Genomic DNA, 282759 nt, shown 5'->3' with positions numbered 1-282759 from the left:
TATAAATTAAAATTAAATAACATAAAGTTAATAGAAACAAAATTACAACTATTTTTCCAAGCATCACTCTTCTATGATGTAATTAACATTTTTGTATTGGTTTTTTTTTAAGAATTTTAAGAGTGTAAGCATTTAATTTTTTCACTCTGACTTATTATAGGTATTTTTTTATGTTTACCTACTTGATACTCAGTCCGTTTTACAGACAAATTAATCATTATTATTAAGTAGAGAAAGAACTTTCAAAATCGGTTCAGAAGAATCAGAGATTACCCCATATAATACCACAAAACTTCTATAATCTTTACTATTTATTTACTTTGTTATTATTTTTATAATCGAGCCTATCTACTAACTTATGTTAATTCAAATGATATTTTTGTAATTTATTTTCTTCCTACTAAGCAATTTATATTTAAACCTGAATTAGCGAGCGGCGAATTAGCGATGACTCATTCCTACATATCGTAGGTATAACCTATTGACACACTAATTTCTAGTAAAAACAAATGATGTTATCGTCACGTAGCACACATGGCAATTACTCAATGAGTTTTCATCAACTGGACCTATTGATAAAGCAACTCGCGCATGGTACATTTTGTTTTATCATTGACAAATCATATTCAGCTCAATGTTGAGCACGAGTCTCCTTTCAGAACAAGAGAGCAGAGTAGAGAATATAGAAGTTTCTCAGGTTTCCTCACGATGTTTTCCTTCGTCGTTTGAGAGACGTGATAATTAATTTCTTAAAGGGCGGAGTCGCATACCCCGGTCTGGACGGGATTCGAACTTACGCTACGCCCTCCGAATCGAAGGCAGAGCTCATATCCACTGGGCTATCACGTCTCAGACATTTCGTATAATCGATTGAAATGTCAATTTTTTTTTCAAATAAGTACATCACGTATTAAAATGTCTTGATTGAAAAAATTATCAAATTTTTCGAGGCGACATAAAAACTTAAATTTTTAAATATTTTTAACAATACGAGCCATTATGGTTTATATTTTATCGTTTTATGACGTCACAGTACACCTAAACCTTAACAAACGGTTTGTCAAAATTATTAGTTATTAATCAGTTTGACATTTATTCTTTTAGTACATCAAGTGACTTTGTGACGTCACAAAACGAACGACAGCTTTAGGGACTTTTGGAATAATTGTTAAAACACATATAATTAAGTTTTCTATGGAATCCTTAAGTTTTATTGATTAATATCGATATATTTCGGAGCCTTATTCCGTGTACTACCTATTACGAAATTGTTTATATTTAATTTAATATGAGTTAACTACCCTATTATTGAGTTTAAACTGTGGTTGCTTTGGTAGGTAAAAGGCCCAAGATCCTCAACCGTCCAAATAAATAAAGCGATTTTTTTTAATGTATTTGATTGCCTATATGGTTTCGGATCACGGATTCTCGGTTCCTTTAGACGTTCGCGACCCAATCACGCATGTCCAAGTAACGATTGGGAGATTTGATCAATCGCGATCGACACAGATCTAGTGCGGCTAAAAAAGGTAACAAACTGAATTTGAAGAAATTGGCCCTAAGCCTAAAGAAGTCAATTTATTTTTTTGCAATTTCAGTTTAACAAGAAACTGTAAACCGCGTTTACTTCTACTTTTAATATTTTTTTTTAGTTTAAGTTTAGGGCTTTTATTTAATTACATAGTACTAGCTACTTGTTTGTTTAATTGTGAAATAAAAACTAATTTTATGCCAGGAACTCACACAACGAAAACTCAATAAAAACACAGCGAGTCGCGAAGTTGAAGTGGCAATGCGCAGGACACATAGTTCAAAGAGCCGATGGACGTTGGGGTCCCAAGTTGCTAGAATGGCGTGTTGGTCGATTCCCCACTGGATTGATGGACCGAGGACATCAAGCGAGTTGCAGGGAGCCGCTGGATGCTGGCGGCCTGAGACCGTGATATTTGGAAGTCTATACAAAAGGCCTATGTCCAGCAGTGGATGTCCATCGGCTGATAATGATGATGATGATGATGCCAGGAATTAGTTCCATTATAACATAAAAGTAAAAATGTTTAAATGTGAACTAACTCGAAAAAAATTATTAACCTGTTTATTTTTATTTTAATAAAAAGATTTATGGACTGATCTTAACCAAACATAGCTAAGAAGCACTTCAAAAAAAAACTGGCTTTCAAATGAAAAAACCGCATCGAAATCGGTCCATCCGTTTGAGAGACACACACAGACAGACATCAACGTCAATCGTCTTAGTCTTATCGACGTTAAACACTCCTCTATTTTCGTCGGAGTTCTAAATAAGAGTAAGTATCTCAATAGTAATCGTTTCAGAGATAAAAGGTCACAAACTCACAACATTATACCTATTCTTGAGCTGCAGTGTAAGTAAAATTTAAGTAAAATTTCAAACAATTATGGTGAAATATTCATTTTATTTGCTCAATTTATAAGGTCACAATTCGATAGTCGCTTTTCAGTATCCTCTGCAGCCGCAGGCGCACTTGCCGGCAATGGACACCTCGCCGCCGGCCGGCACGATGCCTCCGAACTCCACGGCGCCCAGGATCGGCACTTGTCCACAGACTAGCGTGGTGCCGGCGACCGGCAGCTGGCCGCCGACCGCCACGTCGCCGATACCCTCGCCGCCGTAGGCTGGCCCGCACGCGGCCGGCGCGGCGAGAGCGGGGGCGGCGAAGGGCGCGGCGAAAGCGGGCGCGTACCCGATACCGCCGTAGCCACAGCACTGCCCGAACACGGACTGAAATACAGGACAATTTCAATATACAAATAGTTCAAAAACACTTGTGTTAGCAAGAGAACATTAAAAAGAATTCTTTTGATATTTACCTGTACCAAGCAAGCTTGGACGCAGAGCAGGAGAACAGCGAAGGAGTTCATGTTGAAGTGTTTGTATTGTACAGAGACGAGAATACAATGATCCTAATGAACTCCTCGATGCTTTTATACTGACTCTATATCATGTCCCTTGATGCGAAATTCATTATTTCGAAAGTCTACGTGTTCATTAGTGTATTATAGAATCCTATTTTTTATTATAATAAATCCTATTATAAACGCGAATGTTTGTATGGATGTTCGTCGCTCTTCTTAATTGATTTCGAGACATTTGAAAGCGAGAAAGATTATACCGTAAATTAACACATAGGTTACTTTATTCCGGAAACCTCCATGGTTCTCGAGGGGTAAACTAAATGTCACGCGGACGAAGTCGCGGGCATTATGTATTAAAATAGTATACAAAAGATTTTAAAATACAAAGGGTTGCAGCAGAGTAGCTTTGGCTATTGTTACATGAACGGATTTAGTTGAAATTTTAGTGCGATGTCAGCCTTAGCTCTCTGTTGTAGACCAGGACCCCGGTATTACCACCAAGATCCTGGCTTCGGGTTCTGTACTATGTAAATATAAAAAAAATCATTTACGAAACATACTAATTTCTAGAAAAATAAATATATTTTTCATTTATGAGAGAAAATAATAGGGTGGTGGAAAATCACGTTTCCTCGTCGGAATTAAATATATTGAATTACATAACATGTACATTATGATAAGGTTATAACTCCTTCTTGTATATAAGTCCATAGTTTAGTGTTTGAAATCATTCTCAGGTTTACCTCAAAGAATAAACTATACAAAATGGTCTTCAAAGCCGCACTCTTCGTCTGCGCTCAGGCGCTTGTTCTGCAGGTTAGTTGAAACTACCACAGATTACAAAGTTACTAATAATTAATAAACCACTATTTAAAATATTTTAAAATTCAATTTAAATAAGTTAACATGAATATAAAATATTTTAAATACAATACTACTACTACTACGAGTATTTACCTATATTTTTCATAATTTCCTTTTGTGTACATTACATTAGACTTCTAATTAGTACACACATTCGTATTAATAAATACTTGATTATTTTAAATTTGTTATTTGCAGTCCATCTCCGGCCAGTGTATCGGCGCCGGCTGGGCCTCCGCCCCGTACCTCGGCTCTTGGGTAGGCGCTCCCTACGGCGCTGCCGGTTTCTGCGGCGCCGCGCCCGCTTTCTCCGGCGGCTCTCTCCCAGTGGCCAGCGCCTCCCCTATCCCACCGAACGGAGTGTCCGTGCTGTCTGAGAACGCTTACTGCGGAGAGCTCGCTGTCCGCGGCGCTCTGCCGTTCTTGGGAACTGTGGGACTAGAGGGCGCCCTGCCTACTGCCGGCTCCGGCTCGGTCGCGTACGGCTGCGGCAACGGAGAGGTCGCCATGCTGACTGAGGACATCGGTGCTGCCGCCTATGCTCCGTTCGGATACGGATACGGATACGAAGGTCTCGCTGGATGCGGATGCGGATGTGGACGTATCTACTAAAAAAAAAAACAACTACGATGTATTAGATGAGTCATAAACCGATCAATAAACAAAATTGAAGCAATCAAAAATGCATTTTGAAATTACTTATGGATATTTAATTAGGTACTTACTATTTAACTATACTATCTAATAGGCCGGTCAATCTAGACCAAAAAATGAGATTTAAGGTACATTCAATCCCAACAAGCCGAACATCAGTAAAATTGTTCAAAACATACTAAAAACAATGTTTAAAAGTTCCCCATCATTCCCGTGTACCTACCTCACCTACCTCAGACAAAAATTGTAGATCATAGAATGTTCTATAAAAAGTGTATCAATATTTTTTTCTTACGAGCCACCGTTACTGAGATATAACGATTCAAAAATATATAATGCATATAGGTAAAAAATAATTAATCAGACAGCAGCAGATTCTGCTAGGTATTTGATGAAATGCAAATGTCATCTTACGAATATTATAAACGCGAATGTTTGTATGGATGTTTATATGGATGTTTGTTCGGATGTATGTTTGGATGTTTGCTTGGATGTTTATTACTCTTTAAGCATTCGCTGCCCGCGAGTATTTTATCGAAAAGTCCGTCTGCGTTGAAGAAGCCGACAGTCAGGGAATGCGGTTTTAATCTACCGTTGTGAGCCATTTAGTAGTATGCATAGCCAACACGCTGCTTTAATGAGGGTTGGTGGTATTAGAGTGAAATGGGGCCAACAGCTTAACGTGCTGGCTGAGGCATAGGTATGTACACTACTAACTTCCCGACTCCGGGCTGAGTTTAGTCATAGTGAATTTAGAACTATTATTCTTTACCTATAACTTTTATTACTATAACATTATAAAATCCCAGAGGTTATCGCTATTTCGAGATCTAAACCAGACATTTTCCTTTTTTCCAAACAAATTAAATGCATAGAACTTATAGAGCTAACTGTGCCATGGAAAACTAACATTCAGAAGGACCACAGTATAGAAGTAAATAGGTGTGAGAGGATTACCAGCAAAATCTCTCTATAACTTGCTTAAAGACCTTGCCCTCACTAAAACTGCATAAAACTGCAATAAGCTCTATATTAGAACAAGTATCCAAAGTAGTAAGCAAGATTGTACGAAATTTGGCTAAGCAAGCAGAACAACACGAGCGGAGAAGGAGAGTGTTAGTTAACTATCAATGACGTCCTTTAACGTCAATGACGACCCTACTACACCCATCGGTCACAAGACCGGGGCTCTGTTCGGAGTTAACCCATAATCGGCTCACTGCTGAGCTCGAGTCTCCTCTCAGAATGAGAGGGGTTAGGCCAATAGTCCACCACGCTGGCCCAATGCGGATTGGCAGACTTCACACACGCAGAGAATGAAGATAATTCTCTGGTATGCAGGTTTCCTCACGATGATTTCCTTCACCGATTGAGACACGTGATATTTAATTTCTTAAAATACACACAACTGAAAAGTTGGAGGTGCATGCCCCGAACCGGATTCGAACCCACACCCTCCGGAATCGGAGGCAGAGGTCATATCCACTGGGCTATCACTGCTCTTCTAATAATATATAATATAATAATTCTTTACTCTGCTATAATTATAAACATTTTAACCTCTATTTTATATCAAATAATATTTTGACTACATATGTAAAAAAAAACAAGATAGTGAGAAAACGTAACAGTATGACAAGATTTAATAAAATAAAATATAGAATTGTTTCATCAATTTATTAAATATAACGTCATCTATATTTAATAGAGACGTCCACATCCGCATCCAGCGCGACCTTCGTATCCGTATCCGTATCCGAACGGAGCATAGGCGGCAGCACCGATGTCCTCAGTCAGCATGGCGACCTCTCCGTTGCCGCAGCCGTACGCGACCGAGCCGGAGCCGGCAGTAGGCAGGGCGCCCTCTAGTCCCACAGTTCCCAAGAACGGCAGAGCGCCGCGGACAGCGAGCTCTCCGCAGTAAGCGTTCTCAGACAGCACGGACACTCCGTTCGGTGGGATAGGGGAGGCGCTGGCCACTGGGAGAGAGCCGCCGGAGAAAGCGGGCGCGGCGCCGCAGAAACCGGCAGCGCCGTAGGGAGCGCCTGCCCAAGAGCCGAGGTAGGGGGCTTCGGCCCAGCCTGCGCCGATGCACTGGCCGGAGATGGACTGCAAATAATGAATATAGCTTTGTTAGAACTTGTAACGCATATACGTAATGACATTATAAAAGCCTAAAATGTGTAAATATGACGTGTACGGTTTCACGTTTAATTAGCTGACCAAATTTTTAACATTTAAAAAAAATGTATAATGGTAAAGTAGTAGGTATTTGGATTATAGACAGTTCCAACTAACCTGCAGCACAAGCGCTTGAGCGCAGATGAAGAGTGCGGCTTTGAAGAACATTTTGAATAGTTTACTTTATTCTTCGAGTTGAACTTGAGAATGATTTTAAGTAAGTAACATTGGCTTTTATAAGGAGTAAAACTTATCATAAGATTGTTACGTAAATTAAAAAATAGTCATATATTTTATAGCGAGACGTGACTTTTACAAGATTTCTTTTGCATGTCAGTGATGCAACGCACAACTGTCCTACAATTGGTGATATATAGTTTTGTGAAATGAAAATTCGAAATATTTTTGCTAAATTGTTTCTTATTCCGAAAAACCAAATATTGACACGTTTTTTTAATGTTGTAATATATTGAGCATGTAGCAGCTCTATGAAACGCAATATTATGAGTAGGTATAAAAGCGCTAAAGGGTTTAGTTTATTCATTGTATTCTCGTCTCCGTACAATACAGACACTTCAACATGAACTCCCTCGCTGTTCTCCTTCTCTGCGTCCAAGCTTGCTTGGTACAGGTACTAAATAACTAAACTTATTTTCAGTATTGGCGGTCTAATACAAATTGTATTTTATAACAAAATGTGTAATATTTATTTGCACAAATATTTTATACGGTTTGTTATATTGAATGATTTTTCCGTATTTCAGTCCGTGTTCGGGCAGTGCTACGGCGGCATCGGGTACGCGCCCGCTTTCGCCGCGCCCTTCGCCGCCCCCGCTCTCGCCGCGCCGGCCGCGTGCGGGCCAGCCTACGGCGGCGAGGGTATCGGCGACGTGGCGGTCGGCGGCCAGCTGCCGGTCGCCGGCACCACGCTAGTCTGTGGACAAGTGCCGATCCTGGGCGCCGTGGAGTTCGGAGGCATCGTGCCGGCCGGCGGCGAGGTGTCCATTGCCGGCAAGTGCGCCTGCGGCTGCAGAGGATACTGAAAAGCCATCGATGGTCTATCCCGTGCAAATTGAATTCGACTGAATAAAAGCATATTTTATTTAATATTTTTGTATTTTTATTCTTTCTTCTTTAAATTCAACCTTATTAAAATGAATACACAGATTTGATTTGATGATTGTTTAATTGAGCTTGCATTTTTTTACAAAAAATTTGATGTTTTTAGCATAAGCTTTCGAGATGCTTGAGATTAATTGCTTGTTTTTATACTTTAGTTGATTTTACTGTTATTTCTTTCGTATTGCATATTGATGGTTTTATAAATATTATTACAATATGAACGATAAGGCAATTAATGGGAGCTTTTAATTTGCCCCCTAAAAAACTCAATCACTGATTAATATAATTTAATTTCGCTATATAATATTTACAATAAGCTTAATGTCTCCAGAATACTTTAACTCTATTCTTCTGAATATGTATTTTCAAAGCTAAATTGGGAAACATAGGGATAACAATAAACGGTCAAAATCTAACCAATCTTCGGTTTGCAGATGATGTCATATTATTTACAAGACTTACAATAATACATCCCACGGCCCCCAGACGTTACCTATTTTCTGAGTAACGAAATAGATTGGATAAAGTAGTTTACTATGTACTCCAAACGTGTGTCCAGTGTCCAGGTGCTAAAGGTAGGTACATAAAAACCTTACTCACTTTTCTTATAGTCTGAACGCTGATTTTTATATATGTTATATGTAATATTGTTAATAATCAACATTCAACACTGCCAGACACTTCTAGTAGGCGGTAATTTCTTAAAGACGCTTTAAAGCTTGCAAAAAATAATCTTAACTTTACTTACATTCTGAGACTTCATATTTATATATAACGTTTGGAGAACTGTTTTAATATTTTTTGTAAGCATCCAGACCAATCCTAGTGCCAAACTTCCTCCAGACACAATTAAATTGTCGATAAAAGTATAAGCGTAAGGGCATTATTTGTAAGGGCAGGTATTTTACTTTTACTATTTTTATCCCATCTATTTCGTTACTCAGAAAATAAGTATTGTCTGGGGGCCCTGGAATCTTGACCTTTATGAAAACAAAACATAGACAGCACGAATATGAATATGAAGAAGCCAAAACTACTAGGAAGTACGAACGAATCTCTTAATATAAACTAAACTAAATTAGAACTGGTGGTACACAAGCTTGTGGCAAACTATTTCAATCATAAATTGGCAAGACATGAAAATCGAAAACAGGATCCAACAAGACTGGAATAAACACTGGAGCTACAAATATCTTTCAAAATAAAGATATACCGATAAGCCTCAAAGCAAAAACCTTTGATATCAAATAGCACCTATGGCTGCCAAATAAGGGCTCTGAATTAATGTCACATTAAAAAAATTAAACCAACTCTATGAAACATGAAAAGAAACTACTAACACATTAGAGTGATAGAAAGAGTATTAAATAAAACTTATAAGACGTATTATTTTATGGTATTGGGCCGTGAGAGAAAACCAACGAAATAAAATCGAACTGTTTGTATAATACAGAAACGTGACATATTAAGGTAGGTGGTACTTGACTGGTGGTAGGCTTCGGCCGTAGCTGGTTACAGTCCTGCAGGCAAAGAGGTACCGCAAAGATGTCGCAGAGTTTCTCTAACGCAACCCAACCGAGTTGAATTTGACGGTTTACCTTCTTCTCAAAATTGGCCCTACCTAACTAGACCGTGTCTCCTAGGTATATAAACTCGTCAACAATTTCGAACGCAGAGTCATCAACAATAACTGGGTGGAGCAGTACATTAACGTTACACATGATCTTACTTATGTTTCCAGAGTCTCTGCCATGACAATCATGTCGTCGGCAAATCGCAATTGAATGATGTACTCGCCATTGATGTTGATGCCAAATTCGTTTCACTCACGGTTTTTTACATCCTAACAACTACTTACTCTTTATCAGGCACAGGACAAAACAGCACAGTACTACAGTCACCTGAGGGATGTTTTTGCAAAAAGTCAGTTTGATTTATTAGACTCGATAGATCGCCGCGCTAAAGGATTTATTAGTACTTATCTCTCATTTTTTACCAAATAGGTATGTTTTTGAGAGTGTGCACAGAAACATCACTCTTATTCCTACTTCCCCTATCTACCACAGGACAGCAAGACGCCACGAATAGTTCCTAGATCCTTAGAATAGAATCCTTACGTTTTGCAACGATTTGCATGCCCATTTCCATTTTGCACAACATAAGTTTTGCATGCCCTTCCGGCGTTTGTGTTTCCTGGCTCTAACAATTTAAACGTTTTCAAGGCAATGGTAATCTAATGGTAAGGCATCTTCAAGGTAACTGCGCTCCAACTTAGACCGCATTTGCTTTCCTAAAGCACAATTATTGTAGTTGAGCCTATCTTTCATAAAAAAAAATCATTACGAAAAGAAATTAAGAAAAGTATTTTAAACTGCGCCAGATTAATCGTTGAATCAAATTATCGTTCACTTTGTATTTAAAAGTAATTATCATAAATGTAGGTAGGTAGTTTTGAGAGTCATCGAAATACAAAATTGCTTCAATTCAGTTTATTATTAGATTTATGGCAATCATTATCGTCTATTTTAGAAGAGACGTCCACATCCGCACCCAGCGCGACCTTCGTATCCGTAACCCCATGGGGCATAAGCGGCAGCACCGATGTCCTCAGTCAGCATGGCGACCTCTCCGTTGCCGCAGCCGTAAGCGACCGAACCCGATCCAGCAGATGGCATGGCGCCCTCTAGTCCCACAGTTCCCAAGAACGGCAGAGCGCCGCGGACAGCGAGCTCTCCGCAGTAAGCGTTCTCAGACAGCACAGACACTCCGTTCGGTGGGATAGGGGAGGCGCTGGCCACTGGGAGAGAGCCGCCGGAGAAACCGGGTGCAGCGCCGCAGAAACCGGCAGCACCGTAGGGAGCGCCTGCCCAAGAGCCGAGGTAGGGGGCTTCGGCCCAGCCGGCGCCGATGCACTGTCCGGAGATGGACTGCAAATAAAAACAACTTTGAAAAAAACTGTTCTTCGTAATTGATAACCTCCTCCTTTTTTAAAGTCGGCTAAAAAGAAATTAATAAAAGTTTAAATGGATGGAATGGAGGATGACCTGGAAATGACTTACATATTGTTTGAAAGAAGTCTTAATGAGAAAATAATATGTTTAGATCAAAAAATTGAAGAATAGAACTGATTGAAGAGGCCAAGACACATATGAAAGGTTGTAGCGCAAAAAAGTAAGTAAGTAACGAATTAATGGAAGCGGACTAACTTGTTAGGTTAGCTCGCTTCCATCTTAGATGGCATCATCACTAACCATCAGGGCAGCAGTCAAGGGCTGACTTGTTAAGAATAAAAAAAAAAGGTTTACAAGAGTAGTGTTCGAAACATTATTTAAACTAATTAAGTGGTACATTTGTAGCACAGATGTTTTTCACTATCATGACTGTATTCTGCGATTTCACTAACCTGCATCACAAGAGCCTGAGCGCAGACGAAAAGTACAACTTTAGCGATCATTTTGGTCTTACTCGAGTGTGAACTTGAGAATGAATTTTAAACTGAAAATTAACCTTTTATACAAAAAAGTAACACAATTCTTATCACTATTTTGTAATTAAAAAAATGATATAAAAAATAATAACCTAGTGTATGATCGGATGACCTATTTAAATTATTTTACGTCAGTAATCAATATACAAGTTATGCAAAGTAATAGATTTGTAGTGGTTTATTCGTACATTTCAATTAAATACTTGTTTTAAATATTACGAATCGAAACAGGCACGTACTCCGTTTCGAAACTTGCATGCGCCTTTTGACCTGATAACTTGGAAAAACAATTAGTATAAAAGCGTTCACAAGTTCAGTACAATCATTGTATTCTCGTCTCTGAACAATACACACACTTCAACATGAACTCCTTCGCTGTTCTCTTGCTCTGCGTCCAAGCTTGCTTGGTACAGGTAAATGTCAAAAGAATTTTCTATATCATTCTCTTGCTAAGACAAGTGTTTTTGAACTATTTGTGATATTCAAATTATCCTGTATTTCAGTCTGTGTTCGGGCAGTGCTGTGGCTACGGCGGCATCGGGTACGCGCCCGCTTTCGCCGCGCCCTTCGCCGCCCCCGCTCTCGCCGCGCCGGCCGCGTGCGGGCCAGCCTACGGCGGCGAGGGTATCGGCGACGTGGCGGTCGGCGGCCAGCTGCCGGTCGCCGGCACCACGCTAGTCTGTGGACAAGTGCCGATCCTGGGCGCCGTGGAGTTCGGAGGCATCGTGCCGGCCGGCGGCGAGGTGTCCATTGCCGGCAAGTGCGCCTGCGGCTGCAGAGGATACTGAGCGACTTATTCAACTATCGATCCTAAATAAATCATTTATCACAATTCGCGTATTATAATCATTTTAATCAAATCATTGATTAATCAAAAATCTCTCTAACTCATCATCTTTATCGTTATTGGCCTAATGGCCCACTAGGGTTAGTTCCTACTTACCCACCATGCTTGACTTTGTAACGAAGACTGTCAGATGATAAGGAAAATGACCGGGACCAACGATTTCGACAAGCTCTCAGCTGTCCGAGGCCCGGGAGTTTAACTACAAACATCCCAACTTCATGTTGCTACTGAGAATTTAATAAGAAAAAAGTACATTTTTCCACAAAAAAAAAACAATAAAAATTAACGTAAATCCAGCATAAAAATATTACCGTTCTTTGTAGAACAATCATTTTAGTTAACTGTACGTTTGACCTAGCTTTTATTTAGTTTATTCAATTTCGATTAGCAGATCAAGAATTTGTCAAATGGCACAAAATAATCGGTTTTGCTGCCAAGATTAGCTTTCGGTAACGCCAAAATAAAAAGATATTTCGGTATTATTTTTCACTGCCTACATCCAATAGAGGCCGTACACAGTACTAAAATACTAAATGAGATCTAGTCTTAAAGCGCACTGCAGACTTAGAGGTTTGGTCTACGTTCATAAGTCGTCTCGAATGTAATGTAGGATGTTCTCCTTAAGTGTATTTAACAATTATAAATCTCACATAAATTAGTGACTAAAGTAGAGCTCGCATTAATATATTAATAGGTAGAGAATTCATTATGTCAACATCAAATCTGTCCCTAGAATCCGTGCCTAGAATTCATTATGTCAACATCAAATCGCTCTAGTTAGTCTCCTACTTATTTGGTATACGGAAGGAAACTTCCTGCTAATTACGTAATGGTTGTACTAAGTAACATAACATGAAATACAAAAAACTTCAGTATATTTTATTATACATAAATTATAAAGCCCAGATACAATTTTTTTATCTATAGGTTGTATAAATAAGCTATGGGTACATTATACATATTTTATAAATAAATTATTCGGATACAATATTAAATAAATTCAATATGAAATGCATATAAATATTAGTGACTGTAAATTATTTTCTCAAGTTTTTAATAAAAACCACCTCCGCACCCGCATCCGCAAGTACATCTGCCAGTGATGGTAACAGAACCAGATGCTTTCACAGGACCTGCGAATTCAACTGCGCCTATGATAGGTACTTGTCCACAGATTTGTGTGATACCGGCGACCGGCAGCTGGCCGCCGACCGCCACGTCGCCGATACCCTCGCCGCCGTAGCCTGCGCCGTACGCGGCCGGCGCGGCGATACCGGGGGCACCACAAGTAGGACGAAGGCAATGGCTGTAGACATTCTGAAATGATAAATAAAACAATTAATATTTCACATCTAGCTGTCTAATAAAGAGCAACCTATACTAATAATAAATGCGAAGGTAATTTATTTATTTATTTATTATATATATAATATCAAGCAATACCATACATTACATTATACAATATAATAATAATAATTACAAGTTACATTTTATTACATAATGCAAGTTATGGATACCCAGTTTGGGCGTAGCCTTTTGTCGAGTGAGTGATAGGGAGACCGATTTTATTTTTTGTTTTTATTTGTCATTCAAGTAGTCATTCACCGTGTAATAGCACTTTTCGACCAGAAAGTCCCTTAATTTCTTTTTGAAAGCAATATCTTTCGCCTCATTACGTATACGGTCTGGAAGGTTGTTGTAAATTTTTATTGACATTGCGTATGGGCCGGAGCTGTGGAGTATTAATTTTGAAAGAGGGTAAATTAGTTTATTTTCGTTTTTTTCGCGGAAGCGCCGTGGTTTATAAGAGTTTTCGACTTTTTCGTAAAAATGAAAATTTTTTCTCACAAATTTACATATTTCAAAAATATATATGCAGGGCAGGGTCAATATTTTTAGTTGTTTGAAATACGGTTGGCATGATTCAGTCTTACTTATATGTACGAGGATGCGTATACACTTTTTTTGAATTATAAACAAATCTTGGGCGTTTGTGCTATTTCCCCAAAGGATTACCCCATACCTTAACCACGCGTACCCATAGGCATAAAATGCAGCTAATGCAGTTTTCATGTCAGTGGTTCTTTTTAATTCTTTAAGTCGATATATAAATTTCGATAATTTATTTTTCGTTTTGTGTATATGATTTTTCCAATTTAAATGAGTGTCAATTTCTATACCTAAAAAAGTTAAACTGTCAACACATTCAATATTTATGTCATTATAGGAAAATTTGATATTTAATTCTGTTTTTTGATATGGTCTGAATTGAATTATTTTCGTCTTATTAAAATTTATTTCTAAATTATGAACATTCATCCATTTAATTATGTCATTGAGTAGATTATTTAATTTGTCATTTAAGTTAATGTCATTTGAAAAAGATAATAATAAAGAAATGTCATCCGCAAATAATACACAATATTCGTCAAGGATTTTCGGCAAGTCATTGATATAAATTAAAAACAGAATACACCCAAGAACGCTTCCTTGGGGTATTGAGTTAGTCATTTTTATTACGTCTGATCTAGTGTAGTTAATTTGTCCCGTTTTTTGATCACATAATTCTGTCTACCTTTCGAAGGAACCATTTTCAATGAACCGATTTTGGTATAGTGATTAATTGGACTATGAAGTAGAGCAGCTACTTTTTATTCCGGAAAATATATGGTCCCTGCGAGATTTTGAAAAATGGAATTTTACGCGAACGGAGTTGCGGGCGTCCTCTACTAATCTAATACGTAAAATTAAAACTGAATATTATTCCGTTTTAGATGATGTACTGCTCGTACATTGATTAAAGATTATTGATAAATTATTCACAAACTGCTTCTTCTCGAAGTATTTTACCAACTCCTTACTGACTTTAGTTAAAACATAATACTTATTTAATTAACACCTATAATAATGCAAAAGAAGACAAATACGCATATTGTGACAAATTCATAACTTTGATTTTAAGCAAAAGCTAAATAAATGAAACAATAATTAAGAAAAGTAAAATATATTCACCTGAACCAAACAAGCTTGGAAGCAAAGGATCAAAATGGCGAAGGTAGACATGTTGAAGTGTTTGATGTATTTGTCGGAATACAATGTATAGTAATAGCGATTCTTGTTTTTATACAAATGCAATTATCTCTTAAAGTAGGGCTAAGTTAAGCTTCTATTGTTTCCAAATCGAAACCTACGTGCTTATCATTTTTTTTCTCATACGTATCACTCTTTGTTTCAATTCATAAGAATTTAGTTCAATTCAAGCCCTATTCATAAGCTCTATAGATACAGTAAAGTTATGTGCGCCAGTTACTGTGGAATGTGGCAGGCGTGTCTTTTTAAATAAGAAGGTTTTATTTTTTACCCGACTGCAAGAAGGATTAAGTTTTTCGCGCGTATCTTGTATGTATGTTTGTATGTATGTAGGTATGTATGTAATATTCTTTATTACCTTAAATCTTCCAAACCACTGAACGGATTTACGTAATTAGGATATAGTTAAATTTGTCTCAATAACCCAAGTGTTCTTAGATAAGTGAAACTAAAAAAAAATAACAAGACGACTGTGAGACGCTATATACTCGATTCTAAAATGGTATATCATGTACATGCTTAAAAAAAACTACAATTAGAAAAAACGTTATTTATTAGTTGTCTATACAAAATACGACGCGGATACAATAGATATTATCTAACAACTAATCATTATATTACTTCTACTTCTTAATAAAAGTCAATTCTTTAATTAACTTCTCAAATATTCGTCTATGTGCAATCGACGATGATATTCTGAGGTTCTCTGTCTACATTCCGTGACTTCAGCGCCGACGCATAAATTTGCTTAATATTATTAGCAAATGTATGTGTATCTTGGACAAATCAATAGACATTTGTCGTGTCGCCCTTTTTGCGATAAGCATGTCTGACGGAAAGTATTGTTGAAGCCCTGTATAAAACTGCACATTGACAGTTTCATTGAAATTATCTTTTATTCTTCCTAGTGTATTTCCCACCATGTGATTTCATTGAAATCAAACTGCAGAAAAGACAATTAAGTACTTAGTAGGTACGTGCATCAAACAATTCCGAATTGCTTGAGGATGATTCCATAAATATCTGTAATCAGTATCAATCAACAGCATGTATCCGTCCACTGCTGGACATAGAATCTTTCCGAGAGCGCACCACACAAGATCCTTCGTCTTCCTTATCCAACCACTTCCCACTATGTTCTTGATGTCGTCAGACCATTTAGCTGGAGGGCGTCCTACACTGCGCTTGCTGGTACGTGGTCTCCACTCCAGAACACGTCTGCCCCAGCAGCCATCTGTTCTGCGACAGATATGGCCCGCCCTCTGCGGGCGATATCTGTCGCAGAACTTTCACACTTCTCACTTTTTTGCTAATCTTTTGGGCTACGTCAATTATTTTCGTACTCCTACGGATTTTCTCGTTCCGAATTTTGTCTTTCAGAGTTTCTAACATAGCCCTCACCATAGCTCGGTGAACGAATTTAAATTTGTGGATAAGTCCAATCGCCAGTGTCCACGTTTTCGCTCCATATGTCATCACAGGCAAGACAAACTTAAAAGACTACACACATAAAAGACTTTGTTTTCAGGTATTGACGATATGAAGATCCGACGCAATTTTCCAAATGCTGCCCAACCAAGCTAAATTCTTCTGTCATCGTCAAAAATTGTAATAAATATAACAACAAGTTATCCTTCAACATGGCGTGTATGCATACGTGCTTGTATACAGGTTGAGTAATCAAACAATTATGGAATATTATCGTCTATAAGCGTCATAAAGGCCGAAAAGTTATGCGAACTTTTAATGTAAGGCACCTTATGAAAAGTGGATAAAATTAAACAGTCCTTTGCTAAAACTTTATCAATAAAACAATTATAAACTGAAGTGATGGTTAAAAAAATGGTATTGGTGGAAAAAATTGGTATTTGACAATCAACTAAATAATAACATAGATCAATAGATAAATTGTTAAAAAAATGGAAATTTGAAATTCCATACCTATGGGAAATAAATAGGCGTTGTAAGTTAGTTTACAGATCATCGACTTAAATTACACGTTAAAAGTCCTTGATTTTTCAAGTTATAAAAAATGGTACATATGAATTGCTAAGTACCTATGAATATTAATTCTAGTTAGTAAAATTGTTTTTTTGTTATAAAAAATTCTATAAAAACACATCAACTCATCATATATTATCAGAATACAAAATTCCCCATGGTCAAAGAAATTAAAATCAACATTATTGCTTCAATTCTGTTTATTGCTCAGTTATTTAATACATCGTTATTGTTCTTTTTAGTAGATACGTCCACATCCGCATCCGCATCCAGCGAGACCTTCGTATCCGTATCCGTATCCGAACGGAGCATAAGCGGCAGCACCGATGTCCTCAGTCAGCATGGCGACCTCTCCGTTGCCGCAGCCGTACGCGACCGAGCCGGAGCCGGCAGTAGGCAGGGCGCCCTCTAGTCCCACAGTTCCCAAGAACGGCAGAGCGCCGCGGACAGCGAGCTCTCCGCAGTAAGCGTTCTCAGACAGCACGGACACTCCGTTCGGTGGGATAGGGGAGGCGCTGGCCACTGGGAGAGAGCCGCCGGAGAAAGCGGGCGCGGCGCCGCAGAAACCGGCAGCGCCGTAGGGAGCGCCTGCCCAAGAGCCGAGGTACGGGGCGGAGGCCCAGCCGGCGCCGATGCACTGCCCGGAGATGGACTGAAATAATAAAAATAAATGATTAGGAGATTTATTTTGGGAATTGGTTCTGCTATAACTGTTAAATTGTTAATTAAAATTCAGTTAATACACTGTCCAGATATTATCGACTGCAAACAATGACAATATAAAAATCAATCTTTTCACGCAGTCGGGTGTTTGATAGAAACAATTTGTTATAGAACAGTTTGGCAAAATACGGAAGATATTTAACAAGATAACCAGCTGTTTTATCTATATATAAGGTAAGATTTTACCTTTACTGTTTGTATAACAAATAAAATGAAAATTAAGGAAAACTAAATAATGAGTACTTTACCAACCTGCATCACTAGAGCCTGAGCGCAGACGAAGAGTACGGTTTTAGCGATCATTTTGAATTGCTTCTTTCTCGAGAATAAACTTAAGAATGTACTTAAATTTAAAAAAACAACCTTTTATACAATGTAGTTCAAAACCCTTATCACTATTGTGTAAATTATTAAAAAAAATACAATACTGACCCACTGTTCGATCGGACGTGACTTTTTAATTATAGATAAATGGTCTTTATTGTGTTAGTATGCTGTGCTACGCACGCAAAGCGAAATAAAAGTTCTTCGAATTAATACTAGATATATGTACAAAAAAATTTTTTTGTAAAAAATTTTATTTTTTAAATTACATTGATAGACACGTTGATATTGTTACAAAATTATGAAATCCAACACTACCCATATACTAGAATCATAATAACGGATATAAAAGCATCGACGAGTTCATTAGGATCATTGTATTCTCGTCTCTGCACAATACAAACACTTCAACATGAACTCCTTCGCTGTTCTCCTGCTTTGCGTCCAAGCTTGCTTGGTACAGGTTGGTTTCTATTGTTGATTTTTTTCTGATGGATTGTGGGTACACATACACTAAATACAGTTATTGGTTTATTGTATATTGTTATTTTTAACTATTTAAAATAAATTAACTTTCCATTAATGTAGATAAGTAATAATAATTAAGTAAAATTTTCCATTTTTCAGTCCGTGTTCGGGCAGTGCTACGGCGGTATCGGGTACGCGCCCGCTTTCGCCGCGCCCTTCGCCGCCCCCGCTCTCGCCGCGCCGGCCGCGTGCGGGCCAGCCTACGGCGGCGAGGGTATCGGCGACGTGGCGGTCGGCGGCCAGCTGCCGGTCGCCGGCACCACGCTAGTCTGTGGACAAGTGCCGATCCTGGGCGCCGTGGAGTTCGGAGGCATCGTGCCGGCCGGCGGCGAGGTGTCCATTGCCGGCAAGTGCGCCTGCGGCTGCAGAGGATACTGAGCGGATAATTATAAACGGACCCAAATAAATCATTTGTTCTAAATATCGTTTTTTTTTGCATTTTCTTCATTTTCTCAAATGAAGCTAATGGTGAGTTCACTGAGCGAAGCAAGCAAAAAAGCAGGATTAGAAATAAATTTTAGTAAATCAAAAATAATGACTAACCTTATAGAAACACCAATAATGGTATGGAATTCATAAATAAATACATATATTTAGGTGAACAAATATCCTTTCAGAATGATAGGAACGAACGAAGTAATAGGAAGGAGAATTAAATTTGCGTGGAACAAATTTTGGAGTATGAAATAAGTATTAAAAAGCCAAATGCCTATGAAGCTGAAAAGTAAAATAATGAACTCCTGCATCCTACCTACTTTAACTTATGGCTGCCAGACTTGGAAATTTACCAAGAAGGCAAAAACAATGATTACTACTTGCCAAAGAGCTATGGAACGAAGCTTAACTAATATAAAAAAAAAACCCCAATCCGTCACTCCATCATCACGCAGAAAAAAAATAATCGACGCCCTAACCTTCGCATTTAAAGTCAAATGGAAATGGGCCGGACATGTCGATCGACTCACAGATGACCGCAGGACTGGCAGAATAACGAAATGGCCGAGACCTAAAGGATTACGAGGCAGAGGCAGACCACGTTATCAGTAGGTCGACGACATCATGAATTTCACCGGCAACTGAAGGCAAAAGACCGATCAACATGGCATCACCTGGAGGAGGCCTTCACCGTAAAGAGACTTAAATAAAAAAAAGGGAAGAAAATAAACATTTTAAAATTATAACTTACTTAAACTAAACAATTTAAAAAATTAAAATACTTAGCACCTAATTAATTGTAAACTGAGAAGATAAGAAGAAATAAAAGGCTTTTTTATTATATTTTTATTTTATTTTATTATCGTTTTTTTTCCTTTATTGCAAAAATATGGAACTACCAAAGTTATAATTAATAATTTAAGTCAAATCCTTGTTTAAGGCCAGCAGGCCAATTCACTAACTTTGACGTATGTTAGTGAACATATACGAAAATTGCCAACTAGCCATTGTCAGTATTTCATAAGTCACGTGATTTCGTATTGACTATTTATTTAATGCTAATTGATCAAAATTGAGGTTATAGGTAGGCTAATTCACTAACTTTGACGTATGTTAGAATGTGTTGTCTTTTCATGAAAGAAGTCCCTTAGACGCGGTGCTAATGTCTTAAGGGCGCTCATAGTCATTTGGTAATGGCGGTCTTATTGTGATTGTGTAAGGCGCTGTCAACTTTAATTCAGTATTGGATAGAAGCAGGCGTTACTTTGCGGAAGTTCATCATGATTATATAATGATTTATTTATTTTGCTATCATCCGCGAAAAGTCGACGAACCCATGCGACAACGTCACCCAGGTCCGCAATGTGCAAACGCAACGTGCAATTGCACGTTGTAGAGTCAACATCTCCTGAGGATGCTCCGGTTTCGGGGTGAAACGTACGTAGAGAGTATTTTGCCGGACCTGGGTGACGTTGTCGCATGGGTTCGTCGACTTTTCGCGGATGATAGCAAAATAAATAAATCATTATATAACTTTAATTCAGGTTTAGCCGCGGGGCTTATTTCATAAAAAAGGACTCTGGGTAGAGACCGTGCCTGGAATTCATCATACAAACCGAGCATTTTAATGCAGTGGCAGTTCGCTTTAATTGAATTAGTCTTCTACTTATTTGGCCTAAGGAAGGAAACTTCTTATTCTTGCTAAATATGTGATATTTATTTAAATAAGAAATAACATCAAATACATAAAAGTTTAGTTTATTTAATATAGGCTAGACACAGTGGTTTTTCTCTATTAGGTTATATAAATAAGATATAGGTACATTATACATATTTATAAATTATAATTAAACTAAATTAACGATAAAATGCAGATAAATATTAGTGACTCTGTAAATTAAAATAAGTTTTTAATAAAAACCACCTCTGCACCCGCATCCGCCAGTACATCTGCCAGTGATGGTAACAGAACCAGATGCTTTCACAGGACCTGCGAATTCAACTGCGCCTGTAATAGGTACTTGTCCACAGATTTGTGTGATACCGGCGACCGGCAGCTGGCCGCCGACCGCCACGTCGCCGATACCCTCGCCACCGTAGCCTGCGCCGTACGCGGCCGGCGCGGCGAGAGCGGGGGCGGCGAAGGGCGCGGCGAAAGCGGGGGCGTATCCGATACCGCCGTAGCCACAGCACTGCCCAAACACGGTCTGCAAAATGGGACAAATTTATTATAAAAGATCACTTTAAAAAACATTTCTCCTAATAAAAGAACAATATAGAAAATTCTTCTGCTATTTACCTGTACCAAGCAAGCTTGGACGCTAAGGATCAAGATGGCGAAGGTAGACATGTTGTAGTGTTTGATGTATTTGTTGGAATACAATGTTCAAATAATAGCGATTCTTGTTTTTATACAAATGCAATTATCTCTTATGTTAAGCTTCTATTGTTTCCAAATCTAAACCTACGTGCTTATCATTGTTTCTTCTCATACATATCACACTTTGTTTAAATTCGTAAAAAAATCAATACTAGCCTTATTCATAAGCTCTTTTAAATACAGTAATGCGCCAGTTACTATGGAACACGTTGCCGTTGCATGTGTGTGTCTTTTTAAATAAAAAGGTTTTATTTATTTTTTTCTACATTAACAATTTATACTTATTGTAATCAAGTCAAATTCCCTTATTAAAGGAAGTGTAATTTACGAGTACAAGCACTTTTGTCAGTTTTTACTGTTTAATTGTTTATGGTGACTGTTGCACTGGTTCAGACGACAGAGTCTTAACCAGAACTTGCAATAAACTAATCTTACTTCTATAATACTCCTATACTTTTAGGTTTAATGAATTTATTACTACAGGGACCAAATATAGGAAAATAAAGATTTGGATTTAAATTTTTAAACACGCATTTTCGGAATGATACATTTGCATATTATTGCATATACATTATACTACGCCGCTGAGGTTCCATTAAGAAACTTACGGCACTTACACAATCAGAAATTAGGGACATGCGTACCTACTTTTAATGTTAACATTTAAGTTAGAAGAGAATTTAATTTTAAAATTTAACAGCCCTTTTCTTAAACGTGTTTTAACTAACAATAAAACCTTTAAAAACTGAAGCGAGGGGAAAATAGGCCCTAAAATGTTTGTAATTTTTCAAGTATAAAATTATTATTTACGGTCTACATAAAATGTATGTATGAAGTAAAAATTGGTGCTTGAAAAGACTTGCTTGTTTCAAAAAATCGAGAATTTTGAAATTTTATTGAAAGTTTGTTTATAGGTAATTCACTTAGGTACATTACATGGCAAAAATCTTTAATTTTCAGGTTACCATAGTTTGACTTAGTGAACCCTTATAGTTTCGCCACGTCCGTCTGTCTGTCCGTCCGTACGTCATTCCATCTCTCTTTTCGCGGTTTAGCGCCAAGACTATTACCACTAGGCAGCTGTAATTGAGCATTAGTATGAGCAATAAAAATATCTACAAAGTCGTAAAATAAAATCTTGTAATATATATTTTTTAGGGTACGTCCTCTACATAGGATGATTTTATTCACTCGGTCTACTCGTGTAAAAGATATGAGGGGAATCAAATACTACTTTTCGATTCCAGGATTCGTGTGTGAAATATTAACGTTTTAAGTACTAATTTTTGTTAGAATCAAGTGTCGCCTCCATCCCCTCTACCAGTTAAGCTGTTATGTATGGATACGTGAAAAAAAGTCACGGAAATAAGATATAATTATAATGAAATTACAAGGAAAACTATATAGTTATAGTCTGTTTATTAATTCGGCGGAATTCTGACATTTCTCTTTCTGGTTCCATTTGTTAGTCACTTTTGAAATTTCATCCCCATAATAAGTTTCGTTTTAGTTGAACTTGTCATCTTTTTTTATGGGAACTGTTTTTATATATAGAAACACCGGAAACGGAAATAGAAATGTCAGAATTCTATGGAATTAGTAAATGGACTATAGCTGTATATAACTATTGCTGTAATTATAGACGAAGAATTTAAAAAACGTAATTCTAATTTGAAAGTTGCATACTAAATATGTTGTTAAAACTGATAAAGATGTTAATAAGATAACTCAGATTCTATTAAAACTAGAATGCTGAAAGTTTGATGGTTATACATATATTAGATTCATCACGTCTATAAAATGGTAAAAAAAAAATTAAAACGGAACCTTACACCGCACTTGGTCGGTTTTTTTTTCAAGATATATTGAAAAATTGGTACGTAGTAGGTAGGATGTATGAATATGACTCCATTATAGTTAGTATAATAATTTATTTTAATTTTTATAAAAACTCATCTCACATCAACAACTCCTACATAGGTACATTTTCAGAATGCAAAATTTTCTAGGGACAAAGAAATTAAAATAAAGATTAATGCTTCAATTTTTTTATTGTTCTGTTCATTTGATACATCGTTATTGTTCTTTTTAGTAGATACGTCCACATCCGCATCCGCATCCAGCGAGACCTTCGTATCCGTATCCGTATCCGAACGGAGCATAGGCGGCAGCACCGATGTCCTCAGTCAGCATGGCGACCTCTCCGTTGCCGCAGCCGTACGCGACCGAGCCGGAGCCGGCAGTAGGCAGGGCGCCCTCTAGTCCCACAGTTCCCAAGAACGGCAGAGCGCCGCGGACAGCGAGCTCTCCGCAGTAAGCGTTCTCAGACAGCACGGACACTCCGTTCGGTGGGATAGGGGAGGCGCTGGCCACTGGGAGAGAGCCGCCGGAGAAAGCGGGCGCGGCGCCGCAGAAACCGGCAGCGCCGTAGGGAGCGCCTGCCCAAGAGCCGAGGTACGGGGCGGAGGCCCAGCCGGCGCCGCAGCATTGCCCGGAGATGGACTGCAAACAATAACAAATTTTATGAAAATCGATCTTATAACGCATTCTGTCTATGAAAACTGTTTGTTCTGCAGTAGTAGAGCAAAATGTTGTATAACGAACTGCATTTGTACAAGTTCAACCAATAACATGAAAATTTAAGAAATCTAAATATTTAAAACAGTAACTTTACCAACCTGCATCACTAGAGCCTGAGCGCAGACGAAGAGTACGGTTTTAGCGATCATTTTGAATTGCTTTTTGCTCGAGTATAAACTTGAGAATGTATTTAATTTTGAAAATCAACCTTTTATACAATATAGTTCAAAGCCCTTATCACAATTGTGTAAATAAAAAAAAATACTGACCCACTGTTCGATGGGACGTGACTTTTAAATGATAGATAGATGATTTTAGTATGTCAGTGTGCTATGCTATGCAATACGCTTACCTACTAAACTAGCGAAGGAAAATTCTACGAAATAATACTAGATAGGCTATTGAACAATCTTTCATTATTTTTTTATTTAATTACAGAAAATAGAATTAACTATTTTTTTATTACACACACATTGTTGATAAACACGATTTTATATTGTTACAAAATTATGAAACCCAACATTACCCATGTATTCGAATCATTTTAAAGGATATAAAAGCATCCACGAGTTCATTAGGATCATTGTATTCTCGTCTCTGTACAATACAAACACTTCAACATGAACTCCTTCGCTGTTCTCCTGCTCTGCGTCCAAGCTTGCTTGGTACAGGTAAATATCAAAAGAATGTTCTATATCGTTCTCTTGATAAAACAAGTGTTTTTGGACTATTTGTATATTTAAATTGTCATGTATTTCAGTCCGTGTTCGGGCAGTGCTGTGGCTACGGCGGTATCGGGTACGCGCCCGCTTTCGCCGCGCCCTTCGCCGCCCCCGCTCTCGCCGCGCCGGCCGCGTGCGGGCCAGCCTACGGCGGCGAGGGTATCGGCGACGTGGCGGTCGGCGGCCAGCTGCCGGTCGCCGGCACCACGCTAGTCTGTGGACAAGTGCCGATCCTGGGCGCCGTGGAGTTCGGAGGCATCGTGCCGGCCGGCGGCGAGGTGTCCATTGCCGGCAAGTGCGCCTGCGGCTGCAGAGGATACTAACCAGCGACTAACGAATATTATTGAACTGAGCAAATAAAAGCTAAATTCCATTCAATAATTTTTGAATTTCATTTGATCTAGTATTACATATTTCGGAGTTTCATAGTATCTAAATACCACGAATAGCCCATTTTTACCTAAAAATAGAGAAAGGTGATGCAAGTCACGTTCTTGGATGATCAGACTGATGGATTCTTTTAAAAGAATTGATCCATGGTCACATCAAGAATAAAATCTGTGTATATATCACAATAGTTCAGAAAGTAATAGCACAGCGTAAATTGGACTTGACAAGGATAATCGACTAAACAAACAATTGTGTACGGAAAAAAGTGTCATAGATTGGTTGATTTTTATTTTCAATTTTAATTATCGCACTGACTTGTAATTCTAAGTTGCCTAGCCTACCTCTTATTCAGCCCGTCTTGCTTTTTGTCACCTACGCCAAATAATATTATCAACCTATATTCGGCTCACTGCTGAGCTCGAGTCTCTGCTCAGAATAAGAGGGATTAGACCAATAGTCCACCACGCTGGCCCAAAACACACGCACGATGTTTTTCCTTTCCCGTTTGAGACACGTGATGTTTAATTTCTTAAAATGCACGTGATAGCCTTCTGTTTTCTAATTGCTTTCTACACTTCTGGACTGAGCTTGTTTTTTCTTTTCAGTTTTTTTATACTTTTTTTATTTGTTTAATTAATTAATTTATTTCACACTTTTTAGTTAAGATACATGGTTAATTTTGAATTTATTTATTACGTTGTACGTACCAAGTGGACGGTATTTGGATAATAAAGTCAGTTAGCATCCGACGCGTGTTTCATTACGTAGCACTGGCGACGAGTCGATAAAATCTCGATGTAAAATTGTTTTAACTGTGCGTATCACAAGTGTAGTTTGTTTATCGTAACATTTAACGTTATATTTACGAAATAAACATAAAATTAGTACGCGAGTGAACATGCCAATAGGTAAAATTGAACCGTTCGATTTAACCTCGAAACAATGGCCGGCGTACGTGAGACGTGTAAAACAATTTATACTCCTCAACGAAATTAAAACTGAACTTCAGGTACCAATGTTGATAACGGTGGTCGGCGAAGCGACGTATGCATTAATGTGTGACCTTTGTGCTCCCGATCATCCGGAAAATAAGACATTCGAAACTTTGATTAATCTAGTTACCAACCATCTGGAGCCTCAACGGTCTGAAATAGCGGAAAGACATGTTTTTCGCCAAAGACGGCAGAAACCAGACGAAACGTTGACGGATTATTTACAACACCTGAAGCACCTCGCGGTCACCTGTAATTTCGGTACGACATTAGAAGAAAATCTGCGAGATCAGTTCGTATCGGGGTTAGCAAGTGATATTATGAGATCTCGAATTTTCGCCGAGAAAAGTATAGACTACCATAAGGCAGTGGAGCTAGCTCTTGCATTAGAGGCGGCCGAGAGGCATGCCGTGGTGAGCGGCGGAGGCGGCGCGGCGCGCCCGGTGGTCGGCGAAGCGGGCGAGGGCCTGCATGCGACACGGCGACAGCGCGCGAGCGGCGGCGGCGGCGGCGGCGGCTCCAGCGCGGCCGGGCGCGACGGATCGGCGGCGGCGGCGGCGGCATGTGCTCGGTGCGGCCGCCGACACCGGGGGCGATGCCGATACGCTAACGTCACGTGCGATTTATGTCTCCAGAGGGGACATCTCAAGGTCATGTGTAAAAACGTGCGTAATAAAGAAAGCAATAATAGTGTAAAGTGTCAAAGTTTTATCAGTGAAAGTTCCGATGAGGATTTTTTCAACATTGATATTATCGCACAAGGTAATAAGCCGTATTATATTAATGTTCGGGTTGAAGATACTTTGCTCGAATTGGAAATCGATACGGGCAGCCGAATATCGGCGATTAATGAGAATGTTTATAAGAAATTGTTTGAGCATAAAAAAATAGTAAAAGATAATTTAATTTTGCGCAGCTATTCGGGATCACGAATTGATTCTCTCGGATACATATTAGTTCGAGTGCGACTACAGTCGGTGGCGGTTAACAATTTACGTTTGTATATTATTCAAGGCGGCAACCGGCCTCTTTTAGGTCGGGATTGGCTTCGCGCTCTAAAGATAACTCAAATTAATATTAACGAATTAATAGAAGAGGATCAATTTGTGACCCGTTTGAGTAAGGAATTCCCCGAAGTATTTAGTGAAAAGTTGGGGACTTGTCATAAAAAGCTACAGTTACAGCTCACAGATTGCTCCGGAGTGTATGTACGAGCGCGCCCGGTGCCGCTCGCTTTGCGCACGCGTGTCGAACGCGAACTCGAGCGCCTCGAGCGGGACGGAACGATTTACCGCGTCGATCACTCGGACTTCGGAACGCCGATAGTCCCCGTCATAAAGTCTAACGGAGATATTCGAATATGTGGGGATTATAAGATTACTATAAACCCGAAATTAAAGAGAGATTATTACCCACTGCCGCGAATAGACGAATTGTTTACAATTTTAAGTAATGGCGAGGAATATAGTAAAATTGACCTCCGTCACGCTTACGAGCAGATCCTCATCGAGGAGGACTCTCAAAAGTACACGACTATATCTACACATATAGGTACGTTTGTTTACCGTCGTACACCATACGGATTATCGTGTGTGCCCGAAAAATTTCAGAAATTAATGGAGGAGATCCTGCGAGGGGTACCGGGTACCGTAGTGTTTCTCGACGATATTTGCGTAACGGGCGTGAACAGACAGGCACATATAGGCAACCTGCGAGCTGTATTGGAGCGATTAAGGCAGGCAGGCCTCACTGTGAAGTTAAGTAAATGTAAATTTTTACAAAAAAATGTTAAATATTTAGGCTTTATAATTGATAAGGAGGGTTTACATCCCGACCCGGATAAATTAGAAGCTCTTAATGCAATCCCAACGCCCAAGGACGTAACACAATTAAAAAGTTTTTTGGGTTTAATAAATTATTATGGTAGATTTATTCCAAATTTAAGTACTATTTTACATCCGTTGCATAAATTATTAAAAAAAAATCGTCAATGGAGTTGGGATTCACATTGTGATGGTTCTTTTGAAATGGCAAAAAAGGCCTTAGTTGGTAAGCGGGTGTTGGCCCACTATGAGGAAGGCAGGCCGTTGGTGCTATCGGTGGACAGCAGCGCATACGGGATCGGGGCCGTGTTGGCCCATCGGTATGAGGACGGACAAGAACGGCCCGTCAGCTGCGTTTCTCGCACGCTGACTGAGGCTGAGAAAAAGTACAGTCAGTTGGATAAAGAAGCATTAGCTATATATTTCGGTGTCACTAAGCATCATCAATTTTTGTTTGGTAGACAGTTTATCTTAAAAACGGATCATCAACCATTGACCTTTATGTTCGGTAACAATAACGGAATCCCACAAACGGCCGCGACTAGACTGCAACGGTGGGCCGTTCGTTTGGCGGGTTACGATTTTTCGATCGAATACGTGCGGTCGGAGCAAAATGGACCAGCGGACGCGTTATCGCGTCTACCGATTTCGCACGAGCGACCTGCCACACCGCGAGCTTCTCAAGTCAGTTATATTAATTTATTAGAAGAAACATTACCTGTTAATTTTAAGGATATAGCTAAAGAAACTCAAAAAGATATGGTATTATACAAAATATCGAAATATGTGATGTTCGGTTGGCCGCCGTCTGTTACCAATGACGAGGAAAACGCATATTTTACCCGTAAAAACGACATCAGCATGGACTTAGGGTGTTTAATGTATAAGTATCGAGTGATCATCCCGTTGGGATTACGTAAGTCGGTGCTGAAAGAACTCCACGAGGGACATTTAGGTATGAATAAAATGAAAAATATTTCACGACATTATGTTTATTGGCCGAATATAGACAAAGATATCGAAGAGGTTTGTCGATCCTGCTTTGCTTGCAGGCACGTGCGAGATGCACCTGCAAGTGCACCCGTACACCCGTGGGAGTTCCCTCAGCACCCGTGGCAACGTTTACATGCTGATTTCGCCGATTGTTGCGGTAAACGTTTCTTGATTGTAGTCGACGCCCACTCCAAGTGGATCGAGGTGATCGAAATGAACAGCACAACCGCATTTAATACCGTTAACTGTTTAAGATCAATCTTCGCAAGATTTGGCCTCCCATCCCAATTGGTGACAGACAACGGGCCCCCGTTTTTATCCGAGGATTTTAAAACCTATTGTTTAAAAAATTGCATTAAACACACGACATCGGCACCCTACAGACCTCAAGGAAACGGGGAAGCTGAAAATTCAGTAAAAACCGTAAAAAAAGTAATCAAACGGGCTAAACTCGAGAACGAGGATATTTCGGTTGCATTAAATAGATTTCTTTTTCAATACCGAAATTGCGATCATGCAACTACGGGTGTATCACCAGCTGTAGCATTACTGGGACATCGTCTCCGGGGTCGACTTGACGCAATACGCCCCGATGTCTCTGCATCAGTCCGTGAGGTACAGGATAAGCAGATGTCGAGGAGCACGGGGCAAATCCGGGAGTTTAGGATCGGTGAATCGGTGTTGGCGCGCGATTATACTCGAAAGGGGGGGTAAGTGGTCGGAGGGCCAAATTTCGGAACAAACAGGACCAGTGTCCTATAAAGTCAAAATTTCCAATGGCACAGAGTGGAGAAGGCACCAAGATCAGCTCGCCCCTCTTAAGAACAATAGATATTCGTTAGCGCGCGCGAGCACCAGCGAGCCGCAAGAGACTGAAAAGCAGAGTAGTGGTGGTGCCAATGTCGTGAGCGACGCCGAAGCGCCCAGGGATGGTCAGCCGTCCCCAATTAAAGAAACCACTGAGCATGTTGATGCTGCTCAGGAAAAGACTGCCGAAGATGAAGCATCTATACTTGCTCCATCGCCAGGCGCTTCGGCACGCTCTTTAAGGGCCTATAGACGTCATCTTAATCAAAAAAAGATATTTTAGTTGTTTAAATAACAAGTTTACTGTACCTTAGTTTGTAATATAGTTTAGTAACCTTGGGTATTTTGTGATTTGTGAGGGAGGTATGGACGGTATTTGGATAATAAAGTCAGTTAGCATCCGACGCGTGTTTCATTACGTAGCACCAAGTACCTACGATAATTTATACGTCCAACCGAGGTTAGGCAAATATTCAAAAAATTCTACGGAACACTCGGTGGGCGAATCCGACTCGCACTTAGCCAATATAATCAATATATTTAATTTATTTTAATCTAAAATTAAAAATATATTTAAATCCGTTCAGTGGTTTGGAAGATATGAGGTAATAAAGAATATTACATACATACATACATACATACAAACATACATACAAGATACGCGCGAAAAACATAACCCTTCTTGCAGTCGGGTAAAAAGAGGTTGTACCAGATCGTCTACTAAACCGATTTTGAAAATTCTTTTACCACTTTAAAGCCACGTTATTTGTTAGTGTCATAGGCTGTTTCATCTCCGTATTCTTACTGGAACGGGAATACGCGGGAAACCGCGGTACGAAGGCTAGTAGATAATAGAGAAGGCTCTTATTGAATGTTTTATTATAAATCGTTGCTATTCAAAAAAATCGATCCCGGGACCTTTTGCTATACGCTAACAACGGACCAACGAGTAACGACGCAGAAGAGTTGCAGAACGTACATACAAACAATATATAACACATAAAAACCACATCGACAATTTTAGAAGTTCAGTATAAATTGAAAAATCCAAAAAATGTGGAACGCTTCACGATTTTGCGTGTCATCCTTGCGCAGGGGCCATGCTAATCTTCTCTGTATCGTTCCAATTTTAGTATATGTACTGCCGAAGCGAGTACACTAGGAATCGTTAACAAAAGTTATTTATAGTCTAAAACGTTAAACATTTCAATAGCGCGATGTAGACCCAATACAAATTGCCAATGTAAGTAATGACGCCATCTATACTAGTTTTTAGTAACTACAAAACAGAATATCACTCATAGATGGCGCTGATACTTCACAAGTTTTATATTACTGAGTGAATGCTTCTCGCTTTCTTCTTTGTATTGAAAAAAAACATACCCCACATCAATCTATATTAATAATATATAGCTGAAGAGTTTCATTGTTTGATTGAACACGCTAATCTCAGCGTGTTCCGATTTGATTTTTCAAATCGGATTTTTTATAGATAGCCCATTTATCGAGGAAGGCTATATATAATCCCCGTGTTCCTACGGGAACGGGATGAACGGGAAACGCGGGTGAAACCGCGGGCGTCAGCTATAAATTATATTTTAATGGCAAAAGCCTGTTTTGTGCGCCATCCATGACCGTTATGAATCAAAGTTAAGCGTCCTCTAGTATGGAATAGATCACTTATCTGTTCCATACTATAAGACGCTGCTCTAATAAAATCATTAAAAGTTGCTTTATTATATTATTCGTATTTCGAAAATGTTAATTAATTAATTAATTATTGTATGACTCTTTAAGATGATCATTAAATATTGTTAGCAATTTCAGCCGAGAGAGGGCATGGGCCAAGGGGCAACTATGGGGAATAGTTTTCATAGTTTTCTAAACACAGCAAATAGTCTGTTTTCGAAATAGACCGCAGGAGACTTTTCAAGTAAGACTGAATTAATTATTATATTTAATTTAATAAAGGAACGAAATAAAAAACGGAGAGTTTAAATACATAATTTATTACTATGGTACAATATGTTTTGAATTATTTTATAGTGTTTCATTATATTTCCAATACAACAAGATGTTATCAAGTTTCAGGGTTGCCACATTCCACTTTAATTTATTAGTTTACGCACCAAATTTCTATACTAGGCAACATTCCTAGGACTATGGCCCTCAAAATATAGTTTAACTAGAGTGACCATTTATTTTGAAACAATACAAAAGAAACAGCAAACAGTACTGTAAAAAAATGCAATTCCACATCAAAGTATTTGAATGTCAACCAAACAAACTTAAAATCTAATAAATAATATATAATGAGCTCAGAAAATACTAATCAAACATTTTAAGTATCTTTTATGATGTCCTTCAAATATAATTATTTTCAATTGGTTTTTATCTCGTTTATGTGCAGTAAGGCAGTATATCCTTCAATGCAAACATTTTTGATACATTTTTAACTAAATTAAGTTTGTGGTCGAATTTCGACTTACATACTGTCTTTACTGTCATTCTTATTATACTTTAATAAGTAATAGAAAGTTTTTAAAATGACGTAATTTGCACATATTATTTGAAGTCACTAATTTAGTTCTATTATGTCAAATATACATCAATTCTATGCACTATTACTATTCAATAGTTTTAAAAAATAAAAACGAAAATAATAATTATATCCGCCAACCCACTTTGGAGGCATGTGGCGGGTCTAATCTTCAAATCCCTGTTGATTGCGAAACATCAAGAACTTATACAAAGATAATGAACTCTACATATATCGTTTGGTATGTTTTAAAATGCATAATTAAAAACAAAAGATTTCTCAATGGGATTTACTTTTTACACATTTTTAAGTTGTTATTGTAAAAATACAATACTCTTTTGTTGATATATGCAATACCATATTAAGAGACACAATAATCCATTAAAATCGATGAGATATATATTTTAGGATGCAACAGTAGATTATAATTTACAAGCGACTGTTAATAAAAAATATAATATATTTTTACTATTTAATGTATTTTTTATTATTATTATTTAAACAGTGTTGAAAGTTATCATTAAAATGCGCTAACTAATATTACAATACCATAGTACCATTTTGTAAGCTATAAATAAAATACCTATCGACCAATAAATATAATTATTATAAATACATCATATTATTTAACTTTCACGTAAAATGTGGCAACCCTTGGTAAAGGTAAATCGAACTTATTCATTAATGTTTCTATTTCTTTATAAGTAATTTCCATTCATTAGTTTTTCTTAAACCACGCTTCATAAAAGCACTTGAGTCTGGTCGATGCTTCACCGTTTAGAAAAAAAAAAGAAAACATTTTGCTATTCTTTCACACAACAGACACTATTTGATTTATTTATTTATAAATGTAAAGTTTTTCAATATAAACATAAAAAAATTATTGTAATTGCACACTTCCATGTTGGTAGCATTGATTCGGATGGTAGTTGCAGATTGCAATCCGAATACGCAGACGGCTTTCCTCTACTGCAGTGAAGTGAGTTACCCAGATTATTTTAGTGGCTTTGACAAGCTTCAAACTTTAGTTGATAGATGATCAAGTTGTGAAAGATTCGAGATTACTTTCACTCAGAAATATACAACAAATGAATCAATTCACACGCATTTAGCACAGCTCTGAGACACGATTCTTCGTACTTTACCCTATAAACTTTGCACAGTACAGTTACCTAGCACACACAGACAGCTCTAGTGCTAGAATACTGCACAAACCCTTTCAAATTGCTACATGAAATCACGCGGGGGATAAATTGCATAGATTTTACAAACAATAAGTGTCACTTATAGCAGTCTGCGGTTGTGGTACAGTCTGCAACCACCATTGGAACTATACTTTTACAATTACACACTAGGACAGTTGCCGATGTTTTGAATAGCGGTTTTTATCAAATTTAACGCACATTAAATATTATTAATTATTATTCTTTTTTTATTTACAAACCACAAACTATCATTCTTTTTAATTTCATTTATTTTTTTAATTAAGTCATTCAGACTTGCATAAATAATGGTTTTAAGTTTTAGAACAACTGTCCAATTGTTTACAGTTTTGGAATGGAATTTTAAAAAAAATAACAGGCACAGACGGGGATAATAAACGTTTTTGTTTTATATTTTTATAATTATATTATTTCTTTAGGTGTATCTTTATAATAATATTGACAGTTTTATATGTGCGAGCAGTCCAATTAGTACAACAACTTTGTAATTAAACATGTCACTGCAATTAATGATTGGTCATTAAAGTCCGGCCGCTCAGAGATTGCGTTTCTGACAGGTCATGATCGAAGGGGACAAACATATTCAATTACAAAATTGACTTATTATTTGTCTCATCACTACAAAGAAAAACAGTTGGCATAACCTTGAAACAGCGCAGTCCAACAACCTTGTACACCACAACCAGTTCGAAGTTACATGGCTCATTCGTTCACGACCTATCAGAAGCGCAATCACTGAGCGGCCGGACTGTTTATTAAAGAATAATTTGACATTTAAACGTTTATTATCCCAGTGTGTACCACATAAGTACAGTACTACGATTTAAACTACGCACTCGGCAATATTGTGGCTCCACACACACAATAATATTGTTAATATATTGTCAATAAAGTACAAGGTTGTCCAACATTGTACAACATTGAAAGTAATATTACACTTATTAGGTACAACTTAAACCTAATCCTGACCTTACCCTACTTTATTGACAATATTAGTGTGTGGGAGACCTTAGTTTATTTTTTTTTTAATTCATAGTCAGTTCAACATTCATATAATTAAAATACTTTAGGCATTAAAAAAACATTTGTTATATAATCTTGCCGAAGCAAATTATTTAAACCGTAGTATAGTTTGACAACTCTTGGAAGTCTGTTTGGCTTTTGATATAGCAGTTACTGCACTATAAAGTTTGGCCAACACACTGACCAACATACTGGTCCAACATTGGCCAATATATTGGCTATCATGCAGTGGAGGTGCTTCGAAACCACAATTAAGTGAACATAAAGTGTATTGGCCAATGTATAGTGTGACATAAAAGAGTAGAAGTTAATATAAATGGAACTAATAAATTTGCGGTGTGGCAACACCATATTTACTGTCATTATCCTCAGACCAATTATAGCAGGACCTGTATCGCACTCATAGTCACGAACAAAATTGTGTCATTTTCCGAAGAAAACGAGCTTAGATTTGGTATATATCTTATACTAAATTAGAAGTTTTTGCCCGTTTTTTACACCAATCAATTAGACAGAAAGATATTTTTACGGAGCTCTTTAACCGACTAACACGATTACAACTATTTAACATAGATTATATAGAGACAGGTTTTATAATCGCATTAGATCGTTGATCATATACTTTGACAGAAAAGTAACGTCTAGCGAGGCAGGTCCTATACAATAATTGGTCTGAGGTCATTATCACAAAGATTTGTTATTATAGAGCAACCAATCATTATTGATACTTTTATCAGACATTATATATAAAGTCATAGTGAAAATTCGGTTAATTACCAGACAAATTACAATAAATATAACTAATTTAGATGACCTGAATTTATTTCAATTTAATAAATGTAAATCATGAATATCTTAGTACCCATAACACATGGTGCTTACTTTGGGGCTAGATAGTATTTTTCAAATATATTTTTATATGATAATAATGTTATTTGCAAAACATCATCTATTTTAAAATGAGAACATAATATTACCTATGTATATACTGGTAAGAAAATATCAATTATCAAGTATCAAGGTAGTTGCAGTCCAAGTGGATGACAGAACACAGTGTTACCATATGCACAAGTGATTACAGCGCCCTCATTTATTTTGTACTCTTTCGTGATGCACCATAGATTGACATTTTTCCAGTACACCAAAAGACAAATGGACATCCCGGAATAGATTGATTATACATATGAACAGGAAGTGAGCATATTGTTCTTGTGTTAGCGTTTGCGTGACGATTCGTTCTATAGAAGTTAGTTAGCTATGCCAGGCTTTGATTACAAGTCCGTATTGACACTTCACTTTACCGCATCCCCCTTGCCCGCTCGGGTACTACCTGGAAAATAATATTGAGGTAAAAAACTTGAACATCTTGTATTCAAAATAGTTTCTTACACTTGAGGCAAAATGGATATACAGGGAGATACATTTTGTAGTGCTCAAATTTCTTTTGGTGCTTCTGTGTTGTTAAAGATTATTATATTTTCAGTAAACAACTGTTTGTTTACAGCTGATTGTTTTGTGCATGTATAAAATTTTTGTTATTAAATAACAAAAAATTTACTTTGACTTTATGCCATCTTATGAGGACCATAGAGTTCAACCAAACGACTTTTTTAACACTGTTTCCTTTTTTAATGTCTCGGTGTCTAAGCGGCATCAGTGGAGACATTAGAGGTTTTGGGCAAGCGCAGAAGCATCGCCTAAAGGGGGGCCGAACGCAGAAGCAGAAGAGATGGGTGAAAGCTTATGGATGGGCGTCTCCTCTGAGACTCGGATCTCGGCTTGAAGGCTCGCGCCTCGCATTGTTCGAAGACTTTCGCCTTCAGGCACTGAGGCATTTTGGACAGAGTTTTTGGTTCACTGACCTCGCCCCCTAGCGCCAGGCTAGCTGTCGTCCTGCAGCGAGGTGAACCGGTTGCCGAGCGCGAGCGGCTGGCGGCCGGCCGAGCGCGTCGCGCCGCCGCCCGCGCCCGCGCCCGCTCCCGCGCCCGCTGTGCTCCAGCCGCCGCCCCGCTTGCCGCCCGCCGCTCCCAGCACGGGGAAATAATCATCGTTGGTGATGTCGGGCGCGTTCTTCTGCTGCAATGTCACACAAGAGCATTAGCATAATTTTGGAAGTGCCATAGGGTTGTTAATAGGACCTCAGCGGCGTCAGGGGGGGTTTTGGGCGAGTGCAGAAGCATCACCTGATGAGGCCCGAAGGTAGAAGCAAAAGGGATGAGCGGAACGACTCACTAAGGCGTCTCGAGACTTTTGGCCAGAGTGTAGAAATGTGGGATTTCTTCGCCGGCGACGACACTAGTTTGGGAAACGTTGTCGGTCGGTATGTCGTCGCTAGGATCGTAAAGTGGTTTGCGTTGTTACATCTACAATAGCGTAGTTGACTTATATCAAATTTAATATAAATAAAATTAATTTCGTGTAGTACATGGAATAAGGGTATAGATATCAATTAATAAAAGTTAAGGATTTCTTTTAAAACTTAACTTAAATTTAAATCAATCACATGTCAAAAAATTATGAAAATTTTTTTTTAGTCTAGTAGAACAACAATGAACTATTTAAGACCATTTGAAAAAAAGTGTCAACTAGCCTATTCGGAATATAGTTGCAAGGCTTAACCACTAGTTGGTTAGGGTGGCGGCTCTCTCAAAATAAGTTTTTGAGAGCTGTTTGATATACTAGTGTGGGCTGATAGTATTGTGATGGTGAAGGGCACCTGCGCGTGAGTCCTGCGCACGGGCTCGGCGGCGCGCTGGCGCGACTGCGGGGGCACGTACGCCGTGGTCTGCTGCCGCGGCGGGGGCGCAGCCTCCTCCACCGGGGGCGGGGGCGCCGGCGCCTGCTCCGCCTCCACCTACGCAGACAACAATACAGTGTTACACAAACTTTGTGCATTGCTGACACCTGTGAAATCAACAGTGGACAATAAACATTACCAAACTAAAAATATAAATAAACCAACCCTACGTGTGTACAACGCGTCTATATCATATTGATAACTATAATACCAAAGTGACTAAAAAAGAATAATGCTAAGTAAGAGTATAATGGTTTCAGAAAATTTAATTATGCAATAAAGTATGTAAAAGCGTATTTTAAACATCTTTTCAATCTATCTGTAATGTGTATTTTGGATGAAAGCCCAAATTCGCCTCACTATTGCGCATTAGAATGAGAGGGGTTAGGCTAAAATTCCACCACGATAGCCTATTGATTGGCGGAATTTACACGTAGATAATTACGAAAATTCTCAGGTATGCAGGTTTCCTCACTATCTTTACAGTTTGAGGCACGTGATATTTAATTTCTTAAAATAATGCAGTTAACTGTAAAAGTTGAAGGTGCATGCCCCGGACCGGATTCGAATCTACGCCGTCCGAATCCAATTCAGAGGTAATATCCACTAGGCTATCACAGCTATCTTGATGAAAGATAGAGCATACATTTAATCAAGTAACCAGACTGTCCTTGTGGGATAGGAAAAGAAACCCACCAACCCACATTGGAGCAGCATGTGTAAGTAGCAGATCTACTGTAAGCATGGCCTAGCCATTAAAATAGGCTAGATGATTATCATTATCAGCTCAATGGACATTCACTGCTGGACATAGGCCTCTTGCATGGATTTCAAAACATAACGGTTTCGAGCTGCCAGCATCCAGCGGCTTTCTGCAACCTGCTTGATGTCCTCAGACCACCTAGTTGTCGGGGGTAGACCAACACTGCACTTTTCTATAGCAATTCCAATACCTTGGGACCCCAAAGTCCATCGACTCTTCTAACTATGTAGCCTGCCAAATTGCCACTTCAGCTTCGTGAAACACTGAGGTATGTCAGTGACTTTAGTTTATCTGCGGATCTCCTCATTCCTGATTCGATCACACAGAGAAACTCCAAGCATAGCTAACTCCATTGGCCGCTGAGTGACTTTGAGTATTCTAATAATGACTGGACGATAATTGTGAGTAATAAAACATAGAAACGCGGTCAAAGTAGTAGGCATAATATACATACAGGTTTGTTCCACGGGCCCTTGTTCTTGGAGTTCTCGGGCGCAGAGTCTTCTGAAGAGGCGTCGCGGCCCGACTCGGGCTGTCCAGAGCTGCCCTGCAGAACTTGGATCTTCAAACCTGTGTAGTCCTTCACTGGCTCTTCATAGTCTTTCCATTCCTCTTCCTCCTGTTAATATGCATATTTTGGTGTTAATAGTTGGTTGAATAAGTACTTATAACATACTATACTATAAGCTCTACTGTTTACCAACCATAGATAACAAACAAATAAGTAATCACATTTCACTTCATAACTTTTTTATTTTAAATTATAATTTTTGTATTTGTTTGGTTACAAAATGATATTCAAAATATATTAACTATATCTAATTGTTCTAAACTTATTAATCTAATTTATTAATAAGTAATTACTTATAGGCTATATTTTATCCCTGTATTCTCACGTGAATAAAATCTGATTGAGGTTGATTACACCCTAAGTTATTTATAATGTACTAGTGGACGCCCACGGCTTCGTCCGTGGAATTCAGTTTTTCACAAATCCCGCGGGAACCATGGATTTTTCTGGGTTGTAAAAGCCTATATGTTAATCTAGCAGTACTCCAGCGTGGACCAGCACCAAAGGGACCTACGTACAACGGCCAACGCCTAGTGGCCAAGTGCGGAAAAGGCTCAGGAAAGAGTAAAATGTATTTCCATTCCAAATTTCAGCCAAATCGCTCCAGTAGCCGCAATGCAAAGGATGAACAAACATATATATAATATCAGTGTAATGTGATAGTGTGACTATCACCCTAAGTCTGACAACCCTTATTGGAGCTGTGTGGTGGTTCTAAGCTCCACATTTGACCTGTAGTGGATTACTCAAATGGGCGGATAACTCAATCTATACTTCTTTTTCATGAATGCTATTTACCAACAAAGAAATTAGGAATGAAGGTAACCATTGAACACAATTACTCATGAAACATTGATTGTATAGAGACAGTTTTCATAATTGCATTAGATCGTTGATCATATACTTTGACAGAAAAGTAACATCTAGAGGAAGGTCCTTTTCTAATTAGTCTGAGGAATGATGATAGTATTTTGCTATACAAGCACATGTGAACATGTTATGAGGTTTTAAACAACTGCATAATATAGTTAATAGAATTATGTATGCAATGAGTGCACTAATCTTGTTATTACTTTATGCTAAACAGGCTTGTGCTTGAATACAGCCTATTGCCAGCCAGCCTATTCAGTGATTTTGCGGTGAAGAGATAACAGACACACAGACTTACAGTCTAATTTATAATTTTATATTAGTATGGATTAAGAAAACTGCTTTTCATCTAAAAGATTAAATTTTTAAATGCCTTTTTAATAATAATTCAGTCCTTGGCTGTAATTACAAATGAGGCAACAATTCAATTTTAAAATGATGTTCCCACTTTAATGTTTCTCAGAACTGGTTTTAATTCTTCGTCATCATAACAACACATAATGTGCTCACTGTTGAGCACGAGTCTCCTCACAGAATGAAAGGGGTTAGGCCTTAATCTACCATGCTGCCCAGATAGGAAGACTTCACACACATAGAGAATTGAGACAATTCTCAGGTATGCAGGTTTGCTTATAAGGTTTTTCTTTCACAGTTTGAGACACGTGATGTTTAATTTCTATAAATGCACATAACTGAAAAGTTGGAGGTACATATGCCCTGGGCCAGACTCGAACCTACACCCTCAGAATCAAAGGCATAGGTCATATCCACTAGGCTATCACGTCTCAAGCAATAACTTGACAGGATTTCATTGCTGACGCAGTGGTAAAGATTGACCCAAGGGGTATGGAATCCACAGCCTCTCAGTTATAAAAGTATAACAAACCATTCTGAACTATACCAAACATCATAACATTATACCTGTACAGAACACTGTAAAATCAAAGCACTGTCAGATGTTGTATTCACAAACACAAGCATTACACGCAAGGTAGGAGTCTTAATAGCAGCCTCACAGCCATTATCAGCCGTCGGTTGTTGCATGTCAGAAATCTGAACCTTCATCGAACCATTCACAAAACCACTGTGCATAAAAATGTGACTGAAAGAGCAAAAACAAATAGAGACCACACAAATGTCAGACGTAAGGTGGTTATAGTGTTAATGATTAAATAAACGATAAATAAGCTTGGTGTTGAACTATATGATTGTGTACTTAGTAAAATGGTTGTAAACAAAAAAAATAAACCATGGCAGAGTGTGTTGTGGGCTCTTGTCGGACCAAGGTGCATTTGTAACTTTAAGTTTTCAACATAATTACCACCATTAAATCATGACATAAATAAACCAAATTGAAATAAATGAATTTTTGATTTGATTTGCTTTGAAGTACTCTCTGTAAAAGTACACAGATGGTGTTAGTCTGATCTGGGTGGGAATTAATCTGTTTTTTGCAGAGAAATACAAATCATTTTTTTATTTATATTTGTAACATTTACCTATCGCTTGGTTTAAATTACATCCAAATGAGTGCGGCCGTTTGTGCGCGATGCAGTGAAAAACAACAAACTTTCTTATTAATTAATTAAATACATATTATTCCGATGAATCATTTCAAACAAAACACACGATAATGTCAAGTAGTTGTGTACAATATTTTACCGAATGCACGATATTTAGCACACAATTGATTGTGCTTAATTGGTTAACCTGCTTAACAGGACGAAGGAGTGCCATTGTAAAAAATTAGGTCAAATGAATGCAAAAGTAATGAAACACGCGGAAATTCGAGAGATCGCATCATACCACGCGAATTCGTGTCAACTAAAAATTTCACCTCCAATGCAATAAAAAACTTACTCTGTAACTGACACATGAAAAATACTGTAAAATCATGGCACCAAAAATGTGTAAGCCCAATCCTCACCTCTGCTCTGCCTGCCTCCTCCCCTTCTTGAGGTGGACGTTCCTTCTTCGGTCGTACATCTGCTTTCTGTTTTGTATCGTCAAGTTTTTTGGCGAGTTCGTCAGCAGTGGCGAACTTTTTGACCGATTTAGACTTTTTGCGGTCCTTCTTAGCGAAAAAATCGTCCAGATCTGCCATTCTAAATTTTGTTCTATGTATGAAATTTTTATTTAATTAAAAACAAGATTACAGTAATATTGGAATAAATATGAAAAGGGGGATTTTTGTAAAAGATCCCCCGGAATGATTTTTGTGGCAAGCGTGGCCGACTGTTTCTTTTTTTTAATGGCAGTCATTTTTCGGTGTTGCTGCTTCATTATAGAAAAAAATACCATATTTCTTAAATTTGTACCAAATATTTCTTTTTCTCATCACATCTCACCTTCGGATTAATTATTAAATGAAATTAAAATTTCGGATACCTTTTAACACATTAATGATTTTAATCAAATAATGAGGATATAATGATTTTGTTACATCCATGAAAAATTACAAAAAATAGTTATCAGATCAATAAATTTGTTTTTTTCTTTTAATTATGTTACTTTATCACAAAGTTAGTTAGTAAGTTAAGCATCACATATTATGCCAATGTGGCATGTATGTATATCATGATTTATCACGATCTCCAGGCCAGACAAACTTGTGTGTACCTATGTACCTAATTTGGGCTTTATGCAAATTAGTGTTCTAATTAGAAATCTAGATAGACAGAATTATTTTTGAATAAATAATTAATAAATCAAAGACAAAAAGAGATCAAAGAACTCATGGAAATATTTCAAAATTCATCAATCATCATAGTATACAACGTTTTATCCTTTAGTATTGACTTTATCCTCAAACGGTCAGACGTATCGACAACGGGCAATCGGTGATATCCTTATCTAATCTCACATTTGCCTGTCCATTTCGAAGCGTACTTTGTAAATTTTCAACACGAGGTTTTGACAATAAATTAATAAAAATGTACGGGACATTAGCAAGAAGCACTGTTCTAGGGAGGAATGTGATGAGGAACTTCATTAGAAACGGTTCTCATGGAGGTGTGCCATGTGAGGTGAGGATAACTTTGTATTACGTAATTAGTTTATTTCTTTAACAATTTACAGCAAGGAAATTTAAGCCCTCAGGAATTTAAGTAGATGCCTACACCCTTATATATATTTTAAATACCATGGTTTTTAAAATGATGGGTCTGTAAAAAAACCATCAGGCAAACGAAATTTATATAACTTATGTACAAAATATTGGCTTGATTTTCTAAAATCCGACCTTATAAAAGGTGGTTTCCTACTCCTAATAGAGAAATACCTAAGCTCGTTTAGCTGATGTTTAGCCTCTGCCTAGTTTCTATGTGAAATCGTACACGAACGATTAATCAGCACCAAACCCTGCTACCAGACTTACGTAATTCATTACTAAAATTGTTTGTTATTGCATAAGAGATAAAATGCAAATGAAAAGTTTTTGGGTGTTTTTATTTCTTATTATAGTCGAAAACTTATTTAATTATAAAGTTTATAAAAAGGTCGGTTGACGTATTCCTTAAAGGAATACGTCAACCAACGTAGTCATTGTTTCATTATATTACCTACCTACGTAGTCATCGTTTCATTAAATTAATATATTCTACAAAAACTATTTCAGACCCTACCCTTCAGCATCAAAAACAGGTACCGGTTGACATGGAACTTCTTCTGGTTCACGACAACTGGTTTTAGCTTGCCATATATCGTCCTTATGTATCAAATGAAGAAGAAGTAATGTGGTAAGTTCTATAATTAATTACTTTTACAACATATTACATAGAAATAATAAAAAGCTCGACGAAACAAAAAGTGGGAAATAGATTCGCGCTTCCGGCTTCACTATGATGGTTGTAAACATCGTAAATTAAACAAACTGTAGGAGAGAGTATATTGTGACGGGCGTATGAAGCATAGAATACTTAGATAGATCCTCAAACTACAAGGAATCAATTTAGTAAAGATTTCCTTTACATACAAATATGTATTAATACGAAAGGAAATAATGTAAAGCTCTACTTTGTTATCACACTCTTGAGTCTAGAGAGAGTGCTGATTGTAGTCAGATTAGGAATGATGGCAAGCTATACTTTTTTATATTTTAATATTTTATAACCCACCATTCCACAATCGTGGAATCGTGGTTTTGATCGGCGGTCCGTCGTATTTGTGATTACATGCCACGCGCTCTTGTGCCTAAAAGCTACAATTTTTCCCAGTACTGTCGTTTTAAGGATGACTTCTCAATGTGTGATATATCCATATACAGTGACAATACGACATTGAAAGATTTCAGAAAAACGAATAATATGTACCCACTGCAAATAGCATATTGCAATAAGTAAATACCTTTAACGAATGGTAAACTAAAATCCGTTCTTTATGTTGACATATTCTATTTCCTTCGTCAGTGCATGTAGTTTAGACTTTAAAATTTAGTCTTTAAGACATTGTGTTTTAAGCTCATAATCATATGTTACTTCATTACATGATATGGATGTGCATTTAATTTAGTTTCTAGAATATTGTACTTTATGTGACACAATACAAGGTTTACAATTGAAAAGGTAACTTAAGAACAATAGACTGTTTACGTTTATATTGTTTGTTTTTGAGCACAGGTAGGTAACGTGTTCACCGAACAATTGTGTTTTCAATGATTTTATGATTTTCAACATTTGAATTTGGTTGTTATCATACTGGATAATTTTCCGACATTATTTATTTAAGTTCAAGGGGTAAAATTTATTCTAAGCCTTAGCTCCTTCTTTATTGGAGCTTATTCGTTAGAGTTCTTTGAAGAATAAGTATTATGTTTCAAGTCTAATCCAAACCAAAGCTTACCTACTTTATCTCGAGAGTACTTAAATGCATTCGGCTTTATTTGTTTAGGCCTTAGGGTAAATTTTATAGACTAGCAGACGCCCGCGACTTCATCCGCGTGGATGGAAATGAATGTAAACTTTTAACCCCGAATTCACCCCCTTCTATTTATATTTTTACATGTTTTATTATGTAATAAATATTCCACTAATCTATACTAATATTATAAAAAGGTGAAGTTTATAACATTCATTGTAAGGGGTAATCTTTGGAACTACTGATCCAATTTAAAAAAAATAGAACTACTAATCCAATTTCAAAAATTGTTGCACCAGTAGATTGCTACGTTATTTTATATTAGTATCATATATAGAAACAGAGTTATCACAGTTTTTAACCGACTTCGAAAAAGGAGGAGGTTACCAATTCGTTTGTATGTTTTTTTTTTGTATGTTACCTGATTACTCGAAGACGCCTGGACCGATTTGAATAATTATTTTTTGTTTGAAAGGGTATACTCCTGAGGTGGTCCCATTGTCACCGTTTCTCCGATCTGATAATGGGATCCTGGAGAAATTCAGGGGAACTTTCAAAAATCGAAGGGCAACTATAGCGTTTTATATTTTTTCCATTAACCGTTAAGAACTTTTAAAAGTTCTACAAAAAAGTCAACAACACCATATATCTATCTTCTATATATTAGCTGATGTAGCATTGTGTGCACCTTTTGTATTTAAAAATTATTAATTTTTATACTTAGGTTTTCGTCATCATTTATACAACTAAACTTAAATCCTTATCAAAATAAATTATTAATAATCACAAGGATAGTAAAGAGATAAGATTTGCCCTTTACAGTATATTAAATAGTTTCGGAGATAATATAAAATTTCTAAAGACGCAGAAATGCCGCTGTATGACGCCCCGCGTAGCTTTCTATTGGCAAAAGAATTTTCCAAATCGGTCCCGTAAATCCAGAGATTACCCCCTACAACTACACAAACTTTAACTCTTTATAATATTAGCATAGGTTTCTCTTGGGAAATAGACCTTTGGTCATCGCACTATGCTCAAAGGGTTGAACCGATTAGTGTACAAAATTATATCTATAGCATTCAACAATATAAATAGAAGGTATGAGATAGGTTACATCGATTTTTACAAGGACTAAGTTCTACTAAGTATTATCAAAGTCATCGAGATTCGAGGTCTTAATATTATACAGTTACCGAGTTTTTATGAAACTATACTATAGGTATTAAATGACAAACTTCCTTAAATTGGAGGGCATTTTCCTTAAGTAGATTTCCATTAATTAAACAGAATAATTTTCGGCTAGTTATGCTCACACAACATTCGCATACTCACAGTAGCGACAGCGAGGTATATTTTATATTTTGAATGTTTGGGGGATTTACCCTTAGCAATAAAGTTTTTTTTTTTAATTTTATTGAAATGATAATTTTGATTTTGTTTCAGATTGTGAAGGAAATACTTCTTGTGATATAATAAATAGTGTAATGTTTTGAAAGTTATCTACTAAAACGTAACTGTAAAATTGGTACGAATAAATATTAAATAAAAATACTGGTAGTTTTATTTCCTGGCAGAAATATTTGGATGCGTTCCTAAAACTACCGTTATTTACATTTGAAAAGTTAAACTAGAACGCAGCATTAGTTTTGGTAGATTTTAATAAAAAAAAAAAACGAGCACAGTAATTTTCGCTTTGCAGTGAAAATCGAATTTTCTCACATTTCTAAAATCTAATCCTCAAAAGATATCAAAATGCTGGCGCCATTAGCTCGTGCTTCTAACAAACTCGGCAGAAATGTGATGACCAACTTCATTAGGAACCACTCCCACGGTGGTGTTCCCGGAGAGGTAAGTTCTAAATTCAAATATAAACATTACATAATCCTAACTTGATTTTAATGTTTTATACGTGTTTTTAAGCATTAAATATACAAGTTAGAGTAGTTATATAAATCGACAACTTACAAACGTGCGAATTGAACATAAAGGTAATAATTTTATAAATATTTTTGTATAGGTTAAAATGTTTCAATTTCATAAAACTCTATGCAAAGTGCTGGCCAAAAGCCTCTATTAATTATTAGACCAATTTTTATATATATTCAAAGGCTTCCATTGCAAAGAAAAGTGATGAAGTAATTGATATTTGGGAATTGATTGTTGAAGTGTTTTTTTGATAAACTGAAATTATGATATACATATAATTGATAATTAATTAAGATAATATTATTTCCAAAGTAAAACATTTAAAATAATACCACATAAACTGCAATTTCCTCTGCATCAATCTTAATGGTTTAAAAATGTCTATGCTTTTCCAGTCTATAATCTATGTATGTCCCAAATTTCATCCAAATCTATTCAGCCTTTCTAGAGGTATAAATGTTGAACTAACCTGATTATTTATTTCCATACATATATCTATTAAAAAAAGAAAAGATTTCATTATTTGTTTGTAACTATAATTTATAGGATGTGAAACTATTGGACCAATTTGAAAAATTCTTTCTCTATTTGAATCCTTCATTATCTCTGGTAAACATAGGCTATATTTTAGCTATCATTCTCACAGGAACAAGAACTATGCAGATGAAACTGTGGGGTGTGTGCTAATTTATGTAGAAATTGAGATATATATTTACTTTCACATAAACTTTACCTGTAGGTGTAATCATTTTGTGGTTGATGATTTCAGAACCTGCCGTTCGATTTGAGCAACCGCTACAAGCTGACAGGATTGTTCATTGTATTCATCGGCTCTGGATTGTCTATACCATTCCTGGTCACCCGCCATCAACTCCTCAAGAAGTAATGCAGTTTTTACATACTAAAATAAGTGTAGTGTACTTAAATTAGTCTTAGTCATCAATGTAAGCCTAAAATGCATAACCATACTTATATATCTCAAACTGAGAAAAAGAGAAATGTCACAGTCTTTTGTGGCATTGATGCGAGGACATGCAATATTACTGCGAAGACATGCAATATTACAGCTATTGGTCAGCAATATATCTTGCTGTATGAGTTATGATAGCCCAGTGGATATAATGTCTGCCTTTGATTCATAGGGCATAGGTTCGAATCCAGTTCAGACCATGGACTTTACAGATATGTGCATTTTAAGAAAACAAATATCACATGTTTCATAGGGTGAAGGAAAATACATCTTAAGAGGAAACCTGAGAATTTTCTTAATTCTCTATGTGTGTAAAGTCTGCATTGGGCCAGTGTGGTGGACTACAGCCTAACCCCTCTCATTGTTAGAAGAGACTCGTGCTCAACAGTGAGCCAAATAGAGTTTGTTAATGATGTTGATGTATGGGATATGATATATTGTTGAAGCCATTACTTTTTTTTACTCAAATAAGGAAGGTATATGATTTTAAGCCTATATGTATATGTATTTATTTTCCATAAGTGTGTTCATTTCTGTTAATCATATTTTGACAAAATAGATAATATCAAAAGCATCTGTTGTTTATAATATTATGGTGTCCTTCAGAGAACATAAAGCTAAAAAAATTAATTTCAATAATTAATTTTTACCTTTTTTATTATTACAGGTAATCTATCACATATAATGTGCTGTTTTAGGTTTAAGCTAGCAAAGTGTAAATTAAAAATTAAATCCATAATGTAATTGTATGTTGTTTAATTCATATTCATTTAGTTAAAAATAGCTGTAAATGAGTAGCAAAGTAAACATGATGTTAACTTTTAAAATTATTGAAGTGATAACTTCTTATAGGAGGGTAAACCGCTTGATAACGTAACGCGTTACGGCGGCACTCTGTCTGGCTTCCCTTTCTCCCACTCATACAGCAACATTTTCAAGTTATTACTCTTGTTGATCGTTCCGAGACTCACATGTTTCTTATAATTTTTCAACAAAAAGTAACAACCCTGGTCTGTAGAGCAAGAGAATTCTACCCAAAAAATATATATTCCAAGGATTCTACCATTAATTTATATTGAAACTTTGTAGGGTAGATTGTTTTCTTTAATAACCAACATATCGTCACCAATTATACAGTCCATCTCACCGTTTCGTAAAAACATAATAATAATAATAATAATAATAATAATTTATTTGCTGAAACTGTGGGTTACAATGGTTCTTACACTATAGATAAAAATTCCATCACAATTTACTGATATATCAGCGTGCAAATACCAAATTACCTTAATTAACGATACTTACGACGTCAGGGAACCCCTAGTATTTGTCCCGTTTCCTATCGCTTAATAAATTATGCTAAATGAATATTATGATGATAAGTATTGTGAACGAATTTTTCTTATGGCGTATGTGAGTTATATTTGGATTAAAAGTTAAAAACAACAGATTAAATGAAATTCAGGAAAAATGGCATAATTTATAGGTTTCACTACAAACTGGATTTGAAGTAAAAACCAGTATTTTGTTCAAAACTTCGACCATTCAAAGATTCAAAATGACTAGAACCAGAATTAATGCCTAGTTCGGACTACTTTAGTGTTTTAGTCAAGTACGAACAATTTTGAACAAGTGAAAGCCGTGATAGCCCAGCGGATATGACCTCTGCCTCCGATTCCGGAGGGTGTGGATTCGGATCTGGTCCGGGGCATACACCTCCGACTTTTCAGTTGTGTGTATTTTAAGAAATATCACGTATCTCAAACGGTAAAGGAAAACATCGTAAGGAAACCTGCATCCCAGAGAATTTTCTTAATTCTCTGCATGTGTGAAGTCTGCCAATCCACATTGGGCCAGCGTGATGATTGCGTGACTATTGACCTAACCCCTCTCATTCTCAGAGGAGACTCGAGCTCAGCAGTGAGCCGAATATGGGTTGATAACGACGACGACGAATAATTTTTGGATTTACCGCCCAAAAATTGTTCATACTCGACTAAAATACTAAACAAAAACTAAATAAAAAAAATACCTTTTCCCTCTGGAATACAATAAGTCATTTTTGTAAGTTCTTTGCCCTTGTCATTTGCATTTGTCGTCTGTTGCCATTTGTTTGTCTTGTCTACGTACACGTAGTATCTATTAATCTGTGGTCTTGTCACTGTCAGTGTCAGTGATCAAGATCAAGTGATGATCTTCAATGATCTTCATTTGTCGTCTGTGGTGATGATTGTTTCGGTGTCAAAATAATATTTATTTTTGTTCATTAAAAATTAAATAAAACGCACGGATTTGATTCAAACTCTTCGGGCTGAAACCCAAACCAAGCAATTGAAGTACGGGACACCTTCATTAGCAAGTACAATTCATAATAACCTATATAACCACAGCGAAAAAATCATAAAATTACGCCGGTACCCTGCACTGTGCACACAGTGAAAAATGAGTGAAACAACTTGTTATATATTGGACAACGGAGCCTATACAGCCAAAGTGGGCTTCTCTAACGGCGAACCGAAGGTAGTGCCAAACTGTATAATGAAAGCAAAGTCCGAAAGACGGCGTCCTTTCATAGGATCACAAATAGACGAATGTCGTGATGCTTCCGGTCTGTTTTACATTCTGCCGTTCCAAAAAGGTTTCTTAACCAACTGGGACTCACAAAAAACGATCTGGGACTTCATATTTAGCAAGGAATGCTGTCCTGTAAACTTGAGTGAAACCCCATTGATAGTAACTGAACCTATTTTCAATTTTTCCTCAGTCCAAGAGGCTATGACGGAAATTTTCTTCGAGGAGTACGAATGTCAGACTATATTACGCGTCAATGCGACAGATTTAGCTGAATACCACTATAGGAAGACGCATAACAATGAGTGCACAGTGGTGGTTGACTCCGGCTACAGTTTTACTTATATTGTTCCATATATAAAAGGTAATGTACAGACAATTATACAAATATTATCTGGCTGGTGGGACACATCGGCCGTGACTAGTGACCACCATACAGTCAAAGGCATACCGCCAAGCGATTGGCATTCTGGTATGATGTGTAGAAACCAAATAAGATGTGGATTTTCATCCTCCGCCTAACAAGTTAGCCCGCTTTCATCTTAGATTGTATCATCACTTACCATCAAGTGAGATTATAGTCGAGGGCTAACTTGTAAAAAATAAAAAATAGCTAATAAATCAATACTACATACCTAATGTCATTGCAATGTCCAATAAAACGTTAAGAAAACCAACTTTAATCCCTATATTCTTGAGAATATATCTTAACAGATGACAAAACATAAATATCTTATAAGTGAGCCATATTATCCTTAGCTGAGGTGTTATTATTCTTCTTTTTTATAAGATGAAAACCTTATATATAACAATCTATTATAAAAAAGAAAAGAAAGAAAGAAAAATGAGTTTATTTCAACATTATGCCACACAACACAATATCTCCAAGCACCTACAACATTACCCTGCAATGTGAGGCATAACCTAAAAATGGCCCCAACTCTGCATAATGCTACAAGACTATATTAATGGTTCCTAGTTAATAAAAACACACATTTTTGTGATAAAGTGTAAAAAATGCCAGTCTTTCTTTTCTTGTAAGGAATATTGTAATATTTATATTAAAGAAACATTGATGTTCTAGGTAAAAAATATAAAACGGGTATAAGGCGAATAGATGTAGGTGGTAAAGTGCTGACCAACCACCTGAAGGAGATCCTGTCGTACAGACAACTGAATGTGATGGAAGAGAGCTACGTCATCAACCAGGTGAAGGAGGATTCTTGTTTTGTCTCACAGGACTTCATGGCTGACATGGAAATAGCTAAACAGAAAGGTACTTATTTACATAAGTAATGATGATAATAAAAGATGTCTTTTTAACATCCCGCCATACATAAGTAACAAGAATATCCAAAGTGATCTTAATGTTAAGACAGTCAGACAGGAAATACAGTGCTACAGTATCAAATATCAGGAGCGACTAGCAATGCATGTCAATGACTTGGCAAACAATCTAGAAGGAGACGGCAGCCTGCTTTTTTGCAGACTGAAACGCAACAGTGTTCAAAATCTAGCCAAGAAAAATAGCTAGAATACAGCATAATAGGAGATTTGTTAATGGACTTACTCCTTCTGATGACCCATAACCTCTAACCAACAGACGAACGGCTCAATGTCGAATGACAGATTGCCGAGTAACAGTATAAGAGAAAGGAGAAAAAAAAAAAAAAAAATTTACATAAGTATAGTTTGCTTTGTTTCTTGCACATCATTGTATGTGTGCAATAATTAATTGGTCTATCTACTTTATAAAAGTACATAATATTCAAAAGTCAAAATTCATTTATTTCAAATAGGCTTGGTTTACAAGCTCTTTCAAAACGTCAGGTAATAATATTAAGCTTAAGATAATGGTGATAATAATCATTCGAATACTTAAAATTAAAGTTACTTATTATTATTATTGCAATATATCATTGACACTAATTGTTCTTCAAAAAAGCCATTTGATTGGATTATGGTTCAGAGACTGATCTCCAAAAGACAAAGGAACAAGAGAAAAAAAAACTAATTGTTCTTCAGCCTTTTTGTTTATTCTTTACAAGTTAGCCCTTGACTACAATCTCACCTGATGGCAAGTGATGATGTTCAAAACTTGTTAAGATGATAAAAAATCCACACCCTTTCGGTTTCTACACAACTTTGTACCGGAATGATAAATCTCTTGGCAGTACATCTTTGCCGGTAGGGTGGTAACTAGCCACCGCTGAAGCATCCCAACAGCCAGACCTGGACCAATTAAGAAAAAAGACCAGGACCTCTAAATTGTAAATCGACTGTGCCACGGTGGCTGTCAAAATTGATCATAGGCCTTCTCGGGACACTTCCATAAACCTCTGCCCCTTGCTTTCTTTCTCCAGGTGACTCTTGCTCTCTGTCTGAGATCATCCTCCCATCTTTGGCAGGGGCAACCTCTTTTCCTTTTTCCTGTCCTGGGATACCACTCTTATAACTTCCCTGGACCACTTATCTCTTTTATCCCACTTATAAGTATCCTGTCCACTTCCACTTAAGCTTCTTAATTGTTAATGCCACTGATCTAACTTGATTGATTGATCTAACTTAATATTATAAAGCTGAAGAGTTTGTTTGTTTGTTTTGTTGAATGCGCTAATCTTAGGAACTACTGATTCGAGTTGAAAAATTCTTTCAGTGTTAGACCATTAATTGAGGAAGGCTATAGTCTATATATAATCCCTGTATTCCTAAGGGAACGGGAACCAAGCGGGTAAAACCGCGCGGCGTCAGCTAGTAAAAAGCAAAAAGTAAAAAGCAGCTAGTTATGATAGAAACAGGTGTTTATGTTGCATTTTAAATTGAATCGTGAAATTACTTTCAGGCCCAAACAACACAATAGTTAAAGACTATGTACTCCCTGACTATACAACATTACGAAGAGGTTACCTCCGGGATGTTGTCAAACCTGACGAGGATTTGGAACAGCAGACCCTGCGTCTCAACAACGAACGGTTCTCCATACCGGAACTAATATTTCGTCCATCAGATGTTGGCATACCACAGATGGGTATATCGGAGGCTATAATGAATTCAATAGAAGCGTGCCCTGAAGAAAATATGGAGAGTTTACTGGAGAATATAGTTTTGTGCGGTGGCAACACATTGTTTAAGGGATTTAGAGACAGGACTTTTAACGAAGTGAGATCGTTAGCATTGGATCATTTCGATGTTAATGTAACTTTGGGGGATAATCCAGTAACTTATGCTTGGGAAGGTGGTAAAATGATGTTCCGTGATCCGGATTTTTACTCCTTCTGTCTTACAAGGGAAGAGTATGAGGAGGAGGGCAGGTCGTTGGCTTTCGAAAGATTCGACATATAGCGGCGTAAGCGGGCTAGGAACTAAATAGAGCTCCTAGCTCGGTGAACTAACTTTAGGTATGAACTCTGTCAATTAAGTTGAAACAAAATGACATTTGTCTGCAGTGGTACAATTATAAACAAAAGTGCTAAAAGCTGAACTGTCTGGTACATTAAAGGTAAAATTATAGATAATTTTGTACGTAGTCTATAGCCCATAGTGTAATCTGTAATTTAGTCTTCATAATAAATAATATTAATTCCAAAATAATTGGTATTTGCTCAAGAGTTTATTGCTATGTAGAATGTTAAATCATCTGTTAAAATAGTAATTTTAGTCAATAACCTTTGTAATAGAAATGCTTTGTCCAACACCTTATTAAGCTTTTCTTAAACTGTTGCATGAATTTTGGGAAAATTGGGGAATGTATTACTCAGTTTGGAGCCCTGGGTCCTGACTTCCTGTTGCTTGGGTACTTAAATCCACCCCTGTGGGCCGCAACAACAGTGCTGGATTTATCCTAAATTTTTAGTAGTTTAAAATTGATAAAGGTGTATGTATATATAGATAAAATAAAAGAGAGAATATAAATTATAATTTTTTTAATTGATTTTAGAATTTTAGCTTTCATATCACTTTTACTATTGAAAAATAGCTAAACTCACACTGTCTGTCTGTCCAAACTTGTTTGTATGGGTTCTGAGGATCCAGACCCTAAACCGTCTATGTATAAAATGTAATTTTTTCATGTTTTCCTCGGCATAATATGAGAAATTTTATACCCAGTCGCCAGTCACTTAGCTTCGTGGCAACCCTTCGAAACACACTATTTAATTTGAACCTTCAAATGTCTCAAGTGAAGGGTTGCCATGAAGTACACTATGTACCAAAACTTTACCCTTTAATAATTAATTCGGTAGATATAGATTAAGTAAATATAATTATTATAATAATAAGGTTTACTTCTGTAACATGTTGTAAGTAGGTATATAAATAATAAATGGACTGAACTCTTAGTGTTGTTTCTGTTAAAAAATGTCTAATGTCTCATAGTCACGTTGTATCTCTGCCTAACTACATACTAAAGACAGAGAGATACAGGCAAATTCAATGGTTCATTCATCATCCGTTAACAACCCATATTCAGCTCACTGTTGAGCACGAGTCTCCTCAGAATGAGAGGGGTTAGGCCTTAGACCACGCTGGTCCAATGCGAATTGGCAGACTTAGAGAATTAAGAAAAGAAACACAGCTCGTGTACGCGTACAACGAAGTGATTATATTATATAGTTTTTGATTTATGACTACAAGACGAACGTCTTGAGTTCGATCCCCGACTGGGCCGATTCAGGTTTTCTTAATTGGTACAGGTCTGGCTGAGAATTTCTCAATTCTCCGCGTGTGTGAAGTCTGCCAATCCACATTTGGCTAGCGTGGTGGAATATTGGCCTAATCTCCCTCATTCTGAGAGGAGACTCGAGCTCAGCAGTGAGCCGAATATGGGTTGATAGTGATGATTTCATTATTAATTTGTCCACAACGGGTCAAGCCAAGATCGTTGATCATACAGCCTGGGTTTCACGATATTTTTTAAAGACTCATGATTTGTTTGTTTGTTTTCTTGTTTGTTAGCTTGTTGGTAACAGAAAAAAACACATCTTCAAATTTTGACCTAGAAGAGTGATAAAAAGTATTGTATTTTTCTTCAAGAAACATACTTTTATTAATCCAATTATTTAATCAGATCTTTATTTATTTATCACATCATATTATCATCTCCATACACTTTTATACGGGGTATACCTGGGTTACGAGACGTTGTATGGGCCGGTAGACATTCTCCTTTAACTTTTGTATTATTTATTGTTATTGTAAGGTTTTTATTGTACTGTTAAACCATAACTTACAATAAATTTTACTATTTACATCCAACAATAAATACCTAATTATAAATTAATTATTAAGTAAATACATCAATTATGTACTAATTTGATTATTATTAATCCATACAGATAACATCTTCATCGTCCTCATTTGGTAACTCTTGATTATTGGTTCCTTTTTTTATGCTGAAAAGAAAAAAAAATTTCAATTTGGTTAATAAATGACAAAATGTACTATATAAAAATAAGTCGGGTTTTCCTTCCTGACGCTACAACTCCAGAACGCACAAACCGATTGCCATGGTTGTGCATTCGTTGCAAAGGTCTCGGGCTATGTGAGGTTTATAGCAAAGGAAATTAGTGGTAGGGTAGGGGTAGGGTACTGTTAGGGTAGGGTTAGGGTAGGGTGGGGCTAGGGTAGGGGTAGTTGAAAGTTTACATCGACTTTCTTTTTTATGATATAAAAAAAATACATAGGCGTCGAAATGAGAAACTCCTCCTTTTTTTGAAATCGGTTAAAAATATAATTATTTCTAAGGCCACAACCACAAAAATGCTCTTGCACTGAAGCTCGCGCTGCCACGATTTCGCACTATCGACTCACTGCTCTACTTGCAAATAATCAAAACCGACAAAAAGTTAGCGCTAGGCAGGACGAGCGGCATGAAATGCGGCAGGACGAGTAACGTGGCCACACAACTTCTCTGCCTACTTCCCACACCACTAGTGCAGTATGCGGCAGGTGGGATTTGAAAAATAATGCCATAGTAAATTTTCCTAATAATACTATTATTTGACAGCCGCCGTGGCGCAGTGGTATGCGCGGTGGATTTACAAGACGGAGGTCCTGAGTTCGATTCCCGGCTGGGCCGATTGAGGTTATCTTAATTGGTCCGGGTCTGGCTGGTGGGAGGCTTCTGCCGTGGCTAGTTACCACCCTACCGACAAAGACGTACCGCCAAGCGATTTAGAGTTCCGGTACGATGTCGTGTAGAAACCGAAAGGAGTGTGGATTTTCATCCTCCTAACAAGTTAGCCCGGAACGATGTCGTGTAGAAACCTTAAGCAGTGTGCATTTTCATCCTCCTCCTAACAAGTTAGCCCGCTTTCATCTTAGATTGCATCATCACTTACCATCAAGGGCTAACTTGTAGAGAAAAAAAAACTTACAAACTTTTTCCATTATTATCCACTAGTACAGTGAGTGAATTATCATCAAACAGTTTCATCAATTCAGTCTTTACATTACATTCACTGTGGTCGTATTTCAAACATATATTGAAGAACATATTTATGTTCTCAACTTCTTCATCATCAAACGGTCCGAGGAATCGAAATTCTTTATATATTTCATCATCACAGAATTCTTTAAAATACTCAACTATTTTACCCATAATATCTATCTGCTCAATTTTTATGGTATGTTCATTTATATCTACAGTTGATTTGTTTATGACTTCTATATAATCTTGTCTGTTATTATTTGAATTATTGCCAACATCAACTTTTTGATTTTCTTCTAATTCTAAATCTTGTTCATTATTCACATTTTCAAAAACTTCACTACAAACAACTGTTTCACCATCATTATTTTTATTGCTACTAGCATTGTCTTCTAAATTTTGCTCGTTTTTCACGTTTTCGTTAACTACGCTACAAACATCTGATTTCTCATCATTATTCTTATTGCTAACTTCTTTAACTACATTTTCTTCTTTAACTGAAATGTCTTGAATATTTTTTTCTTCATTTTCACTACACGGGACTTCCAATTTCACCGATTTGTCATTTTGTTCAACATTCAATGTATTTTTGGTATCATTTTCTTTTTTTATATCAACTCCATCATTGTCTATTTTATCATTTAGTTGCTTTTCTTTTGCGTTTTGTTTTTTTTTAACATCATTACGATGACATAATTTCCCTTTACCATTAATGTTTTGAACATCCTTTTTAATATCTTCCTCTTCATCAGTATTAGAATCATCATAATCAGAATCCTTTTCTAAATTGAAATTGGCAATATTGGGGTCCTCGTCATTTATATCTGTCTGTTCGTCGTTTCCATTCAAATTCTCGGGCGTTACTAAATAGACGTGCGCAGGTGCTTCCTTGTATAGGCCAAGGCAACTGAAAAATAATCGCCAATCATATTATAATTATTACCTTATAGGAGTACTAGGATATGTTATATATTTCTTATAGGATATATTTCTTCCATTTGGGTCAATCTGTCAAAAAGCTTAGAAATAATTACTATATGACTGAATTTAGTTCAGACAATATTGTGATGGTGATAACAAAAAAATGTAAACTGGATGGGTTTATTGGTGATTCTTATAGTTAGACTTAACGTATAACCATTACTTTTTTTTTAATAATGTGAAAAATAGTAATGTTTACGACGATTCAAAATGAACATACTCGTAAGCTGTTCTCATTCAATCAAGTTTTGACTTTTATTTAAAAAGTTTAAATAAAGTTTAGGAAAGAGATTTAAGCGAATGAAACCGCGGCCGTCTGCGTGTATGTATTCGAATTATTTATTTGTAAGTAATTTCTACTCTTAGATAGATTATGTCAATATGCTCACTGCTGAGCACGAATCTCCTCTCAGAATGAGAGGGGACTGTTAATGAAAAAATAAAGACCAAATATTTTATTTTATGTTTGTAGCACCAAATGTTTTTTTTCCACCAATGAAAATCTATAAATTAACAGCGAATAATAGAATATTATGTTTTATATACGGAACGGGATTTCCACAACTGAAACAGTGAGGGGTCCACGTATCTACAAATACTATAAAGAGGTAAAGTTTGTGGTGTCGCAGGGGGTAATCTCTAGATCTTTGGACTCATTTTGAAAATTCTTTTATCCCTAGAATGCCATATTTGCAAACGTCATATCCCTGTATTCCCACGGGAACGGGAACTACGCGGGTGATACCACGAGGGGCCCACTAATCTATACAAATATTTTAAAGAGGAAAACTTTGTTTGTTTGTTTGTTTGTTTGTAATGAATAGGCTCAAAAACTACTGGACCGATTTTAAAAATTCTTTCACCATTTGAAAGCTACATTATCCACAAGTAACATAGGCTAAATTTAATTTTGGAAAAAAAATAGGGTTCCGTAAGATATTTGGGTTTTGCGGACACAAGGTGTAAAATTCAAAAATCAACCAGAAAAGTAGGGTAGGGGTAGGCGTAGGCTAGGGGTAGTTGAAAGTTTACATCGAGTTTCACGCGGACGAAGTCGCGGGCGTCGGCTAGTTGTGTAGAAAGAAGTACCGTTCTCTCCTTGCTGATTTGTTCTCGCTTTCAGTCCACAGATCGTAGCAATTATGCACCCATATGTCCTGTACTAGCTTCACATGATTGTCCTTCAAATTATCAAAACTGTAGAAGTCATCCAAAGAGTCACTCTCCCTGAAAAAGGAAAACACCATTTTAAAATTATTAAATTTATATTAGGCTTAAAATTAATAGTGATATATACCCTGATTTTTAATTTAAAAAAAAAAACTTGTTTCAAGGTATACCCGGATTGAACGAAGTTCGCTATCGCAATCGCTATATGTATCGTCGCTACCGTGAGACTCACCAGCTGTCTTCAAGTCACGGCTTACAACTATAGCCAAAACACTACCCTCCGTCTTACGCAGTCGGGTGAAAAGTGTCGTTACAACTTTTGGTCTTAATTTTTTTCGTCTAGCCCCCTTTCACAACACGGAATTAACAAGCTGTAAGTCTGTAAATACTTGTACATTGACACCCTAAAAGTTGTCTCAAAACCTACATATGGTGTGCGCAACTAAAGTTCAAGATCAAAGGTCACAAAAATAGGTTTTTTTGCGCTTTTCTATATATACAAGTATTTACAGACTTACAGCTTAGTAATTCCGAGGTAAACTTACTATAATGACTAGACTATTAAAACATTTAAAGTAGCAAACATTAAAAAAGAAAAAAAAAACATACAGGTTGAATTGAGTTACCTAGAGAAGACCTTAGAATTGAGGAAAAAAATTTTTTTTTCAATCTAGTAAACTGAAATGACTGGTCTATAATGTTTGTTTTAAATACCAACCTTAACATCTCAACGAGCAGGTGTATCCTTTTCCTTTCAATTTTCCGCAACCGCGGCTCAAACTCCAGTTTGTTCTCCCGGTCGTTCTTGACAAACTCCAAAATGTATTGCAGCACATTCGTATAAAAGTTGCACTGAAACTCGGGGTGTTTTAATTTTTTATTTTTCATCTCCGCAAATACCAGCAGTTTCTTTTGTCTTTTTTGAGTGGGTACGGATTGTACAGGCACATGACCCAAGCCTAGAGTATTAACAGCCTGTAAAAAAATACATTTAAATCAAATTAATTAATTAACAAGATATTCCCATTGACCTCTTATAATAAAAGGACGCATAATCTGCTGAACTGGCTGAACCAATCAAAATAAATCTTGGTATTATGATAAATGGGACCTAAAAACCTAAAATAAAAAAAGAAGAATAACATATTACGAGGTATGTGCTACCTTCTGATCTCTTTGAAAGCGGTCCAAACCAGTGGCGTATGGCGCAGCACATACGATGTTATTTTTCCCTTTTTAGTTTATTTTTGTGATTTTGAAGTAGGTTGAATTTTTTTGTTAAAAATATTTTATATCAAATTAAGTTAAAATACTTACATAAGTAGCTTTGGGGGCTATAGGTTCAACAATCCCATCACCATCTTTACCGAGCCCACCTCCCGTCCAACCCATCTTTTGTAGTAAACTAAAACATGTTCAAACTACTACAACACAATACAATACAAAACTACTACAATACAATACTACAATGCTACATATTCCTCGAGTATGGTTGGTATTGACATATTTTTTTTATATTATTATAAAAAGGAGGTATTTGTACAAAGTTGTTGCAACAGAGATGGTATAAATATGAGGGTATTTGATGACTTGAGCTTAGTTCTTTGTTAGGCAGCGTGCGCTGGAAAATATTTGTGTTATGTTTTGTATATTGGAAGTCATGTTGTTCAGTGTGTTTAAATATTATACATGTATTTATGAAATGAATGAAAAATCCATTTATATTTATTTATTTATTAAAAAGTCATGGACAAACATACCTTTTTCCTTTACTCATTTCTACAGGTTTTGCAAGCATACTATTTAAAGTCTTTTCCACATGATTCTGATTTCTCTTGGAAACATTACTACTTTGTGTCATAACAGGTGTTTCTGGTTTGTGTGCATCTACACATTTTTGCCAGTATGACGTTTCATCAGATGTTTCATTGCTTAAACTTTGTTTCTCATCATCACTGAAAAGATATTTAAAAATAAGAACAAATTTAAAGTATGTGTCAACTTAGTTCGTAACACTGCTGATGGTCCGCGCGGGCCGGGGGGCGTGTAGCGATGAATGACAAGCCCACGACTAATGCATCTCACATCCCCGCACGCACTATTTCAGCCCACATATCAACGAACTTACCAGACTATAGTCATCCACCTAGCGTATTTTGTATAGCAATTAATATACATATAACGTTTTTCTAATTGTAAGTTTTATTAATATGACCATGATATACCATTTTGAAATCCTCTTGATTAGCGCTTGATACCCATACCACAAAATTAAAAAAAAAACTTTTTTTACCTCAAGTCTATAGAGTCTCAGTCATAATGTTAGTTTTTTTTAACTTTACCTATCTAAAAACACTTGGGTTATTAAGACGAATCTAACAATATCTTACTCACGTAAATCTGTTCAGCAGTTTAGAAGACATGAGGTAATAACGAATATTACATACATACAAGATACTAGTGAAAAACATAACACTTCTTGGAGTCGGGTGAAAGGCAGGGAGAACAACACAAGCGGAAAAAGGGAGTATTAGTTTATATTTTAAGATTAAATAAACATATTTACCTGCCATCGTTACCATAAAATAAACTGGGATCACGATATAAAGTCTCTCTTATTATATAACCTTTTTCATTGAAAATATCAGTTTCACAGTTATATCTTGCAACAAAACTCATATTTTTCCTTCCTCTGTTTCTCCTGTAACCAGTTTTTGGATTACCCAACTGTGGGTTAAATTTTTTATTGATCCTATAAAATGGTATACTTGTCCCACTATAATTTGGATTTTGTGTGTTCATTTGAACATCTGTGTCTTCGTAATATGGATTTTGTGTGTTCATTTGGACATCTGTGTCTTCGTAATTTGGAGTTTGAGTGTTCATTTGAATGTCAATATCATGGTCATTATTACTTTGGGTATTCATCTCATCATAATTTGAACTTTGTGCAAAATTTTGAATATTACTGTCATCACATCCAGCATCATAGTTACATATAGTACTTCTTTGAAAATGGATTTTATTATATTTTCCATTTTGTGGCATATTTCTTTGAGCATTTGGATTATTATTGGTAGGTCGTGGTGTTTTTCTATTAAAGTTTCTGGCTTTGCTGTTACTGTTTTGTGGTACATTTCTCTGAAAGTTTCGTTGATTAAGATTTCTCGGAAATCTTGGATTGAAGTCTCTGCTCGAAGAAATATTCTGTCCACTGAAGTCAAGATATGTATTATTATTATGTGGTTGAAAGCTTTGGTTAAAGTTGTTGTGATATTGACTGGTATTGGTTGACAAATTGTTACAATAACTGCTATTATAGGGTTGAAAATCTGCATTGTAACTGAATTTGTTGTTGAAATTTTGATATGGTATGTAACCAGGTCTGCTGTCATCAGTTTCAATACCTGGGTTAGCGTTGCGGTTCCAGTGTGGTTTTTTTTTACGCCTTCCCATTGTTTAGCTTGTTCACTGCTTATTTTGGATGTGCAAGTTATTGATTTTCACACAGACTGATATCTGAAATCAAGTAAAGTTAAATAAAACCCCTTAAGTTTTGTAATCACTTATATTATGAAGTCTACTCCGTCTGCGTGAATATCCGTTTTTATAAATCCCGCAGGACAGGTACAGATTATTTCGGGATAAAAAGTAGCATTTGTTCTGCTCCAGGCATCAGGTTCCCATTTATCACTCTACCAAATCACTACGTTTTACAGTTTACACTCTGCCAAAATTCGTTTAGATCAATTCAGTGGTCCAGTCCAAGTGGGTCCAAGTCCGTGAAAACAGACAGACAGACTAACTTTCGCTTTTCCTTTCACAATTGGAAGTATGGATGGGGATATTGATTAATAATTAATGTAGGTAATTAAAATAACTGTCGTTTATTTAATCCAAAATATGTTCCTACTTCCTCTTGATTTAATTTATGACGGATACCCTTTGAGTTTTGACAAGACAAGCAAATACAAAACAAAATTACAAATAGCAATACTTATATACGCACAAACGTCAAATATGAAATATCTTTACTTTTACATATTCTTTGGATTGGATCTTTGCTTGTCGAATGTAATAATCAAAGATTACAATGTATTATTGTAATAATCTGTGTGTGAATTCTCTTGATTGTCGTTGGGGACATTAGTTTATTAATCTATGTTCATGTTGGTTGGGGACAAATTAAAAAAAAATATATATAAATATTTGTATTTATTTTGATTTTTGATAATTCGTGAAAAAGTGCAATTATTCACGAAAATATAAATTAAAATATGATAACTTTATATGTCAGTAATGGGGTAGCATCCATCTGGAATTCCGATGGTGAGGATACAATGTACTACAGCCTACAGGAATGTTCGTTTTCATTTTCTTCTATGATATAATATTTTCCGATAATTTTAGACTGGCACAATCTTCGTGTAAATCATCGAATATGTGGCTCTTTAATTGGATCAGTTGCATCATTTCCCCGGCAAAATGAATTTCAGGGTAAGAAATTAAAGTTCTTACAACGTAAATATTTCTTACTATTTAATCCACCATCCGCGCTTCCCATCACATAATAGAAGGTGGTAAACCCGGACCAAATTCTTCTCTTTTCTATCGAATCTCAATCAAATAAAGCCTACATTTTTGCTGCAAACTAAGCTTATTCTAAACTGCTTCATGGTTTAGGTTTGGCTTCGAATCACGGTCCTAGAGCGACTGCAATGAAAAACTGGGCTTTTCTTCTTTGTAAGAAATTTTCAGTAAAAAGCATTGAGCTTAGAAGTTGGTGGTGCGTAACAGCATAAACTTATCCACAACTCATGAATTCAGTATGTTTCAGTCATCATTACCATATGAAAGTGGTTGTTAAAGAATTAACACACTTATTCCGCCAAGCTGCATTAGAGCAGTGTGTTGGGTCTAAGTTTATGTCCCCTCTAAGAAAAGGAGAGAACCTTTTTTTATGTCGACTACAATCATGCCATGGAAAGCAATGATGAGGTTTAAGATGAAGCTTGCTTGCCTAGAAGATGCCTATTCTCTCTCCTTAAAGGTACTCCTCCGTCCCCTGGAGGAACTTGATATTACTGTATATTGTTGCTGCAGTGATACACTCACACAATAAATTATGTTGTTTATTTTTCTACCAGCTAATGATTGTTCTTTTTTTTCTTTACTGTTTTTGTATGTTTTAATTTTTTTTAAATATTAATCATAACCAGTGCACAGTAAAACCAATTGAGGTTTGTGTTGCATCATGGTTAGGCTTAATTTAAATATGTATTTTGATGATAAATATTAAAAAATTATAAAAAAAAAATATCAAGTTTGATCATAATATTTGAATAAATTAAAAAAAAACTAAGTTTTTTAAAAAAATATTTAGGCTGGCTGTTAAAAGAGTCTGACAATAATTAATTGAATCTTTTATAGGATTGCCAATGGCTCTGATGTCTGAGGAAGCAGCATTGTTAGTTGAAAAAGGAATATGTGAGTTGGTTGAACTGCCAAAATTGAACGATGACCTCTCAGACGAGCAAAAACTGGAATTAAAACGAATAAACAACAAGTAAGTATTAATGGTATTTATTGCATGTTTTTTATAGACAATTTACTTAAAGAATATTAAGATTTACTTAGAGAGCATTGTACTTTCTACAAGCATAGATGAGACACATCTCAATAAGCCTCTTGTGGTATTTAAAATATTTATTTTATTGTGACTGAATCACCTACGTGTGTATGTTTTTTAATATGTAGTATGTTTTTTTAATTTATTTGTTATAGGACATTGATTGAGCAAGCAGAGGCTTTACGCAAGAGGAAAATTGAACAGTTGTCACAAAAGTTGGACATCATTGTTGCAGGCAAAAAGAAAAAGATGCTATCTAAAGGAATATCTAGTAAGGTTGTTTTCGTGTTATTGGTTAGCTTCCAAAATAATTGATATAGAATTTAGCAATCAAACTCTTTACAAAATAGTAAAAACAATTTAGTAGTGTACAGATATAGTCAATACAAGACATACACTCCCCAGTATGTACAGAGTACAGAGTGTGAACAATATGTACAGAGTACAGAGTATGTACAGTAGTACAGAGACATATTGTTGACTGTACTGGAGGCCCAGTAACAAGTCAACAATACATCTCTAGATGAGAGACATTTTTGACAGAATAGAACTTATTGCTCAGTCTTTTGTCCCATTGCAACGAGAGAAAGGGCATTAATTTGATTTCACTGCTATTGGTTGACAGTAAGTCTCTCGCCGTGAGAAATTTCTTGGTGCTCAGCCTAGGCCTACTGGCCTATAGAATATAGATTAAAGTTGCCAAATCAGAATCTGTTGATACTTTACTGTTGATAATGTAGGTTATTAAAGAAATCAAGGGAACTATTTAAATGTTTTAGTGCATTACAAAGTCTGTTTGATAACTCAAGTATGGGTTCCCCTATCCAAACCAAATGTTTAGGCATTGTTTAGACTATTTAGTAGATGGTTTATGTGAAGTTTGCACAAAATCTGTCGAGTGGTTCATCATTTATCACATTTTTTTGTAACAAATTAATTCAATAAATGGCAGATCATTTTGTTATATTATTAGGTAGGGGTAGGGTAGGGTAGGGGTAGCTAGGGTAGGTAGGAGTAGGGTGGGAGTGGTATTTCAAAACTATAGATGTACATGGTTATTTTGTTTTCTTTTCAGATATAAATATTGATAAAGATGCCTTACTGCAAGAAGAGATAAATAAGTTACCTGCATTAGCACCAACTAACACTCTTGTGCATTTACCAACAGAACATTACATAGATACAGGTACTTTTTGTGTTTTTTAGAGTTCCTTAGCTCAATATGTAAAAAACTTACTGTAAGGTCCCTTATCCTTACTGTAATAGCAGTAAGTCGCTTCTACATTACCACACTATTATAGCCAGCACTGGACATCTGATCCAAACCACAATGACAGACTGCCTGCTTTCTCCCACTACTGGTGTATATATAGACAAACACTACATATTGTTGTCTGTCAAGACTCATTTTGGGAATGTGTTGAGTAATCCAGTTGAAATTAAACTAAGTATATAGGTCCCATGAAAAAATTGAGCAATTTGTTTCTTTGCTGAACTATTAATAATGATAATACGTTACTTTCTCAGTGAGTGGACGGACTCACACTTGTCTGGTTTTTGTATATAAAATACCAAGGCTACAAACATGCTGTTCATCTCATGTTTAGTGGTTACCGCTTCTGTAGCATTGTAACACAGTTGTGTTTGGGCCAGCAACATTGCTAATATGGTAGTGGCTTTTTGATGAATTAAATCATTTGTTGGAATATGGACTAAAATTGGCACATACTATACTAGTCTGGCAAGTTCTTTGATTTAAAATTTATAGTTGGGTGTAGTGTAAGGACACCGGATATATACTCAGAGGCACAATTATCCGCCCACTTTAAGATACACGTGTAATATCAAAGTTGATATACTTTTGTGTGTATTATGGTGGATAATTGTGCCCCCTGAGTATATTTATTGGTGCTCTATATTTTTGATGTGTGAGTTTACCTCAAAAAACTACAGACAATTTTGTTGATACAATCCTATATAATTGGTCTAAGCCCACGGGAACAGGAAACGCGTTTACGCGGGTAAAACCGCGAGGCGTTTGCTAGAGTTTGACTAATGAAAGTAGACACTGAAATCGCCCGCCAAATTTAAAAAATCATTTAATCAAGTTAAAAAAAACATTAGTTTTCATAATTTGTTTAAATTATTTTTTTGTTTCTTTACACATTACTACCTATACTTTAAGTATTAAACTCAGTTGTTCCAATATTTGCACTATAATTTTGAGAATTTCTACTTTTATTAGCCAAACTTTAGTAATTTAATTTTTTTAAATTCTAAAACTATAATATTTTTTTTAAATTCTATTATTATAGTACGAGTATCTTGAATGTAAAACAATTTTCCTTTGCAGAAAGAAAAAAGGTTTCAATTGATGTCTTAAAACCTAGTGTATTAGATAGCAAGGGAGCGAACCGTTACGCTATTTTTAAAGATTTGTGGCAAAAAGGATTCTATATGACATCAGGGTCAAAGTTTGGAGCCGATTTTCTTGTATATCCAGGCAAGTCCTACAATTTTTAATTTTTTTTAAATAGTATAGTTGGATGCAATCTTTATGACTTTTCCGAACATCGTGCATTAACAGTGGAATTCATAGACGTTCTAGGGGCACCCCCCGGGGATTATTCACCCTCTGAGTATCAAATTCTCAAACAAATAGAGGTTAAATTCGACACTCAGCGACTGAATGATCCCCAAGTCAGCTCTTGACTACAATCTCACCTGATGGTAAGATGGAGGCGGTATAACTTGTTAGGATGAGGATGATAATTCACACCCCTTTCGGTTTTTATACGACATCGTACCGGAATGCTAAATCCCTTGGCGGTACATCTTTGTCGGTAGGGTAGTAACTAGCCACGGTCAAAGCCTCCCACCAGCTAGTTGATTGTTTGTTTGGCGCTAATCCCAGGAACTACTGGTCGTATTTCAAAAATTCTTTCAGTGTTACATAGCCCATTTATCGAGGAAGGATAGGCTATGTTTTATGGCCGTATTCCTGCGGGAACGGGAACCATGCGTGTGAAACCGCGCGGCATCTACTAGTTTTAGTATAGCTAAAGACCACGATTATATTATGTCAAAATAAGTGTTAACCCCTCATTCTGAGAAGATACTCGTGCTCAACAGTTAGTTGACTATAGGTTGTTAATGATGATGATGATGATGATGATGATGATGATGATGATGATGATGATGATGATGATGATGATGATGACGACGATGACGATGATGATGATGACAAATTTTTCAGGTGATCCAGTGAAATTTCATGCAATGTACATGTTGCGATGTGTAAACGACCACAGAACAGTGTTCCGTCCCGCAAACTTAGTTGCTTTCGGTAGACTCTCTGTGGCAGTCAATAAATTAGCTGTGCTTGCATTTTGTAATGTTTTTGGAAAAGTTGAATATCAAACACTTTTATGGCACGACAGTGTAAATAGTTAAGTAAAACGAATGTCTAAGCTAAGAAATTATATTAAATATTTTGTACTACTTTCTTTTATTTTTTAGTAGCCTTTTTTGCCATTTTTAGTGTCAGACGAATTTTTTAGTAATTTTAAATATTGTTCGTTCTACAGTAAGTTAAGTAAGTGGGTCTTTAACTAAACTCAGGGGCACAATTTTTCGCCCTATTGAATATGACGCCAGTATAGTAAAGTGGGCGGATAACTGCGCCTCTGAGTATATTGGTAAACCTCTAGCTTGAAGTTTATAAGTTAAATTCACCTAGACTAACAGAGATACCATAGAAAAAATCTTGGCCGCTCAATACTAAACTTCAATTGTATGTACTACTAACTGCTTTTATCGTTTTTTAAGTTTTCGTAGTTCACAAGGACCCCCTAAAGATTCGCTATGTCCGCGGTTTTGCCTATTTTGGACTACTTTAGTATTTTAGTCGACTACGATCAATTTTTGGTAAAAATACTAAAGTAGTCTGTACGTCCTATTTAGCTCTTTGACTATTTAGACTACAATGTTATGAATTTTGGTATTATGATAAATGGGACCTTGGAGCAAAACATAGGCTACTTTTTATCCCTAAAACCAAAAAGATAAGAGGGTGAAATAAGGGGTTGAAAGTTTGTATGGAAGCGATAGCGATAATAAAATAGAATAGAAATTCAAAACCCCGTTATAAGTTTAAATTTTTTTTTTTTCATTCACAATCCGTCACAATCACAAACCGCTTGATGTACAAAGCTGAAAGGCATAGAGGTATTTTATAGTTAATAGGTATCTACTAAGAAAGGATTTTGCGATAAGGCTGAATTAAAGAGGTCTAAGGGCGGACGAAGTTGTGGGCGTCCGCTAGTTACTTAAAAAAGTACAATTTGACAAAACTTGAAAAATATATTTGTATGAAGGTATTAGTATTTTGTCTGTGTATTCATCCTTGATTATCTATGGTGAAAGGCACAAAATGGTCAGAACTTAGAGCTGTAAAGTCTGATTATAAAAAAAAAACCTCTATAGCGCTTTTGCTCTATGATCAAATTAAGAAAAAAGCTGTTCTAAAAAAAATAGAAAACAATAATAATAAATTGTTATTCATTATTAATAACTAATTAAAACAAAATGATTGAGAATAACGCTACCAATTTGTTATTTAGCGCTTTCCAAAAGAAAATCGAGGAGGAACAAGAAGTTCGTGAAGTAAGTGGACTAAGACAGAAACTCAAAAAATGCCGCAAATCCTGCGATCTTTATACTCTGATACATTAAAATGTCTGCGGATTATGTTACATCATACTAAAAGTATGCTTTCTGTTTATAAATATATGTTTTTAGTAATAAAAACAATTACATTCAACTTTTTAGGTTATACGCAATTTATGTAAAGAGGTTGACAAATTTTCGCGGGAAATAACAGCAGTTCTTCAAGTAATGCACCATAGTGAGGAGGGAAGTAAGTATTGTTGACTATAACACATATTGGTAAGACTGTAATGAATCTAAAAATATTGGTAGGATCTCAAATGTTTTCATTTTATATTTTTCTTAATTTTCCTATTTCATTGTTGCTCCACTCAGTTATAGTGGAGAATGCAGCACTCGATATTGAAGACAAAATACATATACCTAAGAGACGGTCCAGTACTGGTTAATATACTGCCAAATCCAACTCAGCTAGGCCACATTTGAGAAACTTAGCGATATCTTATTGTCCGAAATGCCAACACAAAAGTCTTTGGACTATGGTTCTGACACTTGGTTGTTTTCTATCTTTGGGCTCAGCAAGGATATGAGTCGACAATATTCGTATATTATTTATGTTACCTGTAAAATTGGATAGGTAGGGAGAACAACACAAGCAGAGAAGGGGAGTGTTGATTGATTGTCAAGGGTTGTAGTCTACCAATTGAGAATGTTAATCTACAGTTTCATAGTTCTTGAACTTCAAGAAAAAAAAATTGTAAAACTCGTGTGATAAATAAATGATAAATTAAGCTAATATTCTATCTTCTAGCTGAATTATGTGCACTTTCAGATACATCTATCACTTTCTATGAGCCTTTGTAAGAGCATGACAATGATTTCTATATTTTATAAATATAAATATAAATATAATTCTTAAGAATACATGTGAACAATAGTGTCATACGGAGTGTTTGTTTATTCAACTCAAATATTGGTAACCTAGCCTTCTGCTCCGCTTTGGTGCTGCGATGATGCGATGATAATAAAATTATTCATTATATTTCAGTATCACCAGCATGTTTGAAGGCTCGCCGGCTGTTGGACAAGGTAAACGAAGGCTATGCAAAACTGAAGGAAGTTGTCCCCGCCACAGATTATTATAAGTATAGTGTACTCATTGTTTTTACGTTTTTTTATATTCCAAACAGATTTTTTTTAAACTAATAAATAGCTCACCACTGACAGGCATTTCAAAAAAATGTTATCTATCTGAAGTTATCGAGTTAAAATTGAAACAGTGCCTTGAAATTTACTTGTTGTAAGTCTGGTATTTCATAACCACTGAAACGCCCATGGGACGCACTGCTCCCGGTAATCAATCAACCCTTGAACGCCTGTGTGACATATGTATGCCTGGTAGATTTTGCACGGTAATACTTTTGTTGTTGTAAATTTTATTTAAACTGATGCATTGTCTACATTGCACTCTAATTGTAGTAACACTCGAGTTCACACATGAGACCGTGTAGTAGCTTTATACTTTAGCTACAAAGCTACAGTTTGTTTCACTCTTAATAGTTTGCCGTGATACACAGTAATATTACATATTATGAACATCATAAGGCAAATCAAATCAAATCAAAATCAAATCAAATCCAAAATCATTTATTTCAAGTAGGCTCAGTTTACAAGCACTTTTGACACGTCAGTTGACTATTTGTAAAGATTCTACCACCAGTTCGGAAGACAGGTTCTGCTGAGAAGATACCGGCAAGAAACTCAACAGTTGCTCTTTTGAAAAGTCATACAGTATTATAATTTACAATTGATAACAATTACAATTTCTTATAGTTTTATTTCCTGTGTGAAGGTGGAAGCTGATCCAATGGCCTCCAAGCGCTTTATTTATTTATACACCAAGGCAACGGTCACTGTAACAATGCTATCTGAAAAATGCTTTAGTCAAACTGAAATATTATAATCACTAAAGATCAAACTTCTTTGTTAATTGAAAATAAAAGGTTAATTTAAATAAATAAAATTTTTTTTTTTTTTTTTTTTTTTGTTCTGTTTATCTCATGCAATCAGTCGGCAGACTATGAGCAGAGTTGTTGTAGAAAAATTTGGCGATTAGAAGCAACATTCCCCAGCGGGAGCAGCTCCATGTAAGTGTCATATATGGCTTTTAATCAAGTATTTGCCGTCTTTTCAATCGCCGTATCGCCTGTGGTATTGTTAATTGAACAGCCAGGTGGTTCGGATGGTTTCTGAGTCTAGCTTTGTAGTTGTTGTTACTAGATTTTATTTCTTCTTTCACTGTTGGCATTTGTAGATACTCGTGAATTTCTGGTATTTTCAGAAACCAAGGCGCGTTTGACACTTGCTTCAATACATAATTCTGAGCTCTTTGAATAATGGTAATGTTGGACTCGCATGCAGATCCCCACAGCTGGATTCCATACATCCATATTGGTTTAACTATTGTCTTATAGACAAGAAGCTTGTTTTCCAAGGACAGCCTGGAGTTCCGAGCGAGCATCCAATACAACCGTCTATATCGGTAGTAGATCTCATCCCTCTTGGTTTGAATGTGTTTTTTCCAAGTTAGCCTTCTATCCAGGTGCATGCCTAGGTATTTGACGTTGTCGCTTTGTGGGAGCTGATTGCTGCGTAGAAACACTGGAGGGCAGTTTCCTCTACGAAGTGTGAATGTCACATGAACCGATTTATTGGTGCTTGCTTTTATTTTCCATTTAGTCAGCCATTTTTCGATTTCATGTAAGCTACGTTGCAGGATTTCTGACGCTTTTTCAGGACATTTGTTACGAGCTAGCACAGCAGTGTCATCTGCAAAGGTTGCTACGACAACGTCATTACCTTGGGGTAGATCGCTTGTGAAAATCGTGTACAGTATTGGACCCAACACAGAGCCTTGCGGGACACCAGCTCTGATTGGATAGAACTTGGAGGTAAATTCATCTTCTTTTACTTGGAATATTCTATCGCTGAGATAAGACTCAATAAGTCCATAAAAAGTGTGAGGTAACAGTGTTTTGATTTTGAATAACAGCCCTGTGTGCCATACCCTGTCGAAGGCTTGCTGTACATCTAGAAATGCGGAGGAGCAATATTCTTTATGTTCAAAAGTATCTCTAATAGTTCTGCATACTCTATGAATCTGCTCTACAGTACCGTGTTGCTGTCGAAAGCCAAACTGATGGTCTGGAATAACGCATCTTTCTCGGAGTTCCTTCATAAGTCTACGGATCAAAACCTTTTCGCAGACTTTCGATGTCACAGGTAATAAACTAATCGGTCGGTATGATGTTATTTCATGAACTGGTTTTCCAGGCTTTCCAATCATTACAATTTGTGAAACTTTCCACAGTGCTGGGAAATATCCTATTCTCATTATAGCATTACATAGAATCGTAAGGAACACGATGCCTTTTCTGGGTAATTCTGTCAGGACCTTTTTATCGATTAAGTCAAACCCTGGTGCCTTTTTATCTGCCATATGTTTGATTAGATTGGTGATTTCTTTTGGACTGGTAGGTTCCATAGGCAGATTTAACTGAAAAGGCTGACTTAATACCTCTGCTATTTCGGTGTCATTAGTGTTACAGTTAGATTCATGTGGTGTGAATATTTTCGAGAGGTGATTTCCGAAAGCATCTGCTTTCTGTTGCTGGCTTCGTGCCCATAAGTTTCCATCCAATTTGAGTGGTGGTTTGGGTTTCACAGGCTTGTTACAACTTCTGCAAGCCCTATACAGTGAGTAGTCAGTCGCACTTGTGGCTGACAGGGATTCCAAATAGGATTGCGTTGTGGCATCATTTACTACTGCTAGGATACTCTTTAGATTTTTTATAGCTCTGTTAAATGCAGCCTTATCTTCTGGATGCCTAGTATTGTGCCATGTTCTGCGTAGCCTTCTTTTTTCCATAACTTGGTATTTTATTTCAGCTTGAACCACTTTGTGTCTTGGTTTTGGATTGGACATTTCTGGTGTTGAATTCCAGCAAGCTGACTGCACTACAATCATAAACGTGTGGGCGGCATTGTCTATATCTTCCTTTGTTTTAAGGGGTATTTGAAGCTCTAACTCATCAGAAATTATTGTTTTAAATGCTTCCCAATCTGTCCATTTGTTATAAAGTTGGAGCCGCTTCGGTTTAGTCACAGCATCTGAACTCATTCTCAATATAACTGGGATATGATTAGATGATCCATCCAATGTTGAGCTGATTGTGAAGAAGTGCCGGGACAAACCTTTACAAATAAATAAAATAAATATGTTATAAAATGACATAGCATACATATGGGATTTTCTAAAAAATAAATAACAAAAAAATAATAACAAAGTAAATTAGCCACATTAAGCACATGCCATATAGTACTCTCAAGCTATTTGCTTATAGGTGATGCAGATAATTGCACAATAGAAATTAAATATAAAAATAAAATTAAATGACATGCATTTTCTGCCTTCATTTCTAATTTGTTTGTTGGTAAACAGTGCACAGCAAGTGTGGCTTTAGTATAGGTACTATAATAATAATAATAATAATAATAAAAGTCTTTATTTATTTCATACAAATTAGTAATACAATTTTTTTTTTTTTTTTTAATAGATTTTTTTTTCTTTTTATATTACTACATTTATTAGTATAGGTACTAATTCTCATCAATTTGTTGCAGGTATCAAGAACACTGGCGTTTCATGACACAGAAGTACTGTTACCTCATCTCACTGATTATATGGCTAGAGAAGGGAATACTGGCCAGTCACGAGACTGTGGCTGAAGTTTTAGGCAGTAAGTTATGATTAACGTATTCATTGTCAAAGCAGTAAGTTATGATCAACGTATTCATTGTCAACTGCAAAATCTCTCAATAACTTGCTTAAAGACCTTGGCCTCTCTAGAACTGCAGCTATACTAGTCTTAATGAATACTGTTTACCAACAAAAAAATTTGAAATGAAGGTAGAAAACTCATGTCATTTCATATCTTATTTATTTTGAATTATGCATGGTTTGTTTATGAAATGGTATATATTAACCATACCTAATTATTCTAAGCTTATTTATCAAATTTATTTTCATGATTTTAAAAACAAGTTAATTATAATTATTATTAGGTGTGAAATGACTAGTGATTCATACTCTTATCGTATTTAAATTATGATCAAGAAAGGCTGTAGTATAGTTCTATATTAGAATGAGTATCCAAAACTGTTCTAATAATAGGATCCTTTACAATGGCTAGACAGGGAGAACAACACGAGTGGAGGAGGGGAGTGTTAAACGATTGTCAAGGAATTCCTTAGCCCTACATCCATTGGTCACAAGTCCTGGATTTTGATCGGAGTTTTTCTCTCTACCACGCGATAGACCCGGCACCCGCATGGTGAATCCATGGATTGCTAAAATATTCGTCTCATAGACTTACAAGTACTTAGTAGTCGACAGTGACTACTGATGAATCTCACCTCTAACCTGTGACCCTCGCGCACGATTTCACACCCGCGCAGTCCTACGTCCGACGCATAGGTGCATGTTTGATGTTTCACGAATTTTAAATATACTGGAATTGTTACAGTAAGTACACTGGAGCAAACGACGGGCTTTCATTTGGATCTTGATGATTACTTGGTCGGCCTACTGTGTCTATGTTCAGAACTGGTCAGTAAGTTAATATTAATTGGTATTTTATTGGCTATTGTACCGGTAGGGAGGCTAGTTACCACCCTACCGGCTAAGACGTACCGCCAAGCGATTTAGCGTTCCGGTACGATGTCGTGTAGAAACTAAAAGGGGTGTGAATTTTCATCCTCCTCCTAACAAGTTAGTCTGCTTCCATCTTAGATTGCATCATCACTTTCCACCAGGTGATTGTAATCAAGAGCTAACTGGGCTGTATAGAATTAAGAAAAAAGAGCAATTTCGTTATTTTCATTTTAACACAAAATCACTCAACCGATTTTCATGAAAATTAAATGGGACCAATCTGGAAATATACTCTTTCAAACAAAAAAGAATTTTTAAAATTGGTTAAGAAATGACGAAGTTATGCGGTAACAAACATTAAAAATAAAAAAGAATTGAGAACCTCCTCCATTTTTTTAAGTCGGTTAAACAGCATATAATAAAAGAAAACTGCATCTTAGTCATTCTCACTACTTCTTGAACATCATAGTACTTGTTTTATACCTCAAAAAGATTTCATACTTTGCTTGTTAAATACCACATTCATTAAAATTTGTTCCAGGCAAGATTGGCAGTGAATTCAGTAACTCGTGATGATTATGAGAAGCCTTTGCGAATATCCAAGTTTGTCATGGATCTAAATAGTGGATTCAGGTATGTTCAAAACACTAAAACTGTAACATTTCAAATTCTTTACATTGAAGATATTTTGAAAATCTTAGTTTGTGTGTTATACTCGTATAAACGACTAGCATATACATGTTTTTTTAAGTGGAGATAGTTGAAAGGATGGAGAGTGAGAAAGGCTACGTTTTGTCACTTTCTAACCCCCCCATTTCTCTAGGGGGTAGGTTAGGTAAGGAAGAATCGCACACAAGTCAAAGCGAAGCTTGACCGGGTCCGCTAGTTATAAACAAAATGTATTGCCTGTCTATGATTTAAAAATACCTGAGTTTTATCCAAATTATTTAAACAATACTGAAAAACAAACAAAAACTATTGAAATTTTCATCTGCTGTCTGTCTGTTTGTACGGTCTAATCTTCGGCTGATCCGATTTTGATGGGACTTTCACTGGAAGATAGTGGAAGTTATTGAGCGACATATTGACCATGGATCCGTAGATTATTTTTTACTTAATTGCGGGCGTCAGCTAGTGATAAATGAAAAAAAATTACTCAAAAAGACTAACAGTAGACATCATCGTAATATACAATTGTTTTTCAGATTATTAAATATTAAGAACGATCATCTCCGCAAAAGGTATGACGCGCTGAGGTATGACGTGAGAAAAATAGAGGAGGTTGTCTATGATCTGTCTATCCGGGGACTGCTTCCCAAACCGGACGCGGAAAATGCATTGGAAATGCCGGATGCGATGACTGAATCTTAGCTATATCGTATAACTAATTTTTTAATAAATTATATTTCGTATAAACAAAAACAAACAGTTTTATTTATACATCACATTTGCCTTTAGGAATAAATAAAATACATAGAAAGTTAATTAATAAAAAATATTATTACCTAATCTATACCTAACTGACTTACCGATCGAAATATACAACGTGTCCCAAAATTCAACGATAAGCGGGCGCCAAAAGATTGACCTGCTCATGAGCACTTAAGGAAAAATAATAAAAAAAATATACCTAAATTTTTTTTTAGTTACAAAATAAATTTTAAAATTCTTTGAAAATTTACACCTTGTATGATATTTTGAACTACCACGGCTACAATTTCTTAAATATGCTTAAGATTTTTTTTGTATCGGATACCTAAGTAGTACTACTATTCACCACAACTCTTAAAAACACCACAATGCCCGCAGTTTTTACACAAAAAAAAATCAAAATATTTTTTTTCCCTCAAATTTATAAAGATTTTTACTTTCAGTCTACTTTGACTCATGGTCTTGCAAAAAAAAGTATGAACACCGCTATGGCAAGTTATTTTCAAAGTTGACGCAACTAATCAAGATTTCAAAATAGTATAATACCCTAAGATAACTAGTCGCAAAAAAAAAATATGCGTACCATTTGTAAACAAGAACTAAATTTCTAAAATGTTTTTGCTCCTAGAAATCACTTTTACTTTATGCACAAAATGATGTGAGTCATACGTTGCAATTTCCTAGAATTTTAATGGAACGAACGATAACATTTAAAAATAAGAGAGAGAGAGAGAGAGAAAGATAGCGATAAGTATACGTTAGAGAGGGATAGACAGATGTTCTTTGTTGAATGACAATGATGCAGGTAAAGAAAATCCTGTTCCCAGCAAGTCAGTACGCTCTGCTCCTTTGTTTACTGCGCAACTTTCCGTATTCAATTGACGTGGCTCTCGTACTAACGACTTTTGGCTTTGCATTTTGGACTGGACTTAAGTGATCTGCAAACTGAACTGACCTGGCATTATTTTGGACTGTGCCTGTGTTTTGTGAATTGGACTTTTGGTGTATTTTGGACTGTTTAGCGTTATCATGCCGCAACCATACACGCCGATGGAATACGCTAACATGCATCTCATTTATGGAGAATGTCGGTGCAATGCTAACGCTGCTAGCAGATTGTATCGAGAAAGGTACCCAAACGCTCAAAGATATCCAGATTATCGGGTATTTATGAATGTGCATCAAGCGTTTTCGGAGGGTCGTTTGCCGTCAGCTAGAAGAAACGCTGGAAGACCTAGATCGGAATGCGATGAAGAAGTTCTCAATGAAATAAACATTGATTCAACTACCTCAGTGCGTGCCATAGAAGCAGCTACGGGAATCCCAAAAAGTTCAGCACATCGAATACTAAAACGTCATCGGCTACACCCATATCATTACAGACGTGTACAAACGTTACTATCACGGGACTATCCACTGCGGATCGCATTTTGCCGAGTGATGCTTCAAAAGCATCGGGAAGATCCTCAGTTCTTGGATAAAGTACTATGGTCGGATGAAACAACCTGCAAGAAAGATGGCTATTTAAATCTTCACAACCTACACAGCTGGAGCAATGAGAATCCGCACCTGATGAGAGAAGACAAATCCCAATATCAATTTAAGGTCAACTTATGGACGGGCATTTTAAATGGAAAAGTGATTGGGCCTTTTGAATTACAAGGAAACTTAGATGGGGACAGTTATTTGAACTTTTTACAAAATGATTTGCAAGAATTACTAGAAGACGTCCCCCTAAGCGACCTTCAAAATATGTGGTATCAAAATGATGGTTGCCCAGCTCACTACGCTCGTCCTGTGAGACAATACCTAGACCACGAGTATCCGGGGCGTTGGATCGGGCGACTTGGTCCTATCCTATGGCCACCCCGATCACCCGACCTAAACCCCCTGGATTTCTTTTATTGGGGTTGTCTCAAAGACAGGATCTACGCAAAACCGATTACGACATTGGACGAGCTTCGGCAAAAAATCACTCAGGCTGCGGCACATATCAATGCTAGAAGATATGCGCGAAAAATAAAACGGTCGTTTTTAAGGCGATGTCGTGCCTGTATTAATGCCGGTGGAAAACAATTCGAACATTTACTTTAATGTTGTGTAATTAAAATAACAAACACATTTTTGGAACATAGTAAAATTTATTACTAACAACAAGAACAATTAAGAAATTTGGTTCTTGTTTACAAATGGTACGCATATTTTTTTTTGTGACTAGTTATCCTAGGGTATTATACTATTTTGAAATCTTGATTAGTTGCGTCAACTTTGAAAATAACTTGCCATAGCGGTGTTCATACTTTTTTTTGCAAGACCATGAGTCAAAGTAGACTGAAAGTAAAAATCTTTAAAAATTTGAGGGAAAAAAAATATTTTGATATTTTTTTGTGTAAAAACTGCGGGCATTGTGGTGTTTTTAAGAGTTGTGGTGAATAGTAGTACTACTTAGGTTCCGATACAAAAAAAATCTTAAGCATATTTAAGAAATTGTAGCTGCGGTAGTTCAAAATATCATACAAGGTGTAAATTTTCAAAGAATTTTAAAATTTATTTTGTAACTAAAAAAAAAATTTAGGTATATTTTTTTTATTATTTTTCCTTAAGTGCTCATGAGCAGGTCAATCTTTTGGCGCCCGCTTATCGTTGAATTTTGGGACACGTTGTATAATATTTATGTATTTCGATCGGTAAGTCAGTTAGGTATAGATTAGGTCTAGGTTTTACAGAAGAGGACAGAAAGAGAATCGATAGGCCTAGTTCGGACTTCGAACTATTCTTACTCGAGTACGAACGATTTTTGAGCGGTAAATTCAAAAGTTGTTCTTACTCGACTAAAATACTAAAGTAGTCTGTACGGCCTTTTAGAGACAGAAATAAACGTCTATAGCGGGTTTCCACAAGGTTCAATATTAGGCCCAACAATATTGTATCTATAAATAAGTACTTATAATAAATGTGTACCAGGCTCAATTATGAAGATATTTTGAAATTTTTTTTTGCAGAGCATTAAAAAAACTTACCTAACGCCAAAAATATTTTTTTATTTGTTTACTGACTGTCTGTATTTTGTTGATCAGGCATCACGCTGAAACTACTGAATGCATTCAAATTAAACTTGGCATGATTTGAGACCATGATACAAATAAGGTAACAGAATTCTTTTGTCGAGAATAAAATCATAAGTGAAAGTTTATAAGTTTATATGGAAAGTCCTTTATTTTTCAAGTTACGTTTGTAAAAAAAATTGGTATGTGAACTACCAGAAAAATGTTAAAAATAATGTCATTCAAGATTTATAAAAATCTACCCATATTTAAAGAGTTAGAAATACATTTTAAGTATAATAGGTAAAGTCCTTTTCATGAAAGGAGTCAGACGCGGCGCTAATGTCAGTGGCGTTCATTGTCATTTGGTAATGACGGTCTTATTTTCATTATTTTGTGTAATGGCGTTGTCAATACTATACAATAATTTTAGCCGCGAAACTCCTTTCATGAAAACTTTCTATTATCTACGTTTATCACTTTTTAAATAAATTATTTAGAAATTATTTAGGCAGTAGGTATATAGATAGTGTTAATTTATTAAAAAGTTTGAATATTGTACTTATGTTTGTATTTTTGAAGATAAAGATAATTAAAGTAGGGTAAATCTAGGATGCAACGTCCAAACTGGGGCCTAATTGTCTAACGGAGTTCATTGATCGTAAAGTTCATACGATCGGCTACGATCAACGATCAATCGTAACTTTACATTGGTATTGTCTAATTTAGTTCATTATATGAAGACCGGATGGTGAACGATGAACTGAAATCATTCATGAAGATTGCGTATTGTTTATGCAAAACGATAGTGAAACTATCGTTAATAATATTATCAAATTTAAGTCAAACTTCATAATAATGCATATATTTTAACAAAGTTTTATGTCTTTTGTTTAAAACATTAAAGAAGCATTAAATTTCACGAAAAATATCTACTATTGAAGAAAATAGCGTGAGAAAATGGTACATGCAACTCAAGTAACAAAACGCAATTAACGAATTTAACCAAGGGCTATTTGGACTATTTGGTAATCTCCCTGTTGTCTGTGTAGGCTAGTGTCAAAATAACGGGGTATCCTATTAGTCTGTGGTGAAACATAGCATATTAATAACCTGTGGATTATAAATTTTAATTTAACCAAACAAAACAAAATTTTTATTTTTCAGGTTTTAAAGAGAATTTAGAAATTGAGCAAAGTTTTACTAAATTATTGTGATCTTCGGAGCAAAGTTTACTTCGTTTGTGTTATTGTTAATCAAAAATATAAAAGAAAACTACCTCTATCTAATTTTGTCGATGTCCATTTCTTAAGAAGTTTCTCATTAAAACAACCCTTAACTCAGGAAAGGCAGGGCTAAGGTGGTTAGCGTAACTACAAGTGGTTAACTTACAGTTAGCCAACTGAAGAACAATCAACAATGCCCGATTAATAAGTGATCGCGCTGCTTGTCTACTACATGTCCCTGCACTAGTTATAGCAGTAATTTCTTTGTTGGGAAGTATTTAGCACATCCGGGCTGCGCAAAAGGAGAGGGTGGGCATTTCCTCTGTCTCTTAGAAAAGTCCGCATGTTATTTTTATCCCAGTGTTAATCTCTAAGTCTCGTATGAATCGCCACTAATATACATAGGTTTAGGGTGTTTTATTCCTTCACCAGCCAACAACAGTGTCATAATTACAATGGGTTCGCAGAGTTAGTTTATCTAGGCATCTAGATATACCATTCAAAATCCTCTACTGAGAGCAAAATGTTACTGTTTTATTTTATTTTTTATTCTTTACAAATTAAACTGAAAATCCACAACCCTTTCAGTTGCTACACGTCATCACACCGGGATGCTAAATCGCTTGGCCTTATGTTTCAATTGGTCCAGCCGGGGATCAAACACAGGACCTTCGGAACATTAATTATCATTAACATCTGATAGTGGTATATATATATATAACACCATAACTACCAATCCACATTGGAGCAGGTTTTTTTTTTTATTTTTTACAAGTTAGCCCTTGACTACAATCTCACCTGATGGTAAGTGATGATGTAATCTAAGATGGTAACGGGCTAACTTGTTAGGAGTAGTAAGACACACCCCTTTTGGTTTCTACATGGCATCATACCGGAATGCTAAATGGCTTAGTAGTCTTTGCCAGTAAGGTGGTAACTGGCCGAAGCCTCCCACCAGCCAGACCTAGACCAATTGAGAAAACCTCAATCGGCCCAGCCAGGGATCAAACCCAGGACACCACTGCTAATGTTTTCCTCTCAAAGATTCTATCTAACTTTTAGTATGAAATATTAATTTTTTTTTTAATTTCAGACTAAATTGATTATTATGAACAGACCATTATGATGAACCACTGATATTGACTCGAGAGACATGAAGATGAGTGCTTTGACAACAAGACTGACTAGCTGAGCCAGCTTAAGAATTATGTGGTGTGTGTGTCTAATTCCAGGAGCTCTCTATGTCAGCCATCCATCTATATTCTTACTCATTTTTGTTAATTATAAAATAAATTTGATTATGTAGTATGTAACTTCATTGTACCTATCCTGCTAGCTGTTAGAAAGATAGCATCAGTAATAATTTATTTACGGTAAAACATATTTATAAATAAACATGCTTTAACATTTAAGTATGGCCAATATGTTGTCAAGTACAGTGGGCAGGGCTGAATCCATGATCCTTCAGTGTCTAGTCTGGCCCCTTTATGGAGTAGCTAGTTAGGCTTTAGCAGATTTATATTCTAATTGGGTAAAACTCGTTTTTCTGATTTAAGAAAATATACTAATCATCAAAACAGTGTCTGCAAGTACTGTACAGGCCGACTGTTTGGATGAAAAGTATATATTTGATTATTTTTAAGCTTTGTGGTTTCAGGGCTTAAAAAATGTCTAACTGAAAGTCTATGTTTACTGTATTTATTATTATTATAATAAATAAACTTAAAAAAATCTTTTTTTTTATAAACTTCCAACCCCTATTTCACCCTCAGAGGTGTCATTTTCATAATTCTTAGAATACTAGTAGTCAAGATACTGTAATAAAAAGATATAGTTTGTGAGATTGTAGGGGTAAACACTGGACCTACTGAACCAATATTGAAGATTATTTTACCAATAAAAATCCACATTTGAGTATTATAGGCCATGTTTTCCTTCCCACGGGAACAGGAATTATGTGGGTGAAACTGCAGGGTGAACGTACACAGGTATTATAAATGTATTTTTTACAACTACACTTTTTTGAATAATTTATTTAATTATTGTAATGGTAAAAAAAAATAATAGTAAAATGTTAATCTGAAAGCTTTAGTTTTGGAAAAGACTACAAAAAACAAACTCAGCAAAGTAAGTATTCTTTTATTTTCAAATATCAAATATCATCAGCGTTTCACAATCTATCCAAATATTTCGATAATACACACACATTTATGATTTGACCAGATAACAGGGTCATCAGTACAATGTCCTATCAGCTAAAAGCCTTTGCCATCTTTTCTTCAGCACACCAATATGTTATTCCACTGTATTGCAGGTGCTTTTTGCAATATTGGAGTCTGCAGTTAAAGGGCATATTCCAAATATCCTGTAAAGCAAAATTGTTAATATTGAGCATATTATAAAATACACACATCAACATTTAGTCTCAATGTAAGTGTAGTTTGTGTACTAAGATAATATAGCAGACAGACAAGCTTCGCTTTGACTCATTCCCTATTCCTATCCTATTCTACTCCCACCCATTGGCTTATCTACTATTATTTCCTATTCCTATTCGGTAGCTCAGAATCCTAGGATTCCTAGGGTGGGCATGCACCAATAGAAAATGTAAATGTACCTATGAGCGATGACGAAAGAGTTTGTTCGCCATAGTCATAATTTTAAAAATGAAATTCGATTCCTTTTTGCTTAATAACCAGCAAACTTAACTAAACCACACACATAAGCCCTGGAACACAGATCCCAACACATTGGATACAACAACATGCAAGATGTCGCAGAAATCTAAAACATGGTATGGTATTAAATATCGTAGGTAGTGAGTTTATATCGCTCTATGGACTTATCGTCTCTTTCTCTGGTACATCCAAAGAAAAGTGTGTGTAAGAAGACATTGAATGCTGGAAGAAAGATGCTGTTTGATTCCCAGTTCTTGGAGAAGTGAGACTGTGTCCAGGATATGCAAGCATTCTTCTTCAACACATTTCTAAAGCGTGTATATTCTTTCAGAGTCCAAGTCTCAGCATCCTATTTACATCGATTAATAGCACTCAATTAACTTCATTGTTTTGACTTTATAGGTTCATTGCAAAGAATATATTATTTATTACTCTTTTAACAGAGTTCATTGTTTACAAACAAAACACTTCGCAAAGTTTCGTCCTAAAAATGCTAACTGTAGACGGGGAGACTGAATTGAGAGATTTAGAATGGAAAAAAAATATTAATTTTAGATATTTAATAAAATATAAATTATCATTTTGGAATTTTGGACATCCACAATTTGTCCGTTTTACGATCAAAGGTGACTCAAGACCCATCGTAAGTTTTTGACATAAGCCATGAACATAAAACTTTACACAATTCGAAGACAATCGCAAATAACTGTCAAATCTTAACAAATCATTCACTCTTCGTATAAAAATAACGATCTAATCGTAATGAACTAACTATGCCCAACCGATGGCTTTCCATTGGCTTACACAATCCGAAATAGCCGTTTGACAAGTAAAAACGTACGATTTCAACTGTCAAATTCAATCGTTTGCGTTAGACAATTAGGCCCCTGGTCCAAACAGTTTAATATAATCATAATCACTATGTTTGCAACGTCTTTGGGTAGATTCACCTACTCGATGCATAGATCCTTTTCTTAAATTGAGTAACGTCACAAAAAATAAAAACTTCTATAACTACGGCGTTGGGCTCAAAAAGGCAAGAACTCAGAGCCTTAAAGTCTATAAAAAACAATAGTCTGTATTTTTTTGTACTCATTGCTCTGTGTCTGTGGACAATTTAAGAAAAACAAAATATCAAAATAGAAAACAACACTGAGAGTTCAATAATTCACTAATATAAACTAATTAAAAGAAAATGATTGAGGATACAGCTATCAATTCGATATATAGCGCTTTCCAAAAGTCCCTGGAGGAGGAACAAGAAGTTCGTGATGTAAGTGGATTAAAACAGAATAGGTTAGAATCCACAAGTCCTGTGATCAATAGTCCCTCATACTTTTGACTAATAATGGCTCTGCGGGATTTAGATTATTTTACAAGCTAATATTATAATTTATGCTTTTTGTTTTTAATTTTTTCATACAATTACATATACAATTACTACTTTAATTTTAGGGTATACGAAATATATGCAAAGAGGTTGACCAGTTGGCGCGGGAGATATCAGCAATTTTTCAAATTATACACCATAGTGAGGAAGGAAGTAAGTACTGTTGACAATTAAATCTTTAAAAAACCCTCCAATCTTTTTATAAAATGGCGATTTCATATTTTTCTAAATTATCTTAATAGAGGCAGTGGCGTAGCAAGGTAACCAAGGGCCCTAGTGTAAGCATAAAATTGGGGCTCTACTACTATCTAGAGTGGTTAGGTTTTTTTATGCCTTCTCATTCTGAGTAGAGACTCACGCTCAACATTGAGCCGAATCTAGGTTGTTGATGATGAAGTCTTTGTTGGTAGGGTAGTAACTTGCCACGGCCTAGGCTTCGGCTGTGCAAGTTACTATCAGACCACACCTGAGCCAATTGAGAAAATATAAAAAATTTGAATCATAATGGTAACTGAACCCATTTCCTCTCTGTTGAGAACCACTAAACTACTACTACATTGCCAATGACATTAACAAACCAGTATTATTATTTAAAAAAAATTACTCATTATATTCCAGTATTGCCAGCATGTCTGAAGGCCCGCGAGCTCTTCAACAAGGCAAATGAGGGCTATGTAAAGCTAAAAGAAATTGTCCCCGCCACAGATTATTATAAGTATGATACTCATTTTCACTTTTTTTGCCCGTTACCTTATTACTATTATCCCGTTTTTGGTTCCATTAGTAACTTGTTCCTTTGAAATGCTGTGTTATTTGGTCAAGATAACACTATTAATTCTCAGCAATTCATTGCAGGTATCATGACCACTGGCGTTACATGACACAGAGGTACTGTTACCTCATTTCACTGACAATATGGCTGGAGAAGGGTATACTGGCCAGTCTTGAGACTATTGCTGAAGTATTAGGCAGTAAGTTATGATGATCATGTTATTCATTGTCAAGTCAAAATGCTATAAGCTTGGCAAATTTGTATGTAACACTCCCGAAGGTCCGCGCGGGCTGGGAGGGGGGAAGCAATGCCCCGTGCGGACAACTTCATACCCGCGCAGACCATCACTCTGCCCTGCGCACACGACTTCACACCCAAACTTTCCTTCCCCTTTGTTGCTTGCATATTATGGGAGTGTCATCAACAAACTTACCAAGCTATAGAGTTATGATTACTCAGATAGCCTAGATAAAAATTTAATTGAATGTAAATTTATTTCCCGCGATTTATTTATTGTGCCTTACAGTAATTTATTTATTGTGCCTTGAGCATTCATCATCATCATTAACAGCCGATGGACGTAGGCCTCTTGCCTCTAGTAGAATCAAAGTTACTGACATGGCTCAGGAAGCCACAAAGCTGAAGGGCAATGGGCAGGCCACATAGTTGGAAGAGCAGATGGATATTGGGGTCCAAAGGTGCTGGAATGGCGACCGCACACCGGAAGGCGCAGTGTTGGGCGACTCCCCACCATATGGACAGAGGACAAGCAGGTTGTAGGGAGCCGCTGGATGCTGGCGACTCGAGACTGTGGTGTTCGAATGTCCGTGCAAAAGGCCTATGTCCAGCAGTGGACGTCGTTCGGCTGTTAATAATGAAAATTATGTATATTTTATGACAAGGTATCATCACGCGACGTCGCGTGACAGGCTACATGTTGCTTTAGGTACATGTTGCTTCACGCAATATCGCGTGATGTCATCGATCTCCTATTAAAAAGTGGATGCACAATCAGCAACAAAATAACGTCCCCACTCAATGAGTGCCAAACACAACTTCTTAGCACTCAATACAAGAAGTCGCATTTGCAAATTCAACCTTAATCTCAATCCTTAATGTTCAATTTGCTTTGAATTTGGGACTTTATTGAATATTGGACTATATTTGAAGGCTTTTAGGTATAATTTTCTTTACCAATAATTCTAAAACTGTCAAAGCAAAATTGGCCAGTTTTTAAGTAAACTAAAAGTTTCTAGATGATAGTGCGTCCTTTTATTATAAGAGGTCAATGTGTGATATACCAAATATTTAACCTTTCCAAGAACTTGATATATACTGGAATTGTTACAGTAGGTGCAGTGGAGCAAACAACGGGCTTTCATTTGGATCTTGAAGATTACTTGATCGGTCTACTGTGTCTATGTTCAGAACTGGTCAGTAAGTTTATATTAATTGGTATGTTTTTAAGTTAAAAACATAAATCTGTCTTTTTTACGTATCTTTTGTTCTGAAATGCATGATTTTCAATAAGAATAACATGCAGGAAACTTAATAGTTGCTTTTAACCTCAAAGGACATGTCCCAATTTTGTATGGAGGCTGGGCCTTTATTCCGAGTGTCAATTAAGCAGAACAAATTATTTTTATCTTAAAAGAACATAAAATACTATATATATAAATAGGGCTTAAAACCCAAAATAAAAAAATTTTTGGGACCCGCATTTTTTTAAAATTAATTAAATAAAATGTTTTTTTGATGATCTGACAACATTAATTAAGAATTTTTATCATGGCAAAATGGTTGTAACTCTCTCCCTGACAGATTGTTTTTAAAGCAATTTAAGGATTTTTTTTGCTGATGCATCTCTGTCTGTTCCAGGTTTTTTATTGACTGTTTTGAACACATTTACTGTATTGTTTATGTTTAACTTGTAGACAAGGGAGCGAAACAAAACAAATATTTATCTAATAAATCTGAAAATTATTTTCTCAATAGCAATTTGTATCTTCTATCTGTAAAAAATACTATCGACCTGCTTATAAGTTGTAAATATTAAAGGCCCATTTTGGGACAAGTCATTTAGGATTTCATACTTTACTTGTTAAATATCACATAAAGTTTAAAATATGTTCCAGGCAAGATTAGCAGTGAATTCAGTAACTCGTGGTGATTGTGAGAAGCCTTTGCAAATATCCAAGTTTGTTATAGAGCTGGATGCTGGCTTCAGGTATGTTCAAACTCCTTGAATCTCGTACAAAGTTATATGAAATCTAAATTAGATTAAATTCAAGAATTATTTAATTGCCTGCTTGCATCTGCAAATCTCTCGTCATTGGAATGAAGCAACATTATCAATTCCCACAAGCATAAAGTACTCACGATTATGGAAGCACCCGGAATGACCATTCAGGCCGAAACACCCAGAACGGCCCTCTAAGTCGAGGTTTTGACGGCCTCCGTGGCGCAGTGGATTAACAAGGCGGAGGTCCTGAGTTCAATCTCCGGCTCGTCTAGGTCTAGGTCTAGCTGGTGGGAAACATCGGCCGTGGCTAGTTACTACCGTACCGGCAAAGACGTACCGCCAAGCGGTTTAGCGTTCCGGTATGAGATTACCGCCATGTGGAATATTGAGTCGACTATTATTGTCCCGATAGTTGTCACAGTCAATGGTCTTACAGCCAAAAGCTTCGAAGCTTTCGCTTAACTTCGGGTTGATTTTTTTTTTTAATTTTTAATAGTGTTTTGTATTATATTTTGTACTTGTAACATTGTTAAAAGTTAAAAAAAGGAACAAATAAATAAATAAGAGAAGAATAAAAGTAAGTTAAAACAATATTGTATTTTTTTTTTCAGATTATTAAATCTTAAAAACGATCATCTCCGCAAAAGATTTGACGCGCTGAAGTATGATGTGAAAAAAATAGCGGAGGTTGTCTGTGATCTGAATATCCAGGGGTTGCCCAAACCGGAGGCGCAAGATGCGTTGGAAATGCCGGACGATAAGACTGACTCTTAGTTTTAAATTTTACATTTTTAAATAAATTCGGTGCTGACCCAATTGTATTCATTTAAGCCATGTAAGAATATCACAAAGATTTAGGTTTTTCAGACAGTGTTCTTTCAGAAACGGTTTAAATTAACACAGCTTAGCACCGCCTTCAAACTGATCAGCAGGTAAAACAAAATAATATCATGTTATTATTCGCTTTTTAGTTTAGTCGGTACGTTTTATGTCCATTACTTGTCATTAAACCTTTAATGACAGTCACAACCCATCTAGGTGGAAAGTTCTCATCAATACAAATTAATCAAGCCCAATCACAAGGTAGCTATTGTAAACCGTTGAGGAGTTCCCTTAACTGTCCTTCGTCTTCATCACCAAACCCCTAATAACAGTCACAATCCGTCTAGGTGGAAAGTTCTCGTCGACCCAATTTAATCAAGCCCAAACACAAGGTAACTACTGTAAACCGCAGAAGAGTTCCCTGGTCTGTGTTTCGGCTTCATTATCAGATCGACTCCAGACCTTCATTAAATTGTAGTGTTTTAATGTGCTTAATGAAAATATTAACTAACGCTATAGTCGCCCTTACGATTTATGAAGGTTCCCCTCGATTTCTCCAGGATCTTATCATCATCCTGACATGATAACAATGGGACCACTTCAGGAGTATACTTTACAAACAAAAAAAATAATTATTCAAATAGGCAGGGGTCTTCGAGTAATCGCGTAACATACATACAAAAAAAACATGGAATTTAATTGAGAACAACAACAATACAAATTCAAGTACAATACAAATAGACTTGAAAGTGTGGGTAGTACTACTAAAATAAATGATAACTATTCTGCCAAACCCTTGTGTTATTAATGTGTGTATTAACACAATGATTCCACTGGATAATTGGCTGGAAAATGGGTAATTTATGACTATTTGAGTTATACCATAAAGTTGTCTTGTAAGATGTCTCGTCTCGTCGAAGACGATTGTGCCGGGTCGGTTCAGTTAAACTTACTTGTATGTAACAAGTGAAATAATATAATGCGTTTAATAAATATTACATTCGCACCACAATAAGTATAGAACAAAGAACAATACAAAAGATTTATAAAATATAAATACCTATTGGAAAACTTGGAAGTGACTCCTCTCTGACTGCTCGTGGCCGGCTGAACTGAATACTTGGATAGTCAAGAGTTGTGGCTTGTGGGCCGCCGGCCGCGCAATATACTCATCGGCGCGCTTCCATACTAAAATGTATGGCAGAGCTGATTTGAGTCAGTTTCCGAGTTTTATTTAAGTTCCGAAAAAACACAATTCAATCTTCTACAATTAATCATTATATGTTAATTATTTAAGCGAATGCACAATCTTGTTTTTAAAAAGCCAAAGCGCTATACAAGTTCTTATCTTTCACAAATTCACGTTTTAATATTATATTTTGGCATCACGCAGCACGCTATCTTTGCTTAAGTGCAAGTGGTAATCCCCCGAGAATAGTTTGTACGATCATTGATTTCGGATCGATGCGCGGTTTTCGTAACGAATTACGAGATGGCGCCACCGTAAAGTTTCTCAAAATGGCTGCCACTCCGGCTAATGACTGCATCACGCCCATTCGTTCACCTAAAAAAAATTCTTTTGAATAAAATAAACCAAAGGTACAGTAATATCTTAGGCAATCAAATGATTCTGTAACTTAAAATAAATATTATACCTATACAAGCTCGAGGCCCATCTCCGAAGGGCATATATGTAAATTTTTGAATGCTAATAATATTATCTGGATGGAATCTCTCAGGCCTGAATATCTCCGGATCTTCAAAATACTTTTCGTCAGAGCACAAGCCGTCAGTGGATATTACTACTCTCATCCCTTTCTCTAAAACGACGTCAGTGCCTGGGATATGGAAGTTGTCACAAGTTACTCTTAGCAGGAAACCAGGGGACGGCAGACATCGCATACTTTCTCTGAAAGACAGATTTTTGTACATTATTAAACAGTAAGTTCAATTAGTTACTTATCTTAAAAGCAAAACGTGATATTTTGATTTTTTTTAATATTTTTGTATAAAGAGCACCAAATGTAAATAAATATTTACATTTGGTGCTCTTTATACATATAGGAATATTATGTTTTATTGTTTGTTAGTTAAAAATGCAAAAAACACTGATTTGTATGAGATTCAAATAAGAAGTAACTTAGGAAGTCGTGTAATGCAAGAACATTTTCATTTTTTAATCTGAATAAATGCGAGAGGCCATTCATCACAAAATCTCGATAACCGTTGGATGAAGGAGGTCAAAGCACGGACAAAGTCGCGGGTGTCCGTTAGTTCAAGATATAAGAGAGAGAGAGGGGATATATGAAACCAACCAAGTAGAATATTATCTACTTACTTAAAAGCCATTTCCAAATATTTCATATCTTTTACTGCGTCGTAACAAAGTTTTCCATCATGTCTCTCCAGAACTCTGTCTATTTCTTCGCGGCATTTCTCTTGAACTTCTGGATGGAATGCAAGCATGTGTAGAAGAAAGCTACTAGCTGCTGAAGATGTCTCGAATCCGGCGGCGAAAAATATAAAAGCCTGTGCTGCCAGCAATTCATCATTTAACTCCACTTCAACTATTTCTGGACTACCGTCAGATTTTCTTTTCACTATAGATTCTCCAACCAGTTTACCCTTCTCTCTCAATTCTAACAAGAAATCAATAAAATCATTTCTACCAGATGGCTTATAACTCCTCCTAGCCATAATCTGCCTGACGATTGAAAATGTCGTCTCTTCGATCTCAGGTGCGAAGAAATGGATATTTTTAAAAATCTCTGGAAACACACTCATCAGTATAGCTACAAAAGCATCGCGTATTGTACGATTGAATATACGTTTTCCTAGATTTCTAAAATCGGCGTTTTCCTCGTTTAACGCCTGTGATTCGATGCCGAAACCGCATGCACCAATAAAATCAGTTGTATACCTCGCCATTAATTCACGGACATCAACTTCCTCTTTAGTGTCGGCTAGTTCCTTGGCAATCTCGGTTAATTTACCCGTTCTTTCCACAATAAGTGGGAACATAGCTTTCAGCTTGCCACTAGAAAATGCTGCAGTAAGATTCTGCCTTAAAAGCTTCCAAACGTCATCGTCAACCGTAAACAAGTTCATCATAAGCGGTTCGTTGCAATTGTTGAAGAAATTGATACCTCTACGATGAAAGCATCGAAAGTTTGTGGTTAAAACTTCTTTTATAATATCTAGATCTCTGATCAGAACGAAAGGGTTATTTCCCTCGTATAGACCAACAATTCTCTCGTTTGGATGAGATTTATATAAGTTTGATAGTCGTTCGGAAAGGCTAATGTTTTCCAAGAAGTTGTTAATGTTTCCGCCAAAAAATACTATAGGGTTTTCATACTTTACACCTCTTTTCTTCCAGTAACCAAAATTCCTTGTTCCGTAAAAGTATAAAACAACCACTAATATAGCAAGCAGTATAAATAGAATCATTTTCGCAAACAAAATATATGCACATCAAAATTGTTGTAAACAATGTTTTGGTTGCTGTAAAAAATATAATTCACTATTTTATCAATTTGATAAAGATAAGATGTGATAATTATAATTATGTATTACTTAAGTGGCATTGTAATCTGTCATACATACAAGCAATATATTAAAATAGTAGACCTTTTACTTAGATAGATAGAGGAAGACGGCATATAAAATACATCCTACAGAAAATAAGACAGAAGTTTTTTTTCGTGAACTGTAACACGCCTCTAACGTAGTTACGCAAATATAACTTTGTTTGTGTTTACATTAAACAGATCAAAATAACTATGGCGCAACGGTATAAAACCGGTATAAACGGTATGAATATTGACTATTGACTTTATTTGAATGTTAATATTAGTAAAAAAATACGAACATATCAAACTTACAGCGGCGTGTCCGAGTTTTTATAATTTTGTATCCTAAAATAATCTGTTGTATATCCAATCTATTTAACTTTTAACTAAAATAACAAACCCATGTTTAACCAATCAAGATACACTATTCTCTTGTCTATGGAGATTGACGCGATGCGCACAAGCGAATTACCACAAATTCTGACATATTATTTAGGTTGCGACCGCGAGCAACGGTGGCGCGAGATTTTAAATTACCATTCCCAAATTAATTGTGAGTTACAATAAAATATTGTTGAAATTTTTTCATTATTTAATTTATGGCTAATAACTATAAACTAATAACCAATCTATATAAAATATGTAAAATGAAAAGTAAAGAGATCAGACGGAAGACGAAATTAACTGACGCATTGAAACATGCCTTGAAGCTTAAGTTTAAGTGGGCTGGACATGGACATTAAGAACTACCGCGTGGCCTGGCCCAGCAGGAAAAAGAAAAGTAGGCAGATCAAAGTCGCGCTGGTCCGACGATATCGTCCAATAAGCAAGCAAAAATTGGCTCACGGTGGCAAATAATAGAACTGAATGGTATCGGTCGGAGGAGGCCTATACCCAATGAGGGGTCCTTACTAGTTGAATAGATTTTATTAATTAAAAATAAAACTAACTTACTAACATACTTAACTTAAAACAGATACACTAACAATATACTAACATAGAAGAAAAAATTAAAACAGTTACTCTTATTAATTGAAAAACCTATTTAATGTAATAATGTAAGGAATAATAAAGGCATTGAAATTGAAAAAAATAACCAATCAATAGATCGTGTAAAAACCAAAAGAGGTGTGGATTTTCATCCTCCTCTTATCAAGTTAAGCCGCTTCCAGCTTAGATTACATACTTAGGTACCACCAGGTGAGTGATGAGAGCCAAGGGCTAACTTGTAAATAATAAAAAAAATAGAGAGTTTTAACTACCAATAAAACTTACCTATTATTTTTTCATCAATGTCCGGAATCCATCTTGAATCCATCTTGAGAGAAGCACTCATCTTTCCTTGCCGGATGTCAGCTAAAATCACCTCTCCGATGGTGGCGCCCCCTTGCCGCAACCTAATACCTATGTACAAGTGACCGTAGCGAGCCGAGTGAATGTTCGCCATTATTATACTCATGATGCACCAGGTAGGCCTTACCTGGATTCCGGACATTGATGAAAAAATAATAGGTAAGTTTTATTGGTAGTTAAAACTCTCTATTATTTGTTTCGTATCAATGTCCGGAATCCATCTTGAGTGAAGTGTTTGTTATCACCTGGTGCTCGCAAGGTTGACGCTTTAATGTGAATTATACTGAAAAGTATTTTTGAATAAATGAAAATTCTCAATTTTGAAGAACAAATATACTCTTAATATGTATGTTAAGGAATTTGATAGTGGCCTAGGTAATCCAGTTATGTATACCTATTTTGGAATTCATAATCAGTGATTTTCTAGAATTCTAGATGTTAGTAATTAAATCTGACTTCCAAATCCGTCCGAATTTCTAGAAATGGATAGAATCTGATGAAAGATTTGCTTTACAGATCTTGTAAAACAATTTTATTTAAGCTATTATTGTTCAAGATGCATGCGTAACATAGCTCCTAGTATTATTAAATTAGTTATGTTTTGTCATTCAGTTACAGCAATACAAAGCAGTTGCTTAAACCCATAAACCATACTTGGATTTTTTACCGATTATATTTCAAAACTCTATATGAATTGCTTCTTAATGATACTCTGCACTTTAGAGTCCAAATATGTTAGCCAACAGTGACACGCCCAGGAACTAGGATATGTACCTATAAATAATCTACTTACCACAACCCATCAGACAGATTGTGCCACATCAAAATGTAATTTATTATGATTAGATTCATCATTCTGGCGATAAATGAATTTTAATTACTTAAATAATAGACCTCACTGTAGCAGCATGGTGGATTCAAGCTCCATATCCCATAAGTAGGCAGGCCCGGCTGATTATGATGACGGTAAATGAGTCCGGTAGAAGCGAATCCTTTGCATGTATGAGGTGCACGTCACTGCTGTTCATTGTACTAGTATCTTGATTGATAAAATTATGACAATCCATGTTCAACGGTGAAGAAGCCTTTGCTAAGCTGGGTGTAGAAATTATTGATTTTGTCAGGATCATGTGAAACTATATAATACGGTGGTAAGTTTAGGATACCAATTTAACTTCTCTTCCGATACTGAAATAGCTTTGGGTATCGATACCAACGTGAAGAAGCATTAATATAAGCCCATCTCACCTACTAGTCAAATTAGTAAATTTTTTATATTAGGTACCGATTTCTGTATTGGCATACTTTTGTCATCCAAGACAGATAGCAAACTATTTGTCCAACATTGTAGAATATAAATTCAATGGTTTGTGGGATACACCATTTCTTTACATCTGTCTCAAACTGGCTTTATCATATGATTGTAGCGCCGGCTGGATATTGATAACTGCTGCCCTTGATCAGGTCAATGGATCAACATTTCTAGTCACTCAAAATCGGTGAGGCTCAGTAATTATAATCTTGAATCACTGGGGCATGTGCATCTGTTTGTTTTGTGGTGTGTGTGTGATCGCCATATTTAAAAAATTAAAATTTAATAGCTTTCCGCTCGAAATGACTGGAATGATTCCGGTGGCCGTGTACGATGAGGTTTGGTGGAAGAGACAACCAGTTGTGCTTCTTTAGTACACATAACGTGTTGTTGTGTATAAGGCTTACTAGTCCTGATCATCTGCTCTCGAAAGGCTATTCAGCATGAGTAGTTCCTACACAAGACGCTTGTTTTGGGCGTGTCTCACACTTGAAATAATATAGCTGTCGCACGTCAAAAAGAAAAATCATTCTGACTAAGTTTGCTGACTCGAGAGGACAACTCTGTATTAAACCCGTCCAGGAAATATTGAGCTATTATATAAATATTTTATTTGTCTAATTTTGTTAGGACCTGATGTGACTGCTAGATAACTCTGTTCTATTTATATAAGCAATCCACGTATCGGTTATAGATCTGAAGAAGCATCTAAGCACTTTGCAATCGACAATGCTGATAAAATATCGCAGTACATTTTCTTGTGGTGTGCGTACCATGCGAGTCATTCGTCCAAGACATCGTGAATTTCATGTCATTGAATTGCGTTTTCAATCCACATCTGAAAGCCAATATGAGTGTGTGTTGGCATGGCCAATAGGTGTTTTGCCATGTGTTCTATAGGTATTCTTGACCTATTAATCTATATCTGGGCACAACGGTATAGGAATAGTCGCCCTGCTCCACCTATGTTGACTTATCGGCAGCAGTCGGTTGTAGTATTGCATTGTCCAACTGTGTAGCCTGCTTATCCGTCCTAGGCAGTGCAACAGGCGTGTTGTAAACGTAACCTGTTGACTTAGCTGCTCGAAGGACTGTGGCCCAACACACACAGGTCGCAAAGGTCAGCCTCTCTTTAAGAGATTGATATTTGTCAGAGAGACCACCTACGACTAAGAAGCTGTTGCTGAAGCGCTGTTGCGTAGCGTTAAGCACTTCGACTCCGACAAGGGGACTTTGCGTTGCGTCTTGCGTCCCAGTTTGCCAAGTAACTTGAGGCAAAGTATCGGAGTCAGCACAGACTTCTCGGAGTTGGTTATCCATTCTAATGTTTACAGTCCTTATTGTGAAAGGGTCAGTCCAGTCCATATGAGATTAGCATTGCTTTACCTCTTACGTTTAAGAAGATGTCGCTCAAGTGTCTTGCATAGCGTTATGCACATACGCTGTTGCGTAGCGTTAAGCACTTCGACTCCGACAAGGGGACTTGGCGTTGCGTCTTGCGTCCCAGTTTGCCAAGAAACTTGAGGCAAAGTATCGGAGTCAGCACAGACTTCTCGGAGTTGGTTATCCATTCTAATGTTTACAGTCCTTATTGTGAAAGTGTCAGTCCAGTCCACATGAGATTAGCATTGCTTTACCTCTTACGTTTAAGAAGATGTCGCTCAAGTGTCTTGCATAGCGTTAAGCACATACGACTCCTACAAAGACTTTACATTGCTTGTATCCAAGTTATGCCGACAATCCCGAGGTATTGTGTCAGTACCAGGACCGACTTACAGTCTAAAGGGTGTATTCTAGAAAAGGTACACTTGTTCCTCGATTTCTTGGAATCGTGCCACCCAATTCGTTGTTATTGCAAAGGTTTTTAGGTGCTTATAGACCGAATGTCAATTAGGCCAGCTGAAGTAGCTGCTGTTTGTCTAAACTTCAGTGCTAATCGAGCCTTAGAAATATGCGGTGCAAAATTGGTTGCATAGGCGAAAGCGGTTTTTCTCTTTCCATCAGTTGCGTTCAGTTAAGTCAAGTTTAGGATTGGTCGGAATGTTTGGTTCAGTCTTGGTACCAAAACCAAAATGGACAAAGCTGTGTTGCGCCAGTTCTAAAATAAACATTACGTATACCTGTGTAGCAAAAGTTAATAGGTATTGAGTATAATTACACAGTGTACGTTTTAGATCTGAAACGCTGCATGAGTAGAAACTAAAACTGAAATAGGTATACGATATGGTCTGAAGATATGAACACCATTTAAAAATGTCTGATGGTACATGTAATGTAATGTTTTCGTTACGTTAGCTTGAATTATCGGTAAGTATAATAGATGTTGTTCTTGAAATGTCACGATGAAGAAACAAGACAGTTTTGCTCTGTTTCTGGAACTAAGTTTACTTTAAGAACCCTAGAGGATGTACATTCCATTACAAATCAGGTAGTTTAAGGCGTTTTTATTCTTAAACAACTTTTATTTAAAATTATTTCTTTAATATGGACTCAATTTTGCAAGATGAAATTACTGAGATCACAGACTGTACTAATATTAATGATTTCATAATGAATGTACCTCATAAAAATAATATGGACCTACTGTGTATTCATTTTAATATCCGATCTCTCATAAAAAATTTCTACGCTCTAGAACAATGTATAACATGTTCAAATAAATGTATTGATATTATTATACTTACTGAAGCTAACATTTCAGATAACATTAGCTGTCTGTATCATATTCAGGGCTACCAAATGTTTACAGCTTTAAGAAGGAACCGAAAAGGTGGTGGTATTATTGTATATGTAAGTGACAAGCATAAATATAACATTAAAAACACGAAAACTTTACACTCTGAAAGTATATTTTTCTCAATAACAACTAACACAAAATACACTGCGAACATTTGTGCCGTCTACCGTCCTCCTAACTCAAGTAAAAACTTATTTATTTACGAAATTACATCTATTATTGAAAAATACCCAAAAAAACACTGATTTATACTTACTAGGAGATATAAATATTAACCTGAAACTTGATAATCCTATAAAACATAAATATAATAACATGTTACACAGTTATGGCCTTTTGTGTGGAATCACAGCGCATACGAGAATTGAATTATCAAATGGAAGATTAACTAAATCATGCATAGACCACATTTACGCGCGATCCCGCACACTCGACCTCTATACTGCAGCACTCGGTACTAAACTAGCTGATCACCGGGCTGTTGTACTCGCTTGCGTCGGCGCTCGAACACAGGGTGTCCCAGTAAATAAGTTTAAATTACGTTTAAATAATGAGAAGGTGTTCACATTATTGGACCAAGTGGATTGGGAAACTATGTGTAATATGACATGTCCTACTAATATATACAACAAAATACACGAAACTTTTTTAGAATGTTATAGTAAATCTGAATACAGAATTAAAGTAAATTCGAATAATATTCGCAATAACAACAACTGGATTACGAAGAAAATTATAAATGCTTGTGAATTTAGAGATAACTTATTTCAACAATGGATAAAAAACACCAATAATTTAATTTTAAAACAAAAATACAATAAAGCAAGAAACTACGCAAACAAGTTAATTCTAAATACCAAAAATAATCATACAAGGGCAGATATTATTTCAAATAAATATAATCTAAAAAAAATGTGGGAGATCCTTAATAGATTAACCGGTAAAATTAAATGTTCTGTTGATGAAGTTTTGTTAAGCTCTTTCTGTAATCCTGGTAACACTTCAAAAAATATATCAGATAGTTTTGCGAATACGTTTAAGAATAGTGTAACACAAATAATACCTAAATGTTCTATACCCTTGCTGGACAGATCTTCTTTCAAATACTCAGCGAATGTTAGTATGCGTTATAGATCAGCTGACTCTAAATCTGTAGAAACAATTATAAAATCCTTGAATAGTAATAAAGCTCCAGGAATTGATAGAATAAGAGCTATAGATATAAAAATGTTATGTGAAAAAATCAAAGGAGTTCTTGCACATTTAATAAACACTAGCGTAGTTACTGGCATATATCCCCCTCTTTTAAAAACTGGCATTGTCAGGCCAATATATAAAAAAGGCAGTCGCGTGGAATTTGATAATTACAGACCAATAACTATTTTGCCCACCATTGACAAGGTGGTAGAAAAGTTTTTAAGCGAACAAATCCATAATTTTTACAGAAGCAATAACATATTATCAGCTAAACAATATGGCTTTCAACCACAAAAAAATACCACACAATTGCTTTCAGCATTTACAGATAAGATATATGACCACATAAATAACAAAAAACATGTTCTGGTCGTCTTTATTGACTACAGCAAGGCTTTCGACACTCTCAGACACGATAAACTGTTGCAAAGTTTTAGTGATTGTGGCATCGGCGACAAACTCCTTAATTGGTGTGAAAATTATCTCCATAAAAGATCATACCAAGTAAGAGTCAATAATGCAGATAGTTTTCCAGTACAGGTGACTGAAGGCACAGCGCAGGGTTCAGTACTGGGACCCTTGCATTACGTCTCATATGTTAATTATCTACCTAATCTGATCAAAAAATGTGATATCTATCAGTTCGCAGATGACACATGTATAATTGCAGCAGGAACCGATATCAAAGAGACCCTAGGTAGACTTCAAAATGATTTTGACTTACTGGCTAAATGGTCACACGATGTCGGTTTGGTTCTTAATGCGAGTAAAACTAAATTAATGTACATTAGTACAAGTAATAACAGAAGCACGTATAAACCTAAATTAATTGCGCACAATCATCAATGTTTTCATACTGCCAACACTACGCGTCTAAAATCTTGTAATTGTAGTGACATCGAATTAGTAAATAAACATACCTACCTTGGACTCATTATTGACGACAGACTAAACTGGAAAGAGCATGTCAATCATGTATGTGATAAATTAAGAGGAATACTGGCAAAATTTCACTTAATTAAAGGTAAAATACCATACGGAACACTATTATTACTGTACAAATCTTTGGTTGAATCAATTATATCGTATGGCTTATCAAGCTACGGTAGAACATTTAAAACTCACCTTGATCATGTATTTTCCCTGCAGTTGCGTATTTTAAAAGAATTGGTTCCAAATAAAATTAAAAACATGTTCCAAAACGACTATCGACAATTATTCGCATATTGTAAAATTATTCCTGTACATGAAAAAGTTGAACTTTCTTTATTGATTGAACATTATTTCACAGAAAATTTAATAAAAAAATCGAAAACTTATTCAGCACGAAGACTTGATAAAATAAAACTACTCTTACCTAACTATAATAACCTTTACGGAAAAAGAAAACTTAATTATGTTATTCCTAATTTAATTAATCAGCTTCCTAAGTCATTAAAAGACATTCTAACCATAAGAAATATAAAACAAAAATTAAAAGAGTATTATCTAAAAGTTATCACTAATAAATATGAGTAACATAAGTATTACCAATTATTGTATGAACAGCCTGTATATACAAATATCACTCAGATGTCAGTTTTATTCACTTCATACCCACCTTTTCTGTTTTTGTTTACATTTTGTTTCTAATTATTGTTTTTAAGTTAAACGTAGTGTTTTTATGTATTATGTGTATTTTTAATTGTAAAATTAGATTTCACTTTCTAATTATTAATTATTTTTAAGTTCATAGTAGATTAGTATTAGAGTATTATATAGTAGTAGATTTAATTACAGTATTGTCAACGGCGAAGGGTGCGCAGAAAAACTTTAACAAGTTTATGTCTGCACCTTTTTAATTTTGATCATGTAATTATTATATATAATTAAATAAATAAATAAAAATAAATAAAATAAAGTGTATCAAGGGTAAGTTTTTTAGCCACCCCCCCCCCCCCCCCCTTGTTTTGAAATCGCTTTGCACTTGGGAGGAATTTTATACAAAACATCATATTTAAAATTTTCATTTCACGTAAAAATAAATTGATAAAATCATTTCACCTACCATTGTTTTGTACTTGTATGTATAGATGACCTTTCGGAGTAATAAGTCTAAAGTCTACTAATATTTGTCACGCTTTCTTGTAAAACAACTATTTCGCAAGTTAAGAAGTTTTACAAAGCTGCGAAAGAACATTCCAGTATATTTGAATGCAATTCTTTCACAATTATGTACCTTTAAACGTTTTCTTTCATACTAACTCCGGGTGTGAATGATAAAATGTGGGTACCCACATTTTTCTTTTAAGTGAAGAAAAGTCGTAACAAAGGGAAAATTAACAATATATAGTTTATCAATACTCGTATTTAAAACGATGTTTGAATAAATTCATGAGGTTTATGACTCGCTTTAGTAAATAGATTCCTATAAAGTTGCAACAATTTCGTACTAATTTGCAGCCAAGATCAATCGTTACTACCGTCGCTTTGTCTGTAATTGTACACGTATTTTCACTATTTCTATTCATAGGATTTGTTGAAAATGTGACGTGTTGTAATAAAATTTAAACTGTACGTAACTCACGGTTTGCAAAGCCTTACATGCTCTGCTCTTTACTTCTCGTAGGATCACAGCCACCGCTGCCGCTGGAACTCGACGATGGAGAACGTGCATGTTTTAATTTCACTTTTAACAAAATCACTTACGTTCTCCATTTTCGGAGAGGTTTATTCACACAGAAAATATAAAATGTGCACCTAATATGTAGGTATAAATTGTTTTTTCCGTGATCACAATGGCTGACATGTGAACGGCGTGAAAAAACGACGCTTAATGGCGAACATTCACTCGGCTCGCTACGGTCACTTGTACATAGGTATTAGGTTGCGGCAAGGGGGCGCCACCATCGGAGAGGTGATTTTAGCTGACATCCGGCAAGGAAAGATGAGTGCTTCTCTCAAGATGGATTCAAGATGGATTCCGGACATTGATACGAAACAAATAATAGTAAGTATAGTGGAAAGGAAATTTATGACGTTTGTCACATCGTGCGTTAAGCTGCGCAATACAATAATTTAGGTATCACCGGTTACTTAGGCGTGCGGCGGAAGGGCATCACTCAGCGTATTTATAATATTTACAAATATATAGAACGCTTGTTAGAAATAAATGAAATAGTGTATGCGGAAATCTTATATCTTTCAGCCACCGATCTACCAAATATTTTATTACCCGAGTTCCAAAAAGGAAGAGGTTCTACGTTCGGCTGTATGTTTTTTTTTTTTAATTTAATATAAGGTTATTAAAACATTGTTGCAATTGTATATTCAAATACGTAGATAAAGGCTAAGACACGTGTATTTGCTATAAATAAAAGAAATCTAATTTTCTGAAATTTCAAGTTTTCTGCCTTCGTTTTAATGAAAGAGGCAATCCTCCGATGATGGATTGTACGATGATTGATTTAGGATCGATGCGTGGTTTCCGGAGTGAACTACGAGATGGCGTCACCGTGAAGTTTTTCAAAATGGTAGCCACTCCCGCTAGCGATTGCATAATGCCCATACGCTCTCCTGAAATGAAACAAAGAAAATGCTTACTTACACAAATTATTTAATTTTCCGGCGGGAGTATGGAGATCAAATACTTAAATATTTAGGATAAAAACTTTTTTGTTACTAATACTTTATAGAAAGTTCTTACGGAACGGAGAGTTAAGAAAGTTGCGCGGAAAATTGGAAAAACGGAATGCCCACCGGCCCATACAACGTCGGTCCAGCGAACTGTATTATTTTTTTCTGTTACCAACAAGCTTACAAGCTGCAAGCAACAAGAAAACGAACAAATAAACCAATCATAATTCTTCAAAAAATTTTAAAACTCAGGCTGTATGGTCAACGATTTAAGCTTTTTAGCTTTTTAATTAAAAATGTCATAAAACGTTGTAGCAAACTTTTTTTGATAAAGTAATGATATTTTTCTTAAAGAAGAATTATCAAGATTTTTTTTGATATAAGTAAACTGCCGGGTGGTTAGGGTAGCGTAGCGTTTACTTTTACGCGATCGCCACAGTATAAAAACATTGAAAACTCCCACTAGGCACTCTGAACGGATTTGGATGAAATTTAGCATAGTGATAGATAGTCTGTTACAGGCTAGTTTTATCCCTAAATTCCCACAGGAATGGGATTACGCGAGTGAAATCTTCGGGCACAATTAGATGCAAACTTACCAATGCACGCCCGCGGTCCATCACCAAAAGGCATATAAATGCTTTTATCTAATTCGCCAATTTTATGCGGATGGAATCTCTCTGGGTCGAACTTCTCTGGGTCCTTGAAGAATCGTTCATCAGAAAACAAAGCTTCCAAAGATATAACTACTGTAGTCCCTTCATCTATTGATACATCTGTGCCCGGGATATGGTACTTGTCACAAGTCAGTCTTAGCAGAAAACCGGGAGATGGCAGGAGACGCAGCGCTTCCCTGAAAAAACAAACTTCAGTATAGAATCGGAAAGCACTCTGTCTTTGATAGGATTTTTTGGTTCCGTAGTCCACAAGGAACCCTAATAGTTTCATCATGTCCGTCTGTCTATCCATCCGTCCGTCCGTCCGAGAGGTTTAGCGCAAAGACTACAAGAAAGCTGTAATTTATCTTGATTATGAACATTAAAAACATGAAGAAAGTCGTAAAATAGAATATTGAAAAGTATTTTGACTCGAAAATGGTATACCTAGTCTGTTAAAACTAGATATATGAAATTTAGTATTGGTATCTTTATAATTACGTCTTTAAAGTGGTACAAACAAAATTAAAAAAAAAGTTGGGGTTCCTACATGTGAGGATGAATTTTTTATCATCTATCCCATGGTTTGGGACTGGGTATCAGTATCAGTATTTTTGTGCATTGCAGGGGATTAAATTGCTTACTTAAGCTACACTGCGCGTGACCCGACACGCACTTGGCCGGTTTTATTCTTTCTATTATGAAATGTTCATGTAAAATTCTCAGCCCGGACTTCGGAAGTTGGTGACGTTACTACCCCGTGTTTCATAAATTACGTTATGCCGTCGATTCCGGTAATTAACATTAACATCTGATAGAGGTCGTTAATCAGTTTAACAATATCACCATAAGAAATTACAAGAGAGTCCTGACCCTGTTCTGTAGTGGACTATTAAAATGGGCTAATAATAATTAGTTACTTACCTATCTGCCGCGTGGATCTAAGATTCGGATATTTTTGGACATTTTAAAATCGTTCAATCACCTAAAAACGGATAAGAGGATTTGACCTATCAGAACTAAACACTGGGCACCTACTTTTATCATATCCTTTAAGAATATACCTACACAATAATGAAACTACTACAAACTTTTCACATTCAGATTTGCATATGAGAAAATAGTTTCTTCACTTTTCACAAATATGGCAAGTGGTTTTTTTTCTAGCCGGGCCATAAACAGAAGATACTCACTTAAAAGCCATCAGCAAATATTTAAATTCTTTGACGGCGTCGTAACAAAGTCTTCCGTCATACTTCTCGAGGATCGCGTCTACTTCTTTCCGGCAACGATCCTGCACTTCCGGATGGTACGCCAGCATGTGAAGAAGGAAACTGCTGGCTGACGAAGAAGTCTCGAAGCCAGCGGCGAAGAATATAAATACTTGCGCGGCAAGCAACTTGTCATCTTGCTCTAGCTCTACAATTTCAGGAGTACCATCAGCATTCCTCCTCTCTATGGATTCCCCGACAATTTTCCCCTTCAGTCTTAACTCCAACATCATATCAATAAAATCATTCCTCCCACAAGGTTTGTAATTCCTCTGAGACATGATCCGTTTTACAATCGAAAATGTTTTCTCCTCGATTTCGGGGGCAAAGAAACGCACTTCACTAAACGTATCCGGAAACATCCCCTTTATTAGATTCACGAAGTGATCCCGCGTCGTAGGATTGAAAATACGCTTTCCTAGCTGACGGAAATCAGAATCCTCTTCGTTCAGAGCTTGGGAGTCGATGCCGAAGCCACATGCACCCACGAAATCCGTCGTGAACCTTGCCATAAGTTCGCGCACGTCCACCTCATCCTTCGTCTCTGCTAAGTCGTTGGCAATCCGTGTTAATTTCTCAGTTGTTTCAATAATAAGTGGGAACATAGCTTTTAGTTTACTCGTCGAAAAGGCTGGCGTTAACTTCTGCCGCATCAATTTCCATATATCACCGTCGACAGTGAACAAATTCTTCATCAGAGGTTCGGTAACATTCTTAGTCAAACTTACCCCACGACGGTGAAAGTAACGAAAATCTGTCACCAGAACGTGTTTTATCAAGTCGGGATCCCTAAATAGTATTGCGGGACCATTACCTTCGAAGAAACCAACGAACTTTTCGTTCGGATAAGCTCGGTGAAGAGCTGCGAAGCGTTCAGAAAAACTAACATTGTCTATGTAAAATTTGATATTGCCACCAAAAAAGAAAAGAGGCTCTTCATATTTCACACCTCTTTTCTTCCAATAATCGAAGTTACGCGTTCCATAGTAATAAAATACTAAAATTAAAACGAACAAAAGGAAAAACGTGATCATATCGACAGTCGCTGGCAGAAAATGAGCCGATTTAGCAGTTTTATCATTTGTCAAATACACTTGTTTAATATAATTAAGATTGTGCCATTATCTCATATCTAACTACCTACCTAAGTATTTTTGGAATCAGCGAATCTTTAATCAGAAAAACAATGACTTCGCAAGTTTAATAATCTTAGAATTCCACTGTTAGAGTAGTAGGTACCTAACCTACTAGTAGGTATAAATATATGTAGATCAATTTTGTTGTAGTAATACTTATGTATTTTATACATATAAATTCAAGTTTGTAATGTACAATTTAGGTTTATGGTAGATCAATTTTTTGGTGACTGGATAGGCAAATTAAGAAAGACAGTTTTAATTATTCGGATATACTGAAGTAATCAAGATGTAGGTACAGTCTGGCAAGTTCGTTGATAACACTCACAAGATATGCGGGCGACAGGTGGAAAGATTGCGCGGGTGTGAAATCGTGCGTGTGGGAAAGTGATGCATCAGTGGTGGGTTTTTCATTCATCACTACACGCTTTCGGCCCGCGCGGAACATCGGGAGTGTTACGAACGAAGTTGACAAGCTATACGTAAACTCATTAATAAAAAATAACTACGCACGTATGAAATGGGTATTGACAATCTAAAGTGCATCGTTAGTCCAGTGAGTCCAGTAAGTTAGTCTTTGTAGGTAGTTGAGAATGATGAGAGAGAAATATCGAGATTATAAAAAAATATATAAGAGGTCAATGTGAATAATGAATTTCACGTACCGCCAAGCGATTTAGCGTTCCGGTACGATGCCGTGTAGAAACCGAAAGGAGTGTAGATTATCATCCTCCTCCTAACAAGTTAGCCCGCTTCCATCTTAGATTGAATCATCACTTACCATCAGGTGAGATTGTAGTCAAGGGCTAACTTGTAAAGAATAAAAAAAAGAATTTTCTTTTTAATATAAAAATGTAACTGTCACCAAAGACGTATTTCAGTTATTTTGATTGTAACACAAAATTACTAAACCGATTTTCATGAAAATGAAATGGGACCAATTTTTAAGGTAGGTACATTATACTTCTACTAAATCTGTAGAGGTCAAATCTGTACATGAAAATTATATTTCGAAAATTATTATCAGGGAGTGATTAGTGATCGATACTGATGCCAATGTCGTTTGGGTTAGGGGGTCTTTTGGGTTTGGCGGGCCTTTTGGGGTCGGGGGGCCTTTTGGGGTCGGGGGACCCTGGACCTCACCAGCTGTCTTCAGATCTCGGCTGACAACTGTAGCAAAACATAACTCCTTCTTACGCAGTCGGGTAAAAAGTGTCGTTACAACTTTTTGGTCTGTGGAAACTGGCATAGCCAACATAGACAAGGAACACAGGAGGCCATAGATAAAAGAAAAGACAAGATGTCAATGTCTTTCATAGATAATACACTTATACTGGTATGTCTTTTCTTGGACATGCACATGGCTGGGGGCTTTAATTTATTATTAAAAAGTCGTTTAAGTTTTACTTTTATTACAACCATTTATAATATAATAAAAATTAAAATAGAATATAATAGAAGTCGTAGTTCCTTGCGCCAAACGAAACGGTTTGGAAACGGCTAATCATTTGACGTTTGTGTCATATGTTCCTTGGTTTGTGTCACAAACGGCTAATTGTGTTGTGCGGCTAGCCCAGGGGCAAGGAACATATTTACTCAGGAGAAGAATACCAACCTCATACAAAAAAAGTGGCACCAAAATTACCGCCATCTGTGGAATGCCCCCATTGAAACAATTTGCCAACGCGGGAAATTCAAAGCTAATATATTGTTTTTAAATTTTCACAGTTCAGCTTTTGTAGACGGAATAGCTTTAAAATAAATATTTTTAAAAACCATTTCGATTAATTAATTAATTTAAACAGATATTTATAAACTCTGTCGATTAATTAATTAATTTAAACAGATTTTTAAAAATATTTATTTTAAAACCACTCCGTCCCCAAAAGCTGAACTGTGAAAATATTAAAAACAATATAATAGCACAATATTTTAGTAACAAGTAATTGTATATAATAAATTAAACAATAGAAAGAATAACAGTTTCAAGTTGAAATGTCTTTATTATCAAATAAATATGTTATGCACTTAATCAATTACTAAGTAAACATCAGCACCTTAAATATAATCTACATATATTCATTTTGCTTCTAAAACTAAATTTTATCTTTAAAGTAAAATGAAAACCAAAATAAAAATATATCTATGCATCAATTGGGTATTTGACTTCACTGAGATATTTAGGAAAATCAAGTCAATTATAACTTAACCAATTCATACATAAAAATATAGATTGTCGGGATATTTGTACATATGATAAACTTTGCAAACGTCACGCAGTTTCACCAGCGTAGTTCTCGTTCCCGTGGGAATACAGAGATAACAATTATGGCCTAATCCATGATTATAATGCTGTAAGAAATTTTTAAATCAGCAAAGTAGTTTCAGAGCCTATTCAATGCAAACAAACAAATAATCAAATACTTCCTCTTTCTAATTAGTATAAATTTCATAAACAATAAAATTATTAGAATTTGGCTAATGAAAGTAGAAACTGAAATCACCCGCCAAATTTTAAAAAATCGGAGTAAATTCTCAAAATTATAGTGCAAATATTGGAATAACTGAGTTTAACAGTATAGGTAATAATGTATTCACAAAGAAAAACTAATTTAAATAAATTATGAAAACGCATGTGATTTTTAAATTTGGCGGGCAATTTCAGTCTCTACTTTCATTAGCCAAACTTTACAACCTAATGCGATAACATAATATTACTTTTAGGCGAATCAATAGAGCATTTACCCTCTACCTCCTCAAACAGCTCTGATTTTGATGATTTTTTTTGTTCAGTTTGTTTCTTCATATTATTTGAAATCAGAAATCTTTTGGAGTGAGGATGGAACGATTTATACTATTTAACAATAGTTATGCTATTTATATAATAAATAATTAAAAAATAAACACTACCGACTTCAAAAACACAAAGTTATGCAGTAAACTAATAAGCTGAAGAAACATTATAATATTTTCTATCTACTGATTACTTTGAAGCCGGTGCCAATTGTACAATTAATGGGTAGGCAATCAATCGTACCGTTTTTTTCCACCTTAAGGATTCGAATTGTTTTCCGAAATTTATATGGGACCTACTTCGAAATAAACCCTTTACAAAAAGTAAAGAATTTTCAAAATCGGTCCACTCAGTAAAAAGTATACATAGTTTAACATTACAATAAATGGGAAAACAATTAATCATCTTCTATTTTCCTACTATTAGGTTTGAAATTGTTTTTTCCAACATTTTATGAGACTTTTAGGAATAGGGTATATTCCTATATTATATTCTATCAAAAAAAGAATAATCAAAATCGAACCACCCAATAAAAAGTTATGCTTGGTTTTACATTAAAATGAATGAGAAAACAATCAATCGCACATTTAGGATTGGAATTGTTTTTTAAAATTTATATGGGAAAATTTATATAAAGAATTTACGAAATCGGACCACTTCGTAATAAGTTACGCATAGTTTTACAATACAATTAATGGGAAAACAACCAGTCATCTTCGTTTTTTTTTAATTTATAATGATTTGGGACCATTGTCGGAATATACCCTTTCTATTTAAAACAAAGTTATTTAAATCGGAATTCGAAGACATGCTTGGTTTTAAACTAAAACAATCAAGAATGATCAATTAAAAGAATTATCAAAATCGGACTACTCATGTTAACAGTTATGCTTGGTTTTACATTACGAAAACAGGGGATGATTGATTGTTTAACCATTAATTTTAGTATACAACCGATCGGTTGTATACTAAAATTAATGGTTAAATAGGCCGGACCGGTCCGATTTTGATAATACTTTTTTATTATAAAGGGTTCATTCCGAAGGTAGTCTTTTAAACATATGAAAAAGCAATTCGAACACTATAGCTAGTAAACAATAGATAACTAATTGTCGGCCCATTAATTGGACCATTGGCACCGCCTTCAAAGTGATCAATAGATAGAAAATATTATAATATTTATAGTCCACAACTTTAGGCTTTTTACACAACAATATCACTTCTCAAAAAGGTTCTTTTAGGGCGACACTTTTCGTTTCGATTCACATACATTGTATTTTTAATAATAAGCTTTACGGCTCTGGGTTCTAGCCCTTTTGAGCCCGGATTCACAAACAATAAATTAATTATCTCGGACCAATAATAGAAGGACCTACCTCGCAAGACGTTACCTCTCTGTCAAAGAATCAACGATCTATCTATATAGAGCGGGGCATTTAGAAGTGTTTGTAAAATCGACTGGGATAGTTGAGCGGCTAACGCGTGTAAATAAACTAACAAACGCGTTAGATTGTTCGATTGTATCGATGTTTCATTGTTGTAATCGTTATCGTCGTCTAAAAAACTCCCTAAATATTCCGGTTTGTGTAGTAAGTAGTTCAATGGCATGAAAAACGGCCAACAACTTCTAATTCAGTAAAAGATGACGTGACGTTCAATTTGAAAATATTTCTATTTTATTTTTGTTATTCTTTACATGTTAGCCCTTGATTTCAGTCTCATCTGATGGTAAGTGATGATGCAATCTAAGATGGACGGTATGATTTCTACACGACATCATACCGGAACGCTAAATCGCTTAGCGGTACGTTTTGTAGGTAGGGTGGTAACCAGCCAGACCTGGCACAATTAAGAAATTCTCAATCGGCCCAGCCGGGGATCGAACCTAGGTCCTCCGTCTTGTAAATCCACCGCGCGTACCAGTGCGCCACGGAGGTCGTCAAAAACATAATTATAATTTATAATAAATTTGTAATAAAAACAATATCTAAAAGAAAAACGAACGAACAGAACATCGATCCATTAATTTAACGTTCTGTGTACAGATTATATTATTCTTGTTAAATATTTTATTATTTATTCTTGTTAAATATTTTCGATGACTGAGTTTACCTCGTCCCTTTCAAAAAACGACAGACAATTTTGTTGCTGCATTTGGGTGCGATGCATTTCCATTTCTAATTCCTCTATGTTAAATATATAGAGTTTGCACAAAAACAATACAAACGACATAAAAAGAACCCAAGCAGACATGAGTCACAAACCATTATGAAAAATAAAGATATTGAGTTTTATGGGTATTAAATGTGCATTTATAAAATTAAATAATAACTTTAATAATTTTTATAAAAATAAATAAATAAAAATAAAAATAAAAAAGCCTTTTATTTCTTCTTATTTACAATTAATTAGGTAATAAGTATTTTAATTTGTTAATTGATACATTAAGTAATTTTACAATTTTAAAATGTTTATTTATTATATCTTCCCTTTTATTTAAAAGAAGAACCCTTTACGGTGAAGGCCTCCTCCAGGTGCTGCCATTTTGATCGGTCTTTTGCCTTCAGTAGCCAGTTTTTGCCGGTAAAATTTATGATGTCGTCGACCCACCGATAACGTGGTCTGCCTCTGCCTCGTGATCCTTTAGGTCCCGGCCATTTCGTTATTCTGACAGTCCAACGGTCATCTGTGAGTCGAGCGACATGTCCGGCCCATTTCCATTTGGCTTTAAGTGCGAAGGTTAGGGCGTCGATTATTTTTGTTTTCTGCCTGATGATGGAGTGACGGATTTTGTGAATTTTTTTGATATTAGTTATGCTTCGTTCCATAGCTCTTTGGCAAGTCCTAATCATTGATTTAGCCTTCTTGGTAAATTTCCAAGTCTGGCAGCCGTAAGTTAAAGTAGGTAGGATGCAGATGTTCATTATTTTACTTTTCAGCTTCATAGGCATTTGGCTTTTCAATACTTCTTTCATACTCCAAAATTTGTTCCATGCAAATTTAATTCTCCTTTCTATTTCTTCTTCGTTCCTATCATTTTGAAAGGATATTTGTTTGCCTAAATATATATATTTATTTATGAATTCCAGTTGCGTGTTTTCTACTATTATTGGAGTTTCTATATGGTTAGTCATTATTTTTGATTTACTAAAATTTATTTCTAATCCTGCTTTTTTGCTTGCTTCGTTCAGTGAATTCACCATGAGGTTCATTTGCGCACTACTTTCTGAGAAAATGGCTATATCGTCGGCAAATCTCAGATGGCTCAAGTACTTTCCTCGAATGTATATTCCAAGATTTTTCCATTGTAGAGTGCTTAGGGCTGACTCGAGCACGGCTATGAAAATTTTCGGAGATAGGGGGTCACCTTGTTTTACACCGCGTTTAATAGCAAATGGTGGACCTGTTGATTCTAGTTGGATCTTACTTGTGCTATTTTCGTAAAGATGTTTCAGTATTTTTATGTATTCTTGGTTTATATTTAAGTTTAGCAATGTTTTCCATATAGCCTGGTAAGTCAAGCTGTCGAACGCTTTTTTGTAATCAATAAAGCCTATGTAGAGCGGTTTCCGGTATTCTTGGAATTTTTCTATCAATATTTCGATTGCGTGTATGTTGTCTATTGTAGAAAATCCAGATCTAAAGCCTGCTTGCTCTATTGGCTGACTCGACTCTATTGTTCCTTTTATTCTTTTCTCTATGAGAGAGGCGAAGAGCTTATAAAGACATGGTAGTATGCTTATTGGACGGTAGTTGGAAATGTTGTGTGGGTTTCCCTTTTTGTATAGCAGTATTATTGTAGATTCTGTCCACTGTCTGGGGGCGACACCTTTCTCTATAATTTCATTAAATAATTTTGTCAGGGGGCATGCTAGACATAAGCCCGCAGTTTTTATTGCTTCGTTTGATACTTTGTCAGAACCAGGACTTTTATCATTTTTCAGCTTCTTTATTTCGCTTAAAACTTCAGTTATATCGAAGGGAATATATTCAGTATGCGATGGCTCTTCATTATAGGCTATATCGTTCATGTGCGTAACGTTTTCTACACGGCTCTCACTGTATAGTTTTTTATAGAAAGCTGTCGCTATTTTAAGTATATCTCTTCGATTAGTGACCATATTAGTAGAGTCGTGTAAGCTCGTAATCCATGATTTGTGAGTTCTGAGTTCCTTGTAGGCCTTTTTCATGCTGCTATTACTTGTTAGGTGTTTTTCTATTATATTTTTTCTATGTTCTTCATAGTCTGCTTTGAGATATTTGCTAGTAAGTTTGTAAAGAGCGCTTAACTCATTTTTCATACTTCTAGTTTTAGGTTTGATCTTCTGTAGTTCATACTTTCTTTTTAATAAATCCATAGTTCGGTCATTTATAATTTTGTTTTTTGATTGGTTCGCTGGATTATATGCCAGTTGTTGACTCGTGGTAATAGCGTGGATTAGTTTGTCGTAAAATGTTTGAACTGTATTTTCGTTAATTATCATTAAATTATTGATGGATGTATTAAGAAGTTCTAGGTAAGTTTTTATCTCGTCATCCTGTAGTAATGAACTTTTTGGTTGGTTGCCATAATTTTTTCTTGATTTTTTATGTGCTGTTTGCAGCTGCAGGGTTGCTCTAACCTGTCTGTGATCTGACGAGAACGGTAAGTCGATCACCTCGATGTTAGTGACATTGCCTTTGAGATTTGATAGTATAAAATCTATTTCGTTTTTTGTAGAGCCATCCGGTGATCTCCAGGTCCATCTGCGCTTGTCTTTTTTCTTGAAGAAAGTGTTCAAGATGGGCAAGTTGTTTTCAAATGCGAACTCTATCAACATTTCTCCTCTGCCGTTCCTGGTACCGTATCCGTATTTAATTATCGAATTTTCTCCCGACTTTGCTTGGCCTATTTTTGCGTTAAAGTCGCCCATGACTATAACATTTCGGTTGGACATCGAGAGTGCCGTATTTAAAGTTTTGTAAAATTCTTTGATGTCTTCATCAGGCGCTGCCTCCGTTGGTGCATAAACTTGAATAATGGATAGTTTTAATTTGTCAAATGAGAGATTCAGGATAGCTACTCGTTCAGACAATCCGTTAAAATTCAATATGTTTTCTTTAAGGTATTTTTTTACTATAAAGCCGACACCATGAAACCCGGGTGTTTGTCCTATGTAGAACAGTATGAAATTCCTGTATTCCTCAATTGAGTTCCCGAGGCGCTTAGTTTCGGATAGACCAATTACGTCAAATTTAATTCTTTTTAATGCTGTATCGAGCTCTAGTAGGCGTTCGTGTGAAGATAGACTGCGTACGTTGTAAGTAGCAAGGTAGAGATTGTTATGTTTCATTTTTGAGCTTTGTTCGGTGTCAATATTGATATTGATATTTTGTTGTTCTGGAGGGTTTTGGTCTGCGTCTCCCACGATGACCAATCGGCTTGGGAGCGTAGTTTTGTTATAGTATTCTTGAGTTTTTGGTATTGTTTTGGTATTCTGGAGGGGGCCATCTAAATTTCATGCCATTTCGGGTCGCACCATGTATGAAGTTATAGAGTTGGAGTTTGCTCTATATTTTTTGTGCGATTTTTTCTTTTGTGTGTAGTTATTTTCGTTAGAGGATATGTGTTCTGGAGATTCTGACAACACTCTCTTGTTATGGGTGAGTTCTTTTTTATCTTTAATAATAAGTTTGTCATATTTTATGTAGGCTATGTTTCCCTTTTCAATTTCCATTTTTTGTTTGATTTTTAAGTCTCTCCTTACGTCAAGAACTTTTTTGGGGAATTCTTCCTGAACACGAATGTTTAAACCTACTAAAAATTTCTTATTTTTTAATAACTGTATTTTTTTACCCAGCGTTGTTAGGCAAACAGAGATTGGTCTAGGTTTTTTCTCTATATTTCCAAATCTTTTGACGGATTGTATTTCGAAGCGTTCTGTCTTTATTTTCATTTGGTTATTTATTATGTCTAATATTTTGTCTTGAAGCTGGAAGTAAGACTCTCTTTTATCGTTTTGCTCTACTCCAAAAAACACTAAATTTCTCTGCATGTTATGTTTTTCTATGGCACTTATTCTTTTCTCCTGGTTTTCAAGCTCGGATTGTAAGTATTCCAAATCTTTATTATAATAATTTTAATAATTTTTATAAATGTCGTATTTTCATATCAAAAGAAGATGTTTTCTTTTATTTTAATGTGAATTTTACCTTTCATTTATTGCAGAAATACCCTATACTATGATTAATTTTTTGATTTTGTGTTATTAAGTGAAAGAAGATTTGACATTTCACACATACACACTTCACAGCACAAAACACTACTTTATTTGTTGTCTGTGACTAATACTCCTACCTCACAGTATTCGTTAACTAAATCCAGACTGTTGTGCGTATTTTCTTCCTTTGTAATTTTTATTATTTCGTTTTGTTCTCGTTTCGTTGTTGTTGTTAATTATTGTTTATTTGTTGTTTGTTTTTCGCGCGTATCTTGTATGTATTATTTATTACCTCATATCTTCGAAACCGCTGAACGGATTTACGTAATTCAGATATCCTTAGATTTGTTTTAATAACCCAAGTGTTCTTAGATAGGTGAAATTAAAAAAAAACCAACAAGATGACTGTGAGATGCTATAGAATCGAGGTGATTTTTTTTTAAATATTGCAACAAGGGAATCAAATTCAAGGGCTTTTTGTGAGAATTTCAAAATGGTATATAATGGCCAACAAAAAACTACAATTAGAAAAACGTTATTTATTAATTGTATATACATAATACGCGAGGCGGACGACTATAAGGTTTATGAAGTGTAGTTATAAAATACCTTAAATAGACTAAATTAAATATATTGATTATAAAACTCGACATGTGCGAGTCGGATTCGCCCACCGAGGGTTCCGTAGATTTTTTTGAATATTTACTTATCCTCGGTTGGACGTAGGTATACACTATCGTACTTTGTAACAAACGTAACAAATAAATCCGAAATTCACCATCTATCTAACTAAAAATTATGAAATAAAATAATTAAATAAACGAATAACCCGACTGCATAAATGATACAAAAACTGATTAAACTAAAGTGGGGACCTATTAAAAAATGTAGACGTAAATCATTATATTCAATATAATAGGTCCCGACTGTTTTCTAATTTTTTTCTACACTTCTGGACTGAGCTTGTTTTTTTTCTTTTCAGTTTTTGTATCATATAGGCAGTCGGGTTTTTTATTTGTTTAATTAATTAATTTATTAATTTTATTTAGTTTAGTACGAAAATGAGTGAAGCGGAGCCTGGTACTAGCCGGAGCAGTTATTCCGCATTGCTATCGTTTCCGTCACCAAAAAAGAAACGTACGAAGCTATCACCCTTATCGTCCTCCGAGAAAACCGTTTTGATTAATGTGTTTAAATATGTCGAGGATACCTTATGCTTGCTTATACATAATAAAAAACAAAACTATAAGGGTTCTTTATTGACTACGGAACCCTGAATATAAGTGAAACATTATCTGTTAGATAAATAACAGGATATAGGAATATAGAATAAAAAAAATATTGGTTATCAAAGGAAGTTTTATTTCATGACAATATTCGTAAATAATGCTGTAGTAAAATGTTGAGCACTCCTGAGTCAGCTGTTTTTGTTTATTTACATTGTTTAAAATACCTACCCGATCTGACTATACTTTCGTTTGTTAGTTAGTTAGTTTTCTGCATAAGTTTGTATTATTGAAGTCGGTTGTATTTAAAAAAAAAAAAGTATGTATAAATAGCATAGATAATTTTTAAAAAATTTAAATAATTTCGTCCACCAAAGCATTTCTGATTTTAAATAACATAAAAAACATGACCTTAAAAAAAATCATCAAAGTCGGAGCTGTTTCTGAGGACTTCCAGCATATGCTTGTTTTATTTATTATTTGATTCCATTATTTCTTTCATAAAAACGTGACATTTTTCATTATGAGAAGTACAGACATAAAGAGACGAATTTTAGTATTCCAAAGAATCATGGTGCAGGTGCCTGGTCCATTGATTATATTTGTTACATCAATTGTTGTGACCTGTAATAGAAAATTTCATTTAACATGACTTTTTAAAATGCACTGAAAATAAATATTTACATAATTATGTATAATAAGAATTCCTATTCTCATCAGGGACATTTTTAGTCTATTTTCTGCTCCATTTACAAAAAATCATTTTAGGAAGCTCAGCTGTAACCTTGAAAAGTATAGAAATATGGATATTTTGTTACATTATTTACAAGCGGACGCCCGCTACTTCGTCTATGTGGAATTCAGTTTTTCACAAATTTGCACACAAACTTAAAGAGAAATTATAATGTGTTTATTTCAGTTTTTAAAAACAAAACTGTAAGTGTATCTAGGAAACATGTAGTTCATTGTTATTAAGTAGGTCAAAACTACCTTGTTCGTTCAGTAGCTAGTCCATGTGTTATGGATCACGAGATCCTGGTTCTGTCTTTAAGAGATACTGAGTTTTTGCTTCTGCTAACAAATTCTTAGTCTGGAGTTGGGAAGTTGGTGGTGTCACACCCCGTGCCTCAGAGAGCATGTTAAGCCGTCGAACACGGTCATTATCATTAACATTTCTGATAGTGATCATTAATCAATCTAATAATATCAACCTAAGCCGAATGAATAAAGCAAGTTACCTTGTGCTATTTTGCAAAAATGCCAGCAGCAACGTGGCTGCAGTAGTGTGGCTCGGGACGGGTACAGCTAGATCTTCATCTTTTATCTCATGATATTTAACAATATATCTTCATTTTACAGCACCTGCAAAAATAAATCAGAAGTTATACATTTGCATAATTATTATTGCATGCACTGCACCTGCAAAAATAAATAAAAAGTATACATTTATGGGGTGTAAGAGGGAGGCTAGTACCAGTCAGCCTCTCCAACTGCCAACATCACCTGCACGTGGTGCACCCTGCAGATTGACCGACGAGGCTCTGGCGACCGACCAATGGCGGTTTAACCATTCTGATTCAGCTAGACTTCACAAGTACCACAGACCGGTGTCAGGCAGAAGCGATACCGGTGCGAGAAGTCTAGGCCTGCGAATGACCAATCCGCATGCCCAGCGTGGTCATTTATGGGCATTACCTTGCAATGTATAGTACAACACAACAAGATCCATGCAAGAGGCCTATGTCCAGCAGTGGACGTCTATCGGCTGATAAGGTATACATTTTACATAATTATTATTGTTACCAGTTAAGAGGATAATCCCAGAGGATGTTGCTATTTCGTGATCTAAACCAGACATTTTCTTTTAGCATAGTACTTGTAGAGCTTACTTTCCCGTGGGAGACTAACATTCCAAAGGACCACAGTATAAAACTGAATAAATATTATGACCAACAAATGAACTAACTAAAATGGCTATATGGTTAGTCTGTACGCCGTAGAGAGGTGCGAGAGGATTACCAGCAAAATCTCTCTATAATTTGCTTAGAGACCTTGGTCTCTAAGCAAATTATAGAATCACAAGTCCAAGCTCTGCTCAGCGTTTTTCTCTCTGCCACGTGATGGACACCCACATGGTGAATCCATGAATTGGTAAGATATTCGTCTCAAAAAAAAAACATGTTGTACACTAAAATAATTTAGTTGGTGAGGCAAGCAACAATGACCGCGTGAAATACAGTTTTTCACAAATCTCCCTTGATTTTTTTCAGGAATTAAAGTTAATTTTAGTGAAATTTATCAATAGTTTTTTCAAGTGATTATAGTTATATACACAATACTAAAATGCAAACAAGGTCTTTTAAATTTTTCGTCTGTCTGTGTTTCTGTTTCTCTGGGATAATCTTTGGAACGGCTGAACCGATTTTAATTGGACTTTCATTGGAAGATAGAGGAAGTTATTGAGCAATATTTAGGCTACTTTTTATCCCAGAAACATGGTTCCCGCTGGATGTTCAAAAACTGAACATCACACGGTTGAAATCGCGGGCGTCCGCTAGTATTATAATATTGGTTAGCCAATGTGGTTTTGGATAACGAGGTCGTGGCTTCGAATCCTGGGTCAGGCTATCAGATACTGAGTTTTTCTTTCTTCCAAGAAATTTACAGTTCTCAGCCTGGAGTTGGTAAGTTGTTTGTATTACACTCCCGTGCCTCGTCCAGGTCATTATCATTAACATCTGATAGTGATCCACAATGAATTTCACTTTATCACCCTTAGCTCACCAACCTTTATTGTAGCAGTGTGGTGGGTCTAAACTCCATAACCCCTTTTCTATAAGGCCTGTCCCTGTAATGCCGTTAAAATAGGCTGATAATGATGATGAAGCAGGTTACCTTGTGCTATTTTGCAAACATGCCAGTAGCAACTGTGTGGCTCAGCACTGGCACAGCTAGACCTTCATCTTCTATTTTGCTACACCTGAAAAATTAAACATAAAGAATAAATTTTATGTATTTTCACCAGTTAAAAAAAAATTTTTTTTTTTATTCTTTACAAGTTAGCCCTTGACTACAATCTCACCTAATGGTAAGTGATGATGCAGTCTAAGATGGAAGCGGGCTAACTTGTTAGGAGGAGGATGTAAATCCACACCCCTTACGGTTTCTACACGGCATCGTACCGGAACGCTAAATCGCTTGGCGGTACGTCTTTGCCGGTAGGGTGGTAACTAGCCACGGCCGAAGCCTCCCACCAGCCAGATCTGGACAAATTAAGAAAATCTCAATCTGCCCAGCCGGGGATAGAACCCAGGACCTCCATCTTGTAAATCCACCGCGCATACCACTGCGCCACGGAGGCCGTCAAATAAAAACTAAAAGAATTTTATTAAGTGAAAAATGTGAGGAATAGATTATGAAAAAAAAACATAGACTCGAATTGAGAACCTCCTTCTTTTTTTGAAGTCGGTTAAAAAAGTGAAATAGGCTGATAATGATGATGAAGCAGGTTACCTTGTGCTATTTTGCAAACATGCCAGTAGCAACTGTGTGGCTCAGCACTGGCACAGCTAGACCTTCATCTTCTATTTTGCTACACCTGAAAAATTAAACATAAAGAATAAATTTTATGTATTTTCACCAGTTAAAAAACAAATAAAAACTAAAAGAATTTTATTAAGTGGAAAAAGCGAAGAATAGATTATGAAAATAAAAACATAGAAGTTGGTTAAAAATAATTCAGTTAAATTCTCATCTTGAAGTTTGGAAGCCTTCAATCCCGATTATTATCATTAGCATCAGATAGTGGTTGTTAATTAATTGAACATTATCACCCTAAGCCCACCAACAGCATTGGAGCAGTGTGGTGGGTCTCAGCTCCATAATCACTTTTCTATAAGGCCTGTCCCTGTAATGCCGTTAAAATAGGCTGATAATGATGATGAAGCAGGTTACCTTGTGCTATTTTGCAAACATGCCAGTAGCAACTGTGTGGCTCAGCACTGGCACAGCTAGACCTTCATCTTCTATTTTGCTACACCTGAAAAATTAAACATAAAGAATAAATTTTATGTATTTTCACCAGTTAAAAAACAAATAAAAACTAAAAGAATTTTATTAAGTGAAAAATGTGAAGAATAGATTATGAAAAAAAAACATAGACTCGAATTGAGAACCTCCTTCTTTTTTTGAAGTCGGTTAAAAAAAGTGAAAAAAAATCAGTTAAATTCTCATCTTGGAGTTGGGAAGCCTTTAATCCCGATTATTATCATTATCATCAGATAGTGGTTGTTAATTAATTGAACATTATCACCCTAAGCCCACCAACAGCATTGGAGCAGTGTGGTGGGTCTCAGCTCCATACCTCCTCTACTATATGGAGACAATGATGAATGATGGATGTGTAGGATTAAAATAGCTTCTATGAAACATAACCTATTTTAACATACCTATTGCCTGGTTTCCATCTGTTAATGCTATATTTGCTAAGCATTGTGTGTTAATATTATTTTACTCTATTGTCTTCTTTTAAATTATCTTCTTGAAATTTCTTAGTCGGGCTTGCAAGTAATGCTAAATTTGGGCTCATTTTTTTTGTGAGTTTGTTGGTACTGAACTTCTGCGAACATTGTTTATTTTTCAAAGCTTTGATTGCTTTTTGAGACATTGTAAATATTTTTTATATTAAAAAACGTCGTCATGCGGGTAAAATTCATGTGAAGAAGCAGGATTGCTGAAAGCATTAGGTATATATTTTAATTTTAATACATAATAAACTCTTATTTATCTCTCTCTAACTGATTTATTGGTTCAGTGTAACTATCATGAAATTCTGAGTTTGAGTCCTGGGTTGGTCTATGAAATATTGAGCATTTCCTTCTTTCAAGAAACTCACAATAAAAATCTATACTAATATGTATTCAACCCATTTTGAAATTAAATGTCTTAAACGGTGAAGCATAACATTGTGAAGAAACCTGCATAACTGAGAATTTTCTTAATTGTCTAGGTGTGTGAAGTCTGCCAATCCGCATTGGGCCAGCATGGAGGACTAAGGCCTAACCCCTCTCGTCCTGAGAAGTGACTCGTGCTCAACAATGAGCCGAAAATGGGTTGTTAATCTATACTAATATTACAAAGAGGTAAAGTTTGTAAGTTTGTCACATTTTTTAAATGGGGTAATCTTTGGAACTACTGGTCCGATTTCAAAAATTCTTTCACCAGTAGAATGCTACATTATCGAGGAGTGCTATAGGCTATTATTATATATTTTATATTAGTATGATACATATTCGCCGAGTTAACACAGTTTTTGTCATACAGGTCGGACTGAAAATCCTCTTAACCCTAGAAGCCCAATCTACGTAAATTTTACGTATACCACGGCGAAATATCTCTGTCTCTTTCACGTTTACCGTCCGATCGCCGCTAACTTCTGAACCAACTCAGTGGCCATTAAGACCTCGCAGGACGCAGTTGCGTTATCTCGGTAAGTGCCGCCATTTTGTTGTAATAGAGAGGTTGCACGTAATTTTGACGTATAATTGGGCTTTGTGTAACTTTTGAAATTGTTTCTAATTTTTACTCGTTACATTTTTCATATGATATTAATATTTTCAGGTTGAATACAAAATGGAATCCCGTCAACAGCTAAACCAGGACGAAATAGTTGCAATTTTAGAAAATGATGACGATTATTCTCCGCTGGATTCGGACTCCGAGGAAGAAGATCTTGTAGTTCAAGATGATGTCTGGAGTGATAACGAGGACGCGATGATCGACTTCATTGAAGATACAAGAAGGCAAGAGGGCTCCGATAACAATATTGCTTCTCGGGAATTGCCTAATCTTGAGGTAACTTCATTGACTACACACAGAATAATTTGTTTGCCTCAGCGGTCAATACGTAAGTATATGCTAGATGCCATACCTTACCTTGGTAAAAGTACGAAAACAAGTGGTTTACCACTGGACGAGTTTAATGTAAAAGAGCTGACTAAAACTGTACACGGCACAAATAGAAATGTTACCTGCGACAACTGGTTCACGTCTATCCCATTAGCTAAGAACATGCTCCAGGCTCCATACAACCTAACAATAGTAGGAACTATCAGGTCTAACAAAAGAGAAATACCTGAAGAGATCAAGAATTCTCGCTCACGGCCGGTAGGATCCTCAATTTTTTGCTTTGATGGCCCTTTGACCTTGGTTTCCTATAAACCAAAGCCGTCGAAAATGGTATTTTTATTGTCTTCCTGTGATGAAGATGCCGTTATCAATAATAGTAACGGAAAACCGGATATGATATTGTTTTATAATCAAACAAAAGGCGGCGTTGATTCCTTTGATGAGATGTGTAAGTCTATAGTCAGATTGAGTAGGTATTTTAAACTATGTAAACAAACAAAAACAGCTGACTCAGGTTTGCTCAACATTTTATCATTATTTACGAATATTATCATGAAATAAAACTTCCTGTGGTAAACAAATATTTTTTTAATTTTATATTCCTATATAATATATCCTGTTATTTATCAAACAGATAATGCTTCACTTATATTAAGGGTTCCGTAGGCAATAAAGAACTCTTATAGTTTTGTTTCTTTATTATGTAGAAGCAAGCATAAGGTTTCCTCGACATATTTAAACACATTAATCAAAACGGTTTTCTCGGAGGACGATAAGGGTGATTGATTCGTACGTTTCTTTTTTGGTGACGGAAACAATAGCAACGCGGAATAACTGCTCCGGCTAGTACCAGGCTCCGGTTCACTAATTTTCGTACTAAACTAAATAAAATTAATTAATTAAACTGATAAAAAACCCGACTGCATAAAGGATAAAAAAACTGAAAAGAAAAAAAAAGCTCAGTCCAGAAGTGTAGAAAACAATTAGAAAACAGTCGGGACCTATTATATTGAATAGAATTTCGTCTACATTTTTTATTAGGTCCCGACTTTAGTTTGATCAATTTTTATATCATTTATGCCGGGTTTTTATATTTGTTTAATTAATTAATTTATTTCACACTTTTTAGTTACGATAGATGGTGAATTTCGGATATATTGGTTACGTTTGTTACAAAGTACGATAATGTATACCTAAGTCCAACCGAAATTAAGTAAATATTCAAAAAATCTACGCAACCCTCGGTGGCCGAATCCCACTCGCACTTGTCCGATTTTTATAATCAATATATTTCTTTTAGTCTATTTTAGGTGTTTTATAACTACACTTCATAAACCTCGCACCTTATAGTCGTCCGCCTCGCGTATTATGTATAGACTTAATTAATATTAGAATTAATAAATAACGTTTTCCTAATTGTAGTTTTTTTAACATGGCCATGATATACTATTTTGAAATTCTCACAAAAATCCCTTGAATTTGATTCGCATGTTGCAATATTCACAAAAAAAAAACTTCACCCCGATTCTATAGCGTCTCACAGTCGTCTTGTTGGTTTTTTTTTTCTAATTTCACCTATCTAAGAACACTTGGGTTATTAAAACAAATCTAACGTTATCTGAATTACGTAAATCCGTTCAACGGTTTGGAAGATATGAGGTAATAAAGAATATTACATACATACATACAAGATACGCGCGAAAAACATAACCCTTCTTGCAGTCGGGTAAAAACAGTAAACAAACAACAAATAAACTATAATTAACAATAACAACGAAACGAGAATAAAACGAAATAACAAAAATTACAAGGGAAGAAAATACGCACGACAGACTGGATTTAGTTAACGAATCATTAACGAATACTGATATATAAGTAGGAGTATTAGTCATAGACAGCAAATAAAGTAGTGTTCTGTGCTGTGAAGTGTGAACTGTCAAATGTCAAATCTTCTTTCACTTATTAATACAAAATCAAAAAAATTATCATAGTATATGGTAATTCTGCAATAAATGAAAGGTTAAATTCACATTAAAATAAAAGAAATCATCGTTTTAATTACAACTTCTTTCTTCTTTTGATATGAAAATACGACATTTATAAAATAATTAAAGTTATAATTTAATTTTATAAATGCACATTTAATACCCATAAAACTCAATATCTTTATTTTTCATAATGGTTTGTGACTCATGTCTGCTTGGGTTCTTTTTATGTCGTTTGTATTGTTTTTGTGCAAACTCTATATATTTAACATAGAGGAATTAGAAATGGAAATGGATCGCACCCAAATGCAGCAACAAAATTGTCTGTCGTTTTTTGAAGGGTACGAGGTAAACTCAGTCATCGATAATATTTAACAAAAATAAATAATAAAATATTTAACAAGAATAATATAATCTGTACACAGAATATTAAATTAATGGATCGATGTTTTGCTGTTTGTTCATTCGTTAGAAGAATAGTATCTATTTTTCTTTTTAACCGACTTCCAAAAAGGAGGAGGTTCTATGTTCGGCTGTATGTATGTTTTTTTTTTTTTTTTTTTTATGTATGTCCAGCGATAATTCCGTCATTTGTGGACCGATTTTGAAAATTCTTTTTTGTTTTGAAGGGTTTGATTCCAGGGTGGTCCCATTTTTTTCATGTCAGGATCTGATGATGGCATCCTGGAGAAATCGAGGGGAACTTTCGAAAATCGTAGAGACGGCTAGTGCGTTTGTTAGTGTTTCCATAAGGTATTTTAAACCACTACAATTTTATGAAGGTCTAGAGTTGGTCTGATGATGGAGCCGAAACACAGACGATGGAACTCGTCAACGATTTACAGCAGGTACCCTTTGTTTGGGCTTAATTTATTTGTATTGATGAGAACTTTCCACCTAGATGGGTTGTGACTGTATTAGGGGTCTGGTGATGAAGACGAAGGATAGTTAAGGGAACTCCTCGACGGTTCACAGTAGTAACCTTGTGTTTGGACTTGATAAATTTTATATTGATGAGAACTTTCCACCCATATGGATTGTGACTGCATAGGGGGTCTGGTGATGAAGACGGAGGACAGTCAGACAGTCAGTAGGTTTGTTCACACTCAGTAGGTGTGCTAACACTAAAAATTAAAAAATAAAAATTTTAATAAAAAAAATTCAACCGACTTCCAACTCAAAAATTAACCTAAACTAAAAAGCAAAAATTAACATCTTACCTATGTGCTACCTTCTGATCAGTTTGAAGGCGGTGCCAATCCAGTGTCATGTTTTAATTAAAGCCGTTTCTGAAAGAACCACAAAAATTGTGTAATTTAAGCGGCTTGAATTAAAACATCACTGGCTTGGCACCGCCTTCAAACTGATCAGAAGGTAGCACATAGGTAAGATGTTATTTTTTGCTTTTTAGTTTAGGTTAATTTTTGAGTTGGAAGTCGGTTGAATTTTTTTTATTAAAATTTTTATAGATATGCTTGTTTTTATTACAAATTTATTATTTATTATAATTATGTTTTTGATGACCTCCGTGGCGCAGTGGTATGCGCGGTGGATTTACAAGAAGGAGGTCCTGGGTTGGATTCCTGACTGGGCTGATTGAGGTTTTCTTAATTGGACCAGGTCTGGCTGGTGGAAGGCTTCGGCCGTGGCTAGTTACCACCCTACCGGCAAAGACGTACCGCCGAGCGATTTAGCGTTCCGGTACGATGCCGTAACCGAAAGGGGTGTGGATTTTCATCCTCCTCCTTACAAGTTAGCCCGCTTCCATCTAAGACTACATCATCACTTACCATCAGGTGAGATTGTAGTCAAGGGCTAACTTGTAAACAATAAAAAAAAAATCTTAGATTGCATCATCGCTTACCATCAGGTGAAACTGAAATCGAACGTCACGTCATCTTTTAGTGAATTAGAAGTTGTTGACCATTTTTCATGCCATTGAACTACTTACTACACAAACCGGAATGATTAGGGAGTTTTTTCAGTCGACGAAAACGATTACAACAATGAAACATCGATACGATATAAGTATACACGCGTTAGATCGTTGATTGATTGACAGAGAGGTAACGTCTTGCGAGGCAGGTCCTTCTATAATTAGTCCAAGATAATTAATTAATTGTATGTGAATCCGGGCTCAAAAGGGCTAGAACCCAGAGCCGTAAAGCTTATTATTAAAAATAAAATGTATGTGAATCGAAACGAAAAGTGTCGCCTAAAAGAACCTTTTTGAGCAGTGATATTGTTGTGTAAAAAGCCTAAAGTTGTGGACTATATGTCTGCTAACAGGAAGACTAATAGGTGGCCAATGGCGGTCTTTTACGGGATGTTGAATATGGCATTTGTGAACTCCTATATAATATACTGTCACAATAAGATAAATAAACAAGAAAAACCAATAAGCCGCAAAGAATTTATGAAAAAATTAAGCATAGATCTAACGACACCTTGGATGCAAGAACGACTACAAGCACCTACTTTGAAGAGAACTCTACGCGACAATATAACAAATGTTTTGAAAAATGTGGTACCGCCATCTCCGGAAAATATTAGTGATGAGCCAGAACCAAAGAAACGACGCTATTGTGGATTTTGTTCATATAAAAAAAAGCGGATGACCAAAGCGCAGTGTTGCAAATGCTTAAAGGCTATATGTGGAGAACACAATATTGATGTTTGTCAAGACTGCATTTAAAGACTGTTTTTTTCTAAGAGACTTATATAGTATTATTACAAGTTTATTTAATTTTATGAAAACATTTAAAACTACTTGATTTTTTTTTATAATTACGGAATTTTAAGAAATAGTGTTAGAAGCTTGATGTTTTTGTTGATTTTTTTCCAAGATTTGATTAAAGTGCCATAATTGTATTAATAAAGAGTATTTTTAACTTAAAAAGTATTTTATTTATTAATTAAAACTTAAATTATGATAACTCATGCAAAAATATCGTTCATTACCAGAAAAACATTGGAAAACTCTGAAATTTATTTTTACACGTAATTTTTACGTATGATTGGGCTTTATAGCTATTTAAATATGATTGGGCTTCTAGGGTTAAGCAGACTTATTCGCATGCGCTGCCTTAACCATTGTGTAAAATTGAAATTAATGTATGGAGGCTTTATGTATCTTTAAAAGTTCTACAAAAAAGTCCGCGACACCATATATCTATATTCTATATATTAGCAGATATAGTACCTTTTGTGTTTTAAAAATTATTAATTTTATATACTTAGGTTTGCGTCATTATTTATGCTACTTAACTTAAATCCTTATCAAAATAAATTATTAAATAATCACAAGGATATTATGGAGATAAGATTTGCCCTTTATAGTATGTTAATTAGTTAAATAGTTTCGGAGATAATACAAAATTTCTAAAAGACGCAGAAATTCCGCTATATGACGCCCCGCGCTTTCAATTACGTAGTTCTCGTTCCGGTGTGAATATGGGAACCAAACATAGCCTATGACACTCGCAAATAACGTAGCTTTCTATTGGTAAAACAATCTTTCAAATCGGTCCAGTAGATCCAAAGATTATAATTTTAGCATAGAAGTCTCTATTTTCCTTTGTCATCGCACCACGCTCATAGGGCTGGACCGATTTTGCTAAGGGTAGGGGTAAGGTAGGGAAGGTATAGGGTAGGGTAGGGTAGGGTACAGGTAGGGTAGGGGTGAAGGTAGGGTAGGGGTAGTGTGGGATAGGGCAGGGTAGGGGAGTGTATGGCTAGGTTAGAGGTAGGGTAGGGGTAGGGCCTACCCCTATCCTAGGGGTAGGGAAAGGGAAGATTACGGGTAGGGTAGGGTACGGGTAAGGTAGTGGTAGGATACAGTTAGGGTACGGGTAGGGTAGGAGTAGGGTAGAGGTAGGAGATCGATACTGAAGCCTATTTTCTATTTTTGGCTGTCTGTTTGCCTTTTTTTTGACCGGGCCTCACGCTGAAACTACAGAATGAATTCAAATGATACTTAAGACGATTTGAGACCATAATACGTAGAAGGATATAAATAAAGTCGCGGAAACAAAATCAGAAATGGGTGAAGTAGGGGTAGAAAGTTTGTACGGAAAGTCCTTAATTTTTCTAGGTACATTTGTAAATGTAAAATGATAAGTGGACTATTTATTAGGTATAAGTTATAAAATTTGCAAAATAGAATGTGAAATAGGAGTTGAAAGTTGACATCGATTTTTACGCGGACGAAGTCGCGGGCGTCCGCTAGTATGTATTATAAAGAGGTAAAACTGGTGGTGTTCTAGCAGGTAAACTCTGGATCTACTAAACCAATTTTGAAAATTCTTTTACCACTAGAAAGCCACGTTATTTGTGAGTATCATAGGCTATATTTTATCCGCGTATTCTCAAACTGCAGAAAGTTGGTTAATATTTATATTAACACATTACATCACTGACTAGTCTCAAAGTAAGCTTAGCTTGTGTTATGGGTAGTAAAAGCTCAACTGAATGATGAATGTTCATAAATAAATTATATATACTTAATATACTTTATAAACTCCAAGCCCACCAACCGATACTGATAAATGAAGGATTAGTAGGATTAAGTAGCATCTACAGGGTGCTCGGGAGTATTTCCCATAACTCTGGGGTAGCTCCAAGTTCTATAAGGAAAATTAATTTAAAATGTCTACATGTGTATTAAAAAACTTTAATAAAAAAAAGTCAACCAACTTCAAAAACATACTTACTAAACTAAAAAACGAAAAATAACATTATATTAAGTTCTATATATCATATTATGTTCTAACTGATGATCAGTTTGAAGGTGGTGCTAGCCCAATGATGTATTATTTCAAGCCATGTAAGAATATCATAAACATTTAGGTTTTTCAGACAGTGTTCTTTCATGTAGTTCTTTCAGTAAGAGCTTAAATTAAAACAACACCGGTTTAGCACAGCCTTCAAACTGATCATCAGTTAGAACATAATATGATATGAACTTAGTATAATATTATTTTTCGCTTTTTAGTTTAGCCAGTATGTTTTATGTTTTTGAAGTTGGTTGAATTTCTTTAATTAGAATTTTTTATTTTTCCATTTTAGTGAAATCATCCTAGATATTGATCTAGCGCCAAAGGTATGTTGCTATGAGCCGTGATAAAACATTGTATTTGAGTGCGTCTGACTTAGATTCAAACTAATTACTACTGTGAACCATCGAGGAGTTCCTTTAACCGTCCTTCGTCTTCATTACCAGACCCCTAATACAGTCACAACCCATCTAGGTGGAAAGTTCTCATCAATACAAATTTATCAACACATGGTAGCTACTGTGAACCGTTGAGGAGTTCTCTTAACTGTCCTTCGTCTTCATCACCAGACCCCTAATATAGTCACAACCCATCTAGGTGGAAAGTTCTCCTCAATATAAACTAGTAGCTAAGGTAGCTCCTATAAGTGGACTTGTCAACACCTTTATGAGAAATAGTCCCGAGCACCCTGTATAAAATGTAACTTAACTATGCCTAGTTTGTTTCAGCTGATGCTATGAACAGCACCAATACATATCAATAAAATTTAAGTGTATGTCTGTGATTTCAAAATGACTGTGTTTTCTCAAGTGCCTATATACAATACTGACATACAGTCATACTTCTTTAAATTTTCATCTGTCTGTTTGTTTGAGCTAATCTCTGGAACAGCAGGGTCATTTTAATGGGACTTTTACTGGAAGATAGAGAAGATTATTGAGCAACATATAGGCTACTTATTATTTTGGCCATTACTTGTTATTTAACATGGGCATACACTCACAACCACATAGACACTGAAATACATCACACTAATATGATGAGTTCAATTGCCACAACTGGCTGTGGCGTGTAGATGCAAAGAGCAATGATGCTATCTACTGCATCACTGGAGAGCTGTTGCTGGTGTTATATCCCTATATCTCAGAGAGTATGATATGCTATGTTGATAGGCTTGGGGTAATAAAGTTAAAATATAAAAGGATCACTATCAAGTATTAATGATATTGACTGGGATATAAGTCATTATCATTAATACCTGATAGTGATCCTTTTATATTTTAACTTTATTACCCCAAGCCTATCAACCCACATTGGAGCAGTGAGCATTTTACAGTAGGTGTTTAACTTAACTTCTTATTCTCTCTCTCTCTTCTTCTCACAGGCAAAACATCTCGTCTTTTTTAAAAATGTAGATGACAAACCATTCATAGTTCAATGTAAAATTTACATGAATGAAGAGACAGATGAATATCTTAGCATTCCGTGCAGGTGCCAGGTCCATAGCCTGGTAGAGAGAAATACTCCGAGCAGAGTCCTGGAGTTGTGGCTACAGGATGTAGGGTTAAGGAATTCCTTGACAATTGATTAAACTCCCCTACTTGTGTTGTTCTCCCTGCTTAGCCAAATTTGGTAAGATCCTACTAAGAGCAGCTTTGGATACTTATTCTTCTTTCTCTCTTTCTTCTACATTTGCTGCAGTCCTAAAGATGCCAAGGTCTTTAAACAAGTTATAGAAAGATTTTGTTGGTAATCCTCTCGCACCTACTTCTATGGCAGACAGACTAACCACATAGCCATTTTTACTTAGTTCATTTGTTATTATTATTTATTACAAAACCTTGACAAGAACCAAGTGAGAAATATAACTAAAATGTCCGGAGGCAATCTGATGAGAGAACAGAAACACAGATGAGGGAATTCCTCAACTGTTCACAGAAGCTACATTGTCAAAAAGAAAAAAAAAAGTAAAATGTGCAAAGCTTAGGTCTTATAGCTAAAAGCTATTTCTTTCAAACAACCTTCAATGAAAAATGTAGCTTATTATTGGCAAAAGCTTTTATAGATCAAGGCAAGAAAAATATTGCCGAAATGGCCTCCGTAGCACAGTGGATTAACTACGCAAAAGTCCTGGGTTCTATCCCCGGCTGGGCCGATTGATGTTTTCTTTCTGGTCTATGTCTGGCTGGCTAGTTAATACCCTACTGGCAAGCGATTTAGTGTTCCGGTGAGATATTATGTAGAAACATAAATGTGTGTGGATTTTCATCCTTTGCCTAACTAGTTATCTCGCTTCCATCTTAGATTGCATCATCACTTATCATCTTATTCTATAATCATGTCAAAGAACAGATTTTCGTACAAAGTAAAGTAACATACTCTTCATTAGTCTGCCTAGTGCCTAACATAATTATAAAAACTTGTAATTGTAGTTTCAAATTAACAAATTGTTCTGGTTCATCATTACATAATTATAAAGTACTTATTATAGATTCAAAAATAAAACTCAAATTTTACTCTACCTGCCTTTAGTACATATACCTGTGGTTTAATATTGAACAGTGGTATAGTAAAAAATTTACTTCTGGTAACAGATACTTTCAAATTAGTTCATGGAATTTGCTTTTCTCAGATGTTTATTTTCATTACCATTTCATAATTAACCTTATGTTGCTCCAGATTAAGCTACCTGTGATAACCAAATGAAAATCTGTTCAGTAGATCCAGAGAAGTAAACATTCAGACAGCTGCAGGTCAGACAGTTATTTGGGGTGCATTGCATCTACAAACATCACCATAATGTGTAAACCCAGCATAATTGTATAATTGAGCACGAGTTTCATAAGAATTAGTAGGATTTTAATAATTCCCATATCTTGAGAAGACTACTAAGAAACCTAACTAACTAACTAATGTAATCATTATCTGATCAATAGCTATTATTAAAGTATTTTATAATTAGCTAAAACTAAAGTAGGTACATACCGGAGACTAAATTTGTAGAATCAAGTTTCGGTAATCTCTGTAGGGTCTTCTCTGGATCATCGGCAGGCGAAGAACCACACTCAAAGCATTTTCTTTTGTTCTTCTTCATAGTTATAGAGACACTTGAACTAACAAAGTCTTATTTTTAACATAATGAAAAACCACAACACTCAGATGAAACGTAAAAGACTTATAGATCTTCTCAACATCAAGAATGGCGAGGATATTACACAGCAGGTTGCTTAAATCCAATCCATGAAGAGGTCTTCATAAATATTAACAGGCCGTGGCAAACATTTATTTTATTATTTGTGAATTTGCGTTTTAAAATATTTGGTGAAATGACGCCATTTTCATTTTATAAGATTTTTATTTTTTATTAAGAAATTGGGGTTGCTACACTTCGTTTAGAAAATCTTACCCATACGTTACTAAAACAATATTCAACGAGAGTGTCTCTCTATATTTTTGTAGAAGAAAAGTATTTATTCAGTTATTAAAGTCATATTTAAATCTAAAAATGTATTAGATTTATCACAATATTATGTCAGGCGTGAGCTACTAACGATAATAATATTGCTACAACAACCAGACGGTAGAACCGTATGGATGATGACACCACAGGTCTAGCCCCCGTAGGTATAACCAAACTTTGTTCGAGAGTTGACCCGGCCTGTTATAGACTATCCACAGAATTTACATAGAATATTCGATTACTTGATCGATTTTTTGCTCTTCCGTCAAAAGAATCGATTCTTTTTATAGAAATTGTCTATAGCAAAGATGGACTCTATCCATAGACTAATTTAGTAATTTACTCTTTGAACTCTATGGTAGAACGATTAACTTTTGTCTATGGTGCACACAGAGTACTTTTTTTTTAAATGTTACGTTTCGTTTCGTAAAAAATAAAAATAACAAAACAAGGGGTGAAAAGTTTAAAATTCATTTCAATTTAATCTTAATTGAACTATTTATTATACCTAGACCAAGATTTTTTAACTACTATATTTTACATGGAAAAATAAGTGCAAGTACCTATAAACAAGTAAATAAATAAATGTGGGTAAATTCATGGTAAGTAAATTATTAATAAATTTAGCGTTGGACACTTAACTTTACCGAAATAAAGTCTTAGGTACACTTATTATAAATTTAGTGGGTCCTTAAAAATAGAAACTATCGCAATATAAAACAAAAACATTATCAACTAATGACAATGGAGAAACAGATTTCTCACACCTTCAAGGCTCAGTGGATTGAACATACACTGAAATACATAAAAAACGACAATCAAGTAATTCTGGAATACCCAGTAATGCCTGTCCACCATATGGAGTATCTACACAATTCAATTTGGAATTGTAACGGAGAATTAGAAGTCAAATCAATCTATAGTCCCGTGAGAGAGGCTTTGAAAATTTTCAGCACTAAGTATAATTTTAAAGTAACAGTGTACGAACGTGATGGTGGTTTAAAAGGGTGAGTAGTCAGTACATTATACATTTTGTTTTCAATGACAAGAAGAAGATGTTATTTTTTTAATTAAAAGAAACTCGGGCTATACCTCTCTGTATTTCTTGATTACCCATTCCTGTTCCCTTGGGAATAGGGCAATAAAATTTAACCTATGTTTAGGAATAATACCTATAGGATACAGGACACCTATAGGATTCTAGTGAATGAATTTTTCAAATCTGCCCATTAGTTTCAGAGTTCAGAGCATATTCAATGCAAACAAACTTGCAATGAAATCATTCCTCTATAAAATACTAGCAGAAGCCCACAACTTCATCTGCGTGGAAATTAATGTAAACTGTCAACCCTTGTTTCACCACTTTAGGGGTTAAATTTTAAAAATTTTTGTGTCACATATTTCATATTTTTTTAATGCTTTATGATCATATTTTTAAAACTGTAACTCTTATAATGAAGTACTTTTCATACAAATACCCTACACCTACTTTTCTCCTACCCTACACCTACCCTACCATACTCAACCTTACCCCTACCCTAAATATCCTGTGTCCTTCTCCTGGTTCTCAGCTACCTCTTTACCATTTTTGAGCCAAATCGGTCCAAGTTACAAGTGTTGTAACAAACCCAACTTTCATATATAGATTTAATTAAAACTTCTTTTACACATATATAGTTTTAATTAAAACTTCTTTTTAAAAGAACTATAATGTACAAAATTAAATTAAATAAACTCTTTTCATAGAAATGTGGTCTTCTTTTCAGACATTTTGTTGTAGAAAAGATACCAAAGAAACCAGTGATTTCAGAAACAGGAAGGAAAGACATGGAAGACAGTTTCGAACTTATTCAGTGAGTCATCAAGTTCATACTTTTAGTTGACACAAAGAGGTTTCACCCGTGTGCTGAGGTTTCCAGTGAGGTTTCCCCAAGTAAATAGAAATAGACCAAATATCGACCAATGCCAGTGGAGTTGTCCCAGTCCTATTTCTTTTGTTTCAATGCAATTTAAGAAAAAGCAGTATTTTACCATTGGTTTAAGTTTGTCTATTTCTCTCATCGATCTCCTGTTAAAAAGTGGATGCACAATCAGTGACCAAAAAAACATCCCCACTCAATGAGTGGCAAACACAACTTATTGGTACTCAATTCAAGTAGTAGCATTTGCAAATTCAACCTTAAATTCAATCCTTAAGGTTGAATTTGCTCTGAATTTGGGATTTTATCGAATATTGGGCTATATTTGAACACCTTTAGGTATAATTTTCTTTACCAATAATTCTAAAACTGTCAAAGTAAAATAGGCCAGCTTTAAGTGAAATTTTCTATAAGATTGTGCGTCTTTTTATTATAAGAGGTCAATGATTTCTCTTCATGAAGTTAATTTTGTTGGTTGAATGTTACCTCCACTGATGGGAATGTGGGGATTTAATATAGCCTATGACACTCACAAATAATGTGGTTTTAAAAAAAGTAACAATCACTAGTAGACATAAATCAATACATATATAAATAAAATTGAAGCGTCTTTCTATGAATTGAAAATAACTGTGTAAGTACACTTCTTGTCAGTCTGTCTGTTTGTCTGGGCTAATCTCTGAAGCGTTGGAGCTATATGAATGATATTTTCACTGGAAGATATAGGTTATTGAGCTACTTTTTATCCTAGAAAATCAATGTTTCCCGTAGGATTTATGTAAAACCGAATTATTTTTTGACACCGCGTTGCACAGTGTGTAGTGACCCTGCTCTCTACATCCACGGCCATGGGTTCGATTCCCACAACTGAAAAATATTTGTGTGTGCAACATGGGTTTTTTCCAGTGTCTGTATGTATTTATCCAATGTTTCAGGATTTATATGTAGTATATAAATGTATATGAAATATGTAATATCAACTATCTTAGTACCCATAACACAAGCTACTCAGTATGCTTATTTTGGGGCTAGATAGTAATGTGTATTGTTTAAGTATGTATATTTATTTATTTATTTTCCAGTGACAACAGCCAAAATACAGACAATGAAGGAACAGAGTCAAGCCATTCCCAACAAGAATCTCCATTAGATGTAACAGAAAACAAAAAAACCAACATTAAAAGTAGATGTAGAAAGATGCGTAGAAGCAAGACTGAGAAGTTTTATATAGAAAAGCAAAAAATCATAGATTCCATTTCTCCTAATTTACTAAAGAAAGCATTAAAAAATATTCTAGACTTTTTGCTGGACGAATCTAGAGCGAGTAGCATATTTACAAATTTGGCACCAGTTGAAGCGAGATTCCTGGAAAATTTTCTAAGTATGTATACTTCTACTTGGTAATAATGTAATTTTTTAGCCCCAATAGCTTAACGGTAAGAGCGGTCGGACTCTTTACCGATGGGTGGTGGTTCGATCCCCGCCCCATTGGTCTATTGTCATACCCACCCCTAACACAGTCTTTCCCTACTAATTGGAGGGAATTGGTAATATTGGTCATATTTAAAAAGATATAGCAAATATTCTTTAAAAAAAATATATATAAACAGAATTAAAAAAAAAGGAGGAGGAATGTTAAAGTGTGTATATGTTTTAACTGTCAAATGTGCAGTGATTTTGATCTAGATATTATGTATTTTCAAATGATTACTTTATATAAAGTGGTGAGATAGATTTTAGAATAGAAATATATAAAAAAAACCTATATGAACATAACATTCTTTTTTATTATTATGTCATAGAATCCTGTTAACAAAAAAGCCTATACTCGGATATAGTGTAACTTCCCAACAGTGAAAGAATTTTTCAAATTGGTTCAGTAGTTTCAGAGTCTATTCAATGCAAACAAACAAACAATCAAATCTTTCCTCTTTATAATAACGACGGCCTCCGTGGTGAAGTGGTATGCGCGATGGATTTACAAGACGGAGGTCCTGGGTTTGATCCCTGGCTGGGCCGATTGAGTTTGAGATTGAGGAACGTTTTCATTAAACTAAAAAGCGAAAAATAACATTGTATGTACTACCTTGTTAGTTTGCACAGTGCGATCAGTTAGAAGGCCTTACCAAGTTAGTGATGTATTAATTCAAGCCGTTTAAACCATAAAGATTTCGAATTTTCAGACAGTTCTTTCAGAAACGGCTTTAATTAATACATCACTACTGATCTGATCACTGATCGCACTGAGCAAAGAAGGTAGCACATACGATGTTATATGTCGCTTTTAAGTTTAGTAAAAACATTTTTATAATTGTGAAGTCAGTTGTATTTTTTTATTAGAATTTTTTTAGTTGATTCTAAGTAATGAAAGTCGAAATAAAATATAAGCTCTCTTTTTTTATTTTCCCATATTAAAACTGTTTTAATTTGCAGGTATTTACAAAAAACGTCAATCCTTCGAGGAGACATTGACGCCGGCCTGTAACGAGCTTATGAATAAGATGTGCGAGTTTTTCAAAGAGTTTGACAAAAACTGCAGACTGGAAGTGTATGCCGCGAAGTCTAGAGTTAATGCAAGTAAAAGGTAAGATTTGGTTTATTTACTACAATCTTTAAAACCGAGGCGGTGGCGTGCAGATGGTGTTATGAGGTCGCCATTGACGGTCAATTATTCTCACGTTTCTGTAAAGCAAACGGCAGTACCCACACGGCATACTATACAAGTCATGTACGCAGTGACCAACACACAATCAATTGTAGTCATGGGTGCTGCAGAAACGAGAGAATAATTGACCATTTGTGGTCATACGTGAGAATAATATACCAATGAGTATGCTGTAGAACAAACAGATATGGAGGAGAAAAATTAATAGAAATATATAGGAATCAATTGCTATGTGGTTAGTTTATATATATTTTTTTTTCTCTAAAAGTTAGCTCTTCACTACAATCTCACCAGATGGTAAGTGATGATGCGATCTAAGAAAGCGGGCTAACTTGTTAGGAGTAAGATGAAAATTCACACCCTTTCGGTTTCTACTCGACATCGTACCGGAACGCTAAATCGCTTGGTTTCGTTCTCGGTCGAATTTCAGCGAATTTCAGCTTCAGCCTCAGTTTCGGTTTCGGCCAGGTTTCAGCCGAACTATTATTTTTTAAGTTACCGACCGCTCTGCTTGCAGGCTAGAGAGCTATGTCGCTACGTCCATGGCATTCGCCACTAAATAATAAGACTTCATCTATTTATTTTTCAGAGAAGTCAAATTCATAAAGGTACCGAGATACACTAGAAACAACGCTAACCTACAGTAAGTAAGATAAAATAAACAAATATAAAATCTTTATATCTTTTGACTTTAAACTATGATAAGTGTTTTCCGTTATAAATTTGAATTTACTCATAGCTACTTCACTGAACGCACACACAATGTACAATTTTGTGTTAACTTACATTATATATTTATGTATGTATATAATAATGGAGATGTATATAAAAATAATAAAAAGTATGGTTACCTATGAAAATCAGATTTTTTTTATTAATTAGTATTAATTATACATTATTTTTCATTTACAGACAAATATATAAAGGCGAAGCTGTTCTTACAAAAACAGAAAATAAACAAACAGCTACCCTTAGTCCTAATTCTAGTCAAAGTATACAAAATAGTGGCATAAGAATCACAATACGTAATGAAAATACAAATGATTCTGATGATAGACAAATTAGAGTAGGAAATTTACCAAACACTGAAGCTAAAGGAATAATAGACAAAGATCTCAAAGACGCAAAAGGGTCTATTAATGGGGAATCCAAAAGCAATGGCGTCATAGACAAAGCAGAATCTACAGTTAAAGAGAAAATAGCTGCCAGCGCTACAACAAATCGATCACCTATTACAAATAGATTAAATATCAATCAAGATATCACAGATTGCTCACAAGAAAAAATATCTAATGATAAAAAAGGCAATCAACTGTCGACTTCTGATTTGAACAGAACCTCAGATAATATAGTAGTTAAAGATTCTCATATCAAAGGCAACAAAAATGACGCCACAGTAAATAAAGATGTGAAACCTTCGAAAGTTCAAGCCATAGATAACAAATTTAAAAAAAACGTTGAGATCACAGATGATAAGCTAATAGTTTCAGACAAAGATCTCCTTAAGCGGGAGATAGATGAAATAGCTCATGCAACGGATGGAACAAAAAAGTAAGAATGATTTTTTATTTACAAAAAGGACACTCTCTTAAAACTCCCTAAAATATTAAATGAACGCTCTGTACTATATCGCACTAATATTATAAAAGCGAAAGTTTGTTCCTCTTTTACGCTGCGGCTACTGAAGCGATTTGGCTGAAATTTGGAATGGAAATAGATTTTACTCTGGATTAACACAACAAAACTACAAAACAACTAAAAACAGAAAAATAAAATCTTTGCACTATTTCCTTTCTATTGAACGGTTTGAAGGTGGTGCTATGCCAAATTGGCACCGCCTTCAAACCGATCAATACAAAGGATTTTTGTTACAAAAGTTTATATACACATAGAAAATTATATACAAAAAATAGAGGCACAAACCGATTTGTGATCGATGATGAAATTATACATCAATAATACTTACAGATCAACAATACCGCCAGTGAAAAAAAGCACGCAAGTTGAGAAAACGTCAAACACTAGTAAAGTAACAGACGGTTCGCCTCGTGCTTCGAGGAAAGAGAAACTGTTGCACGCCATGTCTACGCCAATGGAGAGTGACAAAGCTTTGAGGTAAATCACTGTCAAACTAACATCTGAGACAAAATATCTCAGCATTCCATGAAAAACCCCGAGGATATCCCCGGACTTGCAACCGATGGTGTAGGGTTAAGCACGTCCTTAACAGTTAACTAACAGTCCCCTTCTCCGCGCGTGTTGTTCTCCCTGCCTAGCCAAATTTAGTAAGAGTCTATTAGAGCAGCTTTGGATACTCGTTCTAATATAGAGTATCTAGTGAGACCAAGGTCAGTAAACAAATTATAGAGAGATTTTGCTAGTAATCCTCTCGCACCTACTTCTACGGCTTATTCACTATCTTTGACATAGTTGACATTTACGATTCTATGTAACAAATGACATCCTGTGTTTACTGGTGGATATCATACAGTATGCAAATGACACTTCGTCAATTGATTTGATGTTTATTGTCAAATTGTAAAATGACTAGCCTATACTACATAGGCTAGTCATTTTACAATTAACAATTAGAAAGAGGTCAAACCGTAGGATATCTTTTAGTAATGTAAATAATAATTTCAGAATGATGCGCCTCATGGGATGGGAGGGCGGAGCGCTAGGCCTCCGCGGCGAGGGCATCATTGAGCCCATTATACCAGCGCTGGACATTGTAAGTATTGAACTGCTTGTATCGTCGTTTAAGCGCAAATGATAAGGTAGAGACCTTATCATTTGCGCTTAAAGCTAGTTAGTAATTAATCCTCTAATGTCACTCTCTATGACACCTGCATCCGTCTAATGATAACCTACCCAGAAACAGTTTTGTAGAAACCGAATGGGGTATGGATTTCATCCCCCTAACAAGTTAGCCCGATTCTATCTTAGATTGCATCACCATCATGGAAATATATAAATTTCAAGCAAATAAAGTTTTGTATTTTTTTATATAGGTACCCGGCAAAGGTTTGGGTCACGAGAAAGGGAAAGCCAAACCGAAACAAGAGAAACTATCTAAAGTGGACAACCGAATGGAATTTTTGAAAACTATAAAACATGTGTTATCCAACGAATCTCGAGTCAAAAGTGCTGCGTATTCTGTGGTGTTGTCGAAGAAAGAGACGAGATGCTTTAAAGAAATTATGTATAGTATTAACACGAGACAATATATGTCTCTTACTGACACCGAAAATGGTATATTGGCGGAAATTAAGAAAATTCTGAACAATGAACCTGACATTTTTTTGGACATGAATATCAATAAAGATACAAAGTGAGTATGTCATTAACTGATAGTTAGCTGTAAGTTTCATAAAGGGTTAGAAGTTGAAAAAGTAATGCAAAAGTGTCACGAGTTCCTTGAGTACGAGTAGTAGTTAGTATATTATTTTAAAACAAAATTACTGAACCGATTTTCAATCTGGATTGTAACCGCCTTCAACCAAAAAAAAGAATTTTCACAATTGGTTAATAAATGACGAAGTTATGAGGGTAACAAACATTAAAAAAAAAACATACGCGTCGAATTGAGAAGGAGGTATTTATTAAAAAGTTGTTATGACAATGATAGTATAAATAAAAGAGTACTCGATGATTTGAGTTCAGTACTTTGATAGACAGCGACAGCTTTATTAGTTTATCTTTATGGGCATTGTTAAAGATATCTGTTTTTTTTTTTTATTTTACCTACTTCATGTATTTAATTACATAAATGTTTTTAGATTACTAACAATAATTAAATCAAAACACTATGCAGTAGAAACAAAAGTAGATAAAAAGAAAAAACATCAACTAACGAAAGAGGTGATAGATTTATCAAGCGATACTATAGAGTATATACACAAAGAATCGCTGAAAGATCGGAAAATTGACTTTTGTTCCCTAGTACTTGATTTCGTAAAAAGCGAAGAGAGGTCAATGGAGGTATGCTTTTCTGTCATGATTACAGAAAAGCTTGTTAATTTTATTAAAAATCTGTGCTCTTGCATTAACAAAAGAACGGCATTGTCGTCGGAGAGTCTAGGAAAATTGTCTATGGACATCGTAGCACACATCAAAGATTGTCACTTAGTTGCCGAGTTTGATAGTAAACGGAAAAGGTATTACTTCATTGTTTTTTTTTAATAATTATTATTTGAAATGAAATGAAATTTTGAATGACCAAATTGGGTCTTGAATTATTTTTGTTTTTAAAATACCCTTGTATTATTCTAATAAAATAGAATATTTATTTATATGTTTATTTATTATATATATTTAAATGTTTATTTTGAGATTATATTGAGTAATTATTTTCATTACAGAACAGTTATCCTACGCAAGATGTCTTACAAAAGGCCTCACATTGACAATGAATGCTTAAAGTATGTCATAAATAAATATACTAACAGTACTATACCTGATGAAAAATTAAAAGTAAATGATAATAAAGACAAAGAAAATAAACCAAATGCACAAAATGATAAAGTTGTCCATAAAGTTACATCAAGCTTAGTTGAAGTCCAAAAACAAAATATAAGTGTTAAAAATGACATTAGTTGTGAAGACAATACAGCTGCATACATAGTTATAGATTCAGGGAGTAGTTCTGATGAAAGTGATTCTAAAATAAATGACAATGAGCATAAAAAAAATAGTCATAAGAGTACAACAGACACACAGAAGAGTCCAATGTATGATGATGAGTTGAATAGTAACGATAAGGAACATTCAGAAAGTGATTGTAAAGAAATAAACACACAAGGACAATCAAAAGAAACAGATTTTGAAAAGTTTCCTTTGTCTATAAACAATATGAAGACGAAGTTGTCCACATTTGAAGACGTAGATTTTAGAAAAATCGATAGAAATTCAATACAAAAGACAATAGATTCTTTAACCTTGCATAATAAAAAGTTGGAAGATGACAACGTGCTACATAATAAAGGAATAGATATAAACTGTAACAAACTAGAAAATAAGAATTTGAATATAAATAGTAAATTAAAAGATATTGAACAGTCTGAACTATGTGATAAAGTTGGTGTTAGAGACAGCAAAATTACTAATAATTCTAGGAAATGGTATGAGCACAGTGATGTTTGTTTAGTTCATGAAGATAATAGTGTAAATCTAAAACATATAGAAAATGATAATGATAAAAACTGTCATGATATATTGCTTATCGAATCGGATATTGTAGGGATAGAGTTGATAAAGAAAAAAGTTCAAAGTCATATAGAGAATATAGACAATGTTAAAGATTTCCTGCCAGTTTTAAAATATCAAGGTGTTTTAGATAATGGTGTAGTTTATAGTTGTCATAATAAGGCCACATATCCATGGCTCAAAGATGTTTTATTGGATTATAACGTCATAGATTATAGAAAAGTCACAAAAAACCATAAAGTAAAGATAATTATTACCTCTTTTAATAATGATAAGAAAAAAATTTTCGAGCTTCTAGAAATTTATAATGAAGGTTTAAAATGTGGGAATTGGACTATAATTTTCGAAAAATATTTTAATTATTTATTTACAATGGTTGTTGAAATGGATGACGAGTCTCTTAATTATATATGTAGTAATAATTTTTCTTTATTTATAGGTTATGGTGTTGCTCAATTTAGTATAGGTCTATAGAATAAGTAACAAAATAACTTTCTCAAAGAAGTCATGGTTTATAGTAGGGATGCTAAATTTGCAGTTACTACAGCGTCATTGAAAACGATTAGATTTGGAATATTAAATGGTAGAAAGAATAAATGGTTATATACTTATTTCGCTTTCAGTGGTGGGGTAAAACTACAGACTTTAAAGACAATTTTTATTACTTTGGCTTACTGAAATCATCAAAAAACATGAGCGATTATTCAGGAGATTATTTCATTCAAAATAAGTAAAAAATTAACCGCGCTCGTGGCTGGATAACAGAAATATAAGGGTTTTATTTTTTGTAACTTTAGAACCCTTCCATTCCATTCCAATACGTTACGCTCAAATGGTCAGATTTTCGAAATGCACACTTTTCTATATAGCTATCAACTCGCCTACCATAACTTAATCGGACGTCCTGCTTGACTATTTCTGAAGTTAGTTCTTTTTTGGTTGTCTTAAACGTACCCACCAATATTAAATGCTCATACTTGGTGGAGGTACTGAACAACGTGCAAGTATCCTTATGTTCATTTGACGCGCTTGAATAACTGCAAAAATCACCTCTTCGGCTCCTCTACTATTAGGTTGGTGTTTGCATATGCCCGATATCTTCTTTCGTCTATTGTCGCGTTCGGAGTTGAAGACTAAAGCTTTTCCTTCGTCTATTGTCGCGTTCAGAGTTGAAGACTAAAGGTCTTCCTTCGTCTATTGTCGCGTTCGGAGTTGAAGACTAAAGGTCTTCCTTCGTCTGTTGTCCAGACGTGGGCTTTTTAACTCACGATCTCGGAGGCGCCCGGACTGATACACTCAGGCCAAAACACCCTTCCCGAACGGCCCTCTAAGTCGAGCCCCGAGTCTCAGAGGAGACGCCCTTAGAGAGTCGTTCCGCCCATCTACTTGCTTCTGCCTTCGGGTCCCATCAGGCGATGCTTCTGCGCTCGCCCAAACCCCCCGGTGACGCCGCTGAGGTCCCATAAGGAGCCTACGGCACTTACACACACAGAAAAAAAAAAATCGTCTGTTGTCGCGTTCGGAGTTGACGACTAAAGATCATAGCTCACATATCGACTTGGACAGGGATCGAAACTCGAGCCGTCCAGTGTTCTTTGTACCCTCTGGACGAGCTTACAGCAGGCTGATTATGTATCTCGACGTATCACTTCTAACTGTGTAACGCAAAGCTAAATTGAACACTAGAGTGTTTTTGCAATTCCGATTATGTAAGACAAAAGACAGCCACAATGCCTAGTGATATCGTTCTAGGCGCAAAATTTTATCGACATTATGCGACTAAATAAAATACACCCTTTCCCGGTACTACTTACTACGGGTGCGGCATACTTTTGCACATATACGCATTATACTTGATTTTGCTGTTTGTCTGTGGTGAAGTGAAGTGCCATAGTTTCTTTGTTGGTAAACAAAGCCGTATTAAAATATTAATAAAAAAATTGGTTTCGTTGGATCAAAGTACTTGCTACTGCTAGTTTTTTGTTTTCAATAGAAGTAATTAATTAATCATTTTATCGTATACATTTTTATTAGTGTTAATAGTTAATTTATCAAAGTAAACGGCCACTTTTACATAAAACATTATCTACACGAAAGTTCTTCAAAGTTTTATCGTCTGCCTATGATTAATTTAATGGTCGTTGTGATAATATGTAAAGTATATTGTATAGTGTTTTGTTTATTAAAGTTCATCGCTTGCAACTAAAGATGTCCGGGAAACTCAATGATCGCCTTGGCTTGGATCAAACTTGGCGATGGGTTGTTTTGGAGGGCCTTTGGAAAGTCAGGCTACTAAATAAACCTTCCGTGTTCGCGTCTGCCAGTGGCGTTGTGTAAGTTATCACATATCTATATTCTATATTATTATTTTAAAGAGGATGAGAGGAAATTTTTGATATTGTAGGGGGTAATCTCTGGATCTACTAAACCGATTTCGAAAATTATTTCACCAATAGAAACTCACATAACTTGCGAGTGTAATAGGCTATATTTTATCCCTGTAGTCCCAAGAGAGTGAGAACTATGCAGGTGGAACTGTCGAGCATCAGATAGTAATTATATTCAATTGAAATTCATGATTTTCTATTATAAGTTTAACATAATACTTGACTTACTTTTGTGACTAGCATATTGCATTAACAAGCCTTTTTAAACCACAACTATACCTGCACCATGTAACCTTTAAGTTCTAAGCATTAAGTACAAGACAAATAATCAAAATCAAACTTTGTCTCATTATGCAGATGTATTAGAATTGTTTGTATTTGTAGGTGTTTGTTTTAGTTACATTAAGGCTAAATATAAAATCCTACCTTGATTAGTAATTTTTTTATGATGATTGAGGCTAGCCACTTAAAATAATTAATTCAAATTTCAATTACAATATATAGTTAAGTTAAATCCTACAAGTATATGTATCTCCTACAAAACTGGATAAAATATAAGGCAAATCAAAAAACAAAAGAGCTCAGTTTAATCCCATAAAAGCCCAGTTGCTGCAGAGTATAGACTAGAGGGTTTGCCAGGGATATAGGTCCATAAGCACAGCAATAGCCCAGTGGATGTAACCTCTGCCTCAGATTCCAGAGGGTGTGGGTTTGTATCCAGTCCGGGGCATGCAGCTCCAACTTTTCAGTTGTGTACGTTTTAAGATATTAAATATCACATGTATCAAATGGTGAAGGAAAACATCGTGAGGAAACCTGCATACCAGATAATTCTCTTAATTCTCTGCTTATGTGAAGTCTGCTAATCCGCTTTGGGTCAGAGTGGTGGACTATTGGTCTAATCATGAATGAATGAATAGTATTACCTAATCCAGTGTATGTAATTCTTAATGATAATAATTGCTAATTCAAATAATAATTTGTACTTTATATTTTCTTTTATTATGTACATGTTCAGCTTAATAAATATTGCACATTTTGATTTGTTAAATATCACATATAATGAATATTGTTATCATTTACAATAATGTATTGTTTATGATAACAATATTCATTAACCTGAAACTAAAGGATCACAAACATTCTTCGTCTGAAAAGAAGCTCAACATAAATACAACAAAGTATTATTTTTGTTATCACCATCTCACAGAAATATATTGTAGAACCAAGTAATATACCTGAGGTATAAATATATCAATTAACCCCCCCCTAGATTTGTCATTTATATAAACTCTTAATCAAGATATAATACATAGGCCATTTCTTATCTCAATATTCCCACAGGAATGAGATCTACTTAAAGAAACCGGGGGCATATGTAGTTCATGTAATAAAAAAATATTTTCTACATTTCAGATCAACATGAAGATGTGGGCTCTAAACTTTGAGTGCCAGGGACTGACTATGGAAGTCTCCATGTCGCTGGTCACCATTGAGGTGCAAAACACCTTGAAAAAATTGGTGATTCTGAATCCTTCATCTCTATGAACGATTCATGAAGAAAGAATTAAACAAACATTTAATGAACAGATTTTTTATAAGATTATTATCAATAATGACATTGCATATGAGAGAAAATTGTCAAATATAATTTCATTTTAATTTAATATAGTTAATTATGACATCACTGTATATAAAGAATATGATTATTATCATTTGGTTAATTTCAGTATTACATAGTATTAGATAAAAATTTTATTGTAAAATTGCACATCAAAATATGTTTTATTATCTATTATTAGGAGGAAATATTATTTAACTATTATTATTATCCCTAATAGCCCAGTGAATGTGACCTCTGCCTCCAATTCCGGAGGGTGTGGGTTCGAACCCGTTCCGGGGCACGCACCTCCAACTTTTCAGTTGTGTGCATTTTAAGAAACTAAATATCACGTGTCTCAAACAGTGAAGGAAAACATCGTGAGGAAACCTGCATACCAGAGAATTCTCTTAATTCTCTGCATATGTGATGTCTGCCAATGTAATCCAAATATGCTGGCCCATATTCGGCTCCTGTCAGAATAAGAAGGGTTAGGCATTGGCCTTCCCTTACCTTATCAGCCGATAGACGTCCACTGCTGGACATAGGCCTCTTACATGGACCTCCAAGCACAACGACCTTAAGCCGCGAACATCCAACCAACCGACCAACCACGCTTTCCAGTGCGGGGTCTCCCGAGTGCGGGTAGGCACTAACCCCTCTTACTGGGGGAGACTCGAGCTCAGCAGTGAGCCGAATATGTGTTTATAATGATGATGATGATGATTATTTAAGTAATTGTAAAAGAAAAAATTGAATACTACATTAGTTGTTTATCTATACAATTCAATAATTTTAAGAACAAAACATGTACCTACCACATTGTAGGAAATAAATAAATAATGATTTGATTAAAAACAATGTTGTTTAATGTTAAGCAGGTAGGGCCAGGTAGTTCTATATTTGTGTAACATCTATTACTTAAAAATAAAAAATATATTTACTTGTGTTGGTATTTTTTATTCAGACTTGATATATTGTTGTTGACAAATTTTGTTATAATATATATCTTTCATTCTTTAGTTTAATTTAATCAAGAAACGACCCTACTTACACATATAGGTACCCCCTCTAACAAAAATAGACTGAAGTATAGGTAAATATTTAACAAAAATGTAAATTAAAAATTAATTATAGATTAATTAAAAACATGACTACAATTTGAATTATCAACTTTAATAATTTGCTTCAAAATAAAAACACATACGCGTGGCGCAGTAAGTAGTGCTCCTGCATCCACGGTCATGGGTTCGATTCCCACACCTGGAAAATATTTGTGTGAAGAGCATGGGTTTTTTCCAGTGTGTGTATATTTATACATTATATAAGTATTTATAGGTAGTATATAAATGTAAATGAATATTATAATATCAACTATCTTAGTACCCACAACACAAGCTACTCTGTATGCCTACTTTGGGGCTAGATAGTGCTTTGTATGGTTTAAGTATAAATAATTATACAGAAGGCTTGGTCACGAAAAAATATATCCAGTCCTTTGTCTGCATAGCTTGAGGGTTCTAGCAACTTGTTATCATGGTTTTGAGTGAGGAATCCTTGGACAATACTGCCATCACAAGGATTACTGTTTTCTGTATCCAGCCCTTGATCTAACAGCCAAGTGAAAGCTTCTTTAGGTGTTGGTTGAAACATTGTTAAGCTCTTCACTTCTTCAAAATTATTAGTGATTCTCCTAGAAAAATAAATCATAATGTAGGTATACATGGTACTGCCCAACAAGTTCTTATAAAGTAGGTATATAATATACTGACCTGTGATAAGTCTCCTCCTTCGGCTGCATAGCTTGAGGGTTTAGGAAACCAGAGTTCATGGTTTTGGAGTGAGGAAACATTTTACAATATGCACCCAACTACAAGGCTCCACCGTATTTCTGACACAGCAATGTTGTGCATATCTTCATGGGATCTAGGAGCAGCTCCCAAGATGGGGGTCATCATGCAAACATTGGTCACCTGAAAGAATTGAAGTGTGTATTGCAATGTATTATGTATTTTGCCTGCATAAAAGTAACAGTTATATATAATTTATAGTATATAATTTATATTTGGATCCTGTAGTTTCATTAACTGACAGTTATACCTAAGCAACAGCTTACCTAACAACCAACAGCGGTCCCTATTGGGCAGGTTTTGCTCAAGTGGTCTTATTGCACTGGTTCCATATGTACAAGTCATAAGATGCACCACCAAATTGAGCATCCACTATGTTATTATTAGATTGGCATCACATATTTGAAATATTAATTGACAATATATAAATAAGTTAATGTTTAAATAAAAGGAGGTACCATGCTTTTATTCAATTCTAATTGTTAGCCTCCTAGTAGCTCTTGGCTTGTAGGCCGAACTATTGTCACATGGGTGCAATCAATGCGCCCTAATACCCGGGCAATCCAAATTTTTTCATAAATCTGTAAGTAGATGTTAATCTAGATTAAGCACCTGGGTATATGTCTATTTACAGTAACATCCTGTGATATGAATAAGGTCTCTGTGTATTATTTATTAATCTCAATCAATAATCAATCTCATTTTGCAAATAAGTTTTTATGCAAAATCAACCTATGAAAGTTTCAGTGTGGTAGTGAACACAAATTAGTTGAGTCTTAGAAAAAAAAAACTAAAAATATAATGAATAGGTTATGTTAGTTTCATACTGTGCTATAAGTTAGTTTCATACTTACTTATTTATAATGATTTTGTGTTTAATGCAAAGGGAACTTAACACATTTTTTTTAAACAGCTGGGGTATTCAGGAGCGTCAGCGACTTCATGTAGGCATTTGCTAAAAGATGCCTTAGCCATCACAAAGCCATTTGTATGATCCATTGGCATAAAAGTTTAAAGCTGCCAAGACCTGTAAATAATATTCAATGGTTTAATTTAGGTTCTTAGGGTGACAGTGACCGATCTTTAGATAATATTATTTGTTTCTTACAATCTAACACAAATACTACTGGACTGATTATAAAAAATCTTTCACCATTGGTAAGCTACAGCACAGAGTAATATAGGCTATATAAAATATAGCCCGTATTACTCTGTGCTACCCCATATTCCCACAGGAACGGGAACTACACCGGTCAAACTATGGTGTGTCTGCTAGTACTGAATAAGCCTACTCCAAATCTTAAACCAACTTATCCTATGATGGAAGCTCACCATATAAAAATACCATATTCGTCTCACTGCTGAGCTCGAGTCTCCTCTCAGAATGAGAGGGGTTAGGCCCATAGTCCACGTCACTTGCTCAACGCAGAGAATGAAGAAAATTCCCTCATTCATTCATATAACTTACTTATCTCTAATTCATTGCGAACAGCAGTTGTTCGAAGACTTTGTATTTCTTCTAAAACCTGCTGGTATCGCGACACGAAAGTTTTGCAATGAACTCGACAAAGACATCTTTTTCGTTCCGTTTCCGCGTACAATACAAATGCTACAAGCATTGTATTGTACATGGCAATGTCGGTAAACACTACAAAAATAACACAATTAATTAAATTCACTTCAACTAACTCTAAAACTGTAATTCTGCTTTATGAAATAAGTATGTAGGTAGGTACCTACTATATATTCTCAACTTTCGTCATATTTTACATGAAAAACTTTTCTAATTCTGATTTTATTGACTTACAAACTAATACCTTACTTACAAGGTATAGTACAAAATTCAAAAAAATCCTAAAAGTACTTTTATTTGTAATTATTGAATCACAGGCGTCAAGTAAACTTTATTAAAACACTGCTCGGTATTAGTTTCTATAGCGATTGACTTTGACAACTTCTGTGTCACCCAGTTGTATGATCATTATGCTTACATAATCGCTTAAACTGACTATCGATACGTAAAAACTGCGTTATAACTTGGATAAATCCCTACAAGTGACCGTGACAGAGAACGATCCAAGATGACGTCATTTCGGTGGGAGATGTGTGTTACATGATCGCAAAAACGAAAAATCGCTGTCATTTGTTGTCGTGACTGTGATTTTAAAGCGTTCACCGAGTTACATAATGACCCTGCTGACCGATCTGCAGGCTGATTATGTATCTCGACGTATCACTTCTAACTGTGTAACGCAAAGCTAAATTGAACACTAGAGTGTTTTTGCAATTCCGATTATGTAAGACAAAAGACAGCCACAATGCCTAGTGATATCGTTCTAGGCGCAAAATTTTATCGACATTATGCGACTAAATAAAATACACCCTTTTCCGGTACTACTTACTACGGGTGCGGCATACTTTTGCACATATACGCATTATACTTGATTTTGCTGTTTGTCTGTGGTGAAGTGAAGTGCCATAGTTTCTTTGTTGGTAAACAAAGCCGTATTAAAATATTAATAAAAAAATTGGTTTCGTTGGATCAAAGTACTTGCTACTGCTAGTTTTTTGTTTTCAATAGAAGTAATTAATTAATCATTTTATCGTATACATTTTTATTAGTGTTAATAGTTAATTTATCAAAGTAAACGGCCACTTTTACATAAAACATTATCTACACGAAAGTTCTTCAAAGTTTTATCGTCTGCCTATGATTAATTTAATGGTCGTTGTGATAATATGTAAAGTATATTGTATAGTGTTTTGTTTATTAAAGTTCATCGCTTGCAACTAAAGATGTCCGGGAAACTCAATGATCGCCTTGGCTTGGATCAAACTTGGCGATGGGTTGTTTTGGAGGGCCTTTGGAAAGTCAGGCTACTAAATAAACCTTCCGTGTTCGCGTCTGCCAGTGGCGTTGTGTAAGTTATCACATATCTATATTCTATATTATTATTTTAAAGAGGATGAGAGGAAATTTTTGATATTGTAGGGGGTAATCTCTGGATCTACTAAACCGATTTCGAAAATTCTTTCACCAATAGAAACTCACATAAGTTGCGAGTGTAATAGGCTATATTTTATCCCTGTAGTCCCAAGAGAGTGCGAACTATGCAGGTGGAACTGTCGAGCATCAGATAGTAATTATATTATTCATTATTCAATTGAAATTCATGATTTTCTATTATAAGTTTAACATAATACTTGGTTTTGTGACTAGCATATTGCATTAACAAGCCTTTTTAAACCACAACTATACCTGCACCATGTAACCTTTAAGTTCTAAGCATTAAGTACAAGACAAATAATCAAAATCAAACTTTGTCTCATTATGCAGATGTATTAGAATTGTTTGTATTTGTAGGTGTTTGTTTTAGTTACATTAAGGCTAAATATAAAATCCTACCTTGATTAGTAATTTTTTTATGATGATTGAGGCTAGCCACTTAAAATAATTAATTCAAATTTCAATTACAATATATAGTTAAGTTAAATCCTACAAGTATATGTATCTCCTACAAAACTGGATAAAATATAAGGCAAATCAAAAAACAAAAGAGCTCAGTTTAATCCCATAAAAGCCCAGTTGCTGCAGAGTATAGACTAGAGGGTTTGCCAGGGATATAGGTCCATAAGCACAGCAATAGCCCAATGGATGTAACCTCTGCCTCAGATTCCAGAGGGTGTGGGTTTGTATCCAGTCTGGGGCATGCAGCTCCAACTTTTCAGTTGTGTACATTTTAAGATATTAAATATCACATGTATCAAATGGTGAAGGAAAACATCGTGAGGAAACCTGCATACCAGATAATTCTCTTAATTCTCTGCTTATGTGAAGTCTGCTAATCCGCTTTGGGTCAGAGTGGTGGACTATTGGTCTAATCATGAATGAATGAATAGTATTACCTAATCCAGTGTATGTAATTCTTAATGGTAATAATTGCTAATTCAAATAATAATTTGTACTTTATATTTTCTTTTATTATGTACATGTTCAGCTTAATAAATATTGCACATTTTGATTTGTTAAATATCACATATAATGAATATCGTTATCATTTACAATAATGTATTGTTTATGATAACAATATTCATTAACCTGAAACTAAAGGATCACAAACATTCTTCGTCTGAAAAGAAGCTCAACATAAATACAACAAAGTATTATTTTTGTTATCACCATCTCACAGAAATATATTGTAGAACCAAGTAATATACCTGAGGTATAAATATATCAATTAACCCCCCCCTAGATTTGTCATTTATATAAACTCTTAATCAAGATATAATACATAGGCCATTTCTTATCTCAATATTCCCACAGGAATGAGATCTACTTAAAGAAACCGGGGGCATATGTAGTTCATGTAATAAAAAAATATTTTCTACATTTCAGATCAACATGAAGATGTGGGCTCTAAACTTTGAGTGCCAGGGACTGCCTATGGAAGTCTCCATGTCGCTGGTCACCATTGAGGTGCAAAACACCTTGAAAAAATTGGTGATTCTGAATCCTTCATCTCTATGAACGATTCATGAAGAAAGAATTAAACAAACATTTAATGAACAGATTTTTTATAAGATTATTATCAATAATGACATTGCATATGAGAGAAAATTGTCAAATATAATTTCATTTTAATTTAATATAGTTAATTATGACATCACTGTATATAAAGAATATGATTATTATCATTTGGTTAATTTCAGTACTACATAGTATTAGATAAAAATTTTATTGTAAAATTGCACATCAAAATATGTTTTATTATCTATTATTAGGAGGAAATATTATTTAACTATTATTATTATCCCTAATAGCCCAGTGAATGTGACCTCTGCCTCCAATTCCGGAGGGTGTGGGTTCGAACCCGTTCCGGGGCACGCACCTCCAACTTTTCAGTTGTGTGCATTTTAAGAAACTAAATATCACGTGTCTCAAACAGTGAAGGAAAACATCGTGAGGAAACCTGCATACCAGAGAATTCTCTTAATTCTCTGCATATCACATATGCAGAGAATGCCAATGTAATCCAAATATGCTGGCCCATATTCGGCTCCTGTCAGAATGAGAGGGGTTAGGCATTGGCCTTCCCTTACCTTATCAGCCGATAGACGTCCACTGCTGGACATAGGCCTCTTACATGGACCTCCAAGCACAACGACCTTGAGCCGCGAACATCCAACCAACCGACCAACCACGCTTTCCAGTGCGAGGTCTCCCGAGTGCGGGTAGGCACTAACCCCTCTTACTGAGGGAGACTCGAGCTCAGCAGTGAGCCGAATATGTGTTTATAATGATGATGATGATGATGATGATGATGATGATGATTATTTAAGTAATTGTAAAAGAAAAAATTGAATACTACATTAGTTGTTTATCTATACAATTCAATAATTTTAAGAACAAAACATGTACCTACCACATTGTAGGAAATAAATAAATAATGATTTGATTAAAAACAATGTTGTTTAATGTTAAGCAGGTAGAGCCAGGTAGTTCTATATTTGTGTAACATCTATTACTTAAAAATAAAAAATATATTTACTTGTGTTGGTATTTTTTATTCAGACTTGATATATTGTTGTTGACAAATTTTGTTATAATATATATCTTTCATTCTTTAGTTTAATTTAATCAAGAAACGACCCTACTTACACATATAGGTACCCCCTCTAACAAAAATAGACTGAAGTATAGGTAAATATTTAACAAAAATGTAAATTAAAAATTAATTATAGATTAATTAAAAACATGACTACAATTTGAATTATCAACTTTAATAATTTGCTTCAAAATAAAAACATATACGCGTGGCGCAGTAAGTAGTGCTCCTGCATCCACGGTCATGGGTTCGATTCCCACACCTGGAAAATATTTGTGTGAAGAGCATGGGTTTTTTCCAGTGTGTGTGTATTTATACATTATATAAGTATTTATAGGTAGTATATAAATGTAAATGAATATTATAATATCAACTATCTTAGTACCCACAACACAAGCTCTGTATGCCTACTTTGGGGCTAGATAGTGCTTTGTATGGTTTAAGTATAAATAATTATACAGAAGGCTTGGTCACGAAAAAATATATCCAGTCCTTTGTCTGCATAGCTTGAGGGTTCTAGCAACTTGTTATCATGGTTTTGAGTGAGGAATCCTTGGACAATACTGCCATCACAAGGATTACTGTTTTCTGTATCCAGCCCTTGATCTAACAGCCAAGTGAAAGCTTCTTTAGGTGTTAGTTGAAACATTGTTAAGCTCTTCACTTCTTCAAAATTATTAGTGATTCTCCTAGAAAAATAAATCATAATGTAGGTATACATGGTACTGCCCAACAAGTTCTTATAAAGTAGGTATATAATATACTGACCTGTGATAAGTCTCCTCCTTCGGCTGCATAGCTTGAGGGTTTAGGAAACCAGAGTTCATGGTTTTGGAGTGAGGAAACATTTTACAATATGCACCCAACTACAAGGCTCCACCGTATTTCTGACACAGCAATGTTGTGCATATCTTCATGGGATCTAGGAGCAGCTCCCAAGATGGGGGTCATCATGCAAACATTGGTCACCTGAAAGAATTGAAGTGTGTATTGCAATGTATTATGTATTTTGCCTACATAAAAGTTACAGTTATATATAATTTATAGTATATAATTTATATTTGGATCCTGTAGTTTCATTAACTGACAGTTATACCTAAGCAACAGCTTACCTAACAACCAACAGCGGTCCCTATTGGGCAGGTTTTCCTCAAGTGGTCTTATTGCACTGGTTCCACATGTACAAGTCATAAGATGCACCACCAAATTGAGCATCCACTATGTTATTATTAGATTGGCATCACATATCTGAAATATTAATTGACAATATATAAATAAGTTAATGTTTAAATAAAAGGAGGTACCATGCTTTTATTCAATTCTAATTGTTAGCCTCCTAGTAGCTCTTGGCTTGTAGGCCGAACTATTGTCACATGGGTGCAATCAATGCGCCCTAATACCCGGGCAATCCAAATTTTTTCATAAATCTGTAAGTAGATGTTAATCTAGATTAAGCACCTGGGTATATGTCTATTTACAGTAACATCCTGTGATATGAATAAGCACTCTGTGTATTATTTATTAATCTCAATCAATAATCAATCTCATTTTGCAAATAAGTTTTTATGCAAAATCAACCTATGAAAGATTCAGTGTGGTAGTGAACACAAATTAGTTGAGTCTTAGAAAAAAAAACTAAAAATATAATGAATAGGTTATGTTAGTTTCATACTGTGCTATAAGTTAGTTTCATACTTACTTATTTATAATGATTTTGTGTTTAATGCAAAGGGAACTTAACACATTTTTTTTAAACAGTTGGGGTATTCAGGAGCGTCAGCGACTTCATGTAGGCATTTGCTAAAAGATGCCTTAGCCATCACAAAGCCATTTGTATGATCCATTGGCATAAAAGTTTAAAGCTGCCAAGACCTGTAAATAATATTCAATGGTTTAATTTAGGTTCTTAGGATGACAGTGACCGATCTTTAGATAATATTATTTGTTTCTTACAATCTAACACAAATACTACTGGACTGATTATAAAAAATCTTTCACCATTGGTAAGCTACAGCACAGAGTAATATAGGCTATATAAAATATAGCCCGTATTACTCTGTGCTACCCCATATTCCCACAGGAACGGGAACTACACCGGTCAAACTATGGTGTGTCTGCTAGTACTGAATAAGCCTACTCCAAATCTTAAACCAACTTATCCTATGATGGAAGCTCACCATATAAAAATACCATATTCGGCTCACTGCTGAGCTCGAGTCTCCTCTCAGAATGAGAGGGGTTAGGCCCATAGTCCACGTCACTTGCTCAACGCAGAGAATGAAGAAAATTCCTCCATTCATTCATATAACTTACTTATCTCTAATTCATTGCGAACAGCAGTTGTTCGAAGACTTTGTATTTCTTCTAAAACCTGCTGGTATCGCGACACGAAAGTTTTGCAATGAACTCGACAAAGACATCTTTTTCGTTCCGTTTCCGCGTACAATACAAATGCTACATGCATTGTATTGTACATGGCAATGTCGGTAAACACTACAAAAATAACACAATTAATTAAATTCACTTCAACTAACTCTAAAACTGTAATTCTGCTTTATGAAATAAGTATGTAGGTAGGTACCTACTATATATTCTCAACTTTCGTCATATTTTACATGAAAAACTTTTCTAATTCTGATTTTATTGACTTACAAACTAATACCTTACTTACAAGGTATAGTACAAAATTCAAAAAAATCCTAAAAGTACTTTTATTTGTAATTATTGAATCACAGGCGTCAAGTAAACTTTATTAAAACACTGCTCGGTATTAGTTTCTATAGCGATTGACTTTGACAACTTCTGTGTCACCCAGTTGTATGATCATTATGCTTACATAATCGCTTAAACTGACTATCGATACGTAAAAACTGCGTTATAACTTGGATAAATCCCTACAAGTGACCGTGACAGAGAACGATCCAAGATGACGTCATTTCGGTGGGAGATGTGTGTTACATGATCGCAAAAACGAAAAATCGCTGTCATTTGTTGTCGTGACTGTGATTTTAAAGCGTTCACCGAGTTACATAATGACCCTGCTGGTAATCGAATCCACGACGTCCCGAAAACCACAGCACTATCAATGGCGAGTGTTCTTAGACGTGTTTGATGAAAATCGGTTGAACCGTTTAAAAGTTGTGGGGAAGTAATTAATAATTTCATGACCTTGATTTTGGCTGGTGGACGGCTTCGGCCGTGGCTTGTTACCACCCTACCGGCAAAGACGTACCGCCATGCGACTACCGTTCCGGTACGATGTCGTGTAGAAAGTGTGTAGATTTTCATCCTCGTAATATGTTAGGTTGTTTCCATCTTAGATTGCATCATCACTTACCATCAAGTGAGATTTTTTAAGTTTATTTAATTTTTTATTTAGAGAAACATGAGAATTATGAGAATTATGAAACATGAGAATTACGTTGTTGTTACTATTCTCTCTCAAGATATTATTTTAAGTTTTTTAAAGTATTTTTGTATGCTGTGATAATTGCAAAAGTTTTTTGTTGTAAGATTGGAATTCCATTTCCAAGTAAAGTTTACTATTAAATATTTTTTACCACTATTTTTAGTTTCATTCTATTTCTAGCCTCTCTCTTCTAGCCTACAAAATTCAAATAATCCGTTATTAGAATAATATAAGTATTAAAATATTCTTATTGTTTTTGTAGCGGACTTCGTCTACGTGTAATTTGGTTTTTCACAAATTTTTAGTATTGTGCTGTTCAGTGATCTCGTCTGTTTTCCAGGCCTATTAAAATCGGTACAGCCAGAGAAGAGATTAGCCATAGTTCCACCTATGGCCTGGACAAACTTATAAACAGACAAAAAACAGACTTAAAAATGGTTGTTTTAGTATCGTGTATATAATTTGAGAAAATGGTTGTTTTCAAATCACAGGCGGAGACAAATACAATTTTATATGTATACAACTAGCCGACGCCCGTGACTTCGTCCACGAAAGTGAGACGCGCGGCGTGCTACGAATGTGTACTTTAACTGAGTTAAGCCGGGTCCAGACGTGTGTAACGCGTAATGTAATCCACCGTGTAATGTAATGCGAATTTTACGTGTGGACGGCACTACGAGCGTTACATGTAACATATACTAAAAAGTACTCTGTGCATGTAACGCTCGCGCCGGCGTTCGGGCTGACGGTTATTTGCGCAACACAAAGGCGCTCGCAGTGCTCGCAACTATTGGAATTCGCTCTTGAAATAGATTCGCGTAGACAATTCGTTTCGAATTCGTGTGCCGTCCACACTATTGACACTAGATTACACATAATCTTGCATTACACGTTATACACGTCTGGGCCTGGCATTACTGGCGGTCGACCAACACTTAATTTTATTTATCGTGGCTTTCTATTAGTATTAAGTAATAGAAATACTTATATATAATAATGTATAAAAGAATTTTCAAAATCGGTTCAGAAGATCCAGAGATCCAGGATCTGATTTTTATTGAAAAGATTGTCAATGTATTATGAATCCAGTTTTATAATATTTTAGGAAAAAATACTCCCGAATACAGTTAGTTGATCATACAACCATATACAACCTACTCTTTGTAGTTGATCCTATGTTATTCAGGACAAAGTGTCCGCTTTATATTATTATTGCATAAGTTGAGGGTCACGACCCTCAGTAATGAGGAATACGACGCACGGAGGAGGCTGTTCAGTTATTACTTTGTACATATCTATGGTTATACCCAAGAATTTTTGAATTTACCGCGTTTTTGCAGGTCACGCTTATGTTTGCCAGACGGTAGCTGTCTATACTCTGTGATTTAATTAATGACATTGACAATTTTGACATTTAATTTTAAGCGTTTGTCTCTGTGGTGTGGTTGTGATCATTTTGTTATTTTCTTTTCTTTAAATTTAAATAAACAGAAACACATAGGACAAACATAAATCAAAAATTAAATTAAACAATAAATCGTACCGTTACTGTAAAAATGTCTTTCGATGCGAGCTGGGATGTGGATAAATACCGTGATGAGCATGAAAGTGAAGAACATTGGTTATTAAGAAAAGCGTTTATGGAACGATGGAAAACCGATTATTCTGAAGAGAGATTGGTCTGTTTGGCTCGTGTGTTCTTCAATATCGAGTTTATGGGGTGCAGATATCCTACAGAGATCATGCAGGAGGTGGCTAGGCTATCACACGATGTAAATATAACCTTTTTAAATGAGATCTTTGATTCATTCAGAAGTTGATGATTCCCTAGAATCCTGGTCCAATAATATAATAAATAATTTGAAAAAAAAATTCAATTTCAAATTCACTTGATTACCTAGAGTCCAGACTATTAACAAGTTGTTAAAATAAAAAAAGATATAAAAATTCAAATTTCAAATTCTTTACAGGTTGCACAACAATACAGAAAGCTCAAGAAAACTAAACTGCAAAGGACTTTTGTATCAGCTTCTGATGCAGCAGAGGACAGGGCGAAGGGTGTAAAACGATGTGGCGGTGTCATAGTAGACAGTCCTGCCCCAAAGTCAACAAGAATAAACTTTGTGCCCCAAGGGCATTGTGAAACAAATGAATCTACCATAAACATATCAGATGATGAACAAAATGAAAGCTATGATAAACAATTGAGAAATTCAAAAGCGGAAACACTTTTAACTAGAGATGTAATGATTTTTTTCTTAAGATTTACAGAACACTAGCTTATTGCATCCAGGGATAATATTGTTTCCTAATAGTGAAAGTATTTTCCAAATTGGTTCAGTAGTTTTGTAGCTTATTCAATGCAAACAAACAATCAAATCTTTCCTCTTGATAATAATTGTATGCCCATACACTAGCAGACTCCCTAAAATATAGCCGAAAATTGATGGTTGTTCCTTTTTCTCGGACAGTATCACGCGCCAATTCCCCAGTACCACGCACACTAACCGCATTAAATGGCCTGTTGTCGGAGTTTCCTGACTGTGACATTTTTGCAGATAATTGGGCCAAATTGTGCAGGGATATCTTGCAATTTTGCGAGAGGATGTAATTTAAATATATATTTTTTTTTTATTTGATAATTATTGTAATTGATATTTTAGTTAAGATAGTCAATAAGCTTTCTGTACATCAGTTTTTATGTTTAATTTTTCTTATTTTTGTCTATTTTTACTGTGGTGTTTTGTTCTTTTTAATTTTTATGTACATTTCTTTTAATTAGTGTAACTGGATTTATCCGTGCTAATTAATAAATAAATAAATAGCTCAAGACACAACGTGGCTTTCGATAGATAGATTCTTACAGAAATCAGAATAGCTCTACTAAACTATATCATTAGGCTTCATGAACATTGTTAACGTTAATATAAGTTAACTCTACTTTCAGATAATTCCCGCACATAATATTAACTTAAACAAACACAATGATAGTGCAAATATAAATAACGACATACCAAATGCACATAATGAGAATGCAATACCACAAAGTGCTGATAGAAATGAATATTTCAAAGATTTAGAAAGCTTAAAATGTTTAAACATACAATGTTTTAATGATAACATGTTCAACTCTGCGTATGGAAGGATGGTGTTGCTGATAAGGCCGTGGAGTTCTAAATTAGGAAATATACAGAGTAAGTAATTACATATTTCTTGTTAATATTTCAAATTATACAAACCTTGTGCTTGTATTTTGAAATGTGCCTTTGTAGTACATAATAAAAGAAAGAAAGATAAACATTGTAATAATACATTTACTACAAGTCTACATAATCTCTCTTCCTTCCCATCATAATGGAAGACAATGGTTTATGATAAAATACTGTATAGATGCTTAAGAAGTTTTCATTTTGTTGTCATGACATCAATGCCCCAAAGGAAAATGGTATTTTGGGACTAGCAGAGAAGTAGCGTACATAATGAAAACCCATTAATAGTTGACAATCGTGATTAAACTAAGAAAAAAGCAAATTGTAATAATCTTGAAAAGCAAGGAGAAAAAAGATATAGCTTAGATTAGAAAGTACTCTATCTATGCATACAAATAAATGTGAATTTTATACTGAAAAACACCACCCCTGACATACAACTGCGTGATTGCTTTATGAATACGACAAGGCATTTCGGTCTCAGGCAACAAGTAGAACAATTTTACTATGCTAAGTATAGAAGTAATCTTGATATCCGTTCTGTAAAATCTCAATATTTTTTTACAAGCATCTTATAATATAATAGCTTTAATTAATATAAATGTATGAGTGTACAACACTTCTGAGTGTGACTCCCACTTTTGCCGTCCTCCTTTTGATTATTTACAATGTACTTTAGTTGAATTAGGTAGGTAGTTGAATAATTCTCCTTTACAACTGTCATGTCTTGCTACCTAGCTCAATAAACGTTATCTAAATTATAAATCGTATTATTTCTCTCTCTTTCCTCTTGTCAAAATCACTATTACTAAAGAATCTTTTCGGAGATGCATAAACAGACACAATCTGAGTTACTGTATTATATGTAGTTATGATGCATTTGTTCCAGGCAGCAGTCAAGTGTGTCACATACCTCTAGTAACGACGTACGAGGACGGCTGCCTGTCCCTGATGCTGAACGGGCGGCTGGTGGCGCGCGCGGCCGGCGCGAGCAAAGCCGAGGCTCGCAGCATGGTTGAGAATATCGCGTGGAATGTATGTATGTATGTTACACTATTTCATATACTTATTAACTGTCTTGTTTGACTGATTATTATAATAGCCTTAAATTATACATATTATTTGCCTCATTGTTTCAGTGGCTCACCACTGAACCACTAAATGTATATAAATATAAATGTATATAAATGTATAGTAAATTAAAAAAAATGTAAAGTGAGCCAAATATGGGTTGATAATGATTATCAACCCATATTTGGCTCACTGCTGAGCTTGAGTCTCCTCTCGGAATGAGAGGAGTTAGGCTAAATAGTCCACCGCGCTGGCCCAATGCAGATTGGCAGACTTCACATATGCAGAGATTTAATTCTCAGGTTTGCAGATTTCCTCACAATGTTTTCCTTCACCGTTTGAGACATGTGATACTTAATTCCTTATAATGCACACAACTGAAGAGTTGGAGGTGCATGCCCCTGACTGGATTTGAACCCACACCCTCCAGAAAAACTGTATTAGGGGTGGGTTCGACAATAGACCAACAGAAAGGGGATCAAACCACCACCCCTCAGTGACAAGTTCTTACCATTTGTACTAGTTTAGGGTTTCTAGAGGTTTGTAGAGCTCTGAGTTTCAGGTCCAAATCCCCTTTTCTTATTCTTATAGGAGAATTGAGGCCAGTGGTTTGAAGTGTCATTATTTGAAAATAAGAATATCATTTTGTTTTTTTATCAGAGGTTAAAAGAAGAGTTAGTCAGTGTCCTCATCAAAGAACAATGGATAGCACAAGGTGACAGGATATCTGTTAATGATGTGTCAGGTATGTATAGCCGGCACAAAATAAAGTACTAAATTCACAGAATTTATTTAAATTCTTTTATTTGTGCTAGAACCATTAGCATAACTCTTGTTGGTCCTAGCCTAGAACGTTAGAGCTAAGATGGTGCAGCTGGTGAGGGTGGCAAGGTGGTGAGGGTCGAAGCTGATCCAAATCAGCTTCCACCCTCACCACCTTCACAGAAGAAGTAAAAGTAGAAGAAATTATAATGATTTTACCAATTGTAACTTGCTTTGTAAACTGCTTCTAAAGAATAGATTGGTGTTGTCAGGTAATAAGTCAGAGTTCGGTACGCCAGTGGACAACAGTGTTGCTACCAAGTAAGTCACACAACACATTCTTATTTTTATGTATTACACTTTAAAATTAGAAATATATAAACTAAACGATAGACAATACCTCTATGTCTATAACTTAAAAGTAGTCATCAAGTCAAGACGAATCATACAAGCTCAAACTCGATAGTGTTATATTGTAGAATTACCGAGTTCCTATTCCCACTTTCCAGCTCCATCATCAGAACCTGGATACAATTTATACATAAAGTACTCGTCAAGACGAGTTAAACAAGCCCAAACTTTATAGGGTTCTGTGGTTTAATTACGGCGTTCCTATGGCCACCTTCCAGTTCCATCACCAACACATACTACATAGAAACAAAGTACACGTCAAGACAAATCATACTAATTTTACAGGCAATCAGTTACTAAGCCTTATGCATAACTCAACGTACAACGGCCATCCTTTAGTGGCCAAGCACTGAAAAGGCCCAGAAATGAAAAACCATAACAGTGTCAAATAAAATAAATCGACAAATTCACCCTTTCTTTACTTGTGCTAGTAAAAAAAGTGTGAATTTGCCGTTTCTTTATAGTAACGGAAAACCATCACATTTGTTTACATAATATGATGGTTTTCCAAGGGAAAGAAAGGGTGAATTTGTCGTTTCTTCTTGTCAATTCTGGCCTGCCTTCTTGATTCTAGATCAATGAGATATACTCTATAACTTTTGATACCCATTCGTGTGTCAAAATAAGCGGCCAAATCATTTTTATTACACATTACAAATATGATTTCTGCAGTGCTCCGAGGAATTGCATGCCTAATTATTTAGTATTAATTTCATCTTGATACCTCCACGCGTTTTCGACGTAAAGGGTGCTTGAGTCAGGCAGATTTACCTTATAAGGTGCGAAACAAAAATACCTTCTGAGATATGAATTTGTTTATAGAATGATGAAACTAATGGGATGGAAAGGCGGCGGGTTGGGCGTCGACGCTCAGGGGATAGCTGAACCTATCAAACCGCATCTACAAATGGTAAGTTGACATTGTGATGACACGAGAGTACATTTATGTTTACTAGCAGAATATTATTGTGAATATGAATTTGTGTGTGCTCGAGAACTGTTCTATCTAAGTTCCATTTCAAAATAATGCCAGATATCGCAGATACCTTCATCGCTAATTAGTCGTAACCAACTGTAAACTAAGTAATTTGTATTACGGAGATCCTATGTCCACCTTCCAGCTCTATCATCAAACCTTGGATTATTATTAGAAACAAAGTACTTATCAAGTCTTATCATACGAGCACAAACTCGATAGGTGTATGTCGTTAGATAACGAAGTTCCTTTGGCCACCTTCCGGTTCTGTCACCAAACCCTGAATACCATCTTAAGACAAAGTACTTATCAAGATAAATCCAACTAGCCAAAACTTGGTGGGATGGATACAGACCCTGGATACGATATGGATACAAAGTACTCGTCGTTATCAACCCATATACGGCTCACTGCTGAGCTAGAGTCTCCTCTCAGAATGAGAGGGCCAATAGTCCACCACGCTGGCCCAATGCGGATTGGCAGACTTCACACACGCAGAGAATTAAGAAATTTTCTGGTGTGCAGGTTTTCTCACGATGTTTTCCTTCACCGTTTGAGACACGTGATATTTAACTTCTTAAAATGCACTCAACTGAAAAATTGGAGGTGCATGCCCCGGACCGGATTCGAACCCACACCCTCCGGAATCGGAGGCAGAAGTCATATCCACTGGGCTAATCACGGCTCTACAAAGTACTCGTCAATGGGGAATCATACGAGCTCAAACTCTATGTGGTTTTATTGTTTTAAAAAGGAGTTTGGCCGCAGGCGTGCCGGAATTGCAATTTGAAAGTTAGTCGCCATTTCTTGAGTGTATTCTGTATGCGAACATAAAGTAAACGAATTTGACTAACGATATAAATCGTTATGTCAGGTGAACCGCGCCGGGCTCGGCAGCAACACGTCGGACATCCGGCAGCTGCGGCGCGCCGGCTTCGAGCTGATGCGGCGCTTCGTGGCGGCCGACACCGTGGACGTGGACCTGGTGTTCAGCGCGGACTTCAGCAAGGAGGAGCGCGCCGTCATGCACCAGTGCGCGCAGCGCTCCGGCCTGGCCTCCAGGAGCTACGGCGCCGACGCCGACAGGTGAGCCCCGCCGGCTGCGAGCTGATGCGGCGCTTCGTGGCGGCCGACACCGTGGACGTGGACCTGGTGTTCAGCGCGGACTTCAGCAAGGAGGAGCGCGCCGTCATGCACCAGTGCGCGCAGCGCTCCGGCCTGGCCTCCAGGAGCTACGGCGCCGACGCCGACAGGTGAGCTCCGCCGGCTGCGAGCTGATGCGGCGCTTCGTGGCGGCCGAGTTGATGGGGCATGAATCTTAATACGAAGACATTAAGAGCACCCGCTCATTTACAATTGAGTCGATGAGGGTTGAGATATATGAGACCCCGCACATATTATTCAACTAAATCTTCCAACTAATGAATTGGACACCGATCGCATCCCGATTCCCCTTTGACTATGTAAAAAAATTCCGACTAAATTGTAAAAGAAAACAATTTAGTCGTTTGCACGCAACTTACAATAATTGGGTGTGTACGGTCGCTCTAAAAGTGGCCTGTAGCATTAAAGTCAGAAAAAGGTTTGACCAAAAATGTCACAATGTGGAGACTCTGACAACAGGTATAGAGCGATCAGATTCCGTGGTAATGGAGAATTGGCGCACGACACTGTACCAGAAAAGGAAACGACCAATAATTTTCGGCGGCGAAGATAAAATTTGTTGTGAGCAAATATTGAAGTAAAACAATTACTCCATAAACATTGGGATTTATGTTTATGTGGATAATTGTTTTAGAGCGTAAGAGGCAATTACAAAACACTTCTTTACAAATTGTAGACAGCTCTCTTGAGAATTTAAGCAGTCTAAGTCACATTCCCGGCGACAAGGTCACGTGCTGCAGCCTTTCTGGATGAGTATTGTTTACCAACAAAGAAATTAGAAATGAAGGTAGAAAACGTATGTAATTTCATAACTTAAGATGGTTGGATTGTGTGAAAGAGGACATGTGTGTAAAAGGAGTGGATGATGAGTTGACGAGTAATAGAAACGAATGGAAAAGATTGACATATTTTTCCGACCCCACTTAAGTGGGATAAGGGTAAGGAGATGATGATTTATTTTAAATTATGTATTGTTTGTTTATAAAATGTTATATAAAATATATTAACCATATCTCATTATTCAAAGCTTATTAATCAAATTTATTTTCATTAATTTAAGTACAAGATAATTATAATTATTATTAGGTGTGAAATGACTAGTGATTTATACCCTCATTTTTAGTTTTTTTGTCGGTAAACAGTATTCATCAAGAAAGTTTGTAGTATAGTCTTTTGTTATTTTTGTGGGCTATATTGTTTTATAACACAGTTTCTATGGCCAATTTGTCAAAGCTTCATCACCAAACCTTGGCTACCATCTAAAGACAAAGTACTTGTCAAGATAGATTGGTCTTGACCAGTACAAGCCCAATCTCGTTGGGTTTGTTGGATTCAAGGAAATTCTAATGATGACCGTTATAAGTTTAAATAATTGTAATATAAAAAAATGTAAATTATTATAGTGCGTAATAAAAATCAACATTAATAATTTTTTTTTATAAAATTATTATGACTATGTATGTAATAAATTTCAAATTGTATTTTTCAGATTCCTGGTAGTGAAAAAGAAGTTGGACCCATTTTCATTGGTCCACGCCGTTTTAGAAAAAGGCGGCAACACGTCGAAATATCAAGTCTTCTTACCTGTAGCTCTACAACAGAAGAGACAATTTTATTAATGTTTTACTAGCATTTTAGAACTTATCAAACGAAAAATATGTTAAGTCTGAGTCAAACTTCTACTCCAATAATTGAATACAAAGAAAAAAGTGTGTGAATGGAGTTTACTCTTTCAGCAGGGCTAGCACGGGCAAGGGAGAAATTTATCCACGGGGAGAGGATAAAACGTTTATCCCCCACACTCGTTTTATCCACTCACCGCGCATGGGCACGCCGGTGGATATAATATCCCCGGTGGATAAACGGAGGGAAAGACTTGTCAACCCATTTGTATATATCTTATAAATTGGCATTAGGTATATTAATAGTCCGAAATAAACGTAAATTTGATAATATTTGGTTTTTTTTGTGCATATTATTTATCTGTTTTCTGTTGGCATTGTTTTGTTTGGTGATTGTTTTTTGCGGTGGTTTGTAGTAGGTATCTATAGTATCTATCATACTAGCGGACCCGGTCAAGCTTCGTTTTGACATAAGTGCACTTGTTCTCTATCCCTACTCTACCCTTCTTTACCTCTACCCCTACCCTACCCCTGCCCTACCCCACCCCTACCCCGCCCCTAACCCCCCTCCCCCACCGCTACACCAACCCTACCCACCCCTACCCCTCCCCCCTCCCCCACCCCTACACCAACCCTACCCCCCCCCCCTACCTCCCCCCCCCTACCGGGTATGACGGGTGGATTTATATCCTTAGTCAGTGGATATAATGGGTGGATAAAAATTTTATCCCTTGCCCATGCTAGCCCGGCAGATCGACTCTCAAAATAGGTGTATGTTGCAGCATACACTATGTACGTCTCAATACTTACGCCCGAAAGGTGCACAACCGAAGAGACGTGCGCGCCCGCCAACAGCGCACGGTGAAAGGTGCGCAGAATAGGTTGCGCACAAAAAACGTAACGTTCATCGAATTTTACTGCCCATATTTTTTTCATACCGGAGGCTACATATGTAAAAAAGGTTATTATTTTCAAAAGTTAAAGAAGTATCTACTTCATATATTTCATGAATAAAATATATTTCTAATACTGTTATTCTTTTATTCAATCTTTGTGACATTTATCCTTAACTCTAAACCCTAGAACGGTCCAGTCATCCGTAATGGATGCCAAAATACAAAATATACAAAGAAAAAACAATATAATCAGTCTAAGTAAATTTCTATATCTGCGGGATGACATGGGCAAGGCCCACCCTAGTAATAATAATCCTTTTTCTTTCTTCGATTTCACACGCAATCGTGCCCGTCTATGACTAAAAACTAGCAACAAAAATGACATTTTTTCTCATTGGCATTAGACCGGACCCGGCTAAAACTACTGGCGCCCAATCCAGGCTTTTATTATTCTTGGTCTGGTTATGAACCCACTATAATTTTAACGTTTGATTCTACAGCTAGCACTGCGTCACTTATAACAAACACGTGATAAAATCTTGCACCTACCGCCATGTTGATTAAAATCTAAGAGCACCCAATTAGTATTCTGGAATGTCTCCTACGGGTTGGATGTTATCAAATCATTATCAAAATAAACTATCATGTGGGTTCAATCGAAACCGTTCAGTATAAAATCCTTTGTAATTTTGGATTACGGCACACAAGTTTTCAATCCGCTGTTGAAAGCAGTTTCTATCCAAAGTTGAAATTCGACATTTACGGGAAATAACAATGATTTTTAAATCCGTGTACGCACTCGGCGCATTCTGCCTAATCTACGTTTTTATTGAGGTAGAAAGTTCGTTTATAAAACCGAATAATGTACCAAGAGTTGGCAGAAGCAGCGAAAGTGACCCTTTCGACCAAGGTTTGATGGGATATGTTATAAAAACTATTCCTAGCAAAACCATACCAAGGATGGGTCGAAGAAATTTTGATTCCGTAAGTTTTTAATGCTTTAGGTACAGTCAATATCAGATAATTAGCAGCGTATTTGGGCTTCGTGATAGCTCAGTCGATATGACCCCTGCCTCCGATTCGGAGGGTGTAGGTTCGGATCCGGTCTGGGGCATGCACCTCCAAATTTACAGTTGTGTGCATTTTAAAAAAATCATTCAATCACGTGTCTAAAAAGGTGAAGGAAAAACATCGTGAGAAAACCTGCTTAGCTGAGAATTGTTTTCAATTCTCTATGTGTGTGTTTTCTAAGTCTCCCAATCCGCATTAAGCCAGCGTGGTGGACTATTGCCTAATCCCTCTCATTCTGAAAGGAGACTCGTGCTCAACAGTGAGTCGAGCAGGTATGGGCTATTACACTGACTGGGACACTACATGTCCAGGCCTCCATTCTCACAGGAGAATATGGAGCTAAGACCTGCCGCGCTGTTACTGCCGTCTCCAATGCGGGATTCCGGGGACTTTGGATTCTTTAACGAGCACTCAGATGTGACCAGGACCGACCGATTATCGTGGGGGTGTACCTTCATCAATTTTGCAACTCCAGGCTGAGAAATTTTACTTAAAAAATCTTAAAAGAAGACATTTAAAAAAAAGATACTCCACCCAACTCAGGACTCGATCCCAGGACCCCGTCATCTGAAACCACATAGGCTAATCACTGGACTAATGACGCAGTGAAAATACTTACATACGTGTAGTATGCGTCAAACTTCGAGTTCGTGCTGAAAACGAGGTGTATCCTAAAACATATCCCAGTGGTTGTAGACTTAACTGCGTAGTTCAATGTGTTGCAACTTCATAGCGGTCTAGAAGTTTGGAGCACATTATAAATATTTCATACTGTTGTTTTACGATGGAAGGATCTCCTTTAGCAAGACTTAGGAGTACCGATTCTTTTATGGTGTTTTTATAAAATCTAACTATGTTTCTTTTAAGGTTAATCGCTACGATATTCCAAAGTTATACCAGGAGCAAGATGAGAGTCTCAAATTTTTAAATGGTATGAAACGCAACTGTTTATTATTTATACTGTGACTAGAAATTATTTATTGATATTCATTTTATAATTGGTTTATTATACATTTATGTAACATGGATTTTTTTGCAGATGAAGATATATCAAGATTGACTCAAGAACAAGAAAGCTCCTATGGAAGTCGATAATAATTCACAGAATGTCACTGTGGATTCTGAGAAATATCTACTGTTTTGCTAATCGATCCATTGTTACTCTTTAAGTTCATTCTAGTCATTGTTTTTGTTTTATGTTTGAGAATAAATTCATTTGCATGCTATTCGCGGGTTTTCTTTATTCACAACTAGAGGACGTCCGCGACTTTGTCCGCGTGGAATTCAGAACCATGGATTTTAAAAGTAAAATCCAGAGTAAAATGTATTTTAATTACTTTCAGCCAAATCGCTTCAGTAGACGGAGCGCAAAGGAGAAACAAGCATACACACAAACTTACGCCTCTATGATATTATTTTAAGTACCTACCGAATCGTAAATCTATGATCATATTAGTGTGATTATTGCATGTGATAAAACGCTTGATACCATAGATTTACGAGTCGGTACAAGTGAAGGTTATACGCACCGACCTCGACACATCCCGACGAGAAGGTATTGTATGTGGATATTTCTAAAGCCATACATGCCTCAAACTCTTACAATGTTGTGATGGGGGATTTTAACGCAAAGCTGGGCGAACGTAGCGGTTGAATGTGGGATTATTTGGTTATGGGCAACGGAACGACAGGGGCCAAATGTTGGCTGACTTCATGGAGAAGGAGGGCCTCTTTATGATAAACTCCTTCAAGAAGCCACCACACAGGAAATGGACCTGGATGAGCCCCGATGGTTCCACGAAAAACGAGATTAACTTCATCTTGTCTACCAGACGGCAAATATTTAACAATGTTTCTGTGATCCCTAAGGTGAAAACCGGTATTGATCACTGAATGGTCAGAGGCACGTTGAATATCAACATTCAGCTAGAACGGTATCGACTAGTGAGGTCTACGCTCCGACCTAGTCGTGCCCTTATTCAAGAGCCCGAATCCTTTTAACTAGAACTGCAGAACCGCTTAACTCGACGAGTTGCGAAGCTGAAGTGACAATGGGCGGGGCACATAATTCGAAGAGCCGCTGGACGTTGGGGTCCTACCCAAAGTGCTGGAATGGCGACCCCGCATTAGTAAGCCCAGTGTTGGTCGACCCCCCGCCAGTTGGACTGACAACATCCAGCGAGTCGCAGGGATTCGCTGGATGCAGGTGGCTCAGTATCGTGATGTTTGGAAGTCCCTACAAAAGGACTATGTCCTGCAGTGGCCGTCCGTCGGCTTATATCATGATGATGACAAGTACAACGTAAACATTATTAGTTTAAAAATGTTAGAAGCCTGAGCTATGAAAGTAAAAAAAAAACTAAATTACCAAAAACTATTTTGTTGTTCAATTCAATTCAATTTTTGATTTTATGGCTTGCTGCTGTACCAACTGGGTACAATTTACTTCGCCAATGTCGCGTGGGTAAGGAAGACACACTTTTAGAGGTTGATCGGTGTAAGCTGGGAATCAAGAATTGATTATTAATCAGCTTAATTTTGACACTATAAATAGCGGATTTTTTTTTTTTTTTTTTTGTTAGTGTGGATGTTAGTCACATTTCTGAAAGAACACAAAATTAATATTGTTAGCACATATAATATTTACAGCTTAATGTTATTACATTGAATATATTTACATATAAATTTACAATAGGGACTAAACACAGACATTAACAAACACTCAACATTTAAAGGACGTGGAAATTTAGGAGGGAGAACATCATATAGGGGGTGGAGAAGTTTAGGGCAAGAGAAGAGGATATGGGAAACTGAGCCTTCGTCCAAACCACATTCGCACAGAGAGTGATCTCTCACTCTAATTTTGTTCAAGTGGACAGGTGTACAGGCATGAGCAAGTCTTAAACGGGATATTGTGGAGGTAACCCATCTGACAGCATACCTATGGAGAAAGAACCAAGGTCGCTTGGGTATGTCTGGTTGAATTGAGGCATAGAATTTACCTTTAATGGTTTTTGATTGGTTCCAAAATGATTGCCAAGATTTATCTAAATAGTTTTTTGCTAAGGTGCTGAGGTCATGTGAATAATTTTTAAAATGTTCCAATGAGCCAAGTTGTACAGCTGCCTTAGCACAAGAGTCCGCAGATTCATTACCAGAGATGCCGGAGTGACTGGGTATCCATGCTAGAAATATAGACAAACCCATTAGATGACATGAGAACAGAGCTTCCCTAATCTGTAGTATAATAGGAAATTTTGACTTACTTCTAAAAGGGTTTTCCCTAATGGAATACAAGCAGCTAAGGGAGTCAGTAAAAATAACAGTTTGTTTTATGTTATGGGATCGGGCAAACAGGATTGCCTCTAACAAGGCAACAGCCTCTCCTGTGAACACCGATGTTTCTGGAGGACATTTAAATTGCAAAACTATTTTATATTTGGGAACCCAGCAGGCTGCACCAACACAACTTTCAGGGGAGAGTTTTGAAGCATCTGTGTAGATGAACAAGTAATTTGACCAATTTTGATGAACAATTTCTTGAAACTTTGTGTTGGTATCAGGGGCTTCTTTAATTAGACCCAGATCTGTAATCACAGGAGGATTGTAAACAAGGGCTTCATATGATGTTGAATACAAAGGATTTGTTGGTGATGATGACAAGGGGTGTGGAAGATTATTGAATTTATCAAAACTATTAAGGAGACATGAAGGGGGATTACTAGGTCTAAGAACTTCTGACAATTGGGTTAATTTAGACCATAGAGGGTGGGAAGAAAGCTGAAGTGTTTTACTGATAAATCTATCACATAGATACTGTCGCCTGAGATGCAGGGGAGGATCAACACATTCAACCTGTAGAGCATTTGTGGGGGATGACTTCATTGCCCCTAAGACAATTCTAAGAGACCTATATTGAATTCTGTTCAGCAGTTCTGAGGTAGTTTTATTTAGGGGGTCTAAAATAAATGAACAGTAATCAATGTGACTACGAACTAGCGCATTGTATAATAGTTTTAAGGAGTAAGCGTGAGCTCCCCACCATACTCCTGCTACAGCCCGTAGAACATTGATACCTTTTTCACATTTTCTGGAAATGTATTGTGAATGTGCGAATCCGTTTAGTTTTCTATCAAGTATAATACCAAGAAATTTGGCTTTGTCTATCAAGTTGATAGGTTGTTCCTCCAAACTAAAGTTAAAAGTAGGGATAGATCTCTTCCTCGTAAACACTACTGCTTGGCATTTATCCACTGCTAGAGAAAGACCATGATCAGAGAGCCATTGACTTAGGTAATAAAGTGCAGAGTTGAGACGTAGATGTAGTTCGTCTACAGAGCTAGAACTATGGTAAAGGACAATGTCATCAGCATACTGTAATATGTTGCAAAAGTTGTTTACAGACAATTCTAGATCGTGGGTATATAGGCTGTAAAGTAAAGGACTGAGGACAGAGCCTTGGGGGAGACCCTTCCAGACTAATCTGGGGGGAAGAAAGGTGGACTGGTGTTTTAACACCACTGACCTGCCAGAGAGCAGGTTGCATATGAAATGAGTCATCCTCGGAGGAACACTCAGCTGGAGCAATTTTTGCCTGAGTGACGGAAGAATTACATTATCATATGCAGAAGCAATATCTAGAAATATACCCACTAGGTACTCTCCCCTTCCAAAGGCAGTTCGAATGTCTGTAGTGAGTATGCTGAGACTGTCTGCAGTACTGAGACCTTTCCTAAAGCCAAACTGGGAAGGAGCTAGCATACCTCTGCTCTCCATTAGCCACTCCAATCTGTTTTTAAGGAGGATCTCCATAACTTTTACTAGAGTAGATGACAGTGCGATAGGTCTATATGAATTAGGATCTGATGGATTTTTGCCAGATTTGAGTATGGGGATAACTAACTGGGTTTTCCAGGCAACTGGAATAAAACCCTTTTCAAAAAAATAATTTATCGTGTTAAGAAAACAGTGTTTAGATTTATCATTTAATTTAACCAAAAAAGAGTAGGGTACACCGTCTTCACCTGGGGCTGAATCTTTTAGACCACTAAGGGCTATTTGAAGTTCTGCAAAGGAAAAGAGGGCATCCATTTTATCTGTAGTTGAAATTACTGCAGGAAATGTGGAATCTTCCACAGTTGGAACATAAGGGGGAGCAATTTTATCAGCAAAAGCACTAAGCCATTCAGTTGGGTTATTGGAGATGGGATCAGAGTGATTTAACGATCTGCGAAATCTTCTGATGTTGTTCCAAACCACTGAGGAGGGGGATCTAGGACTAAGTGATTCACAGAATGTGGACCAACTAACCTTTTTCTTTTTGGGGACTATTCTTTTAATCTTAGCAGCTATGTGTTGATACTTAATAAAGTTTCCATTAGACATACAAGCTGTATATTCTTCTTCTGCAGTTGTCCTTTGATTAAATAAATCAGTGCATTCTTCATCCCACCAGGGTGGAGAAGGCAGTTGATTTTTTGCAGAAGTTTTTTTCCTAGGTATGTGAGAGTCGGCTGAAGACAGAAGAGAGTTAATAAATTGATTGTAGTAAGTCGAAAAATCACTATCATGATCCAGAACTGGAAGAGAGTCCATCATATTGTCAACGGACTGGGCATAAGCAGACCAGTTCGCTTTATTCAGTCTATATTTAAGCAGTGGGGTAGGGTTTTGAGGTGGGACAGATCTAGTATTCAATGATATGATAATTGGGAAGTGGTCACTACTATAGGTACTAGGAAGAACTCTCCAGGATAGTTGGGATGCAAGAGAAGAAGAGGAAATAGTCAGATCAACTGCAGACGGGTTCTGAGATGGATAAGCTCTACGAGTCGGAGAGCCATCATTTAGAATACACAAGTTGGCATCCTCAATGATGTCTATCAGTAAAGGAGCAAAACCATCACAGCTGAAACACCCCCACATAGTGTGGTGGGCATTGAAGTCACCCATAACAACAGTTGGGCTGGGAAGGCATGATAGGATGGATTGGATCTCAGGGATCAAGGAAGCATTAGGGTGAGGGATGTACAAAGATAAGAAGGAAATATTAAGGGATCTCACAGCAACAGCATTAATCTGATCACTGTGGGGAGGAAGGGGGATAGAAGAATAAGGGAGGTTGTGCCGTAGGAAGATGGCACTCCCTGCATGACTGTCACTCCTGTCATCCCGCAAACAGAAGAAACCCGGGACCCGGAAGCGAGAACCAGGCCTCAGCCATGTCTCCGAGATGGCAACAATGACAGGTTTATGCAGGTTAATAATTGATATTAATTCATGTTTCTTTGGTCTAATACTTTGGCTATTCCATTGCAGTATTGTTGTTGGGGCCATTTTTAAGGATGTTAAACAGTTCAGTTAAGTTTTGGGCAACGTTGGGCGGTAAAGGCAGTTCACTGCATGGAGCAATAATGCTAACTAGGAATTCGGTTAGTAGTTCCATCATTCTCCCTTGAGATGGGAGGTTATCATTTGGGTTGGGCCTAAGGGCACAACCATTGGGGAGGGATGATGTTGGGTTATTTGTGATGGATTCATGGGCATTTTTATCGAATCCCTTGCCTAGTGGGGCTCGGGGACGAGGGGATCGGAGGATTGTCTCTCTATATGATTTGCGGGGAGTAACATTAGCTGGGCGTGGAGAGTTCATAGGGCGAAAAGGGGAGGATGAAGGACAGGGTGAAAAGGCTATATCTGCAAATGATCTGCGGACAGGGGGAAAGCGTGACGAAGCCTCTATATAGGAGATGCTCTCCTGTGACATCACACTTTTAATGTCCTGCTGACGAGTGAACTCAGGGCAGCTCTTGTCAGATGCAAAGTGCTTTCCTGAGCAGTATAGGCAAGTTGATTTATCTTTAGGTACCTCACAAGAGTCCCCGGTATGTGCTTGAGCACACCTATAACATCTAGGTTTAGACCTGCACTGAGTGCGAATATGGCCAAAACGGCAACAGTTAAGACATTGGATGGTGGGGTATTTGTAGGGTTCAACAGAAAGGGAGGAATAAAAAGAGAATATTTTAGAGGGGAGCATTTGGCCCCGAAAGGTGACTACGACCGACTGCGTTGGAATCCATTCAGTAATTCCATCATTGGACGACTTGCGGTTTAACCTACGGGCCTTTAGTACTGCCCCACATCCGTTTGGTAGTTTCAGAGAATCGACAAATTCGTCCATATGCCATTCTGTGGGCACACCTCTGACTAGACCCATCCGAGTAATGTTATATGTAGGTATAGTGGCTTGATATTTAGCCAGTTTTAAAATTGGGCTGTTCAAAAATAAGTTTGCAGCCTGTGCGGAACTGAATTCCACACTTATTTTATTGCGTCCGATATTTTTCACTCCATCACAAACTATGTCTGTAAACTTATTTTTATGTAAGAACTGTCCAAATTTAAGTGCACGAATAGAAGTACCCGCAGATGGGTCTAAGGTTTCCCTGGAAACTTGAATGATATAAGGGCCTTTGTCGTTATTATTATCATATTCTTTGGGGCCATCTGCAAAGGATGGGTGGGTAAAAACAGTCTGAAAGGAAGATTGGGTTAGATCTGGGGATGTTTTTTTCCCACTATCATTTGACGGCCTGTCATCTTCGACAGGACGCTTTCTGCTAGCACCATGTGCTGTTTCTGAACCGCCGGGGTCTGGGGGCTTTCGAGGCGGCGGATCCACCTCCATGCCTACCTGTCTTACTATTTAGAACTTACCACCACCAAAATATGTTAGTAAAACAAAAAAAATCGGCTACTTTTCACTAAAAAAACACTCGAAATATACACCGCACGTGGGTCAACCTTGGCCGACGCTAGCGAAGTCCCTATTTTGTTGTTTGTGGTTTTAATAAATATGTCAATGTCAGGCGAATTTGTTACTCTACTAAATTAAGAGAGACGGTAAAAATCGTTTTTCTCTTTTACTCTGATAGCTTTTAGTATATATAGGTCACTTTCAAACCAAAATTGACATGATTACTTCATTTTATCAAATATTCATTCTGTTTTACTTCCACGATTTTAGTGGAAGTAAATTTAACATTTAGACTGTTTAAATAACTAAATTATCAGTGAAATTTATTCAAAACAACATGGTGTTGACCGCCGATATAACTTTACCTGAAGAATCGGAATTGACAGTGGAAGAAGTCAATTTATCGACGGCTACTTTGAGAGCTGGTTCTTTCCATTTAGGAAAATACTGCGAACAGGCCAATAATGTAAGTGTTATTGCAGCTTTTTACGATTTCTAATGAGTTCTTTTAATATTATTTATATTATAAAGTGCAACTGTATGTTTTGTGTTTAAATTTGATTGCATAATCATAAAACAATAGGTTATGTTTTGATATTATTTTTATGACCCCCAATGAGCATCACCATAAGTTAGAAAAGCATTAGAGTAGCCTTGATTCACTTGCATGATAAACAAACACTATTCAGTGTTCTAACAAAGTATTACATCTGAAAAATATAAATTTCTCCTGTCATAGTGGTAATAGACATTCCTCCAAAATTGCTAGACTGATTTTGAAAAAGGTTTTTATAAATATATTCGGTAGGTCTAAGAATAGATTGTTATCTATTTTTCACACCCCTAAGTAATAATGGTGGTGATCCACCCCAAAATTTACAAGGCAAAACACTGTTAGCCGGGGCAGCTAGAACAGTTGTTTATAGAGGGCGGTGGGGCCCCTAAAATGGTCCAGTGGCCACCCCAGAATCCTAGGCTACCGATTTAAAATTCTATCGTTGACACCAAAATACAAAATTTACAAAGAAAAATCAATAAAATCAGTCATTGTAAATTAAATCTCTATGCCTAGTTCGGACTACTTTAGTATTTTAGTTGAGTATGAACAATTTTTGGCCGGTAAATCTGAAAATTTTACTTGACTAAAATACTTAAGTTGTCCAAAATAGGCCTTAAGTATGATTATTAATTCTCAGTCAAAAAAAAGTCTCAAAAGTCTGTAAAGTGCAACTCTCCTTCCTAGATAAGCCAATGGTAGCTAGTTATTGTGTTTAAATCATTGATATGCTATAAACTGCTTAGAATTTTAAGTTAATCAATATTAAATATATTGCAATTTGTTGTTTTTACAGGAATTCATGCTCTGCCGTTTTGAAGAAAAGGATCCTCGTAAATGCATTAATGAGGGTAAGGCTGTCACTGCTTGTACCCTGGAGTTCTTCCGGAAGGTGAAGAAGACTTGCTTGGCTGAGTTCAATCAGTACACCAATTGCATTGATAAGAGCTCTGGTGATTTTGGTCTTCAGCAGTAAGTATTGTAATCTTTGCTTGTTAATTTATCTTATAATTAACAGTCAAAACAGATGTCCTACTTGATGGTAAGTGATAAGTCTGTTCAATTCAATTCAATTCTTCTTTATGGCTTTCATTTGTGCCAACTGGGCACTGTGATAAGTCTGTTGGTTAAAAATATAGTAACGCTTTGCAAAGTAAGTAAGAAACACATCCTAGATCCACACAGCAACAGAATGCTGTTTGGTAGCTAAAATAAGCATACCATATGCACTATAAAATGTTGTCCAATGGTGTCAAAGGTGTCCCAGTCCAAGTCTTTCATACCGACACAATGAAAGAAAAAGCTGTATTTTTGCCATTACTTGAAAATTGTTCATTTCTTTTTTTTGTCTGTCTGTATGTTCGTTATAAAAAGAAAAACTACTAGACGGATTTTAATGAAACTAGCTACAATTGTTCTTCATACATCATGGGCAGGTTAAAGTATACTTTTCATCACGTTACAATCAAAGCAGTGAAGGTAAATGTTGGGAAAATGAGAGAAATTACTCCATTTTTTAAGCATTCATTGTGTGTGCAGCCTTAATGGCTAGGGGTAGTCGAATGTTTACATCGACTTTTACGCGGGCGTCCGCTAGTAATAAATAAATAACACCATTTATTTTATCTTCACTTCATATAACTAATGTTTATTCTAAATTTTTCCAGTTGCCGCAAAACTCAAGGAGTGTTTGACGGGTGCATGCTGGAGAAGCTCCACATGGAGCGTCCAGAGTTTGGCTACTTCACTGAGGTCCGAGTTCACTCCACCAACAGGTAAGCACTGTTATTAATTATTATTGTCACAGACAATATTTTTATCTATCGGTACTTTATAACGATATAGCCTACTTATGTGGCTAATTAGTATTTAATCTTTAAACTTATAACAGTCCAGTATTGCTAATCTCCTCCTTGTGTCATATTCCTCATTACTGAGAGCCCTAACACAAGCTTGCTTAACGATGTCGCGCTATGTGGCTCGGATTTTCGTGACTTTCAGAACCTCCTGTAACTTGGTGTCAAGAGTGACGCGGATTTTGTCTGACCAACGCATAGGGCTACGTCCTCGAGGTTTTCAAGTTGCCCTTGACTACAGTCTCACCTGATGGTAAGTGATGATGCAATCTAAGATGGAAGCAGGCTAACTAGCTAGGAGGAGGATGAAAATTCACACCCCTTTCGGTTTCTACACGACATCGTACCGGAAGGGTGTAAAGGGTCGTAAGGGTGGTAGCCACGGTCGAAGCCTCCCATCGGCCAGACCTATTAGCCCATCAATCCATAATGGAAGCAATCAATCCATAATAAGCTAATAACAGTGCCAGATTAAAATAATTTAATGTGTGCCTTTCGGCATAGGCCTCCTCCAGCAACTTCCACTGCTCTCTATCTATTGCAACCTTAACTGCTCCACTGCTCTCTATCTATTGACGACTTAAAGCTCACCACCAACCTTCTCCAGGTTGGTGGTGAGCTTTAAGTCGTCCTCCCATGTAAGGAACTGTTTGCCCCGATTCCTTATGCCATCTCTAGGGTACCATTTCATCACCAATCTGCTCCACTTCCCTGTTGTGTCTCTTAGCATGTGGCCCAACCATCACCAATTCTGCTGGTCGTCACCAGGTGACCCCAGTTTTGGTTTAAAGGTCAGTGTTTTTCATCAATGTTGATTAGCCATTTTAAAAATGGTATTGGGTTGTTTCCAGGCCCAAGCCTCTGGTGGAAGAAAAGGCAGTATACCCCGATACTACTCCAGCCTTACCCGACGACGCAGAGAGGAAGCCCGCACGATTCGGTTCCCGCTTCTACTGGATGACAGAATAAACACCCTACCTCTAACACTTAGGTTGAATTGAAAATGAAATCAGTGAAATTACGATTTTTGTAAATTATTTTAAAGTTTAAATGTCAAAAATTAAGTGAAAATGATTATTAGAAAGGATTTTTTGTCACTTGTGCTGTAATATCATGTAAGTGAAGTCACTTTATTATTTTACTTTCATAGCTGTTTAAATAGTTTGTAGTAAAATATGTTCAAATTATGATATTGTTTTTTTTAAAGTCTTATAATAAATTAAACAAAATTTATGAGTCATTAATTCATTAGTTTTAATAAAAATATCACATCCATAGAACAACAGAGTCTATGGTCTGTCTGCTAGATGATTATTTTAAAAAAAACGTGTAATTTAATGGCCTGTCACACATAGACCACTTGGATGAAGTGTGAAATATGACAAATAAGTGTGAAATATGACAAATAAGTGTGACAACACACTGATTTAGTATTAGCTGGTGGGAGGCTTCGGCCGTGGCTAGTTACCACCCTACCGACAAAGACGTACCGCCAAGCGATTTAGCGTTCCGGTACGATGTCGTGTAGAAACCGAAAGGAGTGTGGATTGTCATCCTCCTCCTAACAAGTTAGACCGCTTCCATCTTAGATTACATCATCACTTACCATCAGGTGAGATTGTAGTCAAGGTCAAGTCAAGTCTAACTTGTAAAAAATAAAAAAATTAAAAAAAAAATTAGTTCATCTCACAAAACCCTGCCTCGTTTCATTACCAACAATCAGTTAATTATATTTTGGCCACCAGTTTTGTGTAATTTTTATTGAATTAAAGTAAACGCTGCACATTTTGTAAATTCCTGATATAAGAGTTAAAATACACTCAAAAATTCCAGAAAAACCTTACAGACCTTTGCCTGTAATTTTAATTTGAAACAAAAAAAAATGTTGGAACTCTTCAATCTATGGTATTGTTGAACCAATGTGTAATTTCTGTGGGTAGGGCCTTGTAGCTTTTTATTGCCTCTTTTATATCGTGCACAGGCGCAGCCAGGGTGTAAAGCTTGTATTCCTTCTGTACTCTGCTGGTGCTCGTGTCACCGAGGGTGTGGGAGTCGGTGCTCTTCGACGGCATTATGATCTCCAACTGCTGCAAATGCTCAAACGCTTTGAGAACCACTGGCCTCGGTACGGATTGGTTCGAAGAGTTTGCGTTTGCGAACTTTGTGTATCTGCAAAAAAATACAATTCAGAGATTTCTGACAGTTTGTAATCGAAAGGGCGATGTAACTGCGGACTAGCGTATAGATGTGCGCTGTTTCAAGATTATGCCAACTGTGTGTCTTTGGAGCCATGACACAAAATACTGAGGCAATTGTAATTGAATATGTTTGTCCCATTCGATCACAACCAGTCAGAAACGCAATCTCTGAGGCCTGACTTTAAATGTTAAAAAAAAAAACAATCAATCAATGTCAATTCATATTGGGCCAGAGTGGTGGGCTTAGGCCTAACCCCTCTAGAAGAGACTCGTGCTCAACAGTGAGCCGAATATGCGTTAATGATGGACCTCACTAACATAGAAATATTTGGACAGTGTGTTTCACAGACAAGAGCCGGTCCTCAATTTTTAACGTTACTCAGTTGTGGGTTGCAAGAATGCCTTGGTTGGCCAATTTTGCTTTGACAGGTTTAGAATTATTGGTAAAGAAAATTATATCTAAAGGCCTTTAAATAAAGTCCAATATTTAATAAAATCCCAAATTCAGAGCAAATTCAAAGTTAAGTATCGAGTTTAAGGTTGAATTTGCAAATGAGACTACTCGAATTGAGTGCCAAGAGGTTGTGTATGGCACTCATTGAGTGGGGATGTTTTTTCGGCGCCGATTGTGCATCCACTTTTTAATAGGAGATTGATGAGCACCAACTAAGGTTGGTTGTCTCTTAGGATAAATAAAAAAAATAACAAACCTATGTAAAACCATTTCAAAATTCATGGGCTGTCCATCGAATATCTCTATACCGTGCATCATTGCTATGACTAGAGACAATTCCAGTATAGACAGTGATTGTAGAAGCTTTACTCTCTGTTCAGAGGATACTGTTTCGTCTATGGTATTGGATAACTCTATGGCGTCTATGTATGGTTTGGATGGTGACAATTTTGATACAGTTTGAAACTGAAAAAGAAAAATAATTGTTTATTTAAACTCTTTTATTTGCAGCATTGCATTTATGTTTGTAAAAGCTATTTTTCTGTCTATGCCATAGAAATAGAACTTTTTCTGAAAATTATAGGTAGGTAACTCTATTTTCTTTTCCGTAGTACAAGAAAAGGTGATAAAGGGTAACAAACAAACTTACATTCCTATTCAAAATATTAGTAGTTGAAGAACTAGCCAATAGGCACCCAATATCTAACTTGACCAGACCCACAGCAAATTAAAAAATAATTAAGAAATTAACCCGAGCTAGGAATCAAAATCAAGACTTCCGAGCTGCAATGATAAATTCCCAATGATTAAAAGAAAAAGCTAGAATTTCTTTACTCAACCCCGGACTTGGACCCAGGACCATGTAATCACAAGCCATATAGGTTAACCACTGGATCAACAAGGCAGAGTGGCAGACTGAAAAGTTACATTTTTAGGGCACGAGCCGTAAGGCGAGGGCTATAAATAGAAATCGAGTTATAATGGGTTTAGCCCCGCGTGTTACAGTCTATTTTTCATTACGATTGTGAGAAAATAAAATGTACAAATGCTACAATTTTGGGTGTCAAAAGGGATATGCTTTTACCCAATGCTACTATCATGCAATGAAGGCATTGTAGCACGAATTGCACAAAAATCACTATATGTTTATTGCACAATGGCTAATTACGTGCAGTGGCATATTTTTTTACGACCAAACTTTTTGTATGACTAAGATAAAAGAAATAGGATTTAGTCTCGGCGTGGCCTCCTAAATTTTGTCTCTTAAAACGCCTGAATTTTTGTAGTCAATGCCATGGAACTATTTAAAAATTAAAAATAAATTTACCTAACATTGTAGCCTCAGACCAATTATAGAAGGACCTGTATCGCACTCATAGTCACGAACAAAATTGTCTGTCATTTTCTGAGGAAAACGAGCTTAGATTTGGTATATATCTTATACTAAACTAGTAGTTTTTGTCACTTTTTTACACAATTCACTTACACAAAAAGGTATTTTTACGGAGATCTTTAACCGACGAACACGATTACAACTATTTAACATCGAATCTATAGAGACAGCTTTTATAATCGCATTAGATCGTTGATCATATACTTTGACAGAAAAGTTACGTCTAGCGAGGCAGGTCCTATACAATAATTGGTCTGAGATTGTAGCACGATTTACCTGTGTGGTAATTAACAAACGACCTGTAGGAAATAATGAGCTTGATATGGCTTGAGGTTTTATATTGAGTAGATTACGAAATGGGGGTAGAAAAAGTATTATTTACTTACCAATATGTCCTTGATGATTTGTTCATTTACAGTATAATAGCACAACTTCTCCAAAGAGTCCACAAGTTTCTGGTCCTGCACCAAACTTTGCACATGCGAGTTCCAGTCTTCCAGGAATGCCCATTCCAGATGCTGGAATTGTTTCACATCTGTCCTGCATTTAGTGAGAATTTGTTCTGGTATGGAATATTGGGAATCAGTGCTGTCAATATCCATCACTTCTTCATTACTAACTGAAAATAATATAAGAAAATGTTTCCCGCTTCTGTCTGTTCAAGATAAATTCGAAACTACTGAACGGATTTCCATACGGTATTCACCAACAGATAGATTAGTCTGTACGCTGTATAAGTAGACGCGAGAATTTTCTTAATTCTCTATGTGTGTGAAGTCTGCCAATCCGCATTGGGCCAGTGCGGTTGGAGGAGACTGGTGCTCAACAGTGAGCCAAATGAAGGTTGTTAATGATGATGACTGTATAAATACCTATAGATTTCCTCCCTTTGCGTTTCTTGGGTAAATCTCTCCTTCCCAAGGCAAGAGGCATACTCAGGCACTGCACTAGCATTTCTTTGCAGTTGCTCAAAGGCGATTTCACCTCACTGTTTTCTGTGTTTTCGTTTGGGAAAATGAATATATGTCGATGCGAGAAACGGGACTTTACCCGTTTCTCCAATAACTCCATCACATCTATACGATTTGTTACACCTGGAATGTTTGATATCATATAAGGATCATATCGTCGACGGGCGCGCGGTGGCGTAAAGATATCCTGTAGTATACATATACAATATACACTAATCATAATATACATACATACATCATCATCATATCAGACGATGGTGGGGGGTCGGCCACTGCGCTTACTAGTGCGGGGTCGTCATTCCAGCATTTTGAGACCCCAACGTCCATCGGCTCTTCGAACTATGTGCACCGCCCATTGCCACTTCAGCTTCGCAACTCATTGAGCTAAGTCGGTGACTTTGGTTCTTCTGCGGATCTCCTCATTTCTGATTCGATCACGATACTTCTAACATAGCTCGTTCCATCGCCCGCTGTGTGACTCTGAGCCTTCTTATAAGGCCCATAGTTAGCGACCAAGTCTCGGAACCATAGGTCATACATACATACATACATAATATTAGTATCTGTACGAAGGCAGGGCCTTCTTACAGTACGGTTCAATGTTACGCAACACACTAATGGGGCTTCGTTCATAACGGTCTCAATATGGAGATAAAATATAGCTCATGTTACTCGCTGATAGTGTAGCTCTCAATTGGAGGTGAAAGAATTGTTTTAATCAGTTTAGTGGCTTTGTTGCGGTGGTTGTGGCGGACTCCCAAATGCAATGCAGGGTGCTAATCCTCATGCATCCATATAATTATATTTATAACAATAATGAATGTGTAGGTATGTATGGATTTTTAAAAGGTAACCCGGCGGGAATCGGTCTGTATGGAATCTTCGTCGCTGCTGCTTAGTGCTCAAGTATTTAGTTTAGTCTGTTTTTAGTATCTATTTGTTGTAATAGTGGCAACAGAAATAGATCATCTATAAAAATTGTCTAACTAGCACAGTTCATGGGATACAGCTGGTGACAGATGGATGGACATATGGGCAGCAGAGTCAAAGTACTAAGGTTTAGTTTAATGGACTCACCCAACACACACATAGGAGCCTGCTTGCTGTGTGTGATATCAAACAGGTTGTACAGCAGCGTCTGTGTGCGTGTACTGTGACAGAACATGTCAAACTGCTCCAGTATGAACACCATGCTCTTGCAGCGTCTGTCCGTGCCGCTCATCAGACAACTCAGGAGGAAGCTCAAGTTTTCGGCAAACGTACCAAACACTCGATCGCCGACAGCATTTTCAAGTTGCATCTAGAATAAAAAAATATGTATTAGACCATTGATTCCCAAAGTGGTCCAGGTGGACCCCCAGGCGTCTAAGGAAAACTCGGCGAGGTTGTCTACGTTGACGTGACATAAAAATGGGGGTTTAAGATTCGTAAGTTCTGGTTCTGGTTCTTATTGACTGCAGAGTTTTCTAAATAAAATAATTTGTGATTTAGTCGCTTCCTTGTGCTGTGTGTAGATATCAAAAATTAAAGTTGGCTCAAATAACTTTTTGCCAGGACAATATAATTTTTTGACATCCACTCACAGCACAATCATATCTCATTATTAACTAAGTTAAGTAATCTATTCTCATGATTGATTCAGCTGCAACTAAAATTTCCATCTAATCACTAAACAAAGTCAAGTTTTGGACATCAATGTAGCAGGGGGTCCACTGGAACCAGTTAAATTAGAAAGTGGTCTATGAGAAAAAAAAGTTTGGGAACCTCTGCATTAGACCCTCAGACTAATTACCTTTGGACTTGTATCACACTCAAATTCACCAAAAACTAGCCAGTCGTTTTTGAGGGGGACCAGGTAAACTCACATCGAAAAAATTTTAACGCCAATAAATATATCCTGTGTAAACAACACACTACTATAAATTTAAATTGCACACACATGCAATTTTAACACAATGACACAGATTTTATAGACGCAGTTTGTAAAGACACGCTAGATCGTGATCATATACTTTTAACACAGGGGTATCTAGCGAGGCAGGTCCTATGGTAATAGGTCTGAGTTTAGACCAAACTTCTCTCTCTTGCTTCATATAACATATGAAACATAAATGTTTCTCTTTCTATCTTCACTAACCTATATCTAGGCTTCAAAACTGATTCACAGTACATATCAGAGCAGGCTTAAAAAAGTACATTATTTAGATCAATTATTATAAACATTATTATTTTGACAGCCTCTATGATGCAGTAGTATGCACAGTGGATTTGCAAGACGGAGGTCCTGGATTCGATCCCTGGCTGGGCCTCAATCGGTTCTTTTAATTAGTCCAGGTCTGGCTGGTGTGAGGCTTTGGCCGTAGCTAGATACCACTCTACCGACTAAGACGTACCTCCAAATGATATAGCGTTCCGGTACAATGTCGTGCAGAAACCGAAATGGGTGTGGATTTACATCCTCCTCCTTACAAGTTGGCCTGCGTCCATCTTAGATTGCACCATCCCTTACCATCAGGTGAGATTGTAGTCAAGGGCAAAACAAAGGTCAATAATCTGTCTATACATTCATCCATATCAAATTAGCTGTTCTGGGGTTACACAAAGTACCTATATAAGTTTCATGAAATTGTCAATATTATACCTGAGCAGTGATAGATTTAAGAGCCACTTTATCGTCATGATGTATGAGGCCGTTCAATTTGACCACTATAGCGTCATTCACCAGATCCGCCTCTTTCGACACTTGGTGAAGGACTGAATTGATTAGCTGTAAAGTAATGGAATTTCTTTAATCTATACTTATAATAAATCTGTATTCTGTAGGTGTATGTATATATATTTATATATAATTTATGTATGTTTACTATTGCATGTATGTATTATTAGTATGTAAAGTATATGTAGTTTATTTATTATTATTTTATTATAGCACTATCCGTTTTCTATTACTTGATTCTTACATTGCAGGTAGTCTGGAGGAAATTGATATTAGCGATAAGACCGCCTTTGTGCATATTTCTACCTACTTATTCAGTTACTTGATGAATATTGTTTTATATTTTTTTTATGTGCAATAAAGAATATATCTATCTATCTGTAGAGGTCACTTCTGTACATGAAATACATTTCCAAAATAACTATCAGAGGGTGATTTAGTGAACGCTACTGATGATGGTAAAATTTTGTATGTCTGTCATTTTCTATAACAAACACATTATAGAAACAAAAACTACTCAACGGATTTTAACAAAACTTTGTACAATTATTCTTCATAGTCCTGTTATAGTATACTTTTTATCACACAATGATCAATAGGAGCAGAACAGTGAAGGAAAATGTTGGGAAAACGCAATACTCTATTTTTACCGCAATACTACTGTAATGGCTGGATTAAAGTGGTCTAAGGGCGGACGAATCGCGGGCGTCTGCTAGTTAAAAATATTTATTATTTTTCTATCATTCAAGCAAGCTGCAAAATTGCAGTCTCACTTGATGGTAAGCAAATATACACTTAATACATGAAAAAAAATTATCAACCTCATAAAAATACAAGGTTTAAGTTACACTTACAGACGCGCTCGGTTTCACTCGCTTAGTTCCCATTCCTGTGGGGACACGGGAAACAAATAACGTATCTTTCTAGTGGTAAGAGAATTATCAATATCGGTCCAGTAGAAAAAGACCCCCTTTATTTAACACCACAGACTTTACCTCTATATAATAAAAATATGATAATATTATTAGATTAGGATCACTTACTGCAGTCTTACCACAACCGCGGGGTCCGATAATAAGAGCCGAATGTGATTCCCCGTGCAGAACTGCTTTTGTTATTAGCTCGTATACATGTTTCCTTTCGCTAGCGTGGTCCCTAAACGTTATATTGTCTTCAATTATTTTTAACTTTAAATATTTTCGTATCAATTTAATTTGCGTAGACAACTGGCTTGCGTTAATTTCGTGCATTATTTACACAGTAAATTATAAATCAAATAATGATAAACTTCGTTAACGTTACAAAAAGAAGTCGGTTAAAAATAGCGTTTATTTTTAGGATTAGGAAACTGGAAATCAAGCATTAAGCAACATACTTAATTATTTAGTCAGGAGCTGGAAATTATCAAAAATGAAAATCAAAATAATATTCGCGCCATCGCGCCATACTTGACTTTGACAGTGAAATAACTGACGTAGGACACTGCGCGTTCATTTTAAGCTTGTTTAAAAGTTATCTTGCAGCGTGTCAAAGCACAGAAAATAATGTTACAAAAAAGGAAAAAAAAAATTAAAAGATTTAAATTTGTTGTGAAACTGTGAAAGATTAACTCAACCTAAAATGAATGAACTTTTTATAAAAAAGGCTCTGGTTTGAAATTAAATATTTAGTTATTAAAGCAGCGTCTGCTGTTTATTACTTATTTTTATTCACCTAAATACCCTAAAACCCACCATTTAACATTATTTTATTTTTTAAAGATAGCTACAATCATGGTCTAATACAAAATCTTTCTGCGCATGTGTCGACACTCCTTATGCGCATTACGCAACTTTAAAAATCGATATGCTAGGCTACACATGAATTAATATTTTATAAAGAATTTTTATACTATTGATTTTTGGAAATATGATATAACAAATAAATCATTATAATAAATGCGGAAATATATGCATATGTACATATAAAATAAAAATTAGTTAAATACTTCAACTAATATTATTTAAATCAATTAATATTATTTTTCCTATTCATAGCAGAATATTAATTGACCTTAATTAAAAGTCAGAGTGATTTTTTTTCCTAGAATTATTTTTTTCTATTTAATTTAGTGTCCGATCGAAAGTTAGGTTTCGGTTTCGGCCAAATATCAAGTTTCGGATTCGGCCATAGGCCGAAACTTTTGCCGATACCGAAAGTGATTTTAGCAGTAGCACCCGCTCGCCTAACTTCGTATTTCGATTTCATTGTCTTTGTTGAGACTAGAACTAAGACTGTAATAGTAATTTTAGTAATAATTAATTTTATAAAATAAGATTGATGATTATTCTAAGTACAAATACAAAACAAAGTATTATTTAATAAGATTTCAACATACTAATACTTAGTATTTAATGAAACAGTAATAATTAGTGATTTGATTATTGATAACTGATAAAAATTTGCTATGAGAACTTCATTTAAAAAATAATAAAGACTTATAAAACGATATTTTTTATTTTAAGTTAATTAATGATTAAATAACAAACTTATTAGACAGTGTTTCCATTTCATGTCCTTCATTCATTTTCATTCATTTTCATGTCCATGTGATGCAGAATAATGGCTAAAATGCACCAAACTTAAGTATATTAAGGAATTTTATACTTGACGTGAGTTTCGGTTACGGCCGAAACTGAAGCCACGGCCGAATATTCGGTTTTCTGTTTCCGCCAGAAAACCAGGTTCGGCAAGACTCTAATTTTAATAATTCCCATGATTTGTCCGAATATGACTTACTATTTTATTGTCACCATGGTTTCTACACCTCTCATTCTTACACTTACTTATTTTGTCATTCTATCCTTGTTTGACCTTAAACTCTGCACCCGCAGTTATAAACGTACCACTTACTCGTCGCTATAAACGTGATAAACTGAGGACTTCTATTTCTATAAATAGACATAATTTTAATTTATTAACATTCAAGTAACGATCGCGAATTTTTGCAGCTTAATCATTTGATATTGATTAATGTTAAAGCAGAAACAAAATAGACTGATCATTAGTGTAGTGTAATTTAACTTTAGTATTATGTACGGACACAGTGTTATTGAGAGTGGTATTATAACGTTGTTCACAACTGTACTATCGCAAAGAGTAAATGCAAAAATGTGTATCCAATGCGATTTTCAGTTCGTTTATTGGTGAAAGTTTCTATATTCATTGTTTTCATACTAAAAACAGGCTGTGTTATATTATGATGTGCAGCAGGTCCTAAATAGCTCAATATTATTTTTAATTTTGCACATATCACGAGCTATAAATAATCACAATGTAATTTGTACAAATTTTTACTTAATACTGGTGTAATGTCGCTTTCAGTGTGCATAGAGGGATTAAAATAAGTGTAATATCCAACATCATTGCTTTACGCTTAAAAATTGTAAGTTTACGCTATAAATATTCTCACCTGAGTCTTAGATGTTATTTTTTTTCAATTTGGGTACTGTTTATTAGTTGATTTGTTTTAGTTTTTGTCTCCTTATTTGATAAAATAGTACGCGCCAAACAATGAGCCTGTTCTGAACACGAGGCGTATGGCTGCGCCGGTATAATTGAACATAACCCAGTGGGATTAAAGCTGCGCAGTTCGGCGCGTCACAATATCAGAGCGAACTTGAAGTTTGGCTCATACTATGCCTATCTCATCATAATCTTGATTTTGATTTATTTATATTTCCCTTAGAAGAAGTAAGTACTTTTTTCTTGAACGATATTGATTTCCCATTCTGTTCTGATATAATGTTTGTAAATTTTTGTATCGACGTTGTTCATGAGTGCGTGCTAAAAACAAACAAACTAGCATTTGCGTTTTATATAAATAGGATGTGTGCACTCAGCTTAATAACTGGTAACTATTTCACAGAGTATAATATGCCAAATTCTTTAATTACATTCTTACTGTCATTTCCGCTTTATAAAATTGAATTTAGTCTGTGGTATTGAAAATCGCTTTTGTCTTGTTCCGTCTTGAAAATTTCTCGCATGTTTATTTTGTTTTTTATTATTGAGATATTAGCTTGTAATTAAAATGAAATTATACGTTTGAGTTACTCCAACATAATAAATTTTAAGAATATTGCAGTAAATCGTAAGTCTTTTTATTGTTGGCTTTGTCTAAATGTGGTTTATAGTATGTGTATACATTTATTTGATGATATGAGCATATACATTTTATTTTCTACACATTTTAGTCGGAATATTTGGTTGAAATTCAGTTTATTTATAGATAACTTATCGCTATAAGTCCAGTTTTGTTGTTTTCTTATATCAACATCATACAGACTTATCTCCTTTATAATTATGTATCTATTAATTTCTTCATTCCATATTAAATATCACAGTACTTATTTTTATAGCATCGCCAAGACTCGCGATTTCGCTTACGATGATTGTTCCTTTGCGAATAATTATTATAATTGTAATAATTGTTCTTTTTTGTCTCAGTTTTATTTACTTATTAATTAATTAAATGAACTACGTACTTAGATAACTAAACAAAGACTTTGGTATATACCTGACGCCTATAGATTTATTTATTTTAAAAACTAAATTTTTATCTATGAGTAGTAGCTACCAAATATTCATAGGTAATATAAAAAATATAATAAAACATCATAATACTTTCAGATGCCTGCAATTTCACCTGTGTGGAAATGCTATTATAAATTATTGATGTTCTTTATTATACTATACATACAACTTTTGTTTTGAATCTCTCTTGATGAAAACTGCATTAAAAATATATTGCATAGGTACTTTAACAAATATAAAGTGTACAGGTGGGAAGGAATTTTGTTTTACAGTACTATTTTGAGAAATTCCAAATTGAACTATAACACAATTATTTAAGAGAATATATAAGTTATTAACTTTGAAAAATTAGAGTCACTCTGCACCCAACAATACCTAATATACGGCTGGTATAGCGTTATTCACTACATTAACTATACATATATCATCAACTAGTGATGGAGTTACCAGTAGATTAAGTAGGCTGGAGCCTAGGGTGGCAAAATTGACCCAACTAAAACTTTTATTTCTACAGAAATAAAGAAAATGTAAAGATAATTTTAGTCCTGTACGTCTTGTACAGTCCTATATTAAAATATTAAAAATTGCAATTTTATTGACACAAAATAAGGCAATTGTATTGATTGCAAACTAGGATACCTATCAAATTTCAGAGTTTAGTAGGGGCTGCATAAATTCAATAGCCTACTGGTGGCAAATTTGCAAATCTGCCACTGGCGTCAACAGATTACTGCAACTGTCACAGGGTGAAGCAGTGCAGCCCAAGATCCAGGGGACTGATAAAATTATGACCAAATGTCAAAATTCATTTATTTCAAGTAGGCTAAGTTTACAAGCACCTTTATGAGAGCTAGGCCATGATGTATGTTTACCAAATATTACTATTTAAAAAATGCATCATTGTTTCTAAATGAAAATTATCATTCTGTCCTCATCAGTAATTTTTAACTCACAACTGATTGAAATAATACAAAAATCATCATTTGTTTTTTATTGGTTCTACTTACCAGGTAGGCCTAGCATGCGACCAACAACATACTTAGTGAAGCGAATTAGACAAAATTTCGACCTATGACATCATAGTTGTTCCAGTTGTCTCTTTTTTCCCAACTCAAAGAAAGAGATAGCAGTATTTCAGTTTGCTATTGGTTGACATTTGTCTGTTTCTCTTCATAAGTTGTTGGCATCTTAGGCCTACAGGAGTACATCTTGAAAAGGACATACAAGCATTGACCTCTTATAATAAAAGGACATACAATCATGTAGAAAATTTCACTTAGAAAAGTGGCCAACTTTGCTTTGACAGTTTTAGAATTATTGATAAAGAAAATTATACCTAAATATAGTCCAATATTCAATAAAATCCCAAATTCAGAGCAAATTCAACCTTAAGATTGAGTTTAAGTTTGAATTTGCAAATGCAACTACTCGAATTGAGTGCCAAGAAGTTGTGTTTGGCACTCATTGAGTGGGGACGTTTTTTGGTCGCTAATTGTGCATCCACTTTTTAATAGGAGATCAATGCATACAAGACATAAAAACCTATTATTTCTAAAAAACCAATAAAACCTAATGTGAATGCCTTTGAAAAATATCTCCAAATATCCTGAAAGTAAACAGACTTCAAAAAGGAACACTTTGATGACGTTGAGACAGTTAACAATATTTTGATTTATTTTGTATACCTATTTACAAGTAAACTTGCAGTTAGTTGCTAACAAGTCATTGAGTATTGAGTATGTATTAATTAGCACTATTATTAACCAAAGGATGTTAATAATTTACTAGCATTTAGATATTAAGAGAAACTGGTAAAGGTCACTGCCTGAAAACTAGGTAATTATGCCAACCCATGCAGATATTGAAAACTTGCTTTTGCCTTCTGCTTTGTCTGCATGACACAGCTGAAGATTAGTTTATAACAGCAAAGCTAAGGCCAAACCGTGCCATCAAACTTGTATATGCAGTGGTGTCTATGGTGCTGATCAGTGTAATGTCCATCCTGACGACGACATAACGATCAACAACACTTCCCAGGTTACACCAACTCAAGGTACATAGCATCTTCACCAGTGAAGATGAGGTCCTTGATATCTGATGTCACCCGAGTGTGGGTTTTTTCAAGATCCTCAGATGTCTCAGAGAAGACACCCCTTAGAGAGTTCCCTTAGAGAGTTGTTCCACCTATCTTCTGTTTCTGCCTTTGGACACCATCAAGCGATTTGTGCTCGCCTAAAATCGCCGGTAACGCCTTGCTGAGGATATATATGAGGCTTACACAATCGTGACAAAAGACAAAAATCTCAATGACAACAGTGAACACGTTGCTACAAGCTTATATCCCTACATCATCACCATCATGCATACCATTGCGGATGTGATCTGGACATCTTGGTTTGGCCTTAGTTTAAGTCTTGCTAGACATGTTTGACAGAGCTTGTGTGGGGAAATACCTATTGTCGCCTTGCTTATTTCTGCTGCCCAGCAGCACTGCAATGTTTCAGACTGAAGGGTGTGGTTGCCGGTGTTATAGGTGCACTAACTGACGCTGCGTGGTTTTACCGCGTGGTTCCCGTTCCCGTAGGAATATGTGGACGATATATAGCCTATAGCCTTCCTCGATAAATGGGCTATCTAACACAGACAGAATTTTTCAAATCGGACCAGTAGTTCCTGAGATTAACACGTTCAATCAAACATACAAACTCTTCAGCTTTATAATATTAGTATTGATTAGTTTTAACATTTACACCTTAGGTTGATGGAGACAGTGGCATTTTTTAATCTGTGCTTTGCTTGCTTTTCTGTTAGCATTGCACCTGTCAACCTGCAAACAGCTTGCTGCTAGTTAGCTGTAAAAATAGGCTTGACACTAGTTCTTTGCTAGACAAACTCTGTCAAATTGAAAAATATATTATTCCTTGGATTCACAGGAATGTTGGGTAATGTCGCAGAGAGAAAAACTCCAAGTTCCCATGACTTGTGACTCAGGTGCAGGCTTTATGATTGTTATTGTTTTTTTTTTTAATTCCAGATGTATCGCAATACAGTAGTGTTAAGCCAGCCACACAATGGAGGAACAGGCGTGTCTGGTGCGCGCGCGCTCAGACTCTGAGAGCTCGTCCAAGCTGGGCAGCTTTGGCTCGCTGTCGCAGTCCTACACCATGACATACAACCAGGGGAAACTTAATGTGCCCGGTAAATATACTATCACAGATCATTTGTTCGACTATAAATTGATTTTTTCATAGCAAAGAATGTTTTGAAATGTTAAATTTGATCTAACCAGGCGTAATTAGACCATTTATACTTTCTTTCTTCTTATTTCTGCATACTCTATGTTCACTTGTGTACATCTTACAATTTACAACACCAATAGGCCTAACATGGAACCTACAATATCTCATGAAGACAAAATATCGCTCCCTAATTCGTTCTAACAAAAGACAGGTAAGTATTTAATCCCAATACTTTAGTCAAAATTTGAACACAAAATGGGTTAAATCAAATAACAAAGTAAAAGAATTTTCTTTTTATATCTATACTTCTATACTAATATTATAAAGTTGTAGAGTTTGTTTGTTTGAACGCGCTAATCTCAGGAACGACTGCTCCGATTTGAAAAATTCTTTCACTGTTAGATAGTCCATTTAACAAGGAAGGCTATAGGTTACATATTTTCCCTGTATTCCTACAGGAACGGGAACCACGCGGGTAAAACCGCGCGGCGTCAGTTAGTATGTTATAAGGGGCTAAAGATTCTGTTTATCGCCGATATGAACCTTATTGGTAACTTGTAACTGTAATAGCCAATGTGGTGAAGTTGTCAAGTTGAATAAGACAAAGTGAAGCTTGACTGGGTCTGCTACTCCGCTAGTCTCTTAACAAAATGATTCAGTTAAAAACCTTGGAGTTGTTATGGACAAGGAATTATCGTGGTGCATGCATATCAAGGAGTTGAGTAGGAGGACGTTTGCGACGTTGAGTTCGTTACGACGCCTACGTTCTCTTCTTCCAATTCCTACCAAAGTTATGTTAGCAAATTCTCTCCTACTCTCTGTTCTCGATTATGCGGACGCAAGCTATCCCAGTTTGACTGAGGACTATCTTAATAAACTTGAGCGACTTCAAAATGTTGCAATTCGGTTTATATTTAGCCTTCACAAATATGACCATATATCTGAATTTCGTCAAAAACTCAAGTGGCTTCCTATTCGCCGTCGCCGGGATCTGCATGTACTTTCTCTTCTGTACTGTGTGCTCTTTAATCCAAAATATCCTCTTTATCTTAAGGAGAAATTCACATTTCTGGGAGTACAATGAGAGCTAAGAACATGTCGTGCTCTTACTCTGTGTATGCCTTTCCATAGGAGTAAATTTTACAAGTGTTCATTTGTTGTTCGTGCTATTAAGCTATGGAATGCACTCCCAGTCGACATTCGGAAATCCAAATCCCTTGATATGTTTAAAAAATCCGTTAAGACATTATCTTAGTCACTAGTTACATATTTTATTTTATTAGAATATTTATCATACGACATAATGATATATTATATATATTAGTTTATTTTATGATATTTATAATTATTATATAATTTGTGTATTATGGTTTATGTATTAGTGTGTAGTTATTTGTATGTATATATGTACAATATTATTACGTACACACCACCTACAGTTGTCCTAATAAGTTCCTAAGCCTAAGGTTGCCTGGAAGAGATCGCTACTAAGCGATAAGGCCGCCTTTTGTATTCTACTTTTCCTTGTGTTTCTGTTTTTCTTGTTTTCTTTTATTTTTGTGGTGTACAAATAAAGAGTATTAAATAAAAATAAATAAATAAAAAATATCAAAAGGTCTTTCAGATGATCCATCTGTTTGGTTTCCAGGTCCCGAAGCGTCAGGCGATCCCGGCCACGCCGGCAACATGGCGAGCGCTCCGCAAGACAATGCGGACAGCAACGAGAGCGGCGAGCTCTTGGACTATAACGACTCTAGTGTTCTCGAGCAGTTCCACGAAGATGCTCTGCGACAAGTGAGCTAGATACTACTTACCAGTTTAGGTTAAGTTCAGACACCCTCATACCTACTTTGACGATAACACTCCCATGATATGCGGGCGACAGGGGGAAAGACTGCACGGGTGTGATATCGTGCGTGCGGGGAAGTGACGTGAATCAGTCGTGGGTTTTTCATTCCTCGCTACACGGCCTCCGGCCCACGCGGAACGTCGGGAGTGTTACGAACGAATTTGCATAGCTATAAACTTCATAACGGTACTTCCAGGCTGGTTGCGGCTTATCCCAGCTGAAGGTATACGTGGCGGTGGGGCTGGCGGTGGCCGGGGCTTCCCTGGAGCTCGCCTCCATAGCCTTCGTGTTGCCATCAGCGGAAATCGAACTGTGTATCCTTCCTCATGAGAAAAATTGGCTCGGTGAGTTTATTTTTTTTACCAGCGGACGCCCGTAACTCTGTTTCCTTGAATTGGTGAATGAGTTTTTCATAAATATTGCGGGAACGGTGCATTTTTCTGGGATAAAAAGTGGCTTAATTTCTACTCCGACACAATGATCCACCTACACTAGAGTGAGGGAGGGGCATTCCAATAACGAATTGCCATAAAAAGCTATTTCTTTGACTAAACTGATATTTACAATAACTCTGAACTTTTCTGACACTCAATATTTATACCTAAATTTAATTTGTAATATGGCATGATTGCTTGAACATCACAAATGATGTTTTTCTTGAAGTTCCAATTTATCTCGGTACCAATGTTCATAAAAAATGGTTCAGCGGTTTTGCCGTGAAAAGATATCAGACATACAGACAGACTAACTTTCGCATTTATAATATTAGTATGGATTATCTCAGGAATATTTTCCTTTCATGTGAAACATCTTATGCAGTGAGACGCGAGCTAAACCAACTGTTGACCTAAACACTAAAAACAGTTATTTTCTCATGTTCTTTTTTTCATTCTTTACTAACTAGCCCTTGACTACAATCTCTCCTGATGATGTGATGATGCAATCTAAGATGGAAATTGAACTTGTTAGGAGGAGGATGAAAATCCAGACTTGGCGGTACGTCTTTGTCGTAATGGTAATTAGCAACGGCCGAAGCCTCCCACTAGCCTCAAGTGTGGTAAAACACCCTGTTGTATCCTCCAGTGTTAATCACAATAATGGGCTGGTCGCTCGGCGGGGTCGGGTGGGGCGCGCTGGCAGAGCGCGGCGGGCGGCGGCGCGCGCTTCACTCCGCGCTCGCTGTCAACGCGGTGTTCGCCACCATCGCCGCCTTCATGCCCACCTACGGCACCTTCATGATGGCGAGGTGAGCGACCTCTCTTCACTTTATGACTGCCTGGTACTTTGCGTCAGTGTAAATAACAATAGGTGGGGTGGAGTCAGTAGACAACATGTATAAGAAGACCCGCACGGGCTTGGTGAGCTTAGAACTTTGTTGAGTTTATGACTTCCTGGTACTTTGTGTCAGTTGACACTAGACAAGATGCAAAACTTTAGACTGGTACTTTCTGTATTTATGATAGCCTAGTTGGCTCTTAGTATTTATGATAGCCTGGTAGTTTTAAGTATAGGTCTAACATGCGGCTAACGATTTCTCGACATAATTTCAACCAATAGCAGCACAACCGAAATACCTTATTCCGGATATATCTTTCTTTGCGGGAAATGGACGGGAAATTTTGTTTATTTCCCTTAAGAAGATATAAGAACATACACTGGATAGCAGGCCGGAATAGCAAACTATTCATTGATAACAAACTCTGGCTATATAAGGTAATATTGAAGCCAGTCTGAATGTATGGCATCGAGCTATGGGGAAGTTCCAGCAACTCTAACATATCCATCTTGCAAAGAACCCAAAACATAATTTTGAGAAGGATCTGTGGTGTTCTGTAGTTCATAAAGAATGACTAGATTCACGAACAACTAAAGGTGAAAACTGTCAATGAAGAGATTGACAGCGTCAGGCAAAAATACAAAACACGACTGTTCCAAATGTTCTGGCTTCAAAATTGATTCACAAAACATATCAGAGCCGGTTTAAAAGAAAGCACATTATTTAAATCTAATAACCTATAAAAAACAATGAGGGGATATTCTCACTGGGGAATACACTCAAAAAGCGAAGTTATCACAGAACACATCTGCTTATAGTTATTTTACTGATCGCAGATAAATCAAGAAAAAAAAAATCTCTTCAGGAAATATGTCGCATGTCGCGTGCTAGACCTATTGGTATTTGTGACGTAATAAACATTCAATGTTAACCCTTTTTACCATTAGATTCTGTTCGGCCATCGGGTCCGGCGGCATCATATCGACGGGGTTCACGTACGCGGCGGAGGTGGCGGCGCGCGGCTACCGCACGGCGCTGCTGGCCACGCTGCCCGCCAGCATGGGCGCCGGGATACTGCTGTCCGCCGGCCTGGCGCAGGCCATCCTGCCCAGCACCGGGCCCGAGGCGCTGGTGGAGAACAAGGAGCACTTCAGCGCTTGGCACAGGTGAGTGCCAGCAAGACCATGAGGCCAAGAGCAAGGTTACAGGAAAAGCGATGCCCATGCTGAAAACAGCGCTATAGTCTGGCAAGTTGGTTGATGACACTCCCGTGATATGCGGGCGACGGGGGAAGGCTACGCGGGTGTGATATTGTGCGTGGCGTGAGGTGCATCAGTCGTGGGTCTTTCATTCACCGTTACACGTACCCCGGCCCGCGCGAACCATCGGGAGTGTTACGAACAAAGTTGCCAAGCTATACACTCCAGCTTACCTTACCAGCCGATAGACGTCCACTGCTGGACATAGGCTTCTTGAGCCGGAAGAGGCCTATGTCCAGCAATGTCGGACTGGTTGGATGGAATTCACCTGGGGTCCTTTGCAGATGCGTATAATTTTCTTCTAGACTAGGAGGCGCGTGTGAATGAAATTGGAATATGTGTGTGCGTATAACGTAACCTCTCAGCTCACAAGTCTCCGGTGACTGGAGGACAACTCTGCCAGGCGGTTTCTGGCACAGCTAGCTCCAAGCATAAATCACAGGTCCACTAAATTACCACGTGGTCTGTACACGGTTTTAAACAACAAACCTTTCGTGTTTTTTCAAATAAAAGGCGTTGGTCGTCAGTTTCCCAACGTTTCTCCAAAGCTTCTAAAAGTAATTTTCTTTGACCTTTTTCTATAGACAAAAACACCACAGAGTAACGTCAACCTTGACAAGCAATTTTTTAAATTAATTTCAACAGGCATTCAGCGGCAGGCCCTTTGTTCTAAAACACAAGGCAAATCAATCAGAAACAGACAATCAAAAAGTGCGTAAATTTCAAATCTTGCAAGAGTGAACAATCGGCTCCGACGGCATAACGGTACCTATACTAGAGCCTTTCTTGATGTGTACTGTTTTTAACAAACAAATTAGATATGAGGGTAGTCATTTCACACCTAATAATAATTATAATTAACTTGTTCTTAAATTAATGAAAATAAATTTGATCAATAAGCTTAGAACAATTATATATGGTTAATATATTTTATACAACATTTTATAAACAAACCATACTTAATTAAAAATAAATAAGTTATGAAATGACATGCGGTCTACCTTCATTTCTAATTTGTTTGTTGGTAAATAGTACTCATCAAGAAACGCTATTATGGTTTTTGATCTTTTTCAGATATCTCCTCCTGTGCACGTTGCCGATCATAGCGTCTCTTATAAGCCTCATATGGACGCCAGAGTCTCCTCGATACTTGCTAGATGTCGGGAGAGAGGTCGACGCTATGATGGTTTATCAAGTAAGTTCTTTATAAATTAACTCTAACTAACATCAATAAATACGTTGAATCTTTTTTTTTAATTAAAAAAAGGGTAATATGTAATAAATAATTACAACAATTTTGAGTTACGAATATCTTCGAAAAACTTCTCACCATGGTAGCGGATAAAATAGACTTTTACGCGCCAATTTCAAGTTATGACATTAACTTTATTCAGATTGTATGTGCAATTAAAAATTGTATTACTAAGTGCAAAAAATAATTAAACCCACTTTTTACCATGGTAATAAACTTTTACACAAAAATTTCGAGTTACAAATAAATTGGAATCGCTTTTTGCCATTATATCGGCTAAGGAAAAAGTAGAATTTTCTGCGCCAGTTGCAAGATAAGAAATTCAAATCATTTTCTACCATAGTAGTGGCTAAAATTGACATTTTCGCATCAATTTTAAGATAAGAAATTCGAATCCCTTTCCCCCATAGGAGCGGATAAAGTAAACTTTTACACGCCAATTATAACTTACAAAGAAAATAAATAAAAATCACTTCACAACGTAAATTTTACGCCCCAATTTCGAGTTACAAAAACGGTCTTTTCTTAACTTGTGCGTAATATTGTGTTTGCAGAGCATTCACAGCGGCAACCAGACGCGCATATGCGGGCGCAAAGCGGCACTGTCGGGCGAGGCGGACTACCGGCTGGGCGAGCTTTCGCTGCCGGGAAAGCGGCGCCCGCCCGCCCTGCACCACGTGCGACACAGCGTCAAGATGGTTAGCAATTATATGTAGTCATTAGTATCATCATCATCACTGTCGTCATCGTCATCGTCATCGTCGTCGTCATTATCCATCATCATCCATCATCATCACCATCATCACCATCATCACCATCATCATCATCATCATCATCATCATCATCATCATCATCATCATCATCATCATCATCATCATCATCATCATCATCATCATCATCATCATCATCATCATCATCATCATCATCATCATCATCATCATCATCATCATCATCATCATCATCATCATCACCATCATCATCACCATCATCATCATCATTATCATCATCATCATCATCATCATTTTCATCACCATCATCATCATCATCATCATCATCATCATCATCATCATCATCGTTATCGTCATCGTCGTCATTATCATCATCATCACCATCATCATCATCATCATCATCATCATCATCATCATCATCATCACCGTCATCGTTATCGTCATCATCACCACCACCATCATCATCATCCATCATCATCATCATCATCATCATCATCATCATCGTTATCGTCATCGTCGTCATTATCATCATCATCACCATCATCATCAACATCATCATCGTTATCATCATTATCATCACCATCATCATCATCATCGTCATCCCCATCGTCATCATCATAATCATCCACCATCATCATCATCATCCACCATCATCATCAACGTCATCATTATCATTAGCATCATCATTAATACGCGCATATGCGGGCGCAAGACCAGAAGTATTACCGGCTGGGTGAGCTAGGGGGAGGGGAGAATATGAATCTCATTAAATTTCACGCCATAGCTCTTAGATCTTTCAATAATGGTGTCACTGCAAAAAGTCAAATTTGAAATGGCAAAAAATTTGGTAAAATTAAAATAAATAATAATTCGCATTGGGCCAGTGTGGTGTCGCATTAACCTAACCACTCTCATTCTGATTCTGGGAGGAGACTCGTGCTCAACAGTGAGCCAAATATGAGTTGATAACGATTACGATAAAGTAAAATATGTCATTTGAATTTGTTTTGTATATGATAGCAAGTTTGAGGATGAGGAACTAGTAAGTGGCTTAACTGATTTAGATGAAACTTTGTGTGCTTGTTTCAGTTCTGGCAGGCGTTCTTCCAGCTGTTCTCCAGTACGTACAGGAACACTACACTGTCTCTGGGCGGCATGCTGGTGTTTGCCGTCGCTATACAAGTAAAATAAAATAATAAATATAAATAAAATCTCACGATGATATTAACCTAAGATTCAATCTTCAATTTTATTCATTGTAAAGTGGCCCTAATCACTACTACTTGAAGTTCACTTTGTTTTGAAGAAAGTTGAGGTTTAAATCTTAATTTATGTTTATAAATATGACCATCGAACTGTAGACAAACTGTTTAATTGAGATCTTTATAGACAGCCGACTTAGTCGGTTTTTTAAATAATCGTGCTTGATATTATTTCAACATCATCATCATTATCAACCCATATTCGGCTCACAGCTGAGCTCGAGCTCCTCTCAAAATGAGAGGAGTTAGGCCAATAGTCCACCATGCTGGCCCAATGCGGATTGGCAGACTTCACACACTCAAAAAATTTAAAAAAAATCTCTGGTATGCAGGTTTCCCCACGTTGTTTTTCCTTCACCGTTTGAGACACGTGGTATTTAATTTCTTAAAATGCACAAACTGAAAAGTTTGAGGTGCATGCCTCGGACCGGATTCGAACCCACACCCTCCAGAATCAGAGGCAGAGGCCATATCCACTGGGCTATCACGGCTTATGATATACATGCTATGATTATTTTCTTGCAGTGCTACCTGTCACTGTACGTTCCTGCCGAGGTGGCCAACATCGACAACCGCCAATACGACACGTCGAAGAAAATCATCACGAACATAACCTACGACAACGTCAACTACAACGAGACCCTCGAGAACGCGAACTACATCGACGTGACGTTCACCAACTGCACGTTCCGCGACATCCTCATGTCGCACGTCGAGTTCGTCAACTGCACGTTCGTGGGCACGGCGCTGGCGAACATCAAGACCTCGTACACCGTGTTCCGAGCGTGCGCGTTCTACAACAGCAAGTGAGTAGACTGTGCTTCATGTACTGAGGTGGTGTCAGTACACAGGTGTGACGTCACCGACTGCACGTTCCGCGACATCCTCATGTCGCACGTCGAGTTCGTCAACTGCACGTTCGTGGGCACGGCGCTGGCGAACATCAAGACCTCGTACACCGTGTTCCGAGCGTGCGCGTTCTACAACAGCAAGTGAGTAGACTGTGCTTCATGTACTGAGGTGGTGTCAGTACACAGGTGTGACGTCACCGACTGCACGTTCCGCGACATCCTCATGTCGCACGTCGAGTTCGTCAACTGCACGTTCGTGGGCACGGCGCTGGCGAACATCAAGACCTCGTACACCGTGTTCCGAGCGTGCGCGTTCTACAACAGCAAGTGAGTAGACTGTGCTTCATGTACTGAGGTGGTGTCAGTACACAGGTGTGACGTCACCGACTGCACGTTCCGCGACATCCTCATGTCGCACGTCGAGTTCGTCAACTGCACGTTCGTGGGCACGGCGCTGGCGAACATCAAGACCTCGTACACCGTGTTCCGAGCGTGCGCGTTCTACAACAGCAAGTGAGTAGACTGTGCTTCATGTACTGAGGTGGTGTCAGTACACAGGTGTGACGTCACCGACTGCACGTTCCGCGACATCCTCATGTCGCACGTCGAGTTCGTCAACTGCACGTTCGTGGGCACGGCGCTGGCGAACATCAAGACCTCGTACACCGTGTTCCGAGCGTGCGCGTTCTACAACAGCAAGTGAGTAGACTGTGCTTCATGTACTGAGGTGGTGTCAGTACACAGGTGTGACGTCACCGACTGCACGTTCCGCGACATCCTCATGTCGCACGTCGAGTTCGTCAACTGTACTTTTTACGTGTTTATTTAACAAATATATCACAGGCGGGTTATTAGATTTTTAGTATATCACTGTCTAAACTATTGTGTAAATAACAATTAAAAAACAAATGCTGCGACAGTCGCGCCGCGGCGCGCACGTCGCGTCGCACGCGTACATGTGTGTGTGCCCGCAGCATCATCGACACGGACATGGAGCCGGGGCGCGAGCTGGTGCAGTGCGCGCTGAACGGCACGACGGTGCGCGGCATGCGCGGCGTGTGCGCGCGGCACGCCGACCTGCGCTGGTCGCAGCGCGGCCGGCTCGCCGAGCGCACGCTCGCCGCGCACGCCGCGCTGTTCGCCGCGCCGCTGCTCGTGCCCAGGAGGCTGCAGAAGCCGCCTGCTCCCGGTAACGAACAGAGCTTTTTTTTTTAGCCCTTAGTTTAGTTTATATTTTTTTACATGTCACGTAACGGATACGATGGGTGACCGATCGTCCATTTAGGAGTCAATTGGTTAAAGTAAAACATGCGTTGTGCGTGTATCATCCTGTCGCTCTACATGCGCAACACGACATATCACGACAAAACAAATCAACCAATAGCAGTGAACCTTAAATATCGCTCTCTCTTTCGTGTGATATTTCTATTTTGGCGCTATTGTCTTTACGAGATAATGTCGTGGGTCGCATATTAGGCCTACTGGTCCTTTCTCTTATTATTGTTGTAATCCCCTAGAGTTCCGTATATCTACTATTTAATTTTTCCGCGATATCCGCCTTCTCCCGTTTGTGTTAAGTTAAACTCTCTGCAGTGTAATTACATTAAAATTATGTAATAATAATAATAATAATAATTCATTTATTCATGAGAAAGTACAGAAGGTTTACAAAACAAGCTATAGACATACATACTTAAATCATAAATCGGGATACATTGTAGCCCGATTTATGATTTAAAACATGAAGCACTACATAAAGTGGCAGTTTTTTTTTAATTTTTGGTATACTCTAATTTATATATTTCAATGTTTTATATCAAGTCGCAGTGATTTTTTCATAAAATTTTTAGTTGTTTTAACGAATTAACGTTTTGGAAATACCTTTGAAGATGATATTATTTTGTTTTTCAGTGGCAATATGCGCGCTGCTGATATTGCTGTCCCCTTCTATTTACTTCGCACAGAGCGAGATGGCGCTATACATTGTGGAGGCAGTCTATGGATTGATCATCATTGTAATATTCTTCGGCGTGGGAGTCAAGATCGTTGACACGTATCCTGCTAATTTGAGGTGACTTGCTGTCCCTTTTTATTTATATTGCAAAGAGCGAGATAGCAAATCGAATCAAAATTAATTTATTTCACTTAGGTATAAAGTTCGTTTCTTGTAGGATGTTGCGGGTGACAGTTAGTTTCACTCTAGAAAGTTTGCCGCAATTCATACAGGCGACTGTCATCGTACCTATGCTATTTGATAAACGCTTTAGTTTAGTAGCACTTTCGAAACGTCAGGTATTAGTTAATGGTGATAATATAATTAGTTGAAAACTTAAAATTAAGTTACGAGGGTTTCAAACGCGCGCTAGTCCGAGAAGAACCCACAACAAAGTTAGCCAATTTTCTTTTTAACTTTATCACCATTTAACAATAAGTATAGCTATAGTTTGGCAAATTCAATAATATTATAAATAAATAAAAATAATTTGGTAGTCTTTCCCTCTGCCCCGCGTGCACGACCTCACACCCTCGCAGCCACCCCCCCATATATTGGGAGTGTCATCAACGAACTTGGCAAGCTATAGGCATATAGTGCATTTAATTTCCAAATCCAAGCTATTTTATGGTTTATATAATCATTAACACAATATTTTTTAAAAGCTTTCGTTTAATAAAAAACGCAATATTGCTTCACAGGTGCACAGCACACGGCTTGATCCTCTCCATAGCGTATATGGTGGGCGCGGCTGTACGCGGCATGAGCGAATACTCGCCCCCACTGTTGAGCGCGCTGCTCTGCGCCTACTTCGCTATCATGGCCACCGGGATAGCCACCAGACTGCGGTAAATAGACAAGTGCGTAAACATCATGTTTGTTAGAAAGAGACCAGTGTGTGAAAGTCATGCTTGTTAAAATGTGACCAGTGTGTAAAAGTCATATTTGTTACAATGTGACCAGTGTGTAAAAGTCATATTTGTCAAAAAAGACCGGAGTGTAAAAGTCATGCTTGTTAAAATGTGACCAGTGTGTAAAAGTCATGTTTGTCAAAAAAGACCAGAGTGTAAAAGTTATAATTGTTACAATGTGACCAGTGTTAAAGTCATATTTGTCAAAAAAGACCAGAGTGTTCAAGCAGACAAGAAAGTCATGCTTGTTAAAATGTGACCAGTGTGTAAAAGTCATGCTTGTTACAATGTGACCAGTGTGTAAAAGTCATATTTGTTAAAGTGTGACCAGTGTGTCAAAGTCATGCTTTGTTAAAAAGAGACAGTGCGTAAAAATCATATTTGTTACAATGTGACCAGTGTGTAAAACTCAAACTTGTTAAAATGTGACCAGTGTGTCAAAGTCATGCTTTGTTAAAAAGAGACAGTGCGTAAAAATCATGTTTGTTAGAAAAAGACAGTGTGTAAAAATTTCGAGAAGTAAAAGTAATGCTATTAAGTGATACAGAAATAATCCGGTTTTCCCCCTGAATTTATTTAGTTTTAGATTAGACTTAATGAATTTATCGATGTACCAGGGACACATGAACGTCGAAAGTTATTTTGAAAAGGTTTGATAAATTCAGTGAGATTTTCAAAAGAAATTCCCACGTTCACTTGAATTCCTTTTGTTTTTTTAAAAATTGATTTCGCCTAGTTGCTGAATTTAACCAAAATAAACAAAAGATTTCGTCATTCAATATGGCTAATTTTGTACAATCTATGAGAGCTATTGTATGAGTAAGCAATTTATGTACGGAACAAATATACATAGAATAAAATTGTATGTTCCCCCAGGTAAACCTTAGTTTACATATATTTCATAAAATAATTTTTAAATACGGCTGATGATACTAGGCTCGCAAATATCTCAGGAGGTCAAAATATGGATAGTGTAGATAAGCACCCTAAATATTCCATAGATTATATTGTTATGATTATGTTGTAGCTCGGAGTGTGTTAGAAAGAAATTGAGACATGTGAATATGTTATAATGCGACACAAAAGAGTAGAAAATAAATGAGGGCGCTGTAGTCACTTTTTGTCGTTCATAGGGTAACACTTTGTTCTGTCATCCACTTTGACTGCAACTACCTTGATACTTGATAATAATTGATATTTTTTTCTATACATACATCAATCTCCTATTAATAAGTGGATGCACAATCAGCGACCAAAAAACGTTCTTACTCAATGAGTGCCAAACACATACTTCTTGGCACTCAATTCAAGTAGTCGCATTTGCAAATTTAACCTTAAACTCAATACTTATGGTTGAATTTGCTCTGAATTTGGGATTTTATTGAATATTGACTATTTATTAAAGGCCTTTAGATATAATTTTCTTTACCAGTAACTGTTAAAGCAAAATTGGCCAGTTTACAAGTGAAATTTTCTACATGATTGTGCGTCCTTTTAATATAAGAGGTCAATGTATACATAGGTAATATTATGTTCTTATTTTAAATTTTAAACAAGACGATATTATGTTGAAAATAATATTATTATCTAATATTACTGTTCCACATGACAATCTGGTTATAACCGAAAAGGAAAAAGTATCAAAATACTTGGACCTTGGTCACGAGATTACCGCCATGTGGAATGTTAAGTCAACTATTATTGTTCCAATAGTTGTTTCAGTCAATGGTCTTATAGCGAAAAGATTCGACCAACACCATAAGAAGCTTTCACTTAACTGTTGGATTAAGAGTCGGGTATAGAAGGCAGTGATTCTTGAGACGGCGCGTATTATGAGGAGCTTTCTCATTCTGGAGCCCTTACCACTGGTTGCTTGGGCACTCAAATGTCCTGTGGGGGTTTTTTTTAAATTTTTAATATTTTGTATTAACATTGTTAAAAATTATTATCTAATATAAATAAATTATAAATATATTTGGAAAATACTATCTAACCCCGAAGTAAGCATTATGTGTTAATTGTACTAAGATAGCTGATTTCATAATTTACAATTGTTAAATTTAAACAAATTCAAGTCAATCTCATCTAAATAAATTTATATTTATTGATATTTACCAAACTAAATTAGTTTGCTAATTATCTGAATTTCCTCTATAATTTAAATAATCTGTTGAAACCATCAATTGCTCTATAATTACAGTCAAATAATCTGATGAAACTATCAATAATGATTGGTTGCTCTATAATTACAGATCTTTGTGGTAATGATAGTAAATATGGTGTTGCCACATAGCGAGTTTACTAGTAGTTAGTTTACCATTTTTATTAATTTCTACTCTTTTATATTGCATTATACATAAAATCAAACAAAAGAAAAGTTAATACGGCCTTTCAAAACCGTTTAGAGGCTGTAATCTAATTGTTGTAAAAATAAAAATGTAAATAATATAAAAATACGTAATGTTATAGACTTTTCGTAAAAGATTCATGATGTATAGATTCACAATGCAATTTTTAATAACAGCTAACTAAAAGAATCAATTAAAATAATAATCAAATCAATTTAAAGTATTTGTGGTCTAGTTTTACACACGAATATTTGTATATTACTGCAGTAAGAAAATTACTCTAAACAATTATGTTCCTACTGTCAACATTTATATTTCTTACTGTAGTAAAGAAACATTTATCTAGAAAATTAAAAAAAAAAACATTTTCAAAAGCAACCATTTCAATAAATCATTTACCATTCGATCATGAAATACTACAACTTTATTATGCCTTGAAGATCTGGCAACGGGGATGATGACTAGGTTTGAATATATTGATTTGTTTGTGTTGACGTCATTAGTTCGTACCATCTTGTATGGGGCGTTTTTCAGGGATCCGTGGCAGTGTCGCAAATCTGACCCTTTAATTCCCTGTAGCTCCGAAAGTAATGATCGCAGATACCCTGTTACTTTTAAAAAATTGCTTTACTATTAGCATACTCTTAATTTATATAAAATTTAAAAAACTGTCATCATCCCTATTGTGTGTGGCTTTTAGAAAACAAGCCTTGAAGTTTTATCAGGACGGGACATATCTTGGACAGGGATTGAAAGAATAATCATGGTAGCAAATTTTAGGCTCCTTTGTAAATATTCAAAGTTTTCGTCGCATGAAAGTGGATATCCACTGTCTTGTAACAATTTAGTATAATAATGGTGAATCAATTGAAACCATATACCAGGCTCACATAAACCGATTATATGTAAAACAGTTAGGCCGCCCGCATTCACTCGTTTTCCGTGTTCGGAAAACCGTATATGCACGAAATCAATATAAAATATATACGCAAACGTACATTATTTTCGAACGAAAAAAATTCCGCGCGTATGTAACTCTCGCATTCGACAATATATACATTCCGAATGAAGAAAAAAAGTAAAGTCTGCGGTAGTCTCACGAACTCAAGGTGCTTGGATGCCATTGGATCAGCTTCCACCTTCACACAGGAAATAAAACTATAAGAAATTGTAATTTAATTGTTATCAATTGTAAATTGTAATACTGTATGACTTTTTCAAAAGAGCAACTGTTGAGTTTCTTGCCGGTATCTTCTCAGCAGAACCTGCCTTCCGAACCGGTGCTAGAATCTTTACAAATAGTCAACTGACGTGTCAAAAGTGCTTGTAAACTGAGCCTACTTGAAATAAATGAAATTTGAATTTGAATTTTGAACTCCAAAAATTCCAAATCGAAATTACGAATTAGAAAAACGAATACGGAAAACGAGTGTATTCGGCGTGGCCGAAATAAAACAAATTAAATGAAGAACTAAATAAATGTTCCGATCAGTGAACTGAATAGTTAGAGTATGAATATGTTAAGGGCCGGTCAAACTGTAACTTTAGTTATTGTCTTACTGTATGTCATATTACAAAGACAAAACTTGGGAATAAGCTATAATGATATATGGGCACATAAAGACGGAATTATATTTGTCTGACGTGTCTTGTCGTGATGCATCAGAACAGAACCGGTATCATACATTTTGTATGGCAACCAAACCGGGATCGTGTCTGATACGACACATCACGACATGTCACAATACATAAGTGTAAACCTTGCCATATAAAATGTATGATACAGATTCTGTTCTGATGTGTCACGACACGACACGTCAGACAAATATAAATCAGACTATATTAATCTAAACACTTGCCAGCACGTCACGACACGACACGACACGACACGTGGCGTTACGTCAGCCAAATATTAATCCGCCCTTATCATTTTGGTGAAGTCGACCTTGAATGAATATTTGTACTTTAACCATTCGCTATCTGATGAATTATATTAGCTATTAGTAATAATTATTAATTATTTTTTTTTATATAAAGGTAGAGTTGTTAAGGCTGAACATATCGTAAGGAGAGGGTGGAAAATGGTTGTAATCGATTTTTTTTTTCATTTTTATTATTAGTTAACAGAAATTTCACGAAAAATTAAAAATTATTGTCTATTTGCCAAAATGGTACTGGGCTTCTGGTACAAACGTAAACGACAGTAACGAGTTATAAAAACTCGTTACTGAAACTCTGCTTGTGTGAACACAGACAAACTATTAGCGCAAAACTGTACGATGAGTATAAAATGGGCGGGAATAATTTAAATTTTCGTGAAATAATACTAGGAGCACATACGCATTACTCAAACGATAACTTGTTTGGACAAAACAAACCGGTAAACGATCCTCAACACTACTGTGGCGTGCATAAATTTTTCAACTAGGGTAGGCAGTACACGTACAATTTGTATTGTATTGAGCAATTATGGTGACAATCATGCACTATATTCTGCATAACTAACAAAACAAATTGATATCTATAGATTTCCAGTTTGCTTACCCTGTTAACTATGCACGCCACTAGGCTGATTCGGTAACGGCGAATGTGCTCATAGTATATGGAATACGAGCCGCTATGGTATACAATTCATAGCATTATATCTTAGATGCCATATCTTAAGTGATATTCGTAATAGACTGCTTATATTATTATTTCGTAATAGGTTAATAAAAAGACACTATTATAATTTTTTATTTAATCATTAATATTAATTGATTATTTTTTCATCACACTTTAATTTTAGTATAACAAAGATGAAAGACTTCAACTAAAAATAATGTAGACAACTGTTAGGCAAACCACAAGAGGCATATAGAAACTAAATGACACACTCACACCCATTATAATATATTTGTATGTTTTGTTTTTCCTCATAATATGTTTTTGAAAGCATGGGGATGTCAATAGAAAAAAAAATACTGTGGACTCAATCAAGGATTTTTCATATATTTGGTCAGGCTTCAACAGTGATATTTTAGTATGGTCATATTTTTCTTGTCTTAATTTATATTAATCACCCCCACGGTATATACATCATAATAAAAAACCATGTTTAAATAACATGTTACAGTTCATAACTGATGTCATTTTGTTATATAACATTAACAACTTTACATTATTTAAAATAATGTGACTTGCCATTTAAAATTCTCATTAAATACTACCTAGTTAGTCAAAAAAAAACTCAATAATTATCGTTTTTTTTGATGAAAGAGAAATATTTGTAATTTACTAATTATACCTACAGTGCTCGCCACGGATCTTTGTGTTTGTGAAGTTAGCACAAATTACGGTGCAATGAACCGATAACGGTACAAACGGCGCGGTCGGGGAGTGTTCGCGATTGTACAAATGCGTATTACTCATTTCGCAGCTAACTTCACAAACATAAAGATCCGTGGCGAGCATTGTACTTTGAGGGTCAACTCTTAGGCAGCCTTATAAATATGTCATGACAACAGATGAAATAAAAAACTTCGTCTCTAAATAAAGAAAAGACAATATAATAATAATAACGTGCAATATTAATTAAAAATATATACTCAACAAGTAGTTGTTCAGTAAAACTTAAAATTATTTTTATTTACTTTAACAAACATAGGCAATTTATAATTGAAATATTATTAATTAGACTGAAAAAGAACGCTTTAAATTTTCAGTTTATTTTTTTTTTTTAGTTAAATCGAAAATGATTTTGTACACAATCCTGTGTTATGTTTAAAATAATATTTAGGAATTGATAAAACAATTATGTTGTTTACACGGTTTTTTAGCATAAAATATAGATAACATGATTTCTTCATACATATCGTAAGTTTAGTTTTAAAACAGAAAATCGATATTTTATACTGTTTCGTTATAGTTATTATGAAACAGATGTATCTCTTGTATATTCCCTTCAAATGAAATTTTATAAATCAACATATTTATTTAGTTTAATTTTTTTATTTCAATTTATGTTATTAGTAATACGTATTGTACTATTTACAAAATTTTCACATTAAATAAATAAATTACTATACCATTATGTAACATAAGGCCCGATTCTTTGTGACATTTATATCGTATAATATATAGGTACGTTATAAGACGGTGAAACATGTAATACGGTGAACACTAGCAAGACTGGTTGCTAAATTCCTAAATTCGGAAACATAACCATGGCTTATATTTACACTGTGTCGATGTGACATGTTTTATTCTAACATGCTAGTTAAACATCACACGTTATATAACGTGTTACTTAAACATCACAAGTTCATATAACATGTTACTTAAACATCACATGTTATATAACGTGTTACTCAAACATCACAAGTTTATATAACATGTTACTCAAACACCACATGTTATATAACGTGTTACTCAAACATCACAAGTTTATATAACATGTTACTCAAACACCACATATTATATAACGTGTTACTTAAACATCACAAGTTTATATAACATGTTACTCAAACATCACATGTTATATAAAGTGTTACTTAAACATCACAAGTTTATATAACATGTTAATTAAACATCACATGTTATATAACATATTACTTGTTTTGTTCTTACCTCTACGGTATAAATGTCAGGGTGGTTTAAATATTCTAAAGGCTGCAGAAGCGAGATGAAACTTTTTTTTATTGTAACAATATAAGAATCCCTTGTAAATAATGTATGTACGTTCATATTTGCAATACATAATATGGTATTTACCTATCCTGATAATTTGTTTTATTTTTTTACCTTGATTTTCCATTGTGTTGAAAAACAAGTTAAAGCTATTCCAGGAATTTTAAAAATAAGTGATTTTACAGATTGACTTTTACTTTTTTCAACTTTGTGTTTCTGTCCCTCAAACCATATTGGAAAAATTTACTGGACTGGACTGGAGGTATGAGATAATTTATTTTTCTCTAAGAAACTTTCAGTTAAAATTAAGTATGCTAAGCCTTTCCCAATCATTATCATTATCACTCTTAAGCCCTCAACACGCACCGGAGCAGCATGGTGGGTCTAAGCTCCACATTCCCTTCTATTCGAAGAGAGATCTGGCTCTGAAGTGGGCCGTTAAAATAGACTGATTATGATGACTTTTTTTCAAAAATCAGTTGATTTTGAGTGGTGCATAACAATAATCAATTTTAAACACTACTGCAAAATTATCCAAATGACTGATGGCTTACTTAATAGCAACACATCATATTAATGCCAAAGAAAAATATAAATTCATTAAAATAAAAAAGACAACCAATCTTCAAAAATCCCCATTTTATTTAAAACCAATAACAAATTTTGTAATAATATTATATGTTCATTTTACAAAAAAAAAATCTTCACACACGATATAATATAGCCGTTTTTTATAATATTTACAATTAATTCTATACAAATTGTAAAATTAAACCGAAACCTTAGTAAATAAAATGAAAATGCCTTTCAAATTATTACTAATTAATAAAAAACAAATAAAGTTTTAATGACGAGGTCAACTTTACATATACTAATAACTATGTATCACATAATAATCATAATGCACTAACATAAAACCGTTTCATATTGTAACTTTGAAATAGTATTTGTATTTCATCAGGCGAAATATCACAAACTAGCTGACGCCGCGCGGTTTCACCCGCGTGGTTCACGTTCCCGTAGGAATACGGGGATAATATATTGCCTATAACCTTCCTCAATAAATGGGCTATTTAACACTGAAAATATTTTTCAAATCGGAGTAGTAGTTCCTGAGATAAGCGCGTTCAAACAAGCAAACTCTTTAGCTTTATAATATTAGTAAGAATAGATGTGTTATGTTCTAATCTATATACGACTGTATATAAAAATCAATGCCACTAAATTATAATAATCATTTAGAAACTGAGTCTTTGTTATTAAATGTCGCCTGCGATGCTCGTCTGGAATTCTTTTCATTGTAATTTTAATTTCAACTCTTCTTCAATTTATTATTACAAAAACTGTGATATATTTTTAACTGTTGTTCACATTAAATAGCAAAATTGTTTAAACATGTACCCTTTTTAACCGATTTCCAAAATTTTACTTCGATTTTATGAATATTTTTTGTAACCGCGCATGTCAAAATCACAATATGAACACGTGAAAAAAAAAAACATAATAATGACTTAATTGTTACAAAATTATATTACAACAAAAGGTAACAATCATGGACTCGCACCAGACTAAAATTACCGTCAAGGTAACGTGCAGTTACAACGCAAAATAACACTAATATAGGAAAATTTCATACATTTTGATATATGTCTAGGTAAACCACCTTACCACCCATAAAGCCTGACAAAATAAATAAGAAATCTCGCCATGTTTTGGGGAAAAAAGGATCTTTTTTCTGCCATTATCATAGAGTACATTAGCTAAAAAGTTGGCGCCCCCAATCAAAGATCTTTATATTTCTGTGGTGGTAGAGAAATAGACAAAATGTCCAATGGTGCTTTGGTCGCAGGTTAGCGCCACTGGTCAGGCTATACAAGTGTTTGGGCTCAAAAACAAAATATTTTTACTTGACCATACTGCTCAAACTTTGTGTATGTGTTGTTTATGATGAATCAGACAAAATTATGAATGTTTATGCCACGTGTTTTGCTTCTAAGTCATCTTCCAGACTTTGGTACGTCTTATACTCGACTAGGTTACCACTTGATTTTAAATATAGCTTTAGCTTTTAGTTTGTAAATTTTTTTAATAAAAAAAAAATTACAACCTAAATAAAAAAAAATCGGTTGTCTGTAAAGTCGGTTTACTGACGATAGTTGAGCGTGACAACACCATAAGAAAATACTGATGGTATGGTTGCATTTTTCAAACGAAAATGTTCGTTATTCTAAAATAGTGTTTAATAATCTTTATAAACCAGAATATACTTTATTTCTTGTAAAAAAAGTTGGCAACCCTAGAGCGAGGGAACTACGCGTGACGTCATCTTTTTTCGAGTGTGAAGCCGGCTCCATCGAATTATAAGACGTTGTCACGTCAAAAACAACAAATAACATACACAAAGTTCAAGCAGTAAGGTCATTAATAAATATTTTGTTCCTGGGACACAAGGACTATAACTTTTGGTGGTACTGACTCGTTACACTTTGAATCAAAAATATATTTGTGATTATTAAGTTCTATCAAAACTTAAATTCATTACTAAAAATCAAATGGAATGACATTTCGTATAAAACACATATATATAATGAATTTAATTAATTCATCCAAAATGTATTTATTTAGAATTTCAACTAACGTGAGTGTTATACATAATACTGAAATAGATAAACTATGGTTTGGTTTGAACAAGTTAATGATTAAGAACCCCAGATGGGTTCAATATGAACTCTTTATATATTTCAGTATTGTTTGTTTGTCAGTCTTGTATATTTTTGTGACTTTGAAAAGTTTGCAAATATTTGGTTAATCAATACTATTATTTTGTATATATATACCGCATAAAATTCAGACGGTTCACTTATAGGAAATATAATAAAATATTAATCATTTACTTCATCTATATACATATATATATATAATGAACCAACTAAAATTATAATTCACATGGTCATAGCATTATCTTTAACACAATGAAATAAAATTCAGAGATGTAGTATCCAAAAATTTAACATATTCAAATACTTAAATTGGTATTATATAATGCAAAATATTTAGGCATTTGTCTGAACTAAAATCAAAATTATTTTGCATATCAATAGGAATGAAATAATATTTATTTAACATAAATATGGAACCGACTTCAAAAGACGTATTTGAGTTATTTTGATACACAATTAAAAAAAATTATTATTAACACAATTAAAAAAAAACCGATTTTCATGAAAATGAAATGGGACCAATCTGGAAGTATATTCTTTCAAAGAAAAAATAATTTCCAAAATTAGTTAGTAAATGACAAAGTTATGAGGTAAAAAGAAACATACGCATCGCCCTACTCCTTTTGTTGAAGTCGGTTAAAAAGTATTTGTATTTTATTCACTATTCATACATATCTGGAGTTTTGTATTGCAAAATCAATCAAAATATGAATTATTTCGAAATTAAAATACATACATATTCATCACATTGCTCATTCAAAGTATACTTCCGCTTCAAGTAATGTGAATAAATTATGATACACTAATTAAAAAATTCACAGAGTAATTATTCAATTAATGTTTGAATAATTTGTGATGGTATGTATATTTTATTAAAACTGTAATGATTTTATCCAAATTTTATGATCTTCAGTCTTGGGATATTATTTATAAAAAAAAAAACTTTACAAAAAATTGGATATGCCCTTTAGAACCATAATATAATAATTAATTTATTTATTAGAAATGATATCATCACATTATTTAACATGTTATCCAAATTATATTTAAATATAACAGAAGAAAACAGAACGGAATATTTATTATTAAATTGTTGCTACAACAAAAAAAACACGATGACGTCACATCCCGATATAAAAACCTATGAGTGTAAAATTGCAACACCGATTCACTTATCGCCTAGTCAAGATACGTTCTGCATTGTACCTGAAAAATTAAAAAAAAAAATGTAATTTACTAATAATCAGCAAACTCCCACAGTCATCAGCAACAATTCGGCTCACTGCTGAGCTCGAGTCTCCTCTCAGAATGAGAAATTAGAGACTAACCGCCCGCAGTACGCATAGACAATAATTGTCGACCAATCGTTACCAACCAATACCAAACCAGCGAATCTATGGTTTGAATGACTAATGGTCACCGCGCGGTTTCACCTGCATAATATAACCACACTCATAAAAAAATTGGTTCAGTAGATCCAGTGATCACCCTTTACAACCTTACATACTCCAACAAACAAAAGCGATTCGATTGTCGGTGTAATGATGCGTTTGACATTAATTGATTTTTATGCGTTTTAAGGAAAAAATGCAAAATAAACGAGTGTGAGCACAAAATAACAGTTTCAAGCTTTTGCTAATTATATTATTCATTATTATTAATTAATAATTATTAAAACCTTATTAGTGCATACCCTGATCGGGCGACAAGTGCACGCCACGCATGAGTACAATAACAAAGTAAGTAACTGACCAGCTAAGTGTCCCTGCGCTGCAGTCGCGAGGCGATCCGGAAGGCTATGAAGGGCCACAGCGCTATGAGCAGCATGGTGGGCGCGCTCAGCTCCTGCCACGGCCACCGCCAGCCGCGCGACACCTCCTGCAACGAAGGGTTCATTTGACGGTAGGTGACAATGGCACTTACCATCAGGTGAGATTGTAGTCAAGGGCTAACTTACTTAAAACTAGCGGACGCCCGCGACTTCGTCTGCGTGAATCCTACTACCCCTATGGTAGGGACCATGCGACGGCGACGGAAGCTTAAAAAATGGAGTAACTTCTCCCGTTTTCTCAACATTTCCCTTCACTGCTCTGCCCCTATTGATCGTAGCGTGATGAAAAGTATACTATAACCTGCCCAGAAGTATGAAGAATAATTGTACCAAGTTTCGTTAAAATCCGTCGAGTAGTTTTTGTTTCTATAAAGAACATACAGACAGACAGACAAAAATTTTACTGATTGCATTTTTGGCATCAGTATCGATCACTAATCACCCCCTGATAGTTATTTTAGAAATATATTTCATGTACAGAATTGACCTCTCTACAGATTTATTATAAGTATAGATTAAAAAAAAAATAAAAAAAATCTGTGTATTTTTTTTTTCATTTTTTGTTTTAATACAAGTTAGCCCTTGACTACAATCGCACCTGATGGTAAGTGATGATGTAATTTAAGATGGAAGCAGGCTAGGGCTTTCTACAGGCAAAGACGTGCCGCCAAGTGATTCAGCGTCCCGCTACGATGTGTAGAAAGCGAAAGGGGTGTGATTTTCGTCCTACTCTAGTAACAAGGTAGCCCGCTTCCACCTTAGATTGCATCATCACTTACCATCAGAGCTAACTTAATTAAAAAAAAAAGAACATTCTTTGTAGAGTATACTTATTTCAGCGAAGAAACAACAAAATACATCAAATGGTCCCATTTTAAAGCAACTCACGTCGAGTATCCTCCTGTCGCCTTCGACGGCCTTCCTCAGCGCCGCCACGTCCGCCTCCAGCCGCGCCAGCACGCCCGGCAGTTGCTCCAACACTTTCAAATCTGAAGTGAACGGAAAGTAACTTGAAAATTCAACTATTGTTATTTTAAAAGGCTCAAGAGACCGAGCACCACAAGATGTCATGAAATAGACACTACATTATTATATTTGGGCAAATCACTGGATTTCGCACCAAACACGCCTTAATACAAATACTTAAAATCCCGCTGAATGTCTCACGAAAGATTGCAGGAATAATGAGACTAAAAAAAAAATTATGTCTATCAACATGAAAACTAAAAACAAGTGTGCTTTAGAGTTAAGACCACACAACAGAATTGAAACTTTTTTCAAATATAAAATAATACATGAAAGAGGAACTTAAAAATTAGTAGCAGTTAGTAGCGCCATCTCTAGGAATGAGGAGGTGCAGACAATAACCACTGATATAGCTCAATGAGTCACAAAGCTGAAGTGGTAATGGGCATGCCACATAGTTCAAAGAGCCGATAGACGATGGAGTCCCAAGGTGCTGGAATGGCGACCCCGCACCGGAAAGAGCAGTGTTGGTCGACCCCCCACTACCGAGGACATCAAGCGGGTTGCAGGGAGCCGCTGGATGCTGGCGGCTCGAGACCGTTGTGCTTGGAGGTCCATGCAAGAGGTCTATCTCCAGCAGTGGACGTCTATTGGCTGATAAGGAAGAAGCGCCATCTCTCGTATCGGACTTGCGTTACTTCACAAGCTCCTACTAGTTCGTTTAGCAGTGTTATTTCAGATGGCGCTTTCAAAATTTAACGGTATGTTATTGAGATTACATTTTTTGTAACGCATTCAGCAGCGTATTCCACAAAGTTGGAGCCATGTTGTGACTATAACTGAGTAGACACAGTGTACTCACGTGTGAGTTGTGAGGAGATCTGGTGCGCGTGTCCGTTGCTGAGGCGGGGCGCTGTAATGGCTGCCGCCTCGGGCTCGTTCTGAAACGAGAAAAGAAAAGAAAGAAAAATAATCAAATGTGCTGTAGTCCACACAGCTAAAGTAAAGCTAGTTTTGAAAAAAGCGCCATCTATGAGCTTCAGGCATAACTGCATCGCAACAGGTTGAAGTATACAAAAAGGGATTGTTTCAAAGTTCTTTAAGAACGCCATCTAGTGGTAGTTTAAAATAACAAACACTGTTTCACTGTGCCTGTAGATGGCGGCACGCATCCTAATAACCTAACCCGCTTACACTTTTCGCGACGCGTTCAACAACTTAGTTATGAAGTTTTACTTCAAAAACAATTGCAACAATTGCAAACTGCATCGTGTGACATGATAGAGCTAGTAAGGGGATCGCAAATATGTATTTTTTTTATAATTATTTTTCAAGTTATTTAAGAAAATAGATTAAAGTTGACCATTCCTCCTTATGCCTGAAACTACTGAACCTAAAACTAGCTTTTTACTTATTTACGCGAAAATCAATAAGACAGATTTGAAGACACCAATGTTGTAGTAATGAACACTAAAGCTGGTTGGGTCCATGTTTTGTTGGGTTGCAATGCAAAAGAGAAATTCATTCAGATCTTTCCCCCTACTTTATTTCAATTAGGGGCTTACTTTACACGCACTTTTGAAATGTCAAATTTTGTCATGATTTAATGGTGGTAAGTGAGGTCGAAAACTTAAAATTAAAGTTACGAGGGTTCCAAACGGTCCTAGAAGAGCCCACAATTAACTCAGCCAAGGCTTTATTTTTTTTTTGTTTATAGCCTGTACCATCAGCTGCGTACACAGCTATGGTACAAAAGTCTATGGGTTACTTACGACGGTGACGTCCATGGTGTCAATGAACTCGTCCTCGGAGTCGTGTCGTGTCCGCGGCGTCGTGCTCTCGTGTACGGGGGACGACGTGCCGCTGACCGAGCGCGAGTCTAAGAACAACATATTACTTCATATATTTACTGCAGTTGAATTCACTTTATTTAAATACCTATGCGAAAGCTTTCCTGTCTTCTACATAAAAGTTTCAGTTGTAGGTAGTCGCATCTGGTCGACTCACTAATGGCGTCCAACCATTTACGACGTGCTGACGACAGGTGCTCCTTTCCCTCTTTTTCAAGATGAATCTTGGAAACGAAAACTGACTGCCAAACTCCGTTATGGGGACATCACGTGATGATAATGAAACCTATGCATTTATTGGATTTACTTCAAATATATATCACATGTAACTTGAATACCGATATGTTTATGTCTGCTGCCACTGAACATGGACTAAAGAGTTTTGATTGCCACTGTGACACACATGGACTTAGCTCCTACACCCCAGGTTGATGGTTACAGGGCAGCGCTTCCTAGGACTTATTACTTGCTAGCCCTGCAAAGTGGCGATGAGCTCCAGGTCGGCGCTAGGGAAGCCCAGCTCGTCGTCGTCGACAAGTTGTCCACAGTGTGCAGCTACAATACGCACACATGGGCGAGGTGCGCTGCGAGTCGCGGCAGCGCGCCAGCACGTCGCCGGCGATGAGCTCCAGGTCGGCGCTGGGGAAGCCCTGCTCGTCGTCGTCGACAAGTTGTGCACAGTGTGCAGGTACAATACGCACACATGGGCGAGGTGCGCTGCGAGTCGCGGCAGCGCGCCAGCACGTCGCCGGCGATGAGCTCCAGGTCGGCGCTGGGGAAGCCCTGCTCGTCGTCGTCGACAAGTTGTGCACAGTGTGCAGGTACAATACGCACACATGGGCGAGGTGCGCTGCGAGTCGCGGCAGCGCGCCAGCACGTCGCCGGCGATGAGCTCCAGGTCGGCGCTGGGGAAGCCCTGCTCGTCGTCGTCGACTGACAGGAACGACGCCACATCAGAGTTGTACGACATCGTCTCCACGATCTACAATCACAAGTGTAGCAAGTTTGTAACAAAGCAACTTCCAATTTTGTCATGATCATTTAGCCGATGGATTTTTTATAAGGACTTCCAAACACGACGGTATTGAGCAGCAAGCAACAAGCGGCTATTTGTAACCCGCTTGATGATCCAGTGGGGATCACTGCGCTTTCCGGTGCAGTGCAGAGTCGCCATTCCAGCATCTTGGGACTCCATCGGCTCTTTAAACTATGTGCCCTGCACATTCCTACTTCAGCTTTGCGATTCTTTGAACCATGTTGACTTTGGGTCTTCTGCAAAGCTCCTAAGAAGCCTGACAATTTCATGATATTCTATTAGTAAAGATAATGAAAGATGTCGTTTGTCGTCAAATTAAATTTGTTTAAAAGTTGTGGCAGATATAGATTACCTTGTGTAGTTCGGTGACATAACACTGCATGGCTTCTTCGGGGGTCATGTCCCCAAGTCTTTTCCAAGCCTCCCATTTCGCTCTGAAATCCATAAATATATCATGAGCTGCCTCGCTGGTACAGTGGCTACCCTGTGTGGCTCTTGAAATTTAGATTCGAGTCCGACTTAAAAACTTCAAGAGCCTGTGAAAAATTGGGTTATGTTTCTTCCAAAGAATTTTCAGTATAGCAGCCCAGAGCAGGGAAGTTACATCCCCATTAGAAGCACGGCAAGTGCCTATAAACATCATATCCATCGTCGTCATCAACCCATATTCGGCTCACTGCTGAGCTCGAGTCTCCTCTCAGAATGAGAGGGGTTAGCCAATAGTCCACCACGCTGGCCCAATGCGGATTGGCAGACTTCACACACGCAAAGAATTAAGATAATTTTCTGGTATGCAGGTTTCCTCACGATGTTTTCCTTCACCGATTGAGACACGTGATATTTAATTTCTTAAAATGCACACAACTGAAAAGTTGGAGGTGCATGTCCCAGACCGGATTCGAACCCACACCCTCCAGATTTGGAGGCAGAGGTCGTATCCACTGGGCTATCACTGGGCTATCATATCCATGTATAAAGGTAATTGTAATTTGTGTAGGAGATACACTACACAATATTATAAATAATGTATTTTTAAAATATGCTCTATCTTATAAATACACGCGATAGTGACAAAAGAGATTGATTGATTATAAAATACAGATAAAGATCCAAAGAGGTTATGCAAAGTTAGTATTTCTTTAATACTGATAATATTGTTTTAATAAATAATAATACATATACCTATGGAAGCTTCTCCTTGTAGTGAAAACCATTTTGTTATAAATTAACTGATTCATGTTTTCACCAAAGCTAAACCAATCGTCGGTTTGTAGTAGCGGTAGACACGCTTTATCGATGCCCTGGGGTTCTACCTGTTTGTTTTTTTCTGCTTGTGTAAGTACCGTAGGCTCCTTTAGGGGACCTCAGCGGCGTCGCCGGGGGTTTTGGACGAGCGCAGAAACATCGCCTGATGGGGTCCGAAGGCAGAAGCAGAACATGTGGGCGGAACGACTCTCTAAGGGCGTCTCCTCTGAGACTCAAACCTCGGCTCAGAGGGCCATTCTGGAAGGGTGTATTGGCCTGAGTGTATCAGTCTATGCACCGCCGAGCGTGGGTTAAAAAAAACACGTCAGAAATCGGGGACCTCGTCTTCGCCGGCGAAGACGCTCTACAGCTTGTGTTTGTGTTGCAAGGCCTCAGTCATTAGTTGATTGGGGAGGGTGTACCCGAGTAATTTCCATTTTCGGGAGAATGCGAGAATTCAAAATAACTTATGTTACTTGAAAATGTATGTTCTACTAGTAAATGAGTTTTAAAATCAATCGAGTTTTTTTTTAAATCTTTACTAGTTATCCCTTGACTACAATCTCACCAGATGGTAAGTGATGATACAATCTATAAGATGGATCCCCGGCTGGGCCGATTGAGGTTTTCTTAATTGGTCCAGCACTAGCTGGTGGGTGGCTTCGGCTGTGGCTAGTTACCACCCTAACGGCAAAGACCGCCAAGTGATTTAGTGTTCCGGTACGATGTCGTGTAGAAACCGAAAGGGGTGTGGATTTTCATCCTCCTCCTAACAAGTTACTCCGCGCCGCTGCCATCTTATAGATTGTATCATCACTTACCACCCAGTGAGATTGTAGTCAAGGGCTAACTCGTAAAGAATTAAAAAAAAAAAGCTGGGAGGTGAACGTACCTGTTGACGACATCCCAGAAGCCGGGCTTGTCTTTCTTGCAAGGCCCCTCCATCGCCTGCTTGAAGTAGCTGTAGAACCGTAGCATCAACTCATTGCTGGGCTGGTACGTGCCTGCCGAGGCAAGAAAACATCATCATTAACAACAACTCACTGTTGAGCGCGAGTCTCCTGAGTGAGAGGGGTTAGGCTAATAGTCCACCACGCTGGTCCAATGCGGACTGGCAAACTTCACATACGAAGAGAAATTACAAAATTATCAGGTATGCTGGTTTCCTCACGATGTTTTCCCATCACCATTTGAGACACGTGATATTTAATTTCTTAAAATACACATGGAGTTGGCATGCCCGGACCGGATTCGAACCAAAGTTCTCCGAATCGAAGGGAAAGGTCATATCCATTGGGCTGTCAAGGAAACATATTCGATCAAAATCTTTTTTCCTTATTCTTATATGTAGCTAGCGGATACCCGCGTCTTCTTCCGCCGGTCCGCCCTTTGACCTCCTTTTATTAATATGGATTACTAGCGGAAGCCTAGTTAGTCTTAGTCTGCGTGGAATTCAGTTTTTCACAAATCCCGCGGGAACCATGAACTTTTCCGGAATGAAAAGTAGTAGAGTTATTTGTTAATCCAGAGTAAAATCTATTTTCATTCGAAATTAAAGCCAAATCGTTACAGTAGCTGCAGCGCAAAGGAGAAACAAACATACACACTTACACACACACTTAACACATATGTGTGTAATACATTTATTAAAACTTACATTTACACTTAGTGTGATGTCGCTCTTACTGGTGGATAATATAAAAACATCATAAAAATATTATTGACCTGAAAAACATGTGATAATTAGGTATGTCCAGTCGACGTGACCCTCGATAGTGTGATTGATAACAAGAATAACAAATCACAGTAGGTACTTACACAAAATGTTATATGTTTTATGTTTTGTGTTTTGTTTGTTACCATGGCTTGTACTGTTATGTATTCTAAGACCGCTATAGCTACGAGTCTGTTCAAGCCAACGAGTATTACATATCAATTTAAACGGCAACCATGGAATGTTCCGGGATGAAAAGTAACCTATGTATTAATCCAGAGTGAAATTTATTTCCATTTCAAATTTCAGTCAAATCGCTTCAGTAGTAGCGGCGTTAAAGAGTAACTAACATCCATACAAACTTTCGAGTTTATAATTTTAGTAGGATGGAATTTAAAAAACTGTCATCATCCCTGGCAAAGGCAACCTGAGTTATATATTCTTAGCCAAGAGCAATGTGTATACAATACAATGTAACAAGTCAACATCAGGATGACTTGCTTTTTCCTTCAAACTTTAGTATTAAATACAACATATCTAGTTATATATGAATATTTGGGTAATATTTACATATCTGAATATCTAATTTATACCTCTACGTCAATCTTAATAAATGGGTATTTTGACCCGTTTATACAAGTGCTCGTGATTTGAACACATTAAATAAACATAATCTATACTTATAATAAATCTGTAGAGAGGTCAATTCTGTACATGAAATATATTTCCAAAATAACTATCAGGGGGTGATTAGTGATCGATACTGATGCCAAAAATGCAATCAGTAAAATTTTTGTCTGTCTGTCTGTCTGTCTGTCTGTCTGTATGTTTTTTATAGAAACAAAAACTACTGGACGGATTTTAACGAAACTTGGTACAATTATTCAACATACTCCTGGGCAGGTTATAATATACTTTTCATTACGCTACCATCAATAGGAGCAGAGCAGTGAAGAGAAATGTTGAGAAAACGGGAGAAGTTACTCAATTTTTCAAGATTCCGTCGCGTGTACAGCCTTAATGGTTTAAGCTACATAGAAATCATGTATGACAGAAATGTTTTCCTTAAAATTATCTATAAAAACACAACAGCATATATATGTCTATCTTTTATGGTTGACTCACAATAACACGTGTAACTCCCGATAGCTTAGCAGTTCGAAGCTTTCTAATTATATTTGTCTACTCTTATGTTTATAACACTCATCAGTCATCTCTAATAAGAAAGTTAACATTATTACCTATTCAATAAAAAAAGAATCATAAAAATCGGTAAAGAAACACCAAAGTTATACATGAAATACGCTAAGCCATCGCGCGTGAATACTAATTCATGCTGTAAGGATTATTTTTGTGTAACGGTTGCCGCGCTCGACGCGACTCGCGGTGGGAGGAATAAATAAAGAAGTGCAGCCTTAATGAGTAGGGTAGGGGTAGGGTAGGGTAGGGGTAGGGTAGGGGTAGGGTTGGGATAGGGTAGGGTAGAGGTAGGTTAGGGAAGGGGTAGTTGAAAGTTTACAACGACTTTCACGCGGACGAAGTCGCGGGCGTCCGCTAGTTTTAAATAAAACCATCATAACTAAAAACTGTCTTACGTAAATTGGAATACATTACAAAATATATTGTACCAAAGCTAAATTCTCATCTTACCTAATAGAGATTAACAAAAGTACTTAACAAGATTGTATGATTTATTCTGTTATGTTATTTACACACGCATTTGCAACGCAAATAAAAATTTATAAACATATCTACTACTACAATAAATAACAATTTAGTAAAAATTCCAAAACATTTTTTGTAGCAAGTAGGTAATTGATCCTAGCCCAGTGAATATGACCTCTGCCTCCGATTCCGAAGGGTGTGGGTTCGAATCCGGTCCGGGGCATGCACCTCCAACTTAACAGTTGTGTGCATTTTAAGAAATTAAATATCACGTGTCTCAATCGGTGAAGGAAAACATCGTGAGGAAACCTGCATACCAGAAAATTATCTTAATTCTCTGCGTGTGTGAAGTCTGCCAATCTGCATTGGGCCAGTGTGGTGGACTATTGGCCTAACCCCTCTCATTCTGAGAGGAGACTCGAGCTCAGCAGTGGGCCGAATATGGGTTGATGACGACGAGGTAATAGATCGATGGCATCTCATTCGTTCTTTTCGTTTCGTTTTGATCTACGTATCTATGTATGATTTTGAAATTTATTTTACCAACAAACAGTCACATTGGTTGTGACTGTTTGTTGGCAGTGTCATTGGTTTTAACGGCCTCTGTGGCGCAGTGGTATGCGCGGTGGATTTACAAGACGGAGGTCCTGGGCCCGGCTGGGGTTTTCTTAATTGGTCCAGGTCTGGCTGGTGGCAGGCTTCGGCCGTGGCTAGTTACCACCCTACCGGCAAAGAAGTACCGCCAAGCGACTTAGCGTTCCGGTATGATGTCTTGTAGAAACCGAAACAAAACAAGATTGCCCGCTTCCATCTTAGATTGCATCTTCACTTACCATCAAATTGTGGTCCGATTTGAAAAATTCTTTCAGTGTAGGATAGCCCATTTATCGAGGAAGGCTATAGGCAATATATTACCCCCGTATTCCTACGGGAACGGGAACCACGCGGGTGAAACCGCACGGCGTCAGCTAGTAAAGAATAAAAAGAAGACTATTTTTAAGGCTTTATTAGTTTCTTATGATTATACTCGTGATACTTGGTCTCAGTTAGTACGAAAGAAGGTTTAGGTAGGAAGTTTTAAATTTAAAATTCGTTCTATGCAGTACATACGCAGATGATAAAACAATGGACTGTCTGGTAAACTTATTTAAGCACATAAATATAATAATTAACAAGTTCTAGTTAAACTTGATAGTAAGCGTTATAAAGACCTTCAGAACTAGCTGGTTTATTTATAGCGATCCAGTTTGTTTACATGAAAGTACGTTTGCCTGATGACAAACTCACTTGGTTTTTCTGTGAACAAGTTGAGAGCTGGGAGGTTTTTCTATTTTTCCGAAAATTTAGTAGTGGTTTATAATACCTGGTTAAAAAACTAATTTTCGAAAGTTTTCCTCGATTTCTGCAGGATGCCATCATCAGATCCTGATATGAAAGAAATGGGACCACCCTGGAGGTACACCTTACCAAACGAAAAAAAGAGTTTTCAAAATCGGTTCGTAAACGACGGAAATATCGCTGAAAAAAGAAACATACATACAGCTGAACGTAGAACCTCCTCCTTTTTAGAAGTCGGATAATAAAACAAATTCTATATCCCTATGTATGCTTAAATCTTTAATACTACGCAACGGATTTTGATGCGGTTTTTTCTAATAGATAAAGTGATTGAAGGTTTGTATTTATAACTAGCGTCCCGCCCCGGCTTCACACTGGTGCAATGCTGATACTAAATACACTACAGAAAAACTGTGAACGTTGTATATAAAAACATAGTGGCCCGCTCCGGTTTCGCACGGGTATCACACTAATATTAAAAAGGCGACAGTTTGTGTGTAAGTACGTTTGTTCCTCTTTTACGCTGCGGCTACTGAAGCGATTTGGCTGAAATTTGAATGGAAATAGAATTCACTCTGGATTAACACATAGGCTACTTTTCATCCCGGAAAAATCCATGGTTCCCGTGGGATTTGTGAAAAACTGAATTCCACGCGGACGAAGTCGCGGGCGTCCGGTAGTATACTAATAAATAGGTGCATAACATGGTGACGTCACAGCCCATCAGCATGAATAAAATATTGAGGACAATCGATTTTGTAACTCGTCTTCAATTGCGTTACACTTTCAACGAAGAACCAAGGCGCGAGGCTACTATAGGCGTATATTATACCCGTATATACGCGCGACGTCAGCTAGTCCACTATAGGTATATTGTTAAAGTAATCTTGTCTTGGATAAGGCTAATAGTCCTACACGCTGGTGGAAATTCGCAGACTTTACACAAGTAGAAGATTTTCCTTCACTTTCCGTTAGAGACACGTGATATCTTAAAATTGAAAAGCTCGAACTGATTTGAACCTACGCCCTCCGAATCGAAGGCAGAGGTCCACTCTTACGCGGCTCTTATACATATAAAAATATGTGTATTAGTATTACAAAAATAAACCCCGCCAAAATAAGATCAGCATTGAAAATCATAGACATACAAACATACGGGTCGAATACAGAACCTCTTTGTTTTGGGTCGTCTAAAAATAAAGCTCTATCCATTAACGCACCGGTGAAGGCAATTTAGCGCCACGAAAAATGGAAAGCGTGTGATGTAACATCACTTTTACTGACCATGACTACCTTCAAATGTTTAGTATTGACACTTATTACCACTACTTAAGGGTTATTTTGCGAAATCGAATTTGTTTATATCTAACTAGCAGACGCTCACGGATTTACTCGTGTAGTTCCCGTTCCCGTAAGAATACGAAATAAAATAGCTCGCAGTGTGGAACATTGGCATATTTAGGATTATTTCCTAGGAGGTAAAAACAAGAGGTCCTGGGTTCGATCCTCAGCTGGGCCGATTCAGATTATCTTAATTAGTCTAGGTCTGGCTGGTGGGAGGCTTTCGGACGTGGCTAGTTACCACCCTACCGACAAAAACGTACCGCCAAGTAAATTAGAAAAAAGATGCCAAACCTAGTCTGTTAATAAAATATCATAATATAATACAAATTGGTCATCATAATAGAGTACAAAGCTAAAACAATGCTAATGTTTGAAGTACTAAACTATTTACAAATAACTAACTAGCATAATGACTCAACAGTTTAAACATTGGCTTTGCAAATGGACAATTGTGTGTAACTTATAGTTAGTTTATATGAGCAACACAATAACCACTTTGTAAGGCAACATAATCTATACTAATATTATATAGAGGTAAAGTTTGTAGTGTTTTACTTGTAGGGGGTAATCTTTAGATCTACTAAACTGATTTTGAAAATTCTTTTACCACTAGAAAGCTACATTATTTGTAATTGTCATTGGCTATATTTATTCCCTGTATTCTTATATGCATATGAAAAGAGGAGGCACAGATTAGTATGGCCAACCCTTGTAACCCGACAAGTACTGACCTAACTTTTTCTTAGGTGAAGTATGAAACACAACCTTGACTTCATATACTGAGTTAGACTGGCCCATACATTACATATGTTGACCCAGGGAACCCAGGTATACCCTGTATAAAAGAATATAGAGATAATTGTATGATGTATCAATAAGGAACTGGTTAATTAATTGGCTTTATAATAGTTTGTTTCTTGAAGAAAAATATTTTTTTTATCTTCTAGGGCAAAATGTTTGCAGGTGTACCAAAGCGGCGAAGTAACATTTGAAGCTGTATTATTTCTTTTTGTATTTTTTTTCTATTACTAACAAGCTTAACAAAAAAAACCATTCATGAGTAACACAATGGGGACAAGCTTACATGAAAAAATGTAAGCTTGTCGCCATTGTGGACAAATTAAAGATGAATTACTTAAACATGTCATAAAATATTGTAGCAAACTTTTTTCGACAAAGTAATGATTTCATTATTAAAGTAGAATCATTAAGAATTTTTTAGGTATAAGTAAACTGCTCATAGGCTAGGGTAGGTCTGGGCCGGGGATGGGCATTCCCCTTTCCAAATGTTTAGGAGTTCGAAGTAGAAATTCCAGCTGTACAGAAAAAATATAAATAAAATTTAAGATAGCCAAAATAAACTGTATATATTTTCTTTTCTCAGGTTTTTCTATTTTTTATTTTTTATCATCTAATATAGAGCTTTAAGAGGTGCATTGGACCCTGCCGGCGCCAGACTTATGAAGAAATTCAAAGGCAGGGATGAAATTCTGATGACTTAAAGTGCCATCAGCTAATGATATTTTTTTTTCACACTTTACATCGTATTGATTATTTCGAACGTATGTCGAACCGTGGGCAAACAGTTGTGTACAAATACGTACCACTTTTGGGCAAACTCCGTATAACATTGACAGCTGCATGGAATTTTTCCTCCAGAGACATCCTCGCTCAAACACTACACAACAAAACAAACGCACTTTGGACTTGAGTTGAAATATTAATTAGTATGAAGATGCACTATCACTAAAATCACTATCAATCCAATCTGGTTAATGCTGTACGAGTACACCAGATAAACAAATTCTTTAATAAATTTATCAATATTTTAAAACATGTAGCCTTCCACAATCGTGGCCTCTATCACACTAGAAAAAAAATATAATAAAAAAATTAAAAAAATCTTCGAGTGAAAGATACGGATACTCGATACTGTATCTCTGTGGTTGTGGTTGCTGTCAGTGTTACCAACTCTCGAAAATATTTATCCCTGAAGTTTGTGTCAAAGGCCCCTAAAATAGCCTTAATTATTGAGATGTCCCCCTAATATGTTTCAAAAGTCTATATTTAATACAGATCAAATACTACGTTTTCATCTGAAGATTCAGATTTTTTGAAATCATTAATGTTTTAAGTAATTGAATAAATTAAACAATTTTTTTTATTGAATGAAAATTGCTGCCAGTTGTCATAGAGTGGTTGTAGAATAACGTATTATATGTCGATAAAAGTCGCTAGGTCAAGAAAGGTATATTAAAATTATCATGAATTTAAAAATATTAAATACGTCATGCTCTTGTCACCGCCGGCGTGCCAGCCGTTTTGGAACCTAACGGTTTGGCGCGTGACGATGGTAAGAGACCAGACGGCATGTCTTTGATGCCATGGAAGATGGGTAGGCCTTTGGTGTGGGACGCGACTTGCGTAGACACCCTTGCGCCTTCACATCTTCCTGGTACGATGGGATGTGCAGGCGCTGCTGCTGCATCAGCAGAGACCCTCAAGCGGCGCAAATATAGCAATCTCGTCGGAGATTACATATTTGAGCCGTTTGCGGTCGAAACACTAGGACCGTGGGGTCCGAGTACACGCTTTCTTTACAAAGAAATTGCAAAGCGTTTAATCGACACCTCCCGTGACCAGAAGGCTGGCCTATATTTAGGCCAAAGAATTAGTATTGCCATACAACGTGGCAATACTGCCAGCCTTCTGGGCACTTTACCTATGATCGTCGATTCGGACGAATTCTACGACGCCTGAGCCTTTAGATATAGTTTAAATTTAGTATATTTTCTTTTTAATTTTTATAATATGTAGTTATAGATATTTAGGTACGTAGTTTTAATATTATTGTAAAACTTTATAAAATTGAATGAATAAAAACTTTCTTTCTACTATTTAAAAAAAAAAAAAATATTAAAGAGTAAAAAAAAATCCCTGAAAATACCCCTAAAAATTTCAGACTCCTAAAAAAATCCCATCTCATTTATTTACTCCCTAAATCTGGGGGGAAAACCCCTAAGTTAGGAACCCTGTTTGCCATTAAGTGATGTGTAGTACAGAGTACACACACACACACACACACACACACATACATGCATATACTTTTAAATATGCTATATAGTGTTGTATATGCCCTACAGGCCCTACGTAATCGGTACCGTATCGATATTATTGAAATAAATCGATATTATTAAACTATTTTAAAGTTATATATATTTGTAAGGACTTTCTTTGTCGCGTCAAACGTATAACTGACTTGATAACTCGTAGCAGACGCAGTAAACGTCATCTGCTCGCCAAGCTGCACTAATAAAGTGTGCACATTTTTAGTACCAGGTTGCATTGGTAATTTCGATTTCGAACTTACTATGATAATTATCGATATTGGTAGACAAAATAGAAATTTTCTGTACATCTCTACCACATATGACATTTATCATAACGAAATTGCCAAACTAAAAAAATATGCTGTCGGATACTCTTAATGTATAATAGTTTTATTTAATGAATTTTGTAATCTAAACCATTTCGCAAACCGCCACAATTTCTCTTTGTCTCCGAATAGTAATCGGTAAACACTGTTACTTCTTTAGAACTGTACTACTATTATCATGCTTTTAGAAAAGAAACGTGAATAAATAACCGTAAAAATCCGTAAAATCCCAAATAAAAATACAGTAAAATATTTGAATCTTCAAAAACAATTATCGTGTCAGTGAGAACTATTAATCTTGTATTTTTCACGGAGTTTTCTGATTCTGTTTAATGGACTACAATAACTTTGATTTGTATCAAGAAGCCGAATCTTCAGTACCAGTACAAAGACTTTTGGACACGAGATTCCGGAAATGGGTACATATAGATTATAAAGATTATAAACAGTAGGTAAATACAGACAGTAAGCCTAAGTACATTATTAGCCATTTGGATTAATGGTATTTATCTAAGGTACGATAAACTAATCCTGAGTTCGATCCCGGGTAGCAACCGCAAAACATTTACTATTTTTTTGTTATAAAATGTTGCTGCTTGTAGATTCACTTCTTCTTCTTGGAGTATATTTTCTTTAGTTTGTATTATTATTTCAAATATAAAAAAAATTGCTGCTGGCAACTCCTCAGTAGATGTCATTGTCATTTGTCAATTGTCATTTGTCAAATCGAAAAAAAAGTAGTTGTGAGACATCGTGAGACATCTTTTTCTTTTCTAAAATTAATTTTCAATTTTCCTTTGCACAAGGTAAATAATCCGAAAATGTCTTCGAAATCATGCCATAAAAGTGTAATTTTGTAATACCGATGTGATTAGCCGAGTTACTCTGACATATTTGTGGAATTATTTCTAATAATTATGTTCTATTTGTGACAATCGCGCCCATTCTTAGCGGCATTTTGTTCGATCAATAATAATTTATATCTTCGTAGTATTAGGATAAACTGATCTTTATTGTTAAAATAACAGGTACTCAGCGTAAGTACAGCAACAAACAATGGATATTATGCGCAAAGTAATCAAAAATCTTTATCACAATTCTTGAACAACCTCTTACATGTCTATCCATTGTAGTAATAAATACAAAATTATAATATTTATTACTACAATATTAAATATTATAAATAATAACTTTTAAAGAAATAGAATCTGGAATACGCAACAGTAATTGGTTAGTAGTAGGTAGTTATTATTTCATAAACAATATCAAATTACACACTTCCAAAACTAAGTAGAAAAAATGATAAGCCTCTTGAATAATTAAATGAATATTAAAAAATTGCTTATAATTTGTAGGAAGCTTTTTGAAAAATAACTATATACCGCATCTTGATGAATTCTGCCTTATCAGCAGTAGCGAATGAATATTACAAAACAATTATTATTTTAAGATATCATGATTATTCTCAAAAATACATTGTGTGGTTATATGAAACCGCAATACAAGTTATACCTTTTCCACAAATACTGTGAGAATAAATGCTATGTGGTCATACCAATGCAAGCCATAGGTGACTTTTGACACCCATGGCTTGCATTGGTATTGGCTTCTGACATTTTGGCCTTTGCTTCTATGCCGAGCACCTTTTACATTTTTGTATATTCTTCTTAGGTTAACCACAGTCAAAACTCACAATGCCAGAACTGACAGAGTTGGACAAGGCCACCGCCTCAATGACAGAGAAGCGCAAAGAAGAGACAGCGTCGTCAGACAGTGACTCTGATGACACCATCCCAGAGTTGGAGGATGCAGGTAAATAATATTACTTTATTTTTGTATTACTAGAAGACGCCGTGCGGTTTCACCTGAGTGGTTCACGTACCCGAAGGAATATGGGGATAAAATATAGCCTATAGCCTTCCTTGATAAATGGGCTATCTAACACTGAAGATCAGCTTTATAATATTAGTATACATATGCTTTTTTTGTTTATTTTACTAGGGGACGAGTGGACAGTTTAAGATTTTCACTAATCCTACGGGAAGCATGGATTTTTCGAGGATGAAAAGTAGCCTATGTGTTAATCCAGAGAAACATCTATTTCCATTCCAAATTTCAGTCAGTTTATAATATTAGTGTGATTATTTTATGACAAATTAGCCTTGGACTGCAATCTTACCTGATGTTACGTGCAGTCGAAGATAGAAGTAGGGTAACTTGATAGAGGTAAAGTGTATTCTACGCACATCACTGATGGTTTCTATCCACCACCTAACTATGAGTACTGTTTACCAGCAAAGAAATTAGAAATGAAGGTAGTTGTTTATGTTATATAAAATATATTAACCTTATCTAATTGTTCTAAGCTTATTAATCAAATTTATTTCCATTAATTTAAGAACAAGTTAATTATAATTATAATTAGGTGTGAAATGACTAGTGATTTATACCCTCATTTTTAATTTGTTTGTTGATAAACAGTACTCATCAAGAAAGGCTGTAGTATACTATTTGTAAGTATATATGTATAGGTTCAAATGATGACACTATGTATACTGGCCTGATCGAAGCTGAATGGAATTACATATTCTACATCAGTCAAAACATGGCCAATATAAAACTGTTGGCATTATGGTCGCACGCTATTATTTATTGAACAGTGTGCATTACCCATGTCAAGTACATAATAAATATTTTAAAATTGCAAACTGCTTGGGGTTCACTTGAGTAGCAGATCATTATTTTATTGTAATTAGTGGTAAAAGAATTTTTGGTTGGTTTAGTTGATCCAGAGATTACCTGCTTCAACACTAGAACTTTTACCTCTTTAAATTACAGTTTATTTTGCCTAGATTGACTAGGCCAAATACAGATATCATGCACAGAATTGACCTCTCTACAGATTTATTATAGGTACCACTAAAGACAAAATTTGTAAGTAAGCTATCTTAACTAATCAGAAGGCAGTGAAACCAGCTGGGAGGTCGACCAGTTCATTTTAAATGCAACAGTCCACATATTGGTGTACTTGCAGGGGCGCCAGGCGCGGGCGGCATCACAAACCCGATCGCGGGCATTGACATCGTGTCAAAAGCGAAACAGTCGCGTGGGGAGAAGAAGGCGCGCAAGATCATGAGCAAACTCGGACTTAAGCCTGTGAGTATTATTTAGAAATAGAATTCTGTTTTTTTTTTCTTACATAAAGAATTCATGTTATTATATATCATTTATATATCTTATCGGGCACTTTACAACTTAGCAGGCAATCAGAACTAATAATTCTGGAACTGTATGGGTTGTAAAGGTACAAAGACATTCATGGTGTGTGTGAAAATCTGTGATTCCTAATACAAACGCAGGCTTGATTCTTAAGGAAACTATCTACTCATTTCTGAGGCATTCAACTGAATGTTAGAATGAAAACATTTTAAAAATGTTTTGAATATTACAGGTTCACTGGCCCCATCGAAGCTGAATGGAATTACATATTCTATATCAGTCAAAACGAGGCCAATATAAAACTGTTGGCATTATGGTCGCATGCTGTTGTTTATTGACCAGTGTGCATTACCCATGTCAAGTACAAAACAAGTATTATAAAAACCTACTTGGCAAGAATATTATCTTTACATGTTATTAATAAATGATGGATACCACTCCATTACATCCTTTGTCCATTTTCCTTTATCTGTCCTTATTATATGACCTGCCCAATTCCATTTCAGTTTTCTTATTTTCTGTAGTACATCAAGTATCATCAACAATGGAGTGGTATCCTCGAAACGGAAAAAGACGTCAAGGACGTCAAATCAAAAGATGGGAGGATGATTTACCAAAAGGGTGGAGGAGGTTAGCTCGAGACAGAGATGAGTGGAAAAAAGCGGGGGAGGCCTATGTCGCAGGACAACCTGACCTACAAAGTGGTTGCTAAAATTATATTTTATTTTATTTTTAGTTGAATTTAAAAAATTGTATTAATTATAAGTCAAAATGTAAAAGGTCAGCGAATAAAGGCTTTTATTATTATTTATTATAATAAATGATGTAAAATATTTAAAAAAATAGTAATCCTCCGCATCTGTCTGCTTCTTATATTCTATGTATCAAAAATGGTCATATGCAGTAAAAGTTTATACCAATATTTTCACTGACACATGTGTCTGCTATGAATGTGTTGATGTACATACTTTATTTTTTTTGTCTGGGCTTCATTTCAGGTGCAAGGAGTTAACAGGGTAACAATAAGGAAATCAAAGAACATCCTATTTGTCATCAACTCCCCAGATGTATACAAGAACCCACATTCTGACACCTACATTGTGTTTGGTGAAGCCAAGATCGAGGATCTGTCACAGCAAGCGACAATGGCAGCTGCGGAGAGGTTCAAGGCACCAGAAACACAGACCGCAGGAAACGATGCAGCCACTGCTGGCACTGTAAGTGATACTACTACTATTAAGGCAAATGTCGACTAAAAGCGGCAGTATCGAAAAAGAACACTTATTTCTTTCATTGCAATTCTCTTTCTGAGATGTGTCACAGTATAAACCTACCAGCGGACGCCCGCGTGGAATTTAGTTTTTCACAAATCCCTCGGGGAATCATGGATTTTTCCGGGATAAAAAGTAGTCTATGTGTTAATCCAGGCTATAATATATCCTAATACCAAATTTCAGCTAATTTGGTTCAGTAGTTGCGGCGTGAAAGAGTAACAAACATTCATATCATCAAAATCATCAGTTTTCGTAAATCTCGGAAAACCATGTTTTTTTTCGTGATAAAAAGTAAAATCCATTCCAAATTTCAGCTAAATCGCTTCATTAGTAGTGGTGTTATAGAGTAACAAACATCCAAACATCCATACAAACTTTAGCATTTATAATATTAGTAGGATTGATAAAGTTTAATAAATTGAAGGATAGAAAAGAGGATCTGAAGACCCATTAACTGTCTTTTTTTATTTTTTTATATGGTGTGTGGCTTATATTGTTTTTTCATTCGCAGACGGTAGCACCAATCGCAGAAGAAGAAGACGAAGAGTGTGTGGACGAGACGGAGATTGACGAGAAGGATGTGGAGATAGTGATGACGCAGGCCAACGTGTCGCGAGCGAAGGCGGTGCGCGCGCTCAAGAACAACCAGTCCGACATAGTGAACGCTATTATGGTGAGCCTCGGATACCTTCGTTTCTTCTTCCTTTTTTTTTCTTGACTGCAATCTCACCTGATGGTAAGTGATGACGCAATCTAAGATAGCAGGCTAACTTGTTGAAACCAAATGGGGTATGGATTATCACCATCCTCCTAACAATGCCTGCTTCTATCTTGGATTGCATCGTCTCTTGGCATCAGGTGAGATTGTTATCAAGGGCTAACTTGTAAATCATAAGAAAAAAAATATGTTTCAGTTGATTTGAACACACTTTGTTTAAGATAGGATGGTGTAGCTAGTAGGTGCCCTAAAATAACACAGCTCACCACTGGTTTTAGTCTAAAATTTTTATGTCAGTTTGTTCTGAGTAATCTCTAGATATGATTGGACCGATTTTAATAAGACTTTCACTGGCACATGTGTCAAATCTATATGAATACTAGCTACCCTACCCTTCCCTACCTCTTCCTTAACTATCCTACAGCTGTCTCCTGGTTCTAAGCTACTTCTTCACCTTCAGACAAATTGGTTCAGCCGTTCTGGAGCTATAGATAGAAATGGTCTAATTAACATGACTTTCTTATATATATCTAATTAATGTTTTTTTTTTTATTTACAGGAGCTGACAATGTAGGCTTCGTATGTAGTCACAAGAATTATTTTATATGTTCTTAGTTTTAAGACGCCAGTATATATCCACCAAAGTCAATCTCAAGGGAAGTGAAACTGAATTTGTTTTGGAATGATTATGGGATTGTATATAGTGTTATTTACTTTGAAATACATTATAGTATTCTAAATCAAATCTAGTTTTATTTAGTTTTAAACAAGGTTTAATATAATTTTAGGATAGGATGGAGAAAGCCTATGTTATAGGCTTGTGTTTAGCTACAATTTTATGCCTAATGGCTAATTCTAATTTTTAATTTGGGCTCCAGACCTTCGGTACTCTGCACAGACTCGTAAATCTTTGGTTATAACTGTATAGTTTTATCTAATCGAAATTTCAATCAAAATCATTTGTTATAAAACTGGCCGAGTGCGTATCGGGCCACGCGCTGTGTAGGGTTCCGTTGATTAAATAAATAGTCACTAAATTTCTTATTTAATGCACAAAAATACTGATAACGTTACCCATGAGATAGACAATAAAAAATCATACTCACTGTGTTGTTTTTGTTTTCAAATTTTCCTTTTACTAGTATAAAGATGTAATTAATATGCAAACTCACCCCAAATTTAGCTATCTAGTTTTAACCATAGAATTATTAGGTACTTGTACCGAATCGTAAATCTATGGTTTTAACAGACTCGGGAGTTATCTTACTGACAACTTTAGCTAATTAATTGACAACGGAATTTTTATGCAAATTTTCGTACCTCAGTACGTTTTACGATGGTCTACTATTCCAACGTTTTACATGAAAATTGCTTCTTAGCTGTTATAGTTTTCCTTCTAATTTAATTGTTTCCTTATCCTACATAAGTGTTTTTTTTTACGTATACCTTATCCATGCGTATCGATAAACAAATGTTTAGCTGGTAGAGGAGAAACTTACTACTTTAACAAAAATTAGCTCTGAAAACCTTAACGTTTCACAAACGGATCCCTGAATCGAAAAATAGTGGTAGAACTAGAAGCAGTGTTGCCAATTCAGCGACTTAGTCGCTAGAACTAACGACTTTTGCTTATGTCTTGGCGACTAAAATAAAGTTATGACGACAAAAATTGTTTAGCGACATATCTGGCGATTTTTGGAGTACAAATTTAAACAGACCTAGCTTAGATATTTCAAAAAATATATTAATGTTTAATATCTTTTAAGGTATTTTGGCAAAAAAACACTTATTTATGTGATTGTTACAATAATGATGATACAATTGTTTAATTAAAAGTTGATTTTGTATGTTGCACTTATATATAATTTAGGTACTTACTCAATTTATAATTTTTTTCACTTATCCAAATATTTCACAACGCCTTCTATCTCCGATAAAATTATATGTATTCTTCTCCATAAGCTTGTGGATCCGCTCCTGGTGGAGTTAGTTTTAGCAACTTTCTAGCGACTTTAGATTAGAATCTGGCTAATGAAAGTAGAGACTGAAATCCTAAAAAATCATATAAACATATTTAAAATACATGCGTTTTCATAATTTGTTTAAATTATTTTTTGTTTGTGAATACATTACTACTTATAAATAAGTAAACTCAGTTATTCCAATATTTGCAATAAAATTTTCAGAATTTACTCGTGACTTTTTTTTTTTGGCGGGCGATTTTAGTCTATTTTCATTAGCCAAAAAGATTCTAGGGTCTCGGAATTTTTGGAGTTGGCAACACTGGGTAGAAGACCCCTCATTTAAATTGTAGCCCTGTCTAACGATACCCCTATAAAATATTTTCCAAAATTTTATTTTACGACTTTTTTCACATTGTACATACTCATGCTAAATTACAGCCGCAGACTGACGGACATGGCAATACTTGGGCTCCCACTGGACTACGGAACCCTAAAAACTATTTTTCAGTTATAGCAGCCTACACACGGACGGATGAATGAAGAGTTTAACTACTGCAACTGCAAGTCTAGCCAGCGTTATTTGCATAACGCTTGCCCAGAAGATGCCTATTCACTCTGGCCTTGAATGTTGGGAAAAATATATGTAAATAAAACACATTAAACAACATATACATTTATAATAAGTAAAACATGTGAGTTCCTGGATGGATGGTTAACTGGAGGTGGAGGGTGCCATCTATCACGATTCCCGATTTGAAAAATTCTTTTTTCATGTGAGAGGGCGTCCCATAGTAATCATGACATGATGATGATGATCTTGGAGAAATCGAGGGGAACTTTCAAATATTATAGGGACTACTAGCGCGTTTTTTAATGTTTTCATTAAGTATTTTTAAGCACTACAATTCTATGAAGATCTGGTTACTATCTGATGATGGAGCCGAAACACAGATGAGGGAACTCCTCATCAATTTACAACAGTTACATTGTATTTGGACTTAATTAATTTGTATCGATGAGCATTTTACGTCTAGATGGGTTCTGTCACTAGGGGTCTGGTCTGGTGATGGAGTCGAGGGTCAATTAAGGAAACTCCTCAATGGTTTATAGTAGCTGCCTTGCGTTTGAGCTTGATGAATTTCTATTGATGAGAACTTTAAATCTAAATGTGTTTTAAATAAAACTACAAAAGGTTCCTACAAAAAAGCAACTTATAAAGCGTAGGTAGACCCCCTGTTGTAGCTGTAATGATACTGCGAAAAGAAAACCAGTTAAAACGGACGACTTGCGCATGTTGCATGCATTTAACACAGATTGGTTGACCAGACTTGAAATCATAGTCATAGAAAACACAATGTCAAATGTCAATGTCAGTTGTCATCTGAAAATCTGACGTAAAATTCGTGATCGAATCTGTTATCTGTGATTCATTTGTTTTCCTTATTTCTTTCTGAAATGAAATGAAAAATTAATATTTGAATCCAGTTTAATCCCTAAAGTGTGTTGATAAATAATTGTGAAAAATGTCGATGTTTCCGGGAACGGTGGCCTTTGACGAATTTGGCCGGCCGTTTATCATTTTAAGGGACCAGGAAAACCAAAAACGGCTAACCGGTATCGATGCTTTGAAGGTAAGATTAATGCTTTATCCTTTTTAACAAACTGTTTATGATTATTTTATAATCTTGTCTAAACGTTCTCAAATAATTTCATGTCTGAAAAATTCATCTATAGCTATTACCTTTGTCACAAAAACTATAAATTATAGACAACCTATCACCAACTGCTTTAATTTTGTATTTCTAATAAAATATTCAAAGAATTCAAGGCTATCTTTGAATGGATTTATTTAAATTTATTTGTTTACGTTACCCTCTATTTATAGAGGTGCAATACAATAAGCTTATTACAGTATTTGCAGAGAAAAATGAATTTCAATAGTCAGATGTTTGGTCACATGATCAGAGTTTTACCTCTAATCTTACAAAGAATAAAAAAAAAACCAGTGTTCTGTATACCGACTATAATCGTTTACATAAAAATGGCAGAAAAGCATTTTATAGGAAATCCTAAAATAAACAAATTCATCAAAATCTCTCATCCAGACTTTACTTACACAGTAATATTTGCAGTATTAATACTAGGAGAGTAGGTTGCAATGGATTAATGAAATTATGTCAATTTCTATTAATTGTATCAAACCTTCAAGGTTTTTGACCAATAGGAGCATAAGTGTGTTGGGATTTGTTTGCAAGCAAGTTTTTTTTTATTCAATATCTCTCTGCCAATGGCAAAATCTCCACAATTAATACATACTGCCGTATGAATTAATATAATATGACAGTAGTGTCTTACCAAAACTAGTTATACCAAAACTAAAATTAAAAGTCGGTAGACACTATTTGTGAGAGGCATTAATTGCAACAAATTTACAGTCACACATTCAAGCTGCAAGGCTTATAGCTGGCATCCTACGTACATCATTGGGCCCGAGGGGCTTGGACAAGATGATGGTGTCTGCAGATGGTGAAGTGACAGTCACAAATGATGGGGCCACTATCCTCAAGTTGATGGATGTGGATCATGAGATTGGCAAGTTGATGGTGCAGCTTGCACAGAGTCAGGATGATGAGATTGGTGATGGAACCACTGGGGTGGTTGTACTGGCAGGTTTGTTATTTGTACAAAATAATCCATACATATGAATTGAATTGAAATGTCTGTTTGTGATTTCAAGATAACTGTTTTCTTTTCTCATGTGCTTATTTACAGGATAACAAAACATAAACAAGCTTTTTTATAATTTTTGTCTGTCTCTCTTTCTGTTAGTCTAGCTTTGGAATGGGTGAACCGATTTTTTAGTGGAACTAATCCTAATCCTGAAAAAAATCCATGGTTCCTGTGGGGTTTGTGTTAAAAACTTAATTTCGCATAGATGAGTCAGCTAGTACATACTAATAATATATCTCTATTCTGATTCACTTGATTTTATGTGGTAATTGCTAAATGTTACTGGCTGAAACAGCTATGCTGTGTTGAAGAAGAAATAATAATTTAATTAGAGCAGTTATTACCCCCATGAGTTATTTATGATTATGATAAAGCAGATACTATTTTAATTCATCTACAATTTGTCAGCAATCTTGTTTTTTTTTTGGATGACTGCAAAAAATGATGATGCTGCTTTCTTTATATCCTTTTACTTTTTTATCTTCCCTCTTAACTTTTGATGATTTTGTTATTTTTTTTAAATTCATTATTATTATTATTATATTAATTTATATCCAGTTGGTACAGCATCAAGCTAAAAAAATTGTTGAATTGTTTATAAATTTATAGATAGCAGTGAAAACAGAAACTAATCATTGAACTCAAAATATCTAAGCTATATTTAATTATAGGTGCGTTGTTGGAACAAGCCTCAGCCCTGCTTGACAAGGGTATCCATCCTATCCGTATCGCCGATGGCTTCGAAATGGCTGCAGCGACAGCCCTAGCACATCTGGACAACATTAGTGAGGCCTTCCCAGTAAACAAGGACACAAGGGAGCATCTCATCAAAGTCGCCAGAACTACCCTCGGGAGCAAAGTTGTTGTGAAGTGTCATCAGTTGATGGCCGAGATTGCTGTTGATGTAAGTTGACTTTATGATATCTAGGAGACATAATAAAGATTGCATCCATACATACAACAAGGTACTGGTGACCCTGTCTCTGAACCCCTGCATAACTGGGGTCACCTAGTGTGCACAGCTTAGTGCACTATGTTCAGAAACATCAAATACAGTAGAATCTGCTTAACATGATCACGCTTAAAACGATTTCTTGCATAACACGTCATTTTACACCAGTCCCTACAATTTGAGCCATGTTTTCATACATTTCTTAATGCCTAATACGATTCGTCATCCTGTTTAATACGCCTACATGCCGTATGAGTGTAATTCCAAATGCGATAAGCAAATTACAACAGATAGATCAGGACATCATAAAGGTCCTTAAACAAGGTTGCAGGACAAGACTAATACATGATATCTTAAAGAATTCGAAAAGTTAAATTACTTTGAAAATGCTGTAATTGCTAATGAATTAAATATTTTTTGTCAAACCAGAACAAAATAAGTGATTATTTTAAGTAATGTATTCAGGTAGTCTATACACTAAATACACATTTTTTTTATAACTATGTATGTGTAAATTATGTTTTATTTTTCACTATTGATGAACCTCCGCCCCTATCCCGTATAATACGGTTTCTCGCTTAAGACGCGTTTTCAGTTGGGTCACTGCAAAATCGTATTAAACGGGTTCTACTGTAGATTCCTTAATACTATATCTACCCACTTGCTTGCTACTTGCACACCTGCTATTGCGTGCTAAATTTTCCTGCAAAATCACGGAAAATTGGCAGTGGTTTTTTGAGGCTATTAACGTATTGAATGTTTCATATTGTCAGGCAATTCTGTCAGTAGCAGACTTGGAGAAGCGTGATGTGAACTTTGAGCTGATCAAAGTGGAGGGCAAAGTGGGCGGTCGTATGGAGGACTCCATGCTGGTGCGAGGGGTGGTCATCGACAAGACCATGAGCCACTCGCAGATGCCCAAAGTGCTTAAGGTGAGTAACCAAAAAAATCTCATGGAACTTTTTACCTATATTTTACCTTTTTACCTTTATATTTTTTGAGAAAATATTTCATTACTGACTCTTAATAATAATGTAATAACTGATAAGTTCTTAACTTCTCTTAACACACTCATTCTAATGAAAATAAAGATTTACTCAGTAGTACTGGAAATGTATAAAACATTCATCAACTAGATCAGACTTAGAATGTGTGTTAAGAGAAATCTCATACCATCATGACTTTGCCAATAAGGTCACTCTGACTTTATTGGCAAAGTCAAAAGTATTGTTGTGATGGCATGAAAGCTAGCAAAATTAACAATTGCACCGTTAATGATTAACAATATGTTATTTCAGGTGTCATGAGATATTTTGTTGATGCATCGTAGGATTTTATGTATTGTATCGTTATTGTAAGATTTTAGGATACTGATAATTATTCTTGTCTCACAGGATGTAAAGCTGGCCATTCTCACATGCCCGTTCGAGCCGCCCAAGCCCAAGACCAAGCACAAGCTGCAGGTGGCGTCCGCCGAGGAGTATCGCGACCTGCGCCGCTACGAGCACGAGAAGTTCGTAGAGATCGTGCGCAGGGTCAAGGTAAGCTGGTCACACTCACATGCTGATTGGGCCCAAAGCCAAGCACAGGTGTAATGCGACAGGTCACAAAGATTGCACCATAATTTTGTGGTAGAAACATCTTGGGCAGGTCCCACAATTTGTGATCTTGAGAATAGATTTAATGATACCTTTCAGAATGTATTAAGTTCACTTCTGCTCATCATGGTGTCCATACTCACACTAAACAATTGATTAATTAAATCAATTGCATAACAATACACTGTTGCACAAAATTGCTAATGTGACAATGATGCTCAAACTATACAGGTACAGGTAATTTGTACCTGACAGCCTCTTATTTATACTATTGTGGTAATAGCAACTTTATACAAATATTTATATTTACAATAATATTATTATGAATGTTAGTACAACCTCTACTCAAGAAACATGTAAACACAAGCTAGTGTATCTCCATGTATAAGTTCCATGTTCTGTTAACTAGTAGCTGTATTTAAAATTGATGATTTAATATGATCTTGCAACTTTATAGGATGCAGGAGCAACCCTGGCAATTTGCCAATGGGGCTTTGATGATGAGGCAAACCATCTCCTCTTGTCTGAGGGTTTACCAGCCGTGCGCTGGGTGGGAGGTCCCGAGATGGAGCTGATAGCCATAGCAACGGGGGGCAGGATTGTGCCACGGTTCGAGGAACTATCTCCGGACAAGCTGGGCTCTTGCGGACTGGTCAGAGAACTAAGTGAGTCTCCTCAAGTTAACGAATTTAATAAATCCTGTATTAATACATTTTCATCATCACTAGAATTATTTTTATTTTTAGTAAGGTTTGTTAAGTGGGCACGTAATTCGAAGAGCCGAAATGGCGACCCCACACTAGAAAGCGAAGTGGTGGTCGACCCCCCACCAGGTGGACTGATGACATCAAGCGAGTCGCAGGGATTGGCTGGATGCAGATGGCTCAGTTTCGTGATGTTTGGAAGTCCCTACAAAAGGCCTATGTCCTGCAGTGGACGTCCATCTGCTGATATGATGATGATAATGATGAGTTCTTTTATTACAGCTTATTTTTTTTCCTTTTTAGCTTTTGGTACATCAAAGGACGAGATGCTGGTGATAGAGCAGTGCTCCAACTCGCGCGCCGTCACCGTGCTGATGCGCGGCGGGAACCGCATGATCGTGGAGGAGGCCAAGCGCTCCGTGCACGACGCGCTGTGCATCGTGCGCAGCTTGGTGCAGGTGAGGGCGGAGACATCGCTGTAGGCACAGACGAGATGTGCAGATAGAGCAGTGCTCCAACTCGCGCGCCGTCACCGTGCTGATGCGCGGCGGGAACCGCATGATCGTGGAGGAGGCCAAGCGCTCCGTGCACGACGCGCTGTGCATCGTGCGCAGCTTGGTGCAGGTGAGGGCGGAGACATCGCTGTGGGCACAGACGATGTGCAGATAGAGCAGTGCTCCAACTCACCTATGACACCAAAAATAGAAGGATTTACAACCTACCTATGAACCTGCAATATGCACTGCATAACGTACATTCGGTCACCATAGATCGACGAACGCCGGCTGCACACATCAAAAAGTGTCCAGTACCGCCTGAGCCGAGCATGTAAAAGGGAGCGTGGCATAAGTTATAGATAGTCTAGAGAAGATTTTATTCTATATTACCTGTACAAATAAGGCCGTTAGCTTCGCCAAAATAGTGTTTAGGATGATGACTATGTTTGAATATATTAATTTTTAATGATACATTCGGTTAAATAAGGTCAATGTTAACTAATTTATACATAAAAAGTAAAGATTATATTTGCAAAATAAATAGGATTATAAAATTTCAAATCTATTAAAAATCTTTTATCGTAATTAGATGAAAATTCATACAGTTTTAGCATCCTTACATCAAATGTAACATTTTTTACTATGTGAACTATACACAAATAACAAAGATATTAGTAATTTTGTTCAAATGCTTATATAAATCTAACAATCATTATGACCTACGACGTCATTAAATTGTACCATTTTGTATGAGGCGTTTTCCAGGGACCCGCGGCAGCGCCGCAAATCTGACCCTTTAAACCCCTGTAGCTCCGAAAGTAATGATCGCAGATACCCTGTTACTTTTACAAAATTGCTTTACTATTAGCGTACTCCTAATTTATATACAAATTTAAAAAACTGTCATCATCCATATTGTCAGGACTCGCGCGTGGTGTACGGCGGCGGCGCGGCGGAGATCTCGTGCTCGCTGGCGGTGGCGCGCGCGGCCGACAAGCTGTCGTCGCTGGACCAGTACGCCTACCGCGCCTTCGCCGACGCGCTGGAGGCCATCCCGCTCGCCTTGGCCGAGAACAGGTCAGCTTACTGTAGCTTGGCTACTTCCTTCGTAACATCCCTGCATGCACGATTTCACAACGACGCCTGTATATCATGGGAGTGTCACACAAACTTGCCAGACGATAACTATTTGAGGAACCCCTCAAATAGTTATCGTCTGGAAATTTTTGGCTATGTATCAATCATAAGAGCTGTAATAGCCCAGTATATATGACCTTTGCGTCTGATACAGGAGGGTGTTAGTTCGGATCCGGTCCGGAGTATTCACCTCGCAACTTTCAGTTGTGTGCATTTAAAAAAGCATTATAAGGAAACTTGCATACTAGAGAATTTACTTAATTCTTTGCATGTGTGAAGTCTGCCAATCTGCATTGGGCTAGCGTGGTGGTTAGGCCTAACCCCTGTTATTCCGAGAGGAGTCTCGAGCTCAGCAGTGAGCCAAATATGTATTGGTAATAATGATGATGAACAATCATTAGTGGATTACCATCTGATCATCTGAAACTATTATTTAGTGCATATGCACTAAATAATTTTATTTCTACAACAAAACAGCAAGCTGTGTCCTTATATCTTTGTACAAAAATTCAATTACAAACTATTATTGTAAATTATTATTGTAAATTTTTTCTTACTAGTTCTTCTACAAAGATATGATTTCGTTGCAGTGGTTTGTCTCCAATCGACACTCTGTCGGAAGTGAAGGCGCGGCAGGCGGCTGAGAACAACAGCAACCTCGGCGTCGACTGCATGAGCAACGGTGAGTACAATATAGTAGAAAGATAACTAGCAAATTAGGACCATTTAAAAAGTGTCAACTAGCCTATTAATTTTCCCGTATTTTTTTACACTTACTACTAGTCATTTCACACCTAATAATAATTATAATTAACGTGTTCTTAAATTAATGAAAATAAATTTGATTAAGAAGCTTCAAACAATTAGATATGGTTAATATATTTTATATCACATTTTATAAACAAACCATACAAATTTTTATATAAGTTATGAAATGACATGTGTTGCATTGTGACTGTAGTAGTAGTTAGTAGTAGAGTGTAGTATGAATACATACCAATAAGGAATGGAAAGAAAAATATCTGACTATGGTATGTATTCTTTTCACAAGATATGGTGTAGCGCATATGGCCTACTAGCCTTGATTCAGATCACATTATCACAGGCATATGTTATCTCTATAACACAGACTGGTTATTAAAGTGTTTTTCAGATAGCATGGGTACTGTGACAGTCGCCTGTATGACGTTCTTATTACGTACGTATCATGAATCGCGGCAAACTTTCAAGAGAGAAACGAACTGTCATCCGCACCATCCTACATGAAACGAACTGTAATGGACGGATTTGGCCGTTGACCAATCAGCGATCACCTCACGATATTATCGTTACACCAGAGATGGCGCCACTTTCATCTCCACCAAAATAAAAAGTAGATGGCGCTTTACTACGTAAACAAAACCAGGTGCTGTCACATTAATAATTGTTTTTTTATTTTTGCAGATTCAAACGACATGAAAGCAATGAACGTGATAGAATCTCTGCACTCCAAGAAGCAACAGATCGCGCTCGCCACACAACTCGTCAAAATGATCCTCAAGATAGACGACGTGCGCTCGCCCGCCGACCAGTAGTGTCTTATCCCGTTATTAATTAATGGTTTACAACACAAATATGTATTAAAATCCGTGTCTGTTAACATTCTGGTAACTTTAAATTGTCAGAAAGGTTAGTTTAGACATGTTGGGCAATTTTTTTTTTTTTAATTAACAGAGATAGTTCTTGTAACTTAATAGATATTTTATACAGGTAACAACAAAATGTTGTATCGTTAATAATATAACTCCAGAACAAATAAGAAGAATGTGAGCACGCAAAGGCGGCTTTATTGCTGAAAGCAATCTCTTATAGGCCAGTGGTGGTAACATGCGATCATTGAAGAGAACTAAACAAAATTCCGTTCAATGGCATTGAAGTTGTCCCAGTCCCATTTCTATTCGTACCAACGAATACGAAAAAATAAAATTTAATACAAAGAATATGTCCCAATTTTATTTCAATTATGTATTATAACATAATTAATTTAAATACAGTGGTTATGTCACATTAGTTATGCATTTTTATGTTAAGACGTGTGAGATGCGAGATGTATGCTTTTTGGTGCACTAATAAATTAATTTAACTATTAATATTGTTTTATTAATTTTACACACTTACTGAAACCAAATTCTCATTGATCCAATATTATCGCTTTACCGTGACCATTTGCCGTAAAAAGATACTGCAAGCTAATTTAAAAACGTTGACGTATCGTTCGTTCATTACCAACCCATATTCGGCTCACTGCTGAGCTCCAGTCTCCTCTCAGAATGAGAGGGGTTAGGCCAATAGTCCACCACGCTCATGATGTTTTCCTTCACCATTTGAGACACGTGATATTTAATTTCTTAAAATGCACACAACTGAAAAGTTGAAGGTGTATGCCCCGCACCCTCCGGAATCGGTAGCAGAGGTCATATCCACTGGGCTATCACGGCTCGTTAACAACGTATGCTAGTTAACATATACGAAATCGAAATTGTATGTAAAAATGTCATCCGGTGCTTACTGGTAATATCACACAGTAGGTAAATGATATTTTGTCAATTGAAGTGATGTTTATTTTAATAGGTTGATAATAAAGACCACAAAACAGTGAATAAGCCAGCAGGTTAAGGTTTAGAAAGCATTGCTAAAGTTACCCCTTGGAGCATCAGCCGGCATTGCCGACGGGGTAGATTAGTGCGATCCGTACGATGTCGATTAGTGGACGCACTATACTACAGCCCTTCTCTATATGTAGTGACCTTCAACAACCCTACCATAACATTGGCAAAAAGATTTAAATGGGTATGAATAAAACAAACGCAACCTCTGTCTGAATTTATTAAAAAAAAACTGACAGCAGTTCATAGAAAGTACATAAAAAAAAACTAAATAATAAAACTAAAATTTGTTTAAAAATAAACTTAACAATTAAACATGGCTCGTTAGGAACATAACTAATTATATACAAATAAAATTGATCACAATTAATTAATTTATCAAATCAACGAAATTAATTACATTCTTACAATGAAAACAAAATCTTGTACTTTTCCACATAACGTCAGGTAGGTAGTTATGAATTAGCTGACGTCATCAAACAAAATAGCGTAAATTAATTTCTTATAGACTATAGACTAGAATTTTATTCGAGCTCGTTTAATGACGTCATGGATGGATGGTGGTGATGGTGTGTGAATTTCTAAAATCTTAACACTTTTGTTTCATAAAAAACTGTCAAGAATATCCTTCTACCGAAAAAAAAGTAAGCAATTTTGTTTGATGACGACAAATTCCATTAAATAAAATTAGATATAATATAGTACAATATACAGCAGATGAAGCACAGATTATGAAAATCTACAAATATTGTATTAATAAGACTTTACACACATCATTCTGAATGTGTGTTTTACATTGATTCAATCGATCCCGTTTGACTTCAGTTTTGTTTTAGACACGCTCTTTGTCATCTGTCTACTTTCGAACAGATGTTGTTGTATTTAAAATAATGATTATTTTAGAACATCCTTAGTTAACCCAAGCTTTGAAAAGCAAAGCAGGGCAATTTTAATACAAACAAAACTTTGTTTTATTTGAAATTTTGAGATAAGTGACTTATTTTTTTCATTTATAATAATAATCTGTGTCTCATCTACACTGTATAGTTATATTCGTAATCATTTAATAAATAATAATAATAATAAAATAATAATTTAAATAAAATGGAACGACTTAACTTTGTATGTACATACGAGTAATTCACTGGACACAAGTAATTGGGTCTAGCCTAATAATATCCTAATTTATAAACACTAACACAAATAACGTGCATTGAATCAGAGAAAATAAGTAAAAAATATATACATATTATATTCGATTTTTTTTTGTGTAACGCAAATCAGTCAAAGTAAAATGAACCTTAAGTGTCTGAACATAAAGTCATATATTCTGTATCACGGATTCAGAATAATATATTATGTAAAACTGCTATCCTCTGAGTAGTCTAAGCTATCCATCCCACAAGCACTCATTAGATTTACGGTTAGTGACGTGGGTAATATTAGCGAATGAAATGTTGATAATAATATGGACAATTTTTTTTTACAAAAGAAAGAAGGTATTAGAATTTAGACAATGAAAATTCTAATTCATCATTAGACAATTTAATTGATATTAATTTGTAGTAGATAGTAAACTATCATGTTTGTTTTCATAGATGTAAAACATTTGTAAATGTTATTAAGCTACCGAATCCAGAAATTCCGTAACGAAAAAACCTCACGCTCCCCACTCCGACGGGCACGGAGGTGTGGCTTGAAGGCCGTGCATTGTCTAACGTCGTTTCAGTTCGGCAGTCTTCGACACGGCGTTGTGTGCGTGCGATTAGACATTACATGTGGGTTAATAAAACCCACATGTATTAAAATTTATTAACCCACATGTATTGTAAAATAATAAAAATATTTTAAACAATATCAACTTTTTATTTATTTAATAAAAGAAAAATTTGTTTTCTTACCGGTCACCACGCTCAAAAAGTGTAACTTGGATTAATATCAAAGAAAAAGAAATAGTGCATGAATAAAATAAAAAATAAATAATTATAATTGCATAAGTCTCAGACTAATTAGATAAAGACCTGCCTCGCAAGACATTATTTTTCTGTCAACGTATATGATCAACGATCTATTATATTATTAGCGATTATAAACACTGTCGCTAAAGAATCGATGTTTCATAGTTTAAAATCGTGTCCGTCGGTAAAAAAACCTCCGTAAAAATACCTTTTTATGTAGTTATATGGTGTAAAAAACGAACAAAAACTGCTAGTTTAGTTTAAAATATGTATGAAATCTAAGCTAGTTTTCCTTAGAAAATGGCAGAAAATTTTGTTAGTGAATTTGGGTGCGATACTAGTCCTTGTGTATTTAGTCTGAGGCATAAGTTGATACAAAATGCTATGCAATAGCTTTACCGCGTCTTTTTTTTTTTCTGAAGCTGTGACGACAACTCAGTGGATAACGACCGTATGTACAACATTATCATGACCGTATGTACAACAGATGACGCAGTTTGTTAAGATGATTTTAAGTTGTAAAATATTCGAATAAGGTTCATTTTACAATGACAACATGGTCATTCTTGTAATAAGAATAGGTCTTAATATTGACTAGGTTAATATATAGTTTTTGCGCGGCAGTGATGAAAAAATTAAAACTCTGCGTTCAAAAAATACCTCAAGAATCACAGATTTAACGGAATGTAAACATTAATATTAAATCGATTGTCAAAAAAAAAAATACAAAAAGAAAAAATGTAATTTTGTCCAAGCACGAGTTAAATATAATAGTTAACAGGAGAAATTTATTTGTAAAACGTTAATTTTTTATAACTATTGTAATGTCTATGCCTTGTAATATTCCAAGCAGTATTTTCATAGTACAGATTTCATAGATAAAACATTAAAATCCCGACTCGCGCTTGGCCAATTCCTGTTATAAAATACACCTGCAATTGCATTTGCATAAAATGGGTTTGGTTTCTTAATTTGTAATAACAAAGGTCACTGGTTAGAGCTTGAGTTAGGGCTTGTACACATGAGGCGTTTAAAACGCGCTGTTTGGTATCGCGCGTTTCTACGTCCAGTGTGTACTAATCCTAACTTGAGCATTATGCAATTTATACAGTAAAGTGTTACTTGGAGTGTAAGCTTAAAATTATTATATATTTTTAAACACGATAACTATATTTTATCTGGCTTATTCCATTATAGTCTAAATTCTATTCCGACTGGGACTTGGCACGAGTTGGCACATTCACATTGCTTGTGAAGTGTTTATAAATATTTATTACATATTCAGCAGTCAAACTTATAAGCGTGACAGGCACACTATTTATTAATTTTTATGAGCAAAATAATAAAATAAATATTTGATTTTTATGACATCATTCTATACTCTAAAAATGTGATTATTTTAAAATTAGATTTACCCCATAGAGCAAAAACTATACCACTAGACCTGTGAAACGTCGCTTTAATATACAGTTTGGGTGAAACCTCATTCCAATACTAAAACCCACCCATAGAGCTGAACATAAAACCTCTTTCTCTCTATTTGGAGGTTGGTTATAAAGAAATGTGTTGTTAATAAAACAAACTTTGTATTGTGAACATGCCACCTCTTTACCAAGTTATAGGACTGTTATATTTAAAGAGCTTTTAACCCATATATTTTACATAAAGTTAGCTTTTCTATATTCCAGCATAAATAACAGTATAATTTTAATCAATAACGAGATGTAATTATAAGGGAATAAGCCATTTTTTTTTCTTGAGTGTGAGGTAACAATTTCTTTTTCTCTAAATTGTATTTTTCATATAATAATAATAGTAAACCTTATAATAATCTGTGACAAATCTAACACTACAATGCTATCAACTTACATGGCTGACATTCCAGATAACTTCTTGACACACAAGGTAAGCCCACATTTTATAACATAACATCAAAATAAAGCAAAAATAAATAATTTACAAATGAGGGAAATAATTTGCAAGTGAAATTTTGTTGAAATATTAGATTAGAGCACTGTGATAAAACACATTTAATTGTCACAATAATTAATATTAATTAATAATTAATATAATAGCTTATTACTTTACACATTGAAAGGAAGTAACAACAAACTTGTTTTGTTATTTTCTGTAAAAAGCTGACAAATCTGTGTGTCACACATACTTGTTAGAAAAGTATATTTTGTACTGAATTTCTGTTAACATCTTTTATAGTTCTTGGTCCCAGAAACTAAATATTTATTTTTAGACCATACTGCTCAAGCTTTGTGTATTTGACTTTCATGGGGAGTCGGAAAAAATTATGAACCTTGCGAACCAAGAGATTTTGGCAATAGCGTATGCTAAAAAAAATTACACATATTTGTTAGGTTCTTGTAGAAAATAACAAACGCCAAGTGTGTACATGGCATATCTCATCTGCCATCTCATCATGGCTTCTAAATCAATTGTCAAATCGGTACAGATTTTGACTTTTCAATAGAGATTGTTTTATAGAATACCTAAATGATCTGGACTCACCTTTCTTACAATAATATAGAGATAGACCATAGACAAATAGACATATTTGTATTGCTTATTTTTATCTATTAAAAAATAACGTAATAATTATATGCTCAGTAACAAGTTAACAAAAATAAAAAATATGTATAAAAAATACTTTACCAAATAATAAAATAAGTTACTATAAATGTAAAAAATCGTATACTACATTCAATCTCCTCTCTATTTGTCTATGATTATCGTGTTATTTTTTTAATTCGAGTGATTCTATTTGTCTATGGTAATTAAATATTATTAATAATATCTTAGCGGAAACGAGTAGCTATGTATAATATAATCAAGACAAAAAGACCAAGGTAATAATAATTACATGCCATCCACCATTATTATTTTCTATTTGACAGATTCGTAGTGATGTATCGTAATAAATACAGTTTCGATAAATTTCATCAATTTAGAAAGTTAATACTCTGTGACGTATATATAATTCTTGACATTTCACTGTCAAGAAACTTCTTAATTTGACAGATAAGCGTCAAATAGAAAGTAAGTTATAGTGTTATCATAAAGCCAACATACACAACTATACACAATCTTAAATGCAATGCAAAATGACACACGAAAATACACAGTTTAAATCTTTTTGAAAATGGTTTTGTATTAATTTAAAAAAAATGTATAATTTATAGAATTTATAGTATATAGACTGTGAAATTCCAAAAAAGGACAAGATATTTAACATTATTTTAAGATTTTTTCACAAGTAGATTAAATTCAATTCCATATCTATATAATAAACAAATTATATCAACATTTAAGAAAATCGTTACAAAACCTTTGCAAAGAGAATTCAATCTGCTACCAAGATGCAATTTAAAGAGATTAGTAATATCACAATTATAAATGACTCTCTCAAACATGTGCGAAATCCGATACAATATATTGCCGGTTTTTGTTAAAAACCAGTTGTAAATTACTGATTAAAAATGTATACGATGAATCGTGTATTTCCATTTTCAGCTTAAACAAGCTGCGTTAAAAATATATTCATTTAGAAATCTACGAACCCTAATAATAATTATTCGTAAGACCGATATATCGAACCGTTTTGCATTTAATTATCTGTAATTCTCGTATATCCCGAAATTTAAATAAAATTGCAATCAATGCAATTAGAGCCTCAATAGCTCAACGCTAAGAGAAGTCAGATTCATCACCGAGGGGTGGTCGTCCGATCCCCGCCCCGTTGGTCTATTGTCGTACCCACACCTAATACAGTCTTTCTCGACTAGTTGGAAGGGAATGGGAATATTGGTCATGTTAAAAAAAAAGATATGGCAAATATTCTTTTAAAAAAGAAAAATAATCCATATTTCGCACTTGCTCGAAAGGGTATGCACGAATAGATTTAAAATTTACAAACTATTACCAAACATCATTCTGTCGTCATAAAGACTCAGTCTATTACATTCACTCGCTCGTCCCTTTTGTAGGGCGCGGTCTCTCCTCGCCCTTCGGACGGCCACCGGTAAATCCCCGGGCGTTTTGACCCTCCCTGCCGGATTTTGTAAGTTCACATCACTAGACGACGAGAATATATCACTGACTTGCTCAAGCGAGTGTTGTCGTTTTATCGACAGTGACTTTAGGGATGGCTTCGGGGATTTCGGTTTTTCCGATTCGGTACTTCCCGACGGCACTAGCTTCAGATCCGTAGCGTCGATTTCTCCGCTCAACGCCGCTAAATATACCGGATTGTCTCCGCTGTAGCCGTTAACTAAATTCTCTTTGTCATGCGGATCGCTGAATTCGTTGTTGAAATTCGTGTACTTGTTGTGAAACTTGTTAAAACTGAAGTCTGTTTTAGTTTGTGTCGCTTCTTTCAAGACTTCGTTCTTTTTCTTATCGTCTGTGTTTCTGGGTATCGCTTGCATTGTTATTTTCGATCCGCCATTTTCAGAGAGCAACATTAAATGCTCGTCCTCGGATGACGAACAGTCAGAGTTCAAGTCGAATGGACTTTCGACGTTGAAATTCTCGTTTTGACTGTTGTCTATGTATTGGAGTTCCAAGTTTATGCTGGCCCTAGATGATCTGCCGCTGTTTGTATTGGTTATGATCTTATTGTCGCAGCTCAAACGCTTTTTGATCGTCGAATCTTCAGATTCAGAGCTGCCAGCTTTGAAAATGCTCTGCGAAGACATCGAAGTACGAACAGACAGTTTGAGACTTTCCGAACTGCCTTTGGAAGTTTTACTGTGATCGGTCGGTTTAACTTTTGGAACTATTACAGCGAATATTTGGTTCCTTTCATCTAGGGAGGGGATTTCCTTGAACATTTTGTCTGTGTTCATTTCGGATTCTATTATCATTGTAGGGGATAGCGTTTTGTTTGGAGGAGACAATGTGCCTGGACCGAAGTTGAAGGCAGTATCGTCGTTTAAAACTAAATTACTGGGTCTATCAAAGTTTATGTTACTCTGTTTGTCGACCAGAGAAGTTTTTGTCTTTCCATTTTGTGTGGGGTTACTAGATTGCTCCAATTTCACTTCAGTTTCTTTGGGCTTAAGTTTCTTCTCGAAAAACTTCCGTATCCCCCATTTCGGTTTGTCTTTTTCTTGGAGTAAGTTTGTTTGTTTAACCCTGTCTATATCGTGCGAGCTTACGTCATTGGGTATATAGTCTAGCGGCCTTTGGTACGATCTGATTTCGTTTAACCTGTCGGATAGCTCTCTAGTTTGTACTCTGTGGGGTCTTGTAACAGATAAGACATTTTGTTCTACGTTATGCAGCCGGGACTCTGGTGTTGGTATGTCTTTGATGCTTTTGTGTATGAGTTCGACTGTGTGCATCTGTGTGTTTGTGTTGGTGTTTCGTTCTATACACACGTTCCTGCCTATGTGCGGGTCGGGGTACAGGAGGGGGGTGGTGACGTCACCGTTCTGTTGTAGTGTGCAGTTGGAGTTTTTATCTGTCTCCACAGGCGGTGGACTTTCCGACGTTGCTGTGTAAAAAAATATTGCAAAGTTAATCGAATAAATACTTTTTTTTTTGCAAACATGGCGTCTTGAGAGTCGAGTAGTTTCGGAGCTTAATCACTACAAATAAACATGTCTTCTTTATAATATGATTGTAGACTAAAAGTAATCTTACCGGGCCGGTGTGGATGCAAGTTGTCGTGTATCACAGGCCCCTGGGTCTGTAGCATAATTTTCAGCTCAGCCATTCTCTCTTCCACGCAGACTGCTGTTAATCTGTTGAAATACGTAATAAATACGATTGAAAAGTGCGGTACAACAAATGAAGTCACTCTTTCAGCTCAGCTCTTTGTTGATTGCAATCACGATGATTGTAATCAACAAAGAGCTGTGATAGCCCAGTAGATATGACCTCTGCCATCGATTGCGGAGGGTGTAGGTTCGAACCGTTTTAAGAAATTAAATATCACGTGTCTCAAACACGAGAAAAAACACAAGGAAAATTTTCTTAATTGCCTGTGTGTATGAAGTCAGCCAATTTGGCCAGCATGGTGCACTATTAGCCTAACCCCCTCTCATTCTGAGAAGAGACTCGAGCTCAACAGTGAGCCGAATATGAGTTGATAATGAATCAACAAAGCCCACAAATTCTGCACACAAATATCCCAAATCATCTCATATATTTCTTGACATTGTAATTTAGTGAATAGACTCATTTGTCAGGTGTTACTTGCGTGATAGTGAAGATCTGTCAGATGTTACCTGTGTTTTAAGGAATAGCTAAATCTATCAGTCAGGTGTTACCTGCGTGTTAGCAAATAGCCAGATCTGTCAGGTGTCACTACTCTCTAGTTTGTTAATAGCCTAACTGTCAGGTGTTACCAGTCTCGAGTTTGTTATTAGCTTAACCTGTCAGGTGTTACCAGTCTCGAGGTGGTGAATAGCCAAAGCTGTCAAGTGTTAGCAGTCTCGAGTTTGTTAATAGCTTAACTGTCAGGTGTTACCAGTCTCGAGTTTGTCAATAGCTTAACTGTCAGGTGTTACCAGTCTCGAGTACTGAATAGCCAGATCTGTCAGGAGTTAGCAGCCACGAGTTTTTGAATAGCCAGATCTGTCAGGAGTTACCAGCCACGTGTTACTGAATCGCGAAATCTGTCAGGTGTTCTTTGCGAGTTAGAGAACAGGCCGACCTGTCGAGCGGTATCTGCTAGTTAGTGAATAGCCAGATATGTCAGGTGTTACCTGGCCTCCGCGTCGTGGTCCCAGCACTCGTCGCACGTGTCGCACGCTATCTTCAGCGCGCGCTGCTCCGGCACGGGCCCCTTGGGCAGCGGCGGACGAGACTTGTTCCGAGACACCAGCGTCTGGGGCATTCAATAAATGAATAATAAATAAATAATAAGCCTTCATGCATGACTGATGGCTCTGTGATTTTATAATACAAGTATGACGTGACGGGTAGCAGCGACAGTGATTGTACCATTATTTTTGATTAACAATAATTACAACACAAAATATTATTGCACAAAATCACTAATGCGTCTGGCAGCGTGACGGCGTTACGGTGTCTACGCTGCCTAACAAACAACTGAGCTCAAGTCTTCAAATACCCTCTTATTTATACCAACACTGATTAACCCTCCTTTAAGCAAGCAACTAATAAGCTTTAAGAAGAAAAACATAAACTTTAGTTGCTTGTAATAAGACTAGTGGACGCTCCGCGGTTTCATCTGTTGTTGCTGCTGCTGTAAGTTGTTGTAGCTTTCCATTTATTTAAGATTTTAAAAATCAGTTTAGTGGTATAGCCGTGAAAACTTAACAAAGTCATTTACTAATTTATAAGACAAATCGTGAGCGTTGCAGAGATAGATTTCGGTTTCCTCCTCACCACACTGCTTTCCTAAATAAGAGCATCTGCATGATGACTATTAGAATATATAATAAGTTACCAAAGCGTATAAGACAGGAGAACAATTTAATTAGTTTTAAAAATAATCTGCGTAGGTTTCTCCTGGACAATGCGTTTAATGACATAAATGAATTTTTAACTTTGACATTTTAATATAAATTTATTCTTTTGACAATATGATGTAAATTGGTTTTTGATTCATTTATTTTTTATTTGTATTTTCTTTTTTTCAAATTAATTAATATTGTTCTTCTATTCATTATTAAAAGTAATTTCTGGAATGATATAATATTTACTGTAAATGTAACTAATATAATATTTTGCATGCCAATCGGGCGTGATACAGAACAGATTATATTTATTTGTTAAGACCTTGTAAACTGTATCGGCAAATAAAGGATTGTATTGTATTGTATTGTACAAATAATATGTACCGCAATGTGTCAAAGTGTACCGACCTGCATCTGAGTCAGCGACGGTTTCTGCGGTATCCCGTGGTGGTGGTAGGGGGGCGCGTAGGACGGCACCCTCGCGTGCGCCCCCTCGCAGCGCCACAGCATCTCCCACAGCACCAGCCCCAGCGCGAACACGTCCACGGCGCACAGAGCCGCCCGGGCGCCGCTCAGGTCCAGAGCGCCCTCCAGAGCCTCCGGTGACAGGTACCGAAGTGTACCCGCCTGTAAATGATTTCAACTAGGTGTACTTTAACTTAGGGAATGTTGTAAGTTTCATCATAAAGCAACATAACGAGATGCTTAGCTTGTCAGGACACAAGAAATGTGGGAGCCGCGCAGCAGGTCTACAAAATCTTATGTCACCCAGACTTTTTTGACGACCTCCGTGGCGCAGTGGTATGCGCGGTGGATTTACAAGACGGAGGTCCTGGGTTCGATCCCCGGCTGGGCAGATTGAGATTTTCTTAATTTGTCCAGGTCTGGCTGGTGGATTTTTTTTTTATTCGGTACAAGTTAGCCCTTGACTACAATCTCACCTGATGGTAAGTGATGATGCAGTCTAAGTTGGAAGCGGGCTAACTTGTTAGGAGGAGGATGAAAATCCACACCCCTTTCGGTTTCTACACGGCATCGTACCGGAACGCTAAATCGCTTGGCGGTACGTCTTTGCCGGTAGGGTGGTAACTAGCCACGACCGAAGCCTCCCACCAGCCAGACCTGGACAAATTAAGAAAATCTCAATCTGCCCAGCTGGGGATCGAACCCAGGACCTCCGTCTTGTAAATCCACCGCGCATACCACTGCGGCACGGAGGCCGTCAAAACTTCGTGAAACAAAAAAATGACTTCGTGTGATTGTCAACACAACATCGCTAAGTGACTCACTTCAGTGATCCGACTGGGCGCGGTGTGCTCCCGCCTGGGCAGCAGCGCCTGCGCCAGCCCCAGGTCGGCGAGGCGCGCAGAGCCGTCGGCCGCCACCAGCACGTTGCCGCTGTTCACGTCGCGGTGCACCACGCACGGCTTCGCTGCGGCTGCCACAGACATAATAATAATAATAATAAACTTAAATTAAATAACTTGTGAAGAATAAAAAAAAAAAATAATTAATTTTATACATGTCAATTAACAATTTAATTCGAAATGTTATTAAATGTTTTATGTCAGAAAGATTCTTCGTCATTGTTACTATTAGTTTAGTCAAAAGAAAATTAGTTACATGTTTACGTCAGTGCTTTAAATGTCAATCAATTATTGGAACGCCCATTTTTGGGCATAGGCCTCCTCCATCCTTCTCCATGTTCCTCTGTCTCTCGCCAACCTTGTCCAGGTGGTCCCCGCTGCGTCGACGATGTCGTCGCGCCAGCGTCTTTTTGACCGGCCTCCCGACCGGCGCTCGTCACGTGGGTACCAGTGCAATACCTTCTCGGTCCACCGTCTTTTGTCCTGTTTCTTATTATTTTATGTTTTATTTTAAGGCCTAGCATGCTCCTTTCCAAATGGAAAGGAGCATGGGAAATCTGTATTTTATGAATTATTTCTTTAGTGATCGGCCACGTTTGCCACAGACATGCGTTCATATAAATAAAATAACAATAAAATCTGCAGCCACTCGCCGCACATCTCCAGCACCACCGGCTGCCTCCACAGCACACAGCATACAGCACTCACCGGGCGTGTGCAGGTGTGCCAGCGCAGCGGCCAGGCCGAGCGCGAGCGCCGCGAACTGCTGCCACGACAGCGGCGCCCTCTGCAGCCGGCGGCGCAGCGACTCGCCGCACAGCTCCAGCACCACCGGCTGCCTCCACAGCACACAGCACACAGCACTCACCGGGTGTGTGCAGGTGCGCCAGCGCAGCGGCCAGGCCGTGCGCGAGCGCCGCGAACTGCTGCCACGACAGCGGCGCCCTCTGCAGCCGGCGGCGCAGCGACTCGCCGCACAGCTCCAGCACCACCAGCTGCGAGCGCCCGCCCGCCTCCATGAGCGATGCGCGGCTGTCGCTGCCTGTAAGCCAGTAACATAGTGAAATACTCGTACTATGAAATATGTCCATGTTATTTATTGCGTGTATCATCATTATAATTACCAGCCGATGCACGTCCACTGCTGGACATAAGCCTCTAGCATAAACTTCCAAACACCGTCGTCGCATATTCGGATAAGCGAGGTGCGGTATGGCATACACAGGGGCCTCCTTGTAGCACATCAAGTCAGTCTGGATATTATAAAGAGGAAAACTTTGTGAGGTTGTAGTGGGTAACCTCTGGATCTACTGAACAGATTTTGAAAATACTTTACCAATAGACAACCACGTTATTTTATATATCCTATATTTAAAGCTCACCGTAATAGTAATAGCTCACCATGCGGTATGGCGTACACGGAGGCCTCCTTGTGCCACGCCGAGGGACTCGAGTAGAGCGCTTTCTGTTTGTTAGTTGTCAGTAAAGCTCACCGTAGTAGCGCAGTATGTTGGGGTGCGCGAGGTGCGGTATGGCGTACACGGAGGCCTCCTTGTGCCACGCCGAGGGACTCGAGTAGAGCGCCTTCTGTTTGTTAGTTGTCAGTAAAGCTCACCGTAGTAGCGCAGTATGTTGGGGTGCGCGAGGTGCGGTATGGCGTACACGGAGGCCTCCTTGTGCCACGCCGAGGGACTCGAGTAGAGCGCTTTCTGTTTGTTAGTTGTCAGTAAAGCTCACCGTAGTAGCGCAGTATGTTGGGGTGCGCGAGGTGCGGTATGGCGTACACGGAGGCCTCCTTGTGCCACGCCGAGGGACTCGAGTAGAGCGCTTTCTGTTTGTTAGTTGTCAGTAAAGCTCACCGTAGTAGCGCAGTATGTTGGGGTGCGCGAGGTGCGGTATGGCGTACACGGAGGCCTCCTTGTGCCACGCCGAGGGACTCGAGTAGAGCGCTTTCTGTTTGTTAGTTGTCAGTAAAGCTCACCGTAGTAGCGCAGTATGTTGGGGTGCGCGAGGTGCGGTATGGCGCACACGGAGGCCTCCTTGTGCCACGCCGAGGGACTCGAGTAGAGCGCTTTCTGTTTGTTAGTTGTCAGTAAAGCTCACCGTAGTAGCGCAGTATGTTGGGGTGCGCGAGGTGCGGTATGGCGTACACGGAGGCCTCCTTGTGCCACGCCGAGGGACTCGAGTAGAGCGCTTTCTGTTTGTTAGTTGTCAGTAAAGCTCACCGTAGTAGCGCAGTATGTTGGGGTGCGCGAGGTGCGGTATGGCGTACACGGAGGCCTCCTTGTGCCACGCCGAGGGACTCGAGTAGAGCGCCTTCTGTTTGTTAGTTGTCAGTAAAGCTCACCGTAGTAGCGCAGTATGTTGGGGTGCGCGAGGTGCGGTATGGCGTACACGGAGGCCTCCTTGTGCCACGCCGAGGGACTCGAGTAGAGCGCTTTCTGTTTGTTAGTTGTCAGTAAAGCTCACCGTAGTAGCGCAGTATGTTGGGGTGCGCGAGGTGCGGTATGGCGTACACGGAGGCCTCCTTGTGCCACGCCGAGGGACTCGAGTAGAGCGCTTTCTGTTTGTTAGTTGTCAGTAAAGCTCACCGTAGTAGCGCAGTATGTTGGGGTGCGCGAGGTGCGGTATGGCGTACACGGAGGCCTCCTTGTGCCACGCCGAGGGACTCGAGTAGAGCGCCTTCTGTTTGTTAGTTGTCAGTAAAGCTCACCGTAGTAGCGCAGTATGTTGGGGTGCGCGAGGTGCGGTATGGCGTACACGGAGGCCTCCTTGTGCCACGCCGAGGGACTCGAGTAGAGCTTCTGTTTGTTAGTTGTCAGTAAAGCTCACCGTAGTAGCGCAGTATGTTGGGGTGCGCGAGGTGCGGTATGGCGTACACGGAGGCCTCCTTGTGCCACGCCGAGGGACTCGAGTAGAGCTTCACCGCCACGGGTGTAGCGCCCAAGCTTCCGCGCCACACTGATCCGAACTTGCCCTGACCTGTATTTGTGGGAGAAAAGAAATAGAATTTATTTATTTATTCCTTTTAAGTTACATTTCCATTATATAAAAAATACATATCATAAATTACATATTGTCCATAAATCATCATACAATTATTACCTCCTAACTTTTCAGTTATGTGCATTTTAAGAAATTAAATATGACATGTCTCAAATGGTGTAGGAAAAACATAGTGAGGAAACCTGCATATCTGATATTTTTATGAATACTCTATGTATGTCTGCCAATCTGCATTTGGCCAGCGTGGTGGACTAAGGCCTAACCTAACCATTCTGATCGGAGACTCGTGGTCAACAGTGAGCCGATTGTCAATGATGAGTCAGACTAGGTAAATTTCAACTCACCAATATGCTCTATGAGGGTCAAGTTATCGACACACAGTAAACCGGTAGCGAGCGCGTCCGGTCCGCTGCCCATAATTTCACCTGCAAAGTTATAAATACCTTTAAATACATTATATTTTGAAAAAAAATAAAAAAATATCTTTACCATCTAATCATAATTCTTATCCTATTTTCCTAATTTAACATTAAAAATAAACGCAAAATTGCATGACTGGTTGATACGCGCACAAAAACCACTGAATGGATGTCGCTGAAATTGAATGTGATAATGAAAATGAATAAACTAAATACGTGAACAGACTCACGGACGTCTGCTAGTCTTTTATCTTACAAAGGATTCATTGTGCTTGTTCCTAGTCCATTGTGACAGAGAGAAAAACTCCGAACAGATCTTCAGGCTTGTGACCCAGGTATTTCCCTACAAATAACCACACGCGACAGCCACAAACATCGCTAGAAGGGGCCACAAAAGTAGCTGAAGCGCGCGACACCCACTTGTGGCGGTTGTGGTCGACACTTGTGGTCGGTGGTTGCAACTTTTTTTAACCCTTACATGCAGAATCATAATCGCGCGAGTGGCGTGTTGCGGCGTTTTGTGTCGGCGTTTAGTTTTAGCGCAGGCCACAAGAAGCGAGCAGCAACGATTGTAGCGTGTGGCGGCCACCGGCGACAATCGTGTGTGGCCAGCCCATATAAAATGTATGAAAACTACAGGAAATATGGTTATTCATCTATGGGCATTCATCTTGGTATCCTTGAGGCTTAAATATAATTATTATTTACCTTAACTGGTGGGAGGCTTTGGCCGTGGCTAGTTACCATCCTACCGACAAAGACGTACCGCAATGCGATTTAGCGTTCCGGTACGATGTCGTGTAGAAACCGAAAAAGGGTGTGGATTTTCATCCTCCTCCTAACAAGTTAGCCCGCTTCCATCTTAGATTGCATCATTACTTACCATCAGGTGAGATTGTAGTCAAGGGCTAACTTGTAAAGAATAAAATAAAAAAAAATACCTTTCTCCAAATCGACGCCATCGCTAAGATCGTCCTTATCAAGGTCAACCCGCTTGCAGTAGACTCTTCTAAACACTATGGCGACCAACAACACGGCGACCAGCGCCAAGATAGCGGACGCCACGACGCTCGAGTAGTTGGTGTGCGTGGCACTTTCCATTGTTGACTCAGCCTTTATTGTCACTGTCTCCTCTTTGAGGGACGCTGGAAAGAAACGGGTTTCTAAATTCTATGATTATTCAAGTCAAAAATATTTTATTCAACAAAATCTTTAAAATATCACTTTGTCAATACTTTAGTTTTTATATTAATTATACATTGATGATGATATTATGATGGAAGTCGTAAACTTTAAATTAAAACTATGAGGCAAATGCACCAAATTTAAGAAGTCCACAACAAAAGAAGTTTAGTCAAGTATATTGTTTTTATTATCACCATCTCACTCATCATCATCACCATATCAGCCCATGGAAATCCACTGCAGGACATAGGCCTTTTGTGGGGACTTCTAAACATCACAATCCTGAGTCGCCTGCATCCAGTGAATCCATGCGACTCGCTGATGTCGTCAGTCCATCTGGTGGGGAGTCGACCAACACTGCACCTTCTAGTGCGGGGTCACCATACCAGCACCTTGAGACCCTGGCGTCCATCGGCTCCTCGAACTATGTGCCCTAAGTCGGTACTAGTGTTATAAAATTTAAACTACAGTACCTTACAGGAATTTAATAAAAAGCTTTTTTGCAAAGCAGGCAAGAATCAAAAGTAATAAGAGACTTACTGAAGTCAGCATTGCAGAAACTCTTGCTACAGCAACAAAAGACGCCCGCTAACAGTTTCGACGTCACACGAGTACACTTGTCACAACTGTTGCGGCCCTCTGGTTGAGAGTAGCGCCAACAACCTGACAAACAATAAAAAAAATATTTCATTTTAAGTATTTCTACTTTATAAAGTACATACTTCCAATATAAGTAGTAGAATAGGGAATATTCATCAATCTCCTAATAAAAAGTGGAACAATCAACAAACAAGAAACGTCCCCACTCAATGAGTGCCAAACACAACTTCTTGGCACTCAATTCAAGTAGTCGCATTTGCAAATTCAACCTTAAACTCAAACCTTAAGGTTGAATTTGGGATTTTAGTGAATCTTGGACTATATTTAAAGGACTTTAGGTATAATTTTTTTTACCAATAATTCTACAACTGTCAAAGCAAAATTGGCCAGTTTTTAAGTGAAATTTTCATATTCTTATTCTTATACAGCAACCAAACATTAAAGTGCTGAGGATGATAGGCTAAGACAGAGAACTCATGTCCACTATAATGCAAAGAAAGCTTGCTTTATTGGGCAAAAGAGCACCCGACAACCAAAGGCGACAATGGTAAGACGATATAAGGCAGTGGACTAGGCTAGGCTGTCCACATCTAAAAGAAGTAGCTAATAATAGGAAGCCTTTTCATTTTTTCAAAAAGACAGTAGTAGGTAGTAACTCAAGTCTGTTTCTATTTGAATAATAATTATAAAACATACCTTGCCCCAGTACAGTGATATTGCCCTCATTGTCATGGTTCCACAGAGTATAGCAGTAAGCTTTGGGATCAGTGCACTGTTCCACCTGCACCACCTCACCACTTGGAAGTATTGTCTCTGACAGAATGCCTGTATCTGTTAAACAAAAAAATGGGATTTTAGTTTTATAGTACCACCAGAAATTTAATAGACCATAAAAAAGAAACTAATTTCTTCCATCCCATTTTCATTGACATTCTAAGCAGTCATTTGATCAGATTATGGTCCTGATCTCTGATAGAGAAAGAGAAAAAAAAAAATATATAAAAATTTCTTCCATTAGCATACTAAGGACATACTGCAAAAATATTTGTGACATGCAGTGCATACATTGTTGAAAACATTGTGCATACCACTGGGTTATACAGTTTTCAACTAGGGTATGCACTATACATACAAAACTTACAAATTGGATTTTCCTTCTTTGATTCAGGTTTGACCCAAATCCAGATTTTTATTTATATTTATTGTCTGGCTATAAACTACAAGTACTGAGTACTGTAGGTAATTTTAAAAAGTAACCAACCCCACGGGAATCAGCTTGAGTGGACTCTTCGCCGCTGGTAGGTAATAATATCATCCTTATACTTGGCCTTGTCTCATTTAAATAGGGTCAACTTATCATCTATCAACACCTGCATATAATTCTCTAATGCTAGCCACTCACCATCCAATAAGTTCACAAGGCTGTAGTGCTACGCTAATGGCAGGACATACAGTAAAACTGATTGTGTGTTGGTCACAATGTGCATGTCATCATGCAGATCGGGGACCAAGAGGGTAATCAAGGGCATTAGGATTAGAAGGAAGACTGCCTTCTTCAAGTTCAAGTACTTACCTACATATTAATTTTTGAAATTGAGAACGACCAACACACAAACATTTTTATTGGATGTCCTGCCATTAGGCTCTTGGACTTGTTGAGTGGCTACCATTACCTTTCTTTCTATTTTCTTAAAAATTGTGATAATTCCAACATCATATTTCTACCAATTTACACAAAACCTTGACAAATTGTATTCATAAACATCCCTGATAGATCACTATATATATGAAAACTACAAAAATCTTTTCAGTCAGTTTTAATATTACAGTCATTATTCACACACTCTTACACTTCTTACACTCTCACACACACAACTTATTTTCTAAAAAAAATTATATGTAGTGACTGGCTGAATGTCAGCAGTTTGTATTGAATTACCAAAAAATTGGATGGAGGCAATAAAATAAGAGCAGAGAACACAATCACAAAATAAAAAATGTTTATGTTAATCTCTGGACTACAAGTATTTAATAAAGATTTATGTTGAGCTTTTTCTTAAAATTGCACAAAGCTAAGCATCAACCTGTTTTTTTCATTTCCATACTAATATTAGATAGCTAAAAAGTTAGTTTGTTGGCTTGAACACGCTAATCTTAGGAACTACTGGTCCGATTTGACAAATTGTTTCAGTGTTAGATAGCCCATTTATTGAGAAAAGCTATATATTATCCCCGTATTCCTACGGGAACAAGAACCTTGCAGGTGAAACTGGGTGGCATCAGCTAGTTTTCAACTATTTTTTAAATTCCTGTTACATGATTTGTGATGATAAGCTCCTTAAAGTAACAAAAATATTATCAATTATTATCGGATACTTGCAACTCTGTATGAAATTCTGTTTTATTACAAACTCTGTAGGAACTACAGATTTTGCCTAGATAAAAAGTATCCTATGCTCTGCTCCAAGTTCCAATTTAGCTCTATACTAAATTTCATTCAAATTGGTTCAGTGGTTTACAGTGGACAGACAGACAGACATACTTATTTTCTCATTTATAATATTTATAGTATGGATAAGTAAAGCTTACCAAAAATTTCATTTTCAACCACAAGCTGGGCATTTTGGTCATCTTTGTAGGACACTGGTGTTACACTCATTGCTACACTCTCAATCTTATATAGACATGTTATGGTTGAGCTGGGGACGGTGGGCTTCTCTGTCGCAACAGTGGCTGACTTAACTTTGGTCTTCTTAACTTCATTACTTAATGAATTCTGCTCTTTCCCTGAATTTATTGCAGTTTTGTCTGTAATAATGTTCTCTCTAACAGATTCAGATGCCATCTGATTAAAATCGCGTTCATCCTCTGAGGTAGTTAGAAAATCATTTGAATTTAGAATGTCTACACTTCTCTTGGCGATTAGCTTCGGCTGGTCTTGTGTTAACGGCCAGTATGTAGAGTCTTGATTGTTCCATTGTATAGTTCGCCTGTGATGGTATTTAGTGAATGTTCTTACATAATGCGCCGGCTTTTGGTGGTGTATACTGTTTCTGAAGTCCTGGGACTCGTGCGGTCTCGACGTCAGTACTTTTGCCGTGAATATAAACATGAATAACACCATACATTTCAATAAAGGCGTAACTCGCTGTGCTAGTAATCCTTCCATCATTTTTAAACGAGTTTAGAACATAAACTCATCACAATTCTACATTATAATCGATTAGCGAACGATTTTAGGTCATTTAATGCAACCTAAATGCACTTAAGTAACCACTGCATAATATTGATTTTTATAGAAACGCAAAGCATATCGCAGTGTATACAATTACTTCAATGCGGCACTTTTTTTCCTAAATTCCAACGCACCACACATAACTTTAGCTTCAATTTTCAATTCACAGAGTTGTTTTTTGATAATAAAAAAACACTTGATTGAGAACCAGTAGGAAATATGAATACTTTATTAATTATACGCAATTAGTCACATATGTGTACCAGTTGGTCGGGTTTGTGAACGTAACGTATTTCAATGTTTATATTAATATTATAGAAAAAATGTATTATAGCTTTTAGGTATAACATTCACTAATATAATCACTTCGCGTGGCAATTTAATATTGAAAAAGTGACAAAAATTTGGATCGATTGAATGTTGAATGTTGACAAACACATTTCACTGGCCGACATATTGTCACAGAGTAAAACGTAGTGATAGTGAATAACTGCTCTTTGACACAGATAACGTATAGATTAGTTACCTTAGATATTAGTTATAAAGGTTACACGGAGTATACAGAGATAGATTCGGATCACTTTTTGCGGTGATTTTGTAGGCAGTTCCTTGCAGAAAACACACAACACCAACTTCGACCATTAATAACAGGACCTGACTCGCTAAACGTTACCCCTCTGGCAAAGATCAAAAATCAATGATCTAACGCGTTAATAAAAGCTGTTGCTATAAAATCAATGTTACATTTTTGTAATCGTTTTCGTCGTGTAAAAGCTCCCTAAAAATGCCGGTTTCTGTAGTTGAATGGCATTAAAAATGGCCAAAAACTTGTAATTTAATAAAAGATGGAGTAACATTTCATAAGTAAGTATTTCTATCTTAATTTTATCAAATTTGTAATAAAAAAAATTTCTAAAAAGAATCGATTCTTTTGACGGAACAGCAATAATCGATCAAGTAATCGAATATTGTATGTATATATTCTGTGGATAGTCTAAGCAATGTGTTGGTTACTCTGTGTAAAAATTACGCGTGTGTATTAAGAGTCAAATTTATAGTTGTGTGTAGTGTAGAGACACAGAATATATTTAATGGTGTTAAATATTTTCGATGTGTGATTTACCTCGCCCCCCTCAAAAACGACAGACTTTTTTGTTGGTGAATTTGTGTCCGAAACAGGTCCATAGTCTAAATAGTCAAAGCACACCACACAACCTGTATACACACTACCACATAGAATTTAGATGGACCACAGAGAAACATTTATCTGTGGTGCATCTGAGGTCTAAGATTGTGTATAAGCAAGTTGACACAAATTACTCAGACCAACTATTGTATAGGACCTGCCTCGCTAGGTGTTACTTTTCTGTCAAAGTATATGATCAATGATCTAATGCGATTATAAAAGCTGTCTCTATGGAATCAATGTTAAATAGTTGTAATCGTGTTCGTCGGTTCAAGAGCTCCGTAAAAATACCTTTTTGTGTAGTTGAATAGTGTAAAAAACGGACAAAAACTTCTAGTTTAGTCTATGTGGTCAAGCGCGAGTTTATTTCGTATATAAAAAAAATAAGTTATATACCAAATCTAAGATCGTTTTTCTCAGAAAATGACAGACAGTTTTGTTTGTGACTATGAGTGTGATACAGGTCCTTCTACAATTGGTCTGAGCACAAATTACCATTACATTTCAATGTCTCTGTCAATGTCAATTGGATTGGATCATAAATGTCAATGTCAGTCTTAATTTTTTTAAGGTTGCGTTGCGTCAGATGAGATGAGTTCTTACTTCTTTCTTTAATTCTTTGTTTCTAATTTGATTTCTCGAACTATAATTATTATAATTTCTTCGAAGAGTTCGGTGCATCTTTCGCAATAACTTACTCAATTTTCTGTTGTTTACGTATTTCGTGTTTTTTATTATAAAAATGTCAAACACCGTACCCACTGAAGAAATTGACGAAGTGAAGGAGCGCGCCCATTTTAAAACTGTAGTAAACGCTTTTAAATATTACAAGTAAGTCGATTTAGTTAATAAAATTACTTAAAATTCCTTCATCCAATACTTGGATCCTCCTAAATTAGTCAATTTTTGTCTTTAACAAGTTGAATAGATCGAAATAAATGCACGTAGCAACAGCGGTATAGATCAAGTTTGTGCATGCAATTATCCCTAGATGCAAACAATGAGCAATGTTTACTTCCCGTACACGTGTAGAAATGTGACCTTTACGTCCTTGGTATATAAGGCAGAGTTATGTACATTTTACAACTAATGGTTGTTAACCATTAGCCAATACATATTATACATAATACACATTGTTTACATAAAGTAACTTAAATTCACACAAAAAATATCTTTTTATATTTTTGGTGTGAGTGGTTGTGACGTAAATGTCAATAAATCAATGTTTATTAAATAAATAATAAATTCATAAATTTATTATTAAATAAATAATAAATTCATAAATAATATGTTACTCACGTGAGTGATGTTCATTACGAGATCCTGGGCACATATTTTAAAAATTTTCATTTTATAAATGAATATGGGCTCTGTATTTTATTTATACTAAATTCTAAGGGAGCATTGGAGAGGGCCTAAAATATGCCTAACAGCCCTGCCAGTTTTATTTCTACTTATTTCTACCAAATAAATATATGTATATAAAAATCCCATTTCACTTGTGTACAGTGATATGGGATTAATCATACAATTGCAGGAACACTCCTGCGTAGGTAGGTATGATTAATGTTGTGAAGTATTTTTCACCTTCTAACCACCACCCCATTTTTAAATCATAATTTTAGTTTTCTACCATACAGCTTGTATGGTATAAAACAAGTATCCGCTATGAGCGGTTTTTGTGATAGGTCCGGATTAAGGAGCTCTAAGGAGGTCAAACGGCGGACGAAGTCATGGGCGTCCGCTAGTTATAAATATATACACACAGTTAATGTGCAGTGTAAGCTTTGTGCAGCTGACACTGACCTTTCTTTTTTGTTAACGTTTCATTTTCAGCATCATGCTTACTGGGAGTGTATGAAAATTGATTTGTAAGTAGAAGAAATAACCAAATTTAAATTAATTTACACAAAATCTTGACAAATTATATACCCAAATCTTCCTCATAAATCAGTCTTATCTATTGGTAGAAACCATATAAAAATTCTTTTAGTTTATAGCAAACAGACATAGCAGAGGATTTTAATGTACATGTAACTTCTATAATATAAAAATAAATCGCTAAATGTGTTGCTAAGTGCAAATCTCGAGAACGGTTGAACAGCTAATTCTTTTTGTAAAATATTCCTTCAAGTATGACAATGGTTTTTACGGAGTTTTTTTAGGGTAGGGGTAGGATGGAAGTAGGGAAGGGTAGGGAAGAAGCACACATAAGTCAAAGCGAAGCTTGACTGGATCCACTAGTAACATAATAAAACATTTATTACTTTCTATTCAAACAGGTTATGCAGCTTAGACAGGATACTCAAATCAGAGAACATAATCTCAATGTTACCATCGAGCCATTGTAAACGGCTAGAAAAATACAGAGCCTACCTCACAAAGTTCAAGAAATGCCTGGACGTCAACAATAGTATTGTACTTCTAATAATAAAAGATGTGGACACCATGTTTACAAATGTAGACCACAGTATTGATGTACAGACAAACGGGACGGAGAGTTTTGGTTGTGATTATAATAATTGTGAGATACCATCACAGGCACAGCACAAAATGCAGCATGATGTTGAAAAGGTATTTTTTTTTCTACTAATATTAAAGATGACGTGATAGCCAAGTGTGATGTGGTAGCCCAGTGGATATTATCATTGTCTATGATTCAGAGGGCGTATGTTTGAATCTGCTCCGGGGCATGCACCTCCAACTTTTAAGAAATTAAATATCACGTGTCTCAAACCTGAGACCTGCATAACCAAGAATTTTCTTGATTCTCTATGTTTGTGTGAAGTCTGCCAATCCGCATTTGGCCACTGTGGAGGACTAAGCCCTAACCCCTCTTATTCTGAGAGAAAACTCATGCTCAGCAGTGAGCCGAGCTATAAGGGTTGTTAATGAATATTAAAGGGGAAATATTTGATTGTTTGCATTGAATAGTCTCTGAAACTACTTACCGGACTGATTCGAAATTCTTTTAAAAGTGTGTCTGTGAGTAACACAGGCTATATTGTGTCCCCAAATTCCCACGGGAATGGGTACTATGCCAGTAAAATAGTAGGGTTCTGGCAGCTAGTCAGGTAGATTTGATTGATATATCAGTTGCATGTAGAATATTTCTAACATCATTATTATGCATTATCAGCACAATGGACAAAGGCCTTTTAAGGATTTCCTGCAAAACTGCGCTTTCTGGTGTGGAATAGCAATTTTTTTTTGTATAAGCTGGCGCTTAGTTGCAATCACGCCTGATGGTAAACAATGAGGCAGCCTATGGTGGAACGCGTTCGCCTAGAAGATGCTTATTCACTCTTGGCTTGAAGATACCCATATTGTAGGTGGTGGGTAAAACTAGGATGGGAAAGAGGAAAAAATGAATGGAGGGGAATAGGAATATTCATCAATTTCTTGGGAAATATATCTTCTTAGGATGTAATGTACTCTAATATTATGTAGTAAAAATAAGGGACTTTATTATTTGACACACAAACTCTCGACTTTATAAGATTAGTGTGATTCCAGGTACAATCAGTGTTAAAGAACATAGTGAGAGACTGGAGCGACGCAGGCGCAGCGGAGAGGGAACAATGCTACAAACCCATATTAGATGAGCTGGACTATAGGTATCCAGCTGAAGAGTTTAGGTAATTATCTTCTGTAGTCCTAAAATGTGACCCATGACATTATATTGAAGACAAATCGACCAATAGCAGCGTACTGGAGATATAGCTCTCTCATTTGTTGCGTTGTGACGTAAGAAGTCAGAAGAAAACCTCTTCTCTGCCGGCGAAGACGCTGTGATGATTGTGTTTATGTTGCCTGTAAAAGTTGTTAGTATTTGTCAACACGATTGTGAAGGATTTTTTGGACGTTTTTTTCTACTATCAGTGATAGGGTCTGGGGTGTAGTTGCAAGCCTCAATCACTAGTTTGTGGTGAGCTGAGCATATACTGAGCTACTGTAGGGAGCTACTCTCTGTGCATGTCCTTGGTCTGACGAATGAAGGGACTACATGCCCAACATAGCTCGTGAAGATAAATCGACCAATTGCGGCCGAATCTAAAATATCCCATTCTCATTTGTCCCAACGATATTTCCGGTTCGGCGCTATTGGTCGATGTCTTCACTAGATATGTTGGGACTACTGGAGGGGTTTTACAATCGCCTTAACAACACTACAATAGTTTGTTCATTGGAGAGTAATGGGGATGATGACTAGGTTTGAATATATTGATTTTTATGATACATTCGGGTAAATAAGGTCAATGTTAAGTAATTTATACATAAAAAGCAAAGATTGTCTTTATATTTGCAAAATAAATGAGATTATAAAATATCAAATCTAATAAAAATCTTTTATCGTAATTTGATGAAAATTCATACAGTTTTAGCTTCCTTACATTAAATGTGACATTTTTTAATATGTGAACTATAAACATAAACGCACAAATAACAAAGATATTAGTAATTTTGTTTGTACGCACATACAAATCTAACGATCATCACATTATCTACGACGTCACTAGTTCGTGCTATTTTGCACGGGGCGGGCGGGATCCGCGGCAGCGCCGCAAATCTGACCCTTTAAATCCCTGTAGCTCCGAAAGTAATGATCGCAGATACTCTGTTCCTTTTACAAAATTGCTTTACTGTTAGCATACTCTTAATTTATACACAACTAGCGGACGCACGCGTCTTCGTCCGCGTGAAACTCGATGTAAACTTTCAACTACCCTTATCCTACCCCTGCCCCTACTCCTACCCTATCCCTACCTACCCTACCCATAACCTACCCCTACCCTAATTTTGTTGGTTGATTTTTTACACCTTGTGTCCAAAAACCCAAATATCCTACGGAACCCTATTTTTTCCTAAATACAATTTAGTCTATGTTACTTGTGGATAATGTAGCTTTCGAATGGTGGAAGAATTTTTAAAATCGGTCCAGTAGTTTTTGAGCCTATTCATTACAAACATACAAACAAAGTTTTCCTCTTTATAATATTAGTATAGATAGTATAGATTTAAAAAACTGTCATCCCTACTCTGAATGTCGACAGTGACCGCTCCCACATCAAAGTGCTGGTGCCGGGCGCGGGGCTCGGCCGCCTGGTGTGGGAGGTGGCGGCGAAGGGATACTGCTGTCAGGGCAATGAGTTCTCGCTCTTCATGCTGTTCGCTAGCAACTTCATCCTCAACAAATGTCCAGAGGTGAGACACAGCCTGTTAATCATGACCATAGAACTTAGACTTATTAGATAAAGACCTGCCTCGCAAGACATTATTTTTCTGTCAAAGTATATGATCAACGATCTTATGCGATTATAAACACTGTCTCTATAGAATCGATGTTTCACAGTTTACAATCGTGTCCGTCGGTTAAAAACCTTCGTAAAAATACCTTTTTGTGTAGTTAAATGGTGTAAAAAACGAACAAAAACTGCTAGTTTAATATAAAATATGTATGAAATCTAAGCTCGTTTTCCTTAGAATATGGCAGAAAATTTTGTTCGTGAATTTGGATGCGATAGTAGTCCTTATGTATTTAGTCTGAGCCATAGAATCATCATCAAAATCAACAACCCATTCTTCTTTCTTGGGCCTTTTCACATTAAACGTTGGTTGTTCTTATACACCAACCTATATCAGGCTTACTGCCAAGCACAAGTCTCCTCTCACAATGAGAGGGGTTAAGCTAACAGTCCACCACTCTGGCCCGATGCAAATTTGCAGACATAAAGAAAATTTAGAAAACTCTGATGTATGCAGGTTTCCTCACGATGTTTTTCTTTTCACCTATTGAGACGTAAAGGTGCATGCCCCAAACCATATTCAAACCTACACCCTCAGAATCAAAGGCAGAGATCACATCTACTGGGTTATAATAGCCCACTTAACCATAGACTAATTAAGAATGAATAATTTTATTACACAAGTTCTTGGCTCTGTAAGCCTAACTTGCGCACCACATATCTAATAAAGAGAAAAAGTCATAGTCGACCAATAGCGACCGAACCGGAAATTTTGCTCTTTTACTGAGATGTGATGAAAGGAAGAGACATATTGAAATATTTGTCGCAGCTATTGGTCGACAATATGTCACGTTATTTTCACGACATAATGTCATGGCACTCATCTTAGACCTACTGCATTGGCGTATCTAGGATTTTTAATGGGGGGGGGGGTCTGGCCCCCAATATCACGTCTACGGACGGCCGGCTATCCGTGGTTCAGCGGTATGCGCGGTGGATTTACAAAACAGAGGTCCTGGGTTCGATCCCCGGCTGGGCCGATTGAGATTTTCTTAATTGGTCCAAGTCTGGCTGGAGGGAGGCTTCGGCCATTGCTAGTTGCTACCGACAAAGACGTACCGCCAAGCGATTTAGCGTTCCGGTACGATGTCGTGTAGAAACCGAAAGGTGTGTGGATTTTCATCCTCCTCCTTACAAGTTAGCCCTCTACCATCTTGGACTGCATCATCACTTACCACCAGATGAGATTGTAGTCAAGGGCTAACTTGTAAAGAATAAAAAAAAGTCTTATTAGTATCATAATAGAATTTCATATTGGTAGCTCAGAATCCTAGGGTGAGTACGGCCCATGTGTACGCCTCTCAGACCAATTATAGAAGGACCTGTATCGCACTCATAGTTACGAAAAAATTGTATGTCATTTTCTGAAGGAAACGAGCTTAGATTTGGTATATATCTGATACTAAACTAGAAATTTTTGCCCGTTTTTTACACAATTTAATTACACAAAAAGGTATTTTACGGAGCTCTTTAACCGACGAACAACACGATTACAACTATTTAACATCAATACTATAGAGACAGTTTCTATAATCGCATTAGATCGTTAATCATATACTTTGACAGAAAAGTAACGCCCAGCGAGGCAGGTCCTATACAATAATTGGTCTGAGGTACGCCTATCTTCTCACAGTTATTCCATGGAATGCTCAGATGTTCGTGTCATTGTTACAGGCTAACAAGCACACAGTGTACCCGTGGGTGCACCAATATGTGAACCACCTGACCAGCGAGCACCAGATCCAAGCGGCGACGTTCCCCGACGTGCCGCCCGCGACGCAACAGTCTCACTGCTCCATCGCTGCCGGAGACTTCCTCAAGGTGAAATACAGTATGTTACAATACACTCTCCTATTTGTAAGGGTCGTTATCAATCCATATCCGGCTCACTGATGAGCTCGAGTCTCCTCTCAGAATGAGAGGGGTGAGGCCAATAGTCCACCACGCTGGCCCAATGCGGATTGGCAGACTTCACACACGTAGAGAATTAAGAAAATTCTCTGGTGTGCAGGTTTCCTTACGATGTTTTTCCTTCACCGTTTGAGATACGTGATATTTAATTTCTGAAAATGCACACAACTGAAAAGTTGAGGTGCATGCCCCGGACCGGATTCGAACCCACATCCTCCAGAATCTGAGGCAGAGGTCATATCCACTGGGCTATCACGGCTCTTCCACTGCTCTTTTATTATTTGTAATGGGTACCTTTAGATATTGTGAAGTGGTTACTTTTAATAAACAATGTACGAAATCTTCTTCATACAATGTGTGTTGCCAGTAATGACCTAAGGTTCTGACTCGAGACTTGGTCGCTAACTATGGGCCTCATAAGAAGTCTCAGACTCACACAGCAGGCGATGGATTTAGATTTCGTTTCAACATCCACACGTTCCCGATATAGGTTTTGCAGATAGACATACATAAAGAAGTAGAAATATGTAGAAATATGTAGAAGTATAAGAAACCTGCATTTCTGAGAATTTTCATAATTCTCTATGTGTGTGAAGAGGGTGGTAACCAGCCACGGCCGAAGCCTCCCACCAGCCAGACGTGGACCAATTAAGAAAACCTCAATCGTCCTAGCCTAGGTATCGAACCCAGGACCTACGTCATATAAATTTACCGCGCATACCACTGCGTCACGGGGGCCGTAAAAACCTAATAACTGAAAATTTTCATAATTCTCTGTGTGTGAAGTCTGGCAATCTGCATTGGGCCGTTGTAGACTAAGGCCTAACTTGTCTCATTCTGAAAGGAGACTCGTGCTCAACAGTGAGCGGAATATGGGTTAGTGATGATAGAATGTAAATAATTTGTTGTTGGTAGGTATACACAGAGGCAGATGAATGGCACTGCGTGGCGACGTGTTTCTTCATAGACTGCGCACCAAATGTGATAGAGTTTATAGAGAGGATATACGCTATACTGAGGCCGGGCGGCTACTGGATCAATCTGGGACCGCTGCTGTACCATTATAGGTACGTTGTATCAACTGTACTTATAGTAAAACTATAATAGTTCCCATTTTGTACCTTGAAGATATTTCTGGAATTTTTTATTGGATTTACATAATATAATCGATACCAAGAAAATTGTCTAAAAATTACATTATTAAAGATTACAATATTGTGTTTTTTCCACAGTAAATATCATACAGAGCGTGGTGAAGCTGCTGAAACCCATAAAAAACAAACCTTTATACAAACTTTTTTCATAACTAGTATTTCAAAATATAACACCGTAGCTAGTGTTATATTTTGAAATACTAATTGGTAATTATTGATTATTATACTAATTACGTCTATTAATATAATAATTGTTTAAGTATATTTATTTATTTATTTATTTATTTAATCTATAATTACCAATAAAAAAATACTCCATCTTATTTCTTTAGTTTATGTGAAGTTTATAAAATACTTAAAGCCATAAGACGCCAGTCTTCTTGAATAATATTGAAAATTACTGATGCGACGCTTCCGTGTCGTACTGACTCGAGAATGTATTTGTTTTTGAATTTTGTATTCGGCGGGGCGGCGACACTGTCTTGTTCCGTGCGCTCCATCTGCCTATTATTGATTAATCTGTGGTTTTACTATTAATAAACCGTTGCAACCACTTAAATTAAATTTATTTATTTTCAGTGATATGCCGACAGAAATCAGTATTGAGCCGCCTTATGATGTATTATTAGACATAATTAGAGATGTCGGATTTGAAATTTTGGTAAGTTTGAGTTTCGTTTTTCATTTCTAAAATATTTTGAACTAGCAGACGCCCGCGACTTTGTCCGCGTGGAATTAAGTTATTCACAAATTCCGCGAAACCATGGATTTTTCCGGTATAAAAGTAGCCCATGTGTTAATCCAGAGTAAAAGCTATTTTTAACCGACTTCCAAAAAGGAGGAGGTTCTACGTTCGGCTGTATGTATGTTTTCATTCCAAATTTCAGCCAAATTGCCGCAAAATTTTGTTGTCGCATAATTGCATACAAATTTTCATCCTCTATTTTATCCCCTTGGGGATGGAATTGATCAAAATCCCTTCTTAGCGGATGCCTACGTCATAATGTCTACCTGAATGCCAAATTTAAGAATGATCCGTCCAGTAGTTTGGGCTGTGTGTTGATAGATCACTGTCAGTCAGTCATATTCAGAATTAGCTCAGATCTGTGGTGTCTTCGGCCGTGGTTAGTTTCCACATACCGGTAAAAGGCGTACGTTTAGCGATTTAGCATTCCTGTATGATGCCGCGTAGAAACTGTCAGAGGTCTGGCTAAGGAATACTTGTACTTACATATTTTTTTTATTCTTTACAATTTAAAAAAATGAAGGTTAGGAACCTAAAAGAAGGTTCCAAACTAGCATTTACTTATCTATGTCATTTTAGAAACTGATATAACTTTTTTTCATTTTTTTATAAGTTAGCCCTTGACTACAATCTCACCTGATGGTTAGTGATGATGCTAAAATGGACAAGATGATTACATTCATATCTCTTTCAAGCAGTGGCGTGCACTTCATAGATACAAAAAAGCACTGCCGATCCTGAGGTCTCATTAAAAACCATTTTGTACCTACAGTGCATACCCTAGTTAAAATCCTCGTGCACGCCGCTGCTTCCTAGCCTGCTACCATCCGACTTCATCGTTACTTAACATCACGTGAAATCACAATCAAGAACTAATATTTATCACTGAATAAACAAACTTGTTAGTGTAATATTATAAAGATCTCTGATAAAGAGATTGAACCGATTCTTTATACCAATGGAAAGCTACATTATCGGACAGTAACACAGGCTATATTTATTCCCTGTATTCCTAGAGGAACAGGAACATCGCAAGTGATATCTGTCCGTTAAATGATAATTTTATACAATAGTGTGTGTTGCCTAAATCATTCATAAATCATAAAAAAATACGAAATACAATGCGATCAAGAATTTTTAAAATTCAACCCCGAAAGTGATGAAATAGGGGTTGAATTACATTGATATCCACGCGGACGAAGTCGCGGGCGCCCACTAGTCTCTAGTATAAAATATCATTGTGTCCGCTAGTTAAAAATAAAACTATTATTTAATTTACAGAAAGAAAAGACCGGCGTGAAGACGAAATACGCCCAGAATCCCAACTCTATGATGCAGCATGAATATAACTCGGTGTTCTTTGTATGCAGGAAGCCTGACTGATCTTCTAACTGTTAAATCAATCAAAATGTTTTATTGTATGTCAAAGTGGAAACATCTAAGTACATCAGCATTTATCTTTTATTTACTTATAACCATACCAACGAGTACTTGTCTGGCAAATATTATCTGGCAAATAAAAGACAAATTAACTTCGTCAAAGCAGGTTTAATAACGAAATCTAGTAAGCCTTACTCAATCCTAGTTCTGCACCTGATTTTGGACTTTATTAATGGATATGTTTGAGAACATTATGAAATCCCAGCGGATGTCCTATTTGAGGTCTAGACCAGATATTTTCCTTTTGTCCAAACAAACTAAGCGAATAGTACTTGTAGAGCTTACTGTGCCGTGGGAGACTAACATTCCGAAGGACCATAGTTTAAAAGTGGATAAATATTATGACCTAACAAATGAAGTAACTAAAAATGGCTATGTAATTAGTCTACGCCGTTAAAATAGGTGCGAGAGGATTACCAGCAAAATCTCTCTGACTTGCTAGTTTTATATTAGAACGAGTATCCAAAGCTGCTCTAATAGGATCTTACCAAATTTTGGCTAGGCAGGGAGAACAACACGAGCAGAGAACGGGGAGTGTTGATCGATCGTCAAGGAATTACTTAACCCTACATCCTGTAGTCACAAGTTCAGGTCTCTTCTCGGAGTTAAAGAAACGGAGAGCTGTGATAACCTAGTGGATATGACCTCTGCCTTCGATTCGGAGGGCGTAGTTTCGAATCCTGTCAGGGGCATACACCTCCCAACTTTTCAGTGATGTGCAATTAATTAAATTAAATATCACATGTCTCAAACAGTGAAGGAAAAACATCGTGAGAAACCCTGCATACGTGGATATTTTCTAAATTCTCTCTAAATTCACTCATGCGTGAATTCTGCCAATCCGTATTAGGCCAGCATGGCTCCAACTCCAACTAGTCGGGAAAGACTGTATTTGGAGTGGGAAAGATTGTATTATGAGTGGGTAAGACTGTAAGACGAGTCTGCTGGTAGGAAAAGAAAACAAAGTGAATAATCTGTTAGTGTTTTATTCAAGTACTGTATATAATATCTGCCAATCTTATTAGCATCTTCGTTAGAATGGTTCATCTTTGCATATGTCAAGAACTGACGTCTAAGTCTCAACAACTTCTGCGGGTTGATTGATTGAACAAAACCAACTTCCAATACACAGTCGGGGTATTCAGGGAACTTTATTACGTCTAGATTTAACTGTTTTGAGTCTAGAATTTGTTTTGATATCGCCTGAGTCACTTTGTCTATTTCATATAGAAAGTTTGTTGAACTGAGGGGTGGCTGTAAAAAAATATAATTTTAAGCTGAGATGTGCAATTGGCAAAAGTAACTTGTAAGACAGACAGACAACTTGATGGTAAGTGATGATGCAATTTAAGATAGAAGCAGGCTAACAAGAGGAGAATAAAAATTCATATCCCTTTTGGTTTCTACACATCATATTGGAATGCTAAACTGCTTGGCAGTACATCTTTACACTGGTAAAGATGTACATGTACCAGTACCAACCAGACTTGGACCAATTAAGAAACTCAAATAGCTCAGCCTGGGATCAAACCCAGGACCTCAGTCTTGTAAATCCACTTGCAATGTAACATCTAATAGTGATTGTTTCACAGTAGAACATTATTATAAGGTCACCATTCCAACACCTTGGGACCTCAAAGTACATCAATCTATTCTTCAATTATATACTCAGAGGCACAATTATCCGCCCAACATAATATACTCGCGTCATATTCTATCTCTTTTCAATTGCTTCTTTGGCACTATAGCGTTATTAATATAGGCTGCTGCTTCATCATCATGAAAATATTACAAGTTCTTACATTCTGAGTACTCATGTTAGGTGGCGGTGGTTTCTTCTCAAACAGAACTTTGTACACTCCATCTAGGTCTAACTGATCGGTTGGTTGAACTGTGAAAAGAGGACTGTCCCATCTATTGTTGGGGTTTGGCTCTTCAAACCTTCAAAGAGAAAGAAAAACGATTTTGTAAAAAAATTGGGATTGGTCATACTATAAAAACAGCAATATTTAAAACCACCCCTTATGGTTTCAATTTCCACCACCATTACTATAGTAGTATCGTAAACAAAAATATTTATTAAAACAAAGTAGAAGAAGAATACAATAAGGAACTTAAGCTAACTTATCCTAATAACTATATAAATCATGCCCAAGTGGAATGGTGTCAAGAAAACTGGCTGCATTTCCATGCTGGACAGCCAGGCTGAAAATCCTTTGCCACGTCACGGAGAAATGATTAAAGAAGAATTAAGTTATTTAACTTAATATACTATTGATTTTAAAAGGAATTGTTGTTTGTTGCCATTCATCTAAAATATTCAAGTCACTTAATATTTTGAATTTTCACAGCAATTATTAAACTGTACTTAATTTTTTGATAAATGAGAATGAGTTTGTTCATTACACTTCCACAAATAAATCAATGGACAAAGCTCCAAGCAGCAATGGAAGGCTACATAATCAGCAAATAACATAGACTATGTTTAATCCCTGTACTCCCACAGAAAAGAAAACTGTGAGAGTGAAACCGCTGGTGCATGTATATGACATAATTATAAAACTTTACCTGTGTTTTGTGAGAGCATTAAAGACTTCTTCAGTGTATGGTTGTTTATTCAAATCACATATTTCATTAGATTTGCCCTCATTATCCTGTATCCTCAACACATTGTCGTTCCAAGCTTCCTGCAGGTTACGTATGGTGTAAACAGTGCATTGAGTTGATTTTGATGCTTTCGAAGCACAGTATAGCTCATAGCGGAAACCTGAAAAATACACACTGTGTAGGCTCAGATATTTTGATAATGCTCTGCAGGCCTAGGGAGAGAGGAAATTAGTGGGTTACCCACACCTGACACTACTCGCAATATGTACTTTGTGAGAATGAAAAACGAATTCCCTAAGCAGGTACAGCAAATGTCACTAACAGAATAGTTTTTATAGTACCTACTGAATAGATCTTTATGTACTTTTCACAGACAGATCTAAGGCTGGAGCGAGTGTCAGACTTCTTTCGTAAAGATCGGATACAATATCCCTTCTTCTAAGAGAAAAATCTCTTGTGAATACAGTCAGTTGACGAATCGTCAGTTGCCGAATTTCTAACCTTTAATATAGTTGCTTCCGTCCAATACAACAACGTTATCTTTGCCAATAAGTCGTATGACTTCAGACTTCAAGTAACCTCGTATTCTTTTCTCTTTTTGAGAGTCTACATATGTTGAATTTTTTTCATAACCTAACTTCACAATGGCATTATCTTCAGATACGATTTCTACGTGTTTTTTATGAACTTCCTCGAAAAAGTGTTTTAGTTCTGTAGCCCTGGTTGTTTTGCCACTTACTGGTGTACCACAAATTATAATGAGAGGCATTATTAGATGGTATTTTAAGCTCGAAATAAAAATTTCGTTTCAAAATTCAATTATTTCTTTTATTTTACAGTGACATTTGACATTGATAATTTACATGAAAAGTTCATACGTCTTATATGTTGACATTGACAATAAATTGACATTCTTTTTTTTCTTTATTCTTTCCCGTAAGAAAAAGGCAAAAGTATTACACCATACAGCCATGTCTTAAGTGTTATTTGACATTCTCTTCTGCAAGTGTTCTGTGCAAAGAATATAGATTCTGTGACAACACAGTTTTCGAATTTTTACTATATACATATACGATTTATATACGATTTATATAGGGACCTGCCTCGCTAGACGTTACCCCTCTGTCAAAGATCAAGATTATCAATGATCTAACGCGTATAAAAAAAAAAACTGATTCTATAAAATCGAAATTTCATTGTTGTAATCGTTTTTGTCGTGTAAAGAACTCCCTGAAAATGTGTATTGCAAATCATATTAGCGTGTATATGTAGTGTAAGGACACAAAATATGTAATGATGTGCGAGTTTACTTCGTCCCCCTCAAAAAAAGAAAGATAATTTTGTTGG

At 36.4% G+C, this 282759-nt stretch overlaps 30 protein-coding genes, 6 long non-coding RNA genes and 3 other non-coding genes across 54 annotated transcripts; 21 read left to right on the top strand and 18 right to left on the bottom strand.

Moving 5' to 3' along the window:
- Window positions 1–2466: 2466 nt before the first annotated feature.
- On the bottom strand, window positions 2467–2901 carry LOC112051597 (chorion class A protein Ld12-like). Its single transcript, XM_024090313.2, has 2 exons — window positions 2851–2901; window positions 2467–2761 (listed from the first exon to the last, which is right to left on the bottom strand). The coding sequence occupies exons 1-2, from the start codon at window positions 2899–2901 to the stop codon at window positions 2477–2479; spliced, it is 336 nt and encodes a 111-aa protein (XP_023946081.2). The 3' UTR covers window positions 2467–2476.
- A 759-nt stretch (window positions 2902–3660) lies between these two features.
- Window positions 3661–4371, top strand: LOC112051580 (chorion class B protein PC10-like). The gene is made up of 2 exons (XM_024090295.2): window positions 3661–3711; window positions 3958–4371. Exons 1-2 carry the CDS (start codon window positions 3661–3663, stop codon window positions 4369–4371), a joined length of 465 nt encoding a protein of 154 aa, XP_023946063.2.
- A 1700-nt stretch (window positions 4372–6071) lies between these two features.
- LOC112051617 (chorion class B protein M2410-like) lies at window positions 6072–6776 on the bottom strand. Its single transcript, XM_024090332.2, has 2 exons — window positions 6712–6776; window positions 6072–6522 (listed from the first exon to the last, which is right to left on the bottom strand). Exons 1-2 carry the CDS (start codon window positions 6760–6762, stop codon window positions 6115–6117), a joined length of 459 nt encoding a protein of 152 aa, XP_023946100.1. The 5' UTR covers window positions 6763–6776; the 3' UTR covers window positions 6072–6114.
- Window positions 6777–7167: 391 nt separating this feature from the next.
- On the top strand, window positions 7168–7671 carry LOC112051616 (chorion class A protein Ld12-like). The gene is made up of 2 exons (XM_052887082.1): window positions 7168–7225; window positions 7359–7671. The coding sequence occupies exons 1-2, from the start codon at window positions 7175–7177 to the stop codon at window positions 7635–7637; spliced, it is 330 nt and encodes a 109-aa protein (XP_052743042.1). The 5' UTR covers window positions 7168–7174; the 3' UTR covers window positions 7638–7671.
- Window positions 7672–10197: 2526 nt separating this feature from the next.
- Window positions 10198–11170, bottom strand: LOC112051615 (chorion class B protein L11-like). Its single transcript, XM_052887012.1, has 2 exons — window positions 11120–11170; window positions 10198–10643 (listed from the first exon to the last, which is right to left on the bottom strand). Exons 1-2 carry the CDS (start codon window positions 11168–11170, stop codon window positions 10242–10244), a joined length of 453 nt encoding a protein of 150 aa, XP_052742972.1. The 3' UTR covers window positions 10198–10241.
- Window positions 11171–11565: 395 nt separating this feature from the next.
- Window positions 11566–12140, top strand: LOC128198978 (chorion class A protein Ld12-like). The gene is made up of 2 exons (XM_052887083.1): window positions 11566–11616; window positions 11707–12140. Exons 1-2 carry the CDS (start codon window positions 11566–11568, stop codon window positions 11989–11991), a joined length of 336 nt encoding a protein of 111 aa, XP_052743043.1. The 3' UTR covers window positions 11992–12140.
- A 777-nt stretch (window positions 12141–12917) lies between these two features.
- On the bottom strand, window positions 12918–15238 carry LOC128198979 (chorion class CA protein ERA.1-like). Its single transcript, XM_052887084.1, has 2 exons — window positions 15063–15238; window positions 12918–13367 (listed from the first exon to the last, which is right to left on the bottom strand). The coding sequence occupies exons 1-2, from the start codon at window positions 15111–15113 to the stop codon at window positions 13104–13106; spliced, it is 315 nt and encodes a 104-aa protein (XP_052743044.1). The 5' UTR covers window positions 15114–15238; the 3' UTR covers window positions 12918–13103.
- A 2141-nt stretch (window positions 15239–17379) lies between these two features.
- LOC112051582 (chorion class B protein PC10-like) lies at window positions 17380–18167 on the bottom strand. The gene is made up of 2 exons (XM_024090298.2): window positions 18117–18167; window positions 17380–17793 (listed from the first exon to the last, which is right to left on the bottom strand). Exons 1-2 carry the CDS (start codon window positions 18165–18167, stop codon window positions 17380–17382), a joined length of 465 nt encoding a protein of 154 aa, XP_023946066.1.
- A 433-nt stretch (window positions 18168–18600) lies between these two features.
- LOC112051593 (uncharacterized) lies at window positions 18601–25191 on the top strand. The gene is made up of 6 exons (XM_052887011.1): window positions 18601–18651; window positions 18816–19089; window positions 21183–21356; window positions 23624–23748; window positions 24690–24782; window positions 24872–25191. Exons 1-6 carry the CDS (start codon window positions 18601–18603, stop codon window positions 25154–25156), a joined length of 1002 nt encoding a protein of 333 aa, XP_052742971.1. The 3' UTR covers window positions 25157–25191.
- Window positions 25192–30888: 5697 nt separating this feature from the next.
- LOC112051621 (U6 spliceosomal RNA) lies at window positions 30889–30995 on the bottom strand. The gene has a single exon (XR_002887246.1). It is a non-coding gene; the product is annotated as a U6 spliceosomal RNA (small nuclear RNA).
- Window positions 30996–31830: 835 nt separating this feature from the next.
- On the bottom strand, window positions 31831–41884 carry LOC112051572 (protein CDV3 homolog). The gene is made up of 5 exons (XM_024090278.2): window positions 41552–41884; window positions 38638–38802; window positions 37340–37477; window positions 36486–36699; window positions 31831–35953 (listed from the first exon to the last, which is right to left on the bottom strand). Exons 1-4 carry the CDS (start codon window positions 41726–41728, stop codon window positions 36505–36507), a joined length of 675 nt encoding a protein of 224 aa, XP_023946046.1. The 5' UTR covers window positions 41729–41884; the 3' UTR covers window positions 31831–35953; window positions 36486–36504.
- Window positions 41885–46130: 4246 nt separating this feature from the next.
- On the top strand, window positions 46131–47290 carry LOC112051604 (cytochrome c oxidase subunit 7C, mitochondrial). Its single transcript, XM_024090319.2, has 2 exons — window positions 46131–46326; window positions 47174–47290. The coding sequence occupies exons 1-2, from the start codon at window positions 46231–46233 to the stop codon at window positions 47288–47290; spliced, it is 213 nt and encodes a 70-aa protein (XP_023946087.1). The 5' UTR covers window positions 46131–46230.
- A 2265-nt stretch (window positions 47291–49555) lies between these two features.
- LOC112051579 (actin-related protein 6) lies at window positions 49556–54282 on the top strand. Its single transcript, XM_024090294.2, has 3 exons — window positions 49556–50309; window positions 51030–51221; window positions 52788–54282. Exons 1-3 carry the CDS (start codon window positions 49817–49819, stop codon window positions 53285–53287), a joined length of 1185 nt encoding a protein of 394 aa, XP_023946062.1. The 5' UTR covers window positions 49556–49816; the 3' UTR covers window positions 53288–54282.
- On the bottom strand, window positions 53854–62504 carry LOC112051573 (putative uncharacterized protein DDB_G0282133). 4 transcript variants are annotated; one of them, XM_024090284.2, is made up of 8 exons: window positions 61931–62489; window positions 61090–61737; window positions 60284–60478; window positions 59841–59928; window positions 59242–59498; window positions 58443–58580; window positions 56320–57279; window positions 53854–55335 (listed from the first exon to the last, which is right to left on the bottom strand). In XM_024090284.2, the coding sequence occupies exons 2-8, from the start codon at window positions 61569–61571 to the stop codon at window positions 55266–55268; spliced, it is 2190 nt and encodes a 729-aa protein (XP_023946052.1). In that variant the 5' UTR covers window positions 61572–61737; window positions 61931–62489; the 3' UTR covers window positions 53854–55265. The 4 variants fall into 4 exon arrangements, with proteins under 4 accessions (XP_023946052.1, XP_023946049.1, XP_052742910.1 ...); XM_024090281.2 differs by having other exon boundaries at window positions 61090–62042; window positions 62437–62484; XM_052886950.1 differs by having other exon boundaries at window positions 61090–62504.
- Window positions 62505–62655: 151 nt separating this feature from the next.
- LOC112051575 (tRNA-splicing endonuclease subunit Sen34) lies at window positions 62656–67650 on the top strand. Of its 2 annotated transcripts, XM_024090290.2 has the most exons (7): window positions 62656–62852; window positions 62934–63020; window positions 63954–64089; window positions 64308–64423; window positions 65228–65338; window positions 66506–66655; window positions 67409–67650. In XM_024090290.2, exons 1-7 carry the CDS (start codon window positions 62801–62803, stop codon window positions 67603–67605), a joined length of 849 nt encoding a protein of 282 aa, XP_023946058.1. In that variant the 5' UTR covers window positions 62656–62800; the 3' UTR covers window positions 67606–67650. The 2 variants fall into 2 exon arrangements, with proteins under 2 accessions (XP_023946058.1, XP_023946059.1); XM_024090291.2 differs by lacking the exon at window positions 62934–63020 and having other exon boundaries at window positions 62751–62885.
- Window positions 67651–68617: 967 nt separating this feature from the next.
- Window positions 68618–75959, top strand: LOC112051576 (translin). The gene is made up of 7 exons (XM_024090292.2): window positions 68618–68817; window positions 68983–69070; window positions 69869–69965; window positions 73504–73619; window positions 74406–74488; window positions 75075–75166; window positions 75739–75959. Exons 1-7 carry the CDS (start codon window positions 68740–68742, stop codon window positions 75902–75904), a joined length of 720 nt encoding a protein of 239 aa, XP_023946060.1. The 5' UTR covers window positions 68618–68739; the 3' UTR covers window positions 75905–75959.
- A 1998-nt stretch (window positions 75960–77957) lies between these two features.
- LOC112051578 (uncharacterized) lies at window positions 77958–81532 on the top strand. Its single transcript, XR_002887244.2, has 2 exons — window positions 77958–80543; window positions 81328–81532. It is a non-coding gene; the product is annotated as an uncharacterized LOC112051578 (long non-coding RNA).
- Window positions 81533–82359: 827 nt separating this feature from the next.
- On the bottom strand, window positions 82360–83867 carry LOC128198953 (uncharacterized). Its single transcript, XR_008251656.1, has 2 exons — window positions 82852–83867; window positions 82360–82599 (listed from the first exon to the last, which is right to left on the bottom strand). It is a non-coding gene; the product is annotated as an uncharacterized LOC128198953 (long non-coding RNA).
- A 136-nt stretch (window positions 83868–84003) lies between these two features.
- On the top strand, window positions 84004–88127 carry LOC112051577 (translin). Its single transcript, XM_024090293.2, has 7 exons — window positions 84004–84185; window positions 84368–84455; window positions 84921–85017; window positions 85158–85273; window positions 86425–86507; window positions 87210–87301; window positions 87928–88127. Exons 1-7 carry the CDS (start codon window positions 84108–84110, stop codon window positions 88088–88090), a joined length of 717 nt encoding a protein of 238 aa, XP_023946061.1. The 5' UTR covers window positions 84004–84107; the 3' UTR covers window positions 88091–88127.
- A 964-nt stretch (window positions 88128–89091) lies between these two features.
- On the bottom strand, window positions 89092–92150 carry LOC112051574 (cytochrome P450 6B5). 4 transcript variants are annotated; one of them, XM_024090285.2, is made up of 4 exons: window positions 92023–92150; window positions 90477–91642; window positions 89794–90047; window positions 89092–89702 (listed from the first exon to the last, which is right to left on the bottom strand). In XM_024090285.2, exons 2-4 carry the CDS (start codon window positions 91586–91588, stop codon window positions 89536–89538), a joined length of 1533 nt encoding a protein of 510 aa, XP_023946053.1. In that variant the 5' UTR covers window positions 91589–91642; window positions 92023–92150; the 3' UTR covers window positions 89092–89535. The 4 variants fall into 4 exon arrangements, with proteins under 4 accessions (XP_023946053.1, XP_023946055.1, XP_023946056.1 ...); XM_024090287.2 differs by having other exon boundaries at window positions 92010–92140; XM_024090288.2 differs by lacking the exon at window positions 92023–92150 and adding an exon at window positions 91769–91903.
- A 9163-nt stretch (window positions 92151–101313) lies between these two features.
- On the bottom strand, window positions 101314–105824 carry LOC112051609 (cytochrome P450 6B5-like). The gene is made up of 3 exons (XM_024090323.2): window positions 103774–105824; window positions 102524–102777; window positions 101314–101864 (listed from the first exon to the last, which is right to left on the bottom strand). The coding sequence occupies exons 1-3, from the start codon at window positions 104883–104885 to the stop codon at window positions 101689–101691; spliced, it is 1542 nt and encodes a 513-aa protein (XP_023946091.2). The 5' UTR covers window positions 104886–105824; the 3' UTR covers window positions 101314–101688.
- Window positions 105825–131716: 25892 nt separating this feature from the next.
- LOC112050010 (uncharacterized) lies at window positions 131717–146059 on the top strand. Of its 2 annotated transcripts, none has more exons than XM_052886733.1 (12): window positions 131717–131936; window positions 133101–133187; window positions 134336–134634; window positions 135687–135837; window positions 136508–136561; window positions 136831–137469; window positions 137887–138033; window positions 138562–138649; window positions 138930–139249; window positions 139698–140075; window positions 140280–143456; window positions 144927–146059. In XM_052886733.1, the coding sequence occupies exons 2-11, from the start codon at window positions 133162–133164 to the stop codon at window positions 141595–141597; spliced, it is 3420 nt and encodes a 1139-aa protein (XP_052742693.1). In that variant the 5' UTR covers window positions 131717–131936; window positions 133101–133161; the 3' UTR covers window positions 141598–143456; window positions 144927–146059. The 2 variants fall into 2 exon arrangements, with proteins under 2 accessions (XP_052742693.1, XP_052742692.1); XM_052886732.1 differs by lacking the exon at window positions 131717–131936 and adding an exon at window positions 131946–132341.
- Window positions 146050–149122, bottom strand: LOC128198934 (uncharacterized). 3 transcript variants are annotated; one of them, XR_008251635.1, is made up of 5 exons: window positions 148429–148585; window positions 147815–147987; window positions 147419–147541; window positions 146883–147083; window positions 146050–146803 (listed from the first exon to the last, which is right to left on the bottom strand). It is a non-coding gene; the product is annotated as an uncharacterized LOC128198934 (long non-coding RNA). The 3 variants fall into 3 exon arrangements; XR_008251636.1 differs by lacking the exons at window positions 147419–147541; window positions 148429–148585 and adding an exon at window positions 148650–149122; XR_008251634.1 differs by lacking the exon at window positions 147419–147541.
- A 205-nt stretch (window positions 149123–149327) lies between these two features.
- On the top strand, window positions 149328–152513 carry LOC128198935 (uncharacterized). The gene is made up of 2 exons (XR_008251640.1): window positions 149328–149881; window positions 151357–152513. It is a non-coding gene; the product is annotated as an uncharacterized LOC128198935 (long non-coding RNA).
- On the bottom strand, window positions 152505–156148 carry LOC112048210 (uncharacterized). 3 transcript variants are annotated; one of them, XR_008251638.1, is made up of 5 exons: window positions 154880–156148; window positions 154266–154438; window positions 153871–153993; window positions 153335–153535; window positions 152505–153255 (listed from the first exon to the last, which is right to left on the bottom strand). It is a non-coding gene; the product is annotated as an uncharacterized LOC112048210 (long non-coding RNA). The 3 variants fall into 3 exon arrangements; XR_008251637.1 differs by lacking the exon at window positions 153871–153993 and adding an exon at window positions 153679–153814 and having other exon boundaries at window positions 154880–155886; XR_008251639.1 differs by lacking the exon at window positions 153871–153993.
- Window positions 156149–157408: 1260 nt separating this feature from the next.
- LOC112050026 (uncharacterized) lies at window positions 157409–166219 on the top strand. 2 transcript variants are annotated; one of them, XR_008251689.1, is made up of 9 exons: window positions 157409–157747; window positions 157946–158218; window positions 158923–159169; window positions 160074–160219; window positions 160916–161000; window positions 161290–161338; window positions 162251–162338; window positions 163279–163657; window positions 165058–166219. XR_008251689.1 is itself a non-coding variant. In XM_052887166.1 (9 exons), the coding sequence occupies exons 1-9, from the start codon at window positions 157532–157534 to the stop codon at window positions 165185–165187; spliced, it is 1446 nt and encodes a 481-aa protein (XP_052743126.1). In that variant the 5' UTR covers window positions 157409–157531; the 3' UTR covers window positions 165188–166219. The 2 variants fall into 2 exon arrangements, 1 of the variants encoding a protein (XP_052743126.1); XM_052887166.1 differs by having other exon boundaries at window positions 163279–163490.
- A 570-nt stretch (window positions 166220–166789) lies between these two features.
- Window positions 166790–168381, top strand: LOC112050033 (uncharacterized). The gene is made up of 3 exons (XM_024088157.2): window positions 166790–167070; window positions 168025–168088; window positions 168197–168381. Exons 1-3 carry the CDS (start codon window positions 166861–166863, stop codon window positions 168250–168252), a joined length of 330 nt encoding a protein of 109 aa, XP_023943925.1. The 5' UTR covers window positions 166790–166860; the 3' UTR covers window positions 168253–168381.
- Window positions 168382–169547: 1166 nt separating this feature from the next.
- LOC128198989 (uncharacterized) lies at window positions 169548–174993 on the bottom strand. Its single transcript, XR_008251691.1, has 2 exons — window positions 174918–174993; window positions 169548–169659 (listed from the first exon to the last, which is right to left on the bottom strand). It is a non-coding gene; the product is annotated as an uncharacterized LOC128198989 (long non-coding RNA).
- A 118-nt stretch (window positions 174994–175111) lies between these two features.
- Window positions 175112–178515, top strand: LOC112050029 (NADH dehydrogenase [ubiquinone] 1 alpha subcomplex subunit 8). Its single transcript, XM_024088153.2, has 4 exons — window positions 175112–175382; window positions 176269–176444; window positions 177140–177247; window positions 178180–178515. Exons 1-4 carry the CDS (start codon window positions 175254–175256, stop codon window positions 178295–178297), a joined length of 531 nt encoding a protein of 176 aa, XP_023943921.2. The 5' UTR covers window positions 175112–175253; the 3' UTR covers window positions 178298–178515.
- A 96-nt stretch (window positions 178516–178611) lies between these two features.
- On the bottom strand, window positions 178612–186526 carry LOC112050023 (origin recognition complex subunit 4). The gene is made up of 7 exons (XM_024088143.2): window positions 186104–186526; window positions 184986–185111; window positions 183422–183644; window positions 182246–182467; window positions 181760–181992; window positions 180237–180445; window positions 178612–179497 (listed from the first exon to the last, which is right to left on the bottom strand). Exons 1-7 carry the CDS (start codon window positions 186308–186310, stop codon window positions 179224–179226), a joined length of 1494 nt encoding a protein of 497 aa, XP_023943911.2. The 5' UTR covers window positions 186311–186526; the 3' UTR covers window positions 178612–179223.
- Window positions 186527–188523: 1997 nt separating this feature from the next.
- Window positions 188524–211367, top strand: LOC112050036 (synaptic vesicle glycoprotein 2A). Its single transcript, XM_052887167.1, has 13 exons — window positions 188524–189192; window positions 192670–192833; window positions 194523–194668; window positions 194920–195067; window positions 195807–195969; window positions 196947–197165; window positions 198333–198453; window positions 199065–199208; window positions 200328–200420; window positions 201026–201306; window positions 202326–202540; window positions 203263–203422; window positions 204046–211367. Exons 2-13 carry the CDS (start codon window positions 192707–192709, stop codon window positions 204194–204196), a joined length of 1968 nt encoding a protein of 655 aa, XP_052743127.1. The 5' UTR covers window positions 188524–189192; window positions 192670–192706; the 3' UTR covers window positions 204197–211367.
- Window positions 211368–211893: 526 nt separating this feature from the next.
- Window positions 211894–228938, bottom strand: LOC112050038 (acyl-CoA-binding domain-containing protein 5). 2 transcript variants are annotated; one of them, XM_024088163.2, is made up of 9 exons: window positions 228585–228938; window positions 221812–221923; window positions 220027–220108; window positions 219473–219620; window positions 218561–218667; window positions 217651–217729; window positions 216711–216811; window positions 215744–215869; window positions 211894–215197 (listed from the first exon to the last, which is right to left on the bottom strand). In XM_024088163.2, exons 1-8 carry the CDS (start codon window positions 228643–228645, stop codon window positions 215747–215749), a joined length of 813 nt encoding a protein of 270 aa, XP_023943931.2. In that variant the 5' UTR covers window positions 228646–228938; the 3' UTR covers window positions 211894–215197; window positions 215744–215746. The 2 variants fall into 2 exon arrangements, 1 of the variants encoding a protein (XP_023943931.2); XR_008251690.1 differs by lacking the exon at window positions 211894–215197 and having other exon boundaries at window positions 215830–215869; window positions 219207–219620.
- A 2131-nt stretch (window positions 228939–231069) lies between these two features.
- LOC112050024 (nascent polypeptide-associated complex subunit alpha) lies at window positions 231070–236372 on the top strand. 2 transcript variants are annotated; one of them, XM_024088144.2, is made up of 6 exons: window positions 231070–231222; window positions 232088–232228; window positions 233451–233572; window positions 234634–234852; window positions 235421–235582; window positions 236187–236372. In XM_024088144.2, exons 2-6 carry the CDS (start codon window positions 232111–232113, stop codon window positions 236199–236201), a joined length of 636 nt encoding a protein of 211 aa, XP_023943912.1. In that variant the 5' UTR covers window positions 231070–231222; window positions 232088–232110; the 3' UTR covers window positions 236202–236372. The 2 variants fall into 2 exon arrangements, with proteins under 2 accessions (XP_023943912.1, XP_052743148.1); XM_052887188.1 differs by lacking the exon at window positions 231070–231222 and adding an exon at window positions 231431–231453.
- On the top strand, window positions 232970–233103 carry LOC112050041 (small nucleolar RNA SNORA16B/SNORA16A family). Its single transcript, XR_002887127.1, has one exon. It is a non-coding gene; the product is annotated as a small nucleolar RNA SNORA16B/SNORA16A family (small nucleolar RNA).
- Window positions 233871–234004, top strand: LOC112050040 (small nucleolar RNA SNORA16B/SNORA16A family). Its single transcript, XR_002887126.1, has one exon. It is a non-coding gene; the product is annotated as a small nucleolar RNA SNORA16B/SNORA16A family (small nucleolar RNA).
- Window positions 236373–238995: 2623 nt separating the features above from the next.
- On the top strand, window positions 238996–247338 carry LOC112050018 (T-complex protein 1 subunit epsilon). Its single transcript, XM_052887187.1, has 10 exons — window positions 238996–239222; window positions 240027–240261; window positions 240993–241225; window positions 242047–242205; window positions 242668–242814; window positions 243329–243536; window positions 243879–244033; window positions 244995–245149; window positions 245800–245891; window positions 246653–247338. Exons 1-10 carry the CDS (start codon window positions 239115–239117, stop codon window positions 246781–246783), a joined length of 1623 nt encoding a protein of 540 aa, XP_052743147.1. The 5' UTR covers window positions 238996–239114; the 3' UTR covers window positions 246784–247338.
- A 720-nt stretch (window positions 247339–248058) lies between these two features.
- On the bottom strand, window positions 248059–267545 carry LOC112050035 (probable serine/threonine-protein kinase DDB_G0271402). Its single transcript, XM_052887186.1, has 12 exons — window positions 266418–267545; window positions 264525–264659; window positions 263769–263891; window positions 262985–263188; window positions 261969–262049; window positions 261451–261600; window positions 259478–259660; window positions 258541–258689; window positions 257660–257878; window positions 256535–256656; window positions 255468–255568; window positions 248059–255318 (listed from the first exon to the last, which is right to left on the bottom strand). The coding sequence occupies exons 1-12, from the start codon at window positions 266998–267000 to the stop codon at window positions 253730–253732; spliced, it is 3639 nt and encodes a 1212-aa protein (XP_052743146.1). The 5' UTR covers window positions 267001–267545; the 3' UTR covers window positions 248059–253729.
- A 1273-nt stretch (window positions 267546–268818) lies between these two features.
- LOC112050028 (carnosine N-methyltransferase) lies at window positions 268819–278818 on the top strand. The gene is made up of 8 exons (XM_024088152.2): window positions 268819–269080; window positions 270532–270823; window positions 271766–271887; window positions 273304–273454; window positions 275230–275376; window positions 276382–276533; window positions 277200–277281; window positions 278647–278818. The coding sequence occupies exons 1-8, from the start codon at window positions 268992–268994 to the stop codon at window positions 278746–278748; spliced, it is 1137 nt and encodes a 378-aa protein (XP_023943920.1). The 5' UTR covers window positions 268819–268991; the 3' UTR covers window positions 278749–278818.
- Window positions 278819–279702: 884 nt separating this feature from the next.
- LOC112050019 (protein KTI12 homolog) lies at window positions 279703–282261 on the bottom strand. Its single transcript, XM_024088137.2, has 4 exons — window positions 281914–282261; window positions 281374–281572; window positions 280608–280746; window positions 279703–280059 (listed from the first exon to the last, which is right to left on the bottom strand). Exons 1-4 carry the CDS (start codon window positions 282179–282181, stop codon window positions 279718–279720), a joined length of 948 nt encoding a protein of 315 aa, XP_023943905.1. The 5' UTR covers window positions 282182–282261; the 3' UTR covers window positions 279703–279717.
- Between the last annotated feature and the right edge of the window lie 498 nt (window positions 282262–282759).

Source organism: Bicyclus anynana, chromosome 18, assembly GCF_947172395.1.
Source record: "Bicyclus anynana chromosome 18, ilBicAnyn1.1, whole genome shotgun sequence".
Lineage (NCBI taxonomy): Eukaryota > Metazoa > Arthropoda > Insecta > Lepidoptera > Nymphalidae > Bicyclus > Bicyclus anynana.
Note: the sequence above shows the minus strand (reverse complement) of the source record. Positions and strands in the feature narration are given on the sequence as shown.

Excerpts from the sequence above, each read along its gene's own strand:
- LOC112051580 (XM_024090295.2), top strand. The coding sequence starts at position 3,661 with ATGGTCTTCAAAGCCGCACTCTTCGTCTGCGCTCAGGCGCTTGTTCTG. Across the intron at positions 3,712-3,957 it reads CTCAGGCGCTTGTTCTGCAG|TCCATCTCCGGCCAGTGTAT; the intron begins GTTAGTTGAAAC and ends TGTTATTTGCAG.
- LOC112050029 (XM_024088153.2), top strand. The coding sequence starts at position 175,254 with ATGGTGTTGACCGCCGATATAACTTTACCTGAAGAATCGGAATTGACA. Across the intron at positions 176,445-177,139 it reads GGTGATTTTGGTCTTCAGCA|TTGCCGCAAAACTCAAGGAG; the intron begins GTAAGTATTGTA and ends AAATTTTTCCAG. Across the intron at positions 177,248-178,179 it reads CGAGTTCACTCCACCAACAG|GCCCAAGCCTCTGGTGGAAG; the intron begins GTAAGCACTGTT and ends GGTTGTTTCCAG.
- LOC112051609 (XM_024090323.2), bottom strand. The coding sequence starts at position 104,885 with ATGATCACGTTTTTCCTTTTGTTCGTTTTAATTTTAGTATTTTATTAC. Across the intron at positions 102,778-103,773 it reads TATTTGCTGATGGCTTTTAA|GGAAGCGCTGCGTCTCCTGC; the intron begins GTGAGTATCTTC and ends TTGTTTTTTCAG. Across the intron at positions 101,865-102,523 it reads TGGACCGCGGGCGTGCATTG|GAGAGCGTATGGGCATTATG; the intron begins GTAAGTTTGCAT and ends GTTTCATTTCAG.
- LOC112051593 (XM_052887011.1), top strand. The coding sequence starts at position 18,601 with ATGAACTCCTTCGCTGTTCTCCTGCTTTGCGTCCAAGCTTGCTTGGTA. Across the intron at positions 23,749-24,689 it reads ACCTCTCCGTTGCCGCAGCC|GATCATTGTATTCTCGTCTC; the intron begins GTACGCGACCGA and ends CGAGTTCATTAG. Across the intron at positions 24,783-24,871 it reads TCCAAGCTTGCTTGGTACAG|TCCGTGTTCGGGCAGTGCTG; the intron begins GTAAATATCAAA and ends CATGTATTTCAG.
- LOC128198978 (XM_052887083.1), top strand. The coding sequence starts at position 11,566 with ATGAACTCCTTCGCTGTTCTCTTGCTCTGCGTCCAAGCTTGCTTGGTA. Across the intron at positions 11,617-11,706 it reads TCCAAGCTTGCTTGGTACAG|TCTGTGTTCGGGCAGTGCTG; the intron begins GTAAATGTCAAA and ends CCTGTATTTCAG.
- LOC112051572 (XM_024090278.2), bottom strand. The coding sequence starts at position 41,728 with ATGGCAGATCTGGACGATTTTTTCGCTAAGAAGGACCGCAAAAAGTCT. Across the intron at positions 38,803-41,551 it reads AGGAGGCAGGCAGAGCAGAG|GAGGAAGAGGAATGGAAAGA; the intron begins GTGAGGATTGGG and ends GCATATTAACAG. Across the intron at positions 37,478-38,637 it reads AGGGCCCGTGGAACAAACCT|GTGGAGGCGGAGCAGGCGCC; the intron begins GTATGTATATTA and ends TTGTCTGCGTAG.
- LOC112051573 (XM_052886950.1), bottom strand. The coding sequence starts at position 61,979 with ATGGGAAGGCGTAAAAAAAAACCACACTGGAACCGCAACGCTAACCCA. Across the intron at positions 59,499-59,840 it reads TAGCCCCCAAAGCTACTTAT|GCTGTTAATACTCTAGGCTT; the intron begins GTAAGTATTTTA and ends ATTTTTTTACAG. Across the intron at positions 55,336-56,319 it reads GATAATAATGGAAAAAGTTT|CATAAAAAAAGGAACCAATA; the intron begins GTAAGTTTTTTT and ends TTTTCTTTTCAG.
- LOC112050026 (XM_052887166.1), top strand. The coding sequence starts at position 157,532 with ATGTCTTTCGATGCGAGCTGGGATGTGGATAAATACCGTGATGAGCAT. Across the intron at positions 158,219-158,922 it reads AAACACTTTTAACTAGAGAT|ATAATTCCCGCACATAATAT; the intron begins GTAATGATTTTT and ends CTCTACTTTCAG. Across the intron at positions 161,001-161,289 it reads ATCTGTTAATGATGTGTCAG|GTAATAAGTCAGAGTTCGGT; the intron begins GTATGTATAGCC and ends TGGTGTTGTCAG.
- LOC112051604 (XM_024090319.2), top strand. The coding sequence starts at position 46,231 with ATGCTGGCGCCATTAGCTCGTGCTTCTAACAAACTCGGCAGAAATGTG. Across the intron at positions 46,327-47,173 it reads ACGGTGGTGTTCCCGGAGAG|AACCTGCCGTTCGATTTGAG; the intron begins GTAAGTTCTAAA and ends TGATGATTTCAG.
- LOC112051616 (XM_052887082.1), top strand. The coding sequence starts at position 7,175 with ATGAACTCCCTCGCTGTTCTCCTTCTCTGCGTCCAAGCTTGCTTGGTA. Across the intron at positions 7,226-7,358 it reads TCCAAGCTTGCTTGGTACAG|TCCGTGTTCGGGCAGTGCTA; the intron begins GTACTAAATAAC and ends TCCGTATTTCAG.
- LOC112050019 (XM_024088137.2), bottom strand. The coding sequence starts at position 282,181 with ATGCCTCTCATTATAATTTGTGGTACACCAGTAAGTGGCAAAACAACC. Across the intron at positions 280,747-281,373 it reads AATGCTCTCACAAAACACAG|GTTTGAAGAGCCAAACCCCA; the intron begins GTAAAGTTTTAT and ends TTCTCTTTGAAG. Across the intron at positions 280,060-280,607 it reads CTAACATGAGTACTCAGAAT|CCACCCCTCAGTTCAACAAA; the intron begins GTAAGAACTTGT and ends ATTTTTTTACAG.
- LOC112051582 (XM_024090298.2), bottom strand. The coding sequence starts at position 18,167 with ATGATCGCTAAAACCGTACTCTTCGTCTGCGCTCAGGCTCTAGTGATG. Across the intron at positions 17,794-18,116 it reads CTCAGGCTCTAGTGATGCAG|TCCATCTCCGGGCAGTGCAT; the intron begins GTTGGTAAAGTA and ends TTATTATTTCAG.
- LOC112050038 (XM_024088163.2), bottom strand. The coding sequence starts at position 228,645 with ATGTCTCTGGAGGAAAAATTCCATGCAGCTGTCAATGTTATACGGAGT. Across the intron at positions 220,109-221,811 it reads TTCTGGGATGTCGTCAACAG|AGCGAAATGGGAGGCTTGGA; the intron begins GTACGTTCACCT and ends TATGGATTTCAG. Across the intron at positions 218,668-219,472 it reads GCAGCGCACCTCGCCCATGT|ACTCGCGCTCGGTCAGCGGC; the intron begins GTGCGTATTGTA and ends TGTTGTTCTTAG.
- LOC112050035 (XM_052887186.1), bottom strand. The coding sequence starts at position 267,000 with ATGATGGAAGGATTACTAGCACAGCGAGTTACGCCTTTATTGAAATGT. Across the intron at positions 259,661-261,450 it reads CAACATACTGCGCTACTACG|GCAGCGACAGCCGCGCATCG; the intron begins GTGAGCTTTACT and ends ACTGGCTTACAG. Across the intron at positions 255,569-256,534 it reads GACCACGACGCGGAGGCCAG|ATTAACAGCAGTCTGCGTGG; the intron begins GTAACACCTGAC and ends GTATTTCAACAG.
- LOC112050033 (XM_024088157.2), top strand. The coding sequence starts at position 166,861 with ATGATTTTTAAATCCGTGTACGCACTCGGCGCATTCTGCCTAATCTAC. Across the intron at positions 167,071-168,024 it reads GTCGAAGAAATTTTGATTCC|GTTAATCGCTACGATATTCC; the intron begins GTAAGTTTTTAA and ends GTTTCTTTTAAG. Across the intron at positions 168,089-168,196 it reads GAGTCTCAAATTTTTAAATG|ATGAAGATATATCAAGATTG; the intron begins GTATGAAACGCA and ends ATTTTTTTGCAG.
- LOC112050028 (XM_024088152.2), top strand. The coding sequence starts at position 268,992 with ATGTCAAACACCGTACCCACTGAAGAAATTGACGAAGTGAAGGAGCGC. Across the intron at positions 269,081-270,531 it reads AACGCTTTTAAATATTACAA|GTTATGCAGCTTAGACAGGA; the intron begins GTAAGTCGATTT and ends CTATTCAAACAG. Across the intron at positions 271,888-273,303 it reads TATCCAGCTGAAGAGTTTAG|TGACCGCTCCCACATCAAAG; the intron begins GTAATTATCTTC and ends GAATGTCGACAG.
- LOC128198979 (XM_052887084.1), bottom strand. The coding sequence starts at position 15,113 with ATGTCTACCTTCGCCATTTTGATCCTTTGCTTCCAAGCTTGTTTGGTT. Across the intron at positions 13,368-15,062 it reads TCCAAGCTTGTTTGGTTCAG|AATGTCTACAGCCATTGCCT; the intron begins GTGAATATATTT and ends TTATCATTTCAG.
- LOC112050010 (XM_052886732.1), top strand. The coding sequence starts at position 132,073 with ATGACAATGGAGAAACAGATTTCTCACACCTTCAAGGCTCAGTGGATT. Across the intron at positions 138,034-138,561 it reads GAGAGTGACAAAGCTTTGAG|AATGATGCGCCTCATGGGAT; the intron begins GTAAATCACTGT and ends TAATAATTTCAG. Across the intron at positions 140,076-140,279 it reads TTTGATAGTAAACGGAAAAG|AACAGTTATCCTACGCAAGA; the intron begins GTATTACTTCAT and ends TTTTCATTACAG.
- LOC112050023 (XM_024088143.2), bottom strand. The coding sequence starts at position 186,310 with ATGCACGAAATTAACGCAAGCCAGTTGTCTACGCAAATTAAATTGATA. Across the intron at positions 185,112-186,103 it reads GCGGTTGTGGTAAGACTGCA|CTAATCAATTCAGTCCTTCA; the intron begins GTAAGTGATCCT and ends ATTACTTTACAG. Across the intron at positions 179,498-180,236 it reads TTTGAAATGGTTTTACATAG|ATACACAAAGTTCGCAAACG; the intron begins GTTTGTTATTTT and ends ATTTTTTTGCAG.
- LOC112050018 (XM_052887187.1), top strand. The coding sequence starts at position 239,115 with ATGTCGATGTTTCCGGGAACGGTGGCCTTTGACGAATTTGGCCGGCCG. Across the intron at positions 239,223-240,026 it reads CCGGTATCGATGCTTTGAAG|TCACACATTCAAGCTGCAAG; the intron begins GTAAGATTAATG and ends ACAAATTTACAG. Across the intron at positions 245,150-245,799 it reads CTCGCCTTGGCCGAGAACAG|TGGTTTGTCTCCAATCGACA; the intron begins GTCAGCTTACTG and ends ATTTCGTTGCAG.
- LOC112051577 (XM_024090293.2), top strand. The coding sequence starts at position 84,108 with ATGATTGAGGATACAGCTATCAATTCGATATATAGCGCTTTCCAAAAG. Across the intron at positions 84,186-84,367 it reads AGGAACAAGAAGTTCGTGAT|GGTATACGAAATATATGCAA; the intron begins GTAAGTGGATTA and ends CTTTAATTTTAG. Across the intron at positions 86,508-87,209 it reads TGTGTCTATGTTCAGAACTG|GCAAGATTAGCAGTGAATTC; the intron begins GTCAGTAAGTTT and ends AATATGTTCCAG.
- LOC112051575 (XM_024090290.2), top strand. The coding sequence starts at position 62,801 with ATGATAACTTTATATGTCAGTAATGGGGTAGCATCCATCTGGAATTCC. Across the intron at positions 63,021-63,953 it reads CCGGCAAAATGAATTTCAGG|GATTGCCAATGGCTCTGATG; the intron begins GTAAGAAATTAA and ends AATCTTTTATAG. Across the intron at positions 65,339-66,505 it reads AGAACATTACATAGATACAG|AAAGAAAAAAGGTTTCAATT; the intron begins GTACTTTTTGTG and ends TTTCCTTTGCAG.
- LOC112050036 (XM_052887167.1), top strand. The coding sequence starts at position 192,707 with ATGGAGGAACAGGCGTGTCTGGTGCGCGCGCGCTCAGACTCTGAGAGC. Across the intron at positions 195,068-195,806 it reads TCATGAGAAAAATTGGCTCG|TGTTAATCACAATAATGGGC; the intron begins GTGAGTTTATTT and ends TGTATCCTCCAG. Across the intron at positions 200,421-201,025 it reads TGTTTGCCGTCGCTATACAA|TGCTACCTGTCACTGTACGT; the intron begins GTAAAATAAAAT and ends ATTTTCTTGCAG.
- LOC112051574 (XM_024090285.2), bottom strand. The coding sequence starts at position 91,588 with ATGATTCTATTTATACTGCTTGCTATATTAGTGGTTGTTTTATACTTT. Across the intron at positions 90,048-90,476 it reads TATTTGGAAATGGCTTTTAA|AGAAAGTATGCGATGTCTGC; the intron begins GTAAGTAGATAA and ends TCTGTCTTTCAG. Across the intron at positions 89,703-89,793 it reads TGGGCCTCGAGCTTGTATAG|GTGAACGAATGGGCGTGATG; the intron begins GTATAATATTTA and ends AATTTTTTTTAG.
- LOC112051579 (XM_024090294.2), top strand. The coding sequence starts at position 49,817 with ATGAGTGAAACAACTTGTTATATATTGGACAACGGAGCCTATACAGCC. Across the intron at positions 50,310-51,029 it reads TATTGTTCCATATATAAAAG|GTAAAAAATATAAAACGGGT; the intron begins GTAATGTACAGA and ends TTGATGTTCTAG. Across the intron at positions 51,222-52,787 it reads GGAAATAGCTAAACAGAAAG|GCCCAAACAACACAATAGTT; the intron begins GTACTTATTTAC and ends AATTACTTTCAG.
- LOC112051576 (XM_024090292.2), top strand. The coding sequence starts at position 68,740 with ATGATTGAGAATAACGCTACCAATTTGTTATTTAGCGCTTTCCAAAAG. Across the intron at positions 68,818-68,982 it reads AGGAACAAGAAGTTCGTGAA|GTTATACGCAATTTATGTAA; the intron begins GTAAGTGGACTA and ends TCAACTTTTTAG. Across the intron at positions 73,620-74,405 it reads TGTGGCTGAAGTTTTAGGCA|TAAGTACACTGGAGCAAACG; the intron begins GTAAGTTATGAT and ends GAATTGTTACAG.
- LOC112051617 (XM_024090332.2), bottom strand. The coding sequence starts at position 6,762 with ATGTTCTTCAAAGCCGCACTCTTCATCTGCGCTCAAGCGCTTGTGCTG. Across the intron at positions 6,523-6,711 it reads CTCAAGCGCTTGTGCTGCAG|TCCATCTCCGGCCAGTGCAT; the intron begins GTTAGTTGGAAC and ends CATTATTTGCAG.
- LOC112051597 (XM_024090313.2), bottom strand. The coding sequence starts at position 2,901 with ATGAACTCCTTCGCTGTTCTCCTGCTCTGCGTCCAAGCTTGCTTGGTA. Across the intron at positions 2,762-2,850 it reads TCCAAGCTTGCTTGGTACAG|TCCGTGTTCGGGCAGTGCTG; the intron begins GTAAATATCAAA and ends CCTGTATTTCAG.
- LOC112050024 (XM_024088144.2), top strand. The coding sequence starts at position 232,111 with ATGCCAGAACTGACAGAGTTGGACAAGGCCACCGCCTCAATGACAGAG. Across the intron at positions 233,573-234,633 it reads GCAAACTCGGACTTAAGCCT|GTGCAAGGAGTTAACAGGGT; the intron begins GTGAGTATTATT and ends GCTTCATTTCAG. Across the intron at positions 234,853-235,420 it reads ATGCAGCCACTGCTGGCACT|ACGGTAGCACCAATCGCAGA; the intron begins GTAAGTGATACT and ends TTTCATTCGCAG.
- LOC112051615 (XM_052887012.1), bottom strand. The coding sequence starts at position 11,170 with ATGATCGCTAAAGTTGTACTTTTCGTCTGCGCTCAGGCTCTTGTGATG. Across the intron at positions 10,644-11,119 it reads CTCAGGCTCTTGTGATGCAG|TCCATCTCCGGACAGTGCAT; the intron begins GTTAGTGAAATC and ends TTTTATTTGCAG.